Genomic DNA, 210,539 nt, shown 5'->3' with positions numbered 1-210,539 from the left:
AGTTGCAGGGTTTGGGGCTGTGCCAGGATAGTGGCCCATGGACAGATGTGAGCTGACCCTGTTAGGCTCAGGACATGGGAGTCAGCTCACCACTACCCACTGGCAGACCCACAGGGGCTTCCGTGATTGCTCAGCACAGCCTTGCATCCCACAGATGGGCACACTGAATTTCAGAGAGGTCTGGAAAGAAGGCAAAGACGGCAGAAATTCGTCCTCATTCCTTTTATTGTACTCCACCCCTCACTTTTCCCAGACCTTGTGTTCTGACAGAGCCAGGGAGGCCGTGGGAGCTGGAGTTGGCCGTGGGCAAGGAGCCCAGGATTCGGCTTAGGCTCCCATTCCAGCCCGAGGTAGCTGAGTAAGGATTTGTGGCTAGAAGGGATGTCCTAGCCTGACACACTAGGGAAGAAGCATTTCCCCATGGAGGTGACACAGCATGGATCATGTGTCTCTGCTTGAGGGTGTAGGTGTGTCAGATGGTTGTGTTTGCAGGGCCCCAAGCTGTTCAAACACAGGGCTGTGTGCATGTGGGTGGTGTGTACATGAGGGCCGTGTACATGTAGGTAGGTGTGCATGCACACGGGGGTGTGTGCGTGAATCACTGTGTGGCACGTGAACACACTACACACTTGCTGAGGGTGTCTGAAACCCTGCTCAGTGTCCATACCTGCCAGTTGGTGCAGACCCCGTCCCAATCAAGAGCTCAGAGTCAAAAAATGCTAAGACAGCATTTCTTAAATGTAGGTCCCAAAATGTCCTTGATTCTTGCTATCAACACAGATCATTGTGGCCAGCATGGGGGTTTCTGGTTCAGGAAGTCTGGGGTGGACCCAGGCACCTGCATTGTCAATATTCTCCCCAGGGAAATCTGAGGCCAGGCAGAAATAGGGCTGGAGCACACCTGTCTGACAGAACTTTCATCAGTGACAAGCACTGTCCAACATGGCAGTCACTGGCCACGTGTGTCTACCAAGCAGTTGAAATGTGACTCGTTCCATTGAGGAATTGAATTTTTTTATTTTATTGAATTTTAATTCATTTAAAGTTAAATAGTCACCTGTGGCTAGTGACTGCCATATTGGAGGACACAGATCTAGAGAAATTGAGGCAGAAAGATGGACAATGAGGGCCCCAAGAGATAAGCACAAAGCTGGGGTACCAATGTGTGAGGATCCCCAGGCTTTTTCGACCAGGAATGACTGAGACTGCAGTGGGGCTTTCTTGGGGTGGGGGGTACAGAGTTGGAGCCAGAGTCCTAAACTGCACAGGTCTATCCTAAGCTGCTGGTAAATGGTATCTGTTTGGCTAAGAGGGTAGGACACTGCATGGGAGACCCTTCTGCCCTTGGCTGGGACCCACCAGGGCCCCAGCCCAAGGCCAAGTGCTGCATCCAGTCAGGAGTCAAGGGCTCAGGGTCAGGAGGTCCTCATGTTCTCCTGCAGGCCCAAGGTGGAGCTGGTGGCTGCTGGGTCATGCTCGCCCTATATATGCATTGAGGGGATACAGGTCAGCCCCAGAAGTTGCTGCCCCCTAACCCCCACCCAGCACAGACACACAGGCCTGAGGTCTTTGAAGGGCCCAATTGAAGGAGTTCTCTTACCGCCTTTGGCCCCATGTCCTCAGCATACTTGAACTTCTTCTGCTTGTAGTAGTGCCTCTTGGGCAGGATGTGAAGTAGCAACAGATCACAGAGAACGGTGGCCTAAGGGCATGGAGTGGCAAAAGGAACAAAGGAAACAGATACAGAACCTGGAGGAAGGTACAGGACTTCCCACATCTCACTGCTGTCCTTGTCACTAAGGGCCCAGGCTGAATCCTGCATTCTAGACCTCAGTTTCCTGGTAGGGCACCTCGGGACCTTCAGGGAACCAAGAAAGCCCCATCCTACCTCTATCCTACCCCAGCTAGGCCTTGATGTCCTCAAATATACTGTGGGTGATATGGTGGACAGCTTGCTCAATAAGGATGGACAATTACAGTCAAGTTTGAGGATGAGGGACTTGCTACTGCTACTGAGATACAGAAGGGGGTGGGGGCAGACCCCAGCACAGTGACCCAGTGATCCCAACACTTACCACCCCGAAAATGCCAATCCCAGAGCCAATGGTGGTCATTGTAGGGATGATGTCAAACTTCCTGGCCTGGTGGTAGGGCCCAGGGAAAAGAAGGGTTAACTGTCAGAAGGCACTCAGCTGGAAAAGGCCAGGCTTGGGACAAGGGGCTTCCCGGCCCTCTCTTCTCAATCATGACCTGTCCACTCTGCCTGGTGCCCAGGGATCTGATTCATCATGGGGAACCAGCTGCTGGTCAGTAGACCCAAGATTTTTTTGGTTTTGTTTCATTGTTTCTGGTGCTGTGAATGGAACCCAGGGCCTCACACATGCAGGGCAAGCACTCTACTTCTGAGCTACATTGCCAGCCCTCAGACCTGTGTTTGCCCTAGATTCTGCCCCCCTGAACCCAGGGACATTATGAGGGAGGCATGGTCACTGTCTGCCTGGACACCACCCATGCCCCACCTGTCATTAGAAATAGACCTGCTGAACAGATCCTGTCCTGTCCAACTTCTTATCATCCATAACTACAGATACCCAAAGGGCAAGATGTGTCTCAGTGGCCATCCCCTCATACAGGACACTCACCTTGCCATCCACTAGGATGTCAAAGCGAATCCCAAACACCTTGAAGAGGTGACGGCGGTTGGTCCCATTCTCTACGTAGTGCCTGGCAAACCTTGGGGAGGGGGCGAGGTAGCAAGAGAAGGTGATGGAAAATCGTCTTGGGTGTCAGAGCTTCAGGGACACCATAGTCCACAGAGGTCCATCTCCACAACATTTCACAGAGGGAGACTCACAAGCCACATTCTAGCAATGCCACACTCAGCCTCTGCCCTAACTCCTGCTGCCAGTGATTTCCCCAGGCCTCAAAGGGACTCAGACCAAAGGGCAGGGGACTCAGGCCTTCAAGATCTTGCTCCCTGGGCTGGGGTTGTGGCTCAGTGGTAGAGCACTTGCCTAGCGTGTGTGAGGCACTGGGTTCAATTCTCAGCACCATATATAAATAAATAAATAAAGGTCCATTGACAACTAAAAAAATATTTAAAAAAAGATCTTTCTCCCTGCTGGCTTCCTGGTTGGCCACCCCCACAGGATGGGAGCCATCCTCTGCTGCCCTCTGGGAACCCTTGTTCAGCCCCATGGGATTCTGGGAATAGAAAAGCCAGGAGGACCCTAAGGAAAGATGTGGTCCTGGCAGGCACCTGAAGTTGAAGCCTTCAGACAGTTTTTTCTCCCCATATAGCCCATGGAACTCATAGATGGGTTTGCAGTGTCGAATGTGCCAGTCCAGGTCACAGTCCCAGTCGATGGTGATACCGACCACCCCACCCTGTGAAGGAACCAACACAAGTGTTTAAGATCTGGAATTTCAGGACCAAGAAATTGTCTGTCTTAGAGCTGGTGCCTACATTTACTCCATGAAGAAACATTTTTTTTTAATATTTTTCTTTTAGTTGTAGATGGACACAATAACTTTATTTATTTATTTTTATGTGGTGCTGAGGATGGAACCCAGCGTCTCGCACATGCTAGGCGAGTGTTCTACCACTGAGCCACAACCCCGGCCCCTGAAGAAACATTTTTTGACTGGAGAAAAGACAGTGGGGTGCTGCTTTGGGGTGAAGGTCCTGTCACCCTCTCTAGCTTCACCTCCTACTCATCACATTTCACACTCTAGCTTTCTGATCATTTCTAGAATATATCAAGTTCTTCCTACCTTAGGGCCTTTGCATATGCTATGCTTCCAGTTTTCCTCAAGGCTGGATTCTGCTCATCCTTTGGTCATTTGCCTGACAGCATCCCTGACCACCACACCAATATGTCCATTGTCATTCCTTCCTGCTGTACTCTTTGGGTTGGCTTTTGGAAACTTTGACACATTGTAATCGTTTGTTTATTTCCTTTGATCATTATTAACCCCTCTCCTCCAAGACTATAAGGTCCAAGAGGATGGAGCTGCCTGGGCATTTGTCACTGACTTCTGAGTTTCCAGCACTCGTCATGAAACGGGAGGCAAGCAAATAGTTACGAATTAAAGTGAATTAAAGAGTGAATCTGTGGAAAGAGAAAACTTGAGAAAGTGAAGCTCTTCTGGGCCAGGCAAGGAATAAGCTGAGCAACAGGACAAGAGTCAGGAGGGACAGAGAAGAGGGGGCCGGGAGCTGAGCAATATGGCAGGAGGCTACAACTGACAAATTTCCAATGGGGAGATTTTTAGGAATAAGGAAGAGTTTCATTCTATTTTGCTTTTGGTACAGGGGATTGAACCCAGGGGCCGTCCCCTACTGAGCTACACCCCAGCCCTTTTTATTTTTTTAACCTTGAGACAGATCTTGCTAAGTTGCTGAAAGCTAGACTTGAACTTATGATTCTCCTGCCTGAGGGTCCATGGACATTGACTACAGGCAGCGCTTCAGTGCTGGCTCAAGTTCAGTTTTTAGGTCATTTGTGTTGCTTAAATATAAACTCCAGCCAGGCATGGCAGCGCATGCCTGTAACCCCAGCAGCTCAGCAGGCTGAGACAGAAGGCTCAAGAATTGAAAGCCAGCCTCAGCAACAGCCAGGCGCTAAGGAACTCAGGGAGATCCTGTCTCTAAATAAAATACAAAAGAGGGCTGGGGATGTGGCTCAGTGGTTGAGTGCCCCTGAGTTCAATCCCCAATACCAAAAAAAAAAAAAAAAATTGTAAACTCCAGTGGCCTGTGGGTGGAATCTGACCACGCCCATTGTTAGTGTAGTATCCGCTGTGCTTCTGCCCTACAGTAGCTGACCTGGTTAGCTGACCCAGAGGCCATGCAGCCTGCAAAACTGACAATATTTACTAAAGGGCTCTTGAAAGAAAAAGTTTGCCCGACCTCTGCTGAAGTCAAGCATGTCATGAGTGGGGTTCTATGGTTACATCACAGAAAATGGACAGATTTCCATTCCTAAATAGGCAACTGCAGGAATACTAAGGAGCACCTGAGAACAGGACGTAGGCTCGCCAGGTGCCAGGCAGTGCTGAAGGGCTGGCCCAGGTTTGCACTCGAGACAACCCCAGGAGACTGGCACTATTAGAGTCCTCACGTAACAGGTGCTAAAGCCCAGGCTCACTGAAGTTAAGAGACTCATTGGAGATCACACCGCCTACTAAGGAGCAAAGCTGGGATTTGAACCCAGTCTCCCAGGTCCATGTCTATTATAAGAGACTGCTTCTCTCAGAATACCAGGGGACTGTGAGTATCACGGGACACAGATTTCTTAAAGTCATGGGCTATGGAATTTATTCTACTTTTTACCTAAAATTTTAAAAATAGCAGGACCCTGCAGGTATGGCTCTTTTAGAGTGCTTGCCTAGCATGCACAAGGCACTGGGATCCATTCCCTGAACCCTGCAGAATAAAATAATAGCAGGACATCAGCAAACATCCAGGTGATGTCTGCCCACATCTCTTTATTCTGGGCACCTCTTCTGAGCCGTGTCTAGGCCAAGCCCTGCTGAGGACACAGGCCTGATCATCAGGGGCCCAGTATTAGGGGACAGACTCATACATATACTGGGCCTATACCAGGGAGGATTAGGAAGATGAACTGACCCTGAAAAACCTTTACTCTGCCCTGAGCCAGTGCTTCCCTCTGCCTGGCACCCCCTGCCATACCTTGACAGCCAGCCTACTGAAATCCTGGCCGGACTCCTGGACTATGTAGCTGAGGTTGAATAAAGGGCACAGAGGGTGCAGCTTCTTGTCGTAGAGGCAGGTCTTCATGTAGCTGGCATTGACCTCCTCCACTAGGTTGTTCCTACGGGGGCAAAGGGCATTGGTAGCAGCCATGTGCCAGCTGGGAGGGTGGCCACCCTGCCCTGTAGCTCTGGAAACCCTCCAGGGCTTCAGAATGCCCCTTCTGCTAACCATCCCAGGAACCCCAACCCAGGCTTCCCCCTCTAGAACCAAAGCAGCCTCAATGGAGGCGGACAGCTGAAAGCATCCCAAGAGCCCGAAGAGCCGCCTGAGCGCTGCCCACGGTTCCCACGCACCTCTTGACCTGGAAGCGTGGAAAGCTGATGCTGTTCTTGATGAAGAGGGTGAAGTTCTCGGCCTCTCGGAGAAGGGCAGGGCTGGGGGAGACTGCACTCACACACCGCCCCTCCCCAGGAGTGCCCCGCACGACCCCAGGGCTGGGGACGGAGGACACCCAGCTGCTCCCACAGCCTGGCATAGGTGGGGAGGGGCTGGGAGGGGGGGCTTTGGCCCGAGTCACATGGATGTGGTCAGGACAGGGTCAAAAGAATGCTGACCAAATCCATTCCAGATGCAGTTGCCCCTGCATCTGGGCTGGGACCCTGCCCCCAAGTCCCTGGAAAGACAGGGCATTGGTTACCTTGGGATGTTGTCATCCACCTCCACGGGGCACCAGCCAAAGATCTCACACGTCTGCACAGTGCTGTTGAAGGCCACACACTTGCCCGTGCGGATGCCTAGGGTGAGGGAGGAGCCCCTGGGTGCCCACTCCAAGCTACGGGTGTAGAGGAGGCCTCTCAGGTCCCTCCCACGGGAGCTCCCTGTGATGGGACACTGACAAAGAGGACTATGAGGACAGAAATAGGGCTGGGTCTGGGGCAGGCAGCCAGGCCAGGATGACAGGAGAGAGAGAGCAAGACATGGGCAGGGTGTGGAGAGAAGCGGGCTGGAGGGCACAGGCCCTGGAGAGGGGCCCACAGAGGTACTAAGAAGAGGCTGAGCTTACCTTGGGCCTTCCTCTTTGCCTTCCCTGGGGTACAGCCACTATTGTTCTTACACGTGCCCCCTTCGGGGTTCTGGGAGAAGAGAAAGCTGCTGGGCCCAGGCCTCTGGGGTATGGTCCTGAGAGGAACCCCTCCCATCCCTGGGGCCTTTGGCAGGCATGGGTGGACTCTCAGAATCTTGGGGGTGACCCGTGCTCACAGCCTCTTTCTCCCAGTCCCCACCACTCCGGGTCCATGCCCAGCTGCCTATCACTGATGTGAGCTGGCAAGGGGTGGAGAGGGTGTGGGGGAAAGGAGGTGGTACTCAGACATGGCATCCTGCTGGGCACACAGCCAGGTGGAAGGCTTGGCACTGCCAATGGTGGATGGCTACTTTGTGTGACTCTATCTATGCCTGACATTCTACCATTGGGTGACTGCAGGAAGTCTGTCGCATGTCATCTCCAGTGCCCAAGGGGACTCCTCTTCCATGTTATTTTCCTTTGTGGGGGATCCAAGAAGGGGGCAAGCAGAAATCCTCACCTCTGCACAGTAGTTTTGAGCCTGCTGGGGGGTCATGATGAAATTGGTCATGACCACGAAGGAGTTGTCCCCCTGGAAGTGAAGAACAGGGCTGGGATCTGGCACAACAGCTCCTAGAACCCAAACACGGCCCCTGTATGCCCCTGGAGCCCAGCAGCCTCCACGCCCCATTATGTCACATGGGGTGATAGTACCAGGCTCACAGTTCAGGAAACTGAGGCCTAGGGAGAGGAAGGAGCTGGGCTGGTTCCATGAGAGGGACAGAACCCACCAAGTCAGGCCCTGAGGGTGGAAGGTGTGGCCCCGAGGTGGCTCACCTGTGCTGGGAAGACGTAGTCGGCCTGGTCCCAGACCTGGAGTTTGCTCTGGAGCTCAGTCACGGCCAGGCCTTTGAGCTTCACAGACACACTGCTGATGAGGCCCCCTGAGGTCTGGTAGCCCTTCTCATACACAAATACCCACCTGCAGGGACACAGGGGACTTATGGTCCTGGGCCACAGCTGGGTGGGCCAAGGATGGCAGCAGCTCTGTGGGCTTCTCTCCTTTCTGGCACCTGCTGGATGTGTCATGGCTTTCTGTTTGCCCTCCCCAGATGCCTCTCTGATCCACTCTCTGCTTCAGAAGCTCTTGGACCGGAGGCAGAACAGCCCACCTGCCATCCCCTGCTGGCCTGAGCCTGAAGTTCCACCATCTTTTCAGAGCATCCCAGGGAGGAGACCTTCCAGATTCCAGGAGCAGGGTGTGCCTGTGGGTCAGCCCTTGGGACCTCCAATCCTCTGTCCCAGAATGTCCCTCCTTTCCTGTGCTGTGCCTGACACAGCATGATGGCTCTGAGTCTGGCCACTGGTGTCCAGTGGCCTGGATTTGAACCCCAGCTCCACTCCTCATTGGCTGTGTGATTTGGGGTAAGCTATCCAGTCCTCCTGTGCCTCCCCTTCCTCCTCTGCAAAACGGGAATAATAATAGTGCTTGTAATTTGTGTTAGATGAGTCAATGCATAAAAAACACTGGGGACTGCTACAGAATAAAAGCTATATAGACATCATCATCATTATTATTATTATTATTATTATTATTATTATTTGTCGTTGTCGTCATCATCATCATCATCATCATCATCTCAGCCAGGCTGGGATCCCCTGGGAGGGGGAACAGTGGGCATGGGGACATGACCCTTTGAAGGACTTAAAGAATCCAGCCCCCTAGCCTCGCCCTTATGGCTCAGTCTGGAGGTCTCCTGGTTTTTTGGAGGGAGGTTCTGGCCTTCCATTCCCAAAATTGAGAACCACTGTCCCTTTGTGCTGACACTGTTAGTCTGAGAGGTTGGGTGAGGCTGACCTCCCTCCGAGCCCCAGGGGTGGGCACATGACCAACACTCACCAATCAATATTTCATCTCCCTGGCAGCAGTGATGGATGGCATGTGACCAGGGGAGTATCAGCAATGAAGCCAGGATTCAGGGGGAGAATTATTGGGAAAGAAATACCCTCTCTTCCCGGGGACTAAGCAGGGTGGAAGCAAGATCAAAACCTCAAAGTCATCTTGGCTGCTTCAAAGAAAGAGCAACCTTGAAAATGAAGCCACCTTTGAGGAAGGCTAAGACAGGAATTGAAAAGGGACAGATTCCTGACAATGTTGTTTTAGACCTGGATCCAGCAGGCCTGAAGCACACTTGGAAAAATCTACTTAAGGTCTGTTCAGTTGCATAAGCTGATCAGTTCCCTGCCTTTATGTAAACCAGGTTGAGTTTGGTTTCTGGATAATGCTTCTCTCCAGGAGTGAGGGTACTGTGTGGATGTGTGCATGCGTCTGAGAGAGACCCGTTAGAGTACGTAGCTGTGTACTTCCAAGAAAACCTGCATCCACCTGGAGGTAGATGTGTTATGTCTCCTCCGTCCCTCACCTGTCAAGCTCACCTCTGTCAAGCAAGCTCAGGCCCTCTACTCCCCCATCCTGTTCCCCAGAGTTCAAGCCTGATGACAGAACCTCCAGGGCTCTCAGTTCCAGTGAGGCAGCTCACCAAGGTCCCTCCTGTCCCCACACAATGCACCCTTCCTTCTCCAAATCCCTCTCCCAGCCTGCATCAGCACCAAGCTTCTCCCGACATCCCCCACTCCACTCCTGGCCAAGCCTAAGCGTGGTCACTGCTGCCCCCTGCAGGTCTCAGACTGCATCAGGTGAGGCATGACAAAGGCCCTCCAATAGCGTCCTGAGCCGAAACACTGCCTCCGGCAGCATCAGGAAGAAAGGACGTCACCCACCCACCCTCCTTCAGCCTTCCCCTAGGAAGGCCTCTGGCTCTGCACCCAAACTTGAAGGAGCTGTTGTGGAGGATGGGGGAGCTGCTCCCTATTTTAAGCCCTCTTGCAGGAAAGTCACTGGCTTCCCTCTGGGAGCCCCATCCCAACATCCCAACGGTATTTCTCTTTTTGCCTAATACCAGCTCCCCACATGGTAGATGGGGAAACTGAGGCATGGGGAAGTGCCCCTCCCCAAATTCAGAGGCCAGGCAGGAGGCAGCTCCCGGGCTCTGCTTCCCTCCACTGAGCCACACTGGCACCAATGCGACTCCCAGGAGCCGGGCCAGGTTGCAAGCTGCAACGAAAGCAGAGTTTCCTCTGTCTGCCCCTAGGGCTGCTGGTCTTGAGGGTCAAAAGAAAAAGTCAACTCTGGCATTAATGACCTCAGTTCTGGTAATAATAGAATGACCATGGCGCCAGCCCTGCCCCTCCACAACCATGCCTTGACCTGGCCTATGGTCACCACCCTGAGAAGGCCACCAAGGAGGTCTGAAACCAAAGACACTGGCACCTTCAGAAATTCCTTCCCTTCCAGAAATAATCTTTTCCAATTTTTCCACCTCTCTGGGGGCTCTCTTCTCCAGCTTTTCTTTTGGTAGAAGAGGAAATGGCGATTGACTTGGATTCCCATAGAAACCCTGCCTTTTATCAGCTGTGTTGCTTCAGCCTACAGACTAAACTTCTCTGAGTCCTGATTTTCTCCATAAAACAGAGGTGATGGCACTACCTCAAAGATGCTGTTCATTCAACAAATATTTAGCGAAGCCATGTACTCAGTCCTGGGGTGGGCCCCTGAAGCAAAGGCATGTAGGTAATTGGGGGAAGTTTCTATGAGTTCTCATTAAGGAAATGAGCTTAGGGTCTGGCACAGCAGAGACTCATTAAAACTAAAATCTCGGACTGGGAGTATAGCTCAGTGGTAGGGTGCTTACCTAGCATGTGTGAGGCACTGGGTTCGATCCTCAGCACCACATATAAATAAATAAAGATCTATTAACAACTAATAAAATATTTTTAAAAAACTAAAATCTCTTATTCCCACTGTCTCTGGTCCTCCTTCACTCGTTTCCTTTCCCTGTGCAGCCATACTCTTTCCCTGGCTTCCATTCTCAGTTGTGGGAGAGCCCTGTGTGAGCTGTCAAAGACACGTGACACCTGGAATTTTGTTGTCCCCAGATTCCTGTCTCCAGATCTCTGCTCACCCCAAGATTCAGTTCTGCACATCCATTTAGTCGTTCAACAAACATTTATGTTTCGAGTCCATATCGTGCGCCAAGTACTGTCTAGGCAAAAATAGGCAAGTGAACAAAATAAAAATCGTATACTCAAGAAGCCTATGTACAAGTCAAGGCTCTAGTCAATTGGTGACTCCCCTCCCCAGACATCTCACAGGTACCTCACCTGCAACTGGACCCTTTGCAAAACAGTCCTTCAGTGACTCTAAAAGTTACACACCGATTCCATTTGACACAATCCCACTAGTAGGTACCTACCCAGGAGAAATAAAAACATATATCCAGCCTGTCACAAGGGCTCACACCTGTAATCCCATAGACTGGAGAGGCTGAGATAGGAGGATCGTAAGTTTGAGGCTAGCCTCAGCAACTTAGTGAGACCTGTCTCAAAATAAAAGATAAAAGGGCTGGGGGTTTGGTTCAGTGGTAAAGTGTCCCTGGATTCAATCCCCAGTACCCCCCCCAAAAAAAATCCATGTTAACACTAATACCCAAATATTTATGACAGCATTTTTCTTTTTTCTTTTTTAAAGAGAGATGGAGAGAGATAGAGAATTTTAATATTTATTTTTTTTTTTTTTTAGTTTTCGGCGGACACAACATCTTTGTTTGTATGTGGTGCCGAGGATCGAACCCGGGCTGCACGCATGCCAGGCGAGCGCGCTACCGCTTGAGCCACATCCCCAGCCCATAGGACAGCATTTTTCATAAGAGCCAAGAAATTGAAAGAATCCAAATATCTGTCCCCAGATGAGTGGTTAAACAAAACGTGATATCTCCAATGGAATATTATTTAGCCATAAAAAGGAATGCAGCAGAGGCACAAATTACAACCGACATGGATGAACCTTGAAAATATTATGGTAAGAGAAAGAAACAAGACGTAAAAGGGCATGTGTCATGATTCTATTTATGCAAAATGCCCAGAATAGGCAAAGCTGGCTGTGAGAAAGGGAAAAGGGGGGTGATTACTAAAGGAGTATAGAATTTCTTTTTGGAGGAATGAAATGTTAGAGAAATTATAGTGGTGCTGGTGGCACAACTTCATGAATATTTAAAACCACAGAATTGTATTTCTTAAAGGGATGAAGCGAGGATGTAGCTCAGTGGTGGATTGCGTGCTTAGTACATGCAAGGACCTGGGTTCGATTCCCAGCACCTAAAATTAATTAATTAATTTAAAGGGGAATATTATGGTATATGAAATCAATCCAAATGCAAAGTACTAACTACAAAGTACTAACCACAAAAATTCAATTGGCCCAGCCAGGCACAGTGGCCCATGCCTGAAATCCTAGCGACTTGAGAGGCTGAGGCAGGAGGATAGAGAATTGGAAGCCAGCCTCAGTGATTTAGCAAGACCCTGTCTACTGGGGAGTCTTAGCTCATTGGTTAAGTATCCCTGGGTTCAATCCCTGAGACCAAAAATAAATAAATAAATAAATAAATAAAAATTCAACTGGCCCAACCTGAACTCTTTACCCCACAGAAGAGCCTGAACCAAGTGTGGGCACACAACCAGGCCCCTCCAATCAGGACATTCCATTTTCTTGACCACAATGATCAGTTCTTGGAGGGGCACATGTCCCAACCCCCTCCCCCCTAAGAGTTGGACCTGGGATTTTTGCCCGAACCCTGAAGGAAGGAGATGCTCTTGCACCTTGGGAGTAGCTAACCTGTGGGGATGTCAGCGTGGATCTGCCGTTTTGCCACCATGAGGATAGAGAGCCTGCCTGATGCCGCCATGGTGCCTGAGCACGGTGCCTCCTCAGAGGAAAGCAGCACCAGATCCTGGATAGCATCATTTGAGAACCAAAATTGGACCAAACTGGATTCCTCACTTCCCCCATAGAATTTACCCCTCTGTGTTCTTGTCATGGAGGGTCCATCCAGGCCTGAAGTCCCAAATGATCTTTCAATTATATTATATAAATAATATATCAATTATATATTATTTATATAATACCCCACCCTTGCCAGACACGATCCCAGTGGCTCGGGAGGCTGAGACAGGAGGATCACAGATTCAAAGCCAGCCTCAGCAAAAAGCGAGGTGCTTAGTGAGACCCTGTCTCTAAATAAAATACAAAATAGGACTGGGGATGTGGCTCAGCGGTCAAGTGTCCGTGAGTTCAATCCCCTGTACCCCCCCCCAAAAAAAAAAAAACCCAAATCATTGTGCCTTCTAAACCAGTTTGAGTTTATTTTGTGAGAACTAAAGTAGTTCTGGCTAACCTATCCTCAGCTCTTCTCTTTCCCTCTGCCCCCACTGTGTCCTGCCTCAGGCCCCTGGCAAAGCACTCAGAATGGAGAAGATGCTGCAGAAATAGCCCCTGTGTGACTCCTTGTGACCATAATTTGTATCTGTCCTTCTCTCAGTTTTGTACACTCTGTGATCCACTTTGTGATCTCTAAACACCTGTTTTTTGTTTTGTTTTGTCTTGCTTTGTTTTTATGGTGCTAGGGATGGAACCCAGGTGTGCTTAACTAGTGAGCCACATCCCCACCCTTTTTAAATTTTTATTTGAGACAGAGTCTCACTAAGTTGCTTAGGGCCTCGCTAAGTTGCTGAGGCTGGCTTTGAACTCATGATCCTCCTGCCTCAAGCTCCCAAGCCATTGGGATTACAGGTGTGCCCCACCATGCTTGGCTGACCACTTGATTTTAAGAGCTCTGCATAGAGGTACAAGGGACAAGTGAGGACTCTAGTAAGAAGAGACCCAGAGGGGCCAGAAAGAGAGCCAAGACCAACTCTGCCCAGCCTACAGCTGCAGGCCTTTTGTCCATGGCTGGGTTCACCACTGGGTCATCTTCTCCAGGGAGGCCTCTTAGGAACCCCTCCCCAAGAGGCACTTGCAGATCCTCTTGGGGACCCTCCTGTGTACCTCAGCCAGCATCCTTCTCCTCCTCCAGCCAGACCTCCCTAGACAGGAATGTCCCAGCATGCCCCTAGGACATACCTGCATAGTAATGATACCACATACCTCCAGTGACAGAAATTTCATCTCTCAGAAAACAGCAGTATCTGTGAGACCACCTTACTGTAAGCCAAAAGAGGCCCAGCCTTCCAGACCCTGAAGCCCACTGGTCCCCTCCACCTGCTTGGACCTCCTAGAAGAGCATGCCCAGTGGAGACCTGTGGACCTGTTCCAGTTCTCAGCTGCTCAGCTTCTCTGCCTCTGCCTCAGTAACTCTATCCCTAAGGTTCAGGGTCTCCTGCATCTGAGTTGTGCTCCAATGTTTGTCCCCTGTTCAGCTCCGTCTGTGCCTACCCACCCCCCTCCCATGCTTTGCCACCCGTGGGACCTGGGGATCTGAGTCTCCTCCCGTGTTCCCTCCGTCTGTCCTGCAGTGCTCATGGGACCACGCACTCAGACAGAAAGGGAGGGTGCTCAAGCCAAAGCTCATCATCCTCAGTTAAGAGAGAGTCGTCCCCTCCAGCTCCTGCCCATGGGACAGTTGGGAAACTGAGGCCTGAGATGCCAAGACTAAGTCTAGGCTGCATCAGGGCTTCAGTCTGCGGCTGGGACCTCCTGGATGCGAGCACTGGGAGGTGGCCAGATGAGGGCGACAGAGACAGCAGGAGCCGCAGCCCAAGAGAAGCAGAGCTGAGGCGTGGTCTTGGGGGCAAGGCAGGAATGGAGGGCAATCTCCGGTGTTTCAGTGCCCCTCTCTGCGGGTGCTTCCTTTCCAGGATATTTGACTGTCTTTAGAGCCATGCACCTGGTTCAGATCCTGGTTAGCCTCTTTCTAGCTGAGGGCCAGCTAGATCCCTGTGCTGGTGAGCCCCACGGACACTGAGAAGGACCATGTTTATTTGAAAACTGAGTAGACTGTCCTGAGAGGGAAGATAGCAAAGGAAGGAAGTAGTGAGATCCTCATCACTGACAAGTATCTGTTCAAGCTTGGATGGCAGCTGGGGCACACCCTGCAGTGGGTACATATACTGTCCCTCAAACTTTGACAATCTGTGCCTAACCCACAAGAGGAACCTGGTGCTGCTTACAGGGCCTGATCTGAAAACAGAATGGGGAGCCCTCGGGCCAGAGTGAGGGGACCTTCCCCCAGCCTTTTCTGGTGAATGTCAGGCTGGACTTTGGGGAGTGATTTCTCTTCCCTGGAGGGTCAGGAGTGAAGCTGACAGTGGGCTTGTAGATCTGTCCGTGCCTGGTGCTCTGCCATCAGTACCCATTAGAAAGTTCTGCAGCGGCCTTGTGATGCTGGGAAAGAAGGGCAAGCAGAAGCCCGGGTTGGGGCGGGAGGTCTAAGTCCTAAGCTTGGCCTTGCTACTGACTTGCAGTGTGACCTGGAAACCCCTCGGCTCTTCTCTGGTCCTCACTTTCCCTTGCACGCTCAACCAATATCGAAGATGTCAAATTGGTTTGTGAACAAGAGGGAGGCAGAGGCCAAAAGACACCAGGGGGTCCTGGCCTCAGCCCCATCTGATCAGGTCTGAGACTATTTGGGATGCCCGAAGTTTTGGGGGGACCAGAACTATGTGACCACTGTTTGGGCCTCCGGTCAACCCACCCTGGGCCCCACTTGGCAGTATAGAGCCACAACAAAAATGAAGGATGGGTAGATCCCTCAGAATCACACAGCACAGTCAGGCTAGGGCTTCTGGGTCCCCAGGTCCCCAGCAGGAGGTACCTCCTTCAGGGTTCCAGGGGCTCTAGGAACCCCCTGCAGTCATGTGAGTGGATATGATATACCATACACAGGGGACAAGCATCAGTCAGACTCAGACACAGCCAGGGCACATACCCATGGGCACCCACCCAGATACTTGGAACATGGACACGGACACAGAGCTCTGGGTAGGACACGTGCATCTACATGACACAGGCATATGTGCCCCTGCGGCACACATGTGCAAGCTCCTGCCAGACCTGTCTTAACTTCTAGGACAGCCAGACTGACTTTAGGAAAATGGCCTCTGCATGGTCCCCAGCCCAGTCAGATGACAGAAGGAATCCCACCTGGCCCCACCCTGTACCCTTGGCTCAGTAGGACAAGTCCAGAGATGCCCAGAAAGGAGCTGAGCTGTCATCCCATCCCCGGGAGCAGAGCTGACCTCCACCATTCAGATACCAGGTGTTCAGAATTTGAGGGTTTCTCTGCTCCCAGGGCCTCAGATATCTTAGGATAACTCTAATTTAGACAGGGAAGGTGGGAGCAGAGCCTGTCCATCTCTGGCCTGTGAAAGAGGATATGGCCTCCGTCTCAGTAGTAGTGTCTGGTTTGGTGGGAGGTCAGAGGTAGAAGGAGCCCTGGCCGTGAAAGCTACTCACCACTTGAAGGAACTCAAATCCGAGTCAGTTCCTCAGAACCTCCATGTGCCCCAGGCAGGGTGACCCCTCCTGCCCCAGCATCCCCATCCCGACAGTGAGTTAGCAACGTTTTCCCTCTAACTAAACGGCAAAGCGGCTGACCAGGAGGGCTTCCGGATGGATGGAGAGAAAGAGGGCTCCTTGGCATCAAGGAGAGCATCCCAGATCTGGGAGGACAGAGCCAGGCTGGGGGCTTCTGCGTGAAGGTGGTGGTGAGGGGTCCCAGACTCACCCAACGACGTAGATAAAAACCACAAGCTGGATCAGCCGGAAGACAATGCCCACCTTCTTGTTGCGCACCAGCACCATTCGGGGGGTGTCATACTCGAAGAAAAAGGCAGCCAGCTTATCCTGCAGCCTCCGTGCCATGGTGGGCCAGGTTGGGGTTCAGGACTGAGCCCCCTGCACACCTTTGCTGTTAGGACACCCACGTCTACAGCGGCAGAGCTCCTGAGGGCTTCTCACCCCCTTAGAGAGAGCAGAGCAGGGTAGGTGAGGCCAGAGGTCAGGAGTCAGAGGTCAGCTGGAGAGATGCATGGGTTGAGAGGGAGAATCCTTGGGTGCTCAGAACAACTCTGGGCCCCTGGCAGGCAATGGACTGCAGGCCAGCAGTGCCCGTGACAAATAAATTCCCAAAGATAGACAGAGGCGGGGCTGATGGGGCCACCCAGGCCCAGCCCCACAGCCCCTCATGGCTCCGCCTGGGCCCTGCTGGGCCTCCGGAAACAGAAGCTGTTGGCCGGAAACCACCAGCCACCAGTCACACAGGAGCAGAGATAAATCTATCACTTCCCCCAACCTACCCCCAGAACCTGTCAGGACAGAGCTGGAGGATCTGGCCAGACCCTGGGGGGAAGCTGGGGTGGGGTCAGACTAGAACACCCTCAAAGTCAGAGACCATCCGCAGCCCCACACAATGTCACCTGCACACTACCCCTAGGAGGGCAACTCGGTCACTGGGGCCTATGGGGAGAAGCAGAGAGCAGAGGCAGTTCCCGCTGCCTGACACTTGCTGAGCCTGCCTGCCCTGTCGTAATGCACCACCTGCTACCACCTGTCCCTGTGCTGAGCCTGCACTGTGCCCAACCAGCTTCAGCTTTAGGCTGGTACCTCCCCTCACCACCTTCCCCTTTCTTTCTGTCCTGCCCTGGCCATACCTCCTGACCTCTCCACACCCCGATTCGTGACCAGCAGATGGAGAGAGAGGGAGGCAGATGCCCAGACAAAGCAAGGACCACCCTTGGTCACACATTGCCATGGGGCCTGAAGTCCCAGCAGACATCCTCAGACATCCCTGGGTCTGCCACTTATTGGCAGTGGGGATCAGGAGCGTGGCCTCACCTCTCTGAGCCTGCTTCCTCATCTGTAGAGGGAGTGATGATAATGGTACTTGTCTCAGAGGTTGAGACCCATCCCTGGGGGATGGGTCCTGACAACACTGAGGACAGAGGTCTTGAGGACACTGTTGAGTTTGGAGTCTGGCCCTTCTGCAGCCTCTCCCCTCCCCAACAGTAATTCTGGCACTGAATCTGGGGCCCCAGACCCCAGAGCTGGAGACTTCCTTACCCCATGCCTAATTTTGCAAATGATGCTCAGAGGGGAGAGACAAGTGTCCTAAGCTCTCCATGGGCAGTATTGGAGGTTCAAGCTTGAAGCAGGGGCCTCCCAGCCAGCCCTTACCTCAAGAACTCTGTCCAGGATGCCCCCACCCCCCACCCCACAGGGCTGATAAGGAATCTTCTTCCTGGCAGGCCACTAGCTGGGGAATTGCTCTGGGCGGGGAGCCAGGCCCTGGGGCTGGGAATCCTGGCTGCCCCCAGAACCAGCATGAGCAGGGTTGCTTTCTGGACAGCAAGAGGCTCCCAAAGAAGGCAAGCCCACAGTTCAGGCCCATCCCTCCTCGTGAAGGAGAATAGCCTCACCACATGCAGAGCTGTTGCCGATCCAGTGGGGATAGAGAGCTCAGGGCTCAACTGTTCGTCGCCACCTTCAAGGGGAGTTGGCAAGAACCACATCCTGCAGTTTTCTAAGGAAAAAGATCCAGAGATTCTTGGAGCCAGAGCTGTGGTTGGCGGCACATCCCCTTGGCCTGGTCTTGACCCCAAACAAAAAGCCCTACCCCTCTCCCAGCTGACCCAAGGTCATTGGTCTAGGAGGCCCCAGAACACTAGCAGTGTGTGACAGTAGTGGGTATGTGCGGAGGCTGAGCCATTCCTATGCCCCTCTGTACCCAGCCTTTTCCCTGACACCCATGCCATGTTCCGGAGAGGAGCAGGCAGTGAGGGAGTAGGGGAAGGAGGGAAGGAAGGAAGGAAGGAAGGAAGGAAGGAAGGAAGGAAGGAAGGGAGGGAGGGAGGGAGGGAGGAAATGAGTCAGGCAGGCAGTCATCGTCTAATCCCTTACCCTTCTCTCCTCCTCCTCCTCCTCTTCCTTCTCCTCCTCCTCCTCCTCCTCCCCCTCATTTTTCTCCTCTTCTTTCTCTTATTCCTCCTCTTCCTTCCCTCCTCCTCCTCTAAGGAGCCAGGCTTGGAGATGGACAGATGGACAGCAAGAACCACATCCTGCACACATGTGCTTCTGTTACAGCCTGGGCATTGGCACTGACCTTCAAAAGAAGACTGTCATGGAAGACAAGCTCATTTGGAGAAATTAGCAAATCCAAAAAGTGTGACCAAAAACCTAAATTTCTTTTCTTGCTAAGAGAGAGTAAGACAGCCAGCTGATGGGGTCCATGTGTATATCATGCCTGATTTTGCAAATGATGCTCAGAGGGGAGCATCTTTCTCACCCTTGGCCACAATTCCATCCAGCATCTTCAGGGACAGACACCTGTGTTTGTTCTGGGCATTATGGAAACATGGGTGGGCGGGCAGAGGTTAGAATTTCACACACTAAGCAGGGTTTTCTATCACAGACTTAAGAGGTAGGTACCAGAATCCCCATTTTACAGATGCAGTTGAGCCCCTGGCCCAAGGTCACAGAACAAGTAGTTTCCATGTCTGCTGATGACTGAAAAGGAGGTTCCCCAAAGTCTGAGGGCTTGGCCCAGGGCCACTTAAAGACTCCAGCACTTGAGATCCGCCAAGCCTGCCTTATAAGCCCAAAGGCCGGGTGGCCGTCTCGGGTACTGGGCCGGGCCTTGTAGGGAGACAAAACCCTGCTGCCAAGCACTCGGCCCCAGGATGGCCTCCCCTGCTTGGCTAAATTTAGCGGCTCTGTGGTGCATGGAGGGGGCCGGTGCCCATCCTGGAGCCACTGCCCAGGTCTGGAGGCCAGCCTGAACCCTCAAGAGGGTGTGCACCAGGCTCCAGTTGCTCTCCTTAGCCACCCAGGTCCCAAGGGTCCCAACACCTTAGTCCAACTCTCATGCCGTCAGGCCTGCCTGGCTGTCCTGGGTCCCACAGTTCCAAGCAGCCTCTCAAACAGCACTGAGCAGGGACCTGGGGCAGCCTAACAGACTATCAAGGGGAGGCGGCAGGAAGGCAGTCATCTATGTGGAGGCCTGGGGCACAGCTGTGGTCCCCAGGGTGGCTTCTCCCCATTGTTGGGACTTGTACAGCCGCTCCCCTTACTATGTGTGGGCCATGACCAGGCTGGGAGCCATCTTGCCCAGTGTTCAAGGACCCTGTTTGTTCTCCATCCCTCAGGGCTGTTTCCCCTCGGGTCCCAGACTCTTCGAGTTGCTGAAAGAAAGGAGCCCCTGGGGCTGGCTGAGGTCTGTTCTCCACTTCACTCAGGAGTCTCCATCTCCTCCCCAGCTCCACTGGACGCCCCAGCACCCCCATGCGGGACACACACCAACCTGCCTCTCCAGCTCCTATCTTTTTATTTATTCATGCACTTTAAATCAAACTAGGTAGCAGTACAATTCACATATAATAAAATGGACCTATTTTTAGACACAAGGTTTGATGAGTTCTGACAAATGCGTGGAGCCCCCTCCCCCATCCCTGCAATCCATCATTTCTAGAAGGTTCCCTCCTGCCCCTTTGCAGTCAATTTCTCCCAAGCACCCAGGCCGAGGCAGTCACAGATCTGCTTTGTCACTGCAGATTTGTCCTGCCTTTTCTAGAACTTTGTAGAAGTGGGGTGGAATCACATAAGATGAGCTTTTTTTTTTTTTTTTGGCTTATATTTACTCAACAGTGATTTTAAGTTTCCTTCCTGTTGTTAAATCTATCAGTAATTTGTTTCCTTTTGCTGCTGAGGAGTACTCTGTTGTATGGACATATCACAGGTGAACTTTTGGGCCCTATAATGAGAAAAGATGTGACAGACACCCAAGCCAGGTCTTCATGGACACGTGTCTTCCTTTCTCTTCCCTGTGTCTGAGTTTCTCCCCCATTTCTCCTAACACAGCTCCAACATGGTCTCTCCCTCCACTGTGAGGGGTGGAGGACGGGGGGCCTGGGGAGCATGAAGTCCTGGTCTCTGGAGGGGCAGAGGAACCCACGGGCATTTTGGCAGCTGCCAGAGAGGAGTGTGCCAGGGCTTGCCCTGGAATTCCCTCCTGGGTGAGCAGCTGCGAGGTAAGGAAACCTCTCTGTTTACCTTGGCCGCCCCATCTTGGCCTGCGGACTCCATGCTGTGGGCCGGATAGAGCTGGACTTGAGCAGGCCTGGGTGGGGGTGGAGGCAATGTAGGCTTAGCTATGGAGCCCCAGAGGCTTCTGGGAAGGTTGTAGCTGGCACAACAAAAGTCCCCTCAGCCTGTCTTAGCCCCACACCCTGCCTGTCTGCCACAATGGTCAGGTCCTCAAAAGGCCTTGGGCAAGACATCGCCTTTCTGGGCCTTGGTTTCCTCAGAGATCAGATGGAGTCGTAACACCTCTTGGCTCATCTCACAGGCCTGCTGAAGACCCTGGGAGATGAGGAGTATGAAAAAGGTTTTGTGTCCGAGAGGTCTTATAGATGGCCCTTGTGGAAAGACTTCTTTCACCCATCCTGTCTCACTCCCTGGAAAAAAACCCTAGAAGCCCCTAAAGGCAGGTCTGTCTTTTCCAGTCATGGACATGCAGCCTCTGCAACTGCATTAGGCCTATGCTCAGAAAACAGAAAGGTCTGGCACTTGGCGTAATATTCTGATGTCACTGTAATTCTTCATTTTTGAACAAGGAGACCCATGTTTGCATTTTGTGATGGGCCCTGCAAATTGTATAGTGGGTCCTGCCTCTGGTCTCATTGGCAGGGCCTGAGTGTCCTTCCCAGGTGAGCTGAGGATTAGATACCAAAACTTAGTGATATGTCCTCCCTCCAGATCAAAGAAACAACGGACATGGCTAGTCCCTTTTGAGAGCCTTGCCCCCAGAAAGGCAGGGCCACCTGGGCAGGTTAGGTCATCTCAAGCAGCCACAGAGGCCTCAGGGTCCTGTGATCTGAGGGAAGCCGTGGGGAGATGGGAGACCCATTTGAACAGGGCTTAGCACCATGGATGAATGGGATCCTAAGGATTGAAGGGAGGGAAACAGAGCAAAAGAGTCATGGGACTTTTCAGGGAGTGTCACAGACCTACAAAACTGCCAGGGATGGGGGAGCCTCTACGATGTGCAAGAGGCTCTCAATATTCAGGTTCCAGACCCAATCCTGCCTCAGGGCTTTGGTGACATGCTGGGAGTGACATGTAGATCATAACATTCTTAAAAGGCCTTTGAATGTGTTCAAACTGTCAAGTGCTGTCCACAGGAGAAGCAAGTGTGAGGATTCGCTTGAGATGTGGTTCTGGAATTCAGTGCCTCTCCAAAGCCTTGTCTTGGAAGAAGAGACAGATGCTGGTTGATGCAGGAGCTTCAGACCTTTGCTTTGCTGAGGGATGGAGCGGTGGACCCCAGGTGGACCCATACTCCAGAAAACAGACACTGGCCACCCTCCACTGCCCCAGGCACACCACTTTTATTTCTCTACCAGGCAGCATGTCAGCAGGTGGGTACAGGGCCCTGCCCCTGCCAGAGCACCCCCAACTCGTTTTTCTCAGGGCCCTTCCAGAAACTGCAAGAGGGTGGGAGGAAGCTTGAGAGAAGGGGATGCAGAATGAGGAGACCATTAAACTATGAGGCAGGAGGAGGGGGAAATTCTGGGGACCAGGACAGGGATGTGAGTCTTGGTTTACATGTAAAATCATCACTTGGTACACTCTCAAGAAGGGGAGAAGACATATAGACAGTTCTTTACTTGCTATTTTCTGCTATGCCTAGCTAGTTTTTGCCAAAGGAACAAAAGCTGAGTAAGAGGAAATTCCTGTCAATCAAACTGCTGTCTTCCTACCATCTGACAGGAGACCCACAGAGAGATGCATTCTTCCAGGGAGAAGCGGGAAGAGGGGGTAAGTGCCCTTGGGTGACAGCCATCCTTAGTGACATCTTTTTGGCTCATGGATGTGTGTGTATGGAGGAAATGGGCAAAAAGTGAGGCCAAGGATCCAGGAGACTCAGATGGCTGCACACCAGGCAGGATGGAACAGCATAGTGGTCAGGGACCTAAGGACATCCGGTGTCTCAGGCACCAGGGACATGGATAGCAAATCTGACCTCTGCTTGGTGGACCAGGCACCACCCAGTCATTTGCTAAGGACAGGGAAACCTGAGTTTGGAAAGGGAGCTGAGCTGCGGCAGGCAGCCCAGTGTCTCCCCCAGGCAAAGAGGGTTCTGCCTCGCCCCTCCTCCCTGCCCCTTGTGTTCCTTTCTCTCTGATGCTTCAACCCCCTGGGGCCTGCACATATAAACAGAAACAGACTCCAGCTCTCAGGAGCCGACTTGGTGGAGGCCTCCCGCCTCGCTGTACACAGCTGGGCCCAGATGGCCCCCTCCGATACCCCTCCATGGAGCTGATCAGGTTCCAGACCAGGCACTGACTGAGAGGTCAGAGCCGGTGTTCTCCGTCAGTGCAGAGGCACGGGTCACCAAGTAGAGGCCCAGCCTCCATGCAAGGGGTGCAGGCTCTAGTATGTGCTGGTAGATATGCAGGTCCAGGGGCTCTGCAGCTCCAGATCTACTGCCAGCTCTGGCTTCCCACAGCCCCCCTCCCAGGCTCAGCTCCTGGGCCAGAGTTTCAGCAAGGGATCTTCCCAGGAGAGTTCAAGAGACATGAACTACACAGCCCCCCAGGTCAGATGGCAGTGGGGACAGGGACCCCAGGACTGGACCTGGGTGTGACCGTTCTGGCCTCAGGACTGTTGCGTGTCCAGCAGGGCCCAGTGGGCAGGTGGGTGAGCATGGTGGCAGGGGTGGGAGTGGGACAAATGCTTGGGCACCATCAGTCTGAGGTACACACTGGAGACTCTGCTCTGATCCCTGCATTCACTTCTGGTCCTTTATTTCTGGAAGAAAAACCAGAGATCATGTTAAGATACATGTGTGAAAGTACACATCCAGCCCGGCGCCTTCCAGCTCCTTCCTGGGCCCCTTCCACTCTCCATTTCTCTGGAGACAGCACCACCCCCCCACCTCCCCACCCCCTCACCATAGTCTTCCTTCCTCAGGATCCTGGTCTAGCCTCAGTCTGTCAGCTCTCCTCAGCTGCATCCCCAAGAATCCAGCTGCAGCCTGGACATCTTCCCCTGGGGTCCCCCCAGGCCTCCTGCACTGCACATACTCCGTCAATGCTCCCAACCACCCAGTGAAAGGTCCTCATGTTTTGTAGTCTGGGGAACCTCCTACCCTCATTGAAGTTTAGAAACGGGGGTCATCCTTGTCTCCTCCCCATCACACATACCTCAGCTGGATTTCGACTAAATCACTGAGTTATAAGTCTTCCTCCACTATACGTCACTAGGGCCTGAAGACCTCAAGCCTTGTCCCAGCCCCCAGCCCTGTCTCCCCTCACCATCCACTTCCAGCCACAGGCAGTCAGCAAAAGTCCAGAGCAGCCCATTCCCTTTCATGGCTCCCCACTGTCCCCAGAATAAAGTCCAAGCCTATCTTGTACTCAGGACTCTCCCAGATCTGTCCCCACTTGGCCTCTCCATCCTTCCTTCTTCATAGCCCAGCACAGACCTCCCCTGACAGCTGACCAGGCACACCTGGACAGAGCCAGGAGGTGGAACAAGAGGACCCCCATCCCAACACCCTAGAGCTGACCCTGCATCCACAATTCTCCCCAGTACACATCCTTCATAAATCATGGGGAAGCCACAGGCATCAAGCCTCAGCAAAACTTCCCTAAAAGGCCACTTGGCTGGCTTGGGAATGCAAAGGGTCCCCTCTCTCACCCCCACTCCATCCGGCTTTAGGAGTCTCAAGGGACGGCAGCTGCCCGCCTGCATGCCCAGGGAAGAGCTGTCCAGGCTTCCAGCAAGCACATTCCTCTACCCCACCTCCAGAAGTGGCCTCAGGTACCCACCCTGGGTCCCTTCCCGGAGCCCCAAAGTCACTGCCCTTTCAAGTAAAATTTCAGGGGGACCACAGTTAATGTCTCTGGTTTAAGGTGGAGGGAAACCAGGTATGGTGGTGTGCTTGTGATCTCAGTGACTTGGGAAGCCGAGGCAGGAGGATGGTGAGTTCAAAGCCAACCTCAGCAAATTAGCGAGGTCCTAAGCAACTCAGTGAGACCCTGCCTCTAAATAAAATATTAAAAAGGGCTGGGGATGTGGCTCAGTGGTTAAGTGCCCCTGGGTTCAATCCCTGGTACTGGGGGAAAAAGAAAAAAAAAAGGTGGAGGAAAAGGTCTTGCTTGAGACCAGCTCCCTTCCCTGGTGCAGCTTAGCACCCCCCAATCTCCCTGCTTACAGCCTTCCAGTCTCTCTCTACGTGTCTGCCATGGTTGCCACAGGCCCTCCTAAGCTTGCAACCCCTTTGTGGCTCCCCATTACCCTAAGGATAATGTTCAGGCCCTCACCATGACATCAGGGATATTGCTGCCCTCTGGGCCTCACCTCTCTGCCCTGAACTCCAGGCACCAGCCCCATAAGACACACCCCCAGCCCCTGCCTCACCAGGTTGTCCTGTCCTTTTAAACATCTGTTTTAAGCCTGAACCCCTCCTGCCCCCATCCTGGGCTCCCTTTCCCACTTCCACTGGGCCTAGGAACCCTCCTTTCCCAGCAGCCAATGCTGAAGAGCACCCATGACACGGGCTTCTCATGACACTGGCTGAGGAATTTTATCCCTGGACAGAATTTTCTCATTTTTAAGTTTTCTCAAGAAAACTTGCTACACTCCTCAGCAGTTGTAGCCCCTGGGGAAATCTCTTGATGAGGACAAAGGAGCCATCCAAGCTGCCTGTGTGCCTGGGAGGCCTGGCTTTGAAGGTGAGTTGGTGAGCTCAGGGTTGGCCAGAGGATTTTCCTAGTAGAACATCCCTGTGCTCTGGCCAGAGCTGGGATGCCTTGGGCCCCCATAGGTGTGGGACACATTTTCTCCTCAGCATCTCCCAGGGGTGTCCACAGAGGGTTGAGCTGGAAAGAATCACGTGTGTAGGGTAGGGAAAGTGGTCCAGTCCAGCTCCCCGATCCCTCTCAGGGACTCCAACAGACCCTGCTTTGGGTCCAGTCACTTCCTAGACAAACCTATAATAACAGGCCAGGTTCTCCAGAGTGAAGAGGCTGACTCATTTGGCCCTTTTTATTTTATTGTTGTTTGGGTTTTTTATGGCACCCCGTGGGGGTGGAACTTGGGACCTTGTAGGTGCAACACACTCACTCTACCACTCAGCTACAACCCAAGTCTAGATCCTTCTTAAAAGGCAAATTATTTAGCTGGAAGTGATGGTGCATGCCTGTGATCCCAACAACTCAGGAGGTCAAGGTGGGAAGTCAAGGCAGGAGGATGGTGAGTTCAAAGCTAGCCTCAGCAACTTAGCGAGGCCCAAAGCAACTCAGTGAGACCCTGCTCTAAATAAAATACAAAAAAAGGGCTGGGATGTGGCTCAGTGGTTAAATAGCCCTGGATTCAGTCCCCGGTACAAAAAAAAAAGAAGACAAATTATTTGTGGTGTCCAGCACACTGGCCAGTGGGGGGATGGAAGCCAATTGATTGCCTTGGTCCCTGTGGAATGATAAGCATGTGATTTATTTATAGCTCGTCCCACTTCCTTAAGGCAGGAACACATTCCTGCCAGAAGTAGCCCCCAAAGACCTAGTGCCCAGAGCAGGCCCCTCCCCTAGCCTGCTCCTCCATGTGGGGCCTCCCCACCTGACCCCTGTCATTCTGTCTTCCATCGTCGGATAAAGGCAGACCCTCCCCTTGCACCCACCCACAAGGTGACACCAAAGAAGCCAACCCGGTGTGGTCTGGGGTCCGGGAGCTGGTCAGCGGCTGCCTACTCCAGGCCTGTGAGACTGTCCCGAGAATGCCTGGATAAAGACAGGCCAGTGCAGAGGGGTCAGAGGCCAAGGCCAGAAGGAAGGCACAGTGTCCTGGCAGTGAGTGGGGTGGTGGTGCGTGAGGACAGCAAGGCAGCGTGCCCCTCAGCAGTGTCCCAGTTGGCAGCCCTGTGAGTCCAACCACACCCCTGCAACACAAGACCCCTACACACCTCGTGTCACAGCCACCAGAGCCCCTTCCCATCCTCGACTTTGTGACCCAAGAACACTTTCACCATTCAGACAGGTAGGCTGGAGCTGGGACCATCTGAGGCATCCACACTGAGGTGGCCATGGCAGCTCAAGAGCAGAGGCAGGCAGGGAGAGAGGCTGGGGACGAGCAGGACAGAGGGCCTGGGGCCTCCCACTCACCATCCATGTGATGCCGGGACAGGTACTTGAGGGCCTCATCAAGCAGGATGACAGGCAGAGATATCTGGAGCACCACCACCCATTGGTGCCCGCTCAGTGGGGTCACCTGGAAAATGAGCTGGTGGGGAGAGAAGGGAGATCTGGTTCAGGCCCGAGCCGGCCACCTGCTTCATCCACCTGGACACCAATGGCCTCTCTGTGAGCACTTCTAAGACACCCCCCCCCCCTTGATGTCCCATCTGCAGGTCTTTGTCCACTCAGTCTCCTCTGCCAGGGTGCCCTCCCCTCTCTCGCCTACAGGACTAAGCCCATCCATGCTCTGGAAAAGGCCCTGCGACTGCCTTCCGCCCCAGTTTTGGGATACTCTATCAGCAAGGGGTCTCCACATTTGCCCCTCAGTCTGGGGGCTCCTTCTACTGCAGAGGGACCTGGGAAGGCCCAGTGCCCAGCCTAGGGCCCCTAACATCCAAAGACTGGTCCTTATCACTTCAGGAACCAAAGGAGGGGAGGAGGCAGACTGAGCAACTCACGGGCAGGGGTGGCACCAGCAGGATGAGGAAGTGCAGGGCCATGGACATGGCCACAGCCGCCAGCAGCCAGGGATTCAGCCAGGGCGGCATCCGCAGCAGCGACTGGTTCTCCGAGACGCTGTCAAGGGCATGGGGTACTCACCTCAGGCCAGGATGCAGGGGGCCCTGCTATGCCACCCCCTACTCCAGCATACTCAGACTTCCCTTCACACCCCAGCCTTGGCCTCCTTTGTCCCCCAGATCCCAATTCTAGCCTCACTGATTCTCAGAGCCCCTCCTGGGTACCCCCAGACCCTCAGCCCCGCTCCAGCCCAGTGCCCACCTACCTGTTGAGGGCATTGCACATCTCGATGGTCACAAGCACCGACAAGGCCATGGTAGTGGGGAAGCGGGACTCAAAGACCTCGCAGTCGATGCCCTCGAAGAGTGGGTTGTCCTCAGAGCACTTCAGGAAGTTCCTCTGAGGGCACAGGGCACGGTCAGGGAGGAGCGGGCAGGTAGACAGGGAAGCATCCCCCGACCCCTGCCCTCAGCCACATCTGAGGATAATAGTGGGCAGGGTGAACTCAGGGACCCCATGAGAGCTGCTCCTCGGTGGGGGCAACATGGGGCTACACTGTGCTGCAAGGAGACGCAGAGGAAGGAGGGCCACTGACAGGGGGTCTGTAGATCTGAGGCACAACAGCCGCATGAGGCTGGGGAAGACAACAGGGGCCTGCAGTTGGTGGGAGGATCCAGGGTTTGCCCCAAGGCTCTGCAGGGTCCCCTGAGTCTCTCAGGTGCAGGAATTGACCAAGACCCATGAATAAGTAAAAGCATGTGAAAACTAAACAACAAAATCATGGGTGAATGAAATTTCCCTTTAGGGTGTAGAAGACGAAGGCCACATGGGCCTTATTCACTGTTACTCTGATTCTGATTCTTTTTCCTCTCTTTTCTTTTTTTTTGAGACAAGGTCCTGCTGCGTTGCCTAGGCTGGTCTTGAATTCATGGGTTCAAATGATCCTCCTGACTCAGCCTCCTGAGTAGCTGGGACCACAGGCATGGGCCACCATGCCCAGCTCTTCACTGCTATTAGAAAAAAGGTTTCAGCTGGGCGTGGTGGTGCATGTCGATTCTCCCAATGACTCTGGAGGCTGAGGGTAGCCTCAGTAAATTAATGAGACCCTGTCTCAAAATAAAAAAATAAAAAGGGATGAGGATGTGGATCAGTGGTTAATCACCCCTGGTACCAAAAACAATGATGACAACAACAATCCCCTTCCTACTTCACTCCCTTTCTGCCACTGAAATTGAGCTCTGGCAGACTTGCTTTTTGCTTATGACATGGGTCATGAATCATGGGTGCAATTAACAAGAAACTGTCAGGGTGTGATAAAGGAAGTGGCCCTGGCCCCTGTAGCCTGGGGCAGTTTCCCTGCTGCTCATCTAATGAGATGAGATACTGAGGTGAGAACCTTCAGGAGAACTTCCATTGCATTCTCTTCCATGTCATGGGGATGAGTGTAAACATTCAAAACCACCAGACAGATCAGTTCTACGATAACATAAATCTGCTTCTGGGAGTCTAATCTGAACACAGAGGGCTTTGAAAATGGGGCGCTGTGCTGTGAAAATAATCCTCCAAGGGGAATTCATGAAGGGATGCACTGTCTGTCCACCTGCGCAGTGAGGGCAGCCCGATTCCCCCCACGGCACGAGTGGCAGTGGCCAAGGAAGCTCTGGGCACCTGCCTCTGTTCTCTCATGCAGGAAGGAAAATTAGGAAACTATGGGTTGGCTAGTTCTTATTTTAAGAGATAGAGATAGAGATAGAGAATCTTGTCTCTTTTTTGAGAGGAATTGTTTCTCCCAAAGCCACACATCAGAGGCAAGGGTACTCGCTTTTATTTGGAGCTAATCATAGAGCCAAGAAAATGTCCTGAACTTGGAACCTGGCTCTACCCACCCAGTGACCAAGAGGCCAAGAGAACCAAGTCTTCCTGCTAGTTGTGCCACCACCATCAGATCCCACCCTCCCAGATCCTGACAACTTATGTGAACATGCAAAACAGGTACAGCCTTGAGCTGCACAGGGGGTAAAAATACCAGCAGGATCATACCTAGGTGTTTCAATAAATCCATCGGTATAAACACTGTCCATTCTGACCTCCTAGATGCTACCCAGTGAGCCCAGGCCACACACACATTATGCCCCAGATCATAGCTCGCAGTGTGGACTCCTACATGGTTCATTGGAAGGTGCTCGGGCTGAACTGTCCGTTTCCTAAGCACATCAGGAATCCTTGTGCGAGCCCATTTCTACTGAAGCAACTGCTGTGTCTACTCCTTCCCTTTGCCTGTTTCTTCCTTGCCTTCCCTGTAAGGTGTTTTGGGTTTGACTAACTTAATGAACACTCATGGCTTTTACTGTGTACCAGGTGTCATTCTAAGCACTTTATAAGTATTAACCCAGCTAACCCTCTCAATAGCCCTATGAGGTAGGAACTATTATTACCCATTTGCAGATGAGGTACAGAGAGGTTAAGCAGTCTGCCCAGGCTCACAGAGCTAGCATGTAGTGACCTAGGGTGTGAACCTGGCAGCTGTGATCCAGGCTCCATGCCTCCTGCTCTGTGGCCTCTTAGCAGCTTCCTCCGGGAACCCTAGGACTTTAGACTCTTGAAACCCAACAACTGGAGCTGAAAGTTCTCCCTTAGGTCTAAACCTGACTACTTCTGAGTCCCACAACCACCTGTTTTCTCTGCTGAATGTGAACACTTGTTTCCATGGCCCTCATTCCTCCCACCCCAGACTAAATTCTGCAGGAACTGCTTCCTCATCACTGCCAAAGGCTTATTAGTTTGTGCAGGGCACACAGTGGATGCTTAATAGCCATTTCCTGGTCAAGCAGCTAATTGAGAAAAGGGATGAGCTCCGACTGTTGAGAGGGCAGTGCAGAGCCAATGGGCACTGATTGATGGAGGGCATGGGAAGGGATCAGTGTGACTCTCAGGTGACCGGCTGGGTGACCAGGCAGGCAGTGCAACCAAGATGGGGAGGGAAGAGAGGAACCAATGTGGGGGAAGGTGAAAGAACTGATTTAGGATTTACAAAGTGCCCCCGGGACATTGCAGGGACATCCAGCTGGATGTATGGGGCTGGGGCTCAAAGAGAGTGGGGGGGGCAGGGTCTTGGAGATTTGGAATCTTTAAAGAATGGTCACAGAGACAGGGCTGGAAGGAGGTGGCATCTTCCTCACTGTAGTCTGGCTCCCACAAGAACCAAGGGGGCACAGGCACCCAAGGCTGACCTGAGCTTCGGCAGTGGGCAGAAAGGGAGGGCTGCTGGCCTTCAGGATGAGGGCCTGGGACTAGGCTCTCCACTGCCTCAGGAGGGCTCATCCCATAGCCTCAAGGGCAACTGGATGCCAGGAATGTGGGTCCCGGGGCCGCCTCCTGCTCGGGTGCCAGGGGCAGACACACTCAGGGAAGGAAACCCTGTAACTTCCATTGGGGTCTCTGAGTTTCCAGTCATTCCGAGTTTGGCTATTTAGGTGGTGGATGTTTAATAAGGGGAGTGGTGTAGGACAGTGTGGGCAACCATGGGGTTCTGGATCCTTCTCCCATGGAACTCCCAACAGCCCAAATGGTAAGTTCTACCTTGAGTCTACCCAACAGGCTTCCTGGCCATCAGTTGCTCACCAGCTGGTAGAAGGTGATGTGAGGTCCCTCGGCATCATACAGGAACCACCAGGTGGCGGCAGCCACTGTGGCCAGGCCTACGTACACTGCAGGGAGGGGAGGAGACTGGCTGTAGTGGCAGTTTCCTGGCTTCCATTTCCCCTTCCTAGCCATTTCCTGAATTTCCATCAGGGGACCACCCTTGCCCTCTCTAAGTCATGTGGTTTGTAGACACCTACCCTCAATGCCAACTTCTACTAATTAGCTAGAAGTTAATCAGGTGACCCAACTTATGCTAATGAGAACAGGCTTGAGAATTTTATCAAAAAATTCTCTCTTCTGTTGAATTTGGGGTTGTAATACAGCAAGCAGGAGGGCTAGAGCGGCAGCAGCCATTCTGCCACACTGAGGGATGCATGTCTGAGAAATGGAGCCAAGGCAGAGCCAAAATATGACAGTAATACTGTCTGAGGCCTGGATTCAGCCATATCTGAGGTATGCTCTAGTCTTTTTACACAAGCCCTCAGAGTTTCTTTTGGTATAAGCTTGCCAAATTTCTCTGTCTGTAGTTTGCAAGCCTAACGAATACAGGCTCTCAGGAAGCTCACCAACGGCTTGGGCCCTGCTCACCTCCAATAGCCAGATATCGGAAAAAGAGCCAGCCACTAATGAGGGCCTCACGAGGATTCCGGGGCAGCTTCTCCATGATGTCCAAGTCTGGTGGGTTGAAACCCAGGGCTGTGGCAGGTAGGCCATCTGTCACCAGGTTCACCCAGAGCAGCTGCACGGGGATCAGGGCTTCAGGCAGGCCCAGAATTGCTGTGAGGAAGATGCTAGAACCAGAGTCATGGGCTCTAGCCCCCAGCAGGCCCAGCCTCCACCAGATGGAGGGTCCAGCTCCTGCTCACACCTAGGCCAGCCCTGCCTCCCCTAGTCCCAGCTCTGGACTCTGGACACATCTGTTCTTTAAACCTACCAGAGGCCAAATACACATGTGCACACACGCGCACACACACACACATGCGTGCACAAACACACACACAAACAACGAATGGCCAAGCATCAGTCACATGCAAAAACCTAGAGTCTCACAACACAAGCAGACACTTACCTGCCTGACCCAATATGCAGAGGTGCAGAAGCCACATGTCCAGCAAGCATGTGCTCACCACCCCCCACAGGCATCTCTCACATAAGAACATAAGTTGGAGACAAGGACAAGGTTGGGGAGAAGATCACGTGTAAAGGGGGAGATGATGGATGGGGACAGGAATGAAGGTGGGTCACAGGTGAGATGCCCACAATCTGATCATCCTGTTTGTATTCATGCATGTAGACACACACACACGTACCTCTCACTGGGCACTCACACTAAGTGCACACACAGGCCAATTAACTTCTGCACATGCATGGACACATTAATGCCCAAAGGTGACGCTAGTTCTATGAAAGTGGAAAGGAGACCCTGGCTGGAAGAATGACAAGGGACCCTTCAGGCACCTCCCTGGGGTCCACATAGGTCATCAGGGCCTCTGGAGAATGATGAGGTGCCTCTGCTTCTCCTCAACCTGGGGTGGGACCAGGCCAGGACATGTGTCCCTCAATCCCTGCAGCCCAGTCTCAGGGACACAGAGCTGCTCCAAAAGAATGGAAGGAAGGATGCAGAGCCTCACCAGACAACCTCGCCGACATTTGAGGAAATGAGGTAGCGAATGAATTGCTTCATGTTGCTGTAGATGGCCCGGCCCTCCTCCACAGCAGCCACAATGGAGGCAAAGTTGTCATCTGACAGCACCATCTCTGCAGCTGACTTGGCCACAGCTGTGCCTGAGCCCATGGCAATGCCGATCTCTGCTTTCTTCAGGGCAGGTGCGTCGTTCACCCCATCACCAGTCTGTGGGCCAGGTCAGGGAGCACAGCACCTGAGAAACTTCCCTCCACCTCCCCACTGCCCTCAATTCAGCAGACATCTGGACAGAACAAATGATGACATCAAGAATGAACTTAGAAACTGGGTGAAGAATGAAGCTAAAGGAAAGGCAAGGGGTGGAGACCATGGCAAAGTTCGGGAGATAAAGTGTAAAGTCGGGGAAGAGGAAGAGGTGGAGAGAGAGTGAGGGTGAGTCCGTGATGAGCGCAGGGATGAAACTCAGGTGGGATGTGGAGTAGAAGATGAAGCTGAAGTTAGAGAGAAAGTTGAGGGCACTTCAGGGGCCAAGGTTGTGACCCAGGTCAAGGGCCAGGTATGTATTGGAGTCAAGATGAAGGCTGGACTTAAAGTGAAGGTCAGGGTCAATACTAAACTCAGGCTCAAGAAAAGAAAAGAAAAAAAAAGGATTACGGTAGAGGTCAAGTAAAAATCAGAGGCCAAATCAAGGTTACCATCCACATTAGAAGTGATATTATAGTCAAGTTTGGAGTTGCTCTCAAGATCAAGATTGGAAGCCATATTAAAGCTGAAGTCAACATTAAAGTATTGCATGGCATGTGTGGCGGGGTGGGTGGTCAGGGATCAGCTCTGGGTCCTGGTCAAGGCTGAAACCCACATTAGGGTGGAGCTCAAAGTAAGAACCAGATTAAAATGGAAGACAGCGGGGCCAGCATATAGCTTAGTGGCAGAGAGTGCTTAGCACACACACAAAAAAAGACAGAAATCAAGGTCAAGGTCAGGGACAAAGTCAGCACTGAAGTTAAACATAAGATCAAGAACTAGATTACAGTTGTAATCAAGTCAACCACCTCCCCTGGCGCCAGCCTCGTAACCTCACCATGGCAGTGACCTCATTAAAGGACTGCAGGTTTTCCACAATGCGGGACTTATGCGCTGGCTCCACGCGGGCAAAGCAGCGGGCGGTGCAGCAGGCAAGGCGCTGCTGCTCTGGGCTGAGGTCATCAAATTCGCGGCCTGTGTAGGCTTTGCCCTCCACATTCTCTGTGTCTCCAAAGATGCCAAGCCGGCGACAGATGGCCACAGCCGTGCCTTTGTTGTCCCCTGTGATCATGACCACGCGGATGCCCGCTCGGTTGCAGCGTGTGATGCAGGCAGCAACCTCGGGCCGTGGGGGATCCAGCATGCCCACGCAGCCCACGAAGGTCAGGTCTGTCTGTAGGAAGGGAGTAGGTGCAAGCTGGACCTGAGCCCACCCTTGACCTGCTACCTGCCCGGTCACTAAAGGGACACGCATGGTGCCAGCACGCACCTCGTACTGAGCAAACTTGCTGCAGTCGTCCAGCTGCATGTCCTCCTTCTTGGGGGGTGCATCCCGGGTGGCCAGTGCCAGGCAGCGCAGCGTCTCTGAGCCTGAGCCCCAATCTCGGATCTTTGCCAGGATCTGCTCCCTGGAGGTGGTATTCAGGGGTGCTGTGCGGCTCCCCACACGGACTGAGCTGCAACGCTCAATTACACTCTCAGGAGCCCCCTGCAGAGGTGGGGAGGAGGCGAGGCAACTCTATCAGCTAGGGCTCCACAACCCCTTCCTGCCCAACTGAGGAAAGGAGACCCAGATATGGGGAAAGGTCTCCCAAGGATGCACAGAATCCATTCTTAGATAACTCCGAGTAGAAACCAAGTAGGCCCCACTGTGAGAAACCCTCAAGGGAAAGGGGAGATAAGGTCACAGCCCACAATTGATAAGGCCTGTAGCATCATTTGGGGGTAGGGTGGATGGGATTGGCATCCCATGCAGGCACTATGCTCCTGCCTGCCTGGTGCCTCTGGGGGGCCAATTTTGTAGGAGTCTTGGAAGTAGAGAAGCAGGCTGAGCCCAGCCAGGGGACCCAAAATAGAGAGGTGCAGAGGGTGTGGTGGGTGTGAGCCTGGGAAGCTGGTGTGTATTTGGGGTCGGGGGTGACAGGCTCCTCTGCAGCCTCAGGGTCTCACTTTGGACCTTACCCCAGGCCTAGGAACAGTCTCTGAAAGCTCCCTCAATGGCTTCTCCTTCTCTCTTTTCAAAGTAACCTAGGCTCCCAGGGTGAAAGTCTTTTCATTTTGCAAAGGGTTAAAATCTGCTTCGTGGGGTGAAGTCCCGGTTGTGATTCCTACTTCAGGTTGGAAAGCAGCAACTGGAGGTGCTCTGCATGGAGGTCTGCCTGGGAACTGGTGCCTCTCTCTCTGAGGGACTCAGTGTCCCCAAAATCCCTAGCATCTTCACAATAGCCAAACTACGGAACCAGCCTAAGTGTCCACGAATGGATGAATGGACAAAAGAGGATATGGTATATATACACAATGGAGTTTTATTCAACCCTAAATAAAAATTATATTATGGCATTTGCAGGAAAATGGGTGGGACTAGAGACCATCATGTCAAGAGAAATAGGTCAAACTCAGAAGGTCAAGGGTCATATGTTTTCTCTCCTATGCGGAAGCTAGAGAGGAAAAAGGAAAACAAAGGTGGGCAAGGAGAACAATAGAGGAGCGGGGAAAGTGCTGGGGAGTGATACTGGCCAAACTATATTGCTATATTGTGTGCATGTATGAATACGTAACAACAAATCCCATGATTATGTACCAATTAAAAAAATGTGGGGGAGGGGGAGCACCAAGGGAGGGTACCAACTACTTCAAAACCACCAGAAGCAAAATGGTCTTCTAAGAACTGCCTGCCTGACCCTGCTGTTCGCAAGGGGAAACTGAGGCCCACAAAGAAGCATGGATGACTCTAAGGCCATGTGGTGAGGCAGGGTCCCTCAGCCTTGGTCCCTTGGCCCTAGCTTCTCCCCATCACGCTTGGATACTGTTCCCAGTTCCCCACAGCATGGTCACTCTACAAGGGGCCTCTTCCTCCCCTAGTTCAACCTCTTGTAGCTACTGGCTCTGGTGCTTCAGAGGACTGGCAATCAGGTGCCCCTGAGACAGGCCCCTACCTTCACAAACATCTTGCTGCCCTGGGCCTTGGAGTCAGGGTGGGTAGGTGTGCAGTACACTGACATGGACTTCCGGTCCCTGGAGAACTCGAGGGTGACCTCCTTCCTCATGAGCTGCTTGATGACCTGCAGAGTCCAGGAGGGTCAGGGCATGAGGGACAGAGCCAGCAACTCATTTCTGCTTCTCACCAACCACTTGGCCCCAAGAAGACACCTCTTGTTCTCTGTGGCCTGGTATCTGTACTCCTCTGGTCACAGCATTTGAGGCCCTACCTTCCTCTCTAAAAGCCCAGCACTTCCTGGCCTAATGTGCATTTCCCAACTCCAAACCCTTGCCCATATTCATCCTTTCCCTCTCCTTGCTTAGATCCAAGTCTTATTAGGAGGTTGAGGTCCTTCTTCCTCCCAGAAGCCTCCCATGACTCTGATTTCCTTTCTCCTCTCCAGATGACCCAGAAACCCCAGCCATGCAGCCGGAGGCCAGAGACCCCCACCCTGCTCACCGCGTTGCAGGCGCCAGCTCGCTCCACCTGGGACAGGGCCTTCAGGTCTGTGTCAAACACATTCATCTTCTCCACCAGACAAGTCAGAGCTGTCTCCGTGGCCTCTCCCACCTTCTCATACACGCCCTTGGCCTGCCGGGTCCAAGGAGACAGGGAGTGAGGGGCAGCTATCCCAGCTTGGCTTTCCAGCCTCACTTCCCACTCTCTCCTTGCCCCCTGGAGACCCCTTTGCCAAAGTGTCTTTGCACAGGCCTGTGAGCCCTTCCCAGCCAGCCTGACGTGTGGTTGGGATGGTGTCTGGTATTGACATTTACACTCCAGTCCCTGCATCAGTGCCTTCCCAGTCTCTGTCCATTCCTTCTCAACCTCCTTCAACAGGTTCTCCTTGCTGGGTCTTGAAAGCCTGCTGCCTGGGTCCTGCTTCCCCCCTCCCACCTTCTCTCCTCGAGACCCCAAATGCCTCCTGCTTCCACTGCCTTTCAAGTGCTCCTGACTGCCAGTGCTGAGCCCAGTCAAGAACCTCTCTGGCAAACTCTAAGCCCACACACCCACATGCTGCCTAGGGCACTTTGTTCCCTGAGGTCCCCTCAGGCCACCTCCTCCTCTCCCTATGTTGGCAGTGACTTATTCCCTCTCTTTCACCTACCCAGCCACCAAGTCATAGGATTTTCAGTTCCTAAATCTCTCTCTGACCCATGCCTTCTCCTTCTCCCTAAGCCTGCAGTCAGGATTCAGCTGGTATCTCTCTGGCCTAGATGACACAGGGCACCTGGCTCCCATCTTGCTCTGCCTGTACCATCATTTATCCAGAAACCTGGAAGATCTTTAGTAAATGCAAGGTTCACTACATGACTCCCTGCTCAGAACTTTTTGCTGGCTCTCCACTGCCCTCAGCTTGGTAGGGGCATTGACTTGATCTGACCGAAGACCTCCCCTCAGGCTGGGGCACACTACTAACACTCCATTCCCCAGCTCCGCCACACAATGGTATTCAATGCTTAAATCACATCGCAGCCTGTCCTGGGCTGTGCCTTTTGCCTTAAATGCCCTTTCGCGCCCTGCCCTCCTTCACCTCTTCCCCCAGGCATCCCTGGCCCTTCAGACCCTTACACTGCGGTCTTCCATAGCCCCCAAAACCCAGGGACAGGGTTCTGAAGCCATCGGAGCCAGAGGGAGGGATGGGAGCAGGGATGATTAGGCTCCTGGGACACTCCCAAGAGGAAAAGACCACCCACCCCTGGGAACTTCGAGACTCTGGGAAAAGATCTGGAACGCCTGGAAACTAGAGAGGTCAGGAAAGGGACTGGGAGCCCACCTCATTGTAGTCCAGCGCCGAGTCGTTGCACAGGGCACAAATGGTCGCCAGCTCCACCAGCCCATCGAACTGGCCGCAGCGAATAAGTTGCTCCCCCTGCCGCCTGCGAAGCAGAGATGGTCAGTACAAGGCTGTGGCCCCGCCCCTGGGAGGTGCCCTTAGTCCCGCCCCGAGAAGGCCAAGCCCAAGGACACCTCTGCGCTGTTCGGTGAGCCCCGCCCACCTGAGGCCACGCCCACCCCTCTCCCGCGCACTCACACTTCTCCCTCCGGGGTATACGTGGTACCAGAGATGGTGAATTCGTGTAAACTGCAGGAGCCCGCTTTCGCTTCAGCTACCACGAACATCTGGGGAGCACACAGGAGTGCTCAGGCGGCTGGATGGCCTCCCTTCTCCCAGAGCAACCAGTTTGAATAAAGCTTGACCCCTGGATGCCCGACCCCAAAAGCCGCCTGTCCCCCCTCCCCGGAGAGAAGTAGTAAGTACAGGATCCCAGCTGAGGCGGGTACTCTGCCCAAGTATGTCCAGCTCTGGTCTGGCCATTTGCTGTAGACTCTGAGGGGGTTTTGGCTGATTCTTCAGTGTCTGGGAGCAGCTGCTAATTTGGGTCCTTCCTCATCTCACAGTGTGATCCCTGGTCAAGTACCTGAACCTCGATTTCGCAATGGTAATATGGGAAAAAAGTGGGCTCAGAGTCCAGCAGCTGCTCCTTTCTCTTCCAGGGGATGAATTCCTGGCCTTCAGGGTAGGAAACACACACCCTGCTCTGAGGCACAGAGACCTCCAAACCCAGAGGTGACTCCAGAGAGGGAGGCCCTGCCAGCAGGGCCTACTGGCAGGCCCATATCTCTGCAACTCAGAAACAGGGTTGCTCTTCCCGCCCAGGGCAGCCTGCTTCCTTGTCTGTTAGCTAGTTCCACTAGGGAGACAGTTCTTGTTTCCCGGAGATTGCCTTCCTCACTGCACATAATCAAATAGTCAGCCCAGCATGCAACAGGTGCTCAGTAATGACCTTCTTGCTTTTATCTCTGTTCTAGGGGCATTACTCCAGCAAACAAGGCCTATTATCCAGTGTGTCCAGCCTCTATATCTTCCCTACACTGGGCTTTTAAAATCTTTATTTCAGTCAAGGGAGACACTATTCAGATAAAATGCTACTAGGGATCTTAGCAGGTCAGGGTCCACAGGGCAGTAAAGCTTGCCACATTCCCTGCCCATTCTGATGGATGAACCTCTATGGGACCTTAGGATCTCAAAATACTGAGCCTGGGTTCCTGAGGCCTAGTGCACAGACTTCAGAGGCAGGGTTGGAAGAAGGGTGATGGGAAACCTGGGAAGAGTGGGGAACCTATAGCCTTCATCATCTCACCACCCACCTCTCTGTTGGGTCAGGAGGAGCCCACTGCCCTCAGCCAGCTTTCCTGGAGCATGTGGACAGTGGGCCCAAGATATGGGATCAAGTGCCAGGGAATGAATAATTCCTGCCCTCGTCCTTCTAGGTCACTGGAGCTGGCATATCTAGTGACAGGCATCAACTACACTGTCATGATCGAGCAGGATAGAACCTAGGTCCAGATCCAGCTTGACTGAGACACCAGGGTTGTACTTGACACTCTCCTGGATTCCTAATGGTTACCTGGCAGGGTTTGTACATCCAAGCTTCAGTTGAGGAGACTGAGGTCCACAGACTGCCCAGGGCCCCACAGTAACACACAGGCCACAGTGACATGTGTTCTGCAGGCATCATCTGCTACAGCCTACCAGTCATCTGCTCTGCCTCATCAAACCTGGATCTGCTTCCCACAGGGGAGAGAGCTTGTGTTTCCTCCTCTATCCCTTGTCAAAACGGAGGGGAGGGGGCAAGCCCAGCTGCCCAGGGTCTCATAGCAACACCTGAGGGACCCCAAGCTGGCTACAGCCACTTACCCGGCACACTGACATCTGATTGGTAGTGAGAGTGCCCGTCTTGTCAGAGCAGATGACTGAGGTGCAGCCCAGGGTCTCCACAGAGGGCAGGCTCCGCACTATGGCATTCTTGCGTGCCATGCGCCGTGTGCCCAATGCCAGGCACGTAGTGATGACTGCTGGGAGGCCCTCAGGGATTGCAGCCACAGCCAGGGCCACGGCAATCTTAAAGTAGTAGACAGCACCACGGAGCCAGGAGCCACCATGGGCTGGGTCAGCAAAGTGGCCAATGTTGATGACCCATACAGCCACACAGATGACAGAGATGGCGTGGGACAGCTGCCGCCCAAACTCATCCAGCTTGCGCTGCAGTGGTGTCCGCTCAGGCTCCACTGCTGCCATCTGGCTCCGGATCTTGCCCAGCTCCGTGTGCAGACCTGTGGCCACCACCACACCCACTGCCTTGCCTGATGCTATATTGGTGCCCTGGCCAAGGAGAGACAAAGAAAGAACTGCTCAGCCTCCAACCAGGGCCAGGAACCCAACCTCTTCAAGGCAGGAGGAGGACTCTCATCCTCTGACTTGGCTTTCTTTTTCTCCATGCTGCTAGTGCCTGTAGACTTTTTTATTGGGACATTGATAACTTTCCATGATAGTCTGAGATTTATGAAGGTAGGAATTTGGTTTGCCATATCCCCAGTGCCTAGCAAAGGGTCTGGCACAGAGGTGGCTCTGGGGCTGAGCTTGACAGTCTGATCAACTAGCACAGCCTGGGCATAAGCCCATCAAACCCATTATAACATGATTCATAAACAACCACTATGGCCACACAGCAGAGTGGCTGACCATGATTCCAGGTACACAGTTCTTAAATATTTACTGAAGAATGAAGAAAACCTGAATCTAAGTTCATCCATTCCTAAGGCCCCAGTAAAATCCCCAAGTTCCATGTAAGGGACAGGCAACTCTGTGCTTCAGTCCTCTTTTGCAAAATGGTTCATCAGAGGCCCAAGACAGCATGATAAGGAAGCTGACTGCTGGGTGTGCCTTCAAAGGGCCATGCTGTGGAGGCTGGCAAGAGGGCACGTGCTGCGGCAGCCTCGTCTCCCTTCTTCCCTGAGCAGCGCAGGTCCCTTAGCTAAGGAAATAGCCTGTGGTTAGCCACACCACCCTCAGAGAGCTTCCTAGTGACAGCTGCTGACACTGGAGAAAACCTCTAGGAGCTTCCCTCCCACCCAAAGCATCTTGTCCAAGACGTTCATGCAGCTGGGCAGGGCACTCTCCTCAGAAGTGCTCCACATGAACGTCACAGTCTCCATTTTCAGGGAGACTGTACAGTCCCTTATAATTAACTAGGTGCCCCCGGCCACTGTCCAACAGGTCTGACCCTTCCTTGTGGCACCAAATGCAATGCTGGCTCCAGGATATTGCTGAACAGCTGTGAGTATTACCTGTTAACTCCCTTGGAGGCCACGGGGACAGGCCACTCTCATCAGAGCTGAAGCTACCATTCTCCCTGAGAAGAGCCAGGGTACTTAGTATCATGCCTTGGAGGGGGTCAGTTTTTATATCTGAGAAATGGACCATTCCCACCATCCTTCACTTTTATTTTCTTTCTTTCTTTCTTCTTCTTCTTCTTTTTTTAATTTAATTTTTTATTTTTTTGCAGTGCTGGGGATGGAACCAGGACCTCATACGTGCTAGGCAAGCGCTCTAACACTGAGCTACACCTCTAGCCCCTCCACTACTTTTGTAACTCTTTTCCCTCTAGAGGATTTTCTGTTGAATGACTAATGGAAAGCTCTGCCCTCCCCAGGTTAAGACTGGGTATCCTAGCAGGAAAGAAGAAAAGGTCTCGAGCAAGGATGTTTAAGTTCACAACCAAGCTCTGCCACTCAGGCTGTGTAACCTTGGGCAATTTACTTAACCTCTCTGAGACTTGTTTCCTTCTGGAAAAACACAGATAACAAGATCCAGATAACCTTATTTCAAAGGTTTGTGGTGTGGATTAAATAAACTAGTGTGTCCAAAGAGTTTGGAACAGTGCCAGGCACAAAGGCCTCAGTAAACACAAGCTACTATTATTGTTATAAATTTGCATGCTTTCCTGATAACTGAGAAAGTTCTTTCCAATAGAACTTTGATTAACATTAATGTGACTGTTTTTATTATCATCGTCCAGGCAAAGGCCCCGAGCATCCTAGGAACTTACAGAAAACAGCATGTTCTTCTTGTCCTGGTTCACAGCTCTAGGGTCTGGGATGGCGTCTGTGTGCTTGGTCACGGACACGGATTCGCCTGGTTGTAGAATTAATATGAGAAGCCCCACTCAGAGACATGCCCATCCCCTTGCCCCGCCCCAACCCCAGCCCCTGGGCCTCACCCGTCAGGATGGACTGGTCCACTCGCAGCGTGGTGGACTTGATCTCGATGAGGCGGAGGTCAGCAGGCACTTTGTCTCCCACTATGCAAGAAGAATGGTTTGGCTGAGGATGGTGTTGAGCCCTAGCCCCCAGGAAAGTCAAGAAGGCTCCAAGGAACCAAGACCAGGGCTGAGTCAGAAGCCCAAGTTGTGATCCCTCAAGAAGACCCCTGCCCCTCTGGTCGCAGCCGCCCAATCTGCTCAATAAGGCTTCAGCCAAGTATCTTTGAAGGGATGTGACAGACACCCCATCCACATAAATAACTGGAAATATAGAGGCACAGAGAGGGCCAGGGCTCCCTGGTGTTATGTACAGGCAGGAGGAGGCCCCAGCATACCTGCCACTTCCACAATGTCTCCAGGGACTATGTCCCGGGCACGGATCCTCTGCACGCCTCTGCGGTCTGAGCGAATCACCTTGCCCATCTCAGGCTCGTACTCCTTTAAGGCCTCGATGGCACTCTCAGCATTGCGTTCCTGTACAATAGACGGGCAGGTGGTCTGTCCTGGAACCCCCAGCAGGTCTCCCCTCAGAGTGATGCCCTTGGGACCTGGGATTGAGCTAGTAGGAGGACCTACAGGTAGAGGTCCCAACTTGCAGCCAGGAAAGCCCTGCGCCTAGTCCCACACCTGTGCCTCTCACCTGCCACACGCCCACAATCGCGTTGGCCACAAGGATCAGCATGATGACCAGGGGCTCCACGAAGGCTGTTGTGGTCTCCTCACCCTCCTCGAACCAGGCCAGGACCTACGGGGTCAGAGCTGGTGAGCCAGGTCATGCTGGGGGGCTAGCTGTTCTCCTTGTCCTTTGTACCCTGGGTCTCCTGTCTGCTTTCCCTGCTCGAGGGAGATACCCCCAGGGAGTCTTGGGCTTGCAGAGGGGCTGTCCTCTGAGAAGGCCTTGGTACTGGACACCCATCCCATAGATACGACCACCACAGCTCCCATCCATCCAGGACCACCTTCAAGGGGTGGGGGTAAGCCAGAGACTTCTGTCTGCCTAGAGCAGCGCTTCTCATCACAGCCCTGGGGGACTTGCTAGAAACACAGTGCTCAGGCCTATCCTAGACCTCCTGAGTCACAGCTCAGGGGCAGGTCCAGGAATCTGTTTGAAAAGCCCAAGTGATTCTGATGCATGCTCCCATTCAAGGTCCCTGGCCAGAGGAGTATCCTTCCAGCCCTGGAGCCTAGGACTCGGACAGAGACTCCAGTCAAGTCCCATGTCCACCTCTTGGCCTAAGCAAGTACTTGGGCCTCAGTGTGGCCATCTGTGCTGTAAAGGGGTGCAAGCAGGCTTGGGGCTCTGCCATGTGCAGATTTTTTTTTTCTAAGAGTCCCCATATTCCACAAGGACCAGGCACAACTAGAGGGGAAGAGCTGGCCCCAAGCCAGTGCCCCTGCTGTTCCACACTCCAGGTCACCAAGATGAGGTCTCCCCCCAAGGCCCTATTGGGAGTGAGACCAGGAACAGGAGGCTGCTTTCCAGCCCCAAGTCCCTGCTATTCAGCCAAAAACAATGATCACTGTCCCTTCGCACATGTCCACCCTGGGCCTGGCCCTACGTTTAGAAGGGGGTGTGGGCAGCAGGAATGAGGGAAATGCAAAGAGAAGCAGCAGCCAGGAGGAGGTTGCAGGAGGTTAAAGCCAGCATCTGCCTGAGGAGTGCTAGAAGGAGCTGCAGCATTCAACCAGGGGACATCTAGCAACATCTGAAGACATTTTTGATTGTTACTGACATCGGATGGGCAGAGGCCAGGGATGCTACCAAACAGCCTACAATGTACAGGACATCCCTCCACCCTCACCAGGAATTATTTGGTCCCAATGTGAACAGTGCTGAGGTTGAGGAACCCCGGGCTGAGGGAGGGGTGAGGTCAGCTTGTGATTTTGAACACTCACTCTGACAGCAGGGCATAAGATAGATGGGGGCAGGGCAGATAGGAGCCAGGGGCCCAGTGCTGAGGGTCCAAAGGCTCAGGCAACAGAAGCTTAAGTCCGACCAAAGCAGAAAAGGGACATGGGGGTGGGGGGCAGAGAGCAGATTAGTGGTGCCCATGGCTGACAGGACAGTGGCTCTGTGGCCTGCAGCCTGAGCTTCTGAGCACCACAGGGACACAGCTCACCCTCCCGGGCTACCCAACACTGTGGGATGGCAGGCGGGGCTTACTTACAAAGGAGACCAGAGCTGCCAGCAGCAGGATGCGCACCAGAAGGTCCTCGAACTGCTCCAGCACCAGTTCCCAAAGGGACTTCCCTGAAAACAGGAGAGTGGCATAAGGCCTAGCCTCTGACCCACTGCCCTCCCCATTCAGGGCTGGCTTCAGGGGCCCCCTATCCCCGATTCTCCTTGCAGTTCAAAGATGGAGAGTCCAAGGCCCCTAGAGGCTCGGGCAATGCTGGGGACTCAGCAGGGCCTCATTCTTGGGGGAGAGGAAAATCACAACCTCACAGAACTGTCCAAGGATGTCCTGCCCCTGCCTGGCAGCATGCCCCAGGCCCGGCCTCACCTTCCTCGGTGGGGAGCTCTGCAGAATCCAGGTAGCCACAGGAGCATGAGGAGACAAGAGAGGAGGGGGTTATGTAGTGGGGTCTTGAGTCTGGCAGCCCCTCCCCACTGTGCTGCCCAGGCCACACTGGCCTGGACATGTCTGCACAGCCCTCTGTGAAAGCATGGCTTGAGCCCAAGTCCTTCCAACCCCGCCCAACTCACATTGAGTTCTAGTGTGGCTTGGCTCACCTTAGCATAAGACCAGAGCCAGGAGGGGCCCTTCTGGCCTCCCCCCATTCACAGAGGGGAAACTGAGGCCTGGAGGACACAAGGAACCCCAAGGTCACACAGAGAATTGGTAGTTCTCATGGTCCCCTGGGTTGCTCTTCCCCTGATTGGCTGCCCAGTCCTGGTCAATGTCACTCAACCCCATGCCAAGGGAGCCCCTTCTGAATACTGCTCAGCTTCCTCTCCCTCATGTTCTGAGCCACTTGATCTTCCAGAACCACCTGATCAAGGTGAGCAGCAGAGCCAGCCCTCGGAGCCCCACCCCAGCCAGGCTCCCCTGGACCAACCCTCCAGCCGCCAATGGCCCAGACAGTGAGGACCCTTCCCTGACTCCCTCCTAGGCCTCTACTCCAGACCTGCTCAGGGAGGACCCTCAGCCCTGCCCCATGTGCCCAGTCCCACACGCCATCTTGAAGAATGCTGTTTCCAAACACCACAAGCACCTGCCTCACTTTACCTGCCACTTTTTTTTTTTTTAATCTTCTACATTTCCTCAAACACCCTTTGTACCAGCCATAGCCAGCCGCCACTCGTACCCAAGCCTGAATCTTCCCAAGAGCCTAAAGGGAGGCAGGGCAGGAGCTCCAGACCTACTTCACACACATCAGAATCGAGGGTCAGAGTTTAGACAAGGCTGAAGCCAGGTCACACAGGGAGTGGCTGTGTGGGGCCGTGCGGGGTGCGGGGGCAAAAGCTTCACTCTTGATGGGCTCCCCAACCCTGGACCAAGTTCCTGTCCCTGCTGAAGCCATTGACACTCCTCCCAGGCTGCAGCCTAACCCATCTCTACCATCTCATGACTTTCGCCACTCAGAGCCAGCAGCACCCTGGAGCTTGTTAGTGGTGCCGATCTGAGGCTCCTGGCTGGCCCTCTTCCCCTGGCTGGCCCCTGTCCCACATGGGACGGATCCTGCATGTGTCCACCTGTTCTTGGTCTATAAGCATTTTTTCCTATGGGAATCCTTGCTCCAGACCACCTGTTTGGAAGGTTCGGGGTCTGCACCTGACGGCTGCACCAGGGAGAGTATTAAGCAGCCCACTGGACCGCAGGAATCCAGGAGGGAAACTTATAACCTAAAAATACACTTTCTAGCATTTTCTCTAAAGTCCTATTTTAGGCAACGGCTGACATTTTCCGTGGAAAATGTAATCTCCAGTGTCCTGCGTTGAGATTAAAATCAAACAGACATTTTCCTTCTGATCTATTTAACTGAAGCGAACAGGAAAGGCGGGAGGAGGGCCAGCTTGGTTTCTGGGCCAATTCTCCGACGCAGTAGGGTTCTTTAGAGGTCATCTCAGCCATGCCCCAGTCTCACAACAGAAGACTGCCAACCTCTTGGCACGCATCAGCCAGGTTTTTGACATGCTCTACTGAGGAGACTCCCAAAACCTCACCTTTTTTAGGGATTTTGACCAAGGGGAGAGTCCATCTGACAGTCTCACTTGAATCCCTCCTACTGTTTCCCTAACTCCTCCTTATAAGGTATGAAGCTCCCAGGCTGCCATGCTCTTTAGTGCATCTACCCTGGGTAGGGCAAGACCTGAGGTTAGGATGTATGTCACAGTCACATATACCAACTCTAGTCCCTCCGAGATGCCTCTGCTTGCCCCAAGTGATCTCTACCTGTCCACCTGAATCTTCTCTCCTGCTCCCTGACCCACAATGACCCAGGATCCACTCTTTGGAGATCATCACGGTGTTCCCCAAATATTTCTGGTTCTTCCCACCTTGCAGCCACATAGTGAGTTTGTACCTCTCGGCTCCTATGTGAGTTCGCAAAATAAGAGTGTGTTTTAGTTCCAGGCTGGAGCATTGGATTTTGGGTGCAAGACTTTCTAGAAGGTCACCATCCAGTAGAATGTTCTGTGATGACAAAAATTTTCTCTGCCTGTCCTGTCCAGTACAGTAGCCACTAGCCACATGTAGCTACTGAGTAACTGAACTGTGGCTGGTGTTAACTGAGGAACTATGCTTTAAATTTTGCTTTGTTGGGCTGGGGATGTGGCTCAAGCGGTAGCGCGCTCGCCTGGCATGCGTGCGGCCCGGGTTCGATCCTCAGCACCACATACAGACAAAGATGTTGTGTCTGCCGCAAACTAAAAAATAAATATTAAAAAAAAGAGAAAAAAAAAATAAAATAAAATAAATTTTGCTTTGTTCATTTAAGTAGCCACATAAGGCTGGTGGCTGCTGCACTGGACAGTGCAGGTCTGGAGCTCTGTGACCCTCTGCTACAGCAGCAACAACCTGTGTAGGGGTGTCTGCTCAGTCTTCTTCATCACAGAGCCAGGAAGCAGAGTTTCAGATGACCAACCTGCCACTGGCAATCAGCAAGAGTGAGAAATGAACCATTGAGGGGCTTTTTGATATTTTAAGAGATGAGATCTTTCTGGGGTGTGGTAGTGCATGCCTATAAGTCCAACTACTTTGGAGGTTGAGGCAAGAGGATTGTGACTTTGGGGTAAAAAAAAAGGACGAGAGATGGGATCTTGCTATGCTGTCTAGACTCGTCTCAAACTCCTGGGTTCAAGAGAGCCTCCTGCCTCAGCCTCCCAGAGTAGCTTAGACTGCAGGTGCTCACCATGGAGCCCAGCCAGCCATTGAGATCTTGGGGTTGTTACTGCAATAACCTACCTTGGCTCAGACCTGGCTTTTACCACCAGGCTCCCCTTCCACCCTCACCTGGGGAGGCTCAGCCAGCCTGCCCATCCCTGCACGTGGCATGAGTGGTTCCAGTCCTGCAGAAGCAGCTGACTCCCTGTGGGGCCCTGCACCCTACTGGGAGGATGGGTACCCACACCTACCTTGAAGGGTTGCTGTGACAATCATCATCATCACCATCAGGAGCTACATTCACTGAGCTCCTACCACTCACCAAGCAGTGTGTCAGGTCTTACCTACCTCACGTCCAGAGGATACATGGGATGATAACTGGGGGCCAAGCCAAGAGGTGTTCAGCAGGCAACCCAGGAGCAGTGGGTCTTGAAACTGTGTTAACCCCTTGGGCATGTTATTCCCTTATGATTCTCAAGCAACCTGAGAAGGAGGATGCTGTTGTTGTTCCCATTTTACAGAGTAGAAAACCAAAGCCCAGAGAGGCTGAGTGACTACTTAACTGTTATGCAGCCAGGAAGCGTAGAGAGAGGTAGTGAGCCCAGGCAGTCTAGCTCTTGACCCTCTGCTCTGGGCCTCCTGTGCTAACACCTAGGCTGCCCTGCCTTCCCTCCTCTGATACGTTTACCACCCAGCCATCACCTAACAAAATTTGATATCCTAATAGTCTCCTGATAGTTGGACTGGATGCCGTCATCCCATCACCAGCCCATCCCTCTGTAGCAGCCCCAGAGCCACCAACCAAAATCATTGTCCAAATGGATCTGCTCTTCTCACAGGAGGTGTATGGGGGCCATGAGGCCCTGCCAGCCCAGGCCCAGTCTGCTTCAAGTGTCAGTTCCACCAAAGATCCAAAGATACAATTTTCCCCTCACGTGAACAAGTCCCAGAGCCACAGAAGGAAACCATGGCTGGGAGAGCCCCATGCCTCCACCACAGGCATCCCAGGAAGATGCTGGGTCCCCCATGTCACCCGCAGTTGCATGGTGTAGGGCTGAGCCAGTTCCCATTGAGCCAGATGCTGCATTTGCTAAGTGGGGGATTGCCCTACCCTGCTCACCTCTGTGCTATTGGCTGGGCAGCTCAAGGCAAAGCAGTAAGGGGGTACTGCTCCTCCTGCATCCCCATCTGGCCGATGCAGGGGCACACGACCCCTACTATTCTCATCTGGGCCTCTCCCAACCTACCCCTGCTCTGGATCACTGCTGCCAGACTGAGAGATCTGGTGTCTGCTGATGCCCCTGTGGGGCCAAGGAGCCTGAGAATGAGACTGTGGACTTAGGGCGGGCTAGTGGGGCAGTGATCCGAGAAACTCCAGGGTTTAAAGCAAAGAATATGGTCCAGAGGGCTTGAGTTCAAGTCCTGCTCTGTCTCTTGGTACTGTCATAGCAACAGGCAGGCCATGAAAGCTCCTGTGTCCCTTTTCCCATCAGCACACAGCAGCTAGTAGCAGTGATACCTTATAAGGTTATGTGAAGCTTGCATGACATGCACAAAGTGCCCAGGATGCGCTGATAGCCCACAGTGACAGTCATTGGCACAACGGTTATTAGACCATAAGCTCCATGATAGTGGCACTGTGTTTAGTGTAGCAGAACGGTGCCTGTCACATAGTAGTTACTCAGAACAAACTGAAGAATGAGTGACCCAGCCTCTGCCCTGTCATAGACCTTCAGTGGCTGTCCGAAGCCTGCATAATAATAATAATTGACCTTGGAATGGTCTTTCAGACTTTGGAGCTACCCCCAACCTGCCCTTCTAGAATTACGTCCACATTTCAGATGCAGAACTCTCTGCCACCCATCAAGCCTCAGGATTGCTACCACCTCCCTGTTTTCCTCCACCAATATTTTGCTTGCATCTTACCTTCTGTCCAGAAAACCTTTCCCTATCTCATCTGAACCCTTCCACGAAGCCTTCCTGGCCCACCTGATGGCCCTGCCTTCCTGGCCTAGTCACCAGTATTCACTCCAGACTGGAGCACCTCCAGGGCAGGGAGAGGCTGAGTCTTCCTGGTCCATACCAAGTCCTCCCAGACTTTGTTTATTCAGTTGTTCCATGGTTCAGAACAGGGCCTGGGCCCACAGCCTGCAGCCAGGGAGAAGCTGTACAGCCAGGGCTGCCCCCAGGCTCCACACACCACCTGCTCCCTAATCCCCCAACTCCTTCCTTCTCACAACACTGGAAACTGGAATTTCAGCTTCTAAATGTCAGTGGCAGCCGGGAGAGAAGAGCACTCACCCAAGGCTTCCTCCAAGGTAAATTTACAAAGCAATCAAATCATCACTTGCAGAGGTAGGGAGAGGCCTTGGCTGGTCAGAGCCCGCCCAGCCCACCGGGCCCTGACCTTGTCTCCAGGGTCCACCTAGAGTGGACAAACTGGCCCTGCTCCTCAGAGGACACTGAGGGGCCTTAGAAAGTGGCTCCTGCTCTGCAGAAAGGCTCTCGGTCGGCCTACCTGGCTGACCTGGCGCTAGATGCTAAGGGTTTGTTCAACACCTATGTGTCTTGTGGCAGTGTGGGGCAAGGCCTGATATTGCTCATGGGGGACGAAGGCTGCCCAGCAAGGGCCAGTAGGTGTGAAAACTAGGGTGAAGCCTGAAAATCCTTGAGTTTCCAGTTGGCCTGCGGCCAAATCACACTTTCTCCCACTGGGAGTCAGTGTTAGATCCTTCAAGGCCCTTAGGGGATCTCGAGACCAAAGGAAGGGCAAGTCTGCCTGGGGCCACTCAGCAAGTAAGGCCACTGCAGTCACCTTCTTGTTCCACTTAACCCACTCCTGGTGGCCTGGTTTCCAGGGGTCATGCATATGGGTTTCCAACTGAGGCCTGGGATAATGGCAGGAAATAAGGCCATAGCCAAAACACCACTGGAAGGATTCCAAATCTGGGCCACCGATCCCACCCTGCGGCAGCCCTGGGGACCTTGTACCCTTTGCACAGACAGGCAGTGTGCAGACTAGGGAGGCAGGTCCAGGCCAGGCGCTCTCTCTCCATAAGTTCCCCTGAACAGGGGCCACCCCCAGAGACCTCTTGGGATCTAATCTGACCCTCAGATCCCTGGGCTCTCCAGGGCCTTTAGGAGCAAGGTTGTGTGGCAGATGTACCTAACCCAGTCCAGTCTTTGACCTTGGCCCCAGTCTAGCAAAGGATGTGAGCGCGGATACAAGGAAATTGGATGACTCCTGAAGGTACAAAAAGATACCCAGCCTGACTTGTAAATAGAAAAATGCCAAGTACAGAACCCACAAGGGGACACTTTTCTATGACTGGCACAGATCAAGTTACACACTTACACAAGTGCCTTATACACTTTGGCCAGGTGGCAGATGGGCAGGTCGGTTGGTTCAACCTTCAGGACAGTAAAGTAGCAACAGCTGTCAGACTGCAAACACACTCCGCACACAGCAGTTCCACTTCTAGGAATTTATCCTTCAGGGCTATTCACAAGTGATAGAGGGACAAGGATATTCTTTATCTTTTGCATGTAATAGCAGAGGCTGTGACCACCGCAAGCGGCTCTCAGAAGTGGGATGAAGAAACACTGGAACAGGCCCACAACGGAACCCAGCACAGCCACTGGGAACCCAGGAAAGCTCCCTTATGAACCACCTCCAAGAGCGCTGGTCAAGTGGAAAGCAGGGTAGAAACGGCACATAGAACTCACTCCCTTTCATGCAAAAAAAAAAAAAAAAAAAAAATCCCAGGGATGGGGTGTACTTAGTGTACTTAGTAAGGGGCTCACCTAGCACATGCCAGGCCCTGGGTCCAATCCCCAGCACAGCCAGGAAATTTTTAAAAAGATCCTAGATGTGCATGCATATATGCACAGAATATTTTGGGAAGGAGACACAGGAATTGGGAACACTGGGATAGGTGGTTAGGAACAGAGTCAGATGTCTTTACTGTGCACCTTTTGTACCCTTTGAAGATTATATTGTATGCAATTTTTCTTTTTGTGTGTGTGTGCGGTGCTGGGGATTGAACCCAGGGCCTTGTGCATGCAAGGCAAGCACTCTACCAACTAAGCTATATCCCCAGCCCACTGTACGCAAATTTTAATTAAAAAAAAATTTATGTCGGGTATGTATTAGGCTTGTAATCCCAGCTACTTGGGAGGCTGAGACAGGAGGATCACAAACTCAAGGCCAGCCTTAGCAACTCAATTAGACCCTGTCTCAAAATTTAAAAAACAAATAAATAAATAAAATTAAAGAGGGCTAGGGATGTAGCTCAGAGGTAGAGCACATCTGGATTCAATTCCAGTATTACAAAAAAGATAAACCCTGCTGGGGCCTCACCAGCTCCCGTGAGGTTGGGACAGATGGTGTTTTGTATGCACAGGGGACTCCCGGCTGGCACACACACTGTGTCTCTGAGGCTCCCACCCCCTGTTCTGAGGCTTCTGTCCTCAGGAAGGAGGAGAAGGAGAGGTAGGAGGGTGGGATCCCCAGGCTCCATTCCCCCAGCCCCTGGCAGAATTTGCAAACTTTAAGACTTAAACAAATGACTTCCTTGTGGTTTCCAGTGCTAACGACCTTGCAGGTGCACAGACGCCTGGGGTGGGAGGAACACTAGTCCCTGGGGTGTTCCCTCCACCCACAGGCCCTGTACCCTACCAACCACCTCCTGGCCAGGAGCCCAGCCCAACCTCCTCTGCTACAGAGGCAGATGACTTGGTATAAGTGATCTCACTAAACACGCACAAACAACTCTAAGAGATGGTTTTATTGCGGCCTCATTGACAATGAGGAAACCAAGGCATAGAAAGGCCCAGGGGCTTGTCTGGGGTCACACAGCTATGAAGGGGCAGAGCCAGGGTGCAGAACCCCATCAGCCCCTTCCCAAAAGCTGTGCAGGTAGCACCTAGAGGACACACAAGCCTCATCCACAGGCCGTGGAGCACAGGGCAGTAAGGGGCAGCTGGCTTCCCTCTGCTCACTTCCAGAGGCCTGGAATGGTTCCTGAGGAAGAAGCACCAGAGATGTGAGGGAAGAGCCCTCTGAGGCCTCTTAGGGTCTGAGGACAAAACTGGTATAGATGCTGCCACACCAGGGTCCCCGAGCCTACAGAACCTGTGATCTTTTACACATAGGTAAACTGAGGCCCAGAGAGGAGTAGGCATCTGTGCTAAGTCCACTACAATCCTGTGTGATCTTGCCAAGTTGTTTAAACTTCTGGTGCCTCAGTTACCTCCTTTCTAAAATAAAGATGACAATAGCCCCAACATCTGAGTTGTTTGGAGAAAGAAATGAAATGATAGATGAAAAAGTGCTGAGAACAGTGCCTAGCACATAGTAAGTGCTCAGTGAGCATCAGCTTTTATTACTAATACTAGCAAAGTACAGAGGAACCAGGGGAACCTAACAATGTCCCCATTTTCCTACCACATCAACACATACCCGCCTACCTGTGGATCTATACACCACGCCCATCACCTCACACAGATGGTGAGGGGCCAGAGCACTCCAGGATCCCCTCACCCAGACAAAACTACACAGGGGCAGGAGACTAGGGACTACACTGTCAGTTCCTCCTCTGCTGGACCCCTGAAGACAAGAGAGCTAGAAAGGACAGGAACCTTGGCCAGGGTCATGCAAGGGCAGAATGTGTGAGATTCTGGAAATGGAAGGGAGGGCTGGATCTCCAGCTTCCCTTGGGAATCAAGATTCCCAAGCTGGACCACAGCGATACCAAAAAGGCTGTGGGAGCCCAGACCTGCCTACAGGGATTCCCACCCTACCCCAGAGCCAGGGGGCAGTTCCTGCTACCCTGTTCTCCTGCAGCGAAGGACACCCTCCCTGCCAAGTCATTAATGGGGGATATTAAATAATATTTATCTCCCCAGTTCCTCCCACAGCTCAACTAAATATAGCAACTATTTTTTTTGAAAAAGGATTTCTGCTCCAGAAAGATAATATTTATATAAGAGGTGGTTTTCATAAACCAATACAGAACTGAAGCAACCTTTCTGACAGCAATGTGTAATTTCCAAGCCAGCCCTGAGCACAGGGACACAGGCCAGAGCACCCTCCCCTCCAACTGACTGGGAACCCCAAAGGATGAGACCCCAAATCCCAAAACTACACAGGCTCAGGCAATACGTTGGGGATGGAAGCAACTTTTCTTTCTGGTCCCCTCACACTCTACCAGGTGCTGTGAGGGTAGCAGATCCTGCCTGGAAGGGACGCAGTCAAGAGACTTCCATCCTCAGGAGCCTCCAAATGTGCTGGGCCTCATTTGGATAGTACCAGGAGGCGTTTGCCCATTGCCTTAGCAAAAAAAAGAAGAATCCCCCACTTCTTTGAAGGCGATGAGGAAGAACCCATTTCTCTCCCACGCAAACTGCAAAAGCAGGAAGGCTCCCTTGGTGCCCAAGATGGGCAGGCACCACTCCAGGTCACCCAGCCTCTGGCAACTCTCTGGGACCTCCAGTCGGCCAGCCCAGGAAGATGGGTCTCTGGCCCCAGCAGTTCAAAGCCCCCAACGACTCCTGCCAGCTACATCCGCTTGGGGTTGCAGAAAGAGGAAGACCTGGGGGTGGAGGTGGGGGTGGGGGCACCACGGCCGCTAGCCTACAAGCTGCACCTACTTGAGGGTTTTACTGCGCCCTGAGGGGAGACCCCTGGATCGGCTAGGAGGCTGGACTTCAGAGTGCTCGGCCGGTTCCCGGCCAGCAGGTCTCAGTGTCTGCTGCACCTGCATGATACCCGCGGGTCGCAGCGCGGCGCGGGGTTCCAGCTTGGACTGCGAATGAGGCTGGCTAAGGCTTGCAGAAATGGATGGGACCGCACCGCAGCAAGAAGCCTGGAAGGACCCAGCGCGGAGGGGGTGGCAGGCGTCGGTCCCCTAAGCCGGAACCCGCCCCCACCCCCTCGAAGGTGGCCGCGCAGCCCAGCCGGGTGCCCCAAGAGCATCTGCGGAGGTTTCCGGAGCCCTCACTTCCTGCCCGCCCGCGGGGACCTAGATCTTGGAGGGAGAGCACCGCCTGGCCGCGGGGCAAGGGGTCTGAGACTGAGGCGCGCGCGGCCCCCGCTCCCCGGCCCGGCCCGCGCGCTCACCATTGGGGCCATAGCGCTCCCGCGCGCCGGTCACCTGCGCCGGGCTCAGGCCGCCCTCGGCTGTCACCGAGAAGTGGCGCAGCACGTCGGCGGCCGGGAGCAGGTGCGCCTCCTCCATGCCGCCCGCCCGGCCGTCTGCGCCCTCCAGGCCGCCTCTTCGCTGAGCTACTGCACCGGTCGCTGGGGGCTTGAGCCCGGGCGGGCGCCGCGCGAGGCCATGTCCGCGCTGGGACCTTCCCCGACGGCAGTGGCGGCAGCGGCCAAAGCCCGCGCCAGGATGCTGCGCCCCGGGCTCCCTCCCCGGGGCGGGGCGGCGCGGGACCCGCCCCCGCACTCACACCCCTTCCGGCCCCCTCCGAGCCTGGGGCCCCGCCTGCCGCGCCCCGGGGCGCCCAGCCCCGCCGCCTGCCCATTCTACAGAAGTGGGCACTGAGGCCTCTGGCGGGGCGAGCCCCAGCCGAGCCAGGGGCAGCTGAGGGCGCGTGGCCTGGGAGTGGTGTGGCGGTGGGGGCTCCATCCCTGTGCCTGCAGAGCTGGGGGAATGCTCAGTGCTGATCTAGGAGCTGCCACATTCACCTCCTTTCCTGTTCTCCTGGGGTGGAGGGGGGATGTGTTGCAAAATGGAGCTGTCCATAGAGGGGCGTCCTACTTCCCAACTCCAATTCAGCACAGTGTGACCCTGAATCTGGACGGAACCCAAAAGCCTTGAATAAGCCAGGGCTCCTCCAGAGGAAACCACCTGATGGTTTCCTCTTAGGATGTTTGCGCTTTCATTATTCTCCTAATGTGCAGCGATGAGCGGGTTATTCATCATACAACCAGAAAGACTAACAATGAATCAGTGGAGGAGAAGGTAGAGAAAACCAGACTTGTTACCTGGGACGCAAGCACACCCCTCTGCCCCTGCAGGAAACGTAGCTGCTGGGGTGATGGGTGTGTGTGTGTGCTCCTAGAAACACCTGAGGGGTGGGACCAAGGTCTCTACCCAGGGTCCTTGAGGAAAGTAACCCTGATCAAGGGAGGTAGGGGCACAGAGGGTCCCCCATTCCAGTGCTCACCCCCAGTGCGAGGAGAAGGAGTGCAGATCAGAGGAAGAAGATGCGGGAAGACAGAAACCACCCACCCAACCCAAAAAGGGAGCAAAGAGAGCAATCTGATCTTTACCCCTCCAGCCTGAGAGACTCATCCAGTCTTACCCCACCCCAATCCACCAAGCAGGCCTCCACTGTCCAGAGCTGCAGCCTCTGGGATCACCAAGGCTGCACAGGATCATTGATTCCAGGAGTGGCCTTCCTGGATAATAGCAACTGTACCCACCTCCTGATGCCCCCACCTGCAAGCCTCAAGTTCTAGCTATGTCTGACCTTGTGCGCCCGGTTTCTAGCTTTTGCTCAGGAAATAGGACTGGCTTCTCCTCCAATGTCTCTCCCTTTCTACACACTTGTGGTCAGGACTGGCTGGTCCACTTTGCCACTTTTCAAGGGTCACCCAGACTCCCTCATCCGTCCACATCACATCAGTCTGCTGCTGTGGAGATAGATTGAGGCTTGTTGTCTGGCTAAGAATCCTTTCAGCCCGGACGTTTTAGATCACAAGCCAATATCTCCGGATATCTCCACTGGTCCCTTTCCCTCCTCCCACCCCCTACAGTCTACAAAGTCCCATTGCATCCTTAAGTTGCTAGGAATAATGTCAGGCAGGATGAGGCTGAAGACAATGCCAGATAGCTCCCCACTACACACTTCTGTCTCAGACAATGTAGAGTCCTAGGCATTCAAGCAGCTGGAATACTCCTACCCCTCCAAACACATATATCCTGGGGTCTGAGAGCCCCTTTGCCAGCCCTGGGGATCTTAACCCTAAGCCTCTCCCTTTCCACCCCACCCTCTGCTGTGAGTTGGCATTTGCTAGAAGGTAGGGCCAGAAGACCTGATTGTTTGCTCTGGCAGGCTGGCCCATTTCCTTTTCTTCAGCCCACCCCACCCTACCTCCAAACCACCCCTGGACAGGCAAACAGTTGCTGGCAAGTGTGGCCCCCACCTGGAAGGCTGACACACCTGTCAGCATGCCTGCCTGCTCTGCTCCCTCCAAGCTCCACCAAATCACAGTCATTTTATACTCCAACTACCTGCCCAGTTGCTTGTGTGTCCCCAATTATGCCCTCTGTCCGCACCTAGACAAAGAGCTAGTGACAAGAACAATATGGTCACAGGAAGACTGTCCAAAGGACAGGTCTGTCTTCCCCACTTCCCAGATGCTATGGGCCCAGAGCTTCAGGCCTGACACCATCTCAGTTCTTCCCAACTACCCCACAGGACAGACAGAGGCAGAATGTATCATTCTCTGGAGCAGCCATGACTGTCTGCTTTATGTGCCAAGACAGAGGAAAGGTAGGTCTTCCCCAGAAGAATTTGAATACTTAGTGAAGAGGGTGTTACAGGTAATCAAAAGCAGCCTGAGTTGCCAGGCATGATGGTGCACACCTGTAATCCCAGATACTTAGGAGGCTTAGCTAGGATAGTTGAAATTTTGAGGCTAGCCTCAAAAGTTAGCAAGACCATGCCTCAAAATAAAGTTTTAAAAAAAGGGCTGGAGATGTAGCTCAGTGGTAGAGCACCCCTGGTTTTAATTCCCAGCATCCCAAACAAAACAAAAAACACAAAAAGAACAGCCTCATCTGGGTGCAGTGGTGCATGCCTATAATCCTAGTGGCTAGGGAGGCTGAAGCAGGAGGATTGCAAATTGGAGGCCAGCCTCATCAACTTAGTGAGGCCCTAAGCAACTTTAACAAGACTGTCTCAAACTCAAAAAATTAAAAGGGTTGTGGCTCAGTGGTTAAGGGCCCTTGGGTTCAATCCCTGGTACAAACAAACAAACATAGTTCTGTGTTTGGGGGCTAAAGAAGGCCTCTTGGGAGTCAGCCTGAGCTGCTCATGTAATTTCTGACCCCTGCCAAATAGACAGTGGAGGCCCTGACCCAGAGTAGGTCAGCCACGAGAAGGTTTGCTGGCCCAAGCTGACTCCTTGCTGATATCCTAAGCTTTGGGCCAGAGATTGTTTCTGGAGGGCACTGGTGTTTGGACCAGAGTTAGAGGGTCAGCTCAATATCATATCAAGTGGGACAGAAGGAGAGCAAAGGAAAGTCAAGTGCACAAGGAACAGGGAGTTGAGACAAAACTTCCAGTGGGGGAGAGAGGGATGGGGAGAGACGCTGCCTTGTGGCACCCAGTTTCCTCAAAGGCTTTACTGAACTTCTCCTTGTGGTTCCCCAGATTTCATGGAGCATACTGTTGTGCCCTTCCCAGAGAATGGCCTGTTTTTGAGCAGTTTCTTGGGGATTTGTTTAGTCGGTTATTGTAGCTAAAGGGCTGTGTCTAAAAATGGATCCAGCTTTAAACCTCTGCTAGGCTGTGTGGCCCAGGGCAAGGCACGTCACCCTTCGGAGCCTCACTTTGCTCATCTGCAATTATTAGTTAGGTTAACTTAACTGTCATAACAAAGTCACTCCAAAAATGTACAAAGGCATCCCAGTTTATTTCTCAGTGATGTAAAATCGGAAGCCCATTGTCAACTTAGTGGGGTAGTGATATGGAGACCCAGGCCCCTTCCCTTTTGTGGCTCTGCCATCTTCAATTTGATTGCAAGGTCACCACACTGCAGCAAGCCAGGAGAGGAAGAAAGAGGATGTCGATGATAATCAGGTTTTTATGGGCCAGTCCTGGAGGTGATGACATTATTTCCACTCACACTATATTGGCTAGAATTTAGTCATATGACCTTCCCTAACTGCAAAGGAAGCTGGGAAATGTAGTTCAGCTGTGCCCAGAAAGATGATGAAAAAGGGCTGGTAAACAGGTAAACAATCTCAAGCCAGACATGGATATAATAACAGCTCACTCCCAGGGTTCAAGAAATTGTTCCCACAGCCAGTGTCTATCCTTCTTTCTTGATTTTCATTTTGGGAATCTTCCTTTCCCCTCTCCATTCCCTTTGATTTCCATAGACCTGATCCCATTTCCTAGATCTAGAGGTGGGTGTATGACTCTGTCCTAGCCAATGAGAGGTCTCCAATTCCCTGGCCACAGAGATTGGTTTAGGAGGAGTGCAAGACCAAAAGCCAACCAATTAGAATGCCAACCTAGATTTTTCTTAGACTACTGGGGGAAATATTCTTATTCTATAAGTAAGGTGATAACTAAGCTGGCTGCTACAGTGGTTGGCAGCCATCTTGTCACCATAAGGGTAGAATTTGAATGTCAATAAATCCACTAAGAAGGAAACAGAAACAGAGAGAGGCAGGTTTCTGATTACGTTATGAGCCCTTGGATATCAGTTATGAGCCCTGACATCATCTGTCCTCTGTCTTTTCAGTTATATGAGTCAAAAAATTCCTTTTAGGGAATGTATTTGGGCTTCTGCTCTTTGAAAAAGAAAGAATTGGGCTGAAATAGCTGTTGGGAACTAACCAATGGATGTTTGGAAAGCACGGTATCTGGAAGTAGTTACAGACTCCACAGGTAGCTTCTGGCATTGTTATTATGGGAACTGGGGGGCAATGTGCTGTGGAGATTGAGGAATAGACAAGAGAGGGAGATGGAGAACCTGGGCCCAAGAAAGGAAGGTTTCCCAGAGGTCCCTGCTCTGGACAGGCCTTGTCTGTGGCTGGCACCTAGCCCAGCTCCTGATCTGCCTCAGGCTTGTCTGGGGCAGTCCTCCCTCTGCCTAGGGGCTTAGACCTATGACCTCCCTAGGGCAGGAGTCTCCAAGCCAGGTGGGGAAACTAATCTGTGATCAGAGACAGTGAGATCAACTCTCAACATGTGCCAGGCCCCATGCAGAACACTTTTCAAAAATAACCTCATCTTGTAGCTCAGTGGTAGAGTGGCACTTAGCATGTATGAGGCCCTGGGTTCACTCCCAGAACCACATGCAAAGAAGCCTCATTAAATCTTCACAACAACCCTTGTATAAGTATTGCTTAGGGCATCACTAAGTTGCTGAGGCTGCCCTTGAACTTGCCATGCTCCTGCCTCAACTTCCCAAGTTGCTGGGGCTGCAGGTATGTCCCACCATATCTGGCTGGAAAATCATTTTATCTTTGAACCTGAGCTTTGTGAGTGAAGTCTGATGGCTGGCTGTATGTGTGGTAGGAGCACAGAAGACACATATAATATACCACCTCATTTACTTAACATGTTCTTGCTGCTCTGTGAGCACAGAACTCTGGTGGACTCTGATGTATGGGAATTCGGTGATTCCAATCGAGTCCAAGGAAAGTGCAGCCACATCTAGAGCTGGGGCCAGTGCTGGCAGCTTCGGGCAGTGCTTTCTGTCTGAACCAGAACTTGTTTCATGCAGGAAGAAGACATCAGTGCTCTAAAAAATGCAATTCCTATTTGCTCTTACATTACTTTCCTGAGTTAATCAACCACTTGCATTAAAAATGGTGCCACAAGCCAGGTGCGATGACACATGACTTGAGAGGCTGAGACAGGAGGATTGTGAGTTCAAGGCTATTTAATGAGACCCTGTCTCAAAATTTTAAAAAATAAAATAAAAAGGACTGGGCACGTTGCTTACCACAGTCTGGCTGGGCACAAAATCACGAGCCACTCAAGCAGGAACAAGCTTTATTTCCAAAACCTCCCGTGAATCTCACACACGCGGCCTTCTCCCGGGACACACTACACCAACCGGAAATCCCTCCTCCGGAATTCCCTCCTACCGCACTTCCCCAACCAATGGGAACTCTCCAGGAGCTCCAAAGTAGCAGGCCCGAGGCGGACAGCAGGGGTCTAATCTCCAATTGAATGCACATCTTAACATAATCATTATCATCTCAATGGCTTGCTGGCGTCACCTTTCAACCAAAAATGCCATGCGTCATTCCTACTTGGCTATGGCTCTAAGCAGTGTAAAGCTCTCCTGGGGTCAACCCCCAATACCAAAAAAAAAAAAAAAAATCCCAGCAACTTTGGGAGGCTGAGGTAGGAGGATTACAAGTTCAAGGTCAACCTGGACAACTTAGGGAGACCCTGTTGCAAAATAAAAAGGGTTGGGTATGTACTCAGTGGTAGAGCATACCTGGGTTCAGCCACAAAAACAAAAACAAGAACCAAAACAATCCACCATAAGAAGTTGAGAGAGATTAAAGAAAAGCATTATATCTTAATGTCTTTATTGGTCCTTTTTGTTTTTCCCGTTTCTTAAGTGGGAATCCCATTGCACTGGGTCTCCAAAATTGTATAGCCTGCCCTCTTTGCATTTTACACAGGAACAAAGTTTTGGAGTGGCTCAGAGAGCCTAGGGGACTTTCCCAAGAGCACTCGGCTGAGACTCCTGCCTGCCTGCAATCTCTCCAAAAGCACAAGTTCAGTGGAGATTAGAATGGGCTCCATGCCCCCTGCTCCTACTTACTATCATTGCCCAAACCCAGCCTCCATCTTCTATCTGAGGTTGGGCCTTTCCACAGCCTCCTCCATGGCCTCCCTACCTCTAGACTTACCTCTGGTATAGGAACATTGGTTCACTGAGAAGGTGCTTTCATTACTTCATTCCTGTGCTTAAGAGACTCCTTAGCTCCCTAGTACTGGCAGGACTAAATCCAAACACTTGCACCTAGCAATTGAAGTCCTTTAGCTATTGGTGCCTACCACAGCCAGGTCTCCTCAAACTGTCTCCTCAAACCTTCCCAAACTGCCCTGGCACATTCTAGCTTCATCCATTTGTCTATACTCTTCCTCTGGCCTAGGTTGCTCTTCCAGCTTTCTCTCCCTAAAATTTCTCCCCACTTTGGAAGCTCATTTCACTGGCCACCCTCACCTTGCATATTCACTCTCTTCCCTGCACAGTTTTTTACCCCCTCCCCTGTACTGGGGATTGAACCCAGGGGTGCCTAACCACTGAGCCACATCCCCATCCCTTTGCTACATTGCTTAGGGATTTGCTAATTGCTGAGCTGACTTTGAAGAAATCCTCCTGCCTCAGCCTCCAGAGCTGCTGGGATTACAGGTGCGTGCCACTGAGCCCAACTCTTCCCTATGTGCTTTTGACTGGTTCTGAATGAGACCCCTAGAAGACCCCCAGAGAGCAAGTCCTATTTCCCTGATGTACACAGGGGAAGCTGAGACCCAGGAGGAGAAATAGATTGAAGCTGTGGTGTGGAGCCTGGTAGGCTGAGGCAGAGCTTGGACAAAATTCACTGTTTTTATGAATCACAAATAACCAGTCTGGGGGATAGCTCAGTGGTAGAGCACTTGCCTAGCAATGTACAAGGTCCTGGGTTTGAGCCCCAGCACCACCAAAAAAAAAAAAAAGAGAGAGAGAGAGACTCAACTTATGAGCTGGGCTTTTGGTGCACACCTATAATCCTAATGACACATGACGCTAAGGCAGGAGGATCACAAGTTCAAGGTTGCCACCTGTGCAATTCAATGAGATACTATCTCAAAATAAAAAATGGAAAGGGCTGGGGATGTAGCTCAGTAGTTGAGCACCCCTGGGTTCAATCCCAAGCACTGGGGGCATGAGGCTGGGTGGAGAAACCAACTACACATGAGAACAGACTGCAGTGTGTGCGGCCAGTGTGCCTTGAGAACTTGGCGGATGAAGAGGGGATGACTTCTCCTAGTCAGGGAGACCAGAAGAGACTCTCTGGAGGGAGTGACACTTTTGAAGGCTAAAGGAACAAAGTTGACGTGGCCACGAGGCCTCTGGGGTTTATTGTGTCAGTGTGGGTAGTGTACGTGGCTGGGCAGCCTCTGCCCTGGGAGAGGCAGAGAGGCCAGGGTTGTCTCCACTGCCCCGCTTTGGTTTGTAAATGAGTTTGAATCAAAATGCAAACAGTGCAACAGGGCGTGGTGGTTTGGGCCGATAATCCCAGAGGCTGAGCCAGGAGGATCATAAATTCGAGGTCTGCGTGGGCATCTTAGTGAGACCCCCCTTCAAAATAGAAAATAAAAAGAGCTGGGGATGTAGTTCACTGGTAGAGTCGTGAGCTGGTTCAATGCCCAGAACTGTAAAAATAAAATAATACAGAATTTTTTTTTTTTAAATTGTAAACATCCCTCTAGGCTTAGAAACCTGACTGTATCTTTTAGGGGTTACTAGGACTCAGTGAGCTTGTGTCCCAGGCATTCTAAGACCCTATTCTGAGTCTACTCCTCCTGCTGTGGGGAAGCCCTCTGCTCCCCACTGTCCAGAGCAGGGGACTCCCCCCTTAAGGACTTTGTTTAAGTCTTTCAGGCTTGGGAACCCTGTGCAAGGCCCTGACATACCCCTATCCATCCTCCTGGGCTCCCCAGCTCTCCTCACACCTTTTCCTCCAACCCCTCCCAAGAGTCCTCCCCCGCCCCACCCTCCTGGGCTCCTCTTAGTCTGACCCCATCCCACCATTCAGCCCTAGAGCCACTTCCCCATGTTCCCCCACCCTGTTCTCACCACTTCCTGCCTCTTCTGGGGGCCTCCCTGGGGCCACATCTCACAGTAGGAAGCTCCCACCTCTGGGGTCTCTCCTGGGAACACCCCTCCACCATCCAGCCAGCTGATTCCACCCTCCCTGATCCTTGAGGCCAGTAGCGCTCCCGATGCCCCAAGTGACCCCACTAGCCTCCAGCACCCTGGGTGTTCATCATCGCTCTGCGCTTCTGCCTCTGCGGCCAGACACCCTTGAGGTTGTGTCGCCTGGTCTGACTCATCGCGGTTCCCAGGCATGTCAGGAGGGTGTCTGCTGAAGGGCTGAGCTGCTGTGGGAAGTCCCAGAGGAGACACTCCTCCTGCACAGAGCTCACAGGGCCTTCTGGGGACAGAGCAGGCACGCAGGGCCCCTTGGCTAGCCCAGGGCACCTTTCCAATTTGGCACAAGGGGACTTGCCCCTTCCCTTCGCATCCACCACTACAGGAACACCCTGCAGGATGGGGCTGGGAGCTTCAGCCAGGCTGCATGCTCCTCAGCTCCTTGAGGCAACTTCCTGTCCTCATCCCCTTATCTTCCCGGCCAGACCAAGGAGAGGAAGTTGCCCTCTCCCTCCCAATGGTGGACAGAGACCCCCCTGGACCTCAGGAAGGGGCAGTGTGTCATGTAAGGCTGGGCCTGCCCCTTCCAGGCCTGCCTCCTCTTTCTGCTGCAACCACAGTTATCCTCTTAAAATAGCCATGAGGCACTCACCTGCTCAAGTGCCTTCCATGGCTCCCTATGGCCTTCCCAGGTAGGATCAAGTCCATAGCTTGTCCTTAAGGCTGACTTGCCAGCCTTACCTTGTACCCTTGCCCTTCCACCACCCCAGACTCTGGTCTCATTGACCTCTCTTCTCTGTACTTCCTCCTCCAAGACTTCCTCCCTCCTTGCCTTTGGCCATGTTATTACTTGTACTTAGAAAGTCATTCTTCTCATGTTTATGTGTCTAAACACTCCTCATTCTTCACAGTCCTCTCCAAGAAGTCCTCTTGCTCTCTCAGGAATCTCCTCAGCAATCCAGCATTTGTGTGAATTTGCCAGAATCTGCAGCCTCCAAACCACACATCTCTCCCACCTGAATCATCAGGAGGCCTCTACAGCACAGCTGGGGCACAAGGTCACTATACAGTTACCCTCTAGGCTGGGAACCTCCTGAGGCAGGAGATGGGTCTGAAGCACTGAGGGCTGCATCTCAGTGTCCACTCAGCCCCTGGGCTTCCCTTTACTAGACCCTCAAAAATATTGCTTAAATGAACACTATTCTAGCCAACGCAATAAAACAAGAAAAGCAAATGAAGTACAAATACTGGGAAGTGAAAGAACAAATGAACATCTGCTTCTCTAAGCTCATGCCCTTCTTACCACTGGATGCATTAGACTTAGGGATCCTATCATGAGCTCAGGGAGAGCCTGGAATCTGCCCACTGCCACACAGTGCCTTGGGCTCCCTCCTAGCTCTGTGCCACTCTACCTGCTGCAACATCAGCCACAGTTAAGCAGTCTCTAGGCTAACCTTGTGCCATGATTATCAGCACCTTGGCCATGAGAGCCAAGGCCCTGCCTGTCAGGGAGCGGGCTGTTGCTCCAGGCTGAGCCTGACCAATTTACCTGCAGGGGCCTCAGCAGTAGTGGATTCTAAGCAGATAAAACACAAAATCCCTATTTGCTTTGTAAATTGTTACAAACAACCAAGCTTGTAAACCTTAAGGCACAATTTGAAAAGGAATTTGAGATCTGGAATGTGGAAGAGGCTCCTTTCAGACACCTGAGGGTAAGGTTCATCTTGGTTAGACCCTGGGCATGGAGGCCATCCCTGCCCCCAGTGTATAGGGGCAGAGCTGGGGGCTGGGCTGTTGGTTCAACCTTATACAGAGGGTACTTCTAGGCCTGTGACTGGCCTAGAGTGGTTAGCCAGTCCTCAAGCCAGGCTGGGTCCTCCTGGGTACCACACTGGCTGTGGAAGTCTGGGAAAGCCCCTTCCCTGCTGCCCCCAGGTCATCTGGCTGCTGGGGTGAGATAGACCAGTATCTGGAATTTATGATTTCTGATAGGAACTTGCTCCTATGGCCCACTAGGACAAAATAACAGGTGACCCAGGCCCTCCCTTTGGCTCTCAGGCTGGGAGCAGTAGAAAAACTCAGGTCCCTATTTGTGGGCACCCAATCCCGCCCCCCCCCGCACCAGTCATGGCCTCCATGTCAATGCTGGCCTGTTCTCTACCTTCTTGAAGCCCAGCTGTTCTGACTTTCCTCCCTTGGTGCCCTTTGGGCCTTCTCATTCAGCGGTGCCAGGTCCCCGCCCTGGTGTTCCCTGTGTGGGCAGCTGGCCCGGCTCCCCGGGGATATCCTGCCATTGTGGCCCAGCGCCTAGACTTGCGTCTTCCAGTCCAGCCCCATTGCTCTGGGTCCTTTCCAGGTCCCCAGGTGGGGCTTGGGAGCCCAGAGAGTGGGGAAAGTTGGCAAAGGCACCAGATCCCCAGCATGGCAGAGCCCAGCCCGGTATCCAAGACATCTGATGGCTGGGCCCTGGCCAGCCTGGGGAGATGGGAGGCCGGGCTCTCAAACCCAGAGCTGGCCCTGTGGGTGACCTTGGCATGTCCTCTACCTTCCTGGGCTCCCTCCCGGAGGCCCTGACTCACGGCAAACCCCGCCCAGGCCCAGGAAACCAAGGGAATCTGTGTTAGCAGTGAGCATGGTCACTCCCGGGTGGTTGGGTGACCTGCATGTCACTGGGTTTCTGGGTAGGCAGGGACTTTCAGTCACCTCGCTTCTAACAACTGCACTTCACGAAAATGCCCAAATTTGCAAGTTGAGTTGTATTTGCCTCAAATTCCCTGGAGCTACACCCCTAATTTGCATACCCAAATCAAACTTCTGTCACAAAGGCAGCAGCTGGGGTGGAGGGAAGGATGTTACCCCAGGGGCCTGAGGGTAGGAAGTGATGATAGCTAACAGGAAGGACCTCCTCAGCCTCCTTGCTGGTGCAGACTCCAGTAGAAGCGCTTTGCTCTTTAGGAGGGCAGGGTCTGTTTTGCCCAAGGAGGCCAGAGTCACACACTGGGGCCTGGTAAGGTGGGGAGTTCAACCCTGGCCTTCTGGCTCCAGAACCCAGGCTTTTAACCATGCCATTAATAGCACAGGTGCCCTCCGGCTGGCCCCAGGTCACCTCGATGTACAGGGCAGGGCTTGTATCCTGGCTCTGGCTTCAAAGGCCCTGCTCTGGGCCACTGAGTTACATGGTCTGGGGGGAGATCTGAGGAGGCCCCTGGACCTCCTTGGCTCCCAAGATGACCTCTATACCCTCTTCAAGGCTCCAAGGTCTCTACCAGTCACCTATGGCTAGGAAAGAAACTCCACCTGAGCTGCCCACAGGTTCTGGTTGCACTTTGTGACCTTGGACAGGGGACTTCACCTCTGAGCCTCTCATTATAAAACAGACAGTGTAGTAGTCTCAGTCCCATGGGATCATCCTGAGAGCTAAATGAGGGAGAGTCAGCGAGGGGTCCCGGCCACCTGCAGAGATGCAATGACCATCTTGTTCTTGGGCTCATTCCCAAGGACCTACCCTGGCTCTGGCCTCTGTTATCCAGGACTCTCTGCCTCTGATCAGACTGTCTGTGACCTGACCAGGAAGCTGGCCAAGGGCAATACCCACCCAGATCCTGGAGGCAAGCAGCCAACAAGCAGCAACAAAGAACTTTCCATACCTCCGCAGTCCATGAGGAACTGACACTCTTCAAGCCTCAATTGGTCTTTCACCCTCCTCTCCTTCCCCCAAATTTCCATCATTGGTGATATTTACATTGGAATCCTGCCCAGGACTTGGAGAACCCAGCATGGGTACGTGGAAAACAATACAGAAGGAAAGATAGGTGTAGTTTTTAAATGTAGTGTTGGCAAATTTGTCCTCTTGGCTTTGAAACACGTTACAAGGTAGCAAGTATCAAAACCAGACGGCTTTGTGCTTAAATCAGCTCAGAAGGCTTCTGTCAGCAAGACCCTGGCATGATACCTTGATAAAGATGGGGTCTCTTCACCCTTAAGAGGATAACGGTAGCCAGGCACGGTGGTGCATGCAAGTGCTCCCAGCAACTCAGGAGCCCGAGGCAGGATGATTGCAAGGCTAGCCCCAGCACCTTATGGAGACCCTGTCTCAGAGCTCTAGGATCTGGGGTGGTACACACCTAAGCAGCAGGTACCTAAGGCATGCAGTAGTGTACTTAAGAGCATGCACTTCAGATACAGGAGACAGTTCTGGGGTCAAGTCCCAATTAGCTACTAGCTTCATGATCCCAATTAGCTACTTCTAAGTCCCAATTAGCTACTTCTCATGATCTCGAGAATATTGCTAAATGTCTCTGTCTAGCTGAGTTGCATTATAATGGAAATAATAATAGGCCCCACCTCAGTGGACTATTGTAAAGTTTTTTTCCCCCCAGTACTGGGGATTGAACCCCGGGCATCACACATCCTAGGCAAGTGCTCGATCACTGAGCAACAGTCCGCCCAACAGATCTCTCTCTCTCTTTCTCTCTCTCTCTCTCTCTCACACACACACACACACACACACACACACTCTCTCTCTCTCTCTCTCTCACACACACACACACACAAACACACTCTCTCTCTCTCTCTCTCTCTCACACACACACACACACCTTTGACTAACAAAAATCTGAATTTGTTTCAGGTAGCAAAGTGCCCAGGCCCAGGGCATGAATCATGAGTAGTCTAAGTTAAATACCCATCCTCCTTGCTAGATCCTAGCTTTTCCAACCTTCCTGGCAGTTAAGAATGACCATGTCACACAGCTCTGGCCAATGAGGTATCAGGGGAAATTTGCCAGGGGTTTACTGGATAAAATCCAGAGAATGAAGCCTTTGCTTTTCCTCCTTCCTGCTTGTGAAAGTTTATGATGCTTGGAGGCTGCTGCAGCTGTTTTGTGGCCATGAGGCATCCAGCTTGAGGATGTGAAGCACACATAATGTTGTGTGAGCCAGAGGATGGGGGACATTGCTAAGCTGCAGAAAGACTGAAATTTCCAACCTCCAAACTTCTTGTTCTGAGAGATGATTTTAAATACCTTTATTTAAGGCCACTGGGATCTGAGTTGTTGGCTTCTTTTATCTGAATGCACTGCCAGGGATATAGGCCCTTAGCACCATATATGGCACCTGGTATGTACCCAATCAATATCAGCTGTGATCTCACAGAGACATCGCAGGACTTTCCATATTCATCTCTGCGCTCTTAGTAGACCGGGAGGAAGGATAGGTATCAATGCTGTGGGTGATTCCACACCCAATGAATGAGTGGACATAGCCATGATTCTGCTGCCCTGAGCATCTCCAAAGACCCCAGGATGTAGCGATGATCTCAGGTAGAATTGCTGCTGGACTCCCACCTGGCAGGAAAGCCAGTGAGGCTGGACCCACTGGCAGACAATGGCATCTTGTCCCCTCCTGTCCTGGAAGCCTTCAAGTTCATGTTGCCCACCCCTGTTTCTGCCTTATACTCCGACCTTGTAAACATTGGTGCTGTATTTGAATCAGAACCGTCAGAGGTGCCATTAACTCTGCTGGAGGCCACCGCTGGAGGGGAGCCAACAGACAAGGGCCACCCAGCAGAGGGCTCCCAGGGAGAACAAAGAAAGGAAGAGAGAGCAGCACAGCTCCCCTGCAACCCAGGGATTAATCACCGGCTTTATGAACGAATGCTCTTTTTTGCTACAACAGACCCGCCTGTGTCTTCAGACAGTGGATGATCTCGCCTACCCGGAGTTCACCCAGGTCTGGAGTGAAACCACCTGACTCCAGAGCCAGCAGCATTTTTGATTAAACAACAAAGGTGGAGGCCGGGTGGGGTTGCAGAGACCTGAGGATAAGCCCAGTCAAGATGAGTCATCTTGAGACCTTGGCCCCTAAGGCTTTTTGTCTAGCCTCCTGGTTTGCTTATATTCTTAAAGAAATTCTATAGTGGTGCTTAATTTAAAATTCTTTTTTTTTTTTTTTTGGGTCCTGGGAACAGAACCTCAGGTCTCACGTTTGCTGGGCAAGCTCTATTACTGAGCTCCAGCTCCAGCTCCAGCCCAGAGGAAGCTGGTGCTTGCTGCAGGGGGTGCTGGGACAATTTTCCTAGCCCTGCCCCAGGTCATATATGTCCATCCTCTGGTCTCCTGGGCTGAATCTGCTCTGGTTCTTCCCCTCTGACTCCAGGCCTGGCCAGATCTCAGTAAGTTTACCTTGCAACATCAGCCCCAGGGTTGAAGAGTAAGGTACCCACCAGAAGCCAAGTTGGGATAGTACGGACTTTGCTGGCCTGCCCCGCCCATGGACACTGCATGAGGAACCGCGTGTCAGTCAACCTTAGCCAGCCTGGACCTGCAGCCCCGGGCATCAAGGAGAAAGCTACTGGGTGCCTCTGTGCCTCTGCAGCTGAACAAGGACAGGTCACTATAAAACCCAAAGTCCCAGAGGCAAACATCCCTACCTGGGAACTTCCTGTCCTGCCCTTTAGCTGTGGAGGAGAGGTGCGGTCTTTCCTCTGGAGGGGGCTGCGGGCTGCAGGACTGGAGTGTGGCCTCTCCAGAGTGTGGCCTGTGTGGATGGCTGGAGGAGCACCTGTCCACTTGGGGAATGTACCTGGCTTCACTGTGACCCTAGGTGGGTACGGGGTCCCTTGCTCCATGCCGACCCACGCCCCTTCGTCCCTGTCTACTGTGACTCCACCAGCACACTCCTTGCCTTGGCTTCTCATTTAGAATGCACCTCTGCCGGGCAGAGGCCCAACAAACTCAACCTGGGGACCCGGAGGGACAGAAGAAGGTGAGGTATAGAGGAGGGAAGGCTGCCCCTGCAACATCACCTTGACCATGCTGCTGGGGACAGGAGCCTAGATCCCCTGAAGGGGCCATGAGCTCTGCTCTCCACCAGCCACTGCTGACCTCTGTCCCTGGGTGTGTCCTGCCTCTTGGGCATATCCTGCTCCATGGGAATGGGAATGGGGGCTACAGAACATTCAGACCCCCACCCTGCCCAGGGACAGACCCACCAACGTGTTCAGACAGATACCCAGATGACTCATGGTCCTCCACTTTCCCTCTGGGCAGCTTCTCTTCATGTCCCCAGATGCCCACGCTTAGGCAAAACCTGGCCTGGGAGTCAGGAGGCTCCCATTCCTGTCCACACCCAGGACCACAACCTGCTACGCAAATTCCGGTAGACACCAGCCCCTCTGGGCCTCAGTCTCCTGTCTTGCACAGGGGCAGGTGGTGGGGATGTATAGGTGGCCTCTGAGGTGCTTTCCTTCCAGTTCCAGGCCCTTAGGAATTCCAAAGGAAGAACAAAAGCCACTGAGTGCCCAGTGTTTTAGGCAGAAACTTGTGCTCTAAAGGAACCTTCTGCAGAGGATCCTGAACCTTCTGTGGCTGGGAGGGGGGTTCCGGGTGAGGCAGGGTGGGAGCAGAGCCTCACTTGTTTCCTCAGGATCCTGAGCAGACAGAACCCGCTGGGTGGCTGGGCTCTGGGTAGTCCCTGTAGCCTGTGACATCAGTGACCCTGCCAATACAACGGGATGGACAAGGAAGTGTCACTAGCCCTTTTAGTCTCACTCAGTTCAGGGCCTCAGGAAACCTCCCAGCTGTGCTTGGGCCACCTCCAGGGCAGCCAGGATCCCTGAGCCCACAGCCCAGTGGCCCCAGCTCCCAGCTGCCACACCTCTGCCCAGCCTGCCCCCTCCCTGGACCACCTCCTTGGTGCCCTTGGCCCCTTAGTGTTTCAGAAGGTCTAAGTGAGGAGGGAGTGACAGAGACCAGCAGGAGGCCAGCTCACCCCTGAGATCTTCCAGAGAAAAGGGTCCAGCAGAGTCTGAGCTTGACATGGACAGCCAGTCCCCTTTCCACTGCCCAGTTCAAACAGACTGAAGCACAGATGGGAAATCACAGGCTCAATTCACTGAAAGCTCCAGGGGATGGGTGGCTTCAGAAATGTCTGAAAAGAGTTCTCAAATTGTCTTAGAAACTAGGTGTGGGGATGTGCGCCTACGATCACAGCTACTCAGAAGGCTGAGGCAGGAGGATTGCGAATGTGAGGATACCCTGGGAAACTTAGGAGAGACTCTGTCTCAAAATAAAATGAAAAGGGCTGGGGATGTGGTTCAATAGTAGAGTACCCTTGGTTTAAATCCCCAGTACCGCAAAAACCAAAACTGAACTAAAACCAAAAAATTGTGTCTGAGAACTTGTCTTTGAGTTTGGGCTCTGTTTTCAGGGGGGTTCTTCCTTCATAGTGGTAAAATGGCTGCCAGCAGCTCCATTTCACAGCACACTTCAGTGGTCACCCCAGAGGAAGGAGGTTCTCTTTGCCAATCATTTTATCAACCTCTAACTTGAGTCTCATGTTGGGCCCTCAAGGGGTCAGGTCTTTTCCCACATCAGTCTCTTTACTGTTCCAGATGGCCACATGAACGCCTGCTCTAAGGCCAGAGGCGGGGACTCACCACCACAGAGTCCAGGTGCTGAGCAACAGGAACATGGTGGCTTCAGGATGGGAACATTCAGGTCAGAGATCCCCATTCATGGGTTCTAAATGAGGCCCCACAAAGAAAGGGCAGAGGCCACTGAGTACCCAGTCCCAGTCCCTGAGGTGGAGCAGCAGGTACACAGCCCTCAGGGAGGAGGCTTATGGCATAGGGTGTGCGGGGGACACACAGCAGCCAAAGTTGACGAGGGGATCAGGGAGGGCTTGTGGCCTGAGAGGACAAGTCCCTCCTGGTGGCCAGGAGCTTCTTGAGGGAAATGCTATTTGATCCTCATTCTTAGAAAGAGGAAGTGGTCGCTTCCCAAGAGAAGCTGACCTCATGCCCAAGCCTTGATGTGGCTCAGAGGCTGGACTGCTCCTATCTCACATGAGGGAGCGTGTTACAGCACAGCTTGCCTCTCTGCACTTCCATGCTCAATGTGAGGCATCATCCACTTCAACAAAGCTGTCCTTGGTACTGGGAGAGTGTCAGAAGCCTTATCTACTGAAAAAAAATTTATTTTTTTGCAATGCTGGGGAACAAATCCAGGGCCTCACATATGCAAGGGCTTTATCACTGAGCTACATTTTTTAAAAAATTTATTTTGGGACAGGGCTCTCTAAGTTACCCAAGTTGGCCTTGAACTTGTGCAGCTCCTGTCTCAGCCTCCCAAGTAGCTGGGATTACAGACGTATGCCACCAAGCCTGGCTTCCACTGAATCTAACTCTACTACCTCCCATGTGCTAATCCCTCCGTGTGCTGATAATAACCTTGTGTGCTTACCCATTGGGTGACAGGTCTCCCAGGTGGTAACATCTTTCTGGAGATTTTGCAAAGTTTTAACTAGACAGCACAGAGCAGACTCGGAAAGCACCTTCCATCTCACCTGGATATCAAGGGTTCTGTGCTTTGGGCATCAATCAAGGTCATCACCTGGAAGACAAAAGATGAGGGTTGTCTCTGAAGCCTCTTCAAATGATAAACAAACAAACAACAACAACAATAACAACAACAAAATGCCTGCTGTTTCTCTGCTGGCCTATCTAGCAGAGAAGCTAGAGGACCAAGAGACCAGAGACCTGTGTGTTGCCCTGGATCCTGACCCTGACGTTCTGTGTGACCCTGGGGGACTGCTGAGCTTCAGGTCTCCTTGGGCCACCCCTCAGGGACCCTGGTTCAGTGCTGGCAGATCCCTGCTCCTAGGTGAGCCTGGGCCAAGCTGCAGCCTCTCTCCACTAGACTCCAGTGCCACCTCCACCCGGCTGTTTCCATGGTGGCAGCCCCCGTCTCTGTTTACTCAGCTCCCTGCGTGAGATTTTTCCATAACTGGCCATTGAGAACACAATGCCAGCTTCTCCCCAAGGAGGTGCTACAGCCCACACCCTGCGGCCAAACAGCGGATATGGCTCTCTAGCTGGGGTCAGAGGCTGACACCAGGCATCTCAAGACTCCCAAGCTCCTGGACCTAGACCTTGGCCTTCTGTGAGGTGGGGCTGAGAGCCTGAGCCAGGGAGCCAGGGAGCCAGGGAGCCAGGGAGCCAGGGAGCTAGGGAGCCAGGGCCAGGCCGGGGCTGCCTTGCCAGAAACATATGAAATCCTGAGCAAGTCACCTTCCCTCTGAGACACCCTGGAGCTGTAAAATGGGTCACATCACAAAGCAGGAGGACCTGCTTTGGCTCTTCACAGAGTCACAGTCCAGCAGCCCCTGTCCCAGTAGCCCCAGACACAAAGGGTCTGGGACTCCTGGCAGAAAATGTTTCCTGCCCGAGTCGGCCCCAGGCCAAGCCCAGCCTGGCCATGCTCAGGTCAAACCAATAGTGTGGCCTTCGCCCTCAGCTTCCCATCCTGGGCTGGGAGAAAGTCTGGGCTACACAGGGCCTTGTGGGGTTTCTATTTACAAATGCACAAACCCTCTTTGTAATTAATCTAAATATGCAAAGAATTAGGAAATGTGTCATTAGATAAATCAGGTACCTGCTCCTAGATCCCCACAATATACAGTGTTTGATATTTGGCATACGGAATGGGCTAGCTACATCCTGAGGTTTTCCTCCTTTGGTGGTTTTTCTGGGGTCTCGGAGGCTCAGAGAGGTGAAGTCACTTGTCCACCACATGCTTTTTCATAGTAGATCCATGCAGATCCCCAAAGTTCACATGTAAGAAACTCGGTCTCCAGATACGACAGTGTTGAAAGTCTAAGGGGGGCCTCTAAGAAGTAATTAGGCCACGAGGGCTATGCCCTCATGAATGGATGGATTAACATTGTCATCCTGGGAGTAAGGAATCATAAACAATGTCTTCACCCTCCTTCCCTCTGGCTCTCCTTCTTGATCTCATCCCTGTGGCAACATCACTGTTATGATACTGCAGGAAGGCCCTCACTAGATGCCACTCTTCCAACTTGGACATATCCCAGCCTCCAGAACTGTGAGCCAAAGAAATCTCTGCTCATTATAAATGACCATATGTGGTATTCTATTAAAGCGTCATGGTGCAGATTAAATTGACCTAAGATTTGAACACTGACGGTTCATTTTACCTGGAAACACTAACATCTGTTTTTTTGAGGTGAGGAATGGAACCAATGGTTTCCCCAGGAGCTGAGAGCCGTCAGCCAGATGCTCTGTTCTGTCACCCTCTGAGGATCATTATCCTCCATGGGTGTCACAGCGGGGTGGGTGAGGGACTTCTGTCTCCTGTCTCTGCCTCATCCCAGGGCCAGCCTCTGGGCTCTTGGTGAGCTACCCCTTCTCCTGTGGTCATTGGTGGACTCTGTCCTCCCCTCCCAGCCAGCCTGCCTGTCCTTGTCTCCTCATTTTCAGTTACCTCTTGGGTCCTATTTATTTCCCCTCCTGCTTTGTCCTCTTGTCCTGTCTTGACTCGCCATCTCTTTCTCTCTCCTAGTCTGTCCTTTTCCATCCTCCCAGGGCAGTAGGAGTAGGTTTTCATGAACTTGGATTTGATAATGGTTTCTCAGGACACTGAAAACACATGCAAGAAGAGCTAGATTAATTGGTTTTCCTCAAAATTTAAAAATTTATGCATCAAAAGATATTATTAACAGAGTGAAAAGACAAACCCAAGGAACAGGAGAAAACTTTGGCAAGTCATGTATTTGCTAAGGGTCTAGTTTCCAGAAGTCCTGGGAGAAAAACATTCTTTAAATGTTAGAACATACCGGTAGAGAATGCAAAGTTTATACAAAATTTAAGCTACAATGAGAGACATGAAGGAGTTTGAAAGTTGAAGCCAAGTATTTGGGGGGAACATGAGTTCAACATCTTGCTGTTCTGCCAGTGAGGGGCGAGTTCACAACATCTCCAGGGACTTGCAGATGGAAAGATCCAGAGGGCTGGCTGGCTGGCTGGCTGGCTGGCTGGCTGGGCGGGTTGGTGGGGAGACTACAGGCAAGGTCAACTAGGAGGAGGAAGCCTGGAGCTTACTGGGCTGCAGGTGCTGCAAGTCAGAAATGGCGTGCAGTCACCATCACAGCTCTGGGCCTTGCATGGCACTGGGCTCCTAGCTCACTAATTAGTTAGACCTCTTTGGGTTGTTAGTGACAGAAATCAGGGGAAAAAACATAGGTGGGCTGCTCGTTTCTCCAGCACCCCAACAGAGAGAGAACTTCTTTTTCTGCAGAATTGGAGCAAAAGTCCTGGGATTGAGTTTCATTGGGCTCTCTGGGTCACATATCCAACCCAGGACCAATCACTGTAGTGGGGGAATGGCAGGCTCTGATTGACTAGACCTGTGTCACATGGCTACTCTTACTGAGTGAGCCACAGGGAGAAGAAAAGAATGGATCTGGGTAAATAGCAAGGACAATGAGGCTCTCATTACAGTGCTCCACAGGACTGGACACTTTCCTTAGTGCAGCAGGGCTGGTGTGTGGGGCTTAGCATCCAGGGCTGTGTGTGACCCAGGCCCACTGTCCAGGCTCCATGAGAAGCAGGCCACTCCTGTTTGTTCCAAATTCCCAGTGCCTCTTAGGCAACCTGGAAAACACACAATTCCCCAAGCAGGAAACCCGCCACATATTCCAGCCTGGAGCCCAGAAAGCCAAACCCTGTGACAAATTTAAAAACAAAACTTGAAAAAAATTAACTCTCACAATAGAACATTAAAAAAAAAAAAACTTTTTATTTTCCTTTTTTTATTATACAAGTACTACACATCTATTGTAGAAAAAATTCAAAAATAGATAAGCAGAAAGTGATAACATTTTCCATAATCTCACCACCAGTGATAACCAATGTTAACATTTTATTGTAAAATATGTCAGACATTTCTCTATAGGTAAAAATATAATTTTGTTCTACGTTTAAGTGATTGGTTGTTGGTATTATTTATAACTTGTTTTTTCACTAAGCAATGTGGTGAACATGTTTTGCATTATCAATAAATATACTTGTTGTCTTATAGTGTTTTCTGCTGCTATCACAGAATACTGAGACTGGTGATTTACAAAGAAAAGAGGTTTGGGCTCACAGTTCTGGAGGCTGGGAAGTCCAAGACTGGGCTACTGTATATAGTGAGAGCCTCATGGTGTTTTAACTCATTACAGAAAGCAGAAGACCAAGTGGCTACATGAGACAGAGAGAGACATGAGGGACAAACCTGCTTTGTAACAACTCACTCTTATGAGAATTAATCCAGTCCTGTGAGAGCAAGAACGCTCTCCCACAAAACAACTTAATCCCTCTATGAAAGTGGATCCATCATAACCCAAAAGCCTCTTTAAAGTCCCACCACTTCTCAACATCATTACACTGAGGACTAAGTCCCAACATGAGTTTTGGTTGGGATAAAAAATATTCAAACCACAGCATGTGTACAATATTATTTTAATCATTTGCATAGAATATAATCACATTTAATAAATTCTCTAATATGGATATTTTCAGGGTTTCTGGTGCTGTAACATCTCAGTATGTTGGCCAATTATTAGATAATTCTTAGGAGAGGAACAGTGGGTGCAAAGGGTGGACAAGCAGACCTAGGTTCCTTCCTACCCACACCCACCCATGCCTGTTCTATTGAGCCTTTTCATCCCTGCCAATAAATCAGTATTTGCTGTGTACAGTGGAACAAGCCTGTAATCTCAGCACCCTGGGAGGCTGAAGCAAGAGGATCTCAAGTTCAAAGCCAGCCTCAGCAACCGAGCGAGGTACCTACCAACTCAACCAAGATCCTGTCTCTAAATAAAATATAAAAAAAGTCTGGGGATGTGGTTCAGTGGTTAAGTGCCCCTGGGTTCAATTCCTAGTATCAAAATAAATAAACAAAAAACCTCTGCATTTATATCTTGGATTTATTTTGTTTATTGCTTTTCTTTGGTTACTCATACAGGTGAACATTTATCCTTTGCTTACTGGTCATTTGTATTTTTTCTTTTGAGAATTGTATATGGCTCTTGCTCTTTTTTTGGTGGGTTGATCTTCATTTGATGATTTTTAAAAAAATGTTTATTTTTTAGTTTTAGGTGGATACGATATCTTTGTTTTATTTTTATGTGGTGCTGAGGATCGAACCCAGTGCCTCACACATGCTAGGTGAGCATTCTATAACCCCAGCTCTCTTTTGAGATTTGTAAGGCCTCCTTAAAGATTATGGAAAACAATATTTTGTATATGTTGTAAGTATTTTTTCCAATTTTTCATTTGTCTTTTATTTATGATTTTAAGGTCCAGTTGTTTTAATGTTTTGATTGTAAACCAGGCTTGGTGGCACATGCCTGTAATCCCAGTGACTTTGGAGGCTGAGGCAGGAGGATCACAAGTTCAAGTCCAGCCTTGGCAACTTCACACCCTATCTCAAAATTTAAAAAAAGAAAGAAAGAAAAAGAAAAAATGTGACTACTAGGGATGCAGCTCAGTGGTAGAGCGCCCCTGGATTAAATCCCCTGTGCCATAAAAAAAGTTTTGATTGCAAAAATAACACTTGGTCCATTGTTATAGATTCAGATGGAACAAAGGGATAAGAGGGGAATAGAAAAGGCTTTCTCCTCTCTAACCCTATACCCATGCCTCAGAAATAACCACTACAGGGGCTGGAATTGTGGCTCAGCGGTAGAGCACTCGCCTAGCACATGCAAGGCCCTGGGTTCGATCCTCAGCACACATAAAATAATAAATAAAATAAAGATATTGTGTCCAGTTACAACTAAAAAGTAAATATATATAAAGAAATAACTACTTCAGGTATCACTCAGTGATAGAGTGCCTGCTTAGCATGCACAGGTACTGGGTTCAATCCTCAGATCTGCAAAATAAATAAATAAAACCACTCTTCACTTTCTTACCTAAGCTACCAGGTATTTTCTGTGTTCAAAGTAAATATTTATAAATCCACTGATTCAACTAATATTTGGTGAGTGCTTATCATGCCAGACCCTGTGCTCTAATTTGGGTACACTGTGATAAACAAAATTGATACTGTCTCGACCACCATGGAGCTTAGAGTTTGATAGGGAGATACAACAAATAAATCTGTAAGTCAGTATATGTGCACACTGTGATCAACACTGTGAGGAAAGAGAGTAACTGGCACTGTGGAGGGAAGCCTCAAAGATGACCTCCATCATTCCTACCTCCCTTATGAAATTCTCAACCTTTGAGGGTGGTGGGTGGGACTTATTGATGCCTTATAACCAATAAAAAAAAAAAAAAAAAAAGCAGAGGTGATAAGGTGTCCCTTCTGAAATTGGGTTATAAAAAGACTGTTTTCTGGTTTGGATGCTCTTGTTCTTGGCTCCTTCATACTGGGGGAAGTAAGCTACCATGTTGTGAACCAATTTATGGAGAAGCCTGTGACACCTAGCAAGGATCTGAGGCCCTCAGTTGGACAGCCTATGAGGAACTGAACCCTGCCATGAGAGTGAGTGGCTCTTTTAGTACTATTACTAGGTGCATATATATTTATAATTATTTTATCTTCCTGATGTATTGACCCTTTTTCATTATAATATGTACCTCTTTTATCTCTAGAATAATTTTTTTTTTTGGTTCTAAAGTCTATTTTGTCCGATTGAATATAGTTATTCCTGCTTTCGTGTGATGGATAGCCAATTCCAAGATATATCTTTTCTCATCCCCTTACTTTTTTTCTTTCCTTACTTCCTTTTCAGTCCTAGGGATTAAACCCAAGGGTGCTCTACCACTGAGCTACATCTGCAGCCCTTTTTAATCTTGAGACAGGGTCTCACTGAGTTGCCCAGGATGGCCTCAAACTTGCTATCCTCCTGTTTCAGCCTCCTGGATAGCTAGGATTCAGACATGTGCCACTGTGTCCACCACGTATTATATTTTTATTGCAAATGATACCCTTTTTCTGCAAAAAATTATTGATATATGAAATGACTTTTGCCTGATACTAAATGACTCTGATTTTGTTTGCATAAGCTTGATGTACTTGTGCTTGTTCTTTTCCATTAAACCTACTTTTTAAAAAAATCTCATTTATAGGTGGAAGCTAAAACATGGATCTCACAGGAGTAGGAAACAGAATAGTGCTTAACAGAGTCTGAGAAAGTGGAGAGTGGAGAGAGAATATTAACAGGTATCGGGTATACTTGGGTAAGAGGAATAGCTACTAATGTTCAGAATATTAGTGGTTGATAATTAGATGAATATTTCAAAATAGCTAGTTGAAAGAATTTTTGTTTTTGGTGCTGAGAATTGAACCCAGGATCTTGTGCACGCTAAGCATGTGCTCTACAATGGAGCTACAAATCCTAGAGAGGATTTTGAATGTTCTCAATACAAATAAATTATAAATGTTTGAGGTGATGACATGCCAATTACCCTGATGTGATCATTAAACATGTATAGAAATATCACACAGTACCCAGTAAATACAATTGTGTTGATTAAACATTTTTTTTTTTTAATAAGGGAAAATAATCAGTGATTTTAGATGTCTCTCTTCACTCCCATTGTGAATTTCTGTACTAATGTATCTGCTCTCTGCCACATTATGGGGCACCTTGCCTGTCAGAGTAGCTGAGTGACCAAGGAAGATATGTTAACAATGATTCACAGTGGCTGTGTGGGGATTTCCCAGGTGCAGTGTCTGCCTAGTTGTCATGGATGCCTTGTTGCTCAGCAGTTGAAGTGACAACCTGCAAATTCATGAGTCTCCCAAGTAGCTTTTAAACATGAGCCTAAATCATGGCTAGAAGCCATTAGCTAACAACTGAGGGAGTCTCACTAAGTGGTTATGGGAAGCTTTCTGCCCTGCAGTCAGCAGCAGGTGGGGCCAGGTGCAGAGAACCAGGTAGCACACTCATGTTCACCTTGAACCTTAGTGAAAGCCCAGAAGGAAAGCGGAACAGGGGGTTGGGAGGGGAGGGCAGGATGGGGGGACAGACAGACTGAACTCATATCATTGAGTCCCTACAATTTAGCTTTGCCTGGAGCCAGATGAAACTCTTAGGACTTTCATTTTGTAAGTCAATACATTCTCCTTTTAAATTAAGTTAGTTTGAAGTTTAACTTGCAATTGAATGAGTTTTAAAGGCTGGATCCTCCCTGAACCTGAGAAAAGCTGCATATGCAAGAGTTCCTAGAAATAATCTGATAATGGTTACAACTTGATACTATCCAGCTTGACTGGATAGGGTCATAGGCCTTTATATTTCAGGAATTTCTTACATGTTTCCTGTCCATATACTGTCCACAGTAAAGTGACAAGAAAAAAAAAAAAAAAAAAGCTGTGATCTTATTTCAACCTACTGGAGCCAAACTGTTGCATAAATTTGGGTCCGAAATGCTTTCATCTGCAAGAGAAAGCCAACCACAAACATTCTGTTCACATGCTCAAACAATGCAGATAAGGAGACAGACTCCATTTTCCTGCTCCCATAGTCTCAGCGTATTGGCTTTTCCACTTCCCTCTTTCACCTGATGGCTGTGAGACTGCCCAGAGTGCCAAGCAGCACACTCTCTCACCTCAGTCAAAGGGAGTAGATAGGAGCAGAGTCTTCCAGCAGGCATTAGTTTCTCTTCAGAGGGAATTGGGTCACATAGTCACTCCAAGGGGAGCTGGGAAAGGAAGTGTTCTGCAAACAGAGGTGAGATTACTAGGAGGACTTTCTTCTCGAACTGGTACAAAGTCCCACCTTCCCTGAGATTCAAGAATCTTCAATCACTACCTGCCAAAAAAATGGATTCTGCGAGCAGGGAAGGAGGGGAGTAGGTAGCAAATAGTAGTTAGAAGAGCCATGTTGAAAGTTGGCCTCAGTCTGAGAGGCTGGGTTTTCAGCTGGATGATTTGCAGGAAGCCTTGACCCCTGGCACAGTGCTCGTTCTGGGTGGACATGGTGAGTGGATGAGCACAAGGCTATGGCTACAGCAAGGCTACAGCAAGTGTGCTCAGCTCTGTGCTTTCTTGCTCCCATTCCACGCTATCACAGTATCTTGTTCTTTATCAAATAAGGAGGCTTGACTGGCTGAATCCTATTTCTCTTCCATGCTAAAAGGCTTGAGTTCAAATTGTCTTGTGTTTCTGAGTCTCTGTAGATCGTGTGCTGGTCTTAGAGTGAACTTCTCAACTCTTCTATGCTTTCCAGCTCAGCAAAGCAGTCTGTCTCACCAGTGGCCAGGGCTCAGAGACACAGAGACCTGCTTTTCTGGGTAAAGCCCCATCATGCCCAGGTGACAAGATGAGGAGGGGAGGGCACAAATATCAGCCCTAGAGGGAGAATCTGGGACTTGGGAGCACCCCGTTCTCCTGAATGTCACCCCAAACCAGGCCTCTGCCCTGCCTCAGTAATGGTAGGGACTCCCCAGAAGAGTTTGGGGCTTTAGGGTTATGTGTCAAGCTTGTAGGGCTAGAACAAATGGGCCTCAATAGCTAGCTAAGTCCATCTCCCATCAAAAAGGCACTCTCCTCTAACTTGCAAGACAGCTCTTGGCCCTGAGGAATGTCTGAGAAATAGGCAATGCAGTATGTGGCAAAACAAAGATATGAGGAAGAAGCGTGAGACCCAAGGGCTGCAAACAATCAGCCCTCGGTTGTCAGAAGATGGGTTCAGAGGCCAGCAAGAGGGAAATGACTCCTAGGACAGCAGCTGGTCCTGGGACCTGATCCCTGCCTTCCTCTTCATGCCCCCTCCCAGCCTGTGCCCTGTGAGCCACAGGAGGGGTGAAGGACAGTGGGATCGGATTGAGAAATCTTGCTGGGAAATACACTCAGGACACCATTTGTGTGCAGAGACCTCAGGAGCCCTGAAAAGGAGGGTTAGTCTGAAGTGAATCCAAGCCCTTGGAAGGTATGAGGAGGGAGGGGGAAGGTATGAGGAGGGAGGGAGAAGGTGGTCCTGATTGCATCCACCCTAGTCATGTGGCAGAGGGGGCTGTTGGATTCCAGAGACATTGAGATGATGAGGCCAAAGAGCTTTCCTGATTCCTTTCAAACCCAAAGCCATGAGATTCTATATATCCCATCTGTTTGGGTTTAGTAGAAACTCTAAGTATAATCTTCAAAAGAGAAACAGAAATGAGAGGGAAAAGAATCACACACAGTTGTACTTTTTTATATAGAATTTGTACAATATATTTCTCTTCATTTGCATATTTTATCCACAACTTAACATCCTTTTTATAGGCTGAACTCACTCAGCTGATATAATCAAAATTCTTTCTTTCAACCAAATAAGAAAAATTCAAAATCGTAAACCTGTAAGAAAACAAATTAAAAACGATGATGAAAATAAGTCACTCCTCTCATTAGGAACAGTGTCTGTACAATATATGATTTAGAACAGAATTTCTTTATAGATTAGGCACATGTTTCCACGACACCATATTCCTGCCAGTTTTATCTCATTCCAGCAGTCTTGCTTCTTAAAAAGGGTCACAGGGATGTTGGCCTTGATGGAAGTCCTTTGGGATTCTGCTGCTCTGGGTTGGGGACCAGGAAAGTGGGGTATGGCTCGACGGCGCCACCTGGTGATCAGAAGCAGAGGCAGCGATGGTCTGTAGGGAGGCTAGGTCAGGCCAGGCCAGGAGAGGCCCTGCCAGATGGCAGCAGTTGTGTGTGAAGGGAAAACCTAGGCTTGTTCTATGCAAACGAAGTACAGAGAGACCCAAACAGCAAGAGTGGCGAACAGAGAGAAGCTCTGAAGAGTCCAGCGTTTATTTACAATTGCTCTTCCTGGTGGGAGGGTGGAGTAAAGCTGGTGGGCACTGCTGAGGGAGCGACTCTGCCCTGCCCTTCCCATCTGCCCAGCTAAACTCAGGTCAGTCCAAGGTGTGGAGGGGTATGGGTGGCACCATCTCCTTGTCTATTTTCCAGGCTGTCCTTCATTGAGTCTGAGCCCACAGTGGGGCCTCTCCTCCAAGCACTGAGACTTGATCTTTGATTGCCCTCTCTAGAAACTTCTCCATATTGAGACCTTTTTGGGTGAGGGTGGCACAGACCATGGATCTTCTCTGGTGTTCAGGAAGCTCACAGAGCAAGGTTGGTTTGGTAAAGAGCAAAAGGTGAGCAAGGGGTTTCCACCGAACCTGTGGGGATAGAACTCCCTACATCCCAGCAGTGGGGGAACCAGGCCAGGCCCCACCCCCAACATCAAGGCAGTGCACCTTAGGTCACTGCTGCCTTTCTTCCTGTCCCCTCTGAATCCCAGCCCCTCCCACTCTGTGACCATTTCCCCTGTACCCTGGGGCTCGGCTGAGAAACTAATTCTAGGATGGGAAGGACAATGCATCTTGGTCTTCTCAGCTAGAAGCAAAAGTGCCCTTGCAGGAAGTTGCTCCCACAGCTGCACATATCTGCCTCTGTAGATTGAGGCCAAGGGGCACAGTGCGCCATGGTGAATACAATTGGTCATGTTTGGCCCTTCCTTGGTTCGGCCTTGTGTGGTGATGTGCCTCTGACCCAGACACCTGTCTTTGAATGATAGCCACCTCAGGCATTCTTCATTCCTGCAAGTGCCACTGAGGCTGGTCCATGGCCCACATGCCAATCCAGCTTCACACTCTAAAGTGTGGCTCTGGAAAGAGAATAATTAGCACTTCAGGGCAAAGCTAAAACCATAAAAATAAAATTGTAGAAGAGCATTCATTAGAACTAATGTAGTTATTGCTAGACAAGTGACAGCCAAGCAACCATGCAGGGCCCCACTGGTGGCAGACGTGACGGACTACCATGACCATCAAGCAGAAATAAAATCATTTCTCCTAAAATAAGACCTCCTCTGAAGCACTGCAAGCCTGCAGGTACCGAGGCTAGAGGATTCCTCCAGCTCTGCTACTTTCACGCATACCAGCTTGTCCCCTGAGCCACCAAGCCCCAGGTCATTCCCTAGGGGCCCTCTCGGTGAGTCAATACAGTTCTGTTCTGAAAACGCGAGATGGAAACTAAAACATGTCAGAACAACCAACTGAAAAAATCTGAAGTGCTGGGAGCCGGTGTGGGGCGGACGTGCAAGGTGGCCTGCTAGCTGTTCCCAAGGGCACTTGTTTTCACCGGGGAGTCCTCTGGGACAGCTGGGAGTGCAGGATCTAGGACAATGGGTCCTGTTCGGAATGCTCGGGGATCAGTGGTGGCAGGGCTCGTGCCAGTTGTGGTTTGGTTTTGATTTCTGAGTCTCAAGAAGAAAAAGCAAGGGGGGCTCCCAGCCAAGCTGCCACTGCTACAGTCTCACTATGAGGGTGGCTCTGGGCAGCTGGTGCCTTCCCCCTATGATGAGTATGGGCGGCTCCAGCTCAGCAGAGATAGAACCTTTCCAGAGAGGCTGCTTCCAGGCCTTCCCATGCCATCAGCTTCTGTACAGACAGCCCCTGGAGGAGGCTGGTCTCTCAACAGCCTTCCTAAGGGCCCCCTGCCTGCCCTTCCTCAAGTCACTCTGCCCTGTGTTGCTTGTTCTCATGTGCAATGACCTGTGTACACACCGAGCCTGCACGCAGGGAGTTCTCGGAGATGAGGCTGCCTGGCATCTGAAGTGAGCTTGAGGAAAGCTGGGCGTTGAGGCCATGTGAGTTTTCCTGAATGAGGCTGGATGTCTGCTCTAAACCCCTGTGGACAGGTTAGTGAGACCCATGCATATCACATGGAAGCTAACACTCGACGTTCCAGAGGCGGGTGGCCTTGTTTGGGTAGTTGATGGCCAGGCTGATAGCAGCGATGTTCTGCAAAGCCTGTGGAGGGAGAGAGTTGTCACCAGGGTCCAGGGTCATTCACTTACTCATCCACTGAATGCTGAGCACTGAGGAAGTAGGGATAGGTTCCCAAGGTGAGCCAGATGTGGTCCCTGTCACCTGGAGGACTACAGGCTAGAGTGAGAGGTGTATTTTGGGGAGAAACAGCACAAAGGTGCAGAAGAGGAAGGACACGACACACATGAGAAGTGAGTAGCCAGGGTCAGGGAACCCCATAGGGGTCAAAAAAACAGTGTTGGGAAGGCAGATGCCCTGGAAGGCAGGTCAAGTCTGTCCTTCAAGCTGAGGGCAGCGGGAGAGTGGAGGTGGAGGAGGGAATAGGGGGACAGGTCAAAGACCACTGGTGACAAACTAGATGGGCTGTGTGAGGGTCAGGGAGGGCAAGGAGGCAATGGAGACTGGATAAGGGGCAGGTACCAGAGCCAGGCACACAGGAAAGCTGCCATGTTGAGTTTCTAGCACCCAAACTGTTAACTACCAAAACTCCTTATACTGTGTCATGAAACCAAGCATGGTGGCAGCAATGTTGGCAGGTGGCTGTTAGGAGGGAAGGAATTTTTACTCTGTTCACAAACCGCAGGTGATGCTCACAGACTCTTCAGTCTTTGCTGAGGCAATTCTAGCTTCAGAGTTGCCATTCCTAAACTGCATTGATCAGGGACACCCTTTCTTTTGGGAAGACTGTGTGCAGAGAGGACTTTCAAGGGATACAGCTCTTACTTGCTCTGGCTAGGAATTTTAGCTGTAAGCCCACCCAGGTGTGACTTGTGAGCTTCTGTGTCCTGCCTGTCTGCTATGGGGGTGGGTCACAGTCTGTAGGTTTTCATGAGCAGCCTGAGGCTGGGGAATTCCCACAGCCCCCTCTGGGGTAATGAAGGTCATGTTTCACTGTCTTGTGAGCACATAGTGCCGTTTTCCAGCAGCTAAACTGTGAAAATATGGCAGACCGAGAGCAGCTACAGATGAGAATCCAGCTGCCAGACATTAAAGAGATCTGCAAAAATGGAACACACTGCCATCCTTCTCAGTAATTATTTTGTAAGATGGGAATGATGGTTAGCCTAATGTGGAGTCCCGACTACTTGGGAGGCTGAGGTGGGAGGATCTTTTGAGCACAGGAGTTTGAGACCAACCAAGAATCTGTCTCAAAGAAAACAAACCAGAGTATTGAAATGAGTTGTTTTTCACAAAACAAGTAACTCATATTAATATGAAATGTGTTTTCCATTATTTAAAAAATTAATTGATAAATGTTTAAATTTTGATTTTAATTTCTAGATTTAAATATATAATTTCTAAGAATATATAGTAATGTATTTGATGCATACTTTCTGGGATCCTCATCAATTTAAAAGTGTGAGGGGTCCTGAGTCTAAACAGCTGTCGGAAGAAGAGTTTTCCTATGAGGGAAGCAAATTACATCCAAAAATATCTGAAATCTGACTGTGTGGAAACTTCAGGGATCAGCCAAACTAAATTTAAGGCACTAGTTGTTTTGGTTTTAAAGACACAAATTCTTGCTAGTGTCTTCTGACCCTACAGTTTAATACAAGTGACACTGATAAATGGGGCTCGCCTGCTCTCTCTGAGCACCAGAGGGAAGGGACTGAATTGGAACCAAGCTCTGTAAATTGCAGGAAGTTAGTAGTTGTTGCCTAGGGCACCACAGTCTGCCCTGGCAATGGTAGGATCATGATGTCCACCACAGGGACACGGCCCCAGGGACAGCTCTGCTAGGGGAAAGGAGGTACCTGTGCTGCACAGCGGAGAAGGTGATCATCCGTGGTTAAGGCCAGCAGGTACTCCTGCAGCAAGCCAAGCTCCTGTGGAGAAAGCATGGCCAGTGAGCAAGGGCAGCATGACCAGATGGAAGGAAAGCCCACCCAAGAAACAGAAGTCCCACTTGCTCTAGAGCCATGGAAAGAAACTGATTGGAGAGGCCAGGGGCTGGTTCCAGGGCTGGTCCTGCCCTGAGGCAGGGATCCCCCTCCTCAGGTCAGTCTCTCCTGACTGAGGGGGAGAGGTAAAGGCGTCTGAAAGGCCCTTTCATCTTGCACATTCAATGAATCTATTGTGCCCAGGGGAAGAGAGAAGAGGAGGAAGAGGAACCCACTCCATTCCTTTGATTTTCCAAAACTCCCTTGTTGTCAAGGGCTGGTCTAAGGCGGTACCCCTCCCTCCCCCTTTGGCTTTAGGCCAGACAAAATAAGCAATCCAGTGCTGACTCGAGGGCTTCCCAGGGCTAGGGAGAGGAGAGGGCCCAGATTGAGGGCCACGCTGGCCTCCCTGTGCAGGCCTGCCAGACAGCCGGTGGCCCAGAATGGAGCTATGGCCCGAGTCCTGCTCTGAGTAGTAGAGGGGGAGAAACACATGGAGCACCATCCTCCCTGCCTAGGCCTTGGGGCTAGAGGTGGGCAGGACCCTCACCTGGGCACGGTTCTCCGTGACAAAGAAGAGCTCAGTGAGGGCACGATGTAGGGGGAGGAGGATGCCAGGTTGGGTCACGTCCTCAAACAGGCCGTATTCCATGTGGGTAAAGAGTTGCCACAGTGGCTTCAACAGTGCAAGGTCACAGAGATCACTGCAGGGGGAGTCCAAAACAGGGTTGGATAACTGAAGACCAGGCAAACCACAGTGGACAGCTGGTGGCAACTGCGGCTCAGACCCTTTCTCCCACTCCTGGTACAGCTATCATAAAACAGTCCCACCCACACTCCCTCTAAAATAGCTGCCACCAACAGCAAAGAGGGAAAAGCAAAGAACTTAAAACCGACCCCAAGGCAACAGGAGAGCCTGAAGTATGTTGACTAGAATTATATTGTGCATCTTTTTTTTGTTTTGTTTTTAAAATTTCTTACATACATGACAATAGTGGAATGCATTACATTCATAATTATCCATTCACAGCACAATTTTTCGTAATTCTGTATATAAAGTATGTTCACGCCAAATTATGCCATTATACATGAGCTCTCTTATTGATTTTTTTTTTTGTGTGTGCATCTTTAAAAATGACTGTTGGGAAGACCTTCCAATGACAGTGGGAAAATCTGAAGACAAATGTTAAGTGAAAGAAAGCAAGATGTAACACCACACACACAAAAGATAATTTAAAAGTGAAAAACAGAACTACTTAAAATATCATGACAGCAACCATTATTTTGATGCTAGGCTTGTAAAACACAGAAAATTTGCTTGCAAGGTTGCTCAACCAGAGAGTGCCTAAGAAAAGCAGAGTCCTTTTCAGACCCCTGAGGAGAACAGAAGCCAGGGCCCGTGTTTCAGTGGAGGGTGTGCTGTGATTCTAGCTCAGCATTCTTCAGAGAAGGAAAAGCAGAAAATCAGTAATATTCTGGGGCTTACTATATGATCTCTCTCTCTCTCTCACACACACACATACACACACGTAATGATTTTGCCTTTTCTCTTTGCTTTTTCTCTTATGACTTGAAAAAGAATGCTGTCCACTTAAGTGGTATCTTAAGTCAACAGTTTTCCCTCAGAGGAATAAGCAAACAGGAAAATGCAATTTAATTTGATTTATAGAGACAGTGTCTTTTCCTTTTTTTGTTGTTACAGCACTGAGGATTGAACCCAGGGCCTCAAGCATGCTAGATAAGTGTTCTTCCTCTGAGTCACATCCCAGACTTTATAGAGACACTTTCCAGCTAATTTTTAGGAAAGCACTAGGAATGTGAGATAAAGGCACCCAACTAGTCTGGCCTCCCTCCCCTGGGGGTACCTCTCTGGTTTGGCCTCTAGGCCAAGCTCACAGGCCAGCATATCTCTAACTTTCTAAGGAGCAAACAGCCAAGGGTGGCAAGGTATCTTGGGAGCTCCCTTGAGGAGTGCAGGAGTGTCTCTACTGGAAGAAGACTGGCAAAGACCTGCAAACTACAGCTCTGCCAGACTTCAGACTACAGATGTATTCACCCAAATAGCTCTCATTGGAAGTCCACATGGGGCTAAGAGAACCTTGATGCCTGCATATGAGGACATGGTGGTAACAGCAACCATGTCTAGATTTCCCTCTCACCCTCCCTGACACCACCCTATGGCTGACTTCATGAGCTGTCATTTTTCTTACCTGAATTGGAGAGTCCTTTATTTATTTATTGGTGATATTGGGAATTGAACCCACGGCCTTATGCATGCTATGTAAACGCTCTGCCGCTGAACTACATCCCTAGCCTTTTAAAATTTTATTTTGAGACAGGGTCTCACTAAATTGCTTAGGGTCTCACTAAGTTGCTGAGGCTGGTTTCAAACTTATGATCCTCTTGCCTCAGTCTCCTGAGTAACGTTACAGGTATGTGTCACCCTGTCCAGTGAATAAAGTTTTGTTTTTTTTTTCTAATTTTGTTTAGCTGTAAATGGATACAATATCTTTATTTTTATTTACTTTTATGTGGTGCTAAGGATTGAACCCAGTGCCTCATGCATGCGAGGCAAGCACTCTATCACTGGACTACAACCTCAGCGGGAATAAAGTTTTTCTGAAACAGCAACTCTATATGACAACAGAAGACAACCTTTTATTCCAAATATCATCAGCCTATTTTGGCTAGCATTCTATATGTCTATATGCCTTAAAAATGACAGAAAGATGCAGGAAAATGGAATTCCTAACAGATGGGGGTCCATCACCTTTCTTGTGAGAGGAAGAATAAGGCAAATAATGCCTGCAATTCCTACTTCTATTCAACATTATATTGGAGGTACCAGCTAGTGTAAAAGACAAAAAATTGTTTCTAAGAATTAAATATAAAATGTACACGACATGACTGAGCACTGTTTTATCTACATGTACACTCACTCTTTTTTTTTTTTTTTTTAAAGAGAGTGAGAGAATTTTTAATATTTATTTTTTAGTTTTCGGCGGACACAACATCTTTGCTGTATGTGGTGCTGAGGATTGAACCCGGGCCGCACGCATGCCAGGCGAGCGCGCTACCGCTTGAGCCACATCCCCAGCCCTGTACACTCACTCTTAGAATAAAAAAATTTAAACTGTGTATGGTGGCACACACCTGTAATCCCAGTTACTTGGGAGGCTGAGGCAAGAGGATTGTAAGTCCAGGACAGTCTGGACAACTTAGAAAGATCCTGTCTCAAAGTAAAAAACAAAAAGGGCTGGGAATGTAGCTCAGTGGTGGAGTGCCCCTCAGTTCAATCTCTAGTACCACAAAAAAAGAACAAACAAAAATTTTATCAAGGTTACTAGATATTAGGGCAATATATAAATATATATCAAATTGTTTAGTCTTTTGCTGAGATATGCATATTTCAGCAAAAACAAAAATAAGTTTAAATTATTAATTATAATAGCATCAAAAACATTAAACCCTAGAAATAAATTTTAAAAAATGTTGTGCAAGTTGTCTACATAGAAAACTATGAGGGGCTGGAATTGTGGCTCAGCGGTAGAGCACTCACCTAGTACATGCGAGGTCCTGGGTTTGATCCTCAGCACCACATAAAAATAAATAAATAAAGATATTGTGTCCAACTAAAAAATAAATATTAAAAAAAAGAAAACTATGATATATTATGAAGAACTAAATATGGCGGAAGATATAATGGTTGTGGATTAGAGGACTTGATTCTCCTCAAATTGATCTAGAGTCCATCAAAATCTTATTAGGGTGCTTTGAGGTATAGCTCAATGATAGAGTGCTTGCCTTGCATGTGAAAGCTCTGAGTTCAATCTTAGTACTGCAAAAAAAAAAAAAAAAAAAAAAAAAAAAAAAATTTTCCTTAGGTGAGACAGGTATGCATGTGTGAAAATGTGCGTGCGTGCTCGTGTGTGTGTGTGTGTGTGTGTGTGTATGCAGGTATGGAAGCACATGAAGAAATTAACAAACTGATTGTAAAATGAAGTGCATAAGGTTAAAAATACCTAAGATAGGGGCTGGGGTTGTGGCTCAGCAGTACAGTGTTTGTCTAGTATGTGCGGGGCCCTGGGTTCAATCCTCAGCACCACATATAAATAAAATAAAGGTATCATGTCCAACTACTTTTACTAAAAAATAAATATTAAAAAAAAATATCCAAGACAGCGGGGCATGGTGGCACACACCTGTAATCCCAGTGGCTCAGGAGGCTGAGGTAGGAGAATCACAAGTTCAAAGTCAGCCTCAGAAAAGAAAAAGGTGGGGGATGTGGCTAAGTGGTTAACTCCCCCTGGGTTCAATCCCTGCTACCAAAAAACTCAAGATAATCATGAAGATGAACTAAGCAAAGGACTTATACTCTTAGATATGTAACTCTGTTATCTCTATTATAAAGCTATAATCTAAACAGTGTGGTACTGGCAGATGGATAGCCAAAAGACCAAAGAAACAAGAGTGAACAGAAACAGACTTATGCATGTGTGGACAAGGGTAGTGCTGCAAGCGGGTGAGGGAAAAAGTGGTCTCTGAAGAACAAGTGGAGACCTGTATGGTGGACTATAGAGCAAAGTGTGCAAGGAAAAACAAGCTTCTAGAAGGTAACATATGAGATATCTTCATGACCTTTAAGTATGGCAAAAATTATTTAAACAGGATACCCAAAGTACTAACGGAAATGATAGATGAAATGGAAGACATTAAAATTACATAAGCCTTTTTATCAAGACACTACCAACAGAGAGAAAAAAAGCAAGCCATAGGGTTGGGGGAGACATCTGCAATCCATATGGCCAACAAATGACTCGGAGCCTACCTGTGGGTGCAACAGTGCACAATCCTCAGAAGTAAGTGGATAGCTTTTAGTCGCTGGTGACCAGTTTGGCGACAAGCAACGCCCACCAGCCATTCCCAAATTTTGCCCAATGGGAGATGAGGCACGACCCTTTCTTCTGACAGCATCTGTTTCAAAATCTCGAACCCTGGCCAATCCCCCAAAACACAAGTATTTTAAAAACCAACTCTAACAATTAAGTACATTAAGAATTATAAATTTTATAAACAGTTTATAAAAATAATATATTATAAACAGCACAGGTTTTAATAAATAGGATAAAATAATTGTGATCATTAAAATTTTAGCTGAAACTAAGCTTTTTGTAAAAATACAGGAAAAACAGGAACAACATTCTCAGTTTATCATTTTTTACAAAATGTCTTGGCAAATTCCAAGGGAACCAGAGTCTTATTTTGGTCTCAACAGATGGCTCTTTTATCTGACCATTCACATTTACAATTAGCTAAACATATCATATCTAAGAAAGGCAGGCATGAAGTTTGTGAGATACCTTTGGGAAGCCTTAGAGAAAAGTACTTGCTTTAAAGTTAATGAAGATCAGTGACACGATGCCACTAACAGCTACAGAAAGTCCTGGCCAGCAAACTATACGAACGGAAAGAGTAGAGCACACACCTGTCTGGAATCGCCCTAGGTGTCCAGCTGTCACGGTGAATTTGTAGCCCCACTCAGTGTTGCTCATGTCAGAGGTAAATCGGTAGTACAGAGTATCTCCTGGGTCACAAAGAATCAAAGACACATCAGGAAACAGGAGCAACAGGGAATGGCAACTGAGGTGTTGCCAATGAATGTATTAAGTTCAATTTGAAATCCTCCAATAATTTCCCTTCTCAGTATTACACTTAAAGCCTTCATGTGAAGAGTCTATATGACTGAGTATTTTTTTTTACTACCTGGAAGCTCAAAATCTTTCCATTTCTGTTGAGACCCGCTGAAATTGTGTCGATCCTGCTGAAAGTCACTGCTGCTAGACATGGCTAATTCGTCACAGCCTTCCTCTGTGTTGCACTGAGGGTCAAATTTGATTGAGAGGTAGATTGCACCAGGAATGTGAACTTTATCCTAGGGAGGAGTGACAAAGAATGCTTCCATCGCTACTGACCACTGGGTACCACTGTGACTGTCATAGCAACTGGGGGTATGAGAATGAGTAAGTCAGAGTCCTGCCCTCCAGGGGCTCTCAGTCCAGCTGGGACATGGAGAACACAAAGACCGCAGTGTGGTGCAGAGTAGGGCACAGCAGGACAGGCAGAAAAGGGTCCAGTGTAGGGGTGGTCAGGTTGTTGTGAAAAACAAAGACAAAGGAGAAACTTATCAGGAGAAAGGGGCACATGAACACACTGGGGAGTCTTCAGGAAAGGAGCAGCACTGGAAAGGTCTGGCGTCTTCAGGCTCTCTTTGGACAGCAGGGTGTGCCTTAGAAAGGAGAAAGCCTTGGTCTTGACTAAAGAAGGGTCACTCTACAACTGCTTAGAGACAGGCTGGGCTGGGGCCAGACCAGAGGTGGGGAGTCAGGAAGGAGCAGCAGCAGGAACCCCACAGAAGGAGAAGACAGTTGGGGGGAGACAGGGAAGACAGTATGATACTCTATGGGGCACGACTTGGTGGCTGATCAGAGATTCTGTGAGGTCTGGGGAGTGGGAATGGAGCCCAGTAAAGAAGAAGCTTGGACGGAGAGGGTGAGGTGGACTACTGCAAAACATCTCAGCTGAGCAGCAGGTGAGTTCTAAACCAGCTTTCGGCACCCACCCTGTTGCTGTAGGATGCTTTCCACTCAGAAGCTTAGGTCTTGCCAACTCCAGCATTTCTAAAGGGCTGAAAAATGGCACGTGCTATTGTTGAGAATAATTGAGGCTGCCCCACCCCTGGTTCATCCAAATTCCTCTCTCTATTTAGATACAAATTAAGGGTGGAAAAGATGAGGCTTTTTGGTTCTGGTAATTAAAAATGGGGCTGGAGTCACTAAGGTGTGGCCAGGTCTCCAGGAGACAGTTGAAGAGCAAGGCTAAACTAGAGCCACACACTCACTGCCACCAGAAGCCAAGAATTTACTCTGAGGAGCTTGTGTGGGAAAAAGTAAACTCCCTCCTGGAGCCAGAGGGCCATTTTCCCCCTACTAAGACAAGGAAGGTGAGGAGAAGGGAGACTCAGCTTCAGAGAAGAGACAGCAGGGTGCAGAAGGAAGCACTTTCTTTGTCAGGGCTATGAAGGGAAGAGCTACTGAGGGAGGACGTGAGGGAACTGCTCAGGCCATACCTCAAAGCTGGTGTTGTTGTTATAGGGGTGTTTCGATTCCCTCACTTGCACCTCCATTCCTGGCTCCTCCATGAACTGGCAGGCAGCCAGGGCCATGGTCCCCAGCATGTTCTCTCGGCAGCCCTGCAGCACCTTCTGTAGGATCTGGTGGGACACAAGGGAACTAAGGGCAGGACCTGCCAATGGCCTCAGGAGGAAGGAGGGAGAGCCTACCTTGGCCCAAGGTCCACCCAAAGGTTCTAGCATCATCCTGGATCCAAAACAAGTCTCTGCCACCCTTTCCCCGCAAAACCAACCCATTGGCCACTTCTAACTCAACCAGGTCTCTGCTGTAAATCAAAATACTGAAGTCTTTTCAGAATAATGCTACTTCTAAGAAGTCTGAAAGAACTAATAAAACCAATCAGAGATGATCCTGGCCCCCAAAGAGATACTAGCTGAGCAGGTAGAGGAACCTCTGGTTAAGTAATTCCAGCACACAGTGATTAATGGCCAGGATAAAGTATAGAGTGAGTAGCTCCATAGGATATGAATGGAGGAAGGACATGTCCAAGAGAAGGACTACTAGGGGCATAATAATTCCCTTGTATCCAGAAAATAAATATAACTAGAGAACTGTAAGCATCTCCAGGGCTGTGTCACTGGCAAATGACCTAGAAGAGACTTAGAAACTGGTGGTATTCTTAGATGGATGAACTAAGGGTTAGAAGACACCACGTGCATGTAGGCCAGGGGGATAGAATGGAAAAGTACTAAATGTGACTTGAGATTTCTGCATTTGAAATGGAAAGATGGTGACAAAACTTTCTGATTCAGCTGAAAGAAGTAGCCAGGGCTGCTGAGTTCTAGGCCAGGATGTCTTCTGCTATGTTGGGTCCTCTGCTTCTAGGTAGTACGAACTGGAAGAGAGGCTTCTCACTCAGCATTACTTTAAAAAACAAATTGAAGACTTAGTTTAAAAACAACAGAAAATGGCCTTCAGCTTGAAAGTTAAGATTAGAGAATTGGACAGAGACCCTGGTGAGACTCCAGCTCTGCTACCCAGAGGCCAGGAGTCTTGGAAAAGCCGCTCTGGCTTGATCTCCACCTACGATATCTGGGGTCATGATGTAACACAGGTATGAACAGAGCATCTGACCTGAGTTGACATTCTAGAAATGATGCTTTAAAACAGAAGACAAAAACCTCTGTCTTCCTATATCATGGAAACAGGCTACCAGAGAGTCCTCACTAACCCTGTCCTCTGGACTTTGTATTATGTGAGACTCTGGGACAAGAAAACACAAAGACTACCTAGGAGAGTTGTATGATGTGTAGGTGTAAACAACAGAGGCAGAACCCAGGCAGGTTTCATGGGACCACTATTGCCAACATTCTCTGAGCATCAAGTCTGTGCTAGATTGTAAACTCTGCTCCAAGTCAATCTATGGGAGAATCAACAGTGACTCTACCTTTGCTGCTTCATATCTGTCGGGAACTAACTCCAGAAGCCTATCCAAACTGAGACAGGGGCCACTGAGATAGGGAGGAAAGGGCAGAGCCTGAAGGATGAGTGCATAAGCTTAATATGTTTAACTACCTTCTCCCACTGGTGTTTTTCCTCCAGCTGCATGAACATATCCAAAATATAGGTCATGTGTGCAGGGCCACTTAGCTCCAGGATGTCCTCGCTCACTGGCACATGCCTGGGCCACTCGGCTAGCAGGGAGGCAAGCACATGGCGGGCATAGAGGACAGCTGTGGCTTCATTCACTCGGAAGAGGTAGTCCCGGACAGCCCTCTTGCTCTTGCAGTTCAGCTCCTTGTGCAGGAGGGCAGCACTCTTGCTACGGCGCTGCTTGGCATAGCTCTGCTGTAGCTCGCTCTCCGTGCTGGAGATCAGCTTCTGGGTCACAGGGTTTGATTCAGCAGTGGCTTGGTTGCAGCGTGCAGGCCAGGACTACAAAGCCAAGACCACTGTTACAAAGGTCTGGCCTTTTCACAGTGGGGGAGGGGGGTGCAGACACTTTGTTCCCAAGGTGAGTGACATACCAAGCATGGCAAGATAATCATGTCTGTATCCATAGCTTTGGCGCTCTGCTCTTCCAGTCTCAAACTTCTACTGGGCTGCCACCTCTGAGCCAGAGACCGTATCCTTTCATCTGTGGTGAGCTCATCTCCATCAAACCTGAAGGGAAAAATCCACAAAGTTGGGTACATCAAATGTACAAAGACAAGAGTTTCACCTGTAATCAAATTTGTCAGAATGTTATCAGGACTATTTTCCGGTAAGTATGCAATTACAGTATTACTCTCTATATTCTATATATTGGAGTCACAGCATTTATTCATTCATGTGTGTAGAGAATAAAAACTGTCCTTCAGGATCTATTCTGTTTCTCTTTTAGAAACAAGGTTCCCTGGAATTCTAGCAGGACACCCAGTCACCCAGCTAGAGACACGGTGCCCAGCCCCAGCAGCTTGATGTACATGCAACTAGATTCTTGCCAACTGGAGGTGAGGTATTGTGCCCCATCCAGAGACTACCCTCAAACAATTGGACTAAAGATGTGCTCCTCTCTCTCCCTCTTATCTTTCCTCTGAAATGGACCCAGAGATGGTGAGAATGAGCTAGCTTTGATTACACACATGAGGATAACACCCTTGGGATCACTAGATTACTTTATGGGGCAGAACTGTCACCAACCCTGGACTGTTACATGAAATAAAAATTCTATTTGTCTTGATCTGTAATATTCCTGCTTTTTAAGTTATAGCAGCTTCAACTATCCCTGACAGTCATCGTCTCACAGCCTCTGCTTCATCTCACTAAGGACTTAAGGCAATATATAAAAAAGAGATATATGATAGAATAGAAACATGAATAAAAAATTAAATTAGAATTTGTGATAAATTAGAATAAGAAGTCAAAGGGGTGGGGGTGCAGCCCAGTGGTAGAGTGCTTGCATGAGTGAGGCCCTGGGATTCATTTTTAGGACCATATATGTATGCATGTGCATGTGTGTACATGCACACACACACACACACACGCACACACACACACACACACACTCAAGAAGTTAAAATTAGGATCTGGAGATAGAGGAGATCAGATTGCAGATACATGAAGTTCTAAACAAATTGATGAGCTAAGCCCATGAACAACCTCTGAACCTCTTGGCCAAGAGAAAGGAATATTATTAATTACATAATCACTATTGAGACAAAGCCAGGAAAATAATTTATAATGGTGAAAAACCAAATCCAAAACCAAAAAAAAACCCTTTTGAGCAAAAATGCCTCCTCTGTACTGTCTGCTCATTGGGGTCACATATGAGAGCCCAGTGACTGCATCCATAAAATGGGTTTGCTCTAAGAGGCTGACTGCATAGGTATCCTTTTCCAAGAAAGCCAACCACATACTTCTTGGTGATCCATGCAGTGCAGCACAGTTACCTTTCACGTGACTCCACAAAGAACTACAAACCAGCATCCTTCCTGAGCCTGGCCTGGCAGGGCTTCTTTCTGGATCCCACTAGCAGCTGGCTCATCCTCCTACCCTCAACTGCTGTCTCACTTGGCACACTGTGGTGCAATTAAATGTCCCTTACCTCTTCTGAACTTCCAGGAAGAAAGAATCGGTCTTTTTCATCTGCAGCTCAAATATGGCCCGGAGAATGTGCAGAGGGGCATTGAGGGCATCATGAGCCATCTAAAGGCATAGGAGGAAGCAAAAGAGAAACGATGAGCAATGTTTCAACACGTTAGTGAGAATCTGAAATTAGAAGGGATAAAAACCATATCTCAAAAGTTACTACAGGTTATGATTGAAGAATATTATACAGGTAATTTTAAAAAGCACATAAAATTATAAAGCATTACAACATGAACTATAAAACTTACATTATTATTGTAAATTCAAAGAAAAGATGATGACAACAAAACACACAATTCTAATAGTTAATATTCGTCATTCCCTGCCAGCTTCTCTGTAGCTGTCCCATACTCAGGTTTGACAACCAGCACACAAACCTAAGCACTATACTTTATTTATTTTTAATTTTTAATTGTCAATGGACCTTTATTTTTATTTATTTATATGCTGTGCTAAGAATCGAATGCAGTGCCTCACACATGCTAGGCAAGTGCTCTACCACTGAGCCACAACCCCAGCCCCAACTATACTTTCTTTTGAGATTTTTTTAAACACTGTTTTTCTGGTATATATTCTGCACTCTCTGCTTACTCTTCATATAGTTAGACTCTCTGAAGTCCAAGTTCCACTCATTTCACATTATTCCAAACAAAAGTAGTTAATGTGGGAAAGTAAGAGTATTCCTGAGAAGGGGAAAGAGACTATCATTTGGGAGTTCATAGATAGGCCTTAGGGCTTTATTTATTCTGGAAATTACATGCAAAATTTTATAAGTATATGTAAAATTGAATATGTATTTTATGGGAGAGAGGATTGACAGCTTTTGGGTCCACGACTAAAAACATTTAAAACTATTTCTTTGGCACTTTTCCATTTTTCTGGATCAATTCTGCATAACATGTAGACTTAGTCTTTAACAAGTGAATTCTAAAGACATGAGACTGAAGCATTTCATGTTTAGGCTAAAACTCAGCCTGTACCAAAAAGAACCCACACCTCCAAAGCCATGCTCCATCTGCACAATAACCCAAGAACATACCAAGAAACATATTCTGGTGGGCTCATCCAGGCCTTCCAGAGGGTCTAGCTTTTTCTGATCTGAGTCTCCAGGACTACTGACTGGTCGTTCCACCTCTTCCTCTTGGTCCCCTCGCTCATCCAGTTCAAGTTCTCCATGTTCAGCCAGAGTGCTGATCTCCTTTTTTGAGGAATACAGCATGATGGACAGAATCTACATGGAGAGGAAATCAGGTAGGGCAGAAAGGTAATATTCAGTGGGTGAGAAGACAACACAGTTCTTTAACCATGTAAAAGAAGAAAATATTTTACTTAACTTTTTAAGACATTATAATTCACATAAAACATGTAAAATTAGTACAGAAACATGAAAAAGTGTTCAATTGCACTTGAAATCGAAGAAATGCTAATAATAACCATGGAGGTTCTGAAGTTTATTAACTTTTCCATGACAGTGTAAACTGATATTATACTTTCAAAACTTGTTCTGATAAACTGTAAAGGGCTATAAAAATGTTCATATTCTTTGACCCAGTAATTCATCTTTAGGAAGAGTATAAAATATGTAAAACGTTCTATTCAAAATACAGTCAGTGAAGTATCAATAAAGGCAAAAACCAAACCAAACCAAACCAAAAACTGCAAAGCACCTTCCTGTATCATATATAGCCATCAAAAACAGTGATTATAGGGCTGGGAATGTAGCTCAGAGGTAAAGAACTTGCCTAGCATGTATGAGGCCCTGGGTTCAATCCCCAGTATGTCAAAGTCAAGCCCAAAATTGTAGCTATGAAAACTGCATAGCAACTGAGAAAAATGCCTGTCATATGACCTCAATTTATTTGAATAGTATATGAATTGTGCAATATAAATTTACATTTCTACTACAGATATGTAGAAAAAAAATTAGAAGGAAATATACAAAATGCTAATGGTAGCTGTGTTTGAAAGTGAAATCTGGAGTTTTTCTTTCCTTTATATTTTTGAAATTTTCTGCAGTATGGTTCTATTGTTTAAGTAACAAAAATACTCTAAAACATTCTCTAAGATCAGAGTTCAAATGCTTTCTCATATGGGGGAAAGTGGGAGGATGAGAATAGGAAAGACAGTAGAATCAATCAGACATAACTTTCCTATGTTCATATAAGAATACACAACCAATGTAACTCCACATCATGTACAACCATAAGAATGGGAAGTTATACTCCAGGTATGATATGTCAAAGCACATTCTACTGTCATGTCAACTAAAAAGAACAAATAAATAAACAAATAAAATAAATGGTAAAACTTTCCCATTTTTTAATGTATATTTTTAAGTTGTAGATGGACAAAATACCTTTATTTTATTTATATGTGGTGCTGAGGATTGAACCCAGGGCCCCACACACACTAGGCGAGCGCTCCACGACTGAGCCACAACCCCAGCCCTCTTTCCCATTTTTAAATCGGAAAAAAAAAATGCTCTCTCATATTTTAGAATATTTTCTTAACCCTAAGCCAACCTCCTCTGGTACTCAGAACAACTTCTTCCAGTTCAGGCCTCTGTGCCACCAAGGGTGGCAGGTATACTACCCCTGCTGCAGCAGCAGCTATGCCTGCACCTGGAGTGCATACTTGGCACAGAAAGTCCTCAGGGAACCACAGTAACTCCACTAAGAAAAATCTAAGGCCTCAGGGAAATAGCAATAAAATTAAATTATAAACTGAAATCCCTCATAAAATAAACATAAGTGAGAACAAATTTAGAAACTGATTAGTTCAAGGAACTTTTTAAAAAGGGAAATAATAATTCAAGGGCACACTTTATTACATGATATAATGGTCAATTATGTGCTTCCATAATATACTTCTCAATGTTCTTTGAACAAACATCAAATTCATTTTCCTTGACAGGGGAGGACAGGTGTCATAATTCCTAATTCCAAAAGGGAAGACAGAAACAAGGCAGAGTTTTAAAAACTGTAAAGAATTATAGTGCACAGGGCAGAAGCAGCCAGAATAAGCTTTCGCTTCTAGCTTCTAGGCCTGTAGACTTGCACCAGGCAGGAGTAGCAGGAGCCATCTTTGTCCCTTACTTCCAGGTCCCGGAGGAGCCATGTTTTACTGAAACCGGTTCCTTTGCTGCACTTTTTCACCAACAGCTTCAGCAGATCAGTCTGAAGAAAGGTTGCATGGGTTTCTTCAAAACCATGAGCCTGCCAAAGAGAAAAAGAATGATTTACTGCCACTTCAGAGTAAAGAAGATAAAGGTCAATTGGAAAGAAGCAAGCTTTTCTTAGAGACTAATCTCAACTCTGGTGGCCTAGACTCACCTTCCAGGGAAAATTCTAGAGTCAGTAGAAAGAACCCTAACCATAACCCTCTGTCTGCTCATTCACTCTTTAATTCATTAATTCAACAAACATTTTTGAAACTTAACTATATGTAATATCCCTCAGCTTTACCTTCCCAGAGCTTCCCAATGCCGTGGAGGCTAAAACCCAAGCCCCTCATCATGGTTGACAAGGTTCGACAAGGCTTCCTGTCTGATTCTCTGGCCTCATCCTCCAAAGCCCCAGAGGTTGTTATTTCAGCTCTGTGACAATCATGCCTCTTCCTCTGTAAGGTCTGGAGCTTGCTACTCTTCCTGCTCTGTTTTCCAAGGCTGACTTCTAATCGATTACCTCAAATTTTATCTCTTCAGAAGGCTTTTTCTGCCCAAGGCAGTCTTCTTTGCAGGCTCCTTATAGCCTCTGGATGGTTAAAGTGGAAGATCTGTGAGTGCAGGGACCTTTTTCATTCACTACTACATACTTAGTTCTGTTTGGCAATTAAGCTCAAATATTTAATAAGTGAAGGATTCAAAGATTTCTTCCCCAAAGGAGTTTATTTTCCTGTTCCTACTACAATGTAAACAAAGAAATCAATCAGACATTGTGATAAATGCCATGAATAAAAAAAAAAAAAAAAAAAAACAGGGGCTGGGGTTGTGGCTCAGTGGTAGAGCACTCGCTTCACATGTGCGAGGCCCTGGGTTTGATCCTCAGCACCCCATTAAAAATAAATCAATAAAAAATAAAGGTATTGTGTCCAACTACAACTAAAAATAAATATAAAAAACAAACAAACAAACAAAAAAACCCTAAAACAAAACAACAACAATAAAACCAAAACACAAAAACCAAAAAAACCTGACAACTACAAACCCTTAAATTAAGGCTGGCCCAGGGCGGTAAGTCCAGTCTCCTGTGGTTTCTGAGTCCCTTCTGTGACCTTGCCACCAGTTCTACCACTGAATAGTCTTCAGAGTCAAGGGACTACAAACTCCAAGTGAGCTGAAATGCATCCTTGAAAGATCCTCTTCTCCACCAGCACCCCCAGGGCAAGAAGACCACACTAGTCAATAGTTTACCAAATATCACCCAACTCATTAACTTGTCTACTTCCTTCTACCCCAATGACGAACCCTGTTGCTTAAAGATCCAATGGGATGCTAACACCCTTTATTTTTCCTCCCAGCTCCTACAATGAACCAGAGGAGCTGCCATTCGGAAGTCTTTTGTTCTCACTTGCCAAGGTCATGTCCTCATGAAGTCATAATACCCTAGCTCATGAAACAGTACAAAAAACATAGAAAAATCTATTGGGAAAATTTTATTTATCTTTGTGTAAGGCCCCAACCATTTCTAAAAATAATCAAGATCCTATGATTAACCATTCACTGAAATCAGATGGAATTTCTCCCTTGTTAATCTCCTGCAGATGTCAAATCACAGCCAGAATTATTATGAAATGGAAGAGGCTCACCATTACCTTTAGTGTTTTGTATAAACCTTTGAGGGCCAGAGATAGGATCCAAGTTGCTTCTACAGCCTCGGAACAATAGCTATCCATGCTGGTTTGCAGAAGGTGACTGGCGATAAAGGCAAAGTGCTGGGAATATTGGCTCAGTTGGGCTTGAGAGTCACTGCATTCTTGTCCTCCTCCCTTCTGGACCAGCTGGTAGTCTTTCACTGGAGAGAGAGAGCAGACAGGAAGAAAAAGGCAGAAAAAGTATAGTTAATGCTTCCTGTAGCCAAATCTCTTCTAGAGTATATGCCTTATTAAAAGAAGAAATGCAGAAACAATCTCCTGGGCTCAATTGTAGTCACTATATTTAAGGCCAGCTTGAAGGTGAGCACAAAAATGGTACTGGGTCACCCATCTACTGAGCAAATAAGAGGGATAATTCACAATGCCAAGTGGGTCATCTTCAAAAAACAGTATGTGAGATTGTCACTTCCAAACAAGGTGGATGGAGTAAGATAATTGATTCACTCTTCCACTTAGGCAGCTGCTAGAACAATGAGGAAAACATATGAAACAATGTTTTTCAAACATTGGGCAATAGGTAGTGCAGGATTAAGATCCCTGAGAAAAAGGATGTAAACTAGATTAGCTCCTCAGTGCACCAGAAATCTGGAGACAATTTCAAGGCTGCAGGGCAGGAAGCAGATGTCCCAGAAGAGTGGAGAAATCTCAAGGAACTGAGGAGATGGAGACTGAAGTTTAGGGAAGTCAAGGCAGCTAGAATTTATGGGGCAGAATATTAAAAAAATATATATATATAAAGAGAGAGAGAGAGGTGGGTAGGAGAAAGCTTTAGAGATTCAAGAGGGTTCCTCATATGTCTTAGGCTAATATTGACCTGCATATATGTGAAAGGAAACTATCTAGGGCAAGAGAAATAAATACCAAAAAGCAGTAAGCATAACAATTTCTGAAGTTCAAACAAAGCTGGAACTATTCTGTCTTTTCACCACATAGAGTGAAGATGTCCTGGGAGAAGATAGAAAAAAACATTTGAAGGAAGGGAGGGGGTATGCTGAGGAGTGACACAGACCAAATTATATTGTTACATTTTATGCATGAATATGTAACAGATCTCATCATATGTGCAACTATATGCACTAAGAAAAAACTGTGGAGGAAAAAAAAGAATGACAGAAGACTTCATGCCAAAATTCTATGCTTGTTAGAAGACAATGAGCAAATCCTCTTTAAAGTATTCAAAGAAAACTCTCAGATGAGAAATTTTTACCCAGAAAAAATCTTTCAAAGATAAGGTAAAAATGAACATCTCTAGACAAACTAAGAGATTCTGTAGCAGCAAATCTCCACTTTAAGAAACGCTATGTAAAATTTCTCAGGCCAAAGAAAAATGATACTACATGAAAAATGGAATCTATATAAAGGAATGAAGAACACTAGAAATAGTAAATATGTAACTAAACATAAGATAATTTATATACATTTTTTTGGTACCAGGGATTGAACCCAGGGGTACTTAACCATTGAACTACATCCCAGTCCCTTTTTAAAATTTTGAGACAGAGTCTTGATAAATTGCTTAGGGCCTCACTAAGTTGCTGAGGCTGGCTTTGGACTTTCGATCTTCCTGAACTACTAGGATTACAGGCATGCACCACTGCATCCACCTATTTTTTAAGTTTCTAATGTTTTTAAAGGAAAAAAATGTGACATTTATATCATGTAGAATAAAATGTGTGGCAACAATAACACAAAGAATGAGTGCAAGAAATGGAAATAAATGTTATAATATTTTTACTTTATTGGGAAATGGTATAATATTTGAAGGTAGACTATGGATGAGTTAAAATTGTACAATATAAACCTTAGAACAATCGCAACCACTAAAAATAAAAGAGAAAGAAAGAAAGAAGTAGGGCTAGAGATAGGGCTGTAGCTCAAGGGTAGGGTGCTTATGTAGTATGCACCGAAAAAAGAAAAATTGAAAAGAATATAAAGAAACAGAGTTAAAAAGCCAGTAGTGAAGATAAAATGGAATCATTAAAAAAGAATAAAGCAAGTAGGGGGTGATGGCCCATGCCTGTAATCTCAGTCTCTCGGGAGGATGAGGCAGGAGGATCACAAGTTCAAGACGAGCTTCAGGAACTTAGCAAAGCCATAAGCAACTTAACAAGGCTGTGTCTCAAAAAATAAAAAGGGTTGGAGATGTAGCTCAGTGGTAATGTGCCCCTGGGTTCAATACCCAGTACCAAAAAATAAAAAATAAAAACTCCAAAAGGCGGCAGAAGGAAAAAAGGGAACCAAGAATAGATGAGACAAATAGAAAATAAGTAAGAAGATAGTAGATTTAAACTCAACCAACCCGATAACTTCATTAAATGTAAAATTTAAACAATTCAATTGAAAGATAGGGATCAGCCAGATGTGGTGGCACACACCTGTAAACCCAACTACTACAGAGGATGAAGTGGGAAGACTGCAAATTCGAGGCCAGCTTCAGCAACTAATTGAGACCCTGTTTCAAAAAATAAATAAATAGGGCTGGAGATGTAGCTAAGTAGTAAAGCATATTTGGGTTTAATTCCTTGGACTGGGGGGCGGAATAGGTGGAGAGACAGAGAGGGGGAGAGAGGGAGAGAAAGGCAGGCATTATCAGATTGGATTAAAAAAGAAGACCCCTTCACAATGCACTATCTACAAGAAATTCATATTATTTATTTATGTATTTTTGGGGGGCGTAGATTCTACATAAAAGTAACCATATTAAAGAGTCTGGCAATCACTGGCAGGCTGCTTAAACAAATCTCTCTTTCACTCATTGTGTTGCAAGGGCCTAGTGGAAAGGGAAAAAAACAAAAAACAAGAAACACCAAATGCTGACATTCTCCAACAGACTGAGCTGGAGAAATGAAGACCCCTTAAGATCCAGATGGCACTTGATAGTCATTTGATAAATGGCCTTCCTTCAAGTGAAACTACTATATTGCCTCCCAATTTCTCTTCACGTGTTGACTGGTCCTTAATATCATCCAAGTAATTTACCTGCCACTTGTGTTTAATACCTGTACATTTCTTTTAATGGCATCTTTAGAGCTACCATAAGTAATCCTATTTTTTAAGGGTGCACTTTTAGGAACCCAGAATATAAATACTAGATCTTCTTTTTTAGAATCATTTTGTACGTGGCATCATACAAAGCACATTGGTAGTCATTCAGAGGTAACTTCACAAAAGATGTGCAGGGGTCCTCCACAGTATTACCAATGTCACTCACCAAGATCTGCTTTGCTTCTCTACAATTATTTTTCATTTGTCATTGTTTGAACAGAAGAGAACTGCTTTCTTTCTTTTTTTTTTGATCTTCCCTTATGTATTAGATTTCCTTAATTTCTATCATGAAAAACTTTGATAACTTCATCATTCTCTGTAACTTCAGATGCCATTGTGCCTGTGGCTGTGACTGTGGCAGTGGCTCCACTTCTATGGCTCTGGGAGGAGGAGAAGGAGAGGCAGGCAGAGGGCTAAAAGAGTGTGGGGCATGCCAAAAGCTGTAGCCCCAAGGAGGCAGTGGGCCTGCTGGGCCAAGAGATTGATTTTAAATGTCAAATCATGCATGTTTAAAGTAAAAGGACATGTCATGCAAGTGCTATTTTTTTTTTTTTTCAAAAAAGCAGGATACCTTATACAAATATTAATGTAGATTTCGGAACAAGAACTATTATTGCCAGGAGCAGTAGCCCACGCCTGTGATCCCAGTGGCTCAGGAGGCTGAGGCAGGAGGATCGTGAGTTCAAAACCAGCCTCAGCAAAAGTGAGGCACTAAGCAACTCAGTGAGATCTTGTCTCTAAATAAAATATAAAATAGGGCTGGGGATGGGCTGAGTGGTCACATGCCCCTGAGATCAATCTCTGTACCAAACAAACAAACAACAAAAAAAAAACTATCATCAAGGATAAAAAGGAACACCTCATAATGAAACGAGAATGAACAATACTTTCAACAGTCTTTTTCAGTAATTGTTAGAAAAAGTAGAAGATCAGAAAGGGTATGGAAGACTTTCATAACACTGTTAATTGACTTGATCTAAATAACATCTGTGAGACACTCCACCAACAACAAAGTACACTCATTTTCTTCAAGTGCTCATGAAGCCTTCACAAAAAAGTCAAATTTTAAACCCAAAACTAAGCTGCAATAGTCTCAGTATGCTCTCTGACTATAAAGGAATTAAACTTGAAATCAATAACAGAAAGAACTTTAAAATAATCCACAGAGCAAATAAGAAATTACAAAATAGAAAATATTCTGACCTTAATGAAAATGACAGTATAACATATCAAAAATTGTGAGATATGGTTAAAACCACAAATAGAGAGAAATTCATAGCAGTAAGATGCTAGGGCAAAGAAGAAAGTTCTTTAATCAGTGATGATTTCCAATTTAAGAAGTCAGAAAAAGCAAAAAAAGATATTAAGCCCACAACAAGCATAAACAGAGAAATGAATAATGATCAGAGCAGAAATTAATAAAACAGAAAACAAGAGGGCCAGGCTCAGTGGTGCACGCCTGTAATCCCAGTGACTTGGGAGGCTGAGGCAGGAAGAACATGTGCTCAAAGCCAGCTTCAGCAACTTAGCAAGGCTCTAAGAAACTCAGTGAGATCCTGTCTCAAAATAAAAAGTAAAAAGGACTGGGGATGTGGTTCAGTTATTAAGTGCTCCTGGCAAAGAGAGGGAGGGAGGGAGGGAAGGAAGAAAGGAAAAAAAGAAGGAAAGAAGGGAGGAAGGAAGGAAAAAAGAGGAAAAAAAATCCTTTGAAAAAAAATCAAATAATAAATGTCTGTCTAGGAAAAGATACAAATTACCAATTCAGGAATGAGAGAAGGCAGTTTAATACCCTATGTCAGGCTGACAAAAATTAAAGACCTAAATTTTCTGAGTTTAAATTTATTCCCTAGATAAATGGAGAGATATATATCATGCTTATGAATCAAAAAAACTCAGAGTTTGAAGTCAATTTTCCCAAAGCAGATCTATAGATTCTATGCAATGCCAGTCAATTACCAGCAATTTCTTTAATACAAAATGACAAGCTGATTCTAAAATTTATGTAGAAAGGCAAAAATCTAGAAGAGCCAAAGAAATTTTCCAAAAGAAGAACAAAGTTAACGAATCAGATTTCAAGTCTTAGTAGAATAAAATAGTCAAGAGAGTGTTGTACTGATGTAAAAGACAGACATAGAGAAAAATGAAACATAATAGAATCTTATATGAATAGATATATGCATATAAGCCAATTAATTTCTAACAAAGGTACCAAAGTAACTCAATAGAGAAAGGACAGTTTGCTCAACAAATGGTTGGGGAACTACTGAACATTCATTCATATGCGAAAAAAACCCTCAGATTGTGCTGGGAATGTAGCTCAGTGGTAGAGTGCTTACCTAGGATGTGTAAGGAACTGGGTTCAATCCTCAGCACCACATAAAAATAAATAAATAAATAAAATAAAGGTACATCAACAACTAAAACTAAAAAATATTCTAACAACACTGGCACTGCTTAGTGCTAAAGCTGAGGAGAAAGCTGATTACTTCAGAAGCTGAACGGAGAACATAATGGTTAGATACTCCATACTGTTTGGGGTTTGAAAATTAAGTCAAAAGAACTTAAGTTGTAATATTTTAAGTAAAACAAAATGAAAAGTCATACTGATACCAACATAATCTTCAGTGTGCAGTCACCTGGCTTTATGTTAAAATTACCCATAAGAAAACAAATGATACCTGCAAATGGTAAAATGAAATGTTCAAAACCTAAATATTTGTCCAATTGAAAAAATAGAGCTATATACACAAAATTATAGCATGGAAAAGGGCCTTCAAAATTATGTTCTATCACATTATTTCAGAGATCAAGAAAAAGTAGCTTGGGAACTTGCTTTCTAAAGAAGTCATATGCAGGGGAAAGAACCATAATATCTTCATTGATTTTAGGGCATGCAAGGATTAGACAATTTATTCCATTCTTAGAAAAAGTAAATATGTTGAAAACCTGTTTTCCTTTTCCGAGTTTTGACATCCACAATCACAGCCCTGTTCTTCTCAGTAAAGTGCTTCAAGATGATCACATTATGGGGCTCATTGGCATTATCCATATAAACACAGCGGGTCCCCACACAAAGAACCTAAAACATGAGAGAGAGACAGAAAAGGCAACTCAACAGCACACTGAGACAGGAAAGAGTATTCACGGACAAATTCGGGCCTTTTTCTTGTGCCTCAGAGTTCAACAAGCACTTAAGGATAGGGCTCTTTTCATCTCTAAGTCCAAAGGATGTCGCACACACCTAGCACAGAATTGATTTGCCCCTGCAGACATGCCATATTTTTATAGCCCTCTTTGTCTCAGTCAGTTGAGAGACATGAAGATTAGAAATGAGATCAAGATAAATGCCAGAGGGAAAGACAATTTTTGACGTTCTTTGTAATTTAATACATTACAGTTATTCATTACTCAAAGCCAATTACCAGTTAGTAAAATGAATCGAATGGGTAAACTTAAAAATGCAAGCTGAAAGTGTGAGGCCCTGGGTTCAATCCCTGGCACCACCAGAAAATACACACACACACAAAGAAAAAAAGCAAGTTGAACAAACCACCCCACCCCACAATCTTGAAAAAATATACCAGTATGTATATATGTCACAAAGTCTTTGATAAGCATGATGAGGACTGGAGGGGGTGAGCAGACCTTTGATTGCTGTACCTGAGGGAAGCCAACCAGCACCAGCAGGGTGAAGATATTGGTGTGCTTCAGCTGGAAAGGCAGCTGCTTGATGCAGTGGTCTGTGAAGGTGGCAATGACGTCTCGCCACAGAGGGGCACTGTTGAGTGACCGCAGGATCTCGGCCATGGAGCATGCCCAGTCTAGGCCCACCCGGCTGGAAGGCAAGAGCTCCATTAGGTGGCAGAGCACAAGGCTCCAAACTCAACTGGCTACAGCTCACTATACTCCAAGGCAGACCCAGAGGCAAAGGGCTACTCATTAATTAGTTTTAAAACTACAGAATGATGCTGGTTGGTAGCCTACAAGCATGGTTTCAAAAATCTCTATAAAAAGTCACCTGTGCATATGCACACATGCACACTCACATTTACACACAGAAAAATGGCTCAGGAGTAAATACACTAAAATAGCTGATGTATTAATATGGTGCAAATTAGGCTGACTTTTTTTCTTCATTTCTGTTTTCCAAATTTGGTATTGTGGTTATGTTCCTTTCATAGGAAATAGATTTTTAACCCCAAGACCTACATTTAATGCTCTCAGGGAAAAATACACCAGAATATGAATCATCAGAGTGTTAAATCAGCAGGCAGTGCTGAGGCTCAGCCGTTTAATGTGGAATGACAGCATTTCCATTAAACCAATTCTATGGCCAAAGGAAATTCTCAGACAACAGCACTGTAGCACCTAAAATGTATCACCAGTCAGTCCTCTGACCTAAATGGACACCACAGTGAGTGGTGTGGGGGTGGCGGGTGAGTGAGAACCAAGGTTACCTGTCTAGACATACAGCTCCCAGGCTAAAGAGTAGGTGGGTGGTCTTCCAGCCATCTGGCACAATGGCACTGTCCCCTGCAGCAAACAGGTTGTGTTTGGCTGAGAGAACCTTGATCACTGCGGCATCTACCTCTGCTGGTAAAAGACGGACGATTAACTGGCCAAGAAGACCCAGGGTGAGGTGGTAGGTTTCATTCAGGTGGCCTGCATTGGAGATGACAACCTGAAACATGAGTGGGAGGACGTGCTCCAGGTCTATCAGGGGAACTGTGGGACCCTGCCAAGAGAGGGGAGAGCTCTTCAGTAGAGGATCCACGCAACCAGACCAGCTAAACTCTTCATCCCCTTTGAGTATTATTTACAACTGGCCTAGTGCCAAAAGAATTATGCAGTGGCTTTCATAAATGGCACGTGTATGATCAATTGCAAAATAAATATTCTTGAGTATCATCTTATGGTCCTACTTTCCAATTCCTTTACCCTAAAAAGTAAACTTAAATGTTTGGATGTTTTCCCCTCCTGATATGTCCATTGTAAAATCATTAAATAACTCAGAAATACACAAAAATTAATGCTTTCCATAATCTGCCCCTTCACCAATGTCCAGGAGATAACAGCTATTAACGGATTAATGAATAGCCTTTCAACCTTTTTCTAAGTACATTAACATGTAACACATGTAAAACAAATTAGCAATTTTAAAGTTATTTTTCTTTCTTTAAATACTGCCCATTAACTTACTTTGTTTCCAATTCTTCATTATAAATACCATTTAGATAAAGAGCCTGTGGTTTACAATAATTACAGGGATTGGAATGAATTTATGATTCATTCTCTCTCTCGCTAGGTTTATATACCAAGAGGGAGCACGGTGTGAGTTGTTATCTACAGTGTGATTCAAGAGGGCACTATGTGTATAATATGAAAACAAAGCACCGAAGAACAACAACAAAAAATGTTCTCAGAAATAAAAAATGATTCTCAAGAAGGCATGCCCTTGAAGGGGCAGCCTGTGGGGTTACTGGTGTCCAAGAATGAAGAAGGCATCTAGATAAGGACTGGGCTGGTGTGGGCTGCAGTCAGAGCCCAAGCATAGGGCAAAGAATTTCCATATCAGGAACAGCAGAGTACAAATGGGTTGAGGAAGGCATTCCCAGGAATCACGCTCAAGAGTCAAGAGTTGAGCTCTGAATGGGGGCATCAGTGTGGCAGTGCAGCCTGAAGTGAGTGTCTGAGCACATGTGGAGGGGTGAGGGCGTCCATGTGGGGAGTTTAGCCTGGCATGCATTTTCATGAAGCCTAAGGAGAATGTTGTGCTGAGTAACAGCCTGCTGTGGGTGAGGGTGGCCTCAATGCAAGGGGGTACCCTGACATCAGGATAGCCCCAGGCACGGAAAGGAAGTATTCACCAGTAGAGGCACAGGGCAGAGTGTCAAGAGTCTAGAGGGAGACAAGGACACCTCTGAAAGAAGAAGAATGGCAGCTGGGAGGTTGATCAAATAAGTAATCATATAAATGATAATGGGATCTTGGATCTCACTGTTAAAGACAGGAGTTATAAAGACAAAAAAGGAAAAAACTAGAATGAACCTGTGGTTTATGATGATAATTGCAGGGATCAGTATGAATTTATGACTCATTCTTTATCCCTGTACATTTATATACCAAGAGGAACACATTGCTTTTCATGTCAGACACATGCCCCTGTGAACTGTGACTGATTCGTTAATCATTTTCAACTCTCAAGCAAAAATTATTGCTAAGTCTGAGCATCTCCCAGCAAACACTAAAAAAGGCCCTTGGATCAAAAGATCTGAGGACCAAATCTTTGGTACTGGGGACACCTCCTTTCCCCAAAACTCTGCAGACTTGAGAAATTCTGTTTCATCAATGTTCTGTCCAATTCCTCTCTGTTCAACCCCCCTCCCACCAAAAAAAGGAGACTCTTATAAAGATGTCAGTAATTCCTAAATTAATATGTAAATTCAATGAAAGTGCTAGCTGAATCCTTGGTAAAAAATTATTCTGAAGTTCAAAAAGAACTTCATTATGGGGCTGGGGCCGTAGCTTAGTGGCAGAATGCTTGCCTAGCACATGGAGGCACTGGGTTCGATTCTTAGCACTGCATAAAAAAAATAAACAAATAAAATAAATGCATGCTCTCCATCTACAACTACAATTTTTTTAAAAAAGAAAAATATGCAGAGTCCAGAAAATTATAAAAAATAATGAAGACATATCTGAACTGTCTAGACTCTTTGAAGACTTTGGGATTAAGTTATCAAAACAAACAACAAACAAAAAGGAGAGAAAAATCGATTAAAAGAGACTAATAAGTATGCCATGTAAATGCAATGCAATTCTTCAGTGGATTCTGATTTTTTTAAAAAAATGCTTGAAGGAATATTTTAGAAAAATCTGTATATAGCCTCTATATAAGATAAAACTACTCTATCAATGTTAAAATTTTAAAATATGATGATGACACTGTAGTTATATAGGAGATTGTCTTTTTAGGAGACACATGCTGAAGTGTCAGTGATCATTTCAAGTTATTTTCAAAACTTGGAAAAAAATATAAGCAATATGTAAATATGCAGAGATAAATTCACAACTAGTAAATCTATATAGATTTTCATTCATTCTTTCAAATTTTTCTTAGCTTAAAATTTTTCAAAATAAAATAATAGAAAAATGATTATAATAAAGCCAGTAAATTGTAATATATACTACACACACACACACACACACACACACATACACGTATAAACATACATACATACAAAATGTAGTGGGGGCTCAATGAAGAAAATAATTTTAATTGAAAATTCCTCCCTCAGGGGCACACAGATGACTATTATTAACAGTCTGCTTCAGCATCTAGTATAACAACATTTTTTTTTTTTTTTTTTCTGAGTATGACATTACCCCCTTTACAAAGAAATGCTGCCTGTCTCTTACCGACTTTAAGGGAGGTAACATGGCTGCTAGTAATCCCAAAATCCTCTTCTGGGAACACTCAGCGAACACCTGCTCAGGGTTGGGAGTAACTGCCTTTTCCTCTATTGGCTCCTGAGGTGACACTTCTGAATTTTCAGCATCTGTGTTGTAAAATGCCAACTTTCAGATTTTGCCACATTCTATACATGCCAAGTAAATCACTGTGCTATCCTGTTCCAGAGTAATGCTGGAACTTTAAAAAACTATTGCTGAGCACATTTTTAAGATGTCCTCTTCTCAAGGAAGCCTGCCTGCTACCTATGGAATGGGCAATTACCCTCTCACACCTCCCCATTCTTCTGACTCTGCTCTTAAATTAGATGCTAACATTTTATCATTTAACATTTCATATTTATTGTCTGCCCTACTGATTTTTATCTCTTTCAGTATTGTACCCGGGCACCTAGAAATGTCTCTGGAGCATGGTAGGTAGTTGACAATACTTGCTGCCTATGAACCAGCATGCTGGTCCTCAGGGGAATCCAACTCCAGAGGACTTTGATGGCCTGGATGGATGTGGAGTGTCAGCCCCTTCTGAGAGCTGGTTCCATATATGAGGCAGAATGCCAGGTGCTCAGTCCCACCTCCACACAGAGGGCTGAAGGAACAGATCTGCCACCAGGGGCTGCAGTAAGAAGGAGGCTGAGGCTTGCTTCTGATCTCTTCAGCCACAGCATCATGCATGAATTCTCTAACAACCTGGCTCTCGCCTTGCCATTGCATTCCTTAGGCAGGCTGAGAAGCCTGGAATCCCTAGGCAAGCAGCTAAAGCCTTTGCAGAGGAACCCCACTGAAGAGGTCTCATTTTATCTTGTATCCCATATCTACACACCTGCCAAGAGGGACTTCTCCTCTATATTGTTCCGGGACTTTCCTACTTCAGGGTCTTTGCTCATGGTGTACTTTCTGCCCTGAATGTTGATCCCTACCACAGATCCTCATATATCAAGGTCCCTTATGACACTTACCTACACCTCTGTCTTAAGTTCTCCTAGGCTATGAGCTTCAGCAGGGAAGTGGGGGTGGAATGGGGAGGTGGGAGGGAGGGAGGCTCTGTGTGTCTCTCTGAGTCAGTCTCTGTTCTCCCCAGGGTCTAGCATAGTGCTTGGCACATGGGAGACACTCAATAAATACAGGAAATAAATAAGGTGGGAAAGCAGTCAAAGTGAATGAAAGGTGACTTTCAAAATGTTATCAGCCCTATCTGAACTGAATGGAGAAACACTGGTAGCTGAATAACATAAAATTGTGTAAAACCAACAAGCTCAGGCTAGAGTACATTTGAAGATGAAAGAGATAAGGTACTGGCCAGATATTCTTTACCTGGAAGTCCTGGAGGTATGTGAGCATCTGCAGGTACATTTGGAATGTGGGTCTGGCCTGAATGATCCTTCATGAACAAGATACCTGCATTTGCCTTACTTCTCTGCTTGTAATCCAAAGGTCTGATTTCCTTGTCTGCAGCTCTCCTTCCCTAAAAACATGATGGTGTGTGTATAAGAACTAAGGTTTTTAATAACAAAAATTTATCCTATTTATAGTACAATTTTATCATTAGTTTTAATAAATTAAAAAACTTCTGAATTCATTATTAAAAATGCCACTCATTTTTTAAATACATCTATGATTCATTAAGATAGTAATCATTGTGTCACATTCCTCCAAACATCTTCCAAATGCCCCTGTTAGACCTTGTAGTCACATAAGCAATGGCTCTATTCCAGATCTTTAATACATTCTGTTTAGCCAGGTATGGAAAGTTCTTCCCTTGGGAAAAAGAAAAAGTTATCCATTTCCTTCTAGTACACCATGGTGACTATGTTTGATGTATGTGATGTATGTTCTTTTTCAATAGAAAAGCAAATTTTTATCATTAGGAAAAAAGTTTAGATTTCATATTATTATGAAAATACGACTATACCAAATCTAAAGCCTAGAAGCATGATACTGTTTCCATTCCACTGATGTAGACATTTTATTGATATAGAAATTGGTATTTGGAATGGTGGGGGGATGTAGCTCAGTACCACAGGGCAGTGGTGTTGGGGGGAGAGTTACTTCTGGGCATGTTGATGCACCTTTATAATTTCAGCAATTTGAGAGGTTCAGGCAGGAAGATAGCAAGTTTAAGGCCAGCCTCAGTAACTTAGCAAGACCCTAAGCAACTTAGCGAGACCCTGTCTCAAAATTTTTTTTTAAAAAAGGGCTGGGGATGCATTTTAGTGGTAAAGTGCCCCTGGGTTGAATCCCCAGTACAAAACAAAACAAAAATTTAGAAATTAGCATTCTTAGGCTGTGGGACAGAGTTGTGGGCTATGTATCTATCAGTTTTCTATAGAATCTACTTTGTGTTAATACGGTAGGTGTTGATAAATCTATTGCATATACCACTTGGTCAGGGCTGGGAATATAGCTCATTTGGTAGAATGCTTGCCTTGTTTGCATGAGGGCCTGGGTTTGATACCCAGCATTAAAAAAAAAAAAAAAAATCACAACAGATATAATTTGAACAAACAAACCAGACACCATTTCTAAACCACATACTTGCACCCTCTTTAACACATTCTGGTATTAGTTGTTCTCTATTTTAACAAATGAACAAGCATACCTCTGTTGCCCTTTTGAGAATCTCATCTGGCAATGAGACTTGTTAAGGGGGCTCTTGCTGAAGCTGGGAAACTTCTGGGATTAGGAATCTGAGGGTGAGCTGCCCAACATGCAAGATGACAGCCCTCAGTCTGCATTTTCTGAGCAGGGGTCAGAAAATGAATGCGTGTGCATCAGGACCTTAGGGTCTTTCCCCCATTGTCACGCAGACTTATATGAGGTATCTAAGTGATGTGGGAAGACTTCAGTGTGTGGTAGAGGCAGCTCAGCTCTTAGTATGGGAAATCCAAATTTGATTGCCTCTCTGCAGCCAAAGGTGAAGTGTCATATAACATCAAACATACAGGGGAAGGTATGTCCTCTCCCAGTGGGAGCTAACTTATGCTTCCCCCTTTCTGGATACTGTTAGCTGACATCAGTCCTAACCTCCTGAGAATGGATACAGACCATTTTAAGAGACAACTGTGACTCTGAGAGGTACTTGCCTTACTGAAAGATCTCAATGTGCTCCCTGTACCACGTGCCACTGTGTGAAGACAATGTAATTCCAAAGTTCTGGTGAATGATTTTAATGTTTATCTTAAACATAATCTTTGTCTTAAAGGTCCTTACCTTAAATATTAAATAAAAATTATTTTATATTCATCAGACAGTCCTTTTAAGTGTCATTAACACAGGTAATACCTGGACCCAGAAAGGCTTTTCTGTCTATGCAACTACATATAAACTTATGGTGTCTACTTGCTAAATAGTAAGATTTTGGTATCAACTATTTGTTGATTGAACATAAAAATACCTACACATATACAATGCTTACCAAGGACTAAGAACTTCTTTAGTTGCATATCTTGTTCAGTCATTAGGAAAACCACCAGGAGGCAGATAATAGGAATAGTTAACAATGACATGGAACTTACCATGCACACGTTCTAATCACTTACATATTATTTCAAAGTGTATAAGATAACTCCTCACAACAACCATATGTCATAGGTATTGCTATTATCATCCCCACTTTACAAATGAGAAAATGGAGGCAGAGATTGTAATAATATGACCAAGATCTGACAGAGCAGGGATGTGAACCCAGCAGCCCGATCTAGCGAGGATCTGTACTTTTAACATTTTAGCTCTGCTTCATCATGTGAACGGCTCTCAGAGCTCAACTATGACTCTGCATAGAGAAGTGCTATTTACATTGCAGTGCACAAAAGAGCCTGCCTCTGCCGGCTCCTCAGCAGGCTGGACCACTTTCTTCTCTAGCTGTTCCTCTGATGTGCGGGTAGGTACGCTAAGTGGGAGGGATTGGTTTTCTGGCGTAGAGTCACCATCTGGCAATATACCAAGAAGAGCGAGAGCTTTAAGACCTATAAGGGAAGAAAGAGAATAGTTAAAAGTTTATAACAAAGATTATTTCATGCAAAAGACTCAAATCACTTATCACTGCATAGAAACAGATGGCTGAGGTCTACACAAACCAAAATCAGAACTTAATAAAAACATCCCTGGCTATCTACATCTATTTAGTTCCTGACTTCAGAAGGTGAACGTCTGGACATTTTATTATCAAGAAAACACAGAAGATACAACAGGATTGTCTGTTTCAAAAATTAAAAATATTATACTTTCATAGATGTGCCACTAACTAGATTTCTAAATTCTAATTGGCAGATAAAAACTTGCTCTGATGTAGGCTTGGGTTACAGCTCAGTGGTGGAGTGCTTGCCTCACATGTGTGAGGCACTGGGATTGATACTTAGCACCACATAAAAATAAATAAAATAAAGGTATTGTGTTCATCTACAACTGAAAAAAAAAAAACTTGTTCTGATGCACTGATATTACCCATTGCTATCTAATGTAGGTCTGATTCTCTAAAATAACCAGAATGGGGAGTTCATTATCAGAGAGAAATGTGAATTTCTCAGAAGTTAAACATTTTTCTTTCTTTCTTTTTGGTGGGCATACCAAGGATTGAACTTAGGGGCATTCAACCACTGAGTCACATCCCCAGCCCTATTTTGTATTTATTTAGAGACAGGGTCTCACTGAGTTACTTAGTGCCTCACCTGTTGCTGAGGCTGGCTTTGAACTCGCAATCCTCCTGTCTCAGTCTCCCAAGCTGCTGAGATTATAGGCGTGCGCCACCGTGCCCAGCTAAATATTTACTTTATTCCTAACATCCTTGGTGAAGTCAGATCAACTATTTTACTTATAAATATCTCTCATCTAGAATAGTTACATGGAAATAGATTTGTACTTCATGTTAAAAATAATCTAGACTTCCTCATGAAATTTAGTAGATCAAAATACTAAATAATCCAATTACAGTTTAATAATTAGAGTTTTAATTATTAATACTTTCTTATATCTTCATGTAAATATTTTAGAGAAACTAAATGCCACTTGAATGCTATCATTTCTCTCAACTGAATCTGTGGACTTGAGTACCACACCAGGTGAGCCCCTCGTGTGGAATACTGGACTCTTCTACCTCTGGGTCGAGCAGTCTGAGGGTTGGTCCTGGTTTCTGGGCATGATGAATAGTCACCTTTCCCCTGGTGAGCCTTCATCAGACAGTCGCCGACAAGCTGCATGCACTGGCTCCGCAGGATGATGGCATTGCTGTGGGCCTGGGGGTCCAGTCTCTCCCCATCTACAACCTCTGTGCTGGCCAGGTGTGCACTATAGAGAGCCAGGGCGGCAAAGAGCAGCCAGGAGTAGTTGTGGATGTAAGGCTGGATGAGCCTCTGCCGGTCACTGATCCGAATGGTCACCATGGGGTGGGCTGTGATGCTGTGGGTAGGCAAATGGCTGTAAAGGCAAGACATATGTAAGGCCTATAGAGTTTATGAAGCTCCAAAGAGAGGCCCAGGGCATGTGTTTAGTTGCTTCTGGGATTAGTCACCTCTAGGCTGTAGTTATTCAAAGGTTAAAGACAAGAAAAATGAACAAACACAAACATAGAACATAACATTACATTACAGAATTTTGCAATTTTTTGGGTGGGATATCAGGGATTAAACCCAGTGGCACTTAAGCACTGAGCCACATCCCTAGCCCTTTTTTTTTTTTTTTTTAGAGAGAGAAATTTTTTTTTAATATTTATTTTCGGCGGACACAACATCTTTGTTTGTATGTGGTGCTGAGGATCGAACCCGGGCCACCCGCATGCCAGGCGAGCGCACTACTGCCTGAGCCACATCCCCAGCCCCCTATTTTTTTTTTTTTTTTTTTGAGACAGGATTTTAGTAAATTGCAAAGGGCCTCTCTAAAATTGCTTCAAACCATGATCTTCCTGAGCTGCTGGGATTACAGGCATGTGCCACCACACCTGGCTCAGGATTTCATAATCTTTAGAGAACTGCCTGTGGAAAACAGGCTAAGAAGTCCCTTTTGTGAATTTTGCAAGGCATGGTGTTTTGGTAATGTGAGAAAACACTTATAATCTTTAGACAAAGTACATGGGAAAGAAGTTATTTAAGGTCTCAAATTTGCTTCAAGATGTTTTTATAAAGAAAAAAAAAAGAAATAAACTAAACACATATAACAAAATCTTCCTAATTGCTGAATCTGGGCAATGGGTATAGGAAAACTCACTGCACTACTTTAGGGTATGTTTGAAATTTTCTGTAATAAAAACCTTATTTAGCCTGGTGTGGTGGCACACTCCTGTAATCCCAGTAACTTGGGAGGCTGAGGCAGAGGATCATAAGTTCAAGGCCAGCTTCAGCAACTTGATGAGGCCCTCAGCAACCTGGCGGGGCCCTAAGCAATTTTCTAAGACTCTGTCTCAAACTGAAAAATAAAAAGGGTTGAGGATGTAGCTCATTGGTTCAGTGCCCCTGCAATTCAATCCCTAGTACCACAAAATAAAAGGAGGGCTGTGGGGTATAGTTCCATGGTAGAGCACTTGCCTAGCATGTGTGAGGCCCTGGGTTTGATCCCTAGTACCACTGAAAAAAAAAAAGAAAGAAAAAGAAAACAATAAGAAGCCCTCTCTTTAAGTGAAGAAATAAATAAAGAAAAGGTTACATGGCTCTAAGTCACCTGAGACCTACCCATAGGAATATTTCTTTGCGGCATAGCATCCATAGCAAAGATCAAAGTCATCACACACATTGCAATTCATTCTCCGGCCTATAATCAAACCCTGGCAGTTGTCACAGGTAAATTCCATGTTGACCATTTCATGGTCATCTCCATGGCCCTCAGGCTTCACTCCACCTGGAGAAAAACAGGAGTATTAGGTGGATAGGGCACAGGGCTCCCAGAAGTTCTAACAAACCAGTCTCAGTACTAGAATTGCTCCCAATTTACTGTTCAGGAAGGTAGGAGCTGCAGGCATCCTTTGGAGACCAGGACACTCTGCCCCAGTGGCTCTGAGCATGTGAATGACAATACCAGTACAGAATTGCTCAGCAATGTTGACCCTGCTTCTCCAGTGCCACAGTCTGATTAAATAAATTACCAATTCCCATCATGAATGTTGTTTGGCAGAATCAAATCTATGCCAATTTGTGAGCTGTCTCCCATGACTCTCCTCTGACAAATATGAAGAATCTGTAGGTATGTTCCTCAGCAAACACTAAGGAATGATCAAGTATTTGCTCTTACTTTTTCATTCTAGAACCACAGATGTAAACAGACTTCATAACTTCAGATCTAGAGAGTAGAGATTTAGATGATAGACGTGAAAAGTACTGGCTAGTCACGTGTGGTGGTGCACGTCTGCAATCTCAGCTACCTGGGAGGCCTCAGCCTCTGAGGCAGAGGATAACAAGTTCCAGGCCAGCCTAAACAACTTAGCAAAACCCTGTGCCAAAAACCAAACACATTTTTAAAAGGGCTAGGGATATAGTTCAGCGGTAGAGTGCCCTAGGGTTCAATCCCCAGAACTTCAAAAAAAGGGAGATTGGTTGCTCTGCTCTCTTCCTATTCCAAGTCCAGCAGGACTCTAAGTCCTGATGTAGATTCTGCTTAATACTCCTCATATTTGACCACTTCTGTTCTCGCTGCCACCAACCAGGTTCAGGCTCTAATACTCTTGTAACCACTGACTTCTAAAGGATACTCTCACACAGACAGAACTGTTTTCTCTATATATCTCTGATCATGTTAATATTATGCTTAGTAAACCTTCCCTATTATCTGTAAACTATTCAAATTTCTTAGCCTGGTATCTTGGGGTCCCACCTGTCCTAATCTATCACTTGGTTGGACAGACACTCAAATGTGTCCATCTAAACTCACTGCAGGCATTCACTCCTCTCCTCCTGGGCTTATTCTATCCTTGATGGTGACCCCATCTTTAGAATTTTCTTTGACTCATCTAGTTCTTTTCTTCAAAGACCAAGTCTCATTCTACTTCTTCCACAAGCCTTTCCTACAGCAACACCATGGCTACTTCTTAACTTTTCCAGAAGAAATCTATACTACTCAATGATAACTCAGCATATACACCCTTGTATTGGAATAGACATCTGTGGATACAGTCAGTCTCCTGGCTAGATTATAAATGTTTCCAGAACAGGAGCTGTATCTAACCATGTATACACAGAGCAGTCCAATGTTCACTTCTGTTGATATGCTTTGCCTCACTCAGTACCTATGAGTTAAAGATTTTTTGAAGGTTTTCTTTGTGTGTGTGATTTGCTATTTGTAAATACTGCATGATTCAGAAGCAAAAACTATTTCCTGAGGTCTGGGGATGTAGCTCAGTGGTAGAGCACTTGCCTAGCATCGATGTGCCCTGAATTCAATCCCTAGTACCACAAAGAAAAAAAAAAAATTCCTGGAAACCCAACTAAACATATATCCATTGGTCCTGAGTATTTATTAAGTGCCCACCCAGCACAGTGGGAGATGAAAGGCTGTCATATAAGAGCAGTGGACCTGATCACTGAGCAGGGGAGATAGAGCCAGAGTCAGAGGATACCAATGGGCAGTATATCTATTTAGTAAAAGGAGGGTTTTAAAAGATGGCCAGATCACAGAAAATAGGAATAATTATGACTGTTGAATATGACATACTTAGTCTTTGAAATTTACCTAGGAAGCAAGTTTTGCACAGATCCATGTCACTGCACTGTAGACACCGGTAGCGATGCCAGGGAGCAATCTCATCACACCCATCACAAGAGATGTCCACATTTAGCAGATCACAGTAGCGAGCAATAAACATGTGCATCTGTAAGGTGAAATAAACACAATTAACCATGAGACTTTCTAATGTGGCCACTATTCATTAACCAACTCATTCATTCAATAGGTACTCAAGATGACCCAGGCATTATATTAGGTGCTAGGATTTGAAGCTGAATAAACTAAGTGTCTAGTTGGGAAATCCTTTAAGCAAGCAGATGATGACCATCTGGGTGTGATATGTGCTTTCACATACAAATTTGGGAGGCTTACAGAACATAGAGAATGGCTATCAATGGGTATTAGGAGGGTCAAGGAAGGTTTTCCAAAGGAGATAAATTCCTCAGTTGAGACCTGAGGGAGAAAGAGGTACTAGCTGGGAGCGGGTAAATGTGGTTAGACATATCAGATAAAAGTAAAAGATATAGAAAGTTCTACAGGAAGCAAAAGATGGCAAGACAAGGGTTTATGAAATTGGCAATAACCCTTTATGTAGAATATAGAGAAGGCGGGGGAATAACCAGATGAAGTTGAAAGGTTAAACCACAAGGAACTTGAATGCTAGCCTAGGGAGCTATTGACTGTTTTTAAGTAGGAAAGTAATGGAATTAGATTTGAATGTTCTGAAAGTTCCCCTGATCGCTGAGTAAAACAAGGGATTGAAGAGGGCAAGACGAAAGCCAGGGAAAATGATGACAACAGAAGCTGTTCAAATGGACAGGTAATATGGCCTGGAACTGAGCAAGAAGTTGGGTAGGGGAAGGTGAGCAGACTTGAGAGGTATTCAAGAGGCAGAAGTGAGAAACCTTGGTGACTAACTTGATGTGGGGTTCAGTAAAAGGGAACGGCCAAGAATAGCATCCAAATATTTAGTTTGGGTTTTTGGCTGGATATTGGTAGTGTTCACAGACACAGGAAACACTGCAAAAGGTGCATTTTTTTTTAAGTGCTAAGAAACAAACTTTTGGCCAAATTATATTGTTATATTGTGTGCCTACACCAATATGTAACAACAAATCCCATCAATATGTACAACTACAATGCACCAACAACAAAAAAATGAGGAAATTAAAAAAAAAAACTTTAGGGAGATAGTAAAGGCACTGTTTCATAAGCAAGCAGATTGTTTACTGGAAATATTTGGAGGCTATAGTACAGTTTATCTTTAGGGCCTAGAAATGAAGGAACTAAATATGTAAGTCACATATAGTAGTAGATATGTAGTAGCAGAGGAAATATGCCCATCATTTGAGAAATACAGAATGGCTCCAAATAAGGTATTAACATAAAAGAGAGAAAAAGTCACAAGGCTCAATTGTGGGCCCAGAGAAAAATTCCAAGCACTGCAGAAGTGCCACATGAGCAAAGTGGTCAGTACAAGTAGGCACTCAAGCATAAAATACGAATGACTCTGAGGCAGCAGAAGCCTGGCACCTGTGGTAGCAACAAAGTTAACACCTAATGTGGAGATGGATGGATAGGCCACCTGAGCCAGGTGCCTTACTCATCTGCATCATGCAGTTCTGACTGCAGTATACAGATGGCTGCTTCCTCACTCATCAGACAACCCTCCCTGGTGCTTGCCTCCATGAAGAAAATGTGCTGCCCAAGGCCACAAGAACCCAGGTCATGTAACAATTCTATTTCTCACTGTAAATTAACGAATTGATACCTAACACAGTACATCAGCCTTGTAAGACACTCTTTTTTGAGTCTAGTTCTGTGGGAGGGGGCCACTGACAGTCACATCAGCATGCAGAGCCTCTCAGGTTAATACCAGATGTGAAGGTCCAGAATGCCCTCTCAGGAGAAATCCTGCCAGCAGGCCCAAAGCACACCCTCCTCTCCAAACTCCAGATCACTCTAATTGGGAGGTCTTACTTTCCTCTGCTTCTCTGGATCCTCCTGGGCTATTTTTTCATACCAGGCCTCAAACATGCCATCTTGACACTCATCCATCCACTCTGAGTTCTGCTTGGCATCAGCAAGCTCATCTTCTTCACTCCACTGGCTAAAAGGAGGGCCAAAAAGAGAAAAAAAAAAGCATAAAAAAAACAAACAACAACAACAAAAAACCGAGATGGGGGGAGGGAGAGGAAGGGAGGAGAGAAGAAGAAGAGGGAGCATGCATCTCTGGATATCCAAGGAAAGCGCTAGTTAGCAGACTCCATGACTTATGGGTCTAATAGAGTGGGCAATTTTAAACATTTTAAGAGAAAAGTCAATTACTTTTAAAAACTGCAGGGTTTGTCTACTATTTGCTAGATATATGCTAATAAAAATGGAGAAGCCCCTTTCAGAGTAGATTACCCTGGGTGAGGTGAACCAATCATGTGCCAGGCTCTTGGGCCAAAACAGTGATTAAAAAAAAAAAAAAAAAAAAAAGTTCTATATGGACATGCTTAGAACATCCTAGTGGAATCAGCACAAAAAGGGAGTCAGGACATATGACTTCGGCTCCACCACTAGCTGCTACAAAGCCTTGATACATTCGAGTAGGCCCTCTGTATCTGTGGGTTCTATAGCCCAGAGTTCCATGTCCCTAGATTCAACCATCATTGAATCAAAAATTAGAAAAAAAAAAAATTGTGTCTGTTCTGAATCAGTTTTTTCTTGTCATTATTCCCTAAACAATGTGTAACATCGTGTAACAATGTATAAATAGCTATAGCAATGTAATAGCTATTTAACTTAATAGCTATTTAGGTATCATTTATATTATATTGGATATTATAAGTAATTTAGAAATAATTCGAAGTATATGGGAGGATGTGGGTAGTTTATATTTTATATAAGGGACTTGGGTATCTGCAGATTTTGTTATTGGTGAGGGGTCCTGGAACCAATCTCTTAAGGATACTGAGGAAGACTGTATTTTGCCCTTGTCCTGTCTCCTCATTTTAAATAAAGGATTTCAGGTAGATAATCTCATGGGCAGGTTCCTTTTAGATTCAAAACTATAAATTTCCATCATTTCAGTTTACAGTTTGTTTTAGCAACAAGTATTTTAAACACAAAATGATTTGCTTGATAGCAAATGCAAAATGTTCCAACCAACAAATAAATATACATTCATTCACGTATCCCACCAAAACGATTTTAGGTCTACTCTTCATAGCTTTGGGCTAGTGCCAGGAAGGATTGGTGTGAGGGGTGTGACCTACCCCTAAAGACTGTATCATGTAGATGCAGACAAAGCTTGAAATAATGGCAGACTGACAGAAGATGAAACCACATGTTGATGCCCACCCAGCATTGTGTTCCCTTTCTCTGCCCTCATTGCTCTCTGGCAGCAGATCAAGGCTGTGTCTTCTTTTCTCAGAATATCTCTCCTGAGAGTAAAAATTGCCTCACTGATTTATTTCTTCCTCATTCTCCCCTCTTGAAGCCTGCTCCCTCCGACTCTATTTTCTTCTTTCTTTTCACACACACAAGTAGATAATGGTAAGTGTACCTGGACTTTGAAGAGACATTCGTCAAAAATGGAATGAAAAAAAAAAAAAAACTTGCAAATTATTTTTTCTTATAAGGTAAGTCCTTATATAAGTCCCTATATTTATTAGAATATAGTGGCTAATATAGAGGCTGATTGTGTTATCATCTTATCTCTAAAGATGAGGAAACTGAGGCACAGAGGGATTAAATAACTTGCCCACAGTCACCCAGCCAGTGTGTGGCAAAGCCAGGATCTATATTACACAGACTCTTGCTTTGGAGCCCATGCCCTTCACCCTTATGCTATGATCCCTGTATCTTATCATCTACTTTAGGAATTGCGGAATACAGGACCGTGTTCTTACCTGATCACACTGTCATGGACACTTATATTTTCCTGTGACATTTTCATGAGGAGATCTGGTAACTGAATGTCAACGAAGAAGGCAAGGTCACTGGGTTCCCAGCCCATATCCAACAGATGAAGCAGGGCTGTCTGAACACAGGATAAGGCAGGCAGCAGGGATCTAAGGAGGCCACAGAAGTGACAGTTAACAGAGCTGTCCATAACCAACATAGACAACAGGGGCAATGCAAGTCAGTATCTTATCTGTAATAGGAAAGCAGAAACACTCATATTCCATACAAACGTCTTCCAAAGACTAAGCAAAAGAAGACTGAAAGGTGTAAGGTAAGTTCTCCATTCTGCCAGGACTACTACAGGGCCTTCTTTACAGTAGAGGCTGAGCAGTAAAGGTCAGCAAATTGGGCCACCCCAAACTAGCTAAAGTTATGCAATTTAGATTTACAGAAGAGACATATGACTTAAGGTTTATATCTAAACCACTTAGTAAGGAGGATACTGAAAAATAGTTTTATACTCAAGTTTTAAAACTACAAATAATACATCAAAAACTAAAAATAATAGGTTATAAAACTCCTAGATAAAACAAAACTCATACTTAATGTACATATCAAACAGAAAAAAGACTAGCAAAAAATATACTAATAAATTAACATTAATGAATAGTTCTAAATGATAAGATTAGAGGCTATTTTTATCTTATCCTTTCTTTTCAACTTATTTTCAACTTTGCAGAAAAAAATACATTTTTTTCCTCTAGAAGTTAAAAAGTCATCCAGTACCTGTCATTTATGCTATTAAATCCTTTAATTGCTTTGACCAAAAACATAACAAGTTGATAGTAAGTGTCTCGAATTTCTTTGTGTAGATCAGCACCACAGCCTTCCAAGTGTCCAAAGTAACTAGAAAGAAAGGAAACCATGGACTTAATTGCCAAGACAGCTTTTATTTAATAATCCTATTCCTTACATGAAAGAGCCCAGAAGCAGCAAGCTGAACAAAGTGGTGCTGAAACTTAAATGATAACAGGAGTAATAATTTTAGAAAGTAATGGAGAAAACAGCAAGTGAGTCAAATTGACCAGGTCAAGAGCTACCTCACAGAAGTTTGGAGATGATTAACTATTCATCTTTCTTTTATTTTATTAATAAAAAAACCATGCCTCCCCCACACTCCTTGAGTGCCAGATACTTTGTTAAGTATTTTTCACAAATTATCTCATTTAATAATCTCCACATAATCATGCCCACCCTTCTGCCTCCCTTGATGACTTTAGTACTAAGGTCACTGGCTTTTCTACCTTCATCCTTTTTATCTTAGTGACTTCAACATCCCTAGGAGTGATACCACTATTCCTTTTTCTCTCAAACTCTCTGCCACCTTCATTGCCAAGGATCTTCTCTTCCATGCCCTTAGCCATCCCAAGTTGATGGTCATTTCCTTGACACTGTCATCAAATGATGGCTGACTTCAGAGCATGCAACTCTGCCTACAACCTCTCATCCTGCTGTCTTACTGTGGACTCTCACACAATCTCTTCTTCAATTCCAAATGAGCCCTGGCCCATGCCAACTCTCTGGCTTCCTTCTACTTCCATCTGCTTGCTGAGAAATTTTATACTTGTATCAAAACTGCTGTATGTAGCTAGGTCACATAAACAAGTGGACCAGTGTCACTTTAAATTCATGACTGTAATTCTCAAATAAGCACTTAGAAATATTATAAGGCAGTCTCATAGACTGATTTTCTCAATTTTCATATCATCTAGAACCTTCTTGCTTCTCCTTAAACAGCCTTCTCAACCCTCCATTTTTTGATGACTATCCTCACATTTTACTTTAAAAAAACATAAGTGATCAAAGGAAATCCCTCATCTTTGTACCACCAATTTAGCAACCAACTTGCATCTGCACTGAACTGTCTGTCTATCCTGTTTCTTTCTGCTATCACAAAGCTACCCTGATTCTGTGCAAAGCCAAATTCAACTCCACAGCTGCTACTGCAGACTATCCCCACTTCCCCTACATTGGCTTCCCCTCCTGCTGATTCATTCCCATCAATATTCAAAAGCATTCTAACACCTCAGTGGCAATGCTGGGAGTGTAGCTCATGGTAGAGCATGTGCTCAATCCCCAGCACCACAAAAAATCAAAACAAAATAAAATCCTTAGTTGTCCCACATCCCCCCTTCTATGCTCCCTTCTAAGTTCAAAATTTTTGAACTAATTGTCTTTAGTCTGTTTTTGCCTCATATCACCCCCATTCTCTTTCAATCCAGTCCAACTGGGCTTTCAGCCCCCTGGGTCCACCAGGATTTTTGCCAAATACAGTGTGTTTTTATCTCACTTCTTGCACCAGCATTTGACACAGCTGACCATTCTTTCTTTTTTTTTTTTTTTTTTTTAATGTCAATGGACCTTTATTTTTAAAATTTATTTATTTATATGCAGTGCTGAGAATCAAACCCAGTGCCTCAACACATGCTAGGCAAGAGCTCTACCACTAAGCTACAACCCCAGCCCTACAGTTGACCATTCTTGTCTTTGGAGAAACATTCTTCTCTTGGCATCTATGGCACCACCATCCCTAAGTTTCTAATATATCTCAAGGGCCCTTTTGATAACATTAGCTGCCTCCTCTTCCTCTGTTTGATTTCTAAATAAAGATTCCTATATAAAGGCTCAATCCTGGGCTCCTTATTGTCTTTCTCTGCCCTCTTTCTAGGTCTCATCTGGTCTCTTGGTTTTAAAAACCATCTATAGCAGATGACAATTGAATTCTATCCCTCCCTCATCCTGACTTTTTTCCAGGACTTCTGACTCTAATCTCGGTCTTCCCGATATCATCTGGATATCAAAGAAGTGGTTCAAACAACATGGTCAAAACAAAACTTTTTATTCTTGCCCTATCCATTTCTTTCATATTCTCTTCCTCTGTAAAATACATCACCATGCACCTGGTTGCTCCGGGAGAAATCCTAAGAGTTTCTTTTCCCGTGATTCCTACCTTTCATTCACCCTTTCTGTCTAACCTACAGATAAGTCTGACAATTCCACCTCCAAAATCTATCCTGAAGGTCGTCCTTTTTCTCTATTTCTAGCAGCACTCCATAGTTCAAACCATCACCATTCCTTGTCTGCTTAGGACACAATAGTGTCCTATAATAACTACTATATCCTAACTGCTTTTCTTATTTCCACTCTTTTCACACAGTGGCTAGAGGTATCTTTTATAAATCAAAGTGTGCTTCTCCTGGGCTTCAAAATCTTCAATGGTTTTTTCCATCTATAACTCAGTATAAAATTCACACATCTTGGTGTGATCAGAGTCCTGCCTAACTTTCTGACCTTGCCTTACGCCATTTCCCCTTTCACTCAGCCATGCTGTTATGTGGATTAATTCCTAGAACCTTTGTACTGTTCCTTCTACATCTTTCTCCTGACCTCAGCTGGTGAATCATCTTTTGGTTTACATGTCGTCTCCTCAGTCTGCTTTAACCTGACTACCCAAAGTGCGTAACTCTGTATTAAATCACCACATAGCAATATCACTATCTGATTCTTTATTTTTGTTTTCAATCCTCCTGGTCCTGGGGATTGAACTCAGGGCCTCACACATGCTAAGCAAATGCTCCACCACTGAACTATATTCCCAGATCATTCTATTATTATTATTATTATTATTATTATTTTGGTACCAGGGATTGAACCCAGGGGTGCTTAACCATTGAGCTACACCTCCAGCCTTTTTTAAATATATTTAAAAAAAAAAATTTTTAAAGATTTTTTAAATATGGACACAATATCTTTATTTATTTTTATGTGGTGCTGAGGATCGAACCCAGCACCTTGCATGTGCTAGGCGGCTGAGCCCTCTACCGCTGAGCCACAATCCCAGCCCCCTTTTTTTAAAAAAAAATTTTAATATTTATTTTTTAGTTGTAGTTGAACACAATACCTTTATTTTATTTATTTATTTTTCTGTGGTGCTGAGGATTGAATCCAGGGCCTCGCACATGCTAAGTGAGCATTCTACCGCTGAGCCACAACCCCAGTCCTCTTTTTTATATTTTATTTAGAAACAGAGTTTTATTGAGTTGCTTAGGGCCTCGCTAAGTTGCTTAGGCTGGCTAGAACTTGCTGCCTCAGCTTCCCATGCTGCTGGGATTACAGGCGTGCGCCACTGCACCTGGCCCTTTTATTTTATTTTGAGAAAGAGACTCTTGTGAAGTTGCTCAAGCTGGCATCAAACTTATAATCCTTCTGCTTCAGACTCTTGAGTAGCTGGGATTACAGGTGAGTGCCACTGTACCTGGCATTATATGTATATACATATATATTTAGTTATAATTGGAAACAATACCTTAATTTTATTTATTGTTTTTATGTGGTGCTAAGGATCGAACCCAGTGCCTTGCACATGCTAGGTGAGCACTCTATTGCTGAACCACAACCCCAGCGCCCCTGGCATGATATTTATTTATTTATTTATTTTAAATGCTCTCTCTTGCTCTTTAGTAGAGAATAAGCTCCATTAGAACCTTGTCTGCCTTGCCCATTATTATATACAATGCTTAGAGGGGTAGACACTCAAAAAATTATTTATCAAGCAAAGGCTAGAACCACCTTGAGAGATAGGTTAATATCATTACTGTAAATGAGCATTATATTTAGCTCAAAGCTGCCAGGGGCTGAATGACTGTATGGATACACAAGGAATACAATTCTGACTCTAATAAAATAAAGGTGGTAAGTCATCAGGAAGATTGAACATGGTTGTTCCTGGTACTTTCTAAAATGATATAACCCATTTTTCCTTAGAATGAGAAAATAAATTCAGCAAAAATATAACTTAAGACTCCTAAATAGAAATGACAGTTATTCATTAGAGAAGACAATTAGGACTTCTTTACAATGACCGCTGCTTGGTCTCCTTGCAGATTCAGCATTTGTACTTACTTGGTAAAATCTTTCTGACAGGTCAGGAGTTCCAACAGGAAAAGTATATATGGTGGATGGAAGCAGTGAGGCTGCCCAAGAGACTCTGTACAGTACTGAATTATCCTCAGGACTTCCAGGATGCTCTGGGCTTGGGCTTTCCTCAAGGAAAGAACCTTTACAACACTAGAGAAAGAATTCAAGTCAGGAATGCCCAGAAAACTCCTGAACTGGGGTGGAAAGAAAATGTATCCCCCACCCAAGTTCTGAAGCCATTTGAATGAAAAGGAGAGACTATTGTGAGGATTAGAAATAACATGCATGAACAGTATCAATATCTGTTTGCTATGTTAGGTCATCACTCAGCATTACAAATTAGTACACATTAACTGCAGAAACCCAACAACTCTATTTTTTTAGTACCAAGGATTAAATTCCGGGGCACTCAACCACTGAGTCATATCTCCAGCCCTATTTTGTACTTTATTTAGAGACAGGGTCTCATTGAGTTGCTTAGAGTGTCACCACTGCTGGGGCTGGCTTTTGAACTTGTGATCCTCCTGCCTCAGCCTTCCGAATAGCTGGAATTACAGGTGAGCGCCACCATGCTCAGCCCAACAACTTACTTTTAAAATTAAATAATTCAAAAGGAACTCTAACGTCTTTACTTCCCTGAAGAGACAAAGCTTTCATTCTTAGCATAAGAAATTCCTCACTAACTTCAAACCCATCATACTTTCAAAGAGGTAGGTCTATGGCAAGTAATTTTGTCAGAAAACATTAAATTCTAAATTTCCCCCAGGGTTAAAATAAGACAAAATTTTAAGTGGCAGCTACCAAAAGAAATGCTTCATCTTTTTTTTTTTTTAAATCCTAATGATACATTGCTGGGCTACATTTTACAAATAGTATAATGTCCAAGTTTTAAGTGAAAAAAAAAATACTCATAAAGAAAAAAATTAAAAATTTTTCTTGAATATTCAAAATAAGACTTGGTTTATCCTAAATATTATCTGTTCTTTTTAACATGAACTTTAAGCCTTTGACTATACTGGGTACCTGTGTCTTGAAAAGACAGAATACTAGGAAGGAATGATTGGCTCACCTCTCATGAGAGATTGACTGATCTTTAATGAAGTCCATGACATCCTTTAAAACTGGGTATTTCTCTTTCACTGTGGGCACTGGTCTGGCCTCCTCCATGGATCTGAAGGAGAGCAGCCGGAGTCGCCCTCGAGTGAAGGGGGGCCGCCGGGTAGGTGTGGAAGGTGATGAGGGCTCTTCAGCTGTAGAAGGTTCTGCAGTGGGAGGGCCACTGCTGGGTGGCAACTTTGGTGGGATCTCCAAGCCAGGACTCTTGTCTCCTACAGTTGGGGCTGCTGTTTCAGTGGGTGACGCTGAGGCTTGGAAATGCTCTTCGACCACAGAGCTTGTCCTCTGGCGCCTGTCAAGTGGCTGGAGATGATCAGTTTCATCAGCAGTCACCACCTTGTCACTGCTTTCTTTTGAACTTTTAGCCATGGGCAAAAATTTTAGTAATAGAAGACTTTTCTGAATACACTCTTTTGCTAAATGAAACAAATAAAACAAGAATGGTAATGAACAAAAAATTAAAATTAAATATATTCCCTACTTTCAGAGAGAAAATAATCTATTTAAACTTTCTGATGTAGGGCAAGAAATACCTTCGTTAATACTGTGATATACACATGTACTGATGGAATAGAAACAAGTTTTATCTCCTTATATAAAACCAAGATCTTTCCAGGACTATATTGGAATAGTTTCATGGTGAACATTTCAAACATATAGAGAACAGTGTAAGAACTTCTCAATATATCTATTATCCAGCTTTAGTAATTATTAACTCATAGCCAATCTTGTTTCCCCCACCCCCACTGGCTCCCATTCCCTGAATTATTTCCATGTACATCCTAGGGATCAGACTTTTTCACCTGTAAAAACTTCAGCATATTTGTTTTGTGCATATACAGTACTAGGGGTGGAACTCAGGGCCCTGCATGCTAGGCAATATTTCATTTTCATACAGGGTCTCACAAAGTTGCTGAGGCTGACAAGGCAAGTAATCAGAAAGATGTTCCACTTTAGAGCATGTCAATAAATACTTATTCCTCTCTGGCATTTTCTCCATTAGTGACAAGTATTAGGAAACAACATTTAGCAACTTTATTACTTTTGGTCTACGTGGCCTCAACTAGCGTAACCCGAAGGTAGGGTGCTGGTTCTCAAAGTTCTGAAAAGAAAACTGAAGGTCGGATGACCACAGCTGGCAGTGGCACACTCACCCAGGCTCTCTGGATTTGCCTCAGTCGCTTCCAAACTGTGTTTTTCTTCTGCCTCGCTCCCCAGGCTCATCAGGGACTTCTGCTTCATCTCTAACTGGGGAGAGGATTTGAGCCACATAATTAAGCTGTCCAGATAGGGTGTCAAGGGCAGTTACACTGAAGTACTTCAAAGGCACACAGCATTGAAGAGCACAGAGGACTTTACAGCTGTTATTCAGCTGCTGAGGACACAGGGCTGAGCTGTTTTTGTATGTTCTGAAAGTCTTCCAGGCTTTGAAATTGTCTAAAGGTATATCTGCAAAACTACCTTCTTTTCAAGTACGTGTTATTTAGGAGGATTTTATATACATGACTTTATTAGTTAAAAAAAAATCTAAAACATTAGTATAGGAGATGCCTATAGTTAAAGCTTACTAGTACAAAGAAGCTGAGGTCTAGAGAAATTAAGGGTCAAGCTTGGACCAAAAAAATTTCATTTTTGAGATGGGCTCTCACTATATTGCCCAGGCTAACCTCAAATCCTTGGACTCAACTGATCCTCCTGCCCCAGCCTCCTGAGTAGCTGGGATTACAAGTGTATGCCACCACATCTGACTTAGACAAAATTTGATCCATTCTATCTTGAATGAGAAGAAACCCCTAAGTGCTGCTGAGACTTCTAGGTAGAGAATGGTGATTTTAGTTATAGTCCAGGCAATGGTCACACCATGAGCCACAATGCTGAAAGCTAAGGTAGAAGGCCATGTGTGATGTATGAGGTGTCAAGGTACCAAAGAGAAGGTTGATATGTTGTTCAACTATGGACAGTCTGTTCTAGGCTAACCCAGGAGCATAACCTACAATGTGCCTTGTCAATTGCCAAATCCTTTTTACATAAATTGTCCATGGTGTCTGACTTTCCTAAATACTTCTTTCTTTAAACTTTACTATATTGCCTTGGTTTCTCTGTCAGCATACTCTTCTGAATCTCTTCCCACCATTCTGAAAACGATGCCTTTTAGTTTCTTATGTCAGATTCTGTTCACTTTGGTTTCTATCTATTCAGGATATATTGGGCACTAACCAATGTTCTAGTCACTGTGTATTCTGTCCAAGGCTGTCTGTTCCTAGATAAATTCATATTTAAAAACAAAACAAAATAAAGAACTTATTACAAATTATTTAAAGTTTTCTTTATCTCTGCCTTGACATTTCTGTGAAGCATCATCCATTTAGGTTCTTTAATGAACTCTCCAGGTAGATGTCTTAGATAACCTAGATGTTTTTACACTCAACAGGTTCTAAACTGAACTTACCTCCTCACTCTCAGATCTAAGACTAATGCTTGGTCAACACTTCTATCATCCACCAAATCACCACCAGAAACCTGGGACTACTCTAAATTCCTTCTTCCTGTTCACCACTCACATCAATCACAAAGCCCTGTGGATTTTATCTCCTCAGTTGCAAAAGCCATCCTCATCTAATTACTGCAATTAAGTCTTCTGCTTTCAATTTCATTATCTATCCTCTACTCAAAGATTTTTTTTTCTCAATTACAACATAATATTTAAGATGCATGCAAATATGTAAGGAATAATAACACTAATATATAGGTACTCATCTCCATGCCTAAGAAATAAAAACAATTTAGTGTTTATCTTTTTTATGAATTTATAAAAAGTTTTAACTACATACTTATAGGTGTAACACACAGATTTGGTTTGAATTAGGATCTTACAAGGATTTCCACACTTCTGCATTCTTTTGCAATTTGCTTTTTTGTTCATCAAGTCTGTGAGAGTTATCCATGGTGATACATGTGGCTCTTTTCATTCACTTTCATTGTAATATAATATTACATCATTATATAATATTATAATGTAGTATTTTGTAATAATATAATATTCAGTATATCTTGTCACTTTTTCCTACTGATGGACAGCTGGTTCTTCCATGTTACTGCTGTTACACAATGCTACAGAACCATTTTTCTAAGATGCAGACCCGGGGCCTCTCCCCTGCCTAAAACTGTCAATGGATGCTGAGTATATAAAGCAATCCTTTTCCTTCTGGTCTAAGATCTATGGAGTAGCCTCTAGGGTTACTAAAAGATGTAAAGAGGGCTCAACTAAACCCCATTTACTCAATATTTTCAACAATCACCAAATTACGATTTCTTTTTTTTCCTCCACATTTTTTATTGGTGCATTATTGTTGTACGTAGTGGTGGGATTTGTTGTTAAATATTGGCATATGTATACAATATAACAATATAATTTGGCCAATATCCTGCCCCATAAATTATGATTTCAAGGGTTCTAAATTATTTTATTTATATTCATATAGCCGAACTTTAGTTTAAAAAAATTCCTCAAATTATATTCTTGAGAAAAGGCCTACTTACTTATTGCCATGATATCATGGTAGGAAAACCTAAAATATATCAAAATCTCATGGGAAGGAAAATCTTACCATCCATATTCGAATCCCATCTGCCAAAGAATACACCTGTGCAAACTCTTCACTCAGGGCTACCTTGCCCCGGCTGTTTACTAGGGAAGGAGGAGAGACAAAGTGATTACATTCAGTTTACTCAATTCACTACTGTAGCTTTAAACACAAAATATTTTCTGAACCTTTTAAAATACAGAAGAAGTCCTCCTGATACTCATGCATTAGGGGTGGTAAGAGAGACTTGAGGGGAAAAATCATCGATTAAGCCACAAATACTTGGATGGGTTCTCTGTGTTATTTCAAACTAACTTCGTACAAACTAATAATTTTTGAAATAGAAATACTACTCAAAGTGAATAAAATATAAAAAAATACCTAAAGTAAAATCTTTAAAATATCAGGTCAGGGGAGTAACTCGGTGGTAGAATGCTTGCTTATCATGTGCAAAGTACTGGGTTCAATCCCTAGCATCCTAAAACATTAAAAATTAAAACTGAGGAAAGCCAGTCATAATAGTGTAAACCTGTAGTCCCAGCTATTCATGAGGAAGATCACTTGAGCCAGTGAGTTCCAAACTAGGCCAGGCAACAGTGAGACACTGTCTCAAAAATAAAAACAAAACAAAAACTGAGTAAAAAAATAATTACTGGGCTGGGGTTGTGGTTCAGTGATAGAACACTTGCCTAGCATGTGTGAGGCACTGGGTTTGCTCCTGATCACCACATAAAAATAAGTGAGTAAATATATAAAGGTATTGTATCCATCTACAACTAAAAATAATAATAATAATAATAAAAAAATAATTTAATTTTTAAAATTATTATTGAGATATCAATCAATCAATCAATATATAACATGGATGGACATATACAAACATAAAACACCTAGATAAAAGGTCAGTTTCAGTTTAATATATAGAAAAAAGTTAATAGAGGTGTTTTCTAAATAGTGAGATTGTAGTTCATAATTTTTTTTTTTTTTTTCAGAAGTAGAAATTGAACCTGGAGATTGAACCCAGGGGTACTCTAACAAGGAGATTCATCCCTAGTCCTCTTATGGTTTATTTTCAGATCGAGTCTCACTAAGTTGCTGAAGCTGGCTTTGAATTTGTGATCCTTTTGCCGTACCCTCCTAAGTCACTAGGATTACAGGTGTGTGGCACTGTGTACAACAAGTTCATAATTATTTTAAACGTTTCTAGACTTTTTCAGTCTCTACATGAGTATTTTTTTTATAATTTGAAAAAAAAATTTTTTTTAAAGACCTAAGAGGCCTGTCCCTCTCTTAAAGCAAAATACAATACAATAAAACAGTATGAAGCTTTCTGTTGCATCCATGTTCAATACAATAAACATTTTATGAAGACCTAGCATGTGCTGGGTTCTACATTAGGCACTGTGAATACAATGCTGAGAAAAAGACATGGTCACTGACCTCATGCAGTGTATGTTCAAGTTGAAAAACTCCTCTCTTACATTTCTAACCCAATTTTTAGACAAAAAGCATTCTCAATGTAGCTCAGTTTTAAAGAACTCACGAATAGTCTTTATTATGATATCTATATCATAAAGGCAGATGCACAAAGAACTGAATGGGCCACATTCAACAAGGACAGATTAGAAACAAGCCACATACAGCCAGCTATTTCTAGTTCCCACATCTGATTGTGTGTTTCTCTCCTACAAACACATATGTGGAATGGAACATGGTTTGACTTCCCCCTAGTAGGAAACATTCTGTTTCTCAGCTTTTAACCCACAGGCCTTTATACATTTATTGAAAAGTCCCTCAAGTAACAAGGAGTGTCCAGCTTTCTTACTGTCATTTGATCACAAAAATATATATTGTTTTCTTTTTTCCTTCAAAACCATGCAGGTTCCCTTGTCCCTCTCCCCATTCCTTAGTGAAGATACACTCTCCCATATGATATTTGTTTCCATACATTACTCACATTTCAATGTAGTTTTATTTAGGTGGTGGGCTTTTGTAAAGGAGATGTTAAGATTTGAGAAGTAATTGAGATAGTTTCTCAATCAGGAAATAAAGTGCAATGTGAGAGCTAAAGAACTAAGTAATACATGTTGCAGTAATAATATCAATTATAGTAACATGAGCAATAATCAATCACCTACTCTAAAGGAAGGAAGCATCTATTCTCACTTATTTCATCTGCATCAGAAAGAACACATACCTTGCCAAGCACCTTGGAAAAGCCTAAGCTTTATCTTTTTTTTTTTTTTTTAATATTTAATTTTTAGTTGTAGTTGGACACAATACCTTTTTATTTATTTATTTATTTCTATGTGGTGCTGGGGATCAAACCCAGGGCATTGCACATGCTAGGCAAGTGCTCTACCTCTGAGCCACAACCCCAGCCGTAAGCCTTATCTTTACATAGGATTTGCAATGCTTTTCCCTGAAAAAGTGTGAATGTAGAGAGAGTAGAGATCTTCTGTGTGGATCCTGTTAGGATGTAAGCTGCACATATGAACAACACACAGAGATGGTGCCCTGAGGGAAGTGAGGAAGAGAAATGGTGAAGGGAAGGCTGTCCACAGAGATCCCACCAGAGGCAGCCTGGTGGGATCATGCCACAGAGAAGCTGCAAGTCTAGAGAAAGAGTTAGTACCTTCATTTGCCTCCTTCTACAAGCATGTTATTAGCACAGTCAATAACTTAAATACCTGTGGCTTTAATTGGAATTTCTAGAATGTTGGAGTTAAGGAATTCTAAACCAATTTTACAGATGAGGAAACAGAGGTGCAGGAAGGTTGTCTAATTAACCTGAGCAGTGCAGCTTCTGAGTTTCAGAACCGACACCATTAAGGTTTCTTTCTATTAAATTTCTTGGAAGTTTTCCATGAGAATTCTGGAAAAAGACAAAGTATCTGCTAATTCAGAAACTCAAGGCTACTTGCCACACATAACTATCTGCTAACTATAAATTGGCCATGAATCTTTTGATTGACAAAGTAGAACAAGATGAAGTTTACAGTTGTAGATATGTGTTAACATTTTAGAATTTCTAAATTTTCCCTTAAGATAGGCTTCTTATAACTTAGCAATTAGCCTTCAGATCAAACATATTCCCTGTAATATAAGTTACCATATTTTTGCAGCTTCTCATATAAGTCTGGAGTGCGATACACCAGAGCAGCAAAGGTGGCGTTCACAGCTTGATCAATAGTGGAACCAGCAACTATATCTGTCTTTGGGGCCTGTTTTCTACATGCCTGTATGAATCCTTTGAAAAGTTCTGAATATGGCCCACAGAAGTTCTGAGCAGGCTCTGACTGGGCAAAATCAAGGAGAAAATGGCGGCAGGGATCGTCAGGAATGCTCTTAACCTAGGAACAAGAAAAAAAAAAATCACATTTGAAATATTCATCAAAAAGTAAAATTTACTGAGCACCTACTAAGATAAAGCAGAAGTATAAACAAATGGTGCATACTCTCAGGAAGTTTAAATCTATTTTAGGGAGACCAGACAGATGTATATGGGTTAATAAAGGCAAATAAAAATAAAACTTAAATGCATTAAAACTAACACTACCATAAAGCAAAAGATTATCCAGTGCCAAATGCCTAAAGGGGACACCCAGTGCTGAGAACTCAAAGGAAGGAGTTCCTGGCAGGTTAAAGTAATTAAGAAAGCCTCTGAAGGACTTGGGATTAGGGCTGAACCCTGAAGGATGGGAAGGCTTGGCCTTGAGGGATATAACCACTAGCAGAGGTTAAGAGTCAGTGGGGAGACTGACCTGGCCTGAAGTCTCAGCTGGGGAGTGGTGGGAACTAGAGTCAGATAGTTAAGGTGAAAGGAGACTGTAGAGAGCCTTGACTGTCACACTGAGGAGTTTAGACTTCACCCTGTGGGCAACGGGGAGCCATTAATGGTGCTTGGCAGTGGAATGACAAGATAATGCAGTGATTTAAAAAAAAAAAAAAAAAAAAAAACTTGGCAGGTACCAATGTAATAATGCAGGTGTGATGAGGGCCTGGATAAAAATGGAGACAGAGGAAAGGACAGAGATGAACACCATAAGGAAGAATCTACAGGGCTTGCAACTGACTGATAGGAAAGGCAAGAGCAGGGCAGGGATGAAGGGGATGTGAGGGAGCAGTGGCTCTGGGCCTGGGCAAACAATGACTACAACAGAAGTGAGCAGTTAGTAAAGGAGACATTCTGTTTTTTTACTTCAGAGTTAATGGGAGTCAGGACATTAAAATGAAAACGCCTAACAGGAAGATGAAGATATGGAGAAGATACTGGAGTCTGGGAGAAAAAAGAGGGCTGGAAACTGATATTAAGGAATTATTCCCACAGATGGGACAGTTAAAGAGAAAAGAGAGAATAAAGTTTTGGTGGATGGTAGAAAAGGGGAGGAAGCCTGAATATAGCCTACCTTATAGAGAAGAAGGAATGAGAAAGGCCAACGGAGGAGGCACACAGAGAGTTGGATGTAGAGAAGACAGTGGACTATCATGGAATCAAAAAAAGAGAGGGTCTGAAGGAGTTTGATTTAACAGGGAGATAAAGGAGAGTAGAAATGGAGAAAGAGCTACTGACTTTGGCAATTGACCATGGAATAACTTGCAGGGGAAAGAAAGGGAGGGAAAGAAGAAGGAAGGAGAAATAATAGAAAAAGGGAAGGAGAGATGGAAAGTAGAAACAGAGGGCAAATTTTTTAGTTTTTAAAATATTATGAACAGTTAAATAAAGTGCTACAGCTGTATGGAGAACAAAAGGAATAGCAAAAACCATTTACTCTTAAGTGTGACTCAGTAGGCACTAGAAACAGACTCCACTTGTTTGATTGATAATGCCATCAAGAAAGATTTACTGAATACCTACTATATTTCACTGGAGTCATTCCTTATTTTTGAACACCCATTGCTGACTGGTCCCTGGGGTACACAGTGGGATAACAAATAACAAGGAACAGTTTCTGCCTCAAGGCACTAACAGTTTAATGGGGTGATAAGACATTAGTAAACAGTTTCCACCCAGATGTAAAGATGACAGAAGAGTAAATACCTCCTTCCTATCCTGGTGTGGGTGAGTGGGCCAGCTTGCTTCTAATTCCAACTCTGGACAAATCTGATGCCTGAAGACAGGTTTCCACAAAGGAGAGTTCAGGACTGAAGCCATTTTTGCCTGTGGTATTACCATATTACTTCCTAACTCTGGAAAAAGAAGGTGACTTGTGAGAGTTCTATTTTTTCCTTAATACACTGAGATTCTTTGAACTAACAAAGAAAAGGGTTAAACAAAGAGAGAAAAAAAACAAAAAAACCTAAGAGGAAATTCACTCACATTTCCGAGAAACACATTATAGATTAACCTAAACCACAAGTCCTGAAATGCTGCTGTTCTGTGGGATAACTTCAGTTATAAGGTGTCTTTGAAGTGATTAACCTGTTTACTAAACTGAAAGCCAAATGTAAACTACTTCTAGCACACAATAGGAGGTCATTTAAGAATATTAATTATGGGAAAACATTCACAATTTATAAACTTAATTTTATTAAAAAAATAATTAAATACCCACCATAGATCTAAATAGACACAGAAATAAAGATTAGGTGGAATTTTAAAAATGTTGATAATAGTTATCTCTGGGTGTTAGGAGTAAGGGTGATTCTACTTTTCTTCAATTTTTCTCCAGTATGTAATTTTTCTATGAGCTTTTACTTTTATAATTGGAAAAACTCAAGAGATCATACAGAAATAAATTTACTAGAAAGGTTTATTCTATAAGTTTTATTACTTATAAGAATTTAATAACAAGTTCTATAAATTGAATTTAATAACAAGTTGACCAAATCCATACTCACATATCTATATCTATACATAAATATTTACTCAAACAATATACAATTAATTTATTCTATTTTTCTGCCTTCTGGTTGGAGTATACCTAAATCTACCTCCAAAAATACATTATTATGATGTTGCTAAAAAAATCCAGCTCCCTCTTTCTCTTGTTCTCTTTCAATAGGGGGAATCCACAAAACCCGTTGTGATGTGGGCCAAAGACTGAGTCAAAAAACTTCATGTCAGCCGGGAGTGATGGTGCACACCTATAATCCCAGCAGCTCAGGAGGCTGTGGCAGGAGGATCACAAGTTCAGCAACTTAGCAAGGCCCTAAACTACTTAGCGAAACCCTGTCTCTAAATAATATACCTATTATTTAGGGGATGTGGCTCAGTGGTTAAGCACCCCTGGGTTCAATGCCCAGTACCAAAAAAAAAAAGAAATTTCATGTCAATGATGTCAAGTGGACAATTTATTCTGGCTTGGTTTAAAGGAAACTGAACGGAATATTATCAATACCTTGCCCTGATCTTATGTGAAGATGCCACAAGGGAGAGTACATGTTTTGCTCTTAAACACAGTTGTAAGGAGAAGGAAGGGACAGGGCTGTGAACTTACGATACGTAGACTTGAGTGCCATGCACTGGGAGGCGAGGCGTCCTATCAGTCGGGAGACAAGGAGTTGTAAATCTAACCCCCAAGACACAGCAACATCAGGCAGGCCATAGGCAGTGACAGTGAATTTGTAGCCCCACTCATTGTTGCTGCTGTCAGAGTGAAAGAGGAACTGTAGCCGAGGACCATCCTTAAAGGTCACTTTCTAGAGACAGACAAATGTCATGTGGTCAAATAGAGTGAGGAGGAAGCATTTCAGTAGTAAACATGTTCTTTGTGACTCAAAAACTGGTCTCTATTTCCACAAGTGCACAACTACTGAAGGAGAAATGTACAAAGGTGTGACTGAAACACAAAATTTACTGCAACACTCATGAAAAAGCATAATTGGCAGAAAACTACTGCTTAGCTTTCTAAATTCAGATGCCCATCTGCCTACTACCTACTCAGCCAGTGATCACACCTGCTTAGTCCTTTGCTGCCAGCCAAGACCCCTGAGAGCAGAGAGAAGGTCAACAGCCTGGGGCAGCTCTTAATCTCCAACCCAGAGAGAGCAGATCCAATTGTGAACTGGACTCCTGGCTTTCACCATGGTCTGGGCCTTCATTCAGATCCACCAGTCCGTCCTTGACAAGAGTGACAGATCCTCATTTATTCTGGACAATGCTGAAAGAGTCTGGGGGTTGGTAAACTTTTCCTATAAAGAACGCAGGTGGCCAATATTTTAGATTTTTCAGGTCACACAATCCGTGTTGTGATCATTCAACCCTGCCAAAGCAGTACCAAAGTGGCTATAAGAGATAAAAGGGAATGGTTGTGTTTCAAATCTTTTTTATTTATAAAACAGGCAACAGATAGTAGTTTGTCAACTTTGATACAAATCTTACTTTTATTAAAGTGTAATATAAATGCTTCCCTTCAAAGATTACACCTCTTGCTCTAAGGGTTGACAGAATTGCTACAGAAGTGTTTCATTTATTTCTAAGAATATCACTCACCTTAGGCCATTTGTAAGTGCCGACTTTTGTGTCATAGCGTGTTTTCCCACCTCTAGCATCAGTAAATTCCAGGTAATCATATCTGTGAAAGCATAATCTTTATTACTTTTCTTCTCTTGTTTTTGACCCATTATTGCTTGGGAGAAAAGAACATGTAAGTCTTACCTTTTTTCAGTTTCACACCTTTCATCAAATTCCACCTCAAAATAGGTTGCCCCTGGGCTAACAAAGACAGACACCTCGTGGCAGTTATTTTCATAGTTGTGGGCAGACTCTTTGGTCCATGTATGCAGAACCACAGGCTGTTCTTGCTGCCAGGTCTCTACATCCAGCTAAGCAAACAAGTGAGTCAAGAAAAGATAGTATTTGGGCTGGGGTTGTGGCTCAGTGGTGGAGTGCTTGCCTAGCATGTGTGAAGCACTAGGTTCGATTCTCAGCACCACATAAAAATAAATAAATAAAAGGTCCATTGACAATTAAAAAAATATTTTTTAAAAAAGATAGTATTCATCACTCCACACCCAGCCATATGCAATAGGCTTTCTCTATCAGTGCTGTAGGCACATGAGCTTTGACAGCCCCACGCTGTCATGCAGGCTAAAAGACACCTGACCTTCCCATCTGAACAGAGATCAACAGATGTCTATCATTCAGCAAGGTAGACATGTGCTTTTAGTCTACTGTAGGAACTCTGGGATCAGTCTTTATCTTTTTTGCACTTGCCCTGGATCAAACCCAAGGCCTCACATATGTAGCCAAGTGTTCTACCACTGAGCTACATCCCCAGCCCAGAACTATTTCTTTTTTGGTACTGGTGATTGAACCCAGGGGGACTTAACCACTAAGCCAAATACCTAGCCAGTGTGGTCAAATAGATGTGAGGAGGAAGCATTTCAGTCGTAAACACGTTCTTTGTGACTCAAAAACTGGTCTCTATTTTTTGAGACAGAGTCTCTCTGATTGCTTAGTGCTTTGCTGGCTTTGAACTTGTGATCCTCCTGTCTCAGCCTCCTAAGCTGCTGGGATTACAGGCATGCACCACCACACTTAGCCAGAACTATTTCTTACAAATCATTGACAATATGTATTTCCAGTGGGGTGGGGGAAGAACACTGAATTAAGAGTTTAAAGGCCTCATATTCCTACTTGGGACCTCAGCAAATCTAAGACCACTATCTCTCTTTGAATCTTTGCTTTTTAAAAAACCTATTAAGTATATGCCCTTTCTACTGCTAAGGGTTTTTGTGATACTTAAATAAGACTGTGAAAAAACTTCGTGTACTATAAGATTAAGTAAGAGAGACAATTCTTTTAAATGTCAGACTTTCTAACCTGCCTTTTTTTGGGGAGGCAGCGGGTACCGGGGATTGAACCGGAGGGTGCTTAATCATTGAGCCACATCCCCTGCCCTTTTTATTTTTATTTTGAGACAGGGTCTTGCTATGTTGCTTAGGGTCTCCGTAAATCACCAAGGCATGCTTTAAACTTGTGCTCCTCCTGCTTCAGCCTTCTAAATTGCTAGGAAAACAGTCATGTGCCACTAGGCCTAGTTCTAATTTGCCTTTCAACATACATTTTCTCTTCTAGACTTCAATGATTATTCACATATATGGATCTTATGTAACTTTTGTGTTATAATTGCATAATTTACTCTTTGTATCTCCTTTCTAATGCTGACTATGACAAATAAACTTGGATCACCATTTATTCTCTTTGTTGAAAAAAACCACCAATAAAATTGCCTTCTAGAGGCAACTTATTTGTGAAGATCTATAGTCAGTGGTATGTTCCATTCAGTACGGTCACATCTCTTTTGAGAGGAAGCAACACAGGGTCAAACACCCACTCAAGTTACCTTATTTGGCCCTCCTTCAGGGTCACTGCAGAGCTTCTTCAATAGCTCTGTTAGGGTACTGAACTCTCTCAAGAGTGTGCAGTGTGAAATGTCTAAAGTGCAGAAGTCCAACAGGAAGATGACCTAAAGAAAGATGAACAAAGGCACCCAGTGTCCACCTCAGGCCCTGCCTGGGGTACTGATCACCAACCCCTACTCTGCTTGTTACATTTTCTTACCAGTTGACGAGCTGCCATGGAAAACACTGAATTACATAATTTTTCTACTATGGTTTTCCCACTATACTGTGACAAAAGGGATTCCAAAATCACTCTCATGCTTGCCAGAAACTGTGCCACATCTATCAAAACATAAAGAAAGCGGTTAATATTTTATACGGAGGGAATATCACTTGCTTAGTTGTTACCAAGAACAAAGCCAGAGAGGACCACAGAAGCTGTGTGTGTGTGTAAGACTCAACAATAGAAGACCAGGGGACCACCAAGCACCATCCAAATGCTTTCCTCTGGAAGGGAAAGCAATGCAAATTTCAGTAAAAGGTTACTTTTAAAGAGATGTTTTCTGTCTTTGTTAGTGTTTGATGAAGTGGAGATATCACTTTTATAAGTGAAGTTACATTGTCAGTGGGCCCAGCTCTCAGCATCCTTTTTTCCTTTAGTATACAATGGGCCCAGGCATTAGGGGCACCAATCTGAAGGAACAGGTTCCAATTATAGGACTCAGTACCCTAAGCATTTATGCCATGGCTGCTCAGGGCAACTTTGATGAAACCAAACTTTTCCCACCCAATTTCTCAGAACTTGTTAGTTTCATATAATTTTCTGTGGGTTTACAGGACATGAATTTGAGTACTTCAGGACTGGCAGAGGTCACAGCAGTATTCATACACCTTGGATGCTAAAAGCTCAAAACTCTTTTTTAGATGACTTGATTAAGCCAGGGATGACAGACTATCCTGACAAGTGAGACATCATCTAAGAGTGCTGTGTGACTGAAGAGAGAATGTCAGGTTATGGAATGACCCAATTCCTCAAAAAAAATACTAAGACATATACCACATTCAAATAGGAAATTCTGAGCAAAAAGACATACTATAGAATTCTATTTTAAGAGGGCAAAAGTTACCCTATTCAGTTTTTTGGTTTTATTTTGTGTTTTTTGTTCTTGTGGCACTGGGGATTGAATCCAGTACAGTTCTACCACCGAGCAACATCCCCAGCCCCTTTTATTTCTAATCTTGAGACAGGGTCTCACTAAGGTGCTGAGGGTCTTGCCAAATTTCTGAAGCTGGCTTCAAACTTGTAATTCTCCTGCCTTAGCTTCCCAAGTAGCTGGGATTATAGGTGTGCATCACTGCACCCAGCATAGATCTGAACTCTAATAAAGAACCTAGTGAAAAAAAAAAAAAAAAGAACCAAGTGTACATCTCTGTGTGAGTTACAAAAGAGAAAGTTTTTGTGCAGAGTTAAATCCAGACACCTGCTCTTGTGTATTTAATATCAACACTCACATTTTTCGATAAGGTCCACGGCCAGGCCTTTGGCTGCTGTGTCAGTTGCCTTTAGCTGCAGATAGCACCAGGAGAGCAGGCTGCCTTGGACAGACCAGAAGAGGGAGAGGAGCACAGAGCCAGCCTCCCCTTGGGTCCCACTGAGCATCAACAGCTCACACTACAAGGAAGCAGACAAATACAAAATGTCCCAAGCAGGCTACTCAAAGAATACAGCCAAGGGCCCTCTATGGGAGCAGCTATTACTAGCAAAAAAAAAAAAAAAAATACTACCTGTATGGGGAATAGTCTCAGAAGAGTTTTCAACCCAGAAGTGAACAAGAAAGATGGCATTATGAAAACTCCTCTCTTGCCCTGCAATTTTCAGAAACTTTACAGCAATGTTTTCTGCTCCATGGGATATTTCCTTCCACAGCTCAGGAACCCACCCCACTGCTTATTTCTTCCCTGTTTTACATCTTGAAATTTCTTTTCTCTTTGGCTCCTTCTCGTGAGCTTTCAGTTAAATTTTTCTCACCTTAAAATAAATCTTCATCTTTCCATGGCTCTCTAACCACCATCTTTGTTATTGGGAGTTTCTTTGAAGTATCACCTGACCTTTAGAGATAAACTCCTACACATAAATATCATGAGGTATGCTTGTATTGGCACTGTCACGGGCTCAAGCTGGAACTAACCCAACAATCCCTCCAAAGTAAAAATGGATAAAAAAAAGTGTGACATGTTTATGGAGGGAATACTGCACACCAGGGAAAGTATATGACAACACATATATCAACATGAATGAATCTCAAAACATGCCACAAAAAGATTGTACACATATGATTCTGTTAAAGGACAAAATCAGGAAAAATAAACACATTGGGTATGGATAACTACAAAGAAAAAGAAAAATAAGGAATGATGAACACAAACTTCAGAATGGTGGCTGTAGCTGTTGAGGAAAGTGGAAGGTGAGCCATGAAAAGACATGGGGATGGGGGGACGGGATTTCAAAGATACTAGTAATGTTCTAATACTTAAATGAGAGTTGTTTCTGTAAGCCATCTGTACACACACACACACACACACACACACACACACACTCTTTCATGAGTGTGTGTGTATATGCATGTGAGGGTCCTGGAGATTGAACCCAGGGGTGCTCTATCACTGAGCTTCACCCTAACTCATCTTTATTTCTTATTATGAGAAAGGGTCTTGTTAAGCTAAGGCTTGCCTTGAACTTGTGATCCTCCTACCTCAGCCTCCACATAGCTGGGATTATAGGTGTGGGCCACGGCACCTTGTCATATATACTCATATATATCTATCTCATTTTTAGAAGTTGCCTCTATCTTCTGAGGCTTTGCTTTCCCCTTCCCTCCCACTCTGCTGCTTCTGTGGATACCACTCCCCTCAGACACCATTTACCACCTCGCGAGCAAATCCTTCCCACTGAACCTCAGAGACTCTTTGACCTCTATCCCCTATGAAGCTCTGTCTCCTCCCCAAGCTTCTGTTTCTCCTGAATTTCTTCCTGAGACTCTACCCCTTCTCTGTAAGACTGCCTCAAGAAACACATGGATGACATGATACTATCTCTATTTAAGACTTCAACTATCATTTGTTTTTTACTGATTACAATCTCCAGCACTGACTACTACCCTGAGTGCAACCAGTATCAACATCTGAACACTGGCAGAACTATGAACTAAGCATGCTTAGCGTCCACCCATTATCACTCCTGCTCTTTGAACACCTGCTCCTCCCCACCTTGTCACAAGCTTCTGTGTGTGCCAGTCCCTCCATCTACAGTGCCATTCTGTTCTTCTTTGCTTGCTTAAGCCTTATTCATGGTCTTGTGCAGAGCTTTAGCACCATCTTCTCGAAAATGCCTTTTCTCAGCTCTACCAGACATGGTGAGGTATGAATCCCTGACTCCCCCAAGGACCCCATACCCACCTTCTGACAGTTCTTGCCATGTGGTCAGAATTGTCTAATCACACATTTGTCTGATCTCAAGACTGGGCTCTGCCATCACTGTATCTGCTGTGCCTAGAACAGGGTCTCATACATAGCAGGTATTCAGTGATACCGTTGAGTTAACAGACTTAGCAGAAAAATTTCATGCTAGGTATACTTTGGATCACCTTTACATTTTCCTCTAAACTAATTCTACCTCTTTAACATAACCATAAATGCCTCCATGAATGATAATTCAAGGAATTCTGTTAATGGCTACAGTGATCTCTGGCCTTGGCCTATGAGGTCCAATAATATCTGTAACCTCTGTATCACAGATGAGTGGAGGAGAAAAAAGGACAAGTATTTGATCTCCATATGGTAATAGTTAGAGGAAATTCTCTTGGACAAATGCCACCTTGCTTCCCCACATATATCTTAAAGCAAGTGTGGCTTAGTGGAAAGAGGATAAGACTTAGAGTCCAATGGCCTAAGTTTCAGCAGCATCTATGAATACCAGGTGGGAACCCTGAGGTTTTTTGCCCAATGGAACTGATGATATGACTTTAGTGGAAGAACTGGTTAGGGTAAGAGCTCAGATAAAGTTTCAAGGGTTTGTGTAACAGGTATAATTTAGGTGAGCTTCCAAGAGAAAGAGAAGGTGTGGGAAATGGTAAAAATAAAGATAGAGATGAGAATGACAAATCAGAGCAGAGAACAAGTAAGGATGAGCAATAGGCTGGAATGAGAATTTGAAGGAAAACAAGAGGTAGGCAGAAGAGTCTGGAAATAAGACAGAAAGCACAATGAAAATAAGAGAAAATTAATGTGACAGTGGAAAACAGAGAACCAATCAGGTATAAAGAATTAATGTTAGCTTAAAGAAAATAGGCACCATAGTGAAATCCCAACCCTGGATTTAAAGCAATAATAGGCCTAAATAACAGTCAGCATCAGTGTGACTGTGGCAGATAATCTAGTCAGATTATAAGCTCTCTAAGGACACCATAAGTGAACTGGTGGTGGTGGGAGGGAGATAACTATTCACTGGCCTATTGCTCCAGCCTGTGAGGAATGAATAAAATCATGGCTCTAACAGCAACTTGAGAACAGTAAAGCACTATCAAAAATATAAAAGATTTAAAGACACTAAGTTCAGTTACAAGAAACAGATAAGTTGCCTTGACATCCATATCATTAAATATCTCAAGGGTATGGTGTGGACTGTCCTACCATAACACCTCTTCTCTCTGGTTCCTATATTTAGCCCTATGAGGTAGTTCTTGGCTCCTAGGAAAGCACTTCTCTCTTTTCCAAATCTCTTGGGAGTGCTTGGTAAAAATGCACATTCTTAAACCTATCTTTAGACATTCCAAATCAGTAGCTTGGGGTAGGACCTGGAAATTATTATTTTTTTCACTATTCCTGGTGCTTCCCATCATTAAGAGCATGAACTACATTTTGAGAAGCAAAACCTTTCATATGAAAAAAAGAAGTACAAAGTTTAAAAAATATCATTAACATGGGAAAAAGAGACTACATTTTCAGATTTGATTAGTCTTCAAATTTACTAAGTAATCAGTTTTTTTTTAAATGTCAAAACAGTTTTCCACAAAATTCACATCACAAATATATAACTACGTGGTGGGCTGACGACTGATAGTATCAGGGTCCTTGATTACAAATCCATTCCTCTTTTTTCACAGAAGTCTTTTTTCTTTTTTTTAAATAAACTCATCAATGAGTTTTGTCCTTCTTTTTTTTTTTAAGAGAGAGAGAATTTTAATATTTATTTATTTATTTTTAGTTTTTGGCGGACACAACATCTTTGTTGTATGTGGTGCTGAGGATTGAACCTGAGCCACACACATGCTAGGCAAGCACGCTACCGCTTGAGCCACATCCCCAGCCCCTCACAGAAGTCTTAATAAGCATATCTGTGCTTTTACTCCTTGCTGACTACCAGGGGACAGGAAAGGAAAGGTCCCCTTACTTGTTCATAGGGGTTAGCTGGGAAACCTCTGTGTTCATGTGTAATCATCAAGTCATACTGTAGATAAGGGCTAAAGGACAGGCATAGCGACTACCATATCATGTGTTCCTAAAAGCACAAGGCAAAGAAGAGAGAGAGGAAGCCATGTGATACCTCTCGAGCAGCAACAGAGAGGAGGGTGTTCATGACTGCCAGGACTTCACAGATGTTCATGTCAGCCAGGTCACTTTTCTCAGGTAAAAGTAGAAGGCCGCCTGGATCCTTATCACTGAAAATACACAAATTAGTCACCATATCTGGTTTCAAGAAGGGGATTTTCATGTTTTCTGTCTTAAAAAATCCCAGAAAGATTTCAGTATCAGTTCTATGGGACGGAAAGAGTCTGCATCAGGAAGATAAACCATGATTCCAGCTAAGACTGTGCCACTATCTGTCCACATACCCTTCTGTAAGCACAGACTCAGAAATCCTCCAGGCCTTAGAAAAGATCCTAAGGAATATGTCTAATGAGTAAATCACCTTGGCCACCAAAAAGAAATACTGACCTCATGAATGCTAACTGGACAATCCAGGCTAATGATTCCCTACTTCAAATGTTGTTCAGATAATGGCCCCAGGCTCTTCCATCATCCTTGCTATTTGATTCTGGAAACATTTTATATAGCTAGCCTTGTAAGTCAGGCATCCGTACCAGGCTCAGTCTGACTTGCAGGCAGGTGTTTGAGCTATTAGCTTTCTTCCTCCATCAAGAGTCTATACCTGGGGGCTGGGGCTATAGCTCAGTGGATGAGTGCTTGCCTAGCACATGTGAAGCACTGAGTTCAATCCTCAATAAGATAAATAAATAATAAAGGTACCTGTCCATGTACAACTAAATTTTATATATCTATAGATATATATTTGTAGTGTTTTGATTAACAAAGAAGCTAATGGTCCTGTGGGCTGCGTTTCTTTGATAATCAAAACACTACAAATCTCCAAGCCTCCCCTCCTGGAACCTTTCTTCTGTGAACTACAATTCTGTGCTTTTACAGTTGGTTCTAATGTAATTGGGTTTGTACACTTGAGTACAGAACCCCAATTTCTTTGGCTTTTTTAGTTTTTGTCTTTAAAACTTATTTAGAAAGTGAAGAACTCAAAGAAGCCTTCAGCAGGTTCAACTCTAACTCCTTTTATAATGATTGGAACTTGGACTAAGCTCTTGACAAGGCTATAATTCAACCAGTATTTTAATCGTCCTTGTTCCTAGTAATAATTCACTCCAGAAATTGAGCTTTCTAGTAGGGCAGGAAAAGTACTACTCCAAATGACATGGAAGGAGGGGATAGCTAAAGAAAATGACTTTGCAGAGATCTGAAATATTTGACAATTGAAGTATGATCTTACCTAAAATATGTGCATAGTGAACGGAAAGTGAGCTGCAGGGACTGCTTGTGCTCTTGCTCAGTGACATTCTTCTACAAAACCAGAAAGTGTACATTCAAAAAAAATCTATCCCATGACATTCCAAAGACCTATAAAAGCATGAAATACCACCACCCACTGGTCCATAGTATGAGGAGAGCAGGGCCTGGACCATATTACAGTAACCACCTAAAACCTGGTCCAGTGCTAAGAAGCAGCAGAACCAACCATCCACACAAAAGATGGCAGGTGACTTTGGTTCCCTGCCAAAGGTAACATCTGTAAGCCTTCCTGTAGAAAAGCCTGATACAAATGTTCAGACAATGGACCTCCAGAGGATATATACTCTTTATCATTGGGAATGCCATCCCCAGAGCAAAAGGCAAAGACAGTGCAATTCTCATGAGCTTTCTGCATTTAATCAGGATCAAAGCTTTTCCTTTGTCTTGTAGGTTTACAGTCTATGCTGTCAGTAATAGGAAATAGATAGACCTTCTGGTGGGACTACCAGGCTACTTTGGGGGAATTTTATTTTTTCTTAAATAAATGTACTGAACACTTTCTTCAATATAAGGCACTGACAAGGGATTTCCAGAGAATTTAAGCCCAGGGCCCTGCCTGGCACAGCATAGTGGGGAGCTAAGATAAGGTCACAATAAACATAATTACCTAAAGAAAGAACTATTTAGAATGGTGAAAAGTCAGCAGTGCTATTCAATTCATCAGCATGAGAAGGTAAAAAAACAATCCTCATTGCTGCTGTCTGAAGGGATGGGCAAGGCAAAAGAGACAAGATTGCATTGCTGGGGCTGGGGATGTGGCTCAAGCGGTAGCGCGCTCGCCTGGCATGCGTGCGGCCCGGGTTCGATCCTCAGCACCACATACAAAGATGTTGTGTCCGCCAATAACTAAAAAAAATAAATATTAAAAAATTCTCTCTCTCTCTCTCTCTCTCTGTCTCTTTAAAAAAAAATCAATTGTTAAAAAAAAAAAAAAAAAGATTGCATTGCTAACAGACACCAATGTCATTCTAGAGATCATATGTTCTCTTTCTACTTATCATGTGAGACATGTGTGAGCAAAAAAAAAAAAAAAAAAAAAATCATTTGCTCAGCCACCTGGTGAATGCTTCCAGCAAAGAAGTGAAACAGATTTTTGTATAGGATACTCCATTTGGTAAAATAATGCTTATAAATACTGAAAGCATCTTTCATTCCTGGTATGAAGTCTGAAAAACATGGAGAAGGGGTCTAGGAGGGAGAAGAAAACCAGCTGAAGATCAAAACTTGGTCATATTTTCTTTACAGATCTATATTGAAATAGTTTGAATAAAATACAACAGGGATTTACCTCAAAATGATACTGGATTGTGGGGAAAAGAGAAGGTGAAGCATTTTATAGATGAAATAAAATTAGCCCAAGTTCATCAATGTTGAAGCTAGATGATTAGTACATTTGGGGCTGATAGGAGTTATTATACTATTTAGTCAACTTTGGTATTCATTTTAAACTTTCCCATAATTGGGAAATAAAAATAAAACAAAATTTTATTGAAGGCAAGTCATAAAGATGGAGACTAAATTGTGACTTTGTGAGATAACACTTGTGAAACACAGATGAAATACTGTCCTTGTCCTTTGATATCTGTGTGTCCCCCACAATTGGGAAATTAAAACTGACAATATATTCAGAGAGAACAAAGATTAATAGATCTCATCCTAATAGACTTCAGGAATGGGAACTGTCCTTTCAGATAATAATTACCATCATGGTGAAGAGATGGTTCCGTCGGGTCTGTCGATCAGGAAAGAAGATGGCAGCTCCATTGAGAAGGGTGTTCCTGACCTCTTGTTTTAATGTCTCCATGGGCATGGAATCTCCATCCACCCTATCTACCACTAATAAAAATGAACAATGGAATCAACTTTAATATGTTCCATCTATTCACTTACAATACATACCGCTAAAAACTGGTGAACAAAACTCTCCGTTTTATAGTTAATATCAGAACAAGAATTACTTTTGTACAGGTTAGGCAGTATAAGAATATTATTTTTTTGTTAACATTTAGCTAAAACAAAGACGATATATGTCAGTTCTTATTTCTTTCTCTGTTCTTTTGAGATATAACCTGGAAAAACCTTAAAAATACTGTCAGATTGTCTCGTTTCATCTTCAATTTGTCACTGTAATCTCTTCACCTCAGCCTTGATTGAGGTTAAGACTGAATAGTGTGGCTGGGTGTGGTGGTGTATGCCTGTAATCCTGTGGCTTGGGAGGCTGAGGCAGGAGGATCACAAGTTCAAAGCCAGCTTCAGCAATTTAGCCAGGCCATGAACAACTTAGTGAGATACTCTCTTCAAATAAAAAATAAAATGGGCTGGGGATGTGGCTCAGAGGTTAAGTACCTCTGGGTTCAACCCCTGGTACCCCACCCCCCCAAAAAAAGAGCTCAAAACTGAATAATGTAACAGTAACTATTCTCACTGTGATACAGGAGAAAATGGTAGGAAGAGAAGTCAGTTGATAAAGAAATAAATTTGGAACTTGAAATGGTAATTCAAAGAAACCCACCACAGCAATCCCTTTCTGGTTTGCATGAACACAGGAACCTCCCTATGCCAGCAAGAGGCCAGCGCAGGGTTGTATTCAGGGAATTCCCCAAATCCTTACCATCACATAAGTGTATGTAGAGCTCCTTGGCAGCCTCCACTCCCTCAGGGCGCTGGGTTGGAGGCTTTTCTTCCCCAGAGGCAGCCAGTGCCTCTCCCTGCAGCACTGAGAAGCAACTCTGGAGGAGGCGCAGCAGCAAGGTTTGGGCACATATGCACTCTTCCCTTGGGCTGCAGAAGGACAAAAAACATCAGAGAGCAAAAGAGCAAGTTGCCTTCACCCTCCAAAGCCATACAGCGGTCTACAGAGGACTCGCCTCTGGATAACAGGATTAACAAAAAAGAATGCCAAGCAAGAGGAAGGGCAGAACAGCAAGAATACTGTACTAGGAGTCTGAAACGCAGGCCTCATCTGACGCTGCCCTCCACTGAGAAAGAAATTCATTTCTGATCCTGCCATTTCATCTGTATAATGAGGATGAGTAACTTGGGAACACAATGTTTCAGATTTTGAACTTTTTCTGATCTTGGAATATATGTACACACATGAGATATTTGTTGGTGGGATCCGAGTCTAAACATGAAATACATTAATGTTTCATATACACCTTATACAAATAGTCTGAAGACATCTTCATACAGTATTTTCAGTGTATCTGTAGTTGTTGGTTAATTTTTAGTGTACCCGTGTTTTGACTGCAGTTCATCACGTGAGGTCAGGTATGGAATTTTCTACTTGTGGTACATAAAAAGTTTCAGATTTTTGGAGCATGTTTCAGATTCTCAGATTAGGGATGCTCAACATGTACTACTAAAATATTCGACCTGCTTATCCTAAAAGTTGTGAAGTTAATCAAGTAAGAAAACATCTGTGAAAGCACTTCTTTAAGTATTTCATCAAAATTTAAGGTATTTTTTTTCCAATAATAATCAAATCTTTCAAATCAGAATAATATATACGAGTAGAAAGTTAAAAAAAAAAAAAACAAACTGTCCATTCAGAATTGCAAAACTCAATGTTTTCACTTTTGTTTGTGATTATCATAACAAATTCTGACCTACTTTTGCTTTAGTTTACTGTAAAAATTCCAGAAGATCTGCAAATCAAGACCCGTAAAGTCCAGAAAAGATTTATATTTTAGGCCACTTTCCTTCTGCTGTACCTAAAAAAATCATAAAGACCAGAAAAAGCAAAATTAAAAAAATGCATTTACAGCAATATTGTAATGCCTTTGTTAACTCATTGTTAAGGAGTGAGGTGGCTTCACATGAGTGAAATTCTCATATAACTGACACTCTTAACTACTAAATGTTTGTCAGGAACTATTTCTGGTATAAAGTTTTCTAAAATATGTATGTGTATGTATAATTTATATATATTGTATAAATTTATATATATTGTACATTCACACATATTTATATATATGTATGTACATACATATATATAAATGTATATATACACATAACCCTCTTAACACACACACCATACACACATCTGCAAAAGTCTCCTAACTTCATAACGCAGCACAGTCTTTACCTGATGGTGATTAATGTCCAGGACCTGTCTGACCCTTTCCTGCACATGGACTGAACTTCTGTTGTAAATCCACCTGCTATTCCTAGGTCTCTCCCTCTAATTTGCTCTTTTCTGTTGCAATATGAGCTCTTAGATGACAGAAACCAAACTAGTCATATATGTACACTGAGTCACCAGCCTCTAACTGTCCTGAGGAAAATGAAAGCCAGGAGCAGACACTGTTGTATACACCCATGAGAGGGCTCCACTGGATTCCTGAGATGAGATGTGTACTCCATGGTAATGTTTATAGTAATCTTCCATTGAATAAATTGTCATTGGGTTTTATTAGTGGCTATAAAAGTTGGTATCAAACCCACAAATGATTTTAAATCCTGACATTTTAGTAAATAAATAAAATTCACCTAAACTTCAATAATAATTATCTTAAGACTTAAAAAAGACATAAGCCTCATGAATTTACTTTACCTTCCTCCCCTGGGCAACCATTGCTGGGGACCCTTTATTTTTTAATTTTATTGTTTTGTAGTGCTGGAGGCGGATCCTAGGGTCTTATGCATACTAAGCAGACATTCTATCACTGAGCTACACACCCAGTCCTATGGCTAAAGAACTTTACGCAGTGTTTGCAGGTCTATTTGAAGAGAGATCACAACAATGGCCACATGCCACTTAGTCTTTCACTGGCTAATGCCATAAGTGCCCAATATTCCACTTTCCTTGGCCCTTCAATGTCATTACAGAAGCATGATGTCTGTTATACACATTCATACTGCCATGGTATAAGTAGACCCAGGTTTACTGGTTGGTGTTCATTTCTTTTAACACTGTCATTTGTTTTTCCTAAAGAAATGTGGTGTAACAACTAAGGAAAGCCTACCAGGTCATGGGCGAGTTGCTGGATGAACTGAAGAGTCCTGAGGAGCAGGGTGGCCCCACAGACACTCTCTGTGTCCTTTCTGCAGTGGGCACAGAGGATGTTTTGCTCTGCCTCTGCTCTTGCAGGCCGGAGGTACCCACTGATGCTCAAGCCTTGCACTCCCAAGCGCTCTGCCGACTCCTGACGGGTGCAGAGGAACTTCACCATCAAATACTAGAAGGGGAAAAAGAGATTTCAAGAGGACTCAGAATCCCTAAATACAATAAAAGTGGGGAAAAGAGTTTTGTGGGGAGGTTCCAGATTTTAATAATTTATTAGATACCATCATGCCCACTAGTTCGGATACAAAATCTACGTCCAGTATCTATAACAAACAGAAAAATAGATAGTACAAATGCAGAATTAAGTCAGGTTTTGGTAAAGATCATCCTAAGAGAAATAGCCCTCTTCAAGGCAAAAACAGAATAAGAGAAGTATATTTGCCATTTAGTATGGTCACTTAAAAACAAAAATCAGATATGTGATGAAAACACACATGCCTTCAATGCCCTGAGGAACTGTGTCCAAGTCCCCAACTGATACATGCAACTCATGTGCTGGAAGCCCAGGAAACAGTCTTATCTGCTCAAAGCTAGGCTATTTTCAAAGTCCAACTTTTGTATAATCAACCTGCTTCTTAGAGTTTAAGTTATAATCTACTACTTAACTGCATAAATATCTACTGAGCATCTGATTTGTGTAAGTCCTAAAGATAGTTCTGAATTCTCTTACGTGTAAGATTTATGCTTGAGGTTAAAAAAAAAAATTAAGCAGCCAGATGGTCACTGCTTCTTTTGCAGCCATGGAAAAACATATCTCTGCATTTATACATGGACTTACTGCTCTCACAGTCTGAGATGCCTACTCTACATATCTTAGCCTGGCTAAAGATGAAGGCTAGTCAATTTCTAAAACTTGGCATCATATCACAATTCCTGGGAAGCCTTCCTGGGTGAATTGTAGGCTGGGTAGAATATTCTGCATCTGGGCTGCAAAAGCACTCTGAATTTCCCTTTATCACAGCCCATATCACATCTCTCTCTTTCACTAGACTAGAAACTCCTTGAGGTCAATCCTTCTCTGAGGTTCAGTGTTGGCACAGGGCTGGTAAACAAGCAGTACAATGTATACAAAATAAAAGCAGGGCAGCAGGCAAACATATGAAGGCCACACTTATGCTTACTTTGGCAACTCTGCACTGCTGCAATTTGACATCTGCTTCATCCCACTCTTCTTCCAGCTCAAACCAGCCAATAGGATCATCTTCTCCCAGGTCATCAGATGAGCAACCAATCCTGTGAACACAAGGGTAATCACAAAACATTTTTCTATTTCTAAACTTCTCTAGTGTTTGTCAAGTGAGGCATCACCTGGTGGCATTTAGCTTGTATAGAAAGCCTGTCAGTGACCAATTAGGGACTGGGTGTGGCACCTGGTACTGTTGGAATACAAAAGGTAGTGATGGTAATTGCCTCTCCATCTCTCAGACTTCTTATCTGTAAATTGGGAACTATGTCAGACTCAAATATAATTTGGGAACTAAGAAGAAAGTGTGCTTCTCTAAATAAATAGCTCATCTAAAGAATGAAACATGAAGTGAGGAGCCTTAATTGAGATTCTTAGGAGGAAGATACAAATAAGGGCAGTCCTAGAAAGAACTAAGGAGAGATTTATTTTCTTCCCTAGGTCTGGTTAATATGTGTATGACCAGCCTAGATGAACACTTTCACACCTTGGAGCTCCGACAAAACAAAATAAAACAAAACACCCCAAAACCCCAGCCTTCATAATCCTCAGAATTCTTTCCTGTTCCTTAAGAAATCCTTCCAGGAAAGCATTCCAGTCTTTAAGCCATAGAAACACAACTGTGAGCCATTTCTTTTTGAAAACTACGTACTAGTTATACATGGTGGTATGTGCCTGCAGTTCCAGATACTTAGGAGTCTGAGATGGGAAGATTGCTTGAGCATATAAATTTGAGACCAGCCTGGGTAACACAGTGAGACCCCATCTCAAAAACAAATAAATAAATAAATATTTAAAAATGCATATCTATTAAAAAACTGCATTTAAAAATATTTTTAATTACAGGTGGACCGAACTTTATTTATTTATTTATTTGTTTGTTTTTATGTGGTGTTGAGGATCCAACTCAGGGCCTCACATGTGCAAGGCAAGCGCTCTACCACTGAGTCACAACCCCAGCCCTTAAAAAACTGCATTCTTTAATGATACTCCCTTTTCAGGAATTAAACAATTAAGAAGAAGGTAGCTGTCTTTTCAAATAACATTCCTAAAACATTACACTATTCTGGCTGTGATACAGTTACCAAGCTAGGAACACATGACGGATATGTTCAGAATAGTTCGGGCTGCATGGATACCAGCAACAAACTCTGGGAACTATGACAAGAAGAAGAAAGACAATCCAGAGTAGATTCTGGAATAGAGGGGAAAAAAATGTTCTAGTAACATAAGCGGTTCTTGGCACAAACCTTTTGTGATACAATTAACCCTTAAAGAAACAGGTAGAATTCTCTTAGACCAAAACCGCATCAATGAATTTCATCCACAGCATACATATGAAGATTTTACAATTTACTTTGGGTACTATCAAAGAAATGTCTGTGATATACAGAATATGCAGAGTGTCAGAGAAGAGAGAAGCAACCATAGTCACTAAACCATACTGCATAGTAGGCAAGAAGGGGAAACAAGAATTGAATGCTATTGTGCTTAAGCAAGCATAGCAGCCAAACAGCTGACCCTGGAGCACGGTGCCTTACCAATGCTCAAACAAAGAAAAGAAAATGTTCAAGAAGATAGATGTGGGCACATTAACATTTTAATTTCCACACTGTAAAGAAACTGTTAATATATAGGCCAACTAATCAGGATTTAAGAGTAGTTCAGGCTGGAACCAGGAACTAAAATCATTTAGGGAATAGTGAATAAGCCTGTATTTAGGTTAAAAAAAAAAGGGGGGGGGGGCTGGAGTTGTGGCTCAGCGGTAGTGCACTTGCCTGGCATGTGTGAGGCCCTGAGTTCAATCCTCAGTACCACATAATAAACAAGTAAATAAATAAATAATATCCATTGACAACTAAGAATATATTTAAAAAAGATATGAAAGACCTTGTTTGACAGCAGTTTTATTTAGGAGAAATAACTATTTTAATATGTCCCAAGAGTGGGATATAGAAGCTTCAAATTAGGTGTCATTTTTGGTTATTATTAAAAAACAAAGCATTTTCTAAAAAGGCATGTGTGGAGCCAGATGTGGAGGTGCACACCTGTAATCCCAGTGACTTGGGAGGCTGAGGCAAAAGGATACCAAGTTTGAGGTCAGCCTTAGCAACCTAGTGAGGCCTTAAGCAACTTAGTAAGATCTTGTCTAAAACTTTAAAAGGACTGAGGATACAGCTCTATGGTTAAGCACCCCTGGGTTCAATCCCTGGTACCAAAAAATAAGGTGTGTGGGGGTTGAGATGTGACTCAGTGATACAGTGCTTACTTAGTAAGTAGAATGCCCTGGGTTCAATTCCCAGTACTCCCCCCGCCCCCAGCAACAACAACAACAACAAAAATATGTGTGCATAGCAAAGGGAGATTTCAGGAATGAGACACAATTGTTCCAATTCACTTAGAAGGCTGAAATTAAGACCACCTAATAGAAATTACAAAAGTGAACTTCAGACAATGGGTATAGTTCAGTAGTAGAGCACTAGGTGAGGTCCTGGATTGGATCCCCTAGTAATGAAGAAAAAAAGAAAAAGAAAGCTTCATATTCTAATCAATGAAGTTCCTTGATTTCCATCACTGAATACTCTGTGGAGGCAGAATGATCATTTTTCAGGGAGGCAACAAAGGAATTTCAGTGAAGAGAAGGATTTATTCTAGATCTTTGCTACTCAAAGTGTGGTCTATGGATGGCTAGCATCAAGGTCACATGGGAGCTTGTTAGAAAAGAGTCTCAAGCTCTATCCAAAACTAATGAATCAGAACCTGCATTATCACAACATCTCTCAGTGGCTTGAATGCATATTAAAGTGTAAGCAGCACTGCACTTGATAATTAAAGACTTGTATTAACTCCATTCTATTTCCTGTTAAATACAAGTACACAAATGGAAACTACAGTTCTGCTCTATGAGTTCTAACTTACTCACAGCAATAAGGGAGGCAACATTGCCCAAGGGTTGCCAATGACTTCTGTGACTACATCAATAGATCTGCTTTTAGTATTTATCTTATTAATTGCTGGGTAACAGTGGACACCTCAGTCCTGCTTTCCTGCTACTTCTCTGCAGGAATTTTTCTATGTTGCCCCTTATATTCTGGTGCCACTTGTCTTGCTTATTATGATGTCCTACCTTCTCTTCTTTTCCAAGTCCACACACCCTGGAATTCCAAAGTGATCTCTTCTAGTCCCACATTTTAAACTATCGTTTCAATGACTTCCTTTTGTATCCCTTCAGCCTAAGTTTCTCTTCTGTGCTCTTAATTTGTTTGTTCAACTGGCTGCTGGACATTTCAAAGGTTTCCTAGAATGTCAAATTCTGCAGGGCCAACACTGAGCTCATCATCTTATATTAACCTGTTTCTCCCTGGGCTACTTTCTATCCCAGATAAAGATGCTAACAAGATCCCCAGCTACCCAAGCCCCAGTGCCCCTGCCCCCAGACCTAATGCCACTTAAGTCATCTTCTCTCTCTTGCTCCTCCATTGGTCTGTTCCCAGGAACTGCTATTTTGAAATTCTAGGAGTCTCTTTATCAGTTCACCTCACTCCATTGCTACAGGTGCTGTGGCTGCCACTCTGGTCAAGGTCACCCCAGCTCTGACTTCCTGGGCAACAGTGCCAATCTCCTTCTATCCCACCTGCCTTTGTGATTGCTTTCCTCCATCCATGCTGCACATAACACAAGCCAAAGTAGTTCTTCTAAAACATACTATCTAATTTTTCTTCTTTGAAACTCCTCCATTACATGCTTCACTCTCCTCCCTGCTCTACTCCCCATCACCCTCTTCATAAGGGTAAATTTCCCAGTGTCCAGGTACTTTCCCCTAATTCAGGAATGTATTATTCTCCAGACATTCTGAAGATGTGTGACCCTGCTCATAAAAAGAACAGAGTAGGAAGCAGCAAACAAATTAACACACATTTCTACATATGCAGTCAATGTTATCCACTGTGGTGGGTTAGTGGTACTTTTTCTTTTTTTTCCCCCCTCTACTGGTTATAAAAAAACACTTGACAGCTTTATTAATAATGCTTCAAATTATATGTAATCCAAATTTAAATGAACAGGAAAACTGATAAACAAATTGTGGTATATTCACATAATGGAATATAACCTAACAATAAAAAAGATGAATGATGACATAGATGAAAATTAAAATCACATTGAGTAAAAGAAGGCAGACATGAAAGGATATACACTCAATGATTCCATTTATAAAACAGTCTAGAATAGGCAAAATAAATCTACAGTGATAGGAATCACAATGATGATTGCCTTAGATGTGGAGGGTACTTGATTGGGAAGTGACAGTGAACTTTTGGGGGATGATTGAAATGTGCTATGTCTTAACTGGATAGTGAATAAATGTATGTATAAAATTGTCAAAACCCATGAAATAGTAGTGGTACTTTTCTATAAAAACAAGAAAGCATATTTCACCAATTAGAGAATAAGTACATTTTTATCAAGTATACAGATTTTTGATCCGCTCCTTACCTGCTTTTTACAAATTGCCTGAGCTCCTGAAGCTTCCATTTGTCATATTTTTCAAACCGCTTAAAGTGTTCCTCTGCATGAAATTTATCAGAAGGTGAGTTATAGGCAAAAACCAGGCCACACTGGGCACCAATGCCGCCACGTCGAACCTGAAAACAGAGATCAGAATGGAGAACATCAAAGTGGTAAAAGTTCTACAGCTAGCTGGGTGCAGCGACACACACATGTAATCTCTTCAACCCAGGAAACTGAGGTAGGAGGACCTCAAGTTCAAGGCCAATCTCAGCAATTTAGCTCTAAGTTAACAATAAAAAATAAATAAAATAAAATGTTTATAGAAATTGTGATTTTTAATTTGAAGAGAGAAAATATCACACAACTGACCATCTTTCTGAGTCATACCTAAAACCTTGACTGATGTTTGATCAAGTCAAGCAGGTTTAGAGGCTGAGAAAGGGATTAGTTTCTAGAACACTGTGAGGAAAGACTGTAAAAGACACTGAAATGGACAAAAAGAAGCTCAGTGGTAGAATGCTCCTGGGTTCAATACACAGTACAAAAAAAAAAAAAAAAAAAATTCTATGGCCGTTTCGTTTCCAATTAATATGGTTAAATTCAAACCTCTAACACAAAATCAAACCAATGAAATGATACTCAGACTTATTAAGCCATAGAAAAGTGAGAAAGCGGCATCTCAAAAAGTGTTCTTTTTCAATCCTTAAAGTCATACCATTCACAGATTTCACTAATCTATCCATCTTTGTGTCCTTACTCTCTGCTATAGGCCTGACAAAGGTCAATAATCACTATATACCCAATGAAACAGTAACAATATGGCCTTCTAAAATGTAATCCTATTACTTAAAAAAAAAAAAAAAATAAGTAGTAACATTGCTTAAAGAAGTTAGTAGGACAATTACCATGATTCTGATTTGTGTAACTTGGAAGGCAGACTCAGTTCCTGCAGAAAAAATAGTACTTGCTCTGGTTTTTCCAGTCTCTGTAAGAAAACCTGAAAGAAAAAAAAAATGTACAGTTAGGATGACTGCGCATTTTTATAACCTTAAGAACTAAGATCACAAAAACAAGGAGGTAACTAGTCTATCTGGTACCATCATAAAAATGAGTAAGGTTTCACCTTTGGACAGATGCAACTTCCCTGACAAAGCCCTAAGTAAGCAGAGCACCAGCCAGGTACTACTCTTCCTCAGAGCACAACTCTTCAACCTTACATGTAGGCAGCTCTACTCTGAAGTAACAATTAAAAAAAAAGGTTTATAGAGACAGTGAGTTTAATTCAGAGGCAAAAGACTGCACACTCAATCATCTTCCTAAATCATACCTAAAACCATAACTGATGTTTGACTGGGCTGATCAATGCAAGTAGGTTTAGAGGTTGAGAGAGGGATTAATTTCAGAAGACTGTGGGGGAAAGATTGTAAAAGACACTGAAATGGACAAAAGAATCACTGGGTGTCCTGTCTAACACGTTCTTTGGTTAAATCCATCTTTTATTGTCTCTAAGCTATTCTATAATTCTTTGGGTTGTAGGATATTGATGGCAATGCAAATGATTCCTGTTGGAAATAAAAATTGTGTTCTGTGGAAATGAAACTGATTATTCCTTATGGAACTAAGCAATTTTGAATCTAACTGTAAATTAATTTCAGTATTCTTACTGGTCTGTGTGTATTTTATGAATTCTCCATTAATAAAAAATATGTCATGTTTGTTTCCATTTGCACAGCAGTCATGATTTACCTTTGTCGCTAATTATCCTTTAACAACTCACAAAAAGGTCTTCTGCTAGACTCACAGTTGCCTTTCCCTTTCAAACATCTTTATACATAAGGCAAGCATATGGTCACATCAGCATTAAATGACCATTCTTCCTGGAACCCTGACTTGTTCTCAACCATTTTCCCTGTCAAGATGAAAAGACTGAAACCAATTTCATGCTTCTTATTTCATTATACTCAATTCAGTAAAATAAAAATTTATGAGCCTGAATCTCCATAGAACAATGTGCAAAATTTGTCACCAAATTTAATGAAAATGAAATCTGAAGGAACCTGTACTAATTCATAGACAGATGCTATGATTTAGTTCTACCAAACAGTAGTTCTGTAGACAATTTTAAGAAGGCATAGTGGCAGAAATTTTTTGCATAAACTCTCCTAACAGCAATACCAAAAATTATCCTAATTATTGAATTAAAATCTTTCCCAGAGGTCTGGATGACTCTATTTGAAAGTATTTATTGCAAAAGAAAATAAATAGATAATTTTTAAAAAGGAGTCTACTGTGAAGACTAAAATACTACCTAGAAGTTAAGTGCTTAATCAGCCATTTAAGTTAGTCTCAAAGTTGTAGAAGCAATAATAATTTAAAGCAACAGAATTGGAAAGACAATATTTTTTATATAACACTGTCACCAGGTACACATTTAAACTTTGGTTTGGGTTGTTTTTTGTTTTTTTGTTTTTGTCTTTTTGGCGATGCTGGGGATTGAATTCTTGACCTCATGCATATTAGGCAAGTGCTCTATCACTGAACTACACTCCAGCTCACATTTAAGTTATTTTTAAAGTGGGAGACACACCTTAAAAAATGAAACCTTGTGTTTCCTTTTCTGGGTAAAAAACCAGCTTGGAAGTTTAGTTGTGATATTTTATATCTATGATCATTTGACACCCTACCCCTACTTGTCAAATTTACTCTCTCAAATGACAGGGAAAAAAATTAATCAACCATGGATTTAAAGGACTTAAGCTGGGCAGAGTGCATGCCTATAATCTCAGCAACTCGGGAGGCAGAAGTAGGAGGATCGTAAGTTCAGTCAGTCTCAGCAACTTAGCAAGGCTCTAAACAACTTAGCAAGACCCTGTCTCAAAATAAAGAACATAAAAAGGGCTGGGGTGTGGTCAGTGGTTGAGAGCCCCTGTGTTCAATCCCCAGTACCAAATAAATAAATAAATAAAGGATTAATATCTTCCACTTCAGTTCCTACTAGCCAGTTTTCCTTTCATTTCTAAATAAACCTTTATGTTTACATTTTAAAGTTTTTATTTATTTTTTGAGGTAGGGGCCTCACTAAGTTGCTGAGGCTGCCCTGGAACTTTGGATTCTTCTGCCTCAGGCTCCCAAGAAGCTTGGTTAAATCCTGGTGTAACTGGTGTATGTCATCATATTAGGCTCCAGTTTTTCTTTAAAATACCAGACCAAGTGGCAGTGGCTTTCAGGAGTGTTAACTTTCTGGAATGTTGGCATTCGTTCTCTGGCCTTCTTGGGTACTACAGTGGCACTTGTCCACAAATGGCACATCCCTGAAGTGGTAGAACCTGAGGTAGACCAGTGAACAGAACTTTCATCCTGTAAGGGGGAAAAAAAATCTGTTCTTCCAAACCCAGCAGTTCTGCTTGTAAGGACTTTGCTCTTGTCTCTAGAATCCTTTTCTTATAGCAAAGCAAGAGACCCACAGGTAACCTGAGTTACAACATAGGGAGTTGTAATGAGAAGCCCAGGAGGAACTGAGGGCTTCTCCCTCACCCATCCACACAGAATCACAACAAAAGTAACAAAGCTATCAGCTACAGCAAGATTTTAAAATTCACTCATCCAAGGGGGTGGAAGATAGGAAGGAGAGATAGGTCCATGTCAGACACAGAGAAAAATAACAAAGTATTAAAATCAGACACCACCAAGAGCTAGCGAATGCAACTTGCAGGTGTAGGAAAAACTAGTGTAGGTTTTTCCAACTTAAAAGTGTTAAAAATCTACACTCTGGGCTGGGAATGGTAGCATGTGCCTGTAATCAATCCTAGCTGCTTAGTAGGCAGGAGGATCCCAAGTTGGAGGCCAGCCTAGGTAACTTAGTGAGACCATATCTCAAAATATAAAAGGAAAAATACATAAATAAATGAATATAAGAGGGCTGGGAGTGTAGCTCAGTGGTAAAGTACCCCTGGGATCAATCCCCAGTAAACAACAACATCAAATCCTCATTCTGGTGTCAGATAATTTGGTTCCACATGCTCCAGAGGCAAAAATTCCAATTTTTCAGAATGAAGGAAAATGCAAAGGGTCTTTGGCAAAGAAGTCTTACATTTCCTGTGTAAGGTAGGAGAAAAGTGCAAAGAGCTGTCTCTACCTCCTCCCAACCTCATTGGCTTTAGATGGCAGGTGACTCAACAGACTTAGAAAGTGGCCGGACATGGATGCAATGAAGGAAATTTTCCTGCAGAGGTTGAACTGCTAAGGGAAAACTAGGGAAACCATCTTGTGCAAGTATAATGCTTAAGAGGAGGTACTGAGAAGAGGAGGTATAATAGGGAAGGCATGTTTTCCCAGGGGTCTGTACTTCATTGGTGCTAAGAATGAACACAGGAAACAGGAAAGAGAAGAGGCAACACTGAGAATGTATGAATGAAGACAGCAGTGCCGTGAGGAAAGCCAAAGGGAAACCAATTCAAGGCAACAAGCCATGCCTTCCTATGTTCTATACCCTCCTTTTAAAAATCAGCGAGATTCAAAAAGGTACCGTAAGTAGAAAAGTGACACATATATGGCACTGAGCTGGTGGCCACCAAGATGGATGAGGAACAGACTCACAAACACCCCCTGGATATGCAAAAGAACCACCAGCAAAATGAAATGCCCATTAGGAATCATTAAGTTGATACTAGGGATGAGTGACGCTTCCTCCTAGGTAATCAAATGCCAAATCAGCTGCATTGGGGGAAATACCCCTTTTAGCTGTGTTTTCAGCAGTGTGGTGCTACTGATCTACTGAATTTCTTAACACTTTGTTATAATACAACAGAAGGACAATCCAAACTAAAAAACAGAGAAAAGCAATAACTTTCTGTTGTAAGAGGAGAATTTGCTTTTCAAAACTTGAGTTTTGGGCTGGGGATGTGGCTCAAGTGGTAGCACGCTTGCCTGGCATGCGTGCAGCCCGGGTTCGATCCTCAGCACCACATACAAACAAAGATGTTCTGTCCACTGAAAACTAAAAAATAAATATTAAAAATTCTCTCTCTCTCTCTCTCTCTAAAAAAAAAAAAAAAAAAAAAGCTATTTAAAAAAAAAAGTTGAGTTTTGAAGAGCTCTCAGACTTTCAAATACTTGTAAATTCTTATAGGTTATTAATATCGATATAGATTACTAACACAAATAGTTCAGCAACTATTGCCAACAGGCTGAGGTAAAGACTGCATGCCTGAAAATGTCAAAGACCAGAGTATGACTTCACACAGCTGCCTTCTGAGCACACTAGCAATTGTCCCACCCACTGCTCACCATCCCTTGTCCACGGTTCCACAAGGAGGTTTTCAGGTCCTGACTTGTCTTCTTTTCCTTTGACATCACAAGCCTGAAGAGTCAACTGGAGAGGTTTACCTGCCAAACAAAAGAGAAGGCAAGCCTTAAGTTAGCTCTATGAAAACTAGTGGGCATTGTGGGTGGAAATGCAGGCCTATAGTTACCCACACCATTAATAAGTTATTTATTTTTGCACCAGGGATTGAACCCAGGGGCACTTAACCTCTAAGCCACATCCCCAACTCTTTTTAAAATATTTTTAGTTACAGTTGGACACATTACTTTTATTTTATTTTTATGTGTGTTGAAGATGAAACCCAGTGCCCCACACATGCTAGGCAAGCACTCTATCGCTGAGCCACAACCCCAGCCCCCCAACCCTTTTTTATATTTTATTTAGAGACCAGGCCTCGCTAAGTTGCCGAGGCTGGCTTTGAACTCTCCTCCTGCCTCAGCCTCTGGAACCGCTGGAATTATAGGCATGCACCACCACATTCAGCAAAGTTACTGATTGTAAAGCATGATATTAGGCAAAAGTGGACATTATTCCTCTGTGCTTTCCTAAAAGAAAAAAGTAGAGCTATGTCCCTGAGTGATTCTGAAGAGAGGTCTCTAAAAATAATCACTGTTTCAGAAACAAAGCATATTATAACATAGACTAATACTACAGATTCAACATACTTTGTAGGAGGTGGAGTCCTAAAATATCATTTTGAAGCTAATAATCAGTTTTACTGGTATTGTATTTTAAATATATAAACAATGTTTTAGGTTTTATTTCTTCAAAACATCTCTAGGAGATGTCTCAAAAATAAATAAACAAATAAAAAGGATTAGGAATGTAATTCAGTGGTGAAGTGCCCCTCTATTCATTCCCCAGTACACCCCCCAAAATATCCAGGTCAATTTTAATAAAAATCAATTTTTGTTACGGTGATCTGACTTCTTTTAGTAATATAATAAATACTTGTTAACCTCTAACACAACCCATAACTGGCTAATTATCTGCTGTTCCCCTCTCAGAACAACTAATCTGAATCATCAGCTTTCCTGAAGAACACTTCAGCTTCTAGAAACTACCTCTACCTCCTACCTAGCCATGCCTGAATCAGGACCCTACCTCTCCAAATGTAGAAGGAAATTGGATTTAAAAGACATCAATTGTATGACTTTAGAAGTTAAACATAAAATTAAATCATGAAATCATATTAAAACAGAGGTACAAATATCACAGCAATGCCTCTATTACTAAAGAGGATGGGATCTAATATCCAAAGTTTGTGAACAAAAACTTATTACTAGAGGTCAGGATGGCAAGCAAGTTGTTCCTCACATGACAGGTGCAGTCATTGGGGAACAGCTGTATGGGGTCCTATGTTAGGATGGACTGCAAATGGGCCCAGGAAGGGAAAGTTGTGGCAACTATGTACAAATATAATTCTAAGAAGCTGTGTGGGGATAAGAAGGATGCACTCTAAGCTAAGGATCCCTTTGCACCAGGTCTTGACTAGCTTCCTCCCTCCAGATGAGAAGTACTCTAACTTTTCAAATCTCTTAACCTATCCAATAAGATATTCCTGTACTTCACTAAAGATGGCTGTGTTCAAATGCCACCAGACATAGGGACTATTCTAATAAATCTTGGGAGTATAGCCCAGGATACACTTAAATGTCCTCTTCTGCCGACCCTACCATAAATAAAACAACATTCCCCCTCTCCCTACCAGCTATAGTAGAAGTCTTGTACTGGAAGGATATGCACAAGGAATCATGGTTCAACTACAAAAGACAGTCCACAAACTACCCCCAAAAGACAGGAAGATGCCAGGAGGGCCCAGATTGAGAATGCTTTTAGGATTTGTCCACTGCTGGCATTTCTATCATGCCTAGGTCATTTACCGTATTTGAGGAGCAGGTTCTGTCTGACTGATGCCATGGATGAGATGAGGGACGAGGCATCATACCCTGTGTCCAGGTGGTCAGTGATGGTACACAGAGAGCTCATCACTTTGGCAACACTTCCTCTTGCTAGTGCAAAAGCCAGAAGAGTCAGTTCCACCTCTGGGGTAGAACAGCAGCTATAAAGAACAGAAACAACAACAACAAAAACAAAAAAGACCTCTTCACTTCCAAAGAATATAAAGAAACCCAGATAGCTCAAAACCATGTAATTGATCAATGAGTGAAATTAATCTGCCATATGCTTTCTTTCTTATCTCTCACTGTTTTTTTTTTTTTTGTTTTTTTAGTACTTAGGGATTGAACCCAGGGCCATTTAATCATTGAGCCACATTGCTGACTCTTTTTTAAAACATTTTATTTTGAGACAGGGTCTGGCTAAGTTGCTTAAGACCTCACTAAGTTGCTGAAGCAGGCTTTGAACTCGAGTTCCTCCTGCCTCAGCCTCCTGAGTCACTGAGATGACAGGAATGTGCTACCATGACTGGCTGCCATATGCTTTCTATATATTCATCAGAAATACTTTATTAATATCCTTAAGATAACTTAGGGAAAAACTAAATCAACCCAGGGGAACCAGGGAATTAAATTCCCATTTCTGAAATCATACTCTATAAATACTAAATGATAATCATAAACCAAAAATAAATGAGCTGCTGCAATAAGCCTTTACTATTCAGAAACCTGTGGTAATGAGTTGGCTTGGCTAAAGAGTATGTTTCTTGAGAAGCATGAAATAATTATATTTACTCCCTTCACATTTCACTGCCTTTTTAAATACATCACACTGAAACATTTAAAACTATTTAGATATCAGGGTCTAGTTTGTCTTCTAATACAGTAATGTCCCCAGAGCTCACTGAGGCAGAGCTGAGTGTCCCTACACTAAGTGTTCCCTCAGTCAAACAACCAAGAAGCCCCTTCCCGTTCTATGTAGAATCAGGCCTAAGCCCTGTGCAAAGGTAAGCAGGCTCTGAGTGAGGGCAGTGGCCTGGGGATAACAGTGAACTGAGAGGTTTCACATTTTGAACTTTGAGACATCTCTTCCAGATGAATCTAAGGACTTTTCCTCCTGCCTGAATAATTCTAGAGGACAGGTGATACCAATAGGACTAAGGATGAACTATTATTTCACTTTCTCTTCAGCCACAAGATAGAGATCATTTTCAGTAGTAATTTTTAAAAGATTTCCTTTTTAAATTTTGAAAGACTTAGTCGAGTGTGGTGCACACACCTGTAAAGACAGCCTTAGCAACTTAAGGAGGTTGTAAGCAACTTAGCGAGGCTATAAGCAACTTAGCGAGACCCTGTCTCAAAATAAAAGATAAACAATAAAAAGGGCTGGGGATGTGGCTCAATGGTTAAGTACCCTTGAGTTAAATCACTGGTACCAAAAAAAAATTTTTTAATAAAATAAAAAATTTGAAAGACTTAACATGCATACATGCCCTCCACCCCCCACAAAGAGTTTACCTCATCAACCTTGATTTTACCTAGTTATTCTTATGAGGAAGCTGTCCACTTCTTCCAGGACATTGGGAGACAGGAAAGTGGAGAAATCTGTAGATCCTGGTGAGAGGGAAAGTGGAGGCATGTGCTGTAGTGCCTTCCTAGAAAAGTAATAAGCCAAACATGCATTAGACAAAAACATTGTTGTTCTGATTCATCCCTTATAAAACAGTCAGTATGCCTACAGAGAACTTAAGACACAATATAAACCAGCCTTATCCCTAGGAGTCATAGTAGATTAGATTTAGCTAAGTAGTGTAATAGGGTTTCTTTCTTTTTCAAAGTATCATTTCCCTCTGGAAAAGTTTATGGGGTACTCTAGAAGCCAGCATTTATTTTAAGTAGTGTAAGCGAAAGACAAACTACAGAAAATTCAGGGGTTCTTAGGGAATCTGACCTCAGAGGCAAGTGCAGAGTGTAGTTCAATAGGAAGCCTGTTTTATACATAGGCTCTTAAGATCTATGGCATCTAAAAAGGTGTCATGAATTTTATTGTGTTCTAAACAGATCAACACCATCACGTTCTCTATTCCTGTGTGTGTGTCTTGGCCTTTCCACCTTCATGTCTCTTTTAATGTTTCTCTTTCCTCATCACCTCTGAATGTTTAGCTTTATCTTTCTGAATCCCCCAAGGACTTGTCTTCTCTGGACTATTAGCCAACTTTTCTTTTTTTTTAATTTGGGATTGAACCCAGGGGCACTCTACCACTGAGCTACATTCCCAACCCTTTTTATTTTTTATTTTGAAATGGGGCCTCACTAAGTTGCTGAGGCTAGCCTTGATCTTGTGATCCTACTGCTTTAGCCTTCTAAGTCTCTGGGATTAAAGATGTGCATCAACACATCCAGCTCATCTAACAAACATATATAACAAATGATTAATGAGTCCTACCACATGTTAGAAGCTATGCTAGGCGAATATACCATGAAAAGCTTGAAGGTATACCACAAGTGGATCAAAAAACCCTCAAAATTCTAGAATTGTCATTTTATGACAATAATAATAATGAGTCCCTGAAACATTTTTATTTTTGCATTTCAAGATACAGCAAAGCTAACACTATGTCAGTTTCCCCTCTGCTCTGATTTCCTTCTTGTCCACCTGATAAGCTGTGTTTGGGCTGTATGGCAGCTACACTCAGGTACAGCTCATCAATGAGATCTAAGGCATACAAGTAGCATGTGATCATTTGCTGAGTTTATTTCCACTGATAAAAGTAAACACTTATGTTCCAAATATACTTTTTCTTATTTATTTTTCCTCATTGATCTTTTTCACAATATATTTTCAATTTTAGGAAAGTTTTAGATAACTGATTTTTAAAAGTGAAGGGGTGCATAAAAATGTCATTGACGATGCACTAGTAAAACTGAGCAGGATAATTCCATTCTTCAATAACCTGGCACATCTTCAAAATAATAATAATGTAGAAAGCTCTTTCTTTCCCCCTTCCTAAAAATCTAGTCTATTTGGTAGAGCTGAACAAGCTGTACAAGTGTGCCAGAGGTAGGGAGAGCCATGGTGGCCTACAGTCGGGTATCTGCACAAAGGAACAGACCAATTGGAATGCAGGTACCAATGATGGCAAGAAGGGTGGCCTAATACAGGGAAGAGGGGACACACAGACTCTACAGAGGACAAGAAAGGCATCTGTGCAAAAGGTGGCCATAGCAGCAGCCCTGCTAAAGGTGTTAAGCAGGAGTAAGAAGAGAAGTGTGTCTATGCAAGGACAGGGGCAACAGGACACTGGCTATCTAGAAAGAGGTTGAAGAAGTAAGTACACATATGAAGGATGATGGCAGCCAGGTTTGTCACTATCAGAGAAGGCAGTTACAAATCCTGAAAGGGAGACAACTAGAATGAATTCTGTAGTACTGGGTTAGAACTGAAAGTATCAGTGTAAACTCAGTTTTTATTTTCATAGAAAAATAATACAGATATAAATATTTATACAATATTCCTATACAAATGTATTCTGCCTAGCTATGTCCACTGAAAGGATATGGAAGAAGTAACACCTTGACAGTAATGAATTTGTCCAAAAGCATCATTATCCACTAAAAAGGACCCTGATTCCTTAGAAAAATGTTTGATTCTAGGACTAAGGGAGGAAACACTCAAACCTGCAATGCCTTGTGCTAAAAGCAGCAGCAGGGTATAATGGTGTTCACCTGAGTCCCAGTTATTTGGGAGGCTGAGGTAGGAGTATCACTAGACCCCAAGAGTTTAAAACCAGCGTAGGCTACAGAGTAACACCCCATCTTCCCCACAACACACACACACTGACATGCATACATGCACGAGAGAGAGAGAGAGAGAGAGAGAGAGAGAGAGAGAGAGAGACAGAGACACACACCAGTAAGGAAGTATTCTTAAAATGAGGATATTAGCTAGATTGAAGGGGTTGCCACTGGCCAAATGTGGGACAATCTAAGCACCAAACCTGTGGCTAATTATAACCCAGTTAATAAGATTCCATGAGTCTTTTGTGTATGTGTGTGTGCAAATGTTCCCCAGTAGCTAAGAAACAGGCACAGCACAAGTGACCTCCTAAGACTGAGGTACTCAGTGAGCTGATAAAGACACTGGAGTAACTGTGTAAGGAGAAACAGGAAAGTAGAATGGATGCTTCTTCAAAGTCTGTGAAGTCAGGGCTGGTGATGTAATTCAGCAGTAGAGTGCTTGCCCAGCATGCACAATGAGGCCTGGGTTCAATCCCCAGGACAGCAACAAAATAAAACAGTCTATGAAGAAAGAAGCAATGTGGAGCTGAAAGGTACAAATAGAAGACAATAGGTAACCAGGGATGAGCTATTGACTGAGCCCTGATGATGGATGGCTGTTCAGTGACATTCCATAGAAGGGTGGAGAAGAATGAGTGCACCTTGATGGGGTGGAAAACAGAGATCGACTTACTGAGTATTGTGCAGCACTGTCTGGACAAAGGCGGGATTTGTCTCCATAGAAGCCGTTACCAGAGATGTCAGCAGAGACCAATACCATATTGCCGAAGCATCTGAGACTGAGACCCCAGACTTCTTAACTCTCTGAAAGCCAACAGCCCTCAGACCATGAATCCTAGTGTCACATCCATCGCTAAGACAACGCTTTATGTTAATCTGGACATCTGTCAAGCACAAACAACATATTCAGTATTGGATTGACTTGTTTAGTTCAGTAAATGCTAGGCTCTCAACTAAAAGCAAAATGGTAATTGATGTTTTGAAAAGAAAATTCTGAAGACATACTTTGATGACAGAAATAAATGTGCACAATGGAACTAGTACATAATAAACCTATCACAAAACATTGATGAATCCAAGAAATTTAAAGAGTAATTTGTAAAATTAAGGGTGGCTTATCATAGAACTTCTTAGGAACTTATGAGTTCTGAAAAGTTATAATGCTTCACAAAGAGCATTATAAATCCTGACTGAACACTTGGTGAGAACTTTCTAGAACTCTTCCTAGAGTTTGAAATCTGGATTGAGTTATAAAGCAGCTGGCTCATAAGTAGTTGTGCAATCCAGTCCAAACAGAAGACACAGACATGATTCACTTTCAGGAGATGTCACAATTTCTTATTTGAGTTTGGGGGTAGGTGAGAAGTTAAAAAGGACACAAATTAGAGAAAAGAGCACCAAAGGGGGTAAGGCAGAAAGCTTCTACTCCACAAGCTTTACTACTTCTTTGCCTACAGGCAAAACACAAAGACACTACCTCCCTAGGCCTCAGTTCCTCTGAGCCAAGTAAGAACACTTCTTTTGACCCAGGAAAGCATTAGAAGAAATGAGACAAAACATGAAGTATTCCGGCTCCCTGAATGAAATAAGCCTGGAAAGAAATCACACAATTGTGATTATTTCCAAAAAGCTATGTGTGAAGCAAGGTGTAACAGTATAAAGTTAGACACATAAATGTACAAGAATAAGAGTGGGTTAAAATTGACTTATTTTTACAACATTAAATAAAGGTGTTCATGAATACATGATACAACAACACATCAAAAAATACCAAAGAACTTGAGTAGATTACTATCATTTTTGTAAAAAGCTATGTATAGATAAATGTGTATGTGAATATAATGCTTTTTTTTAAAAAAAAGTGTGTGCATGTGTGTGTATGTGTGTGTGTGTGTTTATACATGTGCACATAAATACACAAATACATGAGAAGTTATGGAAGGATTCTCACCAAGGTAGTCATACTGACAATCCCTAGGTAGTAGGATTTGAGTACTTTTGTTTTTCCATATTTTTCTAATTTTCCAATAAAACAAAAGAATAAAATATTTTAAACTAAGAAAAGGTTTTATTGTTTTTCAATAGTTTTAAAAACACGTATGAGGTGAAATAATGATCACTTATGTGTGTGTCATGAGAAGCAAATCAAATCTCAAAAGAAAACTAGCAGCTTTTCTACTTCAAAGGTTCTACTGCTAAAAAATAAAACTTCCCTTCATCTCCTCCCCATTCCCTTAGTTTTGTTTGACTCACAGAGCTGACTGATATTGGCATTTTCCAGCAGTGTCACATAGCCAGTGACATTGCTGGGGATGTGCACATCTCGAACTTCCTGAAGATCGCCGGCACTCCTCCCCACAGCTACTGTCACCTGCTGTGGCATATAACTCTGGTCAGTGGCAGCAACTGCAATGGACAGGTGCCTAAGCACAACATCTGGCTTCATTTTTAAGCTGGAAAACAGAAAGCAGAAATCACAGTGTTTATATGAATGCACCTTGATGGGGTGGAAATCAGAGATCGACTTACTGACTATTGTGCAGCAGTGTCTGGACAAAGGCGGGATTTGTCTCCATAGAAGCCATTACCAGAGATGTCAGCAGAGACCAATACCATATTGCCGAAGCATCCTAGACTTAACTCTCTGAAAGCAACAGCCCTCAGACCATGAATCCTAGTGTCACATTCATCGTTAAGACAACGCTTTATGTTAATATGGGTCAAAACCAAGACCCATTTCAAAGGTCTGATATTTGATATAACCAAACACTGATTTTTCCTAATAGCAACTAACTTAAATACTGGTTATGAGTTTCAAGGTCCATATGACATTCCCAAATCTCGAAAAAGCCTTTCAGGTCAAGATTAATCTTATATTTCCTTTTCAGTATTAGGATAGGCAGGAAGGGACAATATAAACAACGAACATTCTAACAAAATTCTTTTACATGCCAAGAAGCAAATTCTAAACTGCATTCCCTAAACTGAGTATATTCCCTTATCTTTAAATTAGGTAGATGGTTAAAGGTCAAAAGTGACCTACCCCTAAAAGAAAATTAGAAAATTATTTCTATTCCTGCCAATTAAAATTAGCCCATTTTCTGAAGGGAAATGTGAAAATTTAGACAGCAGTTTCAGAACTTCTAGAAATTCCACAGTTTACTGCCGAGAACATCACTCCAGGATTCCTGGCCATCCCACTCTCTTCTGAACTGACCAACTCATACATGAATTTTGAAAAAGTATAGAAGTACAATTATATCTATGTAAAAAAGTTCTTGTCCTTTGTAATATTAATTTTCATGAGAACTACTGAAAAGGATCTGAAATCAGTATTATAAAATATTAGTCAAATGTTACTTCTTCCTTTTAAACATCAAATAAAGAAACTATATGTTTATGAATATGTGAACCAAGCTACATGATTTTACGATTCCTTATACTTGATTGAGGCATCTTTACAGAAATCTACTCATAAGAAAAAAATTGGGCAATTGAGTACAAAAAATTCCAAATTTTAAAAATAATAAGCCAGGCGCAGTGGCACACACCTGTAATCCCAGCAGCTCAGGAGGCTAAGGCAGGAGGAGTGGAAGTTCAAAGCCAGCCTTAGAAACTTAGCAAGATTCTGTCACTAATAAAATATAGAAAGGGTCTGGGGATGTAGCTCAGTGCTCCTGGGTCCAATTCCTGGTACCTAAATAAATAAATAAATAAATAAACGTGCTGTGCCACCTACCGAATCCAGTGTGAACGGGCACTGCCATCTGACTGCCAGTAGGATGATGTTTCTCCATTTGTCATCTTGTCGATGTCAGCAGGGTTGGAGGATGTTTCTATATAAGCATAGCACTTTGTTACTGATTTGAGTTTATCCATCTCTGGGCTTCTGGTAAGATCTCCAGGGCTTTCTGCAGGAAAATCAGAATTTACCACATGATATCTCTTTCACAAAGAGAAAAAATATCTAACAGAAAATGCTTGGTCACTTTGGCACCAGAAACTGTAATGTTCCTTAAAATCTCCTTCCAAAGAACCCACTGGCCAAGAATTGCCCATTATCTCATTATAGTACAATACTCAAATCACTGATACATTTACAAAAGGATGCCAAGAGAAGAAAATGGTTTCTTTTTTTTTTAACTCTATTTTTTTAAACCTTTACTTTATTTTTTTATTTGTTTGTTTGTTTGTTTGTTTTATGTGGTGCTGAGGCTTGAACCCAGCGCCTTGCACGTGCTAGGTGAGCGCTCTACCGCTGAGTCACAACCCCAGACCAGAAAATAGTTTCTTATACTTTGAGTTTACATTTCTTTAATTATGAGTGAGGCTTTTTAAGCCACTTATGTTTCTGAGTTCTTCCTCTTTCATTTTCTTCTGGGTCACTGGTCTATTAAGTAATGCATTTTATACATTGTATCATGTATATACACACATACAATAGCTAACATTTACTTGAGTGTTTACTGTGAGTCAGATTTTTCTGAATGTTTTGTTTTGGTGGTTCTGGGGATTTAACCCAGGGGTACTTTACCACTGAGCCACAACCCAGCTCCTCTCTAGTACTCTTACTATTTTCTCTCCAGTTGAACTTTTTGATAAATCTGAAATCTATTTTAATGAGTGAAATGAAATAAGAATCTAGCTTTATTTTTTTCTCCAAATGGCTAAATAGTTGCCCTAACCCTATTTGTTGACAACTCATCTTTTCCATTCTAATTTATATAGCTGATTTTATCTGGTTCTACAGTTCCACATAAACTTGGATCTATTCTGAACCCTATTATGTGCCATAGACCTGTCTAAACACCTCAACTTCTGTTACCATCACTAAGTGAGTCTGAGGTAGTTTCTCTCATTTATTCAATATATATTCCTTAAATAAATATTCTACTATGTGACAGAGGAGTCTCAGTTACAAAGGATAAGGAACCAAAAAAAAAAAAGCAAAACAGAACAGCCAGGCACAATGGTGCATGTGTGTAATCCCAGCTGCTTGAGAGGCTAAGGCAGGAGGACCATGAGTTCAAAGCCAGCCTCAGCAAAGGTGAGGGTCTAGGCAACTCAGTGAGGCCCTGTCTCTATATAAATTACAAAATAGGGTTTGGGATGTGGCTCAGTGGTTGAGTGCCCCTGAGTACAATCTCTGGTACAAAAAACAAACAAACAAAAAAACCCCCCACAGAACATATGTAACAAATAATGCTAAGACTTCAAATAATCAGTGCTATGTAAGTCATTAAACCTACAAGGTAATATTAATCAGAAGGTGGAAACTGAGGAAATGGAGGCAGGGACTATTAATTAGAGTAATGAAAAAAGGTATCCCTAAAGTCATATCTAAACTGAGAGATGAACGATGAGAAACTAAAACTGGCTGTGTAGAAGGAAGGAAGGAAGGAAGGAAGGAAGGAAGGAAAGATAGATCATATAAGGCTACAAGCTGGTTTCTATTACGTTTTCAGAAATAAAGGCTGGGACAATGACTGGCTCATCTTATTAAATGCATGGTTTAGAAGAAACAATGATAGAGTCAGGAGAATCTCTTATGTACATACCCTTTTCTTTTTGTACCAGTTGATCCAGAGACTCCTTTAGAACCGAAGACCGCATGGTGCACATGTTATTGCAGTGGTCCAACATCGGGTAGGGAATTACCATGCTAGAGATCCGATTGCGATGCAGGAAGCGAAGTATCATTGATGAGTGAACACCAAGGCCTTCTTTTGACTCTGAAAATATGTCTATAAAACCTAAAGAGATAAAATACATTTTTGGTGTTTTGGGGAAGCTACTATAATAGTTTCCACACTCCCTGTCTGGTGGCCCATCTGAATTGGCTGAACTAAAAGCAGTTATTAACAGCCTTCATTGATATTTTCAGCCTTAATCATTTAAAAATCTAAATAAGTTTTAAAGAAACGAACCATTGGCAATCTCAGTTTAAGAATTATTTTCATTTTTGTTGGATAGACTTTCAGAAGATGTAGAACAATGATTATTTGTTTTAATTCAAGTGTTAAAAATGTATAAGCAAGTAAATATTAACTAGAGATTTTTGTTTCCTTAGGTTTTCTCAGGGCTGAGGACTGAACTCAGGGCCTTGCATGTGCTCTGTGACTAAACTAATCTCCAACCCTTAAATAGAGATTTGTAAAGATATAGGATATAGGCCAGGAATAGAATTTATTGCATTATAGAGTAAAAACACAGCTGGTTTTATATTACATTACAATACAACTACTGCCATTACCATGACCTCTGATGATGTTTCACAACATAGAAGGTACTTGCATGCATAACCTCATTCAGTCTTCACAAGGTATAGACAGGGAAGGTAAAGGTATCCTTGGTTACAACTGATGAAATGAAGCTCAAGTAACATAACAATATGTCAACAAGAAAAGGGTAAAATAAAGTTGGGCACAGTGGTGCACACCTGTAATCCCAGCTACTTGGGAGGCTGAGGCAGGAGGACAAGTTTGAGACCAGCCTGGAAAATTTAATGAGACCCTGTCTTAAAATAAAATAAAATAAAATAAAAAGGGCTGGGTATGTAGTTCAGAGGAGGAACATTTGTGGGTTCAATCCCCAGTATCAAAAAAAGAAAAAGAAAAAAAGAAAGAAAAGAAAGGAACAGAATGGGGAACATTTCCTCACACTCCCTTAGATGCTCCTTCCAACATCTAGTCTTTCTCCCCAGTGTGACTCCTCTGAATTTGCCCCTCTGTTCACCCTCTGCCCTCAACACCTCCTCCTCAAATGCCCTAAACAGATGTGATAAGTGGCTCCCTGGCTGCCTCCCATGTAACATCATTCCAGGTAATCTTATAAGACACAAAACAGACCATATATACCTCTGTTTAAAATCTTTCCCTGGTTCCATAACCTATATTAACACACTTCAAACAAAGTGGCTCATAACCTAGGAGTGCTAGGGTTAAGTGAAGGGAGGATAAACATGATAGTTTTTTTTCCTGGAGATCAGATATATTTGTGGATTGGGGAAGGTTTTTTTGCTTGGTTTAGTTTTGGTTTGGGGTTTTAACCTTCCAATGAATCACATAACACACATAACAAAAAGTACAAATAATTGTATAGTTCAAGAGTTTTCACAAATTGAAAATACCCATGTAAGCAACCCCAGATCAAGAGTCCAGAGGGCTGAGGATGTAGCTCAATGGTACAGTGCTCACCTAGCATGTGTGAGGGCCTGTGTTCAATCCCCAATACAAGGAAAAACAAAACAAAACTCCAGAAGTCTCTAGAGGAAGCTGTCTTCAATAGTATAAGAAACAGATTCATTAAAGCAGAATGAAACTCTGTATTAATTTTTAAGATGAAGCATGAAGCTGAGGATAAATTTTACACTTGAAATAGCCTAGTTCAACTATGTGCAAACTATATCCCCAATGCCTAGAGACAACTGATTTATGAAAACTCAAAAAGTCCAGCTAATCTCTCCCCACCCACAGGAGGACCCAGGCCTCATATTCATAACACTGCTGATGCTGCACTGAGTTGCTCAGAACCCACAACAAAAAACATACTGGCTGAGTGTGGTGGAGCACAACTATAGTTCCTGTAATCTGGGAGGCTGAAGCAGGAGGATCACAAGTTCAAGATCTGCCTCAGCAACTTAGTGAGATCCTGTCTCAAAACAAAAAATAAAAAGGGTTGGGATGCAGCTCAGTGATAAAGCACCCTTAGGTTCAATTCCAGAATAAAACAAAACAAAACGACAACCACAAAAACACTAAAACAACCTTCCAGAATGATGGGGAAATGTGTTCAGATGTTGAAATATTAAGTAAATGAATGAATTGGTTCAATGAATTTAGTAAAACGCACCACTACAATGGGATACAAAAGGAACTAGTCTTAGTATAGGAGGATATTAGAGAGAGGAATTAGAAAACTGTGAGATGCCAGTACAGAGGTGACTTCAGCTTACAAAGGTTTGTCCTAAGATGGTGATAATGCAATTCTTTTAAGTTGAGTGTTGATGGAAATCTTTTAGTAGAAAGTCCTAAGTCATGTACCTACTGTGTAAGCATCTTGGGATCTGGACTCTGAATTTTTCTCTACCCTCTTTTGCCCCTGGCCCCAGGCATCAGCACAACAGTGCAATAGGTACTAACTGTTGATAGATTCCCTGGTGCATACTCCCTTTCTCTTCTCCAGAAAAATCTCACTAAAGTATCCACATAAAGATCTTGCAAAACGATGCAAAGATGACAGTAATATGTAAATGCTAAAATATATATCAGCCAAATGCAACTCCAAGTATAATTTATTTGTTTACTTATTTTTTGGTGCTGGGAATTGCTTTGCCACTGAGCTACATACCCAGCCCTTTTCATTTTTTTAATTTTGAGACAGGATCTTGCTAAATCCCTCAGGTAACCTTGAACTTGGGATCTTCCTGCCTCAGCTTCCCGAGTCACTGGGATTATAGACACATGTGACCTCGCTTGGCTCACAGTATAATTTTAAAACTGCTACAAGACTAGAAAAAAATGCTAATATGTACAGGCTACCTATAATGCCCTATAAAAATTACATAATTAAAGACAACTTAAGGAGGAATGGAAGCATGCATTCTTCATTAAAATACAGATATCCTTCCCTAGCTCAATACATCACTCAGCAGTAAGCCAGAGGGGTCAAAAGAACTAGGTTTACATTTGTCTATCAAATCTATTTTGCCTCCACTGCTGCCCTAGCTATAGTAAGAATTCTATTTTTTTTTTAAGAGAGAGAGAGAGAATTTTAATATTTATTTTTTAGTTCTCGGTGGACACAACATCTTTGTTTGTATGTGGTGCTGAGGATCGAACCCAGGCCGCACGCATGCCAGGCGAGCGTGCTACCGCTTGAGCCACATCCCCAGCCCGATATAGTAAATATTCTAACACAGAGTGTACAGAGCAGGAAAAATTCTTAGATAAGATGAACTGCAACTAAAAGGAAGATGTACAATGTTTTTTTCCCCTTGAAACTCAACTGTTTTCTCTTTAGTTTTTTTTTTTTTCTGATTCTGTCTTTACATGAGTCAGAGCTCCCAAAGAAAATCATTCAAAAATAGGCTAAGTTTTTCTGTATGTACAAGATAGAAGCAGCAATGCTTACTTTTAATTTATTTATTCTTAAATTTCAAAGTAATAGCTTTCTAAAAACACACACAAAAACAAAATGCTTACCAAGTGTAAAAAAAAAAAAAAAAGTCAAATGTGAGGACAGCAGAATTAAAAGAGAAGGTCTTCCCTGTCCTCGTGAAGCTCATAGTACAAGAATGAAGACAGACATTTAACAAATAATTGTGTCATTTGTTAATAAATTATAATGCTAATATGTTCCAGAAAAGAAATGCAGGAGGGACAGAGAAGTCTCTTGAAGAGTGAATAGAAGATCCACTAAGGAAGGCACTCTTCTGACAAAGGTTCACAAAAACAGTAGAACTGGGGAGTCATCATTATAATGGGGGATGAAAGAGATGGCTATGCTGAATGCTAGTTTAGATCATGTTCCCAGTGAATGCTAGTGGGGGAACTTTATTCATTGTGCCAATAAGCTTGCCCAATTTCAAGATTGTCTAATTTCAATTTAAAGCACAATAAATTAATTTTGGTTCTAAGAGAACACTTTTGAGCATTTGAAAATCCCATGAAAGTCTTACCTGGAACAAGAGAGCAGGCTTGTAGCTGTCTGATGACATGGCTTAGCTCCCCCTGAAGATTAGCTCCACTGGAATTCTTGAGGGCCTCCAACATGTTCTCAGCATCAACAGTACCATCACCCTCAGCATCAAACTGGGCAAAGGCCTATAAAACAAGGATGCAAAAAAATCTGCACTGTTTCAATTTTTAATTTTTTTTTTATAATTCTCAAGACCAATGATTTTTTATTTTGTTTTATTGTTTTGGTTGCAGGGAGAAGAGTCTCTATATATCATGCAAAGAACAAATACATTCAGAATCATAACCCTCACTATGCTTTGTAGGACATATTACCAGTATACACATACATGCCATTTTTGCCATCGTATCTCATCTCATCTCATCTCTCCTCCAAGGAGATGCCCCTCCCCACCAAATAATTTGAAAAGAAAGAATCTACTGCAAAGTTTTTCAATGGCTGCATAGTGTCAAACAAAAAGCAAAACTTAGAAAAATTGGCTTAGAGTAGCACCTCAGGTTTATCTAGGATTTTTCTTTTAAACAATCTTTATACTCAGTGACTTAGGAAGCTAAGGCAGAAGGATCACAAGTTCAATGTCAGCCTCATCAATTTAGGGAGACCCTAAGTAACTTAGCAAGACCTGGTCTCAAAATTTACAAAAAAAAAAAAAAGGTCTGGGGATTTAACCCACTTTATCATTGCCTCTGGGTTCAATCCCCAGTACCAAAACAAAACAAAACTCTTTGGAGCATGGGGCAGTGGCACATGCCTGTAATCCTAGAGACTTGAGAAGCTCAGGCAGGAGGATCACAAGTTTGAGGACAGCCTGAGCAACTTAGGGTGACCCTAAGCAATTCAGCAATACACTGTCTCAAAATAAAAAATACAAAGGGCTAGGGATGTGGCTCAGTGGTTAAGAGCCCTTGGATTCAATCTCCATACCAAAATAAAAATAAAAACTGTCTTTGGACATTCTTTTTTTTTTTTTTCCTTCTTTTTCAGTTTCTTGATCTGAAAAATGCAATAAAAATTGCCAAACTCACAGATAGCTACTTTCATAATGGACACGTGAACAGAATTCAATACAGTGAAAGCCATTTGCAGTACAGTGTTCCCTTCCTCCTTTCTAATAGGCAGCCTCTGGTAACCCTTACCTCATTCCCTCTCATATCCTACAAGACCTTTCTCTTGGAACAGCTACACCCTCTACCTGGATCTCAGTTCCTGCCTCATTGTGGCTTCTATCCTGTTGTGATACTTGTACTCCCAAACCTCATTACCATGAAATACTCTGGAGTTACTGGTCCAAGTAAGCCTTTTTCTTCCTTAAAACTTTTCCTTATTTCACTGCTCTATAAAATATGGAAATATCCTATTGAGGTTTCATGACACAGTAGTTCTATTTCCATCCCAACACAGATCTCTGAACAATACAATGTTTAATAGGAACAAATGCAAATTCCTGTGCTTGAGCCCAAAAACCATGAGCATGAGTGCAAGATGGGGGACAGAGAGCTTAGAAGTGATGTGCAAAATAAAGATGGCAGCATTCTTTTTGTCTCTAATCAACTTGACACAGAGTATCCAAAAAGTTAACAGGTTCAAAGACTACACTAATCAAGTTAAAATGTTCCAAAGGAGAGATCTTGTTCTCCTCTGATTAGAACTAACTGGGAAAGCTGAGTGAAGTTATATACCCAAAGAAATGAAATGAGGAGACCAGAAATTATAGCCTGTGGGGACCAGCTCCATGGAATCTTTTTTTTTTTTTTTTTTTTTTGATGGTGCTAGGGATTGAACCTAGGGACTTGTGCATGCCAGGCAAGCACTTTATCAACTGAGCCACATCCCCCACCCCTCCATGGAATCTTAAATATCAACATTTATTTTGTCTTCATTTTCTTTTCCTTTCTCTTTCTCTTCTTTTTCCCTGCCTTTGTACCTCTTCCTTGGTAATGCTGAGGATCAACCCAGGGCTTCACATACACTAGTCAAGCACTCTACTACTGAGTTATTTCCCTGGACCATGGACTCTTTGCAATGGAGAAGAAATAGTAGGAAGTAACAGAATCCTTCTCTTTAAATATTATGAGCTATTATGGGAAGGTGGGAAAGTAGTGGTTGAAATTAACTTCATCAAATAGAAGTTAGAGGGAAAAGCTGGACTTGTTTTTTTTCAGTATATAAAATGGATTAGGCAGCTCTAAGAAGGAATGTCCACCCCATCCCTCAGAGTTTCAGAGGAACAGCCAGCCAACCAACCATGTATTAAAAAAAGTCATACTTAACAAATATACTTAAAATAAAAAAATATTCTGTTTCCCCACAAAGTCCCATTAAGACAATATTATAAATGGATTTCCTATTTTTTGAAAGCACAAGGACAAAGAAAATAGGCGATAATGCAATAGCTACAAAATTTTGGAAGCTGAGAAATAGACAGATGGGTAATACCAAGTTGTCTGACCCAAGAAAGTGGGATCCTATACTGGGAGTGGGTAATCTGAGAAACAAACTGCTTTATACTGCAAGACTCCAGAAGCTTAAGATTTGGTAGAATAGGTACTACAGAAGATGGAAATGATTAATCAAAGCTCATTTTAAAAAGCAGTTATAGGGCTGGGGATGTGGCTCAAAAGGTAGCGCACTCGCCTGGCATGCGTCCGGCCCAGGTTTGATCCTCAGCACCACATATAAAGATGTTGTGTCTGCCAAAAACTAAAAAATAAATATTAAAATTCTCTCTCTCTCAAAAAAAAAAAAAAAAGCAGTTATAAATCCCAGCTACTCTGGAGGCTGAGGCAGGAGGATCATGGGCACCTGGGCAACTAAGTGAGACCCTCAAAATAAAATTTAAAAAGGGCTAGGAATGTTGCTCTGTGGTGGAGCATTTGCCTATGGTATATGAGACCCTGGGTCCCATTCTCAGCACCACAGAAAAAGAAAAGACTGGATACTGATCTTAAGAAGTCACTAGCTATTTTGTTTTGTTTCTGAGTGGAAAGAATGTTATTATTTTGTGGGTTTTTTTTTTAAAGAAGTTCTTATTTTTTGGAAATACATAATGACATTTATGGATAAAATAATATGATGTCAAGATTTGCTTCAAAATAATTTGAATGGGAGAAATTAGTAGGTGAAGTCTTCTAATCAAATAAAATTGGTCTTGAGTTGGTAAGTGCTGAAACTGGCTAATAGGTACATGGGAGCCACTCTACTCTTATTTCTACTTTATGCTTAAAATTTTCTGTTAGGAAAAAAGAAAAGGCAGATTCCTCTCCCAATCTTGTAGAAGCCTGGAGTTGATTCTGTGGAGAGCAGTCCAGAGTGTGAAGCAGGAAATACAGAAATACCAGGCACAGCTGAAAGTGAGAACCCCATGCTGAAAATAAGGGAATTGACGCTCACTTGCTAAATATGTCAAAACTCAACCTCCCCTCAGGGATCTCAGAATGCTAGCACACAGTCCCATACCCTTCTCAGTAGGAGAAGGAAGAATCTTCTCTGTGGAACCTGATAAGCCCTAGGGAACAGCCCTGTAGAATCTGAAAAGGAGTTTCCCAGTGAAAGGGCCCAGCCAATTCACCTGACATCAAGGTTCACCAGTCAACAAGCCAGATATATGGAGCATCCAAATTTTAAGTTCTTAGTCCTCATTCTTTAGTGAGTGGACAATCCAGAACCAGGAGACATTTGAGAAAAGCTTTAATATGAAACACAAAGAGAGAAATGAGAAGAAAAGGAAGACTATGCAAGGAGAAGAAAACTTCAAAAGAATGATTAATGTCCTCATAAAATTGTTTTAAAAGACATTTTAATTCTGCTTTCACTGAGACTAAAGACATTTTAATTCTACTTTCACAATTTACCATAAAATTCACTGTTAAAATGTATAATTCACTGGGTCTTAGTATATTCAGAGATGTGCAACCACTACCTCCAGTATTAGATAAAATAAGATATTGCAACCATGAAAGAATAGGAGACTATTACTGAAGAGAATATATTGAGAAAATTCTTTTTTAAAAAAAATTCTTTAGTTTTCAATGGGCCTTTATTTCAATTATTTGTACGTGGTGCCAAGAATCGAACCCAGTGCCTCACACATGCTAGGCAAGTGCTCTACCACTGAGCCAAACCCCAGCCCCTGAGAAAACTTTTTTTTTTTTTTAAGAGAGAGGGGGGAGAGAGAGAGAGAGAGAGAGAGAGAGAGAATTTTTTTTAATATTTATTTTTTAGTTTTCGGCAGACAACATCTTTGTATGTGGTGCTGAGGATCGAACCCGGGCCGCACGCATGCTACCGCTTGAGCCACATCCCCAGCACCTGAGAAAATTCTTAATGCTTTTAAAAATAAAAATATCACAAAGAAATGAACACCTGGAGAAAGGCTGGAAGGTAAAGTTAACTAAAGGGCCAAAAAGTACAGCAAAAAGACAAAAATTATAGAAACTGAGAGAGAAAAGAGAAAAAAAATCAGGGGACTGGTATAGGAAGTCCCACTTCCAAATAACATGAGTCCCAGAAAGATGGAACACAGAAAAGGAAGGGAAGGATATCACAAAAATTATGATTCCCCTATCTAAAGGGTGTGAATTTGGAGACTGAAGGGGCTGAATAATCGGCACCATGGATGAGAGTACATCACAACAAAATGTCATAACAATTAAGTGAAAGAATTCCTATTTCTGGGAAGAAGAAAGTTTCCTCACAAAAGTTCAACAACCAGAGTGGGGTGGATTCGGCAGTCACACTGGAAGCCAGAAGGCAAAGGCAGCAGTGCTTGCGACATTTTTGCCCAGTTCTAAAAACAGAAGTTAATACTCTGCCAAAATACTGTGGGAGAGTAGAATAGACATTCTTACACGTGCAGAGTTCTCAATAAATGAACTACTTAATGTTCCCTTTTCCAAAAAGCTACTAGAGGATATGCCTACCAGAATGAACATATCAAGAAAGGGAAAGAATGAATGGGATCCAACTAGAAGAAAAAAGTAAATCCCTATGATGATGGAGATTCTAAGACCACAGCACATCTGATCTAAACTACAGAGCAGAAAGCTCTGGGAAATATTTCTTTGACAAAACTGACACAATATCCATGTGTCTGAATACATTCAATATTTTTTGTTAGATGAAATTTAGGCAGACAATCTGGGATTGAATTAATGATAAAATACATGAAAAATAAAAGTACCAATTCAGGGGTTGGAGGTACAGTTCTGTGGTAGAACACTTGCCTGGGGTGTGTGGGGCCATGTGTTTCATCCTTCACACCACAAAAAAGAAAAGAAAAAGAAAAAAGCACCAGTTCAATTGTTAACTCTAGAGCAAACAAAAGAATTCATAAGTAAACTATTTTCATAGTGTGACTCAGCTATGAAAAGAATTTACATAGTCATAATAACATAAACCTCAAAGGGTGATCTAAACAAAATTGGTACAATCCCAGGAGGCCAAGAGATGTGCAGGTGTGGGCATGGGAAGGTAAATGACAACTAAGTCTCGGGACTGGCGATATAGCTCAGTTGGTAGAGTGCTTACCTCGCCTCATGCACAAAGCCCTGGGTTCAATCCCCAGCAAAACACACACACACACACACACACACACACAACTAGGTCTCATCTATGCTGGGAATAAAATGGAAAAAGCCCCATACTGAAAATTCTGTAACACAGAGATAAATATTCAAGAACCAAGCTAAAAAGTAACAGCTCTCGAGGAGGAAAACATGTTTTTTGTTTTTAGTCTCATGATCTTGAAACCATGGATAACTGGTAAAAATAAAAACTGAAATTTTAAAGTATTCATTTCAAGCATCCGATGGAATAAGTAACTTTTTAAAAAGTTTAAAGCATTATATTGGGCTGAAGGTATAGTTCACTGGTAGAGTAGTGTGCCTAGAATGCATGAGACACTGGGTTTGATCCCCAGCACTGGGTGGGGAGGGTTATAATATTTTCTCTCCTCTAAACAAAATTTTATATACAATGGATATACCACAATAAAAGGAGATTTTGGGACAACTGGATAAATTTGAATATAGACTGCACATGATGTTAAACGGAAATGTATCATTGCAAAGGTGAGGAACATTAATTGAAAAAAGTAGGTTACAAAAGAATATAGATTAAATAAAAAGCATGTAAGTACTTCCCACACTGACACAAAATATAAAAATGTATGAAAAAGCATGTGTGCATTTCCCTTATTGATACAAAATATATAAATGTGTATGCATATAAAGGGCTTACTGGTAGAACATGCACCAAGGCCCTAGGTTCAATCACTAATGTCACAAAAAAATGAGGGAAAAACCCCAGAATAATACAAATATGTTAACAATGGTAGTGTGTTTTGTATTTTCCTATTTTTGCTCATCTGTATTTTTAAAATAATTTTTAGTTGTAGATAGACACAATAACTTTATTTTTATTTATTTTTTATGTGGTGCTAAGGATTGAACCAGATGCCTTACACGTTCAAGGTAAGTGCTCTACTACTGAGCCACAACCCCAGCCTCCCTGCTCCTCCATATTTTTATCCTTCTGTAATCTACATATGTTGCTTTTGTAATAATAAAGAAAAATTTTAGGATTGGGGGTGGTTTACCTCCACGGTATAACATTTGCCTAACATGCACAAGGCTCTGGGTTTAATCCCCAGCAACACATATACACACACACATACCACCCCCACACACACACGAAAGAAAGAAAGGAAAGAAATTTTAAGCCCAACCCAAATATAAAAAGTGGAGCCACTGAGTAAGAAGAAAGGTGTCCTGAGGCTCCACGGTGTCAATACTACAGTACTAGGTAATACCTACTTCTCAACTCTCCAGCATTATAGTATATGAGAAAATGATATTTGTATGACTCAGGGTCTGATGGGATTAGCACAGCTGCAACACATTCAATAGGAATGACAAAGACTGGGGAACTCTAACTCATATGTTAGATACTGTTCAAAACATTTTATGTGCATAATACCAGTAATTCTTTATAATAGTAGTGATACTTACTATTAACCTTCCCATTTTGTAGCTATAAAAGAAACTTTCCCTGGTTCACATATCTGATTTTTTTTTTAATTTTTTTTAAAGAGAGAGAGAGAGAGAATTTTTAATAATTATTTTTCAGTTTTCGGCAGACACAACATCTTTGTTTGTATGTGGTGCTGAGGATCAAACCCGGGCTGCACGCATGCCAGGCGAGCGCGCTACCGCTTGAGCCACATCCCCAGCCCCACATATCTGATATTGAATCAAAGTTCCCTGCCTCCATTCTCCATTCTTTGATCAGAAAACCTCTGAAGATTCTTGCACTTAGGAGACCACATGCTTAAAGACCTGTCTAAAGCATAGGGGAGGCTGAGGCAGGAGGATTGTGAATTCAAAGCCAGCCTTAGCAACTTAGCAAGGCTAAGCAATTCAGTGACACCCTCACTTTAAATGAAATATTTTTAAAAATGGCTGGGGATGTGGCTCAGTGAGTGCCCATGGGTTCAATCTCTGGTAAAAAAAAAAAAAAAAAAAAAAAAATCTCTGAGCTCTCTCTTTTCTCCATCCAACTCTAAAGAACTTGCCTCAGCCTGCGGGCAGCATAAGATAGGGCTCAGATCCTCATCCATTCCTGTTTAACCTACTTAACCACTTAACCCACATCAGATCATATTGCATACATGAAAATGGAGAGTTAAGCCATCGCAAAACAAAACTGTGGATTTAGACCAACAGAATGCAATGAACTGACTTAAATAGGAAGGCTACATGCTGGTTCAACAAAAGAAACACACTCCATCAAAAGTCCAAAAATCTGGATCTGGTCCCTGTTCTTCCATTGGTCTACTGAGTGGGTCACCTATCCATTTACAGCCTTAGGGTGCTCATCTGTAAGACCTGTCTGACATTCCTTGACTAAGTAAAGTATTAAATGTCTGTCACACAGCAACTGGAATAAATAGCACAGCCCATTACAACATTTATGAGTATGTAGCATGGCAGGCACTATTCTAGGCACTTTACATCAACTAATTCACTTACTCCTTGCACCAATTATATAAGGCAGATACTATTATTCTGCTTACTTTACAAATGAGGCAACTGAGAAACACAGTGGTAAAGTAAGGTCATCAAGGTCACCTGGCTTAAGAATGGTAGAACTAGGATTTGGCCACAAATAGTTTGGCTCTAGGCCCAAGTTTCAAGCTCAGTCCAAAGAATAGTAGTGGCAGGGACAAATTCATAAAGTGAAAAGTGTCTAACAGCATTAACAGGCTAACTACACATCCATTCAGGATGTTATGGAAGGGTAAGGAGAGGGACAGTCTATATGTAATGACTACTAGGGTCCCAGACAGCTCAGACTCTTAACGAGGTGCCAAAGGAGTATCATTCACAAAATTTGCTCTCTTCCATCTCTATATATTTGCTGTGTCTTTTAAGAGGAATATCCCTTTCTTCCCTTGCCAGGCAAATTCTTCAGCATCTCACACCTGGTGAAGATGTTCTCAAATGTCATGCTACTAGTTAAGTGCTGCTCTGTGGTCCTTGAAAGCAGAGAGACTTAGGATGGAGCAACAGGCCATCTGAATCATGCCTCAAGCTGGCTTGGTGCTAACCAGATGATGGTGTCAAGGTGGAAAATTCTGAAGAATTAAGAGAAGTAAGGTCCACACACATGACAAGGGAGGTGTTCCATGAGTTAGCACAGGGCTTTGCAGTGGGACAGAGAGAGATGAGGCTGAAGAAGAAGACAGGCTGGCCTGTGGGCTCCAACCATTCAGAGCAATATGTATTTGGTCCCTTAGGCAGTGGGGAGATGAGGGCTCTGAAAAGAGGGTAAGCAATGCTTATAGTCTGCTGTCACTTTGTGGTGCACATACGCAGGGCAGAGAGGTACATTTGCATAATTCTATCTGCACAGTTCTTGAGCTCAAAGTCATTCTACGTTTTTTTTTTTTTTTTTTTGATTAATGCTTTTGACCTGAAAATACCAAGGTAGGCTTTAGGGTTTTTCTCCAAACTTTCTCTAAACCCAGAAGTAATTAAAAAACATTTTTAGTTTTTTTAAAAAAAAACTATATTACACTATTTTCTCCGATGCCAATAAATACATTATTAGTAAAAGGCTACAGATAGAATATGAAATATGAAGTTGCAGTGTAATGACTGCGCCTTACTCAATTTGCTAAATCACGCTGAGGCCACTACAGGTGGAATACTTACTAAGCATTGGTTTTAAGCCAGGACTGTGCCAAGACAATGAACAAAGATGAATCGAAATGGCCCTTCCTTCAGAGCTTACAACCCGATGAATTTTATAGTATGAAAAATTAATAAGACCCGTTCATTTGAAATTCTCCCCTTTAAGTCATGTTATCGTCCTGTGCTCAGCACTTTATTCTGCCCTACAGTCTACATGATTTTCTAGAAACATACCCTATTAAGAATACAAATATCTAATCTCTAATCTCTGGTGTCAAATAAGAATTTAATTTTAATTTTCTCTTCTACATAGCAGTCTATTAAATGTTGCTCCCTGTGAGCAAACCAAAGAGTCCTTCTCCTGGACCACACCTGCCATGAGAAAAGGTGTGTTGTACTATAAAACGATAAGCTTTCAGACTTTGGTTTCTGGTACAAATCCAAGATCTTCTTTATGACATCACCTCAAGCCACTAAGGTCTCAGATATGTGAAAATAAGACAACTGGGTGGGCTTAAACAGCAATGCAAATGGAGGCAAATTAACAAGCATGATATACTTGGGAATTCTTAGCATTATCATAATAAATCATGTACACCCATGATAATTTGCTCTACTCTGTTAGCTTTTGTGTGTGTGTGTGATTGAACTCAGGGCACTTTACCACCAAGCTACATCCATCCACAGTCCCTTTTTATGTTTTGAGACAGGGTCTCATTTAGTTGGTGAGGCTGACCTCAAACTTTTGAGCCTCCTGGTTGAGTTGCTGGGATTACAGGTGTAGGCCACCATGCTCAGCCTTACGTTAGCTACTATAAAAATGAATGAAGGGGAAATCACTTGTCATTTCAGTTGTTACAACAAAGACATTTTATCATTTCACAAAACGCTTAAACTTATTTTACATTTTTGGAAATTAGGTGTAGAATTAAATGTATCATATATACAGAAGTTTGTTCAAGTCTAAGGACAGAAATATTTTGAAAGCAAGTATCAAATGTATGGCCAATATTTATTTTCTTTGGCTATTTCTGATACAATTGTTGCTCATTTATGGATAGAAGAATCACTGTGAGATTATCACCACCAAGACTTTAAACCTTGGCTTTGGGTCAAAAGTGCCCTCTTCAACTAACCAATGCTAACCAGTTGGGGTCATCAAATATTAGTATCAAACCAAGCCCCAACTCCTCCCATACCAAACCTGAATATGGTAAACAAGCTTCAAGAAAAACACATGACTTTTTTTCTCAGGTTGTATTATCCCTGCCCAGCCTTCCTTGGCATGAGGGGAAAATTAAAGAGTTTATTATCTACTTTCAAGACCAAAGAAAAATGAACCCAGAGCACCAGTTCTTAAGGGGAAAAGGGCACAAATTCTGGAGTCTTTGAAAGATGGTGCCCAAACTTAGTTTCTTATCTTACATGAATCACTGATCCTTTTAAGACCTTAGTTTAGTTCTCTGTTCTTAGTTTGGTACTTGTCATCCACCTGCTCCACAGAGTTGGCCTAAGTCATCAGATACCATGTATTTGAGCTGAAGTAAAGAGGGAGATGAAATGAAAAACAACTTCCAAGCACACTGTAATCTCAGTGACTCAGGTGTCTGAGGCAGGAAAATCACAAGTTCAAAGCCAGCCTCAGCAACTTAGTAAGGACCTACACAACTTAGCAATTAAAAAGGGCTGGGGGGCTGGGGATGTGGCTCAAGCGGTGGCATGCTCGCCTGGCATGCGTGCGGCCTGGGTTCGATCCTCAGCACCACATACAAACAAAGATGTTGTGTCCGCCGAAAACTAAAAAATAAAATATTAAAAAAAAAAAAAAAAAAAGGGCTGGGAATGTGGCTGTGTTTGGATACTTAATTATCCTATGACATAACTCCAGATTGTCCCAGGGATTTTTACAAAAATGAAATAAAAATTTCCAACATTTTATAAATCACCAGTTCAAATGCTATGCTAAAGACTCCTTAATGTCAATTTTTGCCACATAGATGATATAATGATCCTGGGATCCTTAATAAAATAGAACTGTTCATGTTTTCTTCCCATGTAATTTTTTAACTGCAACTGAAAGGCTTCTGATTTTGACTATGCTAAATAGTCCATGGACCACATCTGAGGGATTATCATTGAGCATAATCTATAGACACAATGTGGATATTTTTTCATAAGGCCCAATACAATCTGCAAATAGATGACTCTATACACCATGCACAGTACACACAAACTCAACAGTCTGACATCTCCACTCAGCATCTGAAACTCACATATCTAAAACATAACTCTTCCTGCTCCAGATCTTACCTTCCCTGAAATGTTTCCTTTCTCAATAAAATAGCAAAACCATCTAATTAGTCTAAACAGTAATGTAGGAATCATCTTTAATTTATTTCTCCTTCTAGTCCTCTACCCATATACAATATTTCTAAGAACTGTATATTCTACTTAAAAAGGTTATCCACTTCATGTCATTTCACTGCCACCACCCTAGCCCAAGTCACCAAATCTCTCACTTAGACTATGACAATAATCTCTTAACTTTTCTCCTTGGGTCTACTATGGTCTTTCTCTGTGGTTCTTCATCAGGCAACAGGAATCATTATGGTGATTCTTTGCCTAAAACTCCAATTTCCAAATTCCTTACCAGGCTGCAAAGGACTGGAATGTCTGGCTCCTGCCTACTGTTCACCTCATTTTCTTCCTTCTACATTCTATGATCTGGCCTTGATGTTAAAGAAATTAACTGTACCTCAATATTTGCTTTCCTTTTCCTCAGCAATTAAATCTTGGTTTTTGTTTTTTTTTTTTAAGCTTAAAATAAGGGCATGGAATAATGATCTTTCCCAACCCCACTCTCTCTCTCTCTCTTTTTTTTTTTTTTTGCATGGAGGTGGGGGTGCGGTGGGGAGGAACCAGGGATTAAACCTAGGGGCACTTAACCACTGAGCCACATTCCCAGCTCTCTTTAATTTTTGAGACATAGTCTTGCTAAGTTATGTAGGTCCTCACTAAGTTGCTGAGGCTGGCTTTGAACTTGTGATTCTCCTGCCTCAGACTCCTGAGTCACTGAGATTACAGGCATGCACCACCAGGCCAGGCTCCCAGCCTCTCTTACAGATAAGTGTGGCCAGGTGACAATAAAGACAAAAAAGGGGGATGTGGCCATCTCCTTTCCTTTTCCTATCCTGCTTGTTGGAATGTGGAAAGTGAGAGCAGGAGAAGTCAACTGGATCATTAAGTTGAAGGTACCTGTGGAAGGCAGACAGCACAAAATGGATGAAGACGAGTCCTTGATATCTGAACCCACCATATCATCCCTGGACCTTCACATAAGAAGCTCCCCGCCACCACTGTGGTGCTGGGGATTGAACACAGGGCTTTCTGCATGTGAGGCAAGCACTCTACCAACTGAGCTAAATCCCCAGCACAAGAAGAAAACTTCTTTTTGTTTAAAAACAAAAAATTCTTTGGGTTTCCTGTTCCCTGAAGCAGTTTTGTCTAAATTTTTATACCATAACAGACTCCAGGTTCTCCATTCTCTGGATTCTCTGGATGCAATTACCTCTACCTAAAAACACTGCTACCTTGTCCAGCTCCTTAACTGCTTTACCTTTCAAATCTAGGCTAAAATATTACTTTTTTATTTAAGTCTTGTTTGATATCTGGATGAGCTTAAATACATTTCAAATTTATTCCTAACCTTTTACCTTAGAAAATATTCACCACACATTTACTTGGATTAATATTTGCCTCTTCCACCATGCTACATACTCTAAGATAAGTATCTGCTTTGTCCACTGTCATCCAAATGCTTGGCCCAACCAATATTTGCTCAATTGAACATATGACTAATGCCACGGCCCTGGAGTGATTTTTCTGGACCACACCCCATGGATTTCTTGGCCTTTTATGTTGGGACTTCTATAAACCCCCATCTATCAGTCCATTCCTGTCAGATTGTCTCACAATGTAAAGACCATTTCTCTCCATTTGGTTTTAGACAAATCTTAAAAGTGCCAACTCCTTGAGCAGATCTGCAGTTCTTTCTACCACTGCTTCATGTTCTTATAATATGTATAGGTACTAGAGTGAAAGTATTATGTGTTTTCTTGGAATTTTTTTAAATGGAGATCTTTCACTAAAAAGACCAAAAAAGACCAATATTTTTAAGAATCAGAATGTCTTAAGGCATTTTCTTCTAGGAAAACATAATACACAAGGGGGCTGGGGATATAGCTCAGTTGATAGAGTGCTTGCCTTGCACGCACAAGGCACTGGGTTCAATCCCCACCACCAAAAAGAAACATACAAGGGCTGGTGGTAAATAGCTCTGTGGTAGAACATTTGCCTAGAATGTGAAGACTCTGGGTTGGACCCCCAGCACCAAAGAAAAGAAACAAACATATAAACTACATTGCCTTAATATTCTTGTCATGTACAGGAAAAAATTCTTAAAACATTTCAAAAGTCTCTGGTCTTAAAGTAAACAGAACTTTTCAATGACATTATAAGTACCTGTTGGTTTACTGTTTTATGTACTCATCCTTCATTGACTGATGATTCTACACGGCTTATTCATTTTCAGATTAAACAACTCTCTGTGTGTGTGTGTGTGTGTGTGTGTGTGTGAGAGAGAGAGAGAGAGAGAGAGAGAGAGAGAGAGAGAGAACACTGTGGACTGAAATAGGACCTAGGAAGAAAGTAATGGGACATTTTTAAAAATCAAGAGATCTGAATGATAGTTCCAATTTTGCCAATAAAATAACTCACTGGGTAACCCTGAATCTGTCTTTTTCTAACTCTAAAATGAAGTGTTCAGTGCAGATATGAGGAGAAACTGTATATTTACAAGTACCCACGGGGATCCTAATTTTGGAGGGGTTTATAATGGCTTAAATGAGTCTACAACCTATTCTTCAAGGATCTAAAATCAAGTATGTATTTTGGAAAAGCCAGTGTTTTCGAGATGAGAATAGCCTATAGAGTGTGAATCTTCCCAGTTTATATTATTCTCCTTCCACATTTATTGGCTGCCACACTAGATTGAGAAGGTGTTTTTAAAAAAAAAAAAAAAAAAAAACTGCGCAGGCCACTAAAACATAATGGTGTTCACTGCCACTCCCTTGATCCTTGAACATCCTTTCTCTTAAACTGATCTAGAGCCTAATAAGGAAACTCCACCGAGCAACTAATTCAGCGTCTGTCAACTGAACGAATACCTGCACTACAACATGCAAAGACATTTTGGCTAATTCAGCGCTGTAGAGCAAGGCCAGCCTAGACCCTTCTTTCTACGCCTTTAAGAAAGGTTAGAGAGAGAGGTAGCACGCGCCCAGAATGAACAGGTTACAAACACCTCAAATAAGTCCCGGCAACCCCATGCTTTGATTCTGAGAACCTGCAGATTCTGTGGATTCCTGCCTGATCTCTCCAGAGCGACTGCCCACCTCTTTACAACCCTTAGAGGCGACCGCCCTGCCCCTGCCCCCGCCCCCTTAGTACCCAGCCGGCCCTGACCTCCTCGAACTGCTCGCCGGAACAACCAGCGCCACGAGCCTCCAGAAGCTCCCGGAACTGCTCAAGGGTGACGGACTCTTCGCCGCGGCCCAGCCGCTCTTCCAACCAGCGTAGCAGCGCGCCGTGGTGCCTTGACACTAGCGACTCGTAGGGCGGTGCGGGCCGCAAAGCAGCCGCTGCCTCTCGTAGCCGGGCAGGTTCCAGCAGCGCGGCAGCGGGAGGCAGCGCGGGGGCCGCAGGGCCCAAGCCAGGGGTCGTGCTCGAGTCCGCGGCCCAGTCCTGGTGTGGGCCCCAACTCTCGCCCCCGGCGGCTGCCGCTTCGTCTTCACTGCTGTTACTCGGAGCGTTCCCCATGGAGTCTCCGTCTTGGGTGCCCGGCTCTGCCGCCGCCGCCGCCTCCCTGCCACGACCTGTCAACCTCCGGCAGCACCCGGCGGGTGGGGACAGGCAGGGGACGCCGGCGGCGGCAGCGGCTTCCGACTTCCTGGCCGTCAAGTGAGGACTGTTGCAACATCGCCGTTAAGCGACTCTACCAACTCACGACAGTTAGACAAGGACAGCTTCAGCAAAGGGTAGAACCCTGATTTCCTAGAAGACGCGTCTGTCAAGACATTACGTCATCCCGCAGCCTCCTCTACCGCCATCTTTGTTGGGGGCGGATAGCCTATAATCAGAGAGGGTCTTCCGCTGCTGTTCTACATTCTCGCCATCCCTTTACGTTCCCAAGCTATATTTTAAAAAGTATGAGAAAGAGTCGGGACCAAGTAATAAGCTTTTCGCACAAGAATTTTAATGTGTGTGTGTGTGTGTGTCGCGCCAGTGACGTCATGGACGCGTCTCTGCCATCTTAATTGTGGTTAGAGGGGCGGCAACTTCGTTAAGTTCGGTGTGGGTGCGGCTGTCTAGATGCAGAGCACCTGCGGGCGTGGACTCTTGCTGAGCCTGGCTGTGGTGGCGGCGGCAGTGTTGGCAGCACGGCTAATGGGCTGGTGGGGTCCCCGCGCCGTCTTTCGCCTTTTCATACCGGAGGAGCTGGCCCGGTACCGCGGCAGGCCAGGGGATCCGGGCCTTTACTTGGCATTGCTCGGCCGCGTCTACGACGTGTCCTCTGGCCGAAGGCACTACGAGCCTGGGGCACACTATAGCGGCTTTGCAGGTATAAGCGAGGCTGCTCATTCCTTTTCTTCCTGCGGGGGGGACCGGCGTCGTTCGTTCATTCATTTTTTTCAACTGTTTCTGCCCACCCCCACGTTCGTCAGACCGCGGTGGCGAACCAGCCGCTCCATCTGTTTGGTCTCTGGCGAAACTATAGCCACCTATTATCGACCTGTATCCTCCCTGTTCACCGTTGTTCGTGACTTAGGTTTGAGAAACATGTTTTATATCTCTTTGGTTACCCACTTTGGGAAACGGGGGGGATACCTGCTTTGTGCCAGGTTTAATGCAGGGCTCTCAGGACACAGAGATGAATGAGATCCTCTTCCCTGCCCTCAGAAATCTATTAATTTCAGCCTCCTCTCTATGTCCCGACTCTAAGTAAGTTTTCTTGTTACCCCACGTTTTCCCTAGAAGTAGCACCTTTGGTTTGTGTCATTCTTACTTCCACTGCAGATGCACTTGTCTGCCTATCTTTAAAAAGATGAGGTTAGGGGCTGGATTGTGGCTCAGTGGTAGAGTGCTCTCCTAGTATGCATGAGGCACTGGGTTTAATCCTCAGCACCACGTAAAATAAAGATATTGTGTCCACCTAAAACTAAGAAATATTAAAAAAGATATCTATTTATAAAAAAAAGATTATGGGGTTAGGTCATAGGAAAGAGGTCTGGTCACTTTAACAGTTCTTTAATACTTAGAATAAACTTCACCTCTTGAGTAATTTCGGATTGCAGGTGCACACCTTAATTCCAAATTACTCGGGAGTTGAGGATTGCAAGTTTGAAGCCAGCCTGGGCAACCAGGCAGCCTGTCTCAAACAATAATAACGAGGGCAATGACAAAACCTTGTAATAAAGCTGTGCATGTTAGGCTCCTAAGAATCTTGTCAAGTTTTTCCTGCTGTCACTATTTTACATCTGAGGAGATTGAAGAAGATTTGCCAAACAGCCCTCACAAATAAACACTGACAGAACGTGAGTCAGGTCAACCAGCCTAGTGTTTTTTGTTTGTTTTTTAATAATTTTTTACACTTTATTTTTTTAAAATATTTTATTGTAGTTGTTGGTGGCCCTTTATTTATTTTTTTATATGGTGCTGAGAATCAAACTCAGTGCATCACACATGCTAGGCAAGTGCTCTACCATTGAGCCACAACCCCAGCCCTATACTTTATTTTATTTATCTTTATGTGGTGCTGAGGATCGAACCCAGGGCCTCGAATGTGAGGCCTTTGAGCCACAATCCCAGCCCTGCAGCCTAGTGTTTTGGAGGGTATTTCTTAACTAGACCCAGGGACAGTTCACCTGCCAAAATTTAAAAGGAAAAATAAAATACAAAGGAAAACGTAGGGAAAGCCTAAGACAAGTAACTACACTGATATTAAATTAGCATCTTCCACTTGTCATTATCTTAGAGGAACTGGGAAGCTGCCTCTGGCCCTTACATACAAATCACTTCCTTCTCTCCAAGCTCAGCACACATTCCAGCAAGGGGCGCATCTTATCCAGGGGCTACCTAGCAGAGCGGTTTTTTATTTTTATTTATTTATTTATTTTTTTGAGAATTTTTAGTATTTATTTTTTAGTTTTCGGGGGACACAACATCTTTGTTTGTATATGGTGCTGAGGATCGAACCGGGGCTGCACACACGCCAGGCGAGCGCGCTACCGCTTGAGCCACATCCCCAGCCCCGCTGTTTTTTATTTTGTACTTGCCAGTTGAGAGCACTTTTTGGTACACTGTCCTGCTACATGCTAATTCACTTGTTATGGATGTCTGCATAAGTATGGGCAAAAAACCCTTTCATTTCTGAGGTGATTTTTTTCTTTTGCACTGAGCTCTACTGAGTTCCTGTTTGCCTGATATTCATTAAATATCCATCTATTGACTGCTACCATGTTTTCTACCTTACAGTAGATCCTGAGGATTAAGAAATTAGATGCCCACATAGTCTAGTAGGGAATGAGACATATTCATTTATTCATTATTGTTTATTTACTATATTTTTATTGATATGATCCACAGAAAATATGTCCCTTTCAGTGGGGGTTTTTTAAGTTAGAAACTCGTGCAAACATCACTAATTCCAGAACATTTTTGCCACCCAAAAAGAAAATCCATATCCATTAGCAGTCATACTCTGTTCCCTCCTGCCCCCACTCCTGGCAACCCCTACCTACTTTGTTTCTGTACATTGACCTATTCTATGCATTTCATGTAAATAGAATCATATATGTTGTCTTTTTTGCTTGGCTTCTTTTACTTAGGGTAATGTTTTCAAGTTTCATCCGTAATGTATCATTGTGTATCCATACATCATCCCTTTTTCTAGCTAAATAATATTCCACAGTGTTGATATGCCATATTTTATCTATGACAAACTTTTTGGATTGTTTCTCCTTTTTTGTCTAGGACAGTTATGTGCAGCATGCGTAGGCACATTTGAATATAAGATGTTGTGTGAATGTATGTTTTTAGTTTTCTTGGGTATATACCAAGAAGCAGAATAGCTATTATGATAAATCTGTTTAACTTTTTTGTAAACTGCCAAATATGCAATGGCTGCACCATTGTATAATCCCACCAGGAATAAATTTGTTTCAGTTTCTCCACATTCTCACCAAAATTCTTTAAGTCTTTTTTACTATAGTCATTCTAGTGAGTTTGAAGCAGTATCTCACTGAGATCTTGATTATTTGCATTTCCCTAATAGTTAACAGTGTTAAGCTATGAACTTGATGAGCAATTGTGTATCTTTGGAGAAAGGTCTATTCAAATCCTTTGTTTTTCAACTGTATTGTATTGATTTTTGAATTGTAAGAGTTCTTTATATTATGGCTGCTAGACTTTTATCAGATATATGATTTGTAAGTGTATTCTCCCATTCTGTAGGTTATCTTTTCATTTAAAAAATATTTATTTTTTGGCAATCCTGAAGATCAAATCAAGGTCCGTCTTCATGCTAGGCAAGTGCTTTCCTTTGGAGCGACACTCCAGCCCCTTCATTTTCTTGATCATGACTTTTGATATACAAAAGTTTTAAATTTTGATCAAATTCAATTTATCTATTTCCTTTGATTGTGCTTTTGATATCCTGTTTTTTTTAAAGAGAGAGTGAATGAGAGAGAGAATTTTTTTAATATTTATTTTTTAGTTATCAGCGGACACAACATCTTTGTTTGTATGTGGTGCTGAGGATCGAACCTGGGCCACACGCATGCCAGGCGAGCGCACTATCTCGTGGGCTACATCCCCAGCCCCTGCTTTTGATATCCTAAGAAATCATTGCCCAGTTAAGATCACAAAGATTTACATCTGTTTTATTCCAAGAGCTTTATATTTTTAACTGAAAAATTCAAGTCTTTGATCTATTGATGTTGGGAGCCACAACCAAGTCAAGGTGGCGCCTGGCATTTTGCCAGAAGGAGTGGTTGAGAGGCAATGCCAGCGAGCCATTAGGATGATGATGGTTAAGTTAAGCTGTGTATGGTTATTGGGATAATGACTGATTGCTGTAACTGGATGATGCTAAATTGAAGCAAGCTGTGTGTTCAGTTGTGTATATGAACCCCTGCTGTCCGGCAATAAGGCGGCTCCTGCTACCTCCGCTGCCTGCTACTTTTGAGTTCCCGTTGAGTTCTCTCGGAGTTTCGGTGGAGTTCTGGTTGTGTTCCCGTGGGTTCGGACAATAAAGTAGTTCCTGTTTGAACCTACAAGTGGCTCGTGACCTCCCGGTTATTTCGTGCCCAGCCAGACTGCGGCATATTTTAAGTTAATTTTGTATATGGTATGAAGTAGGGGTCCAATTTCATTCTTTTGCTTGTGGCTCTTCACATGTTCCAGCACCCATTTGTTGAAAAGACTGTTCTTTTCCTTTGAATTGTCTTGGCACCTTTGTTAACAATCAGTTGGCTTTAAATGTATAGATTTCCAAGTTCAACAGTGAGGTGCTAAGAAACTCAGTGAGACCCTGTCTCTAAATAAAATACAAAAATGGGTTTGGGATGTGGCTCAGTGGACAAGTGCTCCTAAGTTCAATCCCCAATACCAAAAAAAGAAAATGTATAGATTTCATTCAGTCCATAGCTATTGGGAACTTGACTCAAGATTAGGCACTATACCAGACACTGGAGAATCAATATTAAATGAGGTTGGGTGTTCTTTTCCTTGATAAATGTACAGGCTAGTAATAGAAAAGACAAGACATTAAGTGAATTATGCAATTAATGAATTATTTTGTGATAATCATTAAAAAAGACTAGTTTTATCAGGGACCCTAACCTAGCTGAGGAGGAGAGAAAGACAAAGAAAAAGCATGCGCGCATGCATGCATATAGTGAATAATGTAGAAAGTGGTGAGGCCAGATGGGCAGTCATTGGTGCAGGGCAGCCATTGGTGCATGACATGTTAAGAACTTTGGACAGGGCTGGGGATGTGGCTCAAGTGGTAGCGCGCCCGCCTGGCATGCTTGCGGCCTGGGTTCGATCCTCAGCACCACATACAAAGATGTTGTGTCCACCAAAAACTAAAAAATAAACACTAAAAAAATTCTCTCTCTCTCTCTCTTTAAAAAAAAAAAAAAGAAAAAAACTTTGGACATTGCCATAGGACAAAGGAAAGTTATTCAGGATATTTTGGGGGGAGGCGCGGGGCAGAGGAATGACATGATGAATTCATGTTTAAAATATCATTCTTGGGTTGGGGATGTAGCTTAGTGGTAGAATGCTTGCCTAGCATGTGCAACGCCCTGGGTTTGATCCACAGCACTGCAAAAAAAGAAAGTCTAAGTGTTATATGGAGAATATATTCGTGGGGCAAGAACGAATGTGGAAAAATCTGCTAGGTGTCTGCTGTGACAGTTTAGATGTGAGCTGATGGCAGCCTGGGCTTGCTTGGTGGCATGTGGAGACAAGTAGATACAAGAACTTTTTTGGAAGGAAAAATAGGACTTGGGCACTGAGTACTTGTGAGGGGTGAAGGAGGTGTCAAGGATCACATTCCTGGAATGGTTGACATTTACTGAGATAGGAAAAACTAGAGTAGGTGCAGGTTTCCTGGGGTAGGAGTTGCTGATGACTATTAGTTCACTGTGAACATTTTGAACTTGTGATGTCTGTAAGATGACTGAGTGACGGTGAGTAGGTAGTTGGATATATAGGTCTGGTACCCAAGAGAGGTCTAAACTAAAGATACATCTTTGGTGATCTTTGACACCAAAAGATGTCATACATCTTTGACATACATGTAGAATTTGAAAACAGAAGCATGAATAAGGTTGTCAAGTGAGAGGGTGTAGACAATAATCATTCCCTGAGGCTTGTGACAGGAGCTAAAAAAAAAGGAAGAAAACCAGGAAGTTAGCATCATGGAAGCCAAAGGAAGTGGTCAGCTGTATTAAATGTTACTGAAAGTAAATGAAAGAATGTGCCAAATGTCAAAGAAATGTATTTTCCAGATTCAGGGGTGTCTATCACAGAGGAGGGGGATTACATTTCCTGGAGAATGGAGGTTATCAGGACAATCTTTTTTGAAAAGAAATTTTTAAGTTCATACAGTGTTGGTAATTTACAACTGAATCTGTTGGAAACTTCTCTCCTGCAGGCCGAGATGCATCCAGAGCATTTGTGACTGGAGACTACACTGAAGCAGGCCTTGTGGATGATGTAATTGATCTGTCCTTCTCTGAGATGCTGATACTTCAAAATTGGCTTTTATTCTATGAGAAGAATTATGTTTTTGTTGGTGGGTAGTCCACAGGTCATTTCCATAGATTTCACTTGGTTGTTCTGCAGAGTTTTTCAAAAGGCTAGATTTATTTATGAATTGGGCTAAAGGTTAAAATATGAAAAATTTTATAATGTAGTTCAGTGTGGAGTTCTTGCTTAGCATGCATGAGACCATGTGTTTCATCCCCAGCATCCTCCCACCCCCAAATCTGAAAACCAGCTCTGGATTTTTCACTTTAAACTCTGGTTATTAGTGTGGCAGTGAGCCCCTGATGGAGATGGATGGGCATCTGTTTTTATCACAGTCATGGAAGAGGATTGCCAAACCATTTGCCTTGGCCTCAGCTGCCCAAAGCCGATGAGTGCCTGTCCCATTCTTGAACTAAGCCAGCTCCAGGAGGGCAGCTTCACTGTCTCACTCTTTTCCAGGCATCTAGCTTCAGCATACAGCCCGGAAGCTTGAAGTCTAAATTGGTGTGCAGTTTGATAGTACCTTTTTATTTTGCTCTCTGAGGAGACCCAAAATCTTGAGTGAACTGTCTCCAGGGTGGAATTTATGCTAATCAGACATTTTTTAGCTGGATGTGAGGCACACACCTGTAATCTCAGCAACTCAGGAGGCTAAGACAGGAGGATCTCAGGTTCAAGGCCAGCTTCAGCAACTTAGTGAGACCCTGTCTCAAAAAAATAAAAAGGGCTGGGGATGTAGCTCAGCAGTAAAGAACCCCTGGTTTTTTCCACCAGTACCAATGATTGAATGAAAGAAGGAGTGAATATTTGTTAAACGCAATTGTGTAAGGTATGGCACCTGCTACTTACTGGTGATACATGAGGGAACTCATCTCAAATGAAAAGATAACTAACAGTGTCCTAAGACACTGCTAACAATAGATTCCTTCAAAGGCACTGAGAGCTGGGAAGGCTAAGAAATTTGTATTTTAGGAAGCCATTCTAGGGTTTTAAATAGGCATAGAAATGACATGGTAAGATGCATGTTTATTTATCTATCTGTTTTGTCTATCAATCCATTCATCTTGGGTGTTGAACCCAGGGTATTCTATCATTGAACTAAATCCTCAGTCTATTTTATTTTTCATTTTGATACGCAGTCTCATTAAGTAGCCATCCCTGACCTTATGATCCTTCTGCCTTGGCCTCCCAAGTAGCTGGGATTGCAAGTGTGCTCTGCCATCCCAGGCTCAATTCATGTTTTGTCTAAATGCTTTGTGGATAAAGAACTGTAGGGGGGCCTGAGATGACACAGAGACTTCTTGGGAGGCTATTGTCACAGTCTGTGGTTTGGTTTAAGATGGTAGTGGTGGAAATGGAAAGGAATGGACAGAATTGAGATATGTTTTAGAAGTAGGATTGACAAGATTCACTAATGGATTAGACATAAATTAAGGGAAGTATATATTTGGATGTGAAAGAGGGGGAGTCAGAGAGATCCAAGGCTCCTCATCCAAATAACAGAGGCCAGAAGTGACATAAAAAGATTTGAGGAAGTCAGAGAGGGATTGGACTTGACATGAACGGAATCCTGAACATGTAGAATATACATGCCAGTGGAATCTGAGTCAGTTCTTGGTGACTGCAGAGGTAGGACACACACAGCTGGGGACAGGCAACACATAATACCACCTATGTAATCAAACCTTACAGAAGTGCTTTCTGTTGTTTCCCTTGCCCCGTGACAGAAGCTGGCTGTGATGGCCATTTTTACCTCAAGACTTGGACACATTAGGACCCTGCACCCAAGGAGAACTGATCTGTTTTGGTTCTGGCCTGTAGGCTGCAGACCACTTGCTAGCTGCTGCCATAGTTTGGACTTTAATTTTGAGAGGCATTTTAAATGAAAACCAGTTTCCAGTCATGTCCACTGAAAGCCTGAGCCATTGAAGGGGAGAAAGTGGGCATCAGGCCAGACTTCTTACTAGCTTCATAGCCTTCCCTAGTTGCTGGATCTCCTAATTTCTGTCTTATAGATATGAAAACAATTATTTCCCTCAGATAGGTTGCTATGGGGATTTTAAACTGTTGGTGAAGTGCTGATACAAAGTAAGTATATATAAGTATATATAAGTATATAGCATAGTGTCTGATACAAAGTAAATGCTCAGTAAATAACTTGTAAATAGTTTGATTTGAGCAGAATTGAGTTACACAAATGTAAACCAATAAGCTATTCATTCAAACATTTGTTGAATACCTACTGTGTGCCCTAAGCTTTGTAAAATATTAGTAAATGAATCACACAATGTTCTACCTTCAGGGAACCGATGTCTGGAGGCAAGAAAGATTCAGGAATTTCTGCACTGGAGGATAGTTCAGACAGAACAGGGATGCTTATATATGGAGTCTTGTAGGATGCTGACAGAGACTGAGAAGGCACCAAAAGTCCTTCCAGGGCTGTGGTGTAGCTCAGTGGTAGAGAGCTTGCCTAGCATGTGCAAAACATGGAGTTTGATCCCCAGCACTACATTCACACATATGCACATACATGCGTGCACTCGCACAAAGTGTCTCTAGTACAAGTTCTCAATAAGCAAGTACCCAACAGGCTATTGTAGTGCACTGAATTCCAAACCCCTGGGAACTTGAGCTTGATTCCAGTGGCTCAGCATCTGTTCATGCTTCTCCCCAACTTTTACTCTGACTTCAGCTCTCCTGTTACCACAGGAAGGGTGATAGGAAGATTCTATGGAGAAGATGGGCAGCCAACCCCAGAACTGATTCAGGTGGAAGCCATGATGGTCAAAGGCCTGGAGGCAAATAAACGGGAACAGAAAGAGAAGCAGAAGTTCCCACCCTGCAATGCTGAGTGGAGTGCCACCAAGGGTAGCCGGTTCTGGTGTTCCCAAAAGAGGTAAGCCAGCTTCTGCTCCCTTCCATCTCTTATCCAAATCAAACTTCTAGGCTGTCCTGCCTGCATTGTTCAGGGAATCCATGAATTAATTGTTACCCCAGGGAACTTTTTCAAAATACATGTGCTGTATAATAGTGACTCAACTTTGGTTGCATGTTAGATCTTCTGGGGAAATTTTAAAAAATGACTGATGGTGGGATCTTCTTCCAAATGATTGAGTAACACTAGGATTCAGACTTGGATCTGAGATTTGAGTATCTTCCACTGTCCCCTGCCCCAAGACCCTGGGGGTCTGGCAGTGAGGAGCAGGCATGAGTATTGTTTCTCAATTGCTTTGACACATTCAGCCAGCTATGATTTGGGTTTCTTGTCTGCCAGTGCACATTATTCCTGCCTGCTGGAGAAAAGGATGGGAAGATGGCCCATGCCATGATGCCCTTTAAAGGCACTGCACATTCTGAGTAATTCCAGGAGGTACAGGCTAGATGGAAAAGTCTTTCCCTGCAAGAACAAAGTGAGGTGAGCCTGATTAGAAATGATGCCACAGAGATTGTTCCGGGTTGGTTTGGGAAGCTGGAGAAACTGGTGTTTTTACTACTTTAATCATGAGGCCAGCCAGACTTGAGGTTCAACTCAAGACTCTCAAATTGCCTTTAGCTTTACTAAAGGGACAAAGGAAACCAGAAACTGGACAAACTTTCTAGCCTCAAAGACCTCAAAATGAGTCCAGTTCTCACTGAAAAGGGACATGGACTGTTGGGGGGAGTTCACATCCCTAAGTGCTAAACTGTGTAGATTCACCCTCTTCTGCAGGGCAGGTGGCTCATTGTGTGGACAAAAGCAAGCAGTCAAAGCTATCAGTTTTCCCTAGACCCTGCTACTATATCATCACCCATTAGAGGAGCGGGGTAAAGGAAGGTGCAGGAAGGAAAGGCCTTTCTCTCCTGAACACCATTTTTGAAGATTCAGCTTCTCTAGTGTCATGGGTCATGTGAGAACCTGGCCTTTGCACTTTAGGGGGAGGAGCTGGGATCTGAGTGGGCTTTCCTGGGGCACAAGTTCAAATGCAGGTGGCCTGAGAACACTTGGCTGCCATAGGTCATCCCATGGGCCTATGGAGTACATTTAGATGCTTGCCTGTGCTCTGCTGGAAAGCCTGCCTCCCTTTCCCTCCTGTCTGTCTCCTGAACCCTGCCTTGCTTTCAGGACTGAGCTGCTCAAGTGAATGTGGGGGCCCTATCCCTGAGCCTCAGCCCAGTTTGTTGTTTTTAAGAGAAATGTGTGTCTCTGAGAGAAATGAGCTCTGGAGATAGGACTCAGATATGGAGTAAGGATCACCAGTGGAATGGATGGCTAGATGGGAAGGAGGTATTTGGGGCCCCAACAACCTTGTTCTTAGGTAAGCTACAAGTGGGATGGTTTCTAACTGGGTAGGAGTTTTTCTGACAGCAAGTAATCCTGGTCCCAGGCACTGGAACATATATGAGGTATCAATTCTAAGAATCTCATTTTCCTTTCGCAAGACCTCTGAGTCCACAAGACACAGAACCCGGTACCCTAACATGAGTTAGGTCTCTGTCTAGGACAGGAGGTTGCCAGACTATGTTGGGCCGAGCTGAATCCTCTTATCTCTGAAGCCTGGTGCCATCAAGAGCTAGGCCTATACAAGGACAGCTGGCAACAACTCTTGATGTGAGTGGCTCCCAGAGAAGGCTGACTTAGCTGGCCAAGACCTACCAAGTTGCCCAATTCCCACCAAGTTCCCAGGCCCTAAAGTTAAGATGTCCTGCACTGGGATAGAATGGGGACTAGAGAAGAGAAGCTTACATGCCCAAAGGTGGGATCCTTTCCCAGCTGTCAGCATCCTACAGGGAAGAGGTGCTGCCTTTTTCAAAGGCACTAAGCAACAGCCAAAGAGCAGTGAAAGGGACAATGGGCACTGTCTTTGACCCCGAGAAAGTGGTGTTGGTGCCATGCAGGGGAAGCTGGAGGAAGTCAGGAGAGCAAGAAGGCTTGGGCTGAATGTTGCAGAATGCAGCTTGGGATAGCGCTAAGGTAGGAAGTGGAATGGCTTCTCTTTTTCATAAGTTCTCACTGGCTACTTCCTTTGCTCTTTGTCACAGAAAAACTCACTAAGGAGACCTCTTTTTTTCTGTCCATAGTGGAGGTGTGAGCAGAGACTGGATTGGCGTCCCCAGAAAGCTATATAAGCCAGGAGCCAAGGAACCCCGCTGTGTTTGTGTGAGAACAACCGGCCCCCCTAGTGACCAGCTGCCTGACAACCCTACACACACAAATCGTGGGGACTTGGATGACCCCAACTTGGGGGAATACACAGGCTGCCCGCCTCTGGCCATCACATGCTCCTTCCCACTCTAAGCCGACACCCTGAATCTTGATAACACAGGGAACCCTGCCGAGAACTTACGCTCCTGTGTCCTAGGATGGCCCCTGGCATGAGACAGAAAGGTCTTGAAGGAATCTGACCACATCCTGCAAATGTGCCTCACCATGGGCTCCCCATTCTGGTGACAGGCAAGAGATTGGCAGCCAGCCTCATACTTGTCTGCCTGTTCTGACACTATTACCCCTAGGCCTATTTGTGACCTTCCTTCAGAGCCCTCAGAAATTAATGGGCACAGATATGACCAATTCAGAAATAATGGGATAAACAAGGGGAAAGCTCTGAGTTTTCTTTCCTGTGGACTCCCAAGCTGCCTAATCAGCTGCCAGCCTGGGCCCTGCCCATAACCCCAGCTCTGTCAGCATCTGAAGCAGTGGCAGAAAGGGGCAGTGTCTCAGCAGATACAACCCAAGAAACTGTGCACGTTAACAGCACCAGCGGAAGGAAGAACACTTGTGATCACTGACTTTCATGACTTTTCTTCTGACTTCCACCCCAAGGCAAACTTGAATTTACAACCCAAAGCCCGTTGGCTTGATTAGAGCTCCTGCAATAAGCATGGATAATAAAATGGGGTAGGCCAATTCTGGAATTGGAAAGTTTTTGCACATACTTGGCTGCAGCAAATCCATGTGTCTCTGAACAAAATAACAATTTAAAGCAAGGATATTCTTTTAAACACTTAAAATCAGGTGTGGTGTGTTTATAATGGGAGAAGTCTGCATAGTGATTGAAAGGTAGTTTTGCTATAAAGTTAAGTGGTTAGCCTAACATCAACATCTAGGCAAGACTGCAAATGTCATTGCAAAGAGCCCTGACTCAAAGTGGCTGGGCTTGCTACCTCTCCAGCAGTGTGTATGTCTAAGGTCATCTGTAATCACCTACACTTGACAAATTTCATACTCGGTTACCTTTTTTTTTTTTTCTTTTTTCTTTTTGTGATGCTGGGGATTGAATCCATGGCCTTGTGCATGAGAGGTAAGCACTTTACCAACTGAGTTATATCCCCAGCCCTCTCAGTTATTTCTTGAATTCTTATTAAGTAGATGAGGGCAAGGAATGTTTCTGGTTCACAGATAAGGACATGAAGACTGATGCTGTTACAGGTTGTGGGCTTGCCTTATCTGAGCCTTCCCCTA

General features: G+C 44.7%; 4 protein-coding genes and 1 pseudogene across 11 annotated transcripts; 1 reads left to right on the top strand and 4 right to left on the bottom strand.

Annotated features, from left to right (window-relative positions):
* Positions 1–207: 207 nt before the first annotated feature.
* Positions 208–16,825, bottom strand: P2rx1 (purinergic receptor P2X 1). 2 transcript variants are annotated; one of them, XM_027922579.2, is made up of 12 exons: positions 16,400–16,825; positions 7,620–7,764; positions 7,303–7,374; positions 6,783–6,852; positions 6,417–6,513; positions 6,073–6,153; positions 5,696–5,837; positions 3,260–3,387; positions 2,643–2,733; positions 2,076–2,141; positions 1,601–1,702; positions 208–1,481 (listed from the first exon to the last, which is right to left on the bottom strand). In XM_027922579.2, the coding sequence occupies exons 1-12, from the start codon at positions 16,534–16,536 to the stop codon at positions 1,416–1,418; spliced, it is 1,197 nt and encodes a 398-aa protein (XP_027778380.1). In that variant the 5' UTR covers positions 16,537–16,825; the 3' UTR covers positions 208–1,415. The 2 variants fall into 2 exon arrangements, with proteins under 2 accessions (XP_027778380.1, XP_027778381.1); XM_027922580.3 differs by having other exon boundaries at positions 16,453–16,823.
* A 5,208-nt stretch (positions 16,826–22,033) lies between these two features.
* On the bottom strand, positions 22,034–72,257 carry Atp2a3 (ATPase sarcoplasmic/endoplasmic reticulum Ca2+ transporting 3). Of its 6 annotated transcripts, none has more exons than XM_071603312.1 (22): positions 72,239–72,257; positions 44,541–44,558; positions 44,205–44,287; positions 42,677–42,781; positions 42,372–42,510; positions 41,995–42,075; positions 41,824–41,909; positions 39,633–40,097; positions 37,965–38,053; positions 37,707–37,809; positions 36,392–36,523; positions 35,889–36,014; positions 34,223–34,441; positions 33,791–34,126; positions 32,696–32,916; positions 31,653–31,855; positions 31,044–31,129; positions 27,688–27,821; positions 27,362–27,479; positions 26,832–26,949; positions 26,351–26,450; positions 22,034–23,478 (listed from the first exon to the last, which is right to left on the bottom strand). In XM_071603312.1, the coding sequence occupies exons 1-22, from the start codon at positions 72,240–72,242 to the stop codon at positions 23,415–23,417; spliced, it is 3,030 nt and encodes a 1,009-aa protein (XP_071459413.1). In that variant the 5' UTR covers positions 72,243–72,257; the 3' UTR covers positions 22,034–23,414. The 6 variants fall into 6 exon arrangements, with proteins under 6 accessions (XP_071459413.1, XP_027778384.1, XP_027778385.1 ...); XM_027922583.2 differs by lacking the exon at positions 72,239–72,257 and adding an exon at positions 54,484–54,745; XM_027922584.2 differs by lacking the exon at positions 72,239–72,257 and adding an exon at positions 54,484–54,745 and having other exon boundaries at positions 26,378–26,450.
* A 9,706-nt stretch (positions 72,258–81,963) lies between these two features.
* Positions 81,964–197,721, bottom strand: Zzef1 (zinc finger ZZ-type and EF-hand domain containing 1). 2 transcript variants are annotated; one of them, XM_071603310.1, is made up of 56 exons: positions 197,249–197,721; positions 182,515–182,659; positions 178,394–178,588; positions 176,575–176,746; positions 175,089–175,288; positions 173,509–173,719; positions 170,576–170,692; positions 169,023–169,201; positions 167,103–167,201; positions 162,722–162,813; positions 161,802–161,950; positions 157,246–157,357; positions 156,024–156,236; positions 154,669–154,769; positions 153,668–153,837; positions 152,759–152,892; positions 150,977–151,047; positions 149,744–149,858; positions 145,654–145,813; positions 144,362–144,483; positions 144,144–144,266; positions 142,454–142,620; positions 142,289–142,370; positions 141,294–141,495; positions 139,895–140,043; positions 137,966–138,206; positions 134,878–134,957; positions 132,424–132,517; positions 131,223–131,685; positions 130,139–130,303; positions 125,963–126,082; positions 125,182–125,343; positions 123,263–123,392; positions 121,289–121,427; positions 119,299–119,464; positions 119,155–119,193; positions 117,789–118,051; positions 116,435–116,604; positions 113,954–114,104; positions 112,592–112,731; positions 109,630–109,907; positions 108,833–109,007; positions 108,119–108,251; positions 102,068–102,267; positions 100,351–100,470; positions 98,295–98,486; positions 97,212–97,312; positions 95,653–95,788; positions 95,201–95,560; positions 93,622–93,765; positions 92,259–92,427; positions 91,981–92,079; positions 91,324–91,489; positions 87,046–87,199; positions 86,370–86,441; positions 81,964–84,597 (listed from the first exon to the last, which is right to left on the bottom strand). In XM_071603310.1, exons 1-56 carry the CDS (start codon positions 197,600–197,602, stop codon positions 84,517–84,519), a joined length of 8,937 nt encoding a protein of 2,978 aa, XP_071459411.1. In that variant the 5' UTR covers positions 197,603–197,721; the 3' UTR covers positions 81,964–84,516. The 2 variants fall into 2 exon arrangements, with proteins under 2 accessions (XP_071459411.1, XP_027778415.2); XM_027922614.3 differs by lacking the exon at positions 119,155–119,193 and having other exon boundaries at positions 197,249–197,719.
* Positions 105,008–105,507, bottom strand: LOC114081016 (cofilin-2 pseudogene; annotated as a pseudogene).
* A 350-nt stretch (positions 197,722–198,071) lies between the features above and the next one.
* Positions 198,072–209,992, top strand: Cyb5d2 (cytochrome b5 domain containing 2). The gene is made up of 4 exons (XM_027922617.2): positions 198,072–198,404; positions 204,006–204,146; positions 206,810–206,996; positions 209,159–209,992. Exons 1-4 carry the CDS (start codon positions 198,155–198,157, stop codon positions 209,373–209,375), a joined length of 795 nt encoding a protein of 264 aa, XP_027778418.1. The 5' UTR covers positions 198,072–198,154; the 3' UTR covers positions 209,376–209,992.
* Positions 209,993–210,539: the final 547 nt, after the last annotated feature.

Source organism: Marmota flaviventris, chromosome 17 (genome assembly GCF_047511675.1).
Source record: "Marmota flaviventris isolate mMarFla1 chromosome 17, mMarFla1.hap1, whole genome shotgun sequence".
Lineage (NCBI taxonomy): Eukaryota > Metazoa > Chordata > Mammalia > Rodentia > Sciuridae > Marmota > Marmota flaviventris.
This window is presented reverse-complemented; position numbering and strand designations above follow the sequence as displayed.

Coding starts and splice junctions, on each gene's coding strand:
- P2rx1 (XM_027922579.2), bottom strand. CDS start 16,536: ATGGCACGGAGGCTGCAGGATAAGCTGGCTGCCTTTTTCTTCGAGTAT. Junction 6,154..6,416: donor GTGGATGACAACATCCCAAG/GTAACCAATGCC, acceptor AGTCTCCCCCAG/CCCTGCCCTTCTCCGAGAGG. Junction 2,734..3,259: donor TCTGAAGGCTTCAACTTCAG/GTGCCTGCCAGG, acceptor CCCCTCCCCAAG/GTTTGCCAGGCACTACGTAG.
- Atp2a3 (XM_027922583.2), bottom strand. CDS start 54,601: ATGGAGGAGGCGCACCTGCTCCCGGCCGCCGACGTGCTGCGCCACTTC. Junction 42,782..44,204: donor TGGCAGCTCTGGTCTCCTTT/GTAAGTAAGCCC, acceptor CTGACCCCGTAG/GTCCTGGCCTGGTTCGAGGA. Junction 26,451..26,831: donor GTCCCGGCATCACATGGATG/GTGAGTGGGAGG, acceptor GTCTTTATCCAG/GCATTCTCGGGACAGTCTCA.
- Zzef1 (XM_071603310.1), bottom strand. CDS start 197,602: ATGGGGAACGCTCCGAGTAACAGCAGTGAAGACGAAGCGGCAGCCGCC. Junction 123,393..125,181: donor GTCCATGACAGTGTGATCAG/GTAAGAACACGG, acceptor CCCTCCTTTTAG/CCAGTGGAGTGAAGAAGATG. Junction 86,442..87,045: donor TCACGGAGAACCGTGCCCAG/GTGAGGGTCCTG, acceptor CTTTCTCCACAG/GAGCTTGGCTTGCTGCAGGA.
- Cyb5d2 (XM_027922617.2), top strand. CDS start 198,155: ATGCAGAGCACCTGCGGGCGTGGACTCTTGCTGAGCCTGGCTGTGGTG. Junction 198,405..204,005: donor ACACTATAGCGGCTTTGCAG/GTATAAGCGAGG, acceptor TCTCTCCTGCAG/GCCGAGATGCATCCAGAGCA. Junction 206,997..209,158: donor TTCTGGTGTTCCCAAAAGAG/GTAAGCCAGCTT, acceptor TTCTGTCCATAG/TGGAGGTGTGAGCAGAGACT.